This window comes from Aotus nancymaae, unplaced genomic scaffold, assembly GCF_030222135.1.
Source record: "Aotus nancymaae isolate 86718 unplaced genomic scaffold, 86718_ANA_hifiasm-v0.15.2.pri h1tg000041l, whole genome shotgun sequence".
NCBI classification, from domain to species: Eukaryota; Metazoa; Chordata; class Mammalia; order Primates; family Aotidae; genus Aotus; species Aotus nancymaae.
Window position 1 is genome coordinate 17,233,756 of NW_026988455.1, and position 288,358 is coordinate 17,522,113.

Below are 288,358 nucleotides of genomic sequence, written 5' to 3' on the forward strand. Positions count from 1 at the left end.
AGGGGGTGATTTGGACCCATGGTATAAGTGAATCATGGAACTGGATTTTAGAAGGCTTGAAAGTACATTGTGTACTTACTATACCTTAATTTTCGTTCTTTGGTTGTAAAATGGCTTAGTGATGATTAATGACTTAGGGTTTTTGGACAAAAACTACAGATTCTGCAGTGTCTGACAGAGGGAAGAACTTCAGCACCAGAGTCCCGGGCTGGGGTAGGTGGTCCTGGGCTGGAAAGAGAGGAAGAAAAAGATGAGGAGAGAAGCACGGGAAACTCTGTTTCTCTTCTTCCTTGGAAAGCAAAACAATTGTGGATTCCTTATTGAATGAGAACATTCCTCACATTTGCTGTCACTGTGCAGGTCCTCTAGCGCAGCCGCCGTGCTCTGGGCAGTGTAGGGCCAGGCTCGGTTTTGACTTTCCTGCATTTCAGGTGGATTCACTTTGCCAGGCTCACCAAGGTCCCATCTTCTCCAGCTTCCTTGTCAAGGCCCTGTTCGTAACCTCTCCACTTTAACAGAAAACTTGGCTTCTTCCCATTCCCTGGACTAACTCCCATTTCTGTCCCAGCACCTCGTCCTACCATTAGACACTGGACAGGACAGGGTGAAAGACGAACCACAAAACCCTGCCAACCACAACTGCCCAGCAAGAGGCTCCTCAGGAGCATCTTAGCATTTCCCGTCAGCTCCCTCAGACGCCCCCCTGACCGTGGGAGGGCCACAGTGTCCCACATCCGGAAGTGCAGGGAGCACCTGAAAGCCCGCTGGAGTGGAGGTCCTGGGGTGGCCGCAGCACTGCTCGCCTTGGCGGCATCACTCATGTCTCCCAGAGGGGCCTGTGGGGCTGGAGGGGGAGGGGACAGCAGCCTGTGAACCAATGGAGCAAGAGTGGGTGGGCTATGCTTGTGGGACAAGGCCTTCCAGCTTCAGGAATCAGGGGAGAAGGGACAGAATAATTCAAGCAAGGCTCATGGTCAAGCCTGGCTTAGAGAAAAAACAGATATTAAATGCATGTAACCTGGTTTTAGCAGGCCCTGCTGGATGCCTTTACCCTAGTCCTCCCCTTCTTCCTTGGTGACAGGACCCTTAGTTTTTAGGTATTTGATATCAAGGTTCCGAAGCCCAGAGGCTAAGCCATCTTGGTCTTTTCCAGAGCACATCTAGGTTTTGTGAGACCCGAAGCTTCCACTATTTGGGGGCATTGGGAGAGCTTTTTCCCCAGAGACATATTATTTAACGGATACATTAGGTGCAAATTGAATTTTTATTTAGAATGAAAAAATAACAAATTACAGATTTTAAAGAGCTAAAAGATTCCACAGACGACCCGGAGTCCAAGTGAATAACAGCCTGGTTGGAGGGGCACTCTCTGCCTCTTCTGTATTTTTGGCTCTCTGATCACCCCTTCTGAGGGTAGTGATTTTACCCACATGCTTTATCAAAAACTATCAGGGAGAGTCTAGAAAAACTCCCCCGCGCTTCACAGACTGCTAGGGTAAGGTCAGATTCCGGCCCTGTGGCATCTCTGAAGACCTCAGTCCAGTTCATTCCAGGGAGGCTCCAGGCCTTGGCATCCCAGTCTCCCCATGGCTCCCCCTGCGCCCAGTCCCCGCCAGCGCTGTCAGAGCCCTCTGGGCCACGCTGCGCCATGACACCGCACCTGCCTGGCTCTCCCTGGCTAATGGGTTGCTGCACCCAGGCTCGTCCCCAGCGTCACTGCAACATGTAGCATCCCCACATGGCTGCCCCGCTCCCTGGGAAGAAGCCCATTCAGCATGGAGAACCCCGGGCCTGAGCCTTGCAGGATACTGCGCCCCTCAGGCAGGAGTGCCGGTGGGCGTTGTGGGGAAGACCTAGGGTGGCGCTTCTTGGTGGCCCCAACAGAAAACCCAGGGGAGGCTGCCCGCTGAGGGCTCCGGGATCCCAGCTGCCCAAGACCACAGCTCCCAGTCAGAGCCATGCTGTGGGGAGGCCCCGGGAGAGAGGACTGAGGACCCCTGTGGGGCTGGGAGGTCCATCTCAACTGCACAGGGGAGTCCCCAGCCAAGGCAGGGTGCATGGCTTCAGGCCCAGCATGGCCCAGGGCCCATTTCCTCTGGGGCCTGCTTCCCTGAACTTCTTTCAGAAAGCTCAGAGCCCCCTTCTCAGACTGAAGGCAATAGGAGGAGGAGGTGGGCTTAGGAGCATAGCCTCGACTGCCATCTGTCCTGGATGTGGAGGGAACAGCAGAGGGTGGCTCCCCTGGCTCTCTACCTTTAAGTATCTCTCAGGCCAGGGAAAGGCAAAGGGTCACATGAAGCCAGCAGGCACTTCAATGCCACGTCCCCTGAGGGACAGTCCTCCCACTCAGGAGCCCCTGGTTGCCCGGAAAGCACCACTGGCAAGACTGCCTCCACTGTCTACAAGAGGGCTTGGCAGCTGTGAAGGAACTGGGAGATTCTACAGACAGGACAATGTCAGGGCTTCCAGACTAGGAAGAAGTCTTCCAGATGCCTACCTTCACTGGTGCCAGTTGGAGAAGACAGAAGAGGCATGGGTAGAGGCCTGGCAGGAGGAGGAGGGAGAGGCCAACCCTCTACACAGGACCACAGGACAGGGTGGAGGACTGTGCCAGGCATCCTCTCCACACCAGGAGGCCTGGTCCCAGTGGCCCCTCTCTCTAGGGGTTCCTAGCTACACCATGTCCACAGAGAAGTCACAGCTTCCATGGCCCAGTCACAAGTTCTGGCTCAAAGTCAGAACAGGAGAGAGGTCCTCAACTCCAGCGAAGCATGCAGCTCCTTTTTCAACCCCCACACCTCTGACAAAGCGTGTTATACGAAGGCAATGATCATGATGGCAACTGCCACCAGAATATTTCACCAGCACACCCTTCTGACCGCAGCATTTCTCAGAAGAAAGGCTCAGGTCAAAAGTTCCTGGAATTTTCCAGATCTTCAGGTGGATCTATTAGCATTGCCACATACCGAAAAAAGAAATTTCCCTAAAGGTTAACCTCTAATCCAGCGAAACTTTGCTCATACCTCAAAATGGAGCCAATACTCAGAGACTACTAATACACATAAATCAAAATGGACAAAAGGAAGTCTTAACTCACTTGACAAGCAGAATAGACACAAAAGAATGTACAATCAATACAATTCCAGAATGACTCTGAAAGGAAAAAGCATCGTCTACTGACATGAAATAAATATTAACCTTGAGATTAGACTTACCAATGCCTTTTTTCTTTTTAAAGACAGGGTCTTGTTCTGCTGCCTAGGCTGGGATGCAGTGGCAAGCCCTCAGCTCACAACTCCCGCCTCCTGGGTTCAAGCAGTCCTCACGTCTCAACCTCCCAAGTAGCTGGAGTTTCAGGTGCGTGCCACTGCACCCTGCTCATTTTTGTATTTTTAGTAGAGATAGGGTTTCACCACGTTGGCCAGGCTAGTCTGGAACTCCTCGGCTCAAGCAATCTACCTGCCTTGGCCTCCCAGAGTGCTGGGATCACAGGTGTGAGCCCTGGCACCAGCCAGGCCCACTCTTTATCAGGAATTTCCAATTCCCATTTCAGTTTAACAAGAGAACTAACTGCTACTAATCCTGTCTTCTAATGTTTCTGGAACACATCTTCTAACCTTCGCCTGCCGGCTCCTCTGATGTCCCAGCAACTCTTTGGTAGCAGTCAGCGTGTAGCAAATACAAAGTGGAAAGAGTGTGCAGAAGGCCCTGGCTTGAGTGTGCTGTCTGCTCCCATGGCCTGTCAGGCAGGTCCAGGGAGATACAAGGGAAGCCTGAGGGACTCTGACTCCCCTTGGATGATGAATTTCTCCATACAGCAAGACTTTATATGTGGCTTTATATCAGATCCCTGATTCCTAAAAAATGATGCATGGAAACAGTTAAGTTCTCTCTAAATTCTTTAAGGGTTCATGACCAAATTCTTGGTTCTAAGACTTTGAATCTTTAAATAATAGATGTGCATCTTGACTTGGGTAAAAATTAGAAACCTGTTCTCCCACCCAAGCCTTTGCTCCAGTAATTCTCCAGCTGATGGTCTGGCCAGGCAGGCACTAGGAGAGCTGAAGGCTCATTCAAGTCATTGGTGAATATGTCTGACTGAGTTTGGGCTGAGGGACCTGGCTTTGCATTTTGTAAAACAGATACTAGCAGATCTTCCCAAGATAGGTATGGCTCATTCTCACAGCCCACAGAGAAGACTTACTCCACAAATGCATGGCCATGGGGTCATCACCTGTCCTGTGGCCTTGGTGAGCCTGATCCCTCACGCCGGGCACCCACACGGCCTGCGTGCCTTGCTAGACTTGAGTTCTTAGCTCTTTAAGGAGCTCTCGGGCCAGTTTTCCTGATCCAGGGCTTTCAATACCAAGACGATCCCATCTGTACAAGGTCTGGTCAAGAAAGCCAATGATCTCGTGAGTTATCTCAGCAGTGTGAGCCATCTGCAATGAGGACAGAAGAAAAGGCAAATTAAAACACTTTTCAGACAGATTTGTCCCTTTGTCCAGAGACGGAGCATAACCACCTCGTCCCTGAAAGGCGTCCTAGTTAGCATTTCCATCAGTTCCAAAGTAAAGCACTGAGGGCTCTGGGTTTCAAGGTGATTAGCACAGCAAGTTTGTCTCCAAGGCTGGCTACACAGTGAGCGGTGCCATTTCCTAATAAGCCTCCTCACATGGAGCTCAGCTGCCAACAGCCTTAGACTCACAAAGGCCACAGACAAGCGCTGCTTGCAATCAGAACTGTTTCTCGGAATGCCAGTCACAAGTTGTGGGATGATCGGCTATGGGGAACAAAGGCAAATGAGCATGCTGTGACTTGACTTTCTGCAAAAGGCTCACACAAATATGAGAATTGGAAAATGCCACCTGCTTTCACACCAACAGCCCAGGAATCTGGCATTCCTGGGCAAGCAACCGGACCTACTTGCTTTTTAATAGGCCTTTAAGGTTTTAACACTTGATTCTCACAGGAGAGCAGGAGACGCAACCTCAAGGCATTCATACTTGTTGGTGCCTGTAAGTATTTTCCTAAAAACTTAGTTGAGAAAAAAGGGAAGGGTAAGAATCTGAGTGGGGAATTTCTGGTTTAAGCAGAGGCAGTATTAAGAAGCCTTAAGTTTTTGAAAGAGTAATTGACATATTCATTTAGTGTGTGTCAGTTCATACAGAACCCTCAAATGTTTAATTAGCCAGAGCAGCCCAAGGTCAACTTCCTCTGGAAGGGCTCTGCGCTTGGCCATTCTGGGAGGGTGAACTCCCAGACTATTGGGACTATTCTAGTTTTACTGCCTCACCCTTCAGAACTGGGCCTTCCACCTGGTGACCATCAGTAAAGGGAGCCTCTTGTGGCATGTGCACTGTGTGAGCAGAGGCATGGGGACGCAGGGCTAAGAGTAAATGACGTGGGACAGACCGTGACGTTTGCTTCCCCCCACACACCGCTGGCAGCAAACAGGACCTGCAGCCAGCCCACCGGGTCAGTGCAGCCAGCATGGGGGCTCAGGCTGTAGCCCTGGTGTGTGCCAGTGTGTCCCTGGGTGTGTATTACTATCACTTGGTTTTCACTCAGAAATGACAGGCACATAATGCTGATGGCCTTCAGCAGATGCAGCCTGTCCTTCAGCAAGGAAACAATGTGAGCTGGCTGTGGACCCCTTTCAGAGTTAATTTACCACCCAGACCCTGAGCGGGAGGACTGTCCCCTGCTGGCCATACCTATGGTGACAGGCTCAGCCATGCCCATGGTGACAGGCTCAGCCATGTCTGAAGCAAGGCCAAGTTGTCATTAGAAATGCAACCTTGCATCTTCCTTACACAACACCAACACTCCTGGGTGGGCCCCATCCCAGGTCTCTAGTAACATGCAAAAATCCACAGCCCTGCAGCTGCCTGGAAAACCTGCCTCCCTGCTGACCTTGGCTGGTGCACCAAGAGTGGATTCAATTCATTTTGAGTTCAACGACTAAAGAATGGAACTGTGCATCTCAGAATCTTGATAACTGCTGCTGTTGTTGCTGTGACCCAGCAACAGGAGGCAGGAGAGGGAGAAGTGTGAATCCAGGTGAGGACAGAAGGTGGAGCCCTGGGGCTGGACTCCACACTGTCCTCTGCTTTGTGCTGGCCTCCTGCAGGTGCAGGCAAGGGAGCGAGTGGATGGCCGGGGCAAGCCAGAGTGCCTGTTGAAAGGCCAAGAGCCAGAGAGGCAGGAGAACTGCAGGGACATCGGGCAGGGCCTCGTGGATGGAGTTCTGGGGAAAATCAGAGGGCCAAGTTCAGAGAAGCGGATTGTAGAACCGCCAGGGAGTGGACCTTCAGACCCCTGGAGAAAAGGCGCGCAGTGCTCATGGCAAAGGCCACACAGGAAGCAGGCTATGGGCAGATGGGGCTGTAGGACCAGTGCGTCCTTTAGGTCAGATGAAGCCACTTGCTCAGGCCATCTCCAAGAGGGTGCAAGGGCTCTTCAGACAGCGGCTTCTGCTTTGAGCCACCTCGTCCTGCCTTGAGCTGGCACTGCTCTCCAAATCTGGATGCCAGGACGGAGGGCAGAGCCTGGGACCAGCTGGGAGGTGGCTGTACTTGGGCTGGGTTCTGAGGGTGGAGAGGCCCAAGCTGCAGGAGGGAAAGGCCGTCTCACCAAAGCCACCATCTGGCTACCACCCGCTCGTGAGCCAAGCAGACCCGGTCCTTTCCAGAGTGCTGTCAGCAGAGAAACTGACAAAGGCCAGGAGAGGCAGGGGCGGTGGGGGGGATCCTTCCCCAGAGGCCCTCCCTGCCACGTGGCCACGGCAGCAAAAGCCTTCTCATTAGGAAAACTGATGTGTTAATAAAGATGGCTTCAAAACATCCAAAAGGACAGCACCCAGGAGGCACTTTCACCACGATGGGTGCCCAGATGGCCAGCACCTACCTCTGACAGAGCCAGTGCATGAGTGCCACGCTGGTGTCTGCTCTGGGAATGAGCTGCTGTGTGTCTTCTCTGCAGTGGAACTGACTTGGGGGATGTGATGACAAAGCACTGGGGCCCTCCAGACTCTTGCAGGTTCCTATTTGCATCAACAGCGGGGGCTGAACCATGTGTTAGGATGGGCTGCCCGGCATAGGACTCAGGCTGAGCCTGGCAGCATCATTCTTACTCCCAGCAGCGTCTCTGTGGGCCAGTTTTGAAGGCAATCCACTTAGAACGTGAACTGAAAGTTTCCTCCAAGTAGTTGGAAATGTGGTGAGAATAACTGAAGCAGAGACCTGGGTGTCCCTGGGGCGCTTCCTCTGGGTGACGTTCTCTCACACCCTGTTAGCAGGGCTGGGGCCACCAAACTCCCATGCTGACCGCCACTGCTGAGCAAGGCAAGCCCAGGCCATGGGCAGCTCCTCCACTCACAGGCACCAGAGGGTTGGGGAGGAAGTGCCTGAGCTAGAACTGTCCTTGTCACAGGGCAGGGCTATCGCCCCACTGCTCCTCCCTCAGTCCCCCATGAGCACCTTTCCAGTGTTTCTATGAGTTCGACTTTTTGGATCCCACTCATAGGTGAGAGCACGCATTTGTCCTTGGGTCTGGCTTACTTGGCTCAGCATAAAGCCCTCTAGGCTGGTCCGCATTGTTGTGGTGTGCATTTTATGGGTACACAATAGATTCTTGAAAGCATTCTGTGCTGGGGCCGGGCCGAAGAAGTGGCACCAGGCATGTGGCAGTGGGTCGTCTTCTGCCCTGGGCTGCCCTCAGGCTCTTGGATCCAACTCAGCTGAGATGCCAGCACGTGGGAGGCACAGCCCGGGCCCACTCCACAGGACTGTCCCACCAGGATGGAGACATCCTCGTGGCCCCGGCTGTCAAGTGTGTCATTTGTTACGGGGACTTTCTGCACATGGACACACATTCCAGCCAGGTCTGGCCTGGACAGGAGCAGGAGGGAATACTCCTCTCTTGAGTTGATTGCTGGCTGCACAGGTGTTGTTGGTTTGTGAAATTCATTAAGCTGGATATTTTCTGTATGTATATTATATGTCAAGAAAAAGTACCAATAAAACAAAAAATATGACAAAACTCCCAGAGCCAGCATGCTGGTGCTCACTTGTTCTGAGTATTTTTTAAAACTGTGGTGAAATACACATAAAATGTGCTGTTGTAACCATTTTTGTGATTCAGTGGCATGCAGTATATTACAGTATTGCACAACCATCGGCACCGTGCATCTCCTGCCCCTTTCCATCATCCCAACACTGACTCCCCAACCCCTGCCTCTGGGAAACTGTTTTACTTCCTTTCCCTGGACTTGTATTCCAGGTGCCTCATCTAAGTGGACTCATACAATGTCCTAGTGTCTGGCTTATTTCATGAAGCACAGTGTCTTCAAGGGTCATCCCATTATAGCACTGTCCGGACTTCCTTCCATCTTCAGGCTGGACAACACTCTATCATGGGCACAGATCATACTGTGCACTGCTCATTCCTCTACAGGCATTTGGGCCGTCTCTGCCTGCCGGCTGCTGTGAATAGTGCTGCCCTGAGCACAGGGCCAGATGGCTGTCCAGCCCCTGCTTTTGGCTCTCTTGGGTACAGACCTAGGCACCGCCGGCCACGCAGTAATTCTGGGTTCGGCTGTTTGAGGAATCACGCCACTCTTCTCCATAGTAGCAGCGTGATGTTAGCGTCCCCACTCAGTTCCTGCGTGTCTTCACGGGCGTTTCTTTCCTCTCCTGCTGAGAGCTGTCCTGATGGCTGTGTGGTGCACATTGCTGTGCTTTGCCTTTCCCTGGCCTCTCATGTCCTTTCTGTGAGCATTTTCCGTGTGTCTATTGGCCATTTGTACATCTTCTTTGGAGAAACATCTATTCATTTTTGAAATGGGTTATCTTTTTGTTGTTGAATTAAAAGAATTATGTATTCTGAATACTAAACTCTAACCACATACATTATTTCTAAATATATTCTCCCATTCTGTGAATTGTTTTCACTTTCTTGATGGTATCCTTTGATGCACAAAAACTTTTAATTTTCATAAAGTCCAATTTAACTATTCTTTTCTTTCATTGCTGTGTCTTTGGTATCATATCCAATAAATCATTGCCAAACCTAATGTCACGAAGAGTGCTCACTTTTGACCTGGACCATTCTTTATCCCTCAAGTCAAGTGGGCTTCAGGAAGGATTTCTTTGTAATAAACCAATTTTTAAAAAATTAACGAAATTCTTTGCACTGTTGCAGTGAGTAGCATTGTAGATGCTTTGCAAGCGCTTTCTCATTGTGGCCTTATTTCTTTTTGTGAGGAGGAAGAGAGCAGCACACTGCAATGGAAAGAAATGGACGTAGGGGGACAGGAGACCTAGCTTCTACTGCGGGCTCTGGCAGCAAGCCATGGGCCCAGGAGATGGCATCTCCTTTCTCTGAGCCTCTGTTTTTTCCTCTGTGACATAAAGGTGCTGCAGGGGGCAGACTCTGGGGTCTGTCCCAGCTGTCAACCTCCCTGACCATTTATCTGTGCTGGGTAGCATCCTGGTACACACACTCTGCAGAGGCCAGACCCTCAGGTAGGTAACCCACCTCTCACCTGAAGCAGAAATAAGAACTAGGACGCTGGACCAACAGGGAGACTTACCAGGGTGATGGCATCCCGGGCAATCACGTGGCCTCCAGGAGCCCAGAGCAGGAAATTGAGGAGAAGGTGCCTGATCAGCTGTTGTGCAGGAGCTCTGGGGTCTGTGTCTGTGCCCTGTCCCGCTGCTGTCTGGAGGTCCTGAGCAGACAGGGTGGTGCTTCTGGACAACGCCAGGAGATGGCCCAGCACAGCCTTTACCTGGACCTAGGCAATAGCATTTGACAGGGGAGAGCTTACAAAGAGGCAGGACAGACATGATTCTAGGATTTATTTATTTGCTTTGAAGCAATCCCCCAAAAAGAGTGAGGACCCGCCCTGAGAGAGGGAGCTAGTCAGCGGCAGAGTGTACACTCTACACCACACAAACCCACATGGGCGGAATGGAAACTGCTTGACTTTCTTTCGTCTTGCTCACCAAGCAGCCAGGGCACCATGCCAGGAATTGACCTCTTTTTTGTATAAAAGGAAAAACAGAAAAGTCCTCAACAGAATGTAGTCAGATTTTTACACTGTGGGGAAAAAGAACAAAAGGCTCCTTGCAGACTCGCCTCACTATCACAGCCACAAATCAATTAAAGCCCCACACAGCTGGACCTCCGCCGAGCCAATGTTCCCATATGAATGTGGGTTTGCCTTTGCTTCCTGCTGTATTTGGGGTAGGGGTGGGGGGATGGGGGGAACACACATAAACGAGCACGCACGTACACACATGCATGGTCATACACACATACATGCACACACAAGAACAACACATTTGTTTTAGATGTTGGAATAATCTGTTCATACATGTTTAATGCTCAAGCACAGGTCATAAGTCTGTGGAATCCACATAATAATGGTAATTGTGAGTCTGCGGGTTTTTACATAAAAAATATTTATTCCATGCTGAGATGTTTCTGCTTGCTACAAGAATGGTACACCCAGTCATGACTTGGAAAACAAAGCAAAAACTGAAAGCCCATAGATTCAAATGCCACATGGAACTCATGAACAGCTATGTTCCATCATTTCTGAAAGAATACTTAGGCCTATTCTGAGAATTCCCATGACTGATTTTATGGATTTTGTGTGAGGCATTTTTTCCCCTGGAATTCAAGGCCTCATTCAATGAAGTCTGTCATAAACTCCAGTACACTGGGCGTGTTGTATGAGCTCCTCTGACCACAATACGAGACCGTGAGAAACTGCACCATCGGGCTCTTCCACGGGGAGTGACAGTGTTCCGGCAGGCCAGGCTGTGCTCTCCCCACCTCACCCCTCAGCCGGGCCCAGGCTGCCGTGGTCTGATGGTGTCTACAGGAGCCCAAGGCCATTCCGCCATCTAAACAGGTCTGCAAAAATGTCGGAGTTTAGGAGGCTATGCCTTTATATCCATTTTTTCTCTTGATCCACAATTGCCTTTCTGCCCTTGTTCAATAATCCCTAAGACAGGGTCTTCTTCCTTTCTGTTTGTCCCAGACTGTCTTTCCCTTCAGATGCTGTCTGTGCCCATAGGCTTCCACTTGAACACCAGTAACTTTAAACGCTTCCTAAGTTTTTCAGGAGAAAGATATAAGCTTTTTTTTCTTTTTAAAGTATTTTTTATCCTGCATCATAAAAACTTATATATGTTTACTATGGAAAAGTTGAAAAGAGAAAACAAAAAACCATTAAAATGATCTATAACTCTACCATCCAAAAAGATGCACTGTTAATAATTCGGTTTATATACTACTTGTGTTTTTTCTATGCATTGAGACCATACCACTCCCTACACATAATGCTTTGTATCTTTCATTTTTCTCTCCATAATGTACTATAACCAGTTCATTATCTATAAAACATGTTCTTCAAAAACATGATTTTTTTTTTTTTTTTTTTTTGGAGAGAGTCTTGCCATGTCACACAGGCTGGAGTGCAGTGGTGCAATCTCTGCTCACTGCAACCTGCCTCCTGGGCTCAAGAGATCCCTCCACCTCAGCCTCCTGAGTAGCTGGGATTATAGGCACCCATTACCACACCTGGCTAATTTCTTTATTTTTTTTTGTAGAGACAGGGATCCACGTTGCCCAGGCTGGTCTCAAACTAATGGATTCAAGTGATCCAGCCGCCTTGGCCTCTCAAAGTGCTGGGATTACAGGCATGAACCACTGCACCTGGCCAAGAGCATGATTCTTCATGGTGTATAATAGAATACTATTCCTTGGTTAGTATTTATATACCACCATTTATTTGGCCAGTAGCCTTACTGTTGAAAGTTTAGGCCATTTCCCATTGTTGTATTTATGAACAATGCTGTGCTGAATATTCTTGTACATATGCCTTTGCATGGATCAAATAGAGAATTACCCTAGGGTAATTCCTAGAAATGGAACGACAGGGTTAAAGGTATGAACCCTTCTCTGATTCTTTTTTTATTTTTTCCTTGTTTTCTCTAGTCATCATTGTACCTTGCCGGATTCTTAAGGGTATCTAAACAGACTTATTTGTTTGTTTATTTTGTTGTGATCCAATTCAGTTGGCAAAAGGAGATGAACTCTGGCTGGTAGAGAACATGGCTTGCCCTGAGTGGGAAAGGCCTTCTCATGGGCAGGACACAACCCAGGCGAGGACAGGTTTGCTGTCTGCACCCATGCTCTTCACCTCAAAGACAGCCACAGAGGCAGCAACACCAGCCCCAACACATGATGCGGGGATACGCAACCAACTGATTTAGTTGTGCCTTTTTAAGTAAGGCAAATGCACAGATCCTGCTAATTTCAATCCAATCTCATCAAAATCATGCTTCACAGTTTGTCCCTCAAGCCCCCCAACAGACAACCAAGGGATTAAAGCTCACAAAACCCAGGGAAACAAGAGGTATGTATCATTCATTCAACTAAAACCCCCTTCCCAGGACGCCACATACACCAATGCCTCAGGCAGGCACCAGCGAGGAAGGGGCTCTGGAGTCACCAAAAGGAGGACTGGACTGAACCGCCAGGCAGATGGGCACCTGTGACAGAAAGGCAGGGAGGGAAACGGACACCTGCCACCGTCCCACTCGCAGTGAGCCAATCCATTCTCATCCAAAATCCTAGGTATCTCCTGAGGGAGAACTACGCAAAGGTTTTGTTATTTTTTCTTCAAAAAAGGACTAAGTTAGCTAGTAGAAGATGTGCCAATGTAGAACTTTCTGGAAATTAAGTGTTATTGGATAATTTCCTTTTTTTTCTGAGATAGAGTCTCGCTCTGTCGCCCAGGCTGGAGTGCAGTGGCGCAATCTCAGCTTACTTCAACCTCTGCCTCCCGGGTTCAAGCGATTCTCCTGCCTGAGCCTCCTGAGTAACTGGGACTACAGGTGCACACCACCACATCTGCCTAATTTTTCGTATTTTTAGTAGAGACTGGGTTTCACGGTGTTAGGATGGTCTCGATCTTTTGACCTCATGATCCGCCCACCTCAGCCTCCCAAAGTGCTGGGATTACAGGCGTGAGCCACTGCTCCAGGCCTATTCCTTTATATTTCAAAAGTGACTCTCTGTCAGTACCCATTACAGTGACAGAATTGAGCACATATCTACCAACTTAGCTTATACAGAATCAAATAAGACAGAATATAAAAGGGTTTTTGAAACCATGAGTACTCCATACATCTTACTACTATTAAAAACATCAACCAGGATTTTCCTTAATTAGTTTAATGTGATCTTTTAAAGGGGAAGAAATAAAAAGCTTTCTTTTTAATCAGACAGCAATACTCAAATACATAAGTGAGTTTGATAATTTCTTCACAAAACTTTATTTCTCAACTAAAATAAATTATTAACAAATTTCAATATTTAAAATCTAAAAATATTTTTCTTTCCTATGCCATGCAAGCCTTTAAACAAATAAAATGCAGCCGGGTGTGGTGGCTCATGACTGTAATGCCAGCACTTTGGGAGGCCGAGGCGGGCGGATCATGAAGTCAGGAGATCAAGACTATCTGGGCCAACACGGTGAAACTCTGTCTCTACTAAAAATACAAAACAATTAACTGGGCGTGGCAGGGAACCCCTGTAGTCCCAGCTACTTGAGAGGCTGAGGCAGGAGAATTGCTTGAACCCAGGAGGCTCTGCACTATAGCCTGGGCAACAGTGCGAGACTCCATCTCCAAAAACAAAACAAAACAAAACAAATAAAATACGCAGACATCTTTACTAGTCCCTGTGTTTTCAAACAACAGAAAATACAAAGCCAAGAAGAGCAGTGCTGCATACAAAATGAGCATTGTCCTCTTTAACTACTAAAATCAGCAGAGAGCACCAGCAGTTGAAGTTTCAAGAGCCTAGCAAATAAATGCTTGCAAGGAAGGTGCCAATGCCTTTAATCAAAGCACTGCTTCCTGTAATTATTATATTCCACATAAAATAACAACTGTTTTTGCCACAGACAGTTATCCAGTCCCATACTTAGCTGCTCTGTTATTTAGGAAATGACCAAGTCCTTTTTCAGAAGCAAAGTGGTTAATATCATGTGATTACTTTAGGAAGAGATGTAAACAAAGCCAGTAATGTAAGGATCTGTTGACTGATCCAAGAAAGCAGACAGTCAAGATGGAAGCAGCCCCAGCCAGCCTGCTGGGGAGTGAGACAGGGCACTGGCTGTGGCCAGGCTCTGCTGTGGGCACACCCCTCAGAACAGCCCCCTCTGCATGGCACGCCCTGGAGGACGAGACCCCAGGGCAGATGTGGCAGCTAAGCAACAACAGATCAAATGACCTCGAGGAAGAAAGGGTGTTTTCCAGGAGAATGGGCTGGCAGTCTCTCGTCTCTGGCCACGGGGGGCAGGGAAAAGGGGGAAGGAGAGCGTCTCTGACCATAAGGCTGGAGGTCATCACGCCTGCAGGTTGCCACAACATGTGCCATCTGTGGGCAGAGCTCAGGTGTCGTGAAAGCCAAGCCCACAACAGAGCCACTCTCTGCAGGTTCCCCTCAGCCCCCAGAGCCCACCCCAAACACACGTAGTGGGGCTTGCTACCCACCATGGTCTGTGTTCTCTGCTGCCTCCCATCACAAGGGCTGTAGTAGAAGGCCAAGAGCCACAGCAGGGCCATGGGGGGTTCAGCTGCCGACATCAGTAACTGCTCGGCCGCCATCTCAGCCCATCCTCCAAAGTGAATGAACAGGAACCAGCTCTCAAAGGGACCTCTGCAGGACCTGGAACAGAGCCAGAACACATGGCAGTCAGCAACGTGAATTCTTCTTCCTTTGGGTTTTTAAAGCAACTTTAATGTTTGCCAACGGTTGGCTTAAATTGTACTTATCCACTGAAGTGCAACCTGCAAGGAATACAAGTTAGACTCAGAAAACTGGTCTGAACGTCACTCTGCACCATCACAGAGCATCGAAAGAGTGCCTCTCAGGACACCCGTGAGGCCTGGGGCCTTCAGACATCAGTCTTTAATCCAGGTACCTTCAGTGAGGACAGGCATTGAGGAAGCAAGATTGTGGCCATGACTAGCAGGAATGTCGCAGGATGTGGCGGCACATCTCCCTGCCTTCTGAGATGCAGAGAAAGAGGTGGAAGGTGGGACGCAGGCAGAAACATGGGCTGCTTCCTTCAAGACACAAGGTTCGGGTGGATGTTTCAGCAACTATGAATTTTTTTTTTTTGGGAGGGGGACAGAGTCTTACTCTGTCGCCCAGGCTGGAGTGCAGTGACACTGTCACGGCTCACTGCAACTTCCTCCTCCCAGGTGCAAGTGATTCTTCTGCCTCAGCCTCCTGAGTAACTGAGAATACAGGGTGCACCACCATACCCGGCTAATTTTTGTATTTTTAGTAGAGCCAGGGTTTCGCCATATTGGCCAGGCTGGTCTCGAACTTCTGATCTCGTGATCCACCTGCCTCGGCCTCCAAAGTGCAGGGATTACAGACATGAGTCCAGCTGAAACTATGAATTTTTAGCAAGCTGCTGTCATCACGTGTGCATCAATGCCAGAAAGTTAAAGCGTTTGCGAAGCTATCCCCTGGCCACACTGGCAAATGGGAGTTGCAATACTTGTTTAAGGGCAAATTTGCTCGAGATGAGGATCCACTAATTGTGCACAGTGCCAGTTTCAACAGGTTAACATGTCCCTTGGAGAGAATGGAACAGACCAGCTGAGATCACGTTAGATGCAAACTTTACTTCTGGTCTGGGGCAGCAGGTGGAACAGGAGTGTTCCTGGCCCCTCTGCAGTGCCTTTGTTGGATCCAGCTCCATGTTCCTCCGCCTGGCCCATGGAATTCCCACGCTCTAAGCACTGTCCTCGCCTCCCTGGTCACTGCTGTCCTCCTGCTCCAGTCCTCCCTGAGAACAAGTGGTTAAATGTCTACAATTGAGCAACAGAGAGGAAAAGACAGGAGGGTGAAGTACTGGTCTTACTCCCTCTTCCCCAGGAAGAGCTCATGCTCCGGCGGCCACATTGGCAGTAGGCTGGGTTAGGCTGTATCAGAGTGAGGAGGGGACTCCGCCATGTCTCCTCCCTGCAGGCACCATGTCGGGGTACAGAGACGCAGAGAGCAGTGGGGCCCCCTCATGTTCCCTGCTCTTCAGATTGGCAGTATGCTCAGATCAGGATCAGAGACCAGCCTGGTCCTTCCCTCTCTTCCACCAGTAGCTGAAGGCACAAGGCAGTCCCACATGGCCACCTGAAAGGTGACTCCTGACTCCAAGGTCTGAGTTGAGGTGAGAGCCCCACGAGGCCTAAGTCCTGCTCCACAGTGCCACATGCATCCTTTCTGGTTGCTGTTTTATTAGAGTCTCCATGCATTTTGACATTACACATTATGAGTATGGCAGAGAGCGTGGGTAGGTAGAAGAGAAAAACATTCAGGGCACCTGCAGCGCAGCATTTCTCAATCACAGGGTCGGCTGTTTACGCCACCTCCATCTAATTCCATGTCCCTGTGTTAAGACTCTTTGAGGTTCAGCTGTGTAATGCCAGGACAACCAGGGAGACTGCATAGGGGGCTGACCGGCCATTGCAGGCTATTCATGTGGCCAATCCTGGGGCCCCCACTGACTACAGGTTTTTTTTGTCTGCTCTCCATTGGTAAGAATCGTGGTGGGGAAGAAGTGAGCATCCTGCACCCAAGCCATCAATCACGGAGCTGGACATAGGCACGTCACCCATCGTCTGTGTTGGCTCGGTGTGAGATTACAGAGAATGCCAAGAGCGAAAAGTGGCAAAAGGAACAGATAAGATAGTCTTAGTAGGCTAGCGGAGACAATGAATAAAATTCTCTATACTCTAAAAGAAAGGGACTTAAGAGGAAGCCAAAGAATGTTATGATACAAGGAATTTAGCCAAGCCTAAATGTGAATGCTTTCAGGAAAGTCACACACATAAGAGGGTACCTAACAATACTGTTAGAAATTAACAGACTGGCACAGCAGCCACACCTGTAATCCCAGCACAATGGGAGGCCAAGGCAGGGGGATTATTTGAGCCCGAGAGTTTGAGGCAATATAGCGAGACCTCTACAAAAAAATTTAAGCAAAAAAAATTTAACTAGGCGTGGTGGTATACACCTGTAGCCCCAGCTCCTCAGGAGTCTGAGTTGAGGATCACCTAAGCCCAGAAATTTGAGGCTGCAGTGGGATGTGATCATTCCACTGCACTCCAGCTTGGGCGACAGAGCAAGACCTTATCTCTAAAAATTAAAAAAAAAAAAAAAAAAAGAATTTATTTAGAATAGATTTTCTTATTTTTAGAGATATTTATTAGACAGAAGGAAAAATAAGCATTTAACATTCCACCCTACTGTGCAGAAGTTGCAAATTTCCTTCCCTAGAGAGGTAGAGAGAAGACCAAAGGACCCAAACAAGTGCCCTTTTCCTTCTGCACGGCCAGGGGCTTCCAGCAGGTGGGCAATACTTTTTCTAAGGTCTCTTCTTTTTATTGTTATGCCTGTGTATTTCAAACAAAACCAGATATTACATAGAAACGTTTCGATAGAGGTACTGACACACGCATACAGGTGCATGCCTATTCATCCTGACCTGCTCCAAACCATCTGTGCAGCCACGCACTTCTTCACTCCTCACTTTGCCATAGTGCTCACCTGTTTATACCAGACCAGTAATTCCTTCCTCTGTCAGCCCTGTTCAAAAGGCAGATGAGGATCTAGGGAAACCATGTGTGAAGTAGATTTGGGTGTGGTGTTTGCTCACCCATGAGTCTGGTCTTCAACTGCTTTTCTGAACAGTTCAGAAATGTGCTTCAATGTCTGGAGCCACTGTCCCTGAGGGATATCTGCAGGTGGAAAGAGACACATCAGAAGGTAAGTGAGAAAAAGTCAAGCCCATGAGGAACCATCTGAAGCGAAGACCTGAAGAGTCTTTGGGAGATGCCCTTTTCTTCTGGTTCATGGAACCCAACACTGTTCTCATGCTCTTCCCAGCTAGTATCTATCTCTTAAGCCCGGGAAAGTAAGATCTGTCCATGTTACACAGAGCTGAACCTTAAAGAATCTAATCATCTTATTTAGTGGTTTTTTTTTTTTTTGGGGGGGGGGGACATGTTCTTGCTCTGCCAGAGGCTGGAGTGCAGTAGCATGATCCTGGCTCACTGCAGCCCCAACTTCCTGGGCTCAAGCAATCCTTCTACCTTAGCCTCCCCAGTGGCTGGGACTACAGGGGTATGCCATCATGCCTGGCTATTTAATTTTTTGTAGAGATGAGATTTCACTATGTTACTCAGACTTGTCTCAAATTCCTAGGCTCAAGTGATCCTCCCCCTTGGCCTCAAGTACTTTTTGATTCAGGTATATGGAAGTAGCTAGAGTCTACATAAGCAGCCCACCTGAGGCTGAGAAATGCCATGTTGCAGATGTCCCAGGTTTCTTCTTTCCTACCTACCCGCTCCTCCATCACTAATGTGTGATTTCAAAATAGATGGAGACTGTAATAAAGCAGCCAACAAGGAATTAGGAATAGACTGTCTGACTGTTTTTCCTAGGCTACAATGAATTCAGAATATGATTTCAAGTAGTAGGAAAAAAAGGCCAGGAAAAAAAAATAAGTAAGCGTTATTGCAAAGAAATGTCTTTTCTTGTGTGAACTACTCTGGTTTCACAATCATCCTGTGGTTTTAAACACATCTGAGGAGCACACATCTGCAGTTCTACACAGCATCTGTGAAAGTTTTCATGCAGTGATAGATGCTGTAATCGAACACACAAGGAAGATAAGGCCAGTGATGGATGAACCGCCGCTACTCCACAAGGCCAGCCCTCTCTCCTCGGAGCTCCCATAGCCCTTAGAGCATAGCCTTTTAAAGGCATTTTTCATTTCTTCTTTTAACTAGTTATTCAGATATTTATTTTGCTTTTCCTCCACTTGTAGTTCCTAGACGGTTAGTGCTTGTAAGTGAGCATCTTTTATGCCCCCTCCCCTGGCCTTCACAATGGCTAGGAAATAAATTTCTGATAAATAGAAGATTATGCTACTAAAAAACACTTCTTCAATTTGTGACCATAACACTCATTGTTTCCAAAAGTAACATACAGAGAGCTCTTCTAGGAACTAGCACAAAAGGGTCTTGTACTTCCGCTTGAAGCCACCTATTTGTATTTCGCACCACCTCGCTGTTTGCTTACTGTTTCCAAACTGAGACACTAAAAACTCCAGTACATTTTCTGGAGCTCACTCAGTGTCCACTGTGGGCTGACTTTAGGCTTTGCTGATCTGACCTAAGCTGTAAGGTGAACCCTGGGAGAGTGAAATCCTCATTTTTCTGTCTTGTTAATTAAGTTTCCCATTGTGTTCCCAAAGGTTTTCATAAAACTGTCATCCAGAGATCCCACTCCCAGCTCCAGCATCTGAGAGGACAGTGTCAGAGGGTTACCCTAGGTCAGAACTTAATCTTCTAGAGAAAGTAAGAGGAATTTAGGTTTTGTAAAATGCTGTGAAACTTTGAATCATCTGCATTTCTCAAGCAAATCTACTCACTCAAGTCTCAGAAAAAAAGCAGGCCTGGCTGGGCATAGTAGCTCACACTTGTAATCCCAGCACTTTGGAAGACAGAGGCGGGTGGATCACAAGGTCAGGAGTTTGAGACCAGCCTGGTCAAGATGGTGAAACCGTGTCTCTACTAAAAATACAAAAATTTGCCAGGTGCAGTAGCAACTGCCTGTAATCCCAGCTACTCGGGAGGCTAAAGCAGGAGAATTGCTTGAACCCAGGAGGAAGAGGTTGCAGTCAACCAAGATCATGCCACTGCACTCTAGTCTAGGCAACAGAGCAAGACTCCATCTCAAAAACAAAGACAGGGAAATGTGACTGGCTTGTTCCCTTCCCTCTCCTCTCCTCCCATGCACTGATAAGACACCTTTCTCGCTGGCACAGTCTGTGCCCACGTCAGGGCTGCCTTCTGTCAGGTTTCAGGCTTCAGAGAGAAAGGGTGCCCTTATTCTCTATTTCTGAAATGTCTCCTAAGCACCAGCTCACAGCCACATTCCTGGATCAACACCAGTCAAATGAAGGCTGGAACCATCACTTCCCCAACTGGACAGCCTTTGGAAGGCTGGCAAAGGAAATCAGGAAAATCTGTGGGTGAAGCATCTTACTGAACTCTCTCAAAATCCTTCCCTTAGCTTAATTAAGGTAAACTTCCCCTGCATTTCTTCAGCTTCATCCATCATTTTATCTTTTCTTCTGCAACAAGGCTGCACAGAGTAGAAAGAATGAAAAGCAAATGAATGTACTGTTTTATTCTGACTCAGCCAAGTCTTAGCCTGTTCCTGTCATCTGGTGGATGTGGTTAGCACCAGCAGAGCCTGTGTTGTCTGGACACAGACTAGCAAAACCTGCCAGAGTCCACTGTTTGTTTTGTTTTGTTTTGTTTTTTCTTTTTCTTCTTTTGGTAAGTGATCAAAACTGAGAAGCCAAGCAGACTCTCATATCAAAATCCACAGAATGTGGGATCCTGGGGGCTTAAAGGGATCTTAGAAATAACCAATCCTCCCTCATGCTATAGATAAGGGCCTGGTGGGGAGGTCATGATTTGACAGTGCTCTTGCCAGGAAATCATTTTGATGTGGGCAAAGTCAACCCTAACTCACCTTGAGGGTCTTGTAGCAGCACCGTGGCAAGAGATGGAGAAGTGTACGGAAAGTAGGTCTTGAGTGCAAACCGCAGCTGCCACAGGATGGAAAGTCCAAAGAATATGAACATCAGGATTAAAAGAGGGTTAGGAAAATACAAAACTCTGAGTCCCTCTGCCCAAAAAAGACCCACCAGTATTAACACGGTCAGAATATTTCCTTAAACATTTATTTTTTGAAAAATAAGTTCCCAACAACTTCATATTTTCCAGAATAATTAACCTTTTAAAATCGCCTTCTGGGACTTAAGAAAAAATAATTCTTTGAGTTCTACCTCACATGAACCCAATTATACAAATAAATCCTCTATTTTCAGTAAGATTTGCCAAAGCATTTGTGAGATGTCAGGTATTCTTCATTTCGTTTTTGTTGTTTTTATTGAGATGGAGTCTCGTTCTATTGCCCAGGCTGGAGTGCAGTGGCACAATCTCAGCCCACTACATCCTCCATCTCCCGGGTCCAAGAGATTCTCCTGCCTTAGTCTCCCGAGGAGCTGGGATTATAGGCATGTGCCACCATGCCAGCCTAATTTTTAGTTTTAGTAGAGATGGGGTTTCACTATGTTGGCCAGGCTGACCTTGAACTCCTCACCTCAAGTGATCTGCCTGCCTCAGCCTCCCTGAGTGCTGGGATTATAGGCATGAGCCACTGCACCCAGCTCAGCATGGCTTTTAAAATAATAACAAAACAACTGTGCTCACATTTCGAGGGCCAAAGAGCTATAGCTATCTCTGCCCCTGAGAGGCACAGCAGCTTTTTTAAAAACTGAGGTAAAATCTATAAAGTATGGAGTATATGGACTTTAAATATATGAGGTTTGGTAAATGTGCAAATCCATGTGACCACTACCCCAGTGAAGACACAACATTTCTATTACCTCGAAAAGTTCCCTTCCAACACTTAACCATCATTCCCTCCACCCAACCCTGGCAACCAATGTTTTGATTTTGATAAGAGAGATTAGTTTTGCTTATTCTTGAATTTCGTGTAAAGGGAACATAAAGTATGTTTTCTTTTGTGTCTGGCTTCTTGGGCTTAACATGCTTTTTTAAAGATTAAGCCATGTTACTGTGTATGAGTAGTTCATTCTGTTTTTATTGCTCAGAAGTAGTCTGAATTGTATGAATATGCCATAATCTGTTTAGCCATTCTCCTCTTGATGTGCATTTGGGCTGCTTTCAGTTTGGGCTGTCATGAATAAAGCTGCAGCTAACATGCATATATATGTCTTTTTGTGGACACGTGTATCTGTTTCTCCTGGGTGCATACCATTGGAATGGAATTGCTGGGTCACAGAATAGATGCTTGTTTGACATTCTAGGGCCATATGGTTTTCCAGTGTTGTACCATCTCACTCACTCCCTCCAGCAATGTATGTGCATTCCAGTTGCTCCACATGCTACCCAGCATTTGGTGCTGTCAGTCTTACCAATTTCATCCATTCTAGTGGCTGGGGAACATTACCCTATGAATACTTGCTTTCCTGTTTCACTCTACACTTTCCTGATGGCATACGATGCTGAACAATTTCCATGTGCTTACTGCCAACTTATATTTCTTTTTTGAAAGTATATATTCAAGTCTTTTGTCCATTTTAAAAACTGGTTTGTTTCTTAGGGAGTTGTAAGAGATCTTCATATCTTCTGGACACATATCCTCTGTCGTATACATGTATTACAAATATTTTCTTCTAGCTAATGGCTTGCTTTTTCAGTTTCTTAATGATATCAAAGAATAGAAATTTTAAATTCTTTCTTATTTTTTGAGATAGGGTTTCACTGTGTTGCCCAAGCTGGAATGCAGTGGCATGATCACAGCTCACTGCAGCCTTGATCTCCCGGGCTCAAGTGATCCTCCCACCTCAGCCTCCTGAGTAGCTAGGGCAACAGGTGTGTGCCACCACACTCAGTGAAATTTTGTATTTTTTGTAGAAAAGGAGTCTTACTTCGTTGCCCAGGCTGGTCTCCATATCCTGGGCTCAAGAGATCCTGCCTTGGGCTCCCAACGTGCTAAATGTGCCCATTAATGCCCCATGATTAATGCCCATCATGGCTAACAGATTATGGCATGTACAAGTAGTTCATTCTATTTTTAATGCTCAGAAGCAGTCTGAATTGTTTGACTATGCCATAATCTATTTAGCCATGATTATGGCATTAATCATGGGGGCATAGCTTATAAGCAGGCATGAGCTATACCCCCAGCCTCGAAGTTTTAAATGCTGATGAAGTCTAATTTATCCATTTTTCACATATGGTTAGTGCTTCTGAGAAATCTTAGATTACCCCAATGTCAAACAGATATATTCTCCTACACTCTTTCTAGGGGCTTTATTGTTCTAACATTTATGTTGAAGCCCATGATCCTCTCAAATTAATTTTTGTGTGCTTTACAAGGTAACGGTTGAGGTTCATTTTTCTACATATGGACATCCAGTTATTCCAGCATCATTTGTTGAAAACTTTCCTTTCCCCATTAAACTGTCTTGGTGTCTCTGTCAAAAATCAATTGACCACATATGCATGGGTCTATATCTGGATTCAATTCTGATCTATGGCTGTCTTTTTGCCAATACCTTACTGTCTTAATTACAGTAGCTTTTAAAATCTTTTTTTTTTTTTTTAAAGACAGGGTCTCGTCCTGTCACCCAGGCTGGAGTGCAGTGGTGCAATCATGGCTCACTGCAGCCTCTACCTCCTGGGCTCAAGCAAACCTCCCACCTCATCCTCTTGAGTAGCTGGGACTACAGGCATGCATCACCATGCCCAGTTAATTTTTTTTTTTTATCTTTTGTAGAAATGGCCGGGGCGGGGGGGTCTCACTATGTTGCCCAGGCTGGTCTTGAACTCCTGGACTCAACCAATCCTCCCACCTTGGCCTCCCAAAGTGCTGGGATCACAGGCATCAGCTGCTGTGCCCAGCCGAGTCTTCACTTTTTGTACAATCTGACATTTCTGCCTTTTTACTAGAATATTTAGTTAACTTCCATTTAATTGCTGAAATCAGTGTCATTGTTGGTAGTTTTGAGTTTAGGTCTATCTTTTGACATTGGTTTTCTTTTGTCCCCTCAATTTTTCTTATTCCTTTAGCAGCCTACCTTTCCATTTGTTGGCACCTTAAGTCAATCAGATTGTGCCAAGGGGCCCCCCACCCCTTCCCAACCTCACATGAGGGAAGCTGGGGGGAGGCAGGAGGCTTCTCAGTGTGCTGTCCCTTTAAAGGGCTGATGGCCTCTAGTTTCCATCTACTTTTCCCGGTGCTCTGTAGTGTCTTCAAACAGATTTCAAAAAATACTTTGCCTGCAGTTTGTCATTTTTATATGTGGGAGATTTAATCTAGCTCATTACCAGATGCTGTCATGGCTGCAACCAGAACCGGACCTGACTGGCTATACTAAGCCACAGTGCAGGCTTAGCAAAAGTGGCTTGTCACACGCACCTCTATTTCTGCCTACTGTCAAATGGGGCGAATTGATGGAGCTGACTGTGTCCTCCAAACAGAACAGGGGCAAGAGGAAAGGGTAAGAAGAGACAGAAGCACTGATATGAGTGCTTCTGACAATGGGAGAAAATGTAGATTAATGGGATCCCTCATAAACTGTTGCAGGGAATGCAAATGGGCACCAACACTTTTGAAATGAGTCTGGCAGGATCTACAAAAGCTGAACCTTTGCATATCGAATACCCAAACACTTCCACTCCTAACTCTCTAGCCCAGAGTGTCCAGAGCAACATCGTTTGTAATAAAAAAACAAACCCTGGGAACATCCCAAGTGCCTACCAGCAGCAGGATGGCTATACTGTCATAGGTTTTCACAATGGACTATGCATAACAATACTTCCCCACAGCCACGTACGGCAACGTCAAGGAATCTTTGCTGAGTGGAAAAGCAAGTCTCAAAATATTGCACATGGCATACTGCTTTTGTTTGCTTTATAAAGTGCAAAAACAACCAAAACTAAACAAAACATTGTTTAGGCAGTCATATATATGTGATCAAACTATCTTCAGAAAGAGCAAAGGAATAATAAACATAAAATTCAAACCAGAGGTTACCCGGAGGGCTACAGAGGCAGGGAGGAGCACATGGATAGACAGGTTCTTATCACTTGTGGCCCAGGTCTTGTTGGGTTTAGAGATATTCATTTTATTAAGAAGGTATGAATGAATAAAACACAGAAAACACAGAGAGAAAAGAGGGTCATGCATCTACCAAATATGACATGAAGGGTTTTGATTAGCTAAAAACTGACTCTCAAGAAGGCAGAGGGTCAACAGATGCAGATGGCCATCAGTTAAAAAGGCAGGCACTCAGAAACAGCTCTAGGAAAAGAAACAAACTAACAGATGCCTACAAAGGCACTGGCAAGCAGAGACTTTGCTCTCCTTTTCTGAGCTGAAGGTGAGGGCGGTGAATTCCTGTTTGTTTTTGGATCCCTGCGCAGCCTCACACCAGGACCCAGTGTGTGGTCCCACATCCCTAGAGACGTATGCCTGCCCAGGGTACTATTCTCAATTAAAAGCAACTGCAACATCAGTCCAAATCCATAGTGCCCACAGCCAACACAGAGGCTGAGTGTGAAGCTAAGAAGAAAAACAGGCACAAGCTAACCCTCAAGAGCACAACAGCGCTCCTGCGCGGCCTCTGCTTCAAACCAGGTGTGCTCTGGGAGGCCACAGGCAAAGCTCCCTAGAGGCCCATTCCTAATGGGGACTACAAAGAATGCACAAGGGAGAATCAAAGACAATTATAGTTAGGCTCAAAATAACCGTGAGGGCCGGCCATGCCTTCTAGCCAAGCCACCTCCAAATTTCCAAGTGGGCCCATGAATAGTGCAGCCCAGGTAACCTCTCCAAGGAAAGTGAGGGTGGGAAAAAATAAATCACAAATATTTATTGTTGGCCAGGCACAGTGGCTCACACCTGGAATCCAAGCAACTTGGGAGGCCGAGGTGGGAGGATCCCTTGAGCCCAGGTGTTCGAAATCAGCCTGGGTAACATAGGGAGACTGCATCTCTACAAAAAAAATTGAAAATTAGCTGGGAGTGGTGGCTTGCACCTGTGGTCTCAACTACTCGGGAGGCTGAGATGGGAAGATCACTTGAGCCCAGCAGGTCAAAGGCTGCAGTGAGCCATGATCATGCCACTGCACTCCGGCCTAGGTGACAGAGTGAGACCTTGTCTCAAAAATAAAATAAAATAATATATATATATTGTTGCCTTAAAAAGCAGAAACAGGAATCTATCTTGTGAAGCCCACAAGGACCGAACACCCCCACCCTGATTTGGACCTGTGGGTGCTTCCCCACAATCCGCACCAAAGCCCACGTAAGGAACTGAGTCCTTAAAGACTGAAGACAGACTATTCTCTGGAGAAAAATAAAATGGAAATTGTACTTAAAAAAAAAAAATACAAAAAGTAGCCAGGCTTGGTGGCGTGCACCTGAAGTCCTGGCTACTCACAGGGTCTAAGGTGTGAGGATCACCTGAGCTTGGGAGGCTGACACCAGTGAGCTGAGATCACACCACTGTACTCCAGCCTGGGTGACAGAGTGAAACCCTGTCTCCAAAAAAAAAAAAAAAAAAATAGAAACATCAGCTAAAACCTGAGAGATTTATTTGACATTGTGAGGGAGGGGTGTGATCTGATGGAGCCAAGCATCACAGCTCTGCTCTTATAAGTCAAACTGCAGAGAGCTTCACAGGGATGGTGACATACTCTACAGAGGAGATGCATGGTACCAACACCACTCTGGACAGGCAATGTGCCCCATAAACATTAAATCTGTAGCATTAGAAATAAAGGCCAAATAAAATGCCAAAAGGTGAAAGCTCTCTGGTAACAAAAGTTCCTGTTTCACAAGGTCACTATAATTGGTCAGTAACTTGGCAGTTGTTGCCCAGTCTCTGCTGCTGGGGACCTGGAGCACAGTCTTTGCAGGGTTCAGGCCTGGGCTCTGGTTTACTGACTGTGCCTAATACACACCACCTGGTCACTGCACTCGTCCTCTAGTTAGTCAAGTCTTTCCCAGTCACTCTTACCACCTCCTTTCTCTCCTGGAATCCAATTCACATTTGGGTCTCTGATAAGAATGAAGATGCTAATAATTAAGAATGTCCAGGACTGCTTTGTAACAAGTGTCATTTCCTATGCAGCATATGCCATATAGACCCCATGGTGCCTCCTGCTGACCTGGGAGGTTCAGATGCAGCCAGACGGCAGTGTCCTGCTCCACACACAGGGCCAAGAAGAGCCACCCTCCAGGGCCACGCATGCTGATATGACAGAGTTCTTAGATACAACAGTAGACAGATGCTTCTGGGTACCAGGGCACAGGGCAGACAGACCTTGATTTATAATTAAAATGATTTAATCTTTGTTGGGGCACTCATTAGGAACATTTCTTTGTAAGCAGAACAGTCCATCAAAATTACTGAAAATAAAGTGCTCTTGTCCAAAATACTCTCAACAGCCTCTTATTCTTTAGGATGAATGAGTAATATATGCAATATAACAAACCTGCTTGTTTTCTTTCTCCAGCGCTTCTACAAAGCACTGTGTAAACACTTGAATAGTGGCTATGACTTCTGGGGCCCCATCAGTCTCCAGGAGTGCACACCTGAACAATGCAAAGTCAGATCAGAACACGTTCAATGAGTAATCAGCAAACATATAAACCTGCACTACATAAGGGAAGAGTGGAAACACTCTTTTTATGCCATAAGCTTCAGCAGTATCTCAACTCATCAGATTTCAGTCCTTGCGTGAAAGCAGGATAAATCTGTTACTCCCTTTTATAAATATTTTCTTTAAAATTGCAATGTGCAGAGCTCTCTTTCTTGGTTCTTAAATTATTAAGCAATGCAAATCCCTTCCACACGGGCTTGCATATTCTGTACAAATATTTTTGTATTGTATGCCTGGACATGCAACATCAACATTTTGCTTTCATAAGCAGAGATGAAGGTGCTCAAAGGGGTAAAATGGCCTAGTCCATCCACCCAGCAAAGTCAGGAAAGAGTCAGTGTGTACCTTGTTTGGTTTCTGTGCATTTTCACTTAATTTTTCTTTATGTTTGTTTAAGCAAAGCAAAAAAAAAAACCCTCAAACTTTGCTAGCTTTAAGCCCTAAACAGTATTCTGACTTATTTCTACCATTTAGCTTAAAGGTGTTGTGTTTCAAGGCCAAGAAGTGGTGAGTTATTGTTACTGTAAAAATTCCTTTCCCCAAAGTCTGCAGGTCTGCCCTGAAGCCTCTGGGAAGAGGGGGAGAGAGCTGATATGGGCTCCCTGGGGAGAGAGGCTAGGACACTCCCAGGTGACAAGCTCCCCAGTGGGGTCCAGTCTTAGTACTCCATGGTTAAAACTCCCACTGACTGCCAGCCACAGCTCAACTTCATGGTTGTGAGCTCCTGGTTTCTTGTCATCTATAAATCTAATGCATTTCCCAAGAAGCACTTGTATTTTCAAAATAAAAATGTAATGTGTTGTAAGAGAACATGCACGGTGTATTCTGCCTTTCGGAAGAGCTCTGTTAAGAATGACTTTATTTATTTATTTTTCTTGGCTTTCCTTAGCTTTAAAGTCTTTTAAAAAAGATTGGTCAGCCCTCACGTGGTGAAGGCAGTATATTGCTACCCTTTATTCTGAGCTGAGAAAAATCCTACATAATTATTTCAAGATATTAATATCTAACTCAATTCTGCATTTCTATTATTAGAATCTTTAAAGGCTAAAGAAAAGAAAGTTATCTTAATTCTTAGTCACTGGCCTTAAAATTTACACTGATTTTTGAGTTTTTACCTCTAATTACCAAAAACCTCAGAGGAATGAGAGGGAATTAGAAACTCTAATTTCCCCGATGTACAGCCAGAGAATCCCACAACATTTTCTGATTCACGTTTGGAAATGGAACATTTTTTACATCAATTACTAGAAGAAACAGCGTAACATTTACCTGAACATCTCATCAACAACCCGGAATATGGCAGGGTGGCAGGCTGCTTGAGACTGCAAAAGAAGACGACCATGAGAAAGTGAAATATCGCAGAAACTTTCTCAGTAACTTGCTATTACCAGCCAAAGGTGTTATCAGGAACTGCTGATTGCCAGAAAACTGGCATATTACTCTTGGTTAGAAAAAAGAAGCACTGCTATACTGAAATGCCCCACATACAAGTGCAGACGGTAGTTTCCCTGGGCAGAGGTTACGGATGGCTTATTCCTCTGTATACTCCTATATGCTCCACATTTTTCTATAACAAGCTCAGGTGATCCATAATACAGAATCAGTAAGTATTATGGAAACTTTAAAACATCCTTCTGCCTGCATGCTATGGAGCCTGCCTGTGCTGACAATTCCACTGAAGTGTGCCTGTGTGTTTTTTTGTTTTTGTTTTTTTTTTTTTTTTGAGACAGAGTTTCATTTTTGTTGCCCAGGCTGGAGTGCAATGGCACCATCTCAGCTCACTGCAACCTCTGCCTCCTGGGTTCAAGCGATTCTCCTGCCTCAGCCTCCCGAATAGCTGGCATTATAAGCACCTGCCACCATGACTGGCTAATTTTTATATTTTGTATAGAGACAGGGTTTCACCATGTTGGTCAGGCTGGTCTCAAACTCCCGACCTTAGGTGATCTACCCGCCTCGGCCTCCCAAAGTGCTGGGATTACAGGCATAAGCCAACGTGCCTGGCCGGGTCATGTGCCTATGTGTGACCTCCTCAAATAGCTAGATGTGCCTTGAGGTCAGGCCGATGCCTGCAGCTTGTTTATTAGGTAATGAGTACATAACAATTTAGAATTAATGGCAAACCATTGACCACTACCACGCTGGACTAAGTCACATCGCATCTTAGTGCACTATGGATTTAACAGCTTGCGTTACTTCGGATGAAAAGGGGGTTAACGAATTAGAATAAAAGGTATCTAATTTCTCCTTGAATATTCTGGTGATGGGTTCTGATTATCTGAGTCTGCAGAAGCTGGCTTCCAGTAGCCCTGGGAGCTGGGAGGAGCTTCAGTGGCCCAGTCCCAGGTTCCCTATCTTTTTGGCCAGAGTTCAAAGTATGAGATGATGCCAGATGAAAATGCCCATTTGTGTTCTAAAACAGATCCTTTATAGCAGGGTGTGCAACCTTTTTGGCACCAGGGACCAGTTTCGTGGAAGGCAATGTTTCCACAGATGGGGAGGGGGAGATGGTTTTGGGATAAAACTGCTGCCCCTCAGATCATCGGAGGCTATGGGGCGCCAGTTCGGTGGGAAGCGAAGCCTGCTGCTGCTCTCTCAGGGGCGGGTGCAGGCAGGAAGGCTCGGGGCTCCCCTCCACTGTGCGCCCCGAGGGAGCAAACCCCTGCTTCATAGCACCATTCACATGTTAGTGGATCAGACGCTATCGGAAATTCGAGTCATTCCGCATTAGATATGACTAGCTTTGGGACACACTTTTCATAGGCCCCCCACGCAAGGAGAATAAAAGGCACTCTGCAGCATCTGTGGCCTGGACCACACTGAGACAGCACCGCGCCTCCCCGCGGTCTCCCGCGCTCCGCGCGGCACCGATGACATAGAGCCCGCGCCATCTAGCGTCCACTCGCCAGCACTGCCGCTCTGCCACTTGTTCAGGACAGGATAATTGCCTTTTAATTATTTCAAGATTTCTAATTTGCAAGTTAAAATGTCCTACTCTAAATATTATGCTCCCTCATCCTTCACTGTTGCGCATTTTTATCTAAAAGAAACTAACTTGAAATTCTTACAGACAAATTCATTATCTATGCAAGAAAATAATTTGGCAGGACCATGGTTCAAGACAGGAGAGGCAGGTTATTTCGTGGCTTTGAACTTAGACATGTCAGTTAATCTCCTGCTGCCCAGTCTCACTGTAAATAATAACAGTTATTAAGAGGTCACTGGATAAGCACAGAAAATATAAAAGTTTCTATGTATTCATAATGACAAAAATAAAACAAGGGAAAAGCAAACTGTATGTCTTGAAGAAATGTGATTCATCTAAGTTTGCCAGAGCAATTTTCAAAGTTTTGTATGACAACATCCTTGTTGAATAAGAGTGTTTAAGATCAAATAGCACTGTTACGTGCCCACAGGCAGACAGACAAAAAAGAGCATGGAAATGCACTAATAGAAAATAAGATCAATTTGAAAATGGTAAAATTGAATTTCTTTTTTCTAAATGGTAAAACCATCCCAGAGCCATCCTATAGGTTTGATGCTAGTAGAGAATCGTTCAATATTAATTATAGAGATTTCCAAACAGCAAAGAAAACGATGATCAGATGTGTAGAGTAGGGCTACATGAAAACCACTGGGGGAGCAAGGAAGACAACTCTAACTCAGTTTGTCAGAAGAGGGTGAGAGCTTGGAAACACTTTTCTTCTGTGCAGTGTTTTCTAGCAAAATAGCTCAATCCAGTGTTTTAAATGTCTGCTGACTGTGTGGAATCTGCTTGTTCTTCCCCATACAGATGGACTCTCCTCTTAGATTTCTTTCTTTCCAAATATTTCAGACCCTTGGCTACTCTAAGCCTGCTTCCACAACCCATTTTAGCTTTTAAAACAGGTAACAGGCCGGGAGGCAGGGGAACCTGCAGAAACAGCAATGGCAGAGATTTTGATTTGAAAACCAGTCTTCCTTGCCACCCTACAGCTGTGAAAAACTCCTTCTCATCTGCACCCCTCACCAATGGCTTTTAAAATGAGATTCTTTATACTTCCTAAGCACATAATTTCAGGGTCAGTGAGTCCCCTCATGAGGACTGGTGTGTGCACAGGTCAGGTATGTGTCCCAGTGACATCAAATCACAAAAGTAATTTTAAGCTGCTTTTCTTATCAAGAGAATCTTCCAAATAGAATTAAGGTTTTAATACATTCTTCTTTGGAAGCCGTATCTTCCCCCCTAAATCTCTGCAGCATCCTCATGAATGATGAAGCAGACATCTAGCTTCTGTGAATCCTGTCTTATTTGTAAGGTGGGACACTCTGGTAACATACCACAGGTCACTCTGCAACCCAGGGCTCTGGAGCCCCATGACTGGGGCCATTATCTTTTCTATAAAAGTGGGAAAAGAAAATAAACCTTTTTGGGGTTCCATCTGTTTATTTTTCTCCATTCGACCAAAATCTGTTCCTTCTCAAGCTCTCTCTTCTTCATCTGGCCTAATGATTTTCACAGGCAGATCACTTCAACTCGAGGGAGCTACGTCAGCAGGAGGCCTTCAATAACATGTGTCTTGTCCTTCCCTCCAACTCCCCCAGGTTTTTCACTGAATGCCACAGGGGGTGATGATGGAGAGCTCTGGGTTCTGCTTTCCTTCTCATATAGACCAGATTGTTCTGCTGGGTGTACTTCCCCTTGGTTTAATGAGAGCTTTCCCTCTCATCTCCCTGCACGGCTACCCAGAACCACATTGTTTATCTCCCCCTCCACCTAGAAAGACAGTCCATCCTCAGCCCTCAAAACACAAGGGAAGACAGTCAGCAGGGGATCAATACACAATAACCATGGTCTCTGCGCCTGTTTTGGAGGAGAGGCAAGGGAGAGGCCAACTTGTTACTCTGCACCATGAACTGTGCAAATTACACAGGATCTTGCATTCGGCCCTTGATGTTTACATAAGCTGTTATTTTCATACCAACTCACCAATGATTATTACAAACCACTTGCCACTTGAAAGAGGTCTGAGAACACAGAACAGAATTCTCAAGAAGCAGCATTTCTTTTTTTCTGTCATTTGCTTAGTGTGTGTGTGTGTGTGTGTGTGTGTGTGTGTGAGAGAGAGAGAGAGAGAGAGAGAGAGCACGAGCGAGGAAACAAACCAAAAGGGGAAATTAGACTATGATTTAAGGTAATTCACAGACAAAAGCGAATCCCTTTTAGAAAAAATAAAAAGGAAGTGAACGAACAGAAAAAATTATCAGGTAGTACTTTCCATCTATCACCTTTCATAGGTATATTCTCCGTAAAAATGAAGAAGGAAATAGCAGATGAGAAAGAAGCTGAAGTTCATTAAGCCTGGAACAGATTCTTTCCTGGTGTTTTCATGTACTTGCATGTAGTTTAAATATTTACTTAGGAAATGGGTCATTTAAAGAATCAGCTGATGGGCAGCTTCCCCTCCAGGTTACCCAGCCGCCAGACAATCCCGTCCCACCGTGTAGCTGTTTCTGAGCCACTATTCTCTCCACAGTGGGAAGCCCTTGTTGTTAATATGTGCATATTCACCACAAAATAACTTTCTTCTTAAAAAGAAGATTCTCCTAAAAGTCATTTCACCAGTGAACTCCTCTATTGAGTGGAAAAAATGATTTGGCTTAAACAAAACCTATTTATACAAAATCTTCACATCTATCATGTACAATGAGGCACCTTTATAAATATGTATTTTTTATTGTGCCATTTGCTTCTTTTCTACTTTCAAAATACTAAACATAAGACTCTATACCTTTTACATTTTCAGATCTATTTTGTTTTAAAACATTCAGGTTTCTTTTAACAAATTTGAGTTTGGAAAAATTATTCTTACTTTTTAATCTTTACCAGATATTGTTTATACACAAACAATTTTTTCAGTACTCCATAATGCAATTATTGTTTAATTAGTGATAAATCTGTCGTTCCTGGGCTTAAGAACTTAACAAGTACCAAATGTATTTTTGTGTCTTAAATTTACATGTGTTCTCCTCCGTGTTCAGACACAGAAGTGGGAGGTACAGGGGTGCCCAGCACCTGCTTCCCGATTCCCTACCCCCGCCTGAAGTCCTTCTATCCTCACCCAGTGGCCTCTATCCAATTAGCCAGAGGTATCCTAGGCCAGAAAAAAGCTCCTCATTCCCCTGCTGCTTCACAGCTCAGCCTCTGAGTGGCAATGACCCCTAGGTCCACCCCTGCTTTGTTTTTGGGTTCTTCCTTTCTCCCTTCATCTCTGGCCACAAGGTCTGCATCCCTAACTGCAATTCCAACTGCAATTCCATTGCAAGGAAACTTGCAATGTGGGCCTCTCTCCACAGAGCTGATGCTGGAGGATCTGGTGCCCCCCTGAGGCTAATGCTGGAAAGTGCAACTCCAGCCCAAGACGCAGATCCTTAAAGCTTTTAGCCACACACATCAGCCAGCACTACTGGACCACTGCTAAATTATCTACTTCAGCTATTGTTCGGTTACATGCACAACATTAAAGCGCTCAAAAGGAAGTGCTGAAAAGACTGAAAAAGCAGGAAAAGAAAATCCTGGCATGTTAGTGAAAAGCTACTTAAGCACAGAAAATGGATTATCATCATCCTGGATATGGAGTGAATTCTTCAGTACAATATTTTACCAAGGAGGAGTTGTGCATTGGGAGTTTGTGTAAAGGAAGTTTCTTTTTTCTTTCTGAAATGCTACAATTGCTACCTGGAGAATGAGGGGGGAGGGGAAAACATGTCCTATCCCATATCAAAAAGGATACTGAGGTATCTAGATGCTTTTTATTCCTCAGTTCTTATTAGATAAAGAAATCATTTGCATTGAGCTATAAAGATTTTTAGGTAGAAGAGAACACAAAGAATATTCTGATATCAAATCTGAGTGAGACAAAAACGGAAACAACTCTGCCTCCTGGGTGCCTCCTGTGCTCCTTTTCTTTCAGAGACAAGTCTGCCTGGGAAGGTGAGGCTAGCTCCTCTGGACCCAGCTGCAGACGGGCTCTGCTGGCAAAGGAGCAAATGGGAGGGCATGGGAACTGGGTACCTCCCGGCCCTGGCATGCAGCTTGCCAGCCAAGCACAGTACCACCCTGACACCCTGCAGGCACTTTTCATTCCAATGTGGAATCCAAACAATAGCTTTCTGGGCTCCACAAACAGAACTGTAACTGGAAAACATAACATCCTTCTACTTTGGGGCCAGCCTTAGGAAAGTGAACAATGCCAAGAAGGATGCATAATTAACAAATGGCTTTCACTGCTGTCGGTGACATCAGTTTTTAAGGTCAGGTCTGAAGCAATGGATTACGGTCTTCCTGTGCCCGCGCTGTCAAGGGAAACACAAGACCATCTGCTTTTGAAAAGTTTCAGTCTGCAGAGTAAATGACAATCTAGGGTTAATACCTCACTTGAATTGGGAGTCACCAACTGTGGCAGGCAGCCTGAATTGAGTCCAGTTCAGCACAGGGAAGCCAAAGGGGAAGTCTCAAAAGTGAACAGGCTTTGAAAACTTCTCTTTTATTTTAGATGTTAAATACATACGTAGTCATTTGGAACTCTGGTAATAGGAGACTAATCCCTCATTATTCATAGTCTTAATGGACAGTATCAGACCTGTGAGTCTGAGAGGCCAAAGAACATTTGGGAAGATCATTTCACTTAGTACAACCTGTACCACACTTTTATCTTTTGTTTTTGTTACATTTTGGTAACTATAGAATTTCCAGGACTCATTCTGGGCAGTCCCAAGAGAGAGAAATATAATTAACAGTGTTCTATATAAAACACAAGTTATGTAGACCATCACACTTTAATTACTCTCAGAATCCAACTCTAATGTAATAGGCATCATGTTTCTTCTGTAGCAGTCTCGTGCTATCTGAGTCTTAGAGATCTCTCTGATACTTCTGCAGTCCTGTCACTGCACCAAGATACTGCACTGCGATAAATGAATCAGATGATGCAATTAGGAAGCGGGCTCTTCAGGTTACCCCTGCAATCACTTAGCCACGTCACAGGCCTATTCCAGCCTGCCTGGCTTTCTGGCACTGCAGGCCTGGGATGCTGAGAACAGCCCACGCCAATTAGGGGCTTCCAGCTCATCGTCTGTACTGTAATTACCTCCTTGAACCATGAGGCACAGAGAGGTCACATCCTGCCAATGCCACAATAACCAAATAACACCCTTTAGGATCCCCCTTTAACCATAATGGAAGCTCTGAATTTCTGCACACATGATCCCGATAAAAGCTTTTGTAAGTCGACGGACTTCAAAGCAGTATGACTCGGGGGAGATTACTGTAAACTACCAACTGGACACTGAACATTATACAGTGATGTGCAGTGGGACGGCCTGCGTTCTCTGTCTCACATCTACCGTGCTCGCCACAGTGCTGCTTAGGCATGAGGGCCACTGGCAAAAAGGACACAGAGAAGGTTCAGAGAAGAATCCAAGGATTAAGGAAAGGCTGCAGAAAAGGCAACAGGACTAGAATTTTTCAATAGGAAGAAGACTTACAGAAAATGTCATAAGCACCCTGGGAGCAAGCGCATAGCCCAGTTACTATATTTTGCCACTGAAAAGAGACCAGAGAAACTGAAATCCTAGTATGCACATGTAAGTTAGAAATAGATTTACCAGACAATAAAGGTAATTTATGACCCTGACTCACCAGGAATGGGCTGCCAGAGGGCTTCTAAAAGTACTGGTTTATTTTGAATTATACTGCAATCATTTTAAAATAAGGTGCATTCCTATTTCTTGCCTTAATATACAACTCTTTTGGATAGTAAGGCTAGGTAGTAATTATCCTTAAGAAATCTCTTTGAGCTCTCTCAGTCTTAATATACACGTCTTCCTTTCTTTTCTATCATGATAAACGTTCAAGTCAGGTGGGTTCAGTCTGTGCAGCCTGAGGTATCAGTGAGTAGTGTGGCTGTCAGAACCTGCAACCCTATGCACATCACCCTGGGAGGCCCAGGGGAAGGGTGAAAGGGGCCATGAAACAAGGGGAGAAATGGGATCAAGGAGGAAGGCAACTGATTCCATTAGGGTTCCCTTAGACCGTCTCCAACTAGAAAAAGAAAGAAAGAACATAGAAGTTCCAACTGAACCAAACAAGCTGAAGGTATCTGGGAGGCAGGGGTTGTATAAGCTCAGGACAATGGGCATAGCCAACCTCAGGGCCTTCCTCAGTCTTAGCTCAAGGGCGAGGGTGAACACTCCCTCCTTCCCTGTGTCCCAGCCACCAACTCAAGACCAGACTGTTCACTGTGGCTCCCAGAACTACTTTCTCCACCTGCAGGAAGACGCAGAAGACAATCTCTGTGCCACACCCCTGCAGGTTACAAAAGCTAAAGGGAAAACAGGGCAGAGTCCACTGGGGCTCCCGGAGGACAAAGGCTGTGGGATCACAGCACCTGCAGGTTTCTGAATCATTTTCTTCAGGGTGCCTTGGTCTTTATTCCCGTCCTTACAAAATGTGCTCCAATCCCACAGAGCTGCCTCCCACGAAGGAAGGTAACTAGTGAGTCAGTGGTGGCAAGGGCCACTGAGAGCCCAGGGTGCCAGACACTGGGCCAGGAGGTGGAAGTCCACGTGGGCCAGAGTCCCCCCTGCACAGTTCTGAGCACCAAGGGAGCCAGGTGCCACCGTGCAAGGGAGGGTTGAAGGCAGGTGGCCTCACACCAAAGGAAAATGTACAGAAGTCTTAGCTGGTTCTGCCGCTTTAACCATATTTCTGGGGTTTTGTGGCTCTTGAGTATTTCATCTTTCCGCTAGTGAAGAGCTAAAAGTTTATTTTTTGAATGTGTTTAATTGATTCCTCCTCTAACCTGTAAGTTCTTCATATCTAAAAACTTATTTTCCATATTGAAATAAAAAATACTGTTTTAAAAAATCTGTTGTACAAATGTCAATTCTGGTGAACATGTGATACATGGCACATCAATCAAGTAAACCTCAAGTCTCTCCCTGCATGCTCCAAGGATGCAGAAAAGCCCCCTACGTTAGCGATTTTAAAAATAAAATGTAAATACACGATTATTTATAAAGGTTCCAATTGCTCTTTTGTTTACATTTCTCCACTTTCATTCTTTGACTAAAAGAAATGATTCCCAGCATCTCCTTTAAGGATTTTTCTCTTCATCAAAGCCCAGCACGTACCAGCAATGAATCTTTTATAAAGCATTCGATCCTTCTCAGACAATTTCTCTCACTGGAGATTAGCTTTTCAAAAAGATGCAGCATTGTTTTTTCAAGGCTGGGAAGGTGCCGAAGCCAGAGGCAGACTACAGCCGACATGGGGAGAGAAATCTTCTTCCTTTCAGAAAGAAATAAACAAAATTTTAAATAGAAATGGATTACTGAAAAAAGAAGATTAAGAAAGTTCAAAATGCAATCACTAATCCGATTTGTGAGACTTCCTCTCATCATGGTCATAGCAGTGGCTAATAATTTATAGAATCAGTGAATATTTACCAAGTACTCATTTGCAAAATAATGTGAATATGCTTCCACTTCAACTCCTCTTAAGAAATTAGAAATGCTCAGGAAAAAAATTGCTTTCAAAAAGGATAAGCAAATGTCTAGTGATGGAAAAAAAAGGGAGTGATAAAAAACGGGATGGAAAAGGCCTTGTGATGCCCAGTCTCTAACTGAAGAAGTGGGCATGTTCAAACGTAAGTCATCATGCTTTACAATAGGGACTCGGACCTGGGTTTCAGTCCCAACGCTACTGCCTACTAACTGTATGACCTTGGGGAAGTTACTTAACCTCAGTTTATTCATCTGTAAAATGGGCCTATCTCCTTCATAGTGTTCTTGTAATGATCAAATGCAACAACACACGTATAGTGATTAGCACAGTGCTTGGCACATAAATATTCAATAACTGTAATTGTAATCAGTTGCTTGAAAGTTGAAAATATTTTTAACAATTTCAAGGTCAGATGCAGTGACTCATACCTGTAATCCCAACACTTTGAGAGACTGAGGTGGAAGGATCACTTGAGCCCAGGAGTTCAAGACCAGCCTGGTCAAATAGTGAGGCTCCACCTCTACAAAACAAAATGTTTTAAATTAGCCTGGCATGGTGGTAGCACACCTGTAATCCCAGCTACTTGGGAGGCTGAGGCAGGAGGATTGCTAGAGCCTGGGAAACTGAGGCTGTAGTGAGCTGTGTTCACACCACCGCACTCCAACCTGGGCAAAAGAGCAAGACCCTGTCTCAAAAGAAAAAAATCCAATTTCATATATTGTGGTCATGGCCTACTTGATGTCTGGACCTTAAGTATGATGCTGGATAGATCGGCAGGACTGGGAATCAAAGATCTCTTTAAAAAAATATATATGCAGAGTCTTGCTCACTCACCCAGGCTAGAGTGCAGTGGTGTGATCATAGCTCACTGTAACCTCGAACTCCTGGGCTCATGATCCTCCTGCCTCAGTCTCTCTAGTCGCTGTGACTACAGGTGCACACCATCACATCTGGCTAATTTTTTTTTCTTGAAAAGATGGGGTCTTGCTATTTTGCCCAGTTTGGTGTCAAACTCCTGGCCTCAAACAATCTTCCTGCCTCACCCTCCCAAAATGCTGGGATTACAGTCTTGAGCCCCAGTACTCTACAGACACAACCATTTTGTGTATCTACTTTTTTTTTCTATGGGAAAATATAGTGAGGTCCTCTTGTGTCAGTGAACTGGGGCTCCACTTCCCCTCCTGAGAGGGAGCATGAGGGGCACGTGTCTGACTCTGAGCCCCTGCTGCTGGCTCTGGGACACAGTGGAGCTGCCCCCCCAGGGCAGTTTGCCTTTACCTGCACATCCCAGACAGTGGGTGCTTTTCAAACCTGATGTCTTTTTTCATGAATCTCCTGTCTTGCCCCAAGGAAACTAAGCAAATAGAAATGAAGCCAGATGCACACAAATCTTGAGGTGGGGAAAAGAGAGCAGTGTGTGTGTCCCAAGGCCTGGCTCTCCAGCAGAGTCACTGTCACCCCCTCCCACTCTCTGGCTGACATAGAGGCTACTGCTATTAATAAGGAAAACTGAAGTGGGGGCACAGGTTCCCCTGACCCAACAACGCCTGTCCCTTCACCACGACTTATAGGCCACTTCTCTGCAGAGCTGGTGTGAAGCCCAGCACCAGGTCCAGGGACGGGAAGGGACAGAGCAGGGGACATGGGGAGCAGTTCCTAGAGGTTTTGCTTTTTCTGCTTGCTTGCTGTAGCTCCTGCAGACCTTGTCCTGGGTTGACCATGGGGCAAAAGAGGCAGGGAAGACGCTGAAGACCCAGGGGGACTGTGGAGGAGCCTGCAGAAGACAGGGGGAGGGAGGGCACATTCACCTCAGAACCTCCCGATCTCATGCTTGCACCCTGAACTTCAACTTGTCCAGGAGCCACCAGCAGACCCTGTTCCTCATCTCCCCACCTCTCACACCTGGCAAAGCCCTGCCATGGTGCCACACCTCCTGAATGCTGGACATGCCACTTACTCAGATGTAAAGAAGGGAAGCAAAGATTTGTGGAGGATTTAGTAACAGCTCAGTCGAGGTGTGTGGATTTGGAGTGTCTGAGGCACAACTGAGCAGAGATATTAACTAGGTCCTTGAATATCCAAGGTGGAATCTCCAGGAGAAGTATGGGCTGAAGGTACACATTTGGGTGTCAGAACCCCAGGGGAGGAAGCTGAGTGGGTAGCGGAGGCTCGAGCAGCAGGCAAGAGAGGAGAAGCTGCAGATGGCAAGAGGCACAGAAGCAGAGGATGCTGCCGCCAGAGCATGAGACACAGGCTTTGGGCAGGAAGTGTGCCTCTGAGCAGTGCTGCAGAGGGCAAATACACCCTGGGTGTGCTGGGCAGGCCCTGGATGGCAGCATGTGGCAGAGGGAGGAGAGGAGTGGAGGTGGGGCCTTGTGTGCTCCTGAAAGACTGCCAATGGGCAAGGTGCAGAGAAGTGGGAGAGGCTGAACAGCAGTGGATGGAAAGATGATGTTTTGCTTGCACCTGAATCCTCATAACAGTCCTACAAAACAGGTAAAGATTATTCCCTCCTGCACAGACGAGGTAGCCAAGAAAAGAGAGGACCAGGACTCGCAGCTGGTAAGACCTGAAGCCAGGGCTGGAGTGAGTACAGGACCATGCTGGCTCTGAGGAGGGGTGCAGGATGCCAGGCTCAGGGGGACAGCAGGCAGCTTTACTGGGTGAGCCAGATGCCGTGCCTGTGCTTATGCCCCTTGTGAAGGGGAAATGCTTTTCCCGTCCAGGTGGTCAGCCAATTTTAGCCACAACAAAGAAGCCCTGGGGAGGGGTTCCTGTCCAGTAATCAGGGGGAAGCAGAACACCCCTGGGTGCGGAGAGGGTGCCCATAGCTTCCATCATGGAGCCGGGACCACCCCACCACGAGGCAGGAAGCTCTGAAGAGGAGAGCTCACCTCTCAGTGGCTCCTCCCATCTCAAGCAGCAGTGCTGGCTCTGACCAGCTTTCCTCACGCCTTATCTTTCTTCAGAATCCATGTAACATGAATCTGTATGTCATTGGAAAGGTGCTTCACTGCAATGAGAGGTCTTCCACCAGCACCAAGTCCTGGCCAAAAGCCATGGCACAGTACATGTCATTCATCTCACCAGGTGATGGCAGGGAGGCTGCTGCCACATGCAGGCCAGGCTGCCAGGAGCAGCAGCAAATTCACATGAACCAATGCAGAACTGACCCATCCCACTCAGTGGAAGGAATGAACAGACACTGCATAGTCACACAAGCACACAAGCCACGCTCCAGTCAGTAAGAGTGTGATGCTCCCACTGTAGTTTGAAAACTATGTGTGTTAATGGCTTTTTATTAGAGCCTAGATTAGGAGCACACCCTACTAATTGCTGCAAGTGGTTAAGTTTATGGACCCGTGTTTAATATTTGAATAGATTTTGCTCTAAAATCTATGATTTTAAATCATCAGTGATTTAACTCTTTGTAATCATTCCTGGATGAAGGAATCACCGAAGCAGTATGATCTTGATATGCTTGCCTAAGAGGATTTGGCCGAGCCAATACATCTATATTCTACACAGTGCTCTTCATGTGAACCAGGCTGGCTTTAAATAAAAAGGCAAATCACAGAAAAAGAACTGGAAATGGCCTATAAAAATGTGCAGCTTTCCCACCTAATTAACAATAAAGAGTGAAATGCACCGATACAGTCAGTTTCACCCTTGCCGTGCTGGCACTGAGCAGAGTGACAACACCCAGTGCTGGGGCAGGCACAGGGTGCACCTCCTCACAGGCGGGCAGGCAAGTGGCTTCACACGTCCAGTCAGTCATATGGCACCACTGAAGAAAGTTCAAGACACACACACACACACACCTGTCTTAATCATTATACTGCTGTGAATTTGCCTGGCAGAAATAGAAACATCAGTTTGAGGATACTTATTGCAATCTTTAAATATAAGGACAAAACTAGAAACACTGCAACGTGCAACCATGGACTAGAACGCGGGCCGCATGCCATGGAGTATGCCCCTATTTCAAATGAGCTGGACTGATGTCCTGTGAGGGGTATTTAAGACATGTTGGTTAAAAAGCAGGTTCTGGAGTGATGTATCTATGGTGTAATGCTACTTTTGACAATGAGCAGACAATGGCTTTATATGGACTTTACGTCTAACAAGCATAAGGTATGGTTACCAGAATTACTTGAGGATAAAGAGGAGGAGGTAATGAACATTTTCTGTATACACCCTGTGCTGTATGGTTAGACCTGATAAAATGAATATATATTCTGTGGAAAATTTAAAGGGCCAATCAAGTAAAAAAGAAAAACTTGTTTTTAGGAGGACTGAAAAATTTCATTCTGTTGAGTGTGTTAGCAACAGGAGCGCGAAGGTCGTCCTTTCTCTCCTCCATACTGCTTCTACCCATCCTACCTGGACCTGACCAAAATCATGACTTCAAGGAAAACAAACACATAAATTTGCCCCCAAATCCCTACCTAATAATTGAGAGAGTTTTCTGTATTGTAGTTATGTTTTAGGAAATGGGTAGGGCATTTGGAATTTATGTGCAATACGTTACTATTTTCTCCTTTAAAATAAAATGAGCAGTAGGCTTCTAGTCAGGGCTCCACTTAGAAATCTCATTTACAGTGACAGTGTCTGGCACGAGGCAGGGAAGCCTAGACAGGAAGCTCTCCTCTGTCCAACAGACTCTTTGGACAGACACCTCCTTGACATTCAGAAAACTGTATTTTGTTTCTCCCAGATACTCAGTTTAGTAAGGCAGTTATTTTTTCTCATCCTTTCCAAAAAGAGGCAGCAGGTAAAGAAATTGGTCCAACTGCTTATTAAATAATTTTGGCTCCAAATACTTTTATAGCTACAATAAAAAAAAAACAACCCCAGAATGTATAATTAAATTCTTCTCAAGAAAGGCTCCTGATGAGGGAGGCCCATCTGGGAGGTTGTGTTCTAACACTGTCTGAGTAGAGGGGAGGTCAGGGATTCCTTAGGTAAGACAAAGGTGTGCCAGCAACAATCCACCTTTTCAAACCAGAAACAGATCAAGGCTGTTTGGGGTGCCAGAGAAACTCACAAAACTTGGGCTTAACTGTTCTAGAGAACTTCTTAGTTCCAAGGAAGTGAAAAGAACACTGCTCGCATCCTAAAGTTGTATTTAAGTGATAGCCTGATCTAAGCAATCATCACAATTCAGACAATGGTTGCCATCATTATAATCTATATGTGCAGAGCAGCTCACTTCTCAAAGTGCAGCCACCAACAAGCAGAAGAAATGTCCAAATCCAAACACACCAGAATGTCTGGTGATTACATATCAATATCAGATTTTTATTAGAAAAGTAAATTACGACTAAATTTGTAACCATATCTTATTAAGGTTAAAAAAACAGGATGTGGGGCTGGGTATAGTGGCTCATGCCTGTAATCCCAGCACTTTGGGAGGCTGAGGAGGGCGGATCACCTGAGGTCAGGAGTTCAAAACCAGCCTGACCAACATGGTGAAACCCTGTTTCTACTAAAAATACAAAAATTAGCCAGGCATGGTGGTGGTCACCTGTAATCCCAACTACTCAGGAGGCTGAGGCAAGAGAATCACTTGAACCCTGCAAGCAGAGGTTGCAGTGAGTCAAGACTGTGCCACTGCACTCCAGCCTGGGCAACAGAGCAAGACTCTGTCTCTAAATAAATGAATAAATAAATAACAGAATGTGGCTGGGCACAGTGGCTCACGCCTGTAGTCCCAGCACTTTGGGAGGCTGAGGAGGGTGGACTGCTTGAGTTCAAAAGTTTAAGAAGAGCCTGGGCAACATAGCGAAACCCTGTCTCTACCAAAAATACAAAATAATTAGCCAGGCATGGTGGCACATACCTGTAGTCCTAGCCACTCGGGAGGCTGAGGTGAAAGAATCACCTTAGCCTGGGAGGTCGAGGCTGCAGTGAGCCATGATTGTGCCACTGCTCCAGCCTGGGTGACAGAGTAAGACCCTGTCTCAAAAAGAAAAAAAAAGGATGTGAGGCAGTCTCTCAGTTTCAATCATGAATAAGCAATATTAATAGAAATGGAGTTCTGGTTACTGCTAATTCTTTGCCATCTTTCTGTCTTTGGTATTATGCTGATCTTTCTTTTGTTTAAACACTCACCTGTAAGATTTGACAATATTTAAATCCTGATTTTCCTTATCTAAGTTGAAAAAAAACACAAACCCAACAGCTTGATTGTAAGTCAGCCCTTTCTTGTAATTTGTGGTTTCATTTTCAGAGGTCCTATTTTCCTGATTTGTAACATGGCTAGAGCAATACTGAGGGTATTCAAAAGAATCTGTGGCTCCTCAGAGTAATTCTAGTTAGACTCCTGTTTTGGAGAAATTTGATATGCAAGAGCACACCAGATGAGTAAACTACTAATAAATAAATTAGTTAAGAAGCATAAATTAGGTTCTTCTCATAGGATAATGAATTGTTTTCTTATTAAGCATTGTTGGAAGCCGTATTAGCTCTTCCAGCAATGGGAATTAAGCTTACATCTGGTTATAGTTTAGTGATTCTTTTGTTAGGGGCAAAAATATGAGTTTGAAAAACCTAATACTACACATTGTCAAAAATAATAAATCACTAGAGTCAATAATGGTAACAGTAATATGCTAACAGTTATTTTTACTTTTATTTTTGAGAGACAGGGTCCTGCTACATTGCCCAAGCTGGACTTGAACTCCTGGCCTTAAGTACTTCTCCTGCTTCAGCCTCCTGAGTAGCTGGGATTATAGGTATGTGCCAGTGTGCCTGGTTTTCTTCTTTTTCTTTTTCTTTTTTAAAGTCCACAGCACCTGCTACTCCCCAGGCCCAATCCCCCTCAGCTTCCGAGATCAGGCAAGATTGGGCACATTAAGGGTGGTATGGTGTAGATACTAATGGTTACGGAGTATTTACTATGGGTACCAGGCACTGTGCTAAGACTATTACAGGCATTTAACTCATTTAAATCTTAGTGTGAGCATTTGTCCTAGTTTGCAAGTTTACTTCTGTTATCCCACCATACTTATAAAAGAGATCTCCTTTAACTCTCAAAAGTGGCATGGTCTAGATTTTAAATCATACAGCTACTCTATTTAACACTCAGAGCCACTCCTGAGCTGTGAGTGTTAGCGTGGTCAGTCAGTGACTAGAATGTCAGTCATTCCCACTACTAGGAACTGTCTTTACTCACAGAGCACTTCTTATACTCACTGTGAGTCTTGGATTTTCTCCTCCACACCAACCAATACTCCCAACTCTCTACTCTCTACACATTAACTGGGTGTCCAATGATTCAATTCTGACACCACCTGGAGTTAGCATAGACCCCACAGGTTAAGGGCTCAGTCCCACAAAACTACCCCTGCTTCAGATGCCAGTCACAAGTCCAGGCCTCTCATTCTTCTGACCAACTAGCTATAAAATCAGAGGTTCCAATGATCCCCTCCTCAGGTTTGATAATTTGCTAGAATAGCTCACAGAACTCAGGAAGACACTTCACTTGCCATTACCAGTTTATTCTGAAAGATACGACTCAGGAACAGCCACATAGAAGAGATGCATAAGGCCAGGCCTGGGGGAAGGTTCAGAGCTCCCAGGCCCTCTCCAAGCATGCCAACTTCCCAGCACTTGGATGTGACCACAAATCTGGAAGCTGGATGACCCTACAGTTTAGCATTTTTATGTAGGCCTCACAATGTAAGCATGACTGATTAAATCACTGGCCAGTAGTGATCAGGTCGAACTCTGGGGGTCAGGCACGGTACTGAAAGTTCCAGCCTTTTTTCATGTGGTTGGTTCCTCTGGCTACCAGACCCCATCCCGAGGCTATGGTTGGGGGGTGGGGGGCCCACCAGGAGTTACTTCACTAGCCTATATCTACAGTCAGATGTGGTGGAAAGGTACTTATGAATAATAAAAGATGCTTTTCTCACCTCATCACTCAGGAAATTCCAAGGGTTTTAGGAGCCTGGATGGATGCCAAATATAATTTCTTATTGTATCACAAGATCACAGTCATGTCTTCATTCTTTTTTTTTTCATTTGTTCACTGTTTCATTCATTCAAGCATACAGAAAAAATTCTCCATCCAGTCTTCAAGCTTCTCAGTATTTTTGAAGTAGTGGATTCGGATGACCTCAGAGGACATGTCATACTGAATTACTTATACTCTAGACTTACAAAAGGACCTCAGCAGCCCGCCCGGGAAGGTTTTATGCAATCTGTAGCCTGCAGGTGCCTATGACGGCAGCCCCAGACAAGAAAAGTTGACATTTAGGCCAAGAAATTTAAAAGTTCCTCTAGGTTATCTAAACCATAAAGAGGGACAAGCATCTGCTGTTTAAAAAGACAGGCAGCCCATTGCTGAAAATATATGACTGCATTTGGAAGCCAAGGCCAAAAACACCAGCCAATTGTCAAACAGATGAAATTCCACTGGTGTACTGTGGTAAGCAAATAGTTGGAAGGCTAAACACAGGGTAGGGAGCACTGGTCAAAGAAAGCATGTGGTTTCCAAATGACCATGCAGCACATTTGGGGAGGGGGTGCTGGGTGCGGCTGGTAATTTGCACTGATTGATTGGATCAGCCTCGCTGTGTCAACATGTGGCTGGGATGTTCTGTCTACGGGAAAGTGTCCATGGAGAGGCTCCAGCTCTTACGCCACTGCTTGGGGAACTTGCTGAGCTGAAGCCACAGGATTTGGACACACTGAAGACCACCCAGCACTTCTGGACAGTCTGTCCCTTATGGGTTAGCAGACATAGCTTTCCAAACTAAATAAATTTTATGAGTTGTTGAGGGAGAACGTGCTATCACAAGCAAAATTACAAGCAAGGGAGTGCGGGCCTGCTTGGGGAGCCGCTGCCCTTAGTGTCCCTCTGAGTGCTGAGCTGGAGCAGGAGTAACTGTTCTCTGAGCACGTTGCCTGGCCAGTGATTTCTGAAACAGCTTTTGGGGTTTCACAGAGGACCAGAAGTGTTCTCCTCCAGATTCCCTTTAATTCAGCTCTTGCTGAAAGAGTAAGACTGGACATGGGGGTAGCTGAAACCATAATCTCCTGTGAAATATATTCCTAGATGAATCGAGAAGAAAGCTGTCATAGTGAAAGGCAAGAGAATTCCAGTTAAATATTCTTTGCAAATATTTTGAAAAATCACTGTAGAGAGTGAAAATGCCAGCCGGTGTGGTCAGCGGTGGGGCCGTGACGCGTGTGCTCCGTTGCGGGTGTTGGGGCACTGTGAGGGAAGAATCCCAGCACTGTGCCGCACGTTCACGGCACCCTTTATTCAATATCAACCAAAGATAATGCTCAGGCTCCTCAGGAAGCTCACTCCATTTATTGGGTGAATTCTGAGAGAATGTTAGAGAAAGCAGAAAAAAGGACATTTTGTTTTTTTAACCATTTTTTGAAACATCAAGTGATTTAATCTTCTATTTCTCTTTTTAAATCTCACTTTCACAAAGTCTTGGATTACAACCTTTCATACAAACTGAAATTAAAATATGTATCTTAATTTTTAAGAGTTATAGATAAAAAAATGGAAATACACTGAAATGTAATTACATCAGTGGTTTTGAGCTTGTTCATTTTCCAAAGGCAACAAAATAATGAAAATCTATTTGAAGATGGAGAAGATCCATTTATGACAGTAAAAACATTCAAAATACAAATACAACAAAACATTAGGAATAACAAATGTTTAAGTCCAATGTGTGAAAAATATATACAACACTCCCTTCAGATCACAAAAGCTGAACAAATGGAAAAACATATGTGTTCTGAACAGGTTGACAGAAAGCCTTAACATCATGAAAACGCCAGCTCTCTCATTAATCTACACACTTATAAGAGTCTTCCCCTCAAACAACACTGGGTGTATCTCCTGCAACTAGAAAAATTGGTTTTAAAAGTTACGTGGAATATAAGACAAGTTATGATAGCAAAACAAACTAAAAACAACCCTGGTAAAGAGAAATTAAAGGGAAGGAGCCTTATTTTGTATTGAACACAGTTGATGCCACCACTAAAGCAGTGATACTGCCATACACACATGCAAGAGACCAGAGAACCAGAACAGAAGGTAACAAAACAGGCCTGACTGCATGAGAACTGAGAATGTGACCAAAGGAGCCACCTCAGCCCACAGGACTGCGCTCCTGAGGCGCACACCCTTTATCACACTCAAGAGGGCGGACATGCTCTACCACCTGAGAGTGGGGAAAGCAACTGTACCATTTCAACAAATAATTTCAAAACAAAAACCAAAGAGGGATCGAAAGAGAATTAAAAGAACCTATAAACCAAAGGCAATGTATAGATTTGAACTCTGATTCTAACAAACTGACTGGAAGAAAAATTGTAAGACAATCAGGATAATTTAATTCCTGACTAGATAGGTGATGATAAGGAACTAATGTCAATTTTAACATGCAATAAAGGTATTTAACATGCAGTTTTGTTTTTTAAAATGCACTGTATAGCAAGGAGGGGTCTATATATGTAACAATTCTCCTAAAAGTATTTAAATGAAGAATTGGGTGGCCGGTCACAGCAGCTCACACCTATAATCCCAACATTTTAGGAAGCCAAGGTAGGCAGACTGCTTGAGCCCAGGAGTTTAAGACCAGCCTAGGCAACATGGTGAAACTCCATCTCTACCAAAAATATGAAAAACTAACCAGGTGTGATGGCCTGCACCTGTGGTCCGAGCTACTCAGGAGGCTGAGGTGGGAGGATCCCCTGTGCCTGGGAGGTTGAGATTGCAGGGAGCCATAATTTTAGCTTTTAAGCAGAAATTAGAATCCTTATGACTACTAATTTTCAAAGTGGGGTCCAAAGAACCCTTTCCAAGCAGGAAGGGAAGAACTGAGATGTGTTAAAAGAAAAATTTATTTTTAAAATTATCATAGTTTCTCTTGGGGCTACACGGAAACATAAGAAGAAATAAGTATACTTTGTTGGGTTTTGCAGTAATATATATTTCTTAATTTTGAAAACTTTTCTAATTTTTAAATTTCATCTAAGTTATTTTAAATAATTTTATTAGACATATATTTTATGTATATATAGTGTATATTTTACTTATATATCTAATATATATTTTAGATTATTATTTTGGAATTTTACAATATTTTATTTGGAAAGTAACATTTATTTATAATATATTTTCTTGTATTTAACAATGGATCATTGGCTTTAAAAATGAGGATTGAAAGATTCAATTTTTCATCCTACCGATGTTTCATCAAGAAAAGATGAAACTGACAAATCAGAGAATTCTCTGACTCACAAGATGGAGACATCTGCTCCAGAGAAAGTGGGCTAAACTGTAAATAAAGACAAAAAATATGAGAAAAGTTATTTTTTTCCCTTGCCTTTACAGATGTTAATAATTTATTTAATTGTGTCTTATGTGACAATATTTTAAATACTATTATGGTGCAAATTAATTGCCACATCAGTTTGAGATTAATCATTCAGAGTCTAAAAATAATAATAAACAATTTAAATGCAAATGTGATAAACTAGTATGTCACCAACAGAACTGTACTTCTGCCTTACAATAGAATCTCTGAGCTTACTGTATTGCTTGTAGTTGTCTGCTATTAGCTCCAACTAAGCACAGAAGATCTTTTATATGAAAGTTGGCCACACACACAAGTGGTAGGGAAGCACCATTTTGAATCTCCTGGTTCTTCCTGGAACAACCAGGCCGACGTTTGCGCTGATAGTGCAAAAGCAACAGTGGGTAACACAGCTGCATCTCAGCAGGAATCAGAGCAGAGACAGTCCTCATGCTACTCTTCACCACCACACACACACAGTTGAAACACCACGTTTTCACATACGAATGCTTGATGAAGCAGTATAACATACTGATTTTATTAAACTGTTGCCCTCAAGGATACTTTTAGAAAAGAATTCTATATGGTGAAAAGGAAAGTTTGCATAAAGCACTTCTGCTTCATAACAAAAAACGATGGTTGTCTGGAGAAAAGCACCCCACCTGTACACCTGCACAACTCTTTCAGCTGGGGCTCACCTGACCACTTTTTGTCAGGAAAATTGACTTGAAAGAATGACTAGCAGATAAGCAGTGGTTAGTCACACTTTGGGATTAGGCACATACTTTCTCAATAATTAGCAAAGTGACTCAGTCCCCTAAGGAAAATGACAGTATTTGTAGCCCATGATAAATTTTAGCTTTTAAGCAGAAATTAGAATCCTGGAAAATCTATGTCCACCAACATAAGCTTCACAGCTTCCCAATACTTAAAGTCATTTCTGATGAGATCCGTGGTGACAGTAATGACTGTAGGTTTTGATACTGCATAATATGTCAATGTTTGGAAGATACGCATAATGTATACATAATATACAATGAACTAAGATTTTCCACATGAACCATGCGTAATGCTACAAAATTATACACAGGCAAAAAAGATCCATTGCAAGTGCAAGACAGACCAATGGATTTTAACGTAATAAAGTATAGAAAGTTAACTGACATAATTTCAGATTCCACACTGCAACTAACCTTTAAAAATTGACCATTTTCAAATTTTGGTGAGCTATCAAAGCAGAATTATCCACAGTGATCCGTGATGGCTATTAGAATACTCCTGCCTTTCCCAACTACTATCTATGTGGGGCTGGATTTTCTTCATACACTTCAGCCGAAACAACACATCCCACCAGAAGCAGATATGAGAATCCATCAGTCTTAGGGCAGAAAATGAGACTTGCAAAAATGTAAAACCAATGCTGCCCTTGTCACACTGGTTTTTTTTTTGCTTTGAAAAGAGCATTTTTTTCATAAAAATACACTGTTAACATGTAATCAAATTATTTTTATTTTTTAAATGAAGAAATATATTTTTAAAAATTTGTTTTAGTTTCAAAAATGGCAAATATTAATAGGTGTTTAACAGATTTAAAAAAAACTCTTGGGAATGTATGAACACAAAGAAGGAAACAATAGATGCTGGGTCTACCTGAGAAGGGGTAGGAGGAGGGAGAGGAGCAAAAAAGGTAACTATTGGGAACTAGGCTTAATACCTGGGTGATGAAATAATATGTACAATGAATCTCCATGACATGTGTTTACTATGTAACAAATCTTCACATGTATCCCCAACCCTAAAATAAAAGTTAAAAATAAAAAAATAAAACCCTTTGGGATCTCCAGTAATTTTTAAGAGTTATATGGGGTACTGAGACAAAAATGTTTGGAAATTGCTATCACATAGTCTTTCCAACACACCACAGCCTTCTAAGTAAAGGAAAAACGACACAGGATGATAGGAGACATGAATACCACTTACAGCAAAATGGCCTCATTTACAGCCTCAAAGAACTCTTGCTGGAGGATTTCCTGAGGTTCATGTCCATGACAGATGAGCAAAGCCTCCACCAGGGGGTTGACATCTGGCAGGGTAATAAGTGGGACACAAACTCGTGACAGGGATGCCACTCGTTCGGGAGCCATTCTAAGGAAGAAATAAGAAATAATCAACCAAATCTAAGAACCACACATAATTGAGGACATATAAAACCTTCATGCTAAAAAGGTCAACAACACATCACCTGTTTTGCCTCTAAACAAAGAGAATGACTCTAACACCATCAATGAACACTTCTCTTTTATCCAGTTCTTTAGGAAGAAATCCTTTAGCTGCCATTGCTGTTTTGTTGTCACTCATGGCCAGGACTTTGTTCTTTATATCCACAGGCACTTAATATGTCCAAAGCACAACTCCTGAATTCTCCTCCCAGTGTTCCCTTTCCCCAGTGCTGTCTTGTTTGCTCAGGCCCAAATTCTGATTCCTCCCTTTCTCTCAGGTCTCTCATCTGATCTATCAGTGAATACTAGCAACACATCTGACCTCTTCGGAACACCTCCATCACTGCCCTCCTAAGTGTGGAGAGCAATCCACCACTACCTCCAGCCTTGGTGATGGAGTAGCCTCTGGACTTCTTGCCTCTGCACTCACTCCTATGGTTTATCATCCGAACAGTTCTAGCACCCCTTTAAAAATTCAGATCACAACACCTGTCTGCTCAAAGCTTTGCAATGGCTTCCTGCCTCATGTAGAGAATAAGCAATGTCTTTCACTAGCCAGTAAGGCCTTCCATAGTGGGTCCCCATCTATTTCACTAGCTTCATCTCCTTCCACTCTTAACCTTGTCTTTTTTGCCTCTGACTGCCCCAAATAAGGTCCTGCTGTTCACTCTGCCTGAAATATATGACTAGCTTCCTGGCTGCAGCTCGAATGTCCCTTTGTTAAGTGAAGTCTTCTCTGATCATCCCATGTCATTATATTGTCTACCACGTGCAGCAATTTAAATGTAAATGAATTAAAATGAAATAAAATTAAAAATCCAGCTCCTCAGCTGCACTAGTCACATTTCAAGTACTCAACAACTATAGGTGGCTGGCGGCTACAGTACTGGACAGTGCACATTTACAGGATGTGCAGAAATCGCCACTGGACACTGGAGCTTCAAGTGCCCTCCTACCCATGCTTTACTTCTCTTCCTGGTACCTTTCACCACCTGACCTATATAGTATTCCCTTGTAGCACTCATGGTTCGCTTCCTGCTATGAGGGCAGAAGCTCTATGATGGCAGGCAGCTTCTCCTACTTTACCTAACACTCGATTCCTAGCATTTGGATAACTCTTCTCACACAGCACATGCTCAACAAATCCATGTCCAGTGAATGATAAATAAAATGAAAGTTCTGCGTGGAGGCTATTCAACTTTTTTCTAGGTATTTTCATATGTAATTATAAATACAGAAATTTAGTCTTGTGTTTTGTGAAAAACAAATGCCATCACAATATAGAGCATATTAGCTGTCCCTCATTCTTAAAAACCTGCTGCCTAGTATTAAAACATACATGTATTCTGTAATTTAACAATGCCACTATCTGTAGGCACTGAGGCTGCTTCTGATTTTTCACTATTGCAACAGGGCTGCAGCAGTACCCTTGCACATGCCTGTCTGTGTCCATGTGTGAGTACTTGCATATTAAATTGCCTTCCAAGGTTGGGGGTGGTGGCTCACTCGTGAAGTACCAGCACTTTGGGAGGCTGAGGCAGGCAGATCACTTGAGCCCAGAAGTTCAAGACCAGCCTTGGCAACATGGAGAAACCCCATCTCTACAAAAAATACAAAAATTAGCCGGGTGTGGTGGCTCCCACCTGCAGTTGCAGCTACTCGGGGGACTGAGGTGGGAGCCCCAAGGGAACCCCTTGCTTGAGCCCAAGAGGTCGAGGCTGCAGTGAGCCGTGTTCACACCACTGCACTCCAGCCTGGGAGACAGAGCAAGACCGTCTCAAAAACAAACAAACAAACAAACACACATACAAAAACAACTGCCTTGCAAAAGAGCATACCAATTTACTTTTCTACCCTTTCCAATAATATCATTATTTGTTTTTATTTCTTGCAAATTTGATGAAAAAAATACTATTTCATTGCCTTAATTTGCATTTCCCTGATAACTTGTGAGACAATAATTGTTACCCACTTGTATTTCCTCTTCAGAGAATGTGTTTATGTATTTGTGTATCTTTGTCCTATTAGTTCATTTAATATGTATTTATTGATCCCCTACTGTATGTAGTCAAGGCTCTTTTTGAGGTATACATGATACAGATGCAAAGATGACAAGTTCTCGTCAGAGAGAGAAACAATACAATGCCAAGTGATATTAAGCGTTATGCTGAAAAGTAAAGAATACTGATAGGTGATAGAAATTCACCAAGAAGGTGACATTTGAGCAGAGCTCTGAAGGAAGTACATAAACAACCCACGTATATAACTGAGACAAAAACGTTGCAGAGAGATGAAAAGCAAATGCAAAGGCCCTCAGCTTCTGAAAATAGAAAGGGGACTAATGTGGCCACACCCAGTGAACCAGGGAGGATGGTGGAAAGGCTTCTGTAGATAACTGTAGGGGGCTTGCATATTCTTTAAAACTTCATTTTCATTTTCATGAAGTTAATAAATGCATTTTATTTTTAGCTTTGAATATTTACTTTAAAATTTTTATTTCAATAGCTTGTGGGTAAAAGTAGTTTTTTGTTTCATGGATGAATTGTATACTGGTGAATTCTGAGATCCTAAGGTACCCATCACCTGAGTAGACTGCACCTAATGTGTAGTGTTTTGTCCCTACCTTCCCTATCCATCCTACACTTCCCTTTCTGAGTCTCTGAAGTCTATTATGTTACTCTGTATGCCATGGATGTCCAATATTTTTGGCTTCATTGGGCCACATTGGAAGAAGCATTGTCTTGGGTTAATACAAAATACACTAACACCAATGATAGTTGATGAGCTTAAAAAAAAATCGCAAAAAAATCTCCATGTTTTAAGAAAGTTTACAAATTTGTGTTGGGTGGCATTCAAAGCTGTGCTGGGCTGCATGCAGCCCACAAACCATGGGTTCAACAAGCTTGTTGTATGTCTTTGTGTACTCATAGCTTAGCTCTCACTAATAAGTGAAGACATAACAGTTTTTTATTTTCCATTCCTGTGTTACTTCACTTAGAATAACGGCCTCCAGCTCCATCCAAGTTGCTGCAAATGACATTATTTTGTTCCTTTTAATGGCTGAGTAGTATCCCATGGTGTATAGGTACCCCATTTTCTTTATCCACTCTGGTGGATGGGCACTTACATTGGTTCCACATCTTTGCAATTGTGAACTGTGCTGCTATAAACATACATATGCAAGTGTTTGGGTTTTTTTTTTTTTTTTTTTTATAAAGATATCTTTTCCTTTGGGTAGACATCCAGTAGTATAATTGCTGGATGAAATAGGAGATCTACTTTTAGCTTTTTAAGGGCTCTCCATACAGGTTGCACTAATTTATATTCCCATCAGCAGGTGTAAGTGTTTCCTTTTCCCCACATCCATGCCAACATCTATTGTTTTTTGACTTTTTAATAATGGCCATTCTTGCAGGAGTGAGGTGCTATTTCATTGTGGTTTTAATTTACATTTCCCTGATGATTCATGATGTTGAACATTTTCTCATATGCTTGGCCATTTGTACATCTTCTTTTGAGAAACGTCTGTCATGTCCTTTGCCCACTGTTTGATGGGATTGTTTCTTTCTTGCTGATTTGAGTTCCTTCTAGATTCTCAATACTAGTCCTTTGTTAGATGTATAGTTTGCAAATATTTTCTCCGATTCTATTGGTTGTCTGTTTACTCTGCTTATTATTTCTTTGACGTAAATACTTTAAATGGTCATAGTTATTCAAAGCGAATGAAAACAGTAACTTTCGAAAGGGCATTCCTATCCCCATTTTCTGATATCCAGAAATAACTACTTTCAATCCTAATTAATTCTTTAGTAGTTCAATGTGTTGTTTGTTGTTCAATACAAACTATAACATCAAATTTGTAGTGGGAGGCCCAGGCAAGGTGGCTCAGTGATCCCAGCACTTTGGGAAGCCGAGGAGGGCAGATCACCTGAGGTTAGGAGTTCGAGACCAGCCTGACCAATATGGTGAAACCTCATCTCTACTAAAAATAAAGAAAATGAGCCAACATGGTGGTGGGCACCTGCAGTCTCAGCTACTTCGGAAGCTGAGAGAGGAAAACTGATTGAATTCATGAGGCAGAGGTTGCCGTGGGCCGAGATCACATCACTGCACTCCAGCCTGGGTGACATTGCAAGACTCCATCTCAAAGAAAAAAAGGGGGGACACAGAGTTTTTCCATGTTGTAAGTTTTATAATTAAACTTTAAAAAAAAACTAAAATACAATGTTAACTAGTAAAACACTGAAAATGAAAATATTAATTGTTAGTGGCAGTGGCTCATGTCTGCAATCTCAGAACTTTGGGAAATTAAAAAAAATTTTTTTTGTAGTAGGAGATCTTTCAGATTATGGAGAAAAGAGAACTCTAGGATGTTTCTGACGGCAACATAAATAAGCACAAACGCTTTGGAGAACAACTGGCAGCAATGTGCTACCATTTCTTCTTACAGGTTAGGGAGACAAACAGAACTGTTTGTAAAAGGTAGATTCAATCTTGCTGTAAATTTGTACAGAAATGAATAAATGGTAATTTATTTACAGAGTGGAATGCTATACAGCAGTTTAAATGAATAAACTAGACCTACATTATCTGAACATATAAATCTCAAAAATAGAATAAACAAAGCAAGTTGCAAAAACATACTCACAATATGCCGTCTTTATGTAAAGTTTTAAAACACTCACAGCAAAATGTGAAGTAAAAGTGTTGAAACATGACAGGAAGAATCTACACCAACTTCTTGGGTATGCTTGCTTCAGGGGAGAGAAAAAATAAATGGAATAGAAGGATGCTTCAACTGTAATTGAAACATTTTCTTAAAAAGATCAACTACAAATATTAGTAGTACTGTAAAATCTGGGCAATGGGCACAGTTTTTCCATGTCATAAGTGTTTTAGAATTAAATTTTAAAAAAAATAAAATACAATGTTAACTAGTAAAAACTGAAAATTAAAATATTCATGGCTACAGGCAGTGTCTCACAACTGCAATCTCAGAACTTTGGGAAGTTAAGGTGGGTGGATTGCTTGAGCCCAGGAGTTTGAGATCAGCCTGGGCAACATGGTGAAACCCTGCATCTACAAACAAAAAAAAAAAAATACAAAAATTAGCTGGATGTGGTGGCACACGCCTGCAGTCCCAGCCACTTGGGAGTCTGAGGTGGGAGGATGGCTTGAGTACAGGAGACAGAGGTTGTGGTGAGCTGAGATCATGCCACTGAACTCCGGCCTGGGCAACAGAGTGAGACCCTGCAAAAAAGGAAAGGAAAGGAAAGGAGAGGAAAAGAGAGGAAAAGGGAGGGGAGGGGAGGGGATGGGAGGGGAGGAGAGGGGAGGGGAGGGGAAAGGAAGGGAGTGGGAGGGGAGATACTCATAGATATTCATAATAAAGAGTTACTTCCTGCCGCAGGTTCTTATTTCCAAATAGCAAAAGTAGCTCATTAAAAAAATCATCTTTCCCAGCACTTTGGGAGGCTGAGGCAGGTGGATCACGAGGTGAGGAGGAAGATCAACCTGGCTAAGAAGGTGAAACCCCATCTCTACTAAAAATACAAAAATTAGGAGGGGAGGAAGGAAGGAGAAATATTCGTAATAAAGGAGTTACTTCCTGCCTCAGGTTCTTATTTCCAAAATAGCAACAGTAGCTCTTTAAAATATAATCATCTTTTCCAGCACTTTGGGAGGTGGAGGCAGGTGGATCACAAGGTGAGGAGTTCAAGACCAGCCTGGCCAAGATGGTGAAACCCCGTCTCTACTAAAATACAAAAATTAGCTGGGCGTAGTGGTGGGCGCTTGTAGTCCCAGCTACTCAGGAGGGTGAGGCAGAGAATCGCTTGAACCCGGGAGGCGGAGGTTGCAGTGAGCCGAGACCGCACCACTGCACTCCAGCCTGGGAAACAAAGCAAGACTCTGTCTCAAAAAAAGAAAAAAAAATCTTTAATCAGCTTTAGATTGCTTAGTATTTACTTCCCTCTGGAATATTTTTTCCCCATTATTTACATCTTTTTGCACTCTTCCCATTATTTGATTGTACTGGTCTCTTTTCAGGCTATTTCTGTAGAATTATTTGTGCTTTTCATTTTCTTACCCTTGGACAGAAGACAAGCTGTTCAGAATGGTTTCTAAAGTCTCCTGGACCACAAGTAAAAGACTCTGCTGGAAGGTACCAGCTAAAACAATCTTTTTTTTCCCTTTCGTTCTTTAGGGTCTTGTTCTGTCACCTAAGCTAGAGTGCAGTGGCATGACCTTGGCTTACTGCAACCTCAGCCTCCCCAGGCTCAAGCAATCTTCCCACCTCAGCCTCCCTAGTAGCCGAGATCACAGGTGCTTGCCACCACACCTGGCTAATTTTTGAGGTTCTTTTTTTTTTGGTAGAGATGGGGTTTCTCCATGTTGCCCAGGCTGGTCTCAAACTCCTGGTTCAAGCAATCCTCCCACCCTGGCCTCCCAACTGTTGGGATTACAGTGGTAAGCCACTGCACCTGGGCTGAGACAATGTTTATAGATTAAAAACTTGCCTTTGTGCCAGATTGTGCCACTTTGGAAGAGGTGTATTCCCCAGTTCATAATTTTGTTGTTGTTGTTGTTAAGAATACTTGTTTTTCAAAAGTAGTATGAACAAATTCCCTGGCATAGAGTGAAGTCCACTGAAGGATGCCCATGTTGGCATCCCAGCTGGCAGGAATAGCAAGGATAAAATGGGAATTTAGTTAGCAGTTCAGGATATTCCCAGTCAAAGCAAACCTATGATACAATCAGTAAAATTCTTAACTGAATTTACTAAGAATATGAGATGCCTATGCTAGTAGAGTGTTCCCTGTAAACCAACATATCTGATACATTCCTAATTTGCTCTACTGAATGATGTTTCGAATATTTTCTTTAAAGAATTTTAGAATTCAACAAGATAAATTTTTTCCAGGTACTTTTCTGAATGTGTTGAGCCCTTATACACAGTTTTTAAGGTAATTCAATCTCTTAGACTGAGTTCATTTATACATATCAGAAGATTGAATTTAAAAAGCAATTTAATGCCTACCATTGCTTCTTGAGTCTTTTTAGGAGCTTTTCTGTTCACCATCCATAAAATAACTTGGATTCCTAAAAGCTAGTGTGAGAACCAAAACTTTTAAGTCTGCAGTTGTCCAGGGAATTATAAATTCTGCCAAGTGTGTTCCTATCTCAAGTAGAAGCTGGTTTAATGAAATCAGGTAACAGAATGGCACCGTGAAAACATTTTCAAGACAGCTGCCAACCACGCTGGAGCCATTACAATTTTTGCTGTCATTAGTCATAATAATAACAATAATTAAAATAGGTATCACAATTCTACATAACTCTCTCCTACATATCTGAAGTTCTCTGTGCATTTTTAAGATTTATAAATCAAAACAATTAAATAGCATAATGGGCAAACTATTTTCCAGTATATGCTTAAATTCAGGAGAGTCACATCCACTTATGAATCTGAGTTTTAACATTCCTTTCCTTTCACAAGTATGACTTCAAATGTCCAAGCAGTCAAGAGCTCCCAAACTTAAGCACCATATAAACAATGCTATGCTGTTTTTCTGTGTTTTTTTCCTTCTAGAAGGCATTTATTTTTTCTGATTTTTTAGCACTTGAGGGTTTAAAGTTCATTTCCAAAGATTCAAAAAGTCTCACAGAAAATACAGAAATTGATCTCATAACTTCAGACCACGGATCTCCAGAGGAACAAAATAAGTGGGAAAATTCACTTATTTTCTTTTTGCATTATTTTTAGAGGCCTGATAAATGGTGTTGTCATAGGATTTTAAATAGAGTTTCACTTGCCACCAAGTAAAGTCAACAATTCAGTGACATAATGTTTAAATTCTATCCTGTTCTTTGCTACAAACCATCTAGAAGGAACAATACTCTGAGCATTGTCAGCTTGTCCCGTAGCCCTGTGGTTTGAGGCAGATGGTTTGGAAACTACAATACAGCCACACAGGAAGGATGCTCCCAGCAGTATATGGTTACTGTCTAGCCTTCTGCAGCTGAATTCCTGTGCAGAAATTATTTGGAAGTGCTGCTCTGGCAATCAGTCAAGACCTAATGCTTAGTGTAATTCAATCTGGAAAGTGTTGCGTAACTCCCCACTTGAACTTGGATCTCCACACTCTGACAAACTTCAGACAAAAAGAGAAGCCATGAAGACTGTGTGCACCTTGAAGTTCTTTGGAAGACTATCAGTTGGCCTGCCCGAATTTTGGTACACCCAAGAACTACCTGTCTTTATGAGATTTTTAAATTTTTCAGGAAAATTATCTTGGATCATTTCCAGCCTAATTAGAAGATACAATCTACAGCCATACAGCCATGAGCTGCATTACTTGATTAATGTCTTCAGCACCACAGTCTTTCCACCTAGTAATAATCTCTGACTTGTTTCATTTCCTCTTTTCAGATAATGAGAGAAAAGCTGTACTTAGAGATCTTTTGGGGAGGAGGTCTGATGAGTCAGGCTGGAGGCCTGCCTGCTTATTTCAGACGCTACATGAGTGATACACACATGCAACTCTCAGGCCTACCTTTCCATTGTACAAACATCCAGCCAGTCCTAATTCTATGCAATATATTCTGCTAGGCTATGTGCAAAGTATACACCTTCACACACACATCTCCCTCTACCACCCCACACGCTAAGCTTATATATCCCAAAAATGTAAGATATTTACAGCTCAACCTAAATGTGTCTTTTCTGTTAACAACTTAGATGATGGACTCAAAAACACATTAATGAATTTTAGATCTAAAATCATGGTGGTAAGAGAAAGATGATAAAGCACTGTGGAAGGTAAATGTTGAAAGGATATCTGCCACTTGGGAAAGTGGTAAAGAACAGGAAGTACAATTTAGAAAAGGTGAATATTTGAGAAGAAAAGACAAACTGTTCACACATAATAGATCACTATGGGTAGTTTGACAAAAAATTATCTTCATGAGAATTTACTATTATCAAGAAAATAATACAGCTAAACTATTAAGGAATTCATTATCAAAAATAAAAACCATAAATATAATTCTATCATGTCACCATACAGTATTCAGATTGTTATGCAGTTATGGGAACTGCTTCTAAAGAAGTAGTATAGAGCAGCATTTCTCAAACTTCCCAAGTAGGTATGGAAAGATGTTTTAAAAAACTCCTATTTCTTGGCCTCTCCCCCAGGGATGTTGATGCTGCTGATTTGTAGGGCCACACTTTGAGCAGCTCTGTTATAGAACTGCTACACATCCTGGGGACTGAACAGCAAGACCTATGAAGAATAGTGACTCTCATAATCTAGTCAAGAGAAAATAAGATGGAAATGTAACCTAAGAGACTGAATGAAGTGACGAACTAAGGACATGAATGTCCTAGCATTCATGCTATACTCCCAACTCCTAGAAATGATGAAAGAATTTTTACAATTAAATATATAATACTGTAAAATGGGGGTTTCTTGATAATCCACAAATTCTGAGAAAAGCTTGACATGGTAGGTAGCTGGGATCTTTTTGAAGGAAAATACCACAGCCCTAAGAGCTTGCAAAAGAGGACTACTATAAAAGGTAAGAGTTAATTTGGGGGTGAATTCAAGGAGCAGGGGGCAACCTGATAGCAAGCTGCCTTATATACTCTTTCTTCTTATCCACTGTCCTTACGCAAGAGCTAATAGAAATGTCCTGACTCCCAACAGGAAAGAGGAAGGAGGCCTGTGAAGGAGAAGCCAGTCCCAAATGGCTATCAACCTCCAGAAAATATGGGAGTACTCTAATGCCCAGAATACAATTTATTGGCAACCTCAACCAACACCACCTCTTGGTCCTCCCACAATTACTGGAGGCTACAGTAACCAAAGCACTCATGGAGAGACTGATGAGGAATCCCAAATTCTAAGACCAAATTGTTCTGCAAAGTGGCTGTGCCTATTTATGTTCCCATCAGAACATAAACGTTCCCTCCTGAAGCTCAACATAATCCAATGGATGTGTCTAACTGATGTTGTAGTTTACATTTTCCTGAAAATGCACAGAAGAGCTCGCAGACCAGTTTTAAATTGTGATGAAAAGCACATTAACATAAAATTTACCATTTTAACCATTTTTAAGTGTACAGTACAGTAGTGTTCACTGTATGTCCTTATGGGCAACAAATCTCTAAAACTTTCATATCTTGCAAAACTAAAACTCTATACTCATTGAACAACAACTCCCATTTCCCCCTTCCTCCCATCCCAAGGTAACCACTATTCTACATTCTGTTTCTACAAGTTTGAGTACTTTAGATATAACACATAAGTGTAATCATGCAGTATTTGCCTTTTGTCACTAGTTTATTTCACTTTGCATAATGTCCTTAAGTTTCATCCACATCATAGCACATGACAGGACTTCTTTTCTAAGGTGGAATAATCTTCCATTGTGTAGAGATACCATATTCTCGTTATTCATTTGCTGATGGGCATTATATAGGTTGCTTCCACCTCTTGGCTCTTGTAAATAATACTCAATGAATATGGGTGTGCAAATATTTCTTAGAGATCTTGTTCCTATTTAGAAATATACACAAATATGGGATTGCTTTATTACACTGCTTTATTACATTGAGGTCATCTCCTTCTATTCCTAATTTGTTTAATATTTTACCATAAGTGAGTGTTCAGTTTTGTCTGCATTAATTAAGATGATCAGGTGGGTTTTGTTCATCATTCTATCGATGTGGCGTATTATAGTGATTTTTGTATATTAAGCCATCCTTGTATTCAAGGAATAATTTTCATTCAGTCATGGTATATAATCCTCTTAACGTATTGTTGAATTCACTTTAAGCTGAGAATCTTTGCATCATGATTCATGAAGGATATCAGTCTGTTTTCTTGTAGTTTCATTGCCTGATTTTGGTGTCATGGTAATGCTTGCTCACAAAATGAGTTTGGAAATGTTCTCTCTTCTTCAATTTTTGGAAGAGTTTAAGGAGGATTGGTGCTACTTCTTCTTTAAATGTCTGATAGAATTCTCCAGTGAAGCCATCTGGTCCTGGTTTTTTTCTTTGTTGAAAGGTTCTGAATAACCAATTCAATCTCTTTATTAGCTACAGATCTGTTCAGATGTTTTTATTTCTTCATAATTCAGTCATGAAGGTTGTATATTTTAAGAAATTTATTTCTTCTAGGTTATTCAATCTGTTGGCATATAATCATTCATAGTAGTCTTATAATCTTTTTAATTTTTGTGGTATCAGTTTTAATTTCTATTTTTTCATTCCTGATTTTTGTTATTAAGTCTTCTCTTTTTTTCCTTACTTAGTCTAAGGAATTGTCAATTTTGCTGATCTTTACAAAAACCCAACTCTTAACTTTATTGATTTTTTTTCTATACTCTATTTTATTTACTTCTGCTCTAATCTTTATCAGTCTCTCCCTTCTAATTTTAGGTTTAGTTTGTTCTTCTTTTCCTAGGTGCTGAGGTGTAAAGTTAGGTTTCTGATTTGAGATCCTTCTTTTCTTGTTTTTCTTCCTTCAAAAGCAAGTACACCTTCTTCTTTTTTAATGTAGGCCTTTACCACTATAAACTTCCTGCTTAGAACTGCTTTTGCTGCATCCCATAGGTTGTGATATGTTGTGTTTTCTTTTTTTTTTTTTTGAGACAGGGTTTTGCTCTTGTTACCCAGGCTGGAGTGCAATGGCGCGATCTCGGCTCACCGCAACCTCCGCCTCCTGGCTTCAGGCAATTCTCCTGCCTTAGCCTCCTGAGTAGCTGGGATTACAGGCACGCGCCACCATGCCCAGCTAATTTTTTTTTGTTTTAGTAGAGACGGGGTTTCACTGTGTTGACCAGGATGGTCTTGATCTTTTGACCTCGTGATCCACCCGCCTCGGCCTCCCAAAGTGCTGGGATTACAGGCTTGAGCCACTGTGCCCGGCCCTGTTGTGTTTTCATTTTCATTTGTTTCAAGTTATTTTCTATGTTTCTTGTAATTTGTTCTTTGACCCATTGATTGTTTGAGTGTGTTAATTTCCACATTATTTGTGAATTTTCCAGTTTTCCTTTTGTTATTGATTTCCATTCCCTTGTGGTCAGAAAAAATAGTACTATGATTTCAGTCTTCTTAAATTTGTTAAGACTTGTTCTGTGGCCTATCATGTCATCTTTCCTAGAGAATGCTCTATATGTGCTTGAGAAGAGTGTATATTCTACTGTTACTGGATAGAATGTTCTATATATGTCAATTAGGTCCAGTTGGTCTATAGCATTACTCAAGTTCTATTTTCTTATTGATCTTCAATCTGGTTAATCAATCTGTTATTGAAAGTGGGGTGGTGAAATCTCCCATTATTGTGTTACTGTCTATTTTTCTCTTTAATTCTATTGGTGTTTGCTTCATATATTTGGATGCTCTGTTGTTAAGTGTATGTATTTTTGTAATTGTTGTATCTCCCCGGTGAATTGACTCTTTGACTATTATATAATCTTTTTCTTTGTCTCTTTAATAGTTTTCTGATATGAGTATGGCTATGCCTGCTCCATTTTGGTTACCATTTACATGTTATATATTTTTCCATCTTTTCATTTTCAGTCTATGTATATCCTTGTATCTCAAGTAACAGAATATAGCCAGAATATAGCTGGATCTTGTTTTCTGATCTAGTTTGCTACTTCACATCATTTGAATGGGGTGTTTAATTCATATTCACCTAATTACTGATAAAGAAGGACTTACTATTGGCATTTTGTTGTTTTCTATATACCTTGTAGTCATTCAGTTCATGATTTTCTCTCTTATTTCCTTCGTGTTTCATTGATCTTTTTCATAGTGACATGCTTTGATTTCCTTCTCATTTTCTGTTGTGCATCTCCTACAGGTATTTTCTTTGTTATTACCATGGGGATTACATTAAACATCTTAGAGTTATAACAACCTAACAAGGTAACTTCAATCACATACTGAAACTCTACTCATTTACATCTCCCTCCCCAGTTTATGTTATCAATGTCACAAATTATATCCTTTTCTATTTTGTATCTATCAACATAGTTTAATAGTTATTTATGCTTTTATCTTTTAAGCTCTATACCAGAATTAAAAATGATTCATGTACAGTCAGCCCTCTATATCTACGTCTTCTGTATCCATGGGTTCAACTAATCATGGATCAAAAATATAGTATTTGCAGGATGTAGAACCCAAAGATTGACCGTTTGTTTCTGTAAGTTCCATACAGTTTGCTGTGGAACTGGAGCATCTGTAGATTTTGGTTTGTGTGGGGAGTCCCAGAACCAATCCTCTGTGGATACCGAGGTACAACTGTACTATATGACACAGTATTATAAGATTTTAAATTTGTCTGTATATTTACATTTACCAGAAGCCTTTATATTTTTGTATGCTTTCATGTTGCTGTCTAATATCCTTTCATTTCAACTTGAAGGATTCCCTTTAGCAATTCTTGTAAGGCAGGTCTAGAGGTGATGAACTTCTTCAGCTTTTGTTTATCTGGGAGTATCTTTACTTCTTCATTTTTGAAGAATGCTTTAGCCCAGATGAAGTATTCTTAGTTGGAAGGGGTTGTTGTTTTGTTTTGTTTCCTCCCTGGCTCTTTGAATGTAACATCCCACTCCCTTCTGGCCTGTAATTATGCTGAGAAATCCACTGACAATCTTCTGGAACCTTCCATCTACATGACAAGTCACTTTTTTCTTGCTGCTTTCAAGATTCTGTCTTTAAATTCTGACAATTTGAATTTTTGTTTATGTTGGTGTGGGCCTCTTTGGGTTCATTCTTTGGAGTCCTTTGAGCTTCTTAAATTAGGATATCTAATTCCTTCCTAATATTTGGGAAGTTTTTACCATTATTTCTTCAAATAAGTTCTTTGTCCCTTTCTCTCTTATTCTAGGACTCCCATAATGTATATATTGTTCCACATGATGTTTTTCCACAAGTGTCTTAGGCTTTCTTTACTTTCCTTTATTTTTTTTTCTGACTTAATAATTTCAAATGATTTGTGTTTAAGTTTTCTAACTCTTTCTTCTGTTTGATCAACACTACTGCTGAACCCCTTGAGTAAGTTTTTCATTTCAGTTATTGTGGTTTTTTAGCTCCAGAATATCTGTTTGGTTCTCATTTATTCTATATCTTTGTTGATATTCTCATTTTGTTCATGTATTGTTTTCCTGATTTCATTTAATTATTTTTCTGTGTTCTCTTGCAGTGCCTTGAGATCCCTTAAGACAATTATTTCAAATTCTTTGTCAGATAATGCGTACATTTCTGTTTCTTTAGGGTCTGCTTCTGTAGATTTATTCTGATCCTTTGATTATGCCATGTTTCCCTGGTTTACTTTGTATCTTCTTGTTTTTTGTTGTATTTTGTACATTTAAAGACGCATCCACTTATCTCAGTCTTTATGGACAGACATGGTACAGGGAAGACTTTCACAAATGGACTCTCAACTAGAGATTCTGGAGGTCCCTCGAACCTTTTCCAGGGATATGTCTTCTCTGAGCTTATGCATGTGATTTCCAAATTAGAGGGCTTGTGATTTCCAAATTAGAGGGCTTTATGGGTTTCTTTCTCAAGAGCTCCTAATCTCTTCCTCCCTCTAGTGTCTGTCTGTGGTATTACAGATTCTCCAGTGCTGCAACAAGCTGCTGAGCTATCTTCTTCCAAAGTATGATGCCATTTCTGTCAGTGCTGTGGGTCAGGCAAGACCGATACCAGTTCCTCTGGTAGGCCCCTGAAAAGCCAGAATACTGGATATATATTCCATTCTTCTCTTTCCCTCCCAAAGAACAAGTCATGAGCTAGGCACTTTCTCCCAATTATGTTGAGCTACGCCAGCCTCCATCTGCAGCACTGTCAATTCTCTGGTGCTACCACAAACCACTAAGCTTTCTTTTGTTCTCCATGGCCCCAAGGCATCAAAAGTAGTCTTCTTTTATCCACAGTTATACTTTTTGTAGTTTGAGCTAGCCATGGTCACCCGTGGTCCAAAAATATCAAATGAAAAAACTCCAGAAATAATTATTTCAAATTGTGCGCTTTTTTTGTTTGTTTTGAGATAACACCTTGCCCTTGTTGCCCAGGCTATAGTGCAGTGGTGCAATCTCAGCTCACTGCAACCTCCAACTCCTAGGTTCATGTGATTCTCCTGCCTTAGCCTCCTGAGTAGCTGAGACTACAGACATGAGCCACCACGCCCAGTTAATTTGCATTTTTAGTAGAGACGGGGTTTTGTCATGTTGGCCAGGTTGGTCTTGAATTCCTGAAATCAGGTGATCCACCTGCTTCAGCCTCCCAAAATGCTGGGATTAAAGGCATGCGCCACCATACCTGACCTAAATTGTGCACTGTTCTGAGTAGCATGATGAAATCTCATGCTGTCCCACTATGTCCCACCTGGAACATGAATCATCCCTTTGCTCAGGGTATCCATGATATACACTACCTGCTTAGTAGCCATATTGGTTGTCAGATCAACTGTCACAGTATTACTGTGCTTATGTTCAAGTAACCCTTATTTTATTAATGCTTAATAATGACCTCAAAGTCCAAAAGCACTGGAGCTGGCAATTTGGATATGTAATAGAGAAATTGTAAAGTGCTTTCTTTAAGTGAAGAGGTGAAAGTTCTCAACTTAATAAGGAAAGAAAAAAATCACATGCTGAGGTTGCTGAGATCTATAGTAAAAACAAATCGTCTATCTGTGAAATTGTAAAGAAGGAAAAAAATGTTAGTTTTATCATTGCATCTCACATGGCAAAAATTACAGCCATCATGCATGATAAGTGCTTAGTTAGGATAGAAAAGACATTAAATTTGTGAGTGGAATACAGAAATATGTTATGATTGATGGCAATCAGGTTTGGTATTATCCATAGCTTCAGATATCCACTGGGTGTCTTGAAACATATCCCCTGCAGATAAAGAGGGATTACTGTATGCCATTTCCTCATCAGTGCTTTCAGTCAGTAGAGAAGTAAGTTCCTCATCTGCTCCCTAAAAAGTGAAAATGTTGGATGCACATTCCACTCTTCTTTTTCCCTCCCAAGGGTGAGAAGCTACAGAGTTTTTCCTACCAATCTCACCAAGCTGTGTCAGCCTTGGAAAAGGGCTATCACAGTTGACACAAAATAGACATTTTAACCAATTTCAATGTGGCTATTCTAGACTTTGAGCTTGCCTGCAGTATTTTGACTTCTTAATTGGTTCTGTAGTTCTCATTAAACTTTTGGGGGATGTATGTTGTAGTTAAGTCAATGTCTCTATTGGGAAATAAGGTCTAGGACTTCCTATTCTGCCATCTTGCTGATGTCACTCACTCCTGAAGAACTCCTTTAATATTATTATTAATTCGGTTTTCATCTTTTGGTAACGACCTGCTTATATTCCTTGCTGTTTTCCATACTGGAGTATTTGCCTCTTTATGACTGATTTTTGCAAGTCATTTCTATATTTTGCATTCTGATCCTTTGTTTCTGTTTATTAATAAACTTTAAAAATTATTTTATTGTCAGCTGCTTATTAAAAAATCATCAACTGTGATGTACATTTTGGGATTTTGGTGTAGGGAGTATACACACATTGCACTGACTGATTTTTAAAGTCCTTTTAAATAAATTTATAATTACATGAATCTAAAGAGCCATCAGTCAACATTCACCTCACAACTAAAGCCAAGTCTTTACCTGACATGTAAATAAATAAATCTAAACACTTTCCATGTCTCCTATATATTCTTCTTCTTATATTGCCAATCCAACATAATAAAGATTTCTCCAATGTTTTCCTCTAATAATTACATAGTTGAAGGGTTAGGAGCAAAGGATTTCTCAAGGTTGAGGACAAAGATAATTTCTGATAGAGCCGGAATTAGCAACAGCTTTACAAAAAAAAAAAAAAAAAATCACCAATCCCTCAGTCTCAGATTCTCTTGGTTAATGACATGTCAAAAATGAAATGCTCACCAACGAAAACTGATTTCTTTCACAGAGCGAAGAAACATTTGTAATGTAATTAATTGCCTTTTAATTTGTCTGAATCTCTTTGTTTAGTCTAGATTTTGGAATATGATGTTTCTTAAAATAGGGGATATGTTCACATAAAATGTTGCCTTGTAAATATCCTGACTGTGTGTGTGTGTGTGTGTGTGTGTATGTGTGTCTGTGTGTCTGTGTGTGTGTGTGTGTGTGTGTGTGTCTGTGTGTCTGTGTGCTGGGAGCAGGAGGAGGTAGAGCCACAGCAGGCTAGTACGAGAGCACATGCTTGCATCTGTGTACATTCCCCTCCTGCAGAGTGAGCAACTCCAGGATAAAACTAAGTGCTGCTCTTTCTTTTGTGCTCCCTACTGTATATATAGGGCTTTTTACTTAATGGGCCCACAAAAGACATTACATGATTTACTTACTGCTCTGTGAGAGTCGAGAAAATATTGATTTAAAAAAGAGTTTGAAAAAAACTTACCAATTTGCTATGTATTCCACTAAAATAATCTTTCTACATAGAATACAACCATAACTGAACATGCATTTCCTATGAATTGTAAAATTTTCCTCTCATAACCAAATTGATACATTTTGAAACTTAAGAAGAAGGATGTTTAGTTTAACACCTACCGCCTTTGAGTGTTAAATCCATTAAGATGATTCTCTCTGAGTTCAGATGCTAATGATAAAACCATCTGTAAAACAAAATCAGTTGCAGGTTAACTCATGCTGCAAACAGGATTACCTCAGTTCTATTTTTCTTGGTGTGAGTGATATTTCCGTTGAGATTCCCCCAACCCCCATCTTCTCCTCATGTTTTACTTTGTCAGAGTGAAAACGAAGCAGTGCCATGTCACATTTACTAATAACCGGGATTTTATGTTTAATGTCTATAATTCTGCATTCCTATTTGGGCAACGAACAATAGACTGATCATTCATTTCCTAAGAATTAAAATCAAATCCATTTAAATAAAATGTTAGTTTATTTCTTCATTCAAAATCTAGTTGATTTTTTTAAAAAATGCTTCTCTTGTATAAAGCTTCCCAAACACCAGAACAGTTAACAAACATTAAAAATCTCCTAATATTTTTTACAAGAGTTACATCAAGATTGTAAGTTAAAATTTCTTACATCAAGATTGTAAGTTAAAATTGGCTACAATTTAGGCCAGAAGAAAACAAAGCTTTAATACTAAGAGGTAAATATGTAATACTATGTATTGAATTTTCTGCTTTGCTTTAACAGAAAATTCCAATCAGGTTATTTTAAATATAAGATTTGTCTAACGGTACAAGACTATGTTTATAATAGCTAAGAAAAGCTCTTCTCCCAAACATCAGAGTGAATAAGTGAGATGTGTTACTAGAAAGAGAGGTTGATTGGTTTGTTTAGTAAAACCCTTCCTGGTTTCCTTCTTTCTCATAACTTCCCATCTCACATTTCTTCCTTACATGGCCATAAGTCTGCCCAAGGTAAAAAGAGATAAACAAAGAAAAGTTAAACATCTCTTCTGGAGGACCAAAATATTTCCATTTACTCTTTTCGCTGATGATACATTCAACATTGAACATTTCAAAAGTGATAAATTTTAAATACTCACATTTTTAAGCAAACCAGGATAGTAATCTATAGGTGCATATCCAAGACCTTGAGTGAAAAGAGCAACTTCTTTATCAAATCTGAGTGCTGAAAGTATATGAGATAATAAACCCTAAAAAACATAAAAAGAAAAAGTTAACTTCTTTAAAAGTGAATACAAGCACCTTTTATGTACAATGCCTATGATTTATTTGTAAATGGGGTGGTCTCTATGAAACAAAACAACCTGTTTGTTGAAGTACCCAATTTACTTGATTTAAAGTGTAGAAGAGAAATGTTAACATTAAAGTTAATACATTAAAAAGAAGTCAATTTAGGCCGGGCGCGGTGGCTCAAGCCTGTAATCCCAGCACTTTGGGAGGCCGAGGCGGGTGGATCACGAGGTCAAGAGATCGAGACCATCCTGGTCAACATTGTGAAACCCCGTCTCTACTAATACAAAAAAATTAGCTGGGCATGGTGGCGCGTGCCTGTAATCCCAGCTACTCAGGAAGCTGAGGCAGGAGAATTGCCTGAACCCAGGAGGCGGAGGTTGCGGTGAGCCGAGATCGCGCCATTGCACTCCAGCCTGGGTAACAAGAGCGAAACTCCGTCTCAAAAAAAAAAAAAAAAAAAAAAAAAAAAGAAGTCAATTTAAACAAACAAACACTGAAACAAAAATACATATAATGAATAAGCAGTGCTTTACCTATATTAAGAATGAAATTTTATTGTTTTAAACTCAGTAAAATATGTTTAACAGAGATTATAATTTTTTTTAAAGGTCAAATGGTTAAAGTGCCGATGTCATACAAGGTTCAAGGGTGGCGCATCTCACACACGTATGTGAAACACCCAATCATCATGCTCATGAACTAAAAAAGGATCAAGATATGAGAATTTAATATAAGATAGAGAACACGTCACAAATCAGTAGAGAAAGGACATATTATGCAATAAATGGTGCCTCAAAAACTATTCGTACAAAAAGAAAAAAAAGATTCTCACCGGGCATTTTTTATCTAAATATAATCCAGTTTAATGTAAATTAAAGAAATAAATTTAAAAATGAAATAATACACAAGAAGAAAACATGAACATTTTTCAAGTGTCTGAATGAGAAAGAACTCTGAGAACTGAACATCCTGGGAGCAAATTATCAGGGAAGAGGTTTGGCTGTGCTCAATAAAAATAAAACCTTGTGTTTACCAGAAAAACAATATGATCACAAACTAGAAAGAATGTTAACAACAAATAGTACAGATTCTATGTTATCAAGTTAATGGACAAAATATATGACAAACACTGAGAGCATAACCATAAATATGAATAGATAATTCGTAAGAGAAAATACAAACGACTAAGAAACACAAAAATGAATGTTTGTCCTTCATAATCAAAAAGGGTAAGATAAAACACCTATATGCCACTTTCACTTAATGAATTTAAGTTGTTACAGACACGAATAGCTAATGCTGTATGGGGTTCTATGAAAGAGGTACTCTATGTGCGCTCCTGGAGGAACAGAAATAGGGTTTTCCGGCTGGGCGTGGTAGCTCACACCTGTAATCCCAACACTTGGGGAGGCCAAGGTGGGTAGATCATGAGCTCAGGAGCTCAAGACCAGCCTGGCCAATATGGTGAAATCCTGTCCCTACTAAAAATACAAAAAATTAGCCAGGCGTGGTGGCGTGAACCTGTTGTCCAGCTACTTGGGAGGCTGAAGCAGAATTGCTTGAACCCAGAAGGTGAAGGTTGCCGTGCACTCCAGCCTGGGTGACAGATTGGGACTCCGTCTCAAGAAAAAAAAAAAAAAAGAAAGAAAAAGGATCTTCCATACAGAGTGCAGTTGTGAATGGCACCAACGTGTCCATGCAGTGTGAGCAGATGTAACACAGCCTGGAACTCATCGTGAAGCTTAGACTTCCAGGGGTGTGTCTGCCTAGAGGTTTGTTACCTGAACACACACAGATTACGGACTAACAAAGGCCCTGCCTTATAGAAAGTAACTTGAAAAAAAAATGTATTAAATGTCTTCAAAATATTCAGAACCCTTCATATAGCTGGCATACATTTAAGGAAACAAATGCAAATATGATGACAGAAACTATGCTCAAAGATGCAGTTGTTCTTTCTCATATAGTGAAAATTGTCTAATAGCAGGGAATGATTAATTTATAATATTCTTATATAGTGGCTCACTGTAAACTCTTAAAATGTTTATAAAGGGGCCATGCATGGTGGCTCACACCTGTAATCGCAGCACTCTGGAAGGCTGAGTTGGGCAGATCACTTTAGCCCAGGAGTTCAAGACCAGCCTGGGCAACATGGAGAAACCCCACCTGGGACGACAGTTTTGTATTCTGTATTGTATCCATGTTTTGTGTTTTTGTACAAAAAACACAAAAAATTAGCTGGGCATAGTGGTGCACAGCTGATATCCCAGCTACTCAGGAGGCTGAGGCAGGAGGATCGCCTGAGCCCTGGAAATTGAGGCTGCAGTGAACCATGATCACGCCACTGCACTCCAGCCTGGCAGTTGGAGTGAGACCCTATATTCAAGGAAAAAAAAAAGTTTATGAATAATCTTAATAGTATTTTAAATGGTTATCGTATACTATTAAATGAAGAAAGATGTAAAATGTTATATTCAGAATGATCTCATCAATATAAAAATAATCCATACATGGGAATGGAAAAACAATGGAAGAAAATATCACTGTCTTAGTCCATTTGTGCTATTATAGCAAAATACCTCAGACTGGGTTATTTATAAAGAGCAGAACTTTATGTCTCAGTTCTGGAGGCTAGGAAGTCCATGACCAAGGAGCTGGCAGATTCAGTGTTTGGTGAAGGCTTCCAAGGTGATGCCCTGTGGCTGTGCCCTCTAAAAGGGATGGGCACTATGAATGCTGTGTCTTTACATGGTAAAAGGAACAGAGGGGCAAAAAGGGCCCAGGACACTCTTTTTCACGTCTTATAAAATCACCAATCCCATTCATGAGAGCTCTACCCTCATGACTTAATCACCTCCCAAAGCCCCTCTTAATACTACCACATTGGTGATTAAGTTTCAACACATGAATTTTGGGGGATAGATCACAGCTATCACCAAATGTCAGCAGTCTCTAGGGTGGTGCTAGAGACCCATAATAGTGCCACCCTAGAGACTGCTAACATTTATATTAACATTATATATATATATTTTTTCCCCTTCTTCTTCTTTCTACTTTAGTATGTTTCCTAACCTCCCATAAATGTATGTACTTCTTTTAATACCAGGAAAAAAATAATTTTTGAAAAAGTTTTATTTGGAAATATTTGATTTTTTAAAAAGTTCCATAGAGCATTTTGTGATAACACATTATGAGATAAAATGAATTTGCATCTGTGCATATAAATATCCGTATATAACTTCATACACAAATACTTGGAGATGACAGTCTAATCTGGGGTAGAGGCTAAGGATGCCTCAGTGATGGGCAGGTAGGCTCCACATACCCGGGACAAGCATGTGGCACACATATCAGTGACATGCTGGGTGGTTATCACTATCACGGTGCTCACTTCAATTTCATCATAAAGTATCTGACACATCCAAAAAGATACAAGATATTATGTCAAATTTCACAAACCTTCAAACTTAATCAGTAAAACATTAGAAATACAGAAGAAGCCTTGTATGCCCTCTGCCCTTCCCCACCACGATTCAACAGCAGTCCCTACCCCTGGGGGAAGCTCTACTCTGAATGTCAGAGGCATCCTTTTGTGCGGATCATGTACTTTCGCCCTGTGAGCTCACACCCCTCTCCGTATCCTTAAAGGAGAATCTAGGCAACACTCCTAAGTCATGTAGGTGGAAACCTGCCATTTGTACATGACATCCTATCTAGTGTTTTCAAATTAGAATTGTAAGTTAACAAAGTAGCTTTAAAACATCACTACTCAGTAGAAGACATTCATGATTAGTAAAAACAACAACAACAAAAAAAATCAGCAATATGTACTACATGATTTACAGAAAAATGAATCCACTGGAAAGGGGGAAAAACAGGAGCTTTACAGAGTTAGAGTGAACCCTGCCTAAAATAGAGAGAAGGATGGGGCCTCTTGCTTACTATTGCTTTTTCCCTCTTTCAGTTCAAATCTGCCCCAAATACAGACAGGACACAGGAGGTGATCATAGCCCCAAATGAGTTCATCTCCATGTTGGTGGTGTTCTTTTCCAACACTAAGTGCAATCTCGAAGAGAGAGGGAGCAGCCGTGGCTGGGTAGGCAGAGTCAGGGAGCTTAGGTACAAGCCAGGGTGCCATCTGTGGAGGGGCAATGGCACTTACCGCTGGGCTCCACTGAACTTTTGAAGGAAGACAGTGGGGCCTGCACAGCAAGGAGAACACTTGGTGCTCTTAGCAAGCCAGGATGAGGCCTGAACTCCCAGTGGGGTGCAGGGCAGGTGTTCTGGGAAAAGGGAAAGCCCAGCCAGATCTGGCCAGCCATATGTCAAATCCACGTGGAGGTGTACAAGTCAGACCCAGGCAGAGGAAGGAGGAGTTGGTTTAGAAACTAGGTGGGATCCAAGTTGGCAGCAGTCTGGGTTTCATGGAGCAGGTCAGTCTGATGCTAAGTAGGGGGAAGGGTAGTGTCAGAATAATGCAACCTACTGCTCAGAAACCAGACTTTTGCATTCTATTTAAGAAACACTTAAAGCACTTACTACATACCAGGCGCTGTTCTAAACTGATTACAAATAACAACTCATTTAATACTCATAGCCTATGGGTAGGTACTATTACTGAATTTGGGTTAAAGAGGAAGAAATCAAGACAGTTTAAGCAGCCTGCCCAAGGCTAGTTACTTACTCCATGGCCAAACCTTATAATAAATCTTCCTGTATCCACTGTCCATGAGACATCTGGGATAGTTTTTAACAATGCAAATCTGATTGCTCTGTATGAGACCCTTATGGCTTCCAGTTACTCTCATCGTGAAGCCCAAACTTCTCAAAGTGAAGCAGCCTGGCTCACCAGTGCACCCCACACCCAGCACCAGACTTGACTTCTCCTTACTAGCCTGTTTGGGACCCTGGAGGACCACAGACTTTTTGGTCCATCAGGACTTTAGTATGTCTGATCCCCTATGCCCCTCACTTGTGAGAAGTCACTTCTTGAAGAAATTCTAACGATTATCACAACTAAAATTTACCAAGCGCTTATAATGTGTAAGGCACTACATTCTCTAAGTATGGTATCTCACTGAAAACCCCAGGTTCAGTTTTTAATCAAATTCAATTCAGCAAAGTTTCAATTAAGCCACCCATAAACAGGTGGCTACTGTTACTATATATCGCAATCCAACCTTAAAAAGTTAAAGTGCAAGCGCTACAGACTCAGTTGGGATGGAAAGTAATGTAGTATGCAACAAAGGAAAATCAGTTTTGAGGCAGTAATAGCTAAGGGTCAGTCAAGATTGTAGATCTTAAACAAAACCATGCCTAGGCTTTCCCCTAACCCACAGCCTCCCAGAAGCACTCACACCCCAGACCTGGGACCAGCTCATGGAGGTTGACTTCCCAATATGCATGAGCTCCTCTTGACATCTGCTAGATTAACAGGGTGAGATGAGAGATTATAAATAATTCCTAAATAATGTTTAAAATAGCCACAAATAGTTCCCTAGGTACTACAGTCATGCATCACTTAACAACTGGGATACATTCTGAGAAATGCTTTGTTAGGCAATTTCTCTCCGTCCAAACATTACAGAGTGTACTTACATGAACCCAATTGGGTTCAGCCTGCTGCACACCTAGGCTACATGGGAGAGCCTATTGCTCCTAGGCTACAAACCTGTGCAGGATGGGACTGTATAGAGTACTGTTAACACAATAGTATTTGTGATCTAAATCTATCTAAACACGGAAAAGGTACAGTAAAACTACTGTACCTTTTCTATGTTTAGGACACTTACCATGACAGGAGCTTGCAGGACTGGAAGTTGCTCTGGGTGAGTCAGTGAGTGGGGAGTACAAGTGAAGGCTGAGGACATGACTGTGCACCACTGTAGACTTTATGGACACCGTATACTTACACTACACTAAATTCATAAAAACATATATTTCTTTCTTCAGCAATAAACTATTCTTAGCTTACCACAACTTTCAAACTTGATAAACCTATTTTTGTTGAACTTTTGGACCCCTGTAATAACAGCCTAAAACAAACACATTGTATAGCTGTACAAAAATATTTTCTTTCTTCATATCCTTACACCATAAGGTTTTCTATTTTTAAATTTTTTATTTTTTTACTTTTTAAACTTTTTGTTAAAAACTGAGGCACACTGCCACCAAGACACTTGTCCTGGTCACTTCAAGCCCTGGCTCACGGTTGTGCTGGTGTGAATGCAAACCCCGCTCTCTGGCTGCCAAGCATATACGTGGCCAGGACAGCAAATCAAACATTCAAGCTCCAGGCAAGAGGTCTTCTCATGTTCCCAAACAGACTTTCCAGAATCTTCCCAAGATACTGAGACTCAGCCCCTTCCAGGCCTCGCCACCAAAGAGAATCAGAGAGGGGATCGGGGAGCCGTTCAGACTCTCCAGCCCAAGCTTGTCAGCACACAGCCCAACACAAATTTGTAAACTTTCTTAATACATTATGAGAATTTTGTGTGTGTGTGTGTGTGTGTTTTTTTTTTTTAGCTCATCAACTATCATTAGTGTTAGTGTATTTTATGTGTGGCCCAAGACAATTCTTCCAAGGTAGCCCAGGGAAGCCAAAACACTGGACACCCCTGCTATAGCCTCTTCTGTAGTGAAAATGGATTTTTACCCAAAGCAGCAACTCACTGTTCACAAGGACACCATCCCAGATGCTGAGCATCGACCTCTTGCCTCCCTGGGACAGACCTTATCTGAGTCTCAGCAAAACCCACATTGTCCTCCAGTCTCTACCATCCAGACATGTTCCAGAAGAGCCCCTCAGAACTGTCTTGATGAGATGGGACAAGGGGTGGTGGAGCTCCAGGTTCAGAATGGCTGCCTTATCCCTCTCTTCTGAGAGGTCTGTACCTGCTGGTTGGAGCCCTCACCCTTAGGAGACTTAGCCCATGTCCCAGGAAGTGCCCCCTAAGAGGAAGTTTTGGTCTCTTCCTCCTCTGAGGAGAGTGTGCAGGAATGAGACCTCTGTGCTAGGGAACACAACCGCCATTCGCACAACCAGGCTGACTGGCACCTGTGCATCTGTGTTTCTTCAGCTGTGGTGCCTGTGCAAACAGTGGAACCCCAAAGCACACTGGGTGGTCAACATACAGACATGGCACCTAATACAATTATGTAAGCTTAAGTTGAATATAAATGGGACTTATAATGTCATATAAAAATGTTTTACTTTTTATAAGAAAATTGAGTTAAATTTTGTAAAGGCATTAAAATGTAATTTTAATAGGAAGCTATGATAATTATCTACATTTGGTGTATAAATGACTGAATTTTGGGTAACTCTGTAAAAGCCACTTATGGGTGTGAAAAGGAGTCTGCCACTTTATAAGACATCAACTTCCAAATCTCTGCTGTTTTTAACCAGCCCTCTGGTGATACTACATTTCTTAGCCTGAAGGGGCATTTCCATGGAAACCATAATAGAGATTTCGCTAATTTTGGATTAAAATCATTATAAAATTGTTTGTTTGGTTTATGCTGTTTTTAACCAAGCAGTCCTACAGAGAGCATATTTTATTCATCAAATTTTATTTACTTTAGATAAAAGAGACCTTGTCATTACCATGTGCTCTATGAATTTGCACTTTGTTAGAAATACAAACTCTCAGACAAAATCCAGACCTATTTTATCAAAATCTGGATTTTAAATAATATTTCCAGGTGATTCACATGCACATTAATAATTGTTAATTCTATTCTTGTTTTTTTTTTTTGGTTTTTTTTTGAGACAGAGTCTAGCTCTGTTACCCAGGCTGGAGTGCAGTGGCACAACCTTGGCTCACTGCAACCTCTGCCTCCCAGGTTCAAATGATTCTCCTGCCTCATCCTCCAGAATACCTGGGATTACAGGCATGTGCCACCACACCCGGTTAATTTTTGTATAATAGTAGAGATGGGGTTTCACCATGCTGGCCAGGCTGGTCTCGAACTCTTGGCCTCAAGTGATATGCCCACCTTGGCCTCCCAAAGTGCTAGGATTACAGGTGTGAGCTACCGTGCCCAGCTGGTATTCTATTCTTAAAAGAAGAAAAAGTTATACGGGTGTACTGATTTGTCAAAAAGATACAGTTTAGACTGTATATTTCAATGCACATACATCTTATAAAAATAACTAAAAATAATAATAAAGGGGTGGAATGGGCTGAAGTACAGATGAAGTGGAAATAGCACATGATAAGTAGTTGTTGAGGCTGAGTGTCAGGTCTAGTGTACATTTTGTTTATTTTGTTTATGTTTAAAATGTTCTGTAATAAAACACTTGTATAAAAAGACAAAGTTTATCTATAACATTAGCTCTTACGATTTTGGCTACCTCTGGGGAGGAAGAAGGAAGAAAGTGGATGTTGGAAGCATGAATAAGGCTGGTTCTGTTTTGTGGTTACAAAAATCTGTTTGCTTTGCAATAATTCACTGAGCTTTATCTTAATGCTTTGAGCATGTACTTCTGTATGCATATTATGTATCAATAAAAATTTATTAAAGAGAAAAACTGAAGCATACACACACTAGCCGAGGCCTACACAGGGTCAGGTAATCAATATCACTGTCTTCTACCTCCACATCTTGTCCCACTGGAAAGTCTTCAGGGGCAGTAACAATAACACATGCGGAGCTGTCATCTCCTGTGGTAACAATGTTTTCTTCTAGAATGAATACCTCCTGAAGGACTGGCCTAAAGCTGTCTTACTGTTAGCTTTTTTTTTTTTTTTTTTTGAGAAAGGGTGTTGCTCTGTCACCCAGTCTGGCAATCATAGTTCACTGCAGCTTAGAACTCCCGGGCTCAAGCAATCTTTCCGACTCAGCCTCTTGAGTAGCTGAGATTACAGGCGTGTGCCACCATGCCTGGCTAATTTTTTGATTTTATTTTTTGTAGAGGCAGGGTCTCAGTATGTCACTCAGGCTGGTCTCAAACTCCTGGCCTAAAGTGATCCTCCTGCCTTGGTCACCCAAAGCACTGGGACTACAGGCATGAGCCACCACATCTAGCCAACTTTTTTTTTTTTTTTGCTTTTTTTTCTTCATCACTCAATTTGAAGTTTTTTTTAAAAAAATTAGTACACTCTAAAATAACAATAAAAATATAGTATGATAAATATATAAACCAGTAACATAGTCATTTATTGTTATCAAGTAATTGTATACTATATATAATTGTATGTGCTATACTTTTATATGACTACCAGCACAATATGTTTTTTTACCTAGAATCACCACAAACACATTGTTTCTGTGTGTGTACATATAAAACAAAATTTTAACTGATGTCTTTTTTCCATAATTCACTAATATAAGTGGCTATGGAGTGCCACAAGTTTTTTTTTTTCCCTGAATAAAATAAGTGTTAAGTCCTAGAAACAACACGCAGAGGCCAGTATATGGTTACACAGTTTCAAAACAGATACTTCAAACTCTGGTCCCCTAAATTTTTATTTTAAAGTAAACTTACATATTGATGAGCATTTCTCATTGCTAAGAATAATTTTTTTTTTTTTACTGCCACCTAGTGGCAAATAGTCTAAACACAAAACCACTAAAGATTAGGCATTGGCTCTTGGACAAGAATAAATTCCTACAGTCATATAATAACAGTTTCTTCTTCAAATGCTGGCAGAGCGATCTTGGAGATCCTTTACTCTAACTCCCTCATTTTACTAATGAAGCACTGGGTTTCTAAATACACAAATCAATAATTAAGGAAAGGATGTGGATGTAAATGAAAAGGTTCAGACATAAAGATGTACAGATATTATCACCTTGAACTTTGATATAAAATCTTTCATGGGTAGAAAGTGTGGGAACTAACACAGCTGTTCCTCAAATGATTTTAAGCCCAATTTTGATTCATGTAAAAGAATGAAAAAACTCTGCTAATGCGTGAAAAGCCGCTGAAAATGCTTAGATCATGTTGGGTGAACTCAAGAAGAGAAGTTTTAAATAAAGCAGAGGGAAATCCACTGCCCTTGCTTTTGGGTGTCATTAGTTGTCCTTACCTCACTGTACCTGCTCCCTCATGTAACAGGCAACACATTCACAGGCAGGTTAGGAAAGCTGGAGCAATGGGCTGTGGTCTGGCACGTGGTCTGGGTGTGGAAGAAGGGCTGAGTTTTGCTCAGGCAAAGACTAGGAGAGCCAAACTGTGGTCAATATTCTCAAACTGAGACAGAGCACATATACTGTGCTTCTCTAAACAATTTCTTCATCTGACCATTAAAGTCTTTTAGAATTTCCACCACTTTGCTCTCCATGACATGTCTCTTTATACAAAATACACCCCCAAAAAAGTTTATAAACAGGGATCCCTTATTTATTCATTCAACAAACATAGGTTGAGGATGATCTGCATTCAAGCCACTCTCCTGGACCACTGGGATGAGAAGCCCTGCAGCCTGGTAAACGGTGCTGCAGGTGGGAGCCATCACATAGGCAGCATGCTAAGTGCTGAATGACTCTTGGTGAGGCAGTCGCTGTGGGAACAGAGCAAGGAGATATCAGTTCCACCTGCTGGGTTTTGGGGTGCTCTTAAAGACAATGACATCTGAGCTGATTCTGAGGGCTGGGAAAGAAGAAAAAGGGGAGGAGGCAGAGGCGAGAAGAAGAAAGAGTGCATGTGTGATGTGGCTGGGACAGACAGAGGAAGATGACTGAGGAGGGAGTAGAGAAAAAAGATGGGAAAAACTCCATCACCCGCTAAGGCTCCTGGCCCCCACTCCAGTCTGCCCCTACATGGCTTCAGCCCACCTGGGCAAACTCACTCCCCTGCCTTTCTCTTTCATCCCTATGACTTGGCGACATCAGACTCCTGGCTGGTCACCAAATTCACCCAGCCCCTTCCCATCTCCAGACCATTTCCTTCTTCTGAGAAACCCAACAACCTCCCCACCCCCATCTCTAGCTGCCAAAATCACACCTGTCTTTCAAAATCCATCTTTCTCCAGGATTCCTGTTCTAGTTCTTGACTGGGTAAGACGTTGTTTCGAAGTCTCTGTGGTTCCTCCCTTGTGTTTCTCTCCCTGCACCTTCCAAGGTCACCTTGCAGTGTAACTGTGAGCCTGCTCTCCTCTGTCCACCATTAGCATTCAGGCTCTCCACGGCAGGTACTGCCTCACTAGCCTTCACATTCCTAGCACAGCTGTGAGCCACAGAACAGTCGTTCAATAAAGACAAGCCAAGTGAAAACTAAGAGCACAGATTGCTCTCTTACAGCTACTGAACAACATAATGGCTACAGGATTCCCTTGTGACTTCGTTATAGGAGAGCACAACAAGTTTTCTTTTTCACAATTTGCTTTCCTTAGTTGCAGGTCATAAAACACCCACAGAATACTGGGAAAACATGACATCGCTATGTGCTTTTCCTTCAAATCCATTTACTCATGTTGGGAATACTGAACAGAACCTGCACACTGATAAGGATGTACCTTCATTGGCTAAGGTGTTGCTTTGGTGCCATTCAGCTTGCAGTAACCTTCAGGCACTGCAGTATTAGTACATCCAGGAAGGACTGGAGAAGCAGCAGCAAAGAACCATCTTTACTGAAAAGGGTCCTGAGAAATTCAGCCTCAGCTATATTTAAATACAAGTTATAATGCATATCTACACCTTTAAAAACATTTTTTCTCCTGCAAACCTGGTTAGTAAAACAAAGCTTTTGTTAGTTCCATCAGATTTACTCAATTATTTTTGGCCCCTAAAAATGTATTTCCCAGGTATAACTCGCTGTGTTTAACCTTGTCTTTCCTCCAAGCAGTCTATTCAGTCCTAGGCCTGTGGCCATGCTGCTGTGTCAAATACTTGGAGGGGTCTGTGACCATATAAAATACCTGTGCCCAAATGCTGAATTAGTTGCCTCCCTCTGCCCTTTTTATTAATGTTCCCATGGCATTTTATGTAAACATCTAGTAAAGCATTTATGTTATTATACTGGAATTGTTTGTTTACTGAATATTAAAATGCCCAAACTGAATAAATTATCTGCAATGATTTATACTATTCTAAATTAGACACCATGGTGAAAATTGGCCAATTTTCTTATAACACAATTTTAAATTATCACTTCCCCCTGCAACAAAGACAAACTAGAAATGAGAACAACTCATAAGCACCACCTAAATTTACTTCACTAAAAAAGGAAAGAAATGTTGTCCTCTATACAGTCAAATGGACCATCATTGCCCTGCATAGTATTACATGACAAGACAGCAAAGATTTGTGTTACAAACCATTAAAAATACATGTGAAAGTTCTACATAAAGGAAGACCTTATGATCTTAGCAAGAAAAATTCAATGTCACAAAGATGTCAGTACTCTGGCATACAAACTCAATGCAATCCCAAACAGAGTTTTTGGTGGGACTTCAGAAACTTTCCTAAAATTGAACTGGAGAAGCAAGGGGACAAGAAAAGAACATGCTAAGAAAAAAATTATGGAAATAAACAGGCAGCATGATTCCGTTTATATAAAGTTCAAAAGCAGGCACTACTGTAATCCCAGCACTTTGGGAGGCCAAGGTGGGCGGATCACGAGGTCAAGAGATCGAGACCATTCTGGCCAACATGGTGAAACCCCGTCTCTACTAAAAATACAAAAAATAGCCGGGCATAGTGGCACGTGCCTGTGGTCCCAGCTACTTGGGAGGCTGAGGAGGAAGAATTGCTTGAACCCAGGAGGCGGAGGTTGCAGTGAGCCGAGATTGCACCACTGCACTCCAGCCTGGCAACAGAGCAAGAATCCGTCTTAAAAAAAAAAGGCAGGCACTAAAGGAGATGTGGTTCACAGATACACACACGACTGGTAGAAGTGCAAATCCCTCCAATCTCCTCTGGATGAATGTCCTAAAGGTACCAAGTAGAGTAAAGCGAATCAGATACTTCACACTATCATATTCTCCGCCTGTTAGTCTGAAGCCACCTATGATACTGAGATGTCTCAGGAAGGAAATATTCTTGTAACATAGTTTCACTGATAACTCTTTTAAAATCTGAAATCCTTAATATCTGAAATGACAAAGAATTTCTTTCCATATTATGAAATACAGTGCATATCCATTGGCTGGTGATAAAACTATTACAGAAATAAGATACAAATTGCCTGAAAAAGGATTTGGAATTTTTTATGTTAAAAAGTATTTCAATCTTTTATTTCTTTGTTACTTATGAATTAAGAATTAAAAGATAGTCCTACATGCAAATAGCACACTTCATATAAGAATAATCTACAATCCAAACAGAGAAGAAGTCAGTCCTAAATTAAAGGAATAGTTTTGCTTTTAATACTTTCTTTCTGAAAATCAGACATGTTTAAGGTAATTTAAAATTATTTTGAGAAAAAAGGAGTCATTATCCTCATTGCAAATATTCATGATAATGTATCCTTCAGCAAAGTAATAATGAATGGTTGGACTTCTTTATGCATAAAGACAGTCTAAGCTTAGGGCCTAGATCTTATTTCTTTCAAACACAAAAATGGCAGTCTGAGTAGATTAACCTAAGCAATGACACAGAAAACAAATAATGACCAATTCCCAACCTTGAACCCAACAACTTGCTTCCAACAGTTAATGGTCTTTCTCATTACTCTTATTAGGACACAACAGATTCCATCTAATAGATCTGCAATTACCATAGTTCCTTTTCTTTTAATCTAAGTGTTTAAACTGTTCAATGATTTCCAATTTTACAGAATCCATATCTATGTAAGCCTAAGTGGACAAAGTATAGTTCAGTGAACAATTCCCCACTGCAGGAAAACTAACCATATAAATAATGTATTTAGAAACACTTTTCACCACTACATGGTTAGGAAGCAAAATTCAACAATTAGTCATTTACAATTTTGTCTCTTTCATAAACCTTACTTTGAAATGTATAAAAGTATTGCTAATTTCAAATCAGAGAAGAAGCCAAGTCTAATTAAATATTTCTTCAGAAAATTTGAAATCCTACCATATGTTTAAAATAGACTTATTATTCAGCACTCTTTTTGTTTGTTTTTGTTTTTTAGGAGATGGGGTCTCATTATGTTTCCCAGGCTGCTCTGGAGCTCCTGAGCTGAAGCGCAATATTTACACCTCTGCCTCCCAAGTATCCACTTTGGGGGTGTGGCCCTACAATCTACTTCTCCCACAGGACCACCACCTTCCCCACTGCACCAAAGATTGGTGTTGATAAACTACATATCGATCAAACCCCTTAACAGGGCTGCTGAAACACCATTAAGGTAAGTAGGTTTAAACCAATCAGGTTTTCTCAATGCCGCCACCATTGACATTTTGGGCCTGACAATTCCTTGCTGCAGGGGCCTGACCTGTGTATTCCTGCCTTGTACCCCCTAGATGCCAGCAGCACCACTCACAAGTTGTGGCAACCACACATGTCCCCAGACATTGCCCAGGTCCCCTCGGGAGCAAAACTGCATTAGCTGAGCAGCTCTTGCTTAAACATACACCCATTTTTAGAACTGAGTTTGGATTACAGTTTTTGAACATCCATCTTGTCTCTGGGATAAAGATGGATATTGGCAATATAAAGGAGACTTGTGTGGCCGATACAGAAACACTCTAGGAGTTACGATCACGTGAAGAGAGCAAGTCACATAATATAGCCAGCATAATTCCACTTATGTGAAAACAAACAAAAATCAAAGTTATTTGCATGCATAAAAGCAAAGAAGACTATAAGGATCTGCACAGCCCACTGATATCAGGCTATTTCTGAAGAGGATTTTGAGGTTGTGGGGAGACTGCTGCGCTTGAATTGTTGTTTGTTTGTTTTTGTTTCTTTGTTTGTTTTGAGAAGGAGTCTCACTCTGTCGCCCAGGCTGGAGTGGAGTGGTGTGATCTCAGCTCACTGCAACCTCCGCCAACCGGATTCAAGCAATTCTCCTGCCTCAGCCTCCCAAGTAGCGGAGATTACAAGTGCACATCACCACACCTGGCTGATTTTTTTGTACTTTTATTAGAGATGGGGTTTCTCCCATGTTTACCAAGCTAGTCTTGAATTCCAAAACTCAGGTGATCTGTCCGCCTGAGCCTCCCAAAGTGCTGAGATTACAAGTGTGTGCCAGAGTACCTGGCTTAATTTTTTTTCTTTTTTTTTAGAAACCATATTGATGTATTAATTGTATAATTAAAATAATAAAGGAAAGAAAGGTAGGTCATGGAGCTTTAAAGTTAAAAAGACTCTGAGTCCTAACTAGTGATTGCATGGTAATTATTACTTATTTTTACTTTTTTTTCCCCCCCAGACAGAGTCTGACTCTGTCAACCCAGACTGGAGTGCAGTGGCAAGATCTTGGCTCATGGAAACCTCTGCCTGCTGGGTTCAAGTGATTCTCCTGCTTCAGCCTCCCAAGTAGCTGGGATTACAGGTATGCGCCAACACGCCTGGCTAATTTTTGTATTTCAGTAGAGACAGGGTTTCACCATATTGACCAGGCTGGTCTCGACCTTAAGTGATGCACCCACCTCAGCCTCCCAAAGTTCTGGGATTATAGGTGTGAGCCACCGTGCCCGGCCCTAGGGTAATTTTTAAAAACAATGTTAGGCCCCCTCAGTTTCCACTTCCGTAAAATGTAGACAATAAAACAGACTTTGTGGAACTGTCACAAAAGTGAGTGAGGCACATGCCTCATGGGAAGGAGCGAGCATCACGCGCTCACGGCACATCTCCCATCTGATGCTGCTGTATCTGCAGTCCCAGTTCGGGCGAGCATGGAGTATATAATCTGATAGCTGCACAACCCCAGTTCCTGAGCTCTGGATACCTCTCACCTTCTCCCTCTTCACGGTCATGGCCAAGGTTCACCTCCTGCCCTCTGGCCCATCTCTAATGCCTGCTCCTGCATACACTCACCTGAAGATATCATCTCTAGGTCTGCCACAAATGTATGCAGAGGCCCAGGAGGAGGCAAGGGTGAAAACTGGAGTGCCTAAGTCAGTGGTTCTCAGGATGTGATGTGCAGAGACCTCAATCTGAACTATCCTGCAGACCACCTTGGTCCCACCCAGCCCACTGAGTCCAAACCTCTGGGGGTGGGGCCCTAAAATCTGCTTCTTCAACAGAACCACCACCCCCTCCCCACTGCACTGTAAAGTCTGGGGCTCACCGGTCACATACCTGACTATAGCTCCAATGCCACCTGACTTTATCTCCTGTGCACTAGGGAAAGAACCAGGAGAGGACAGCACACAGGGAAGCCCAGGTCATCCTGTGACCGCCCCGCCTTTGCCACCCCTTCCTCTGGTTCAAAATCTACTACGACAGGGTGCAGACCAGCCCTCGACCACCGTGTGTGCTGAGATTCCTTGAGGATCTGAGGTCGAACTCCTTCAGAATGGAAATGCCCCTAGACTTGGAGTCAAACACATTGAGGCTCAGTCAGTAGTTCCGCCACTCAGTGAAGAAAATCATTTACTGTCACTATGCATCAGTGTCTTCATGTGAAATGAAGAAAATGATACCTCTCAAGGTGAGGAGGACTGAGAGAAACCATGTGTGTAAATCACCCGGCTGAAGATCTGGCTCACAGTAGGTGCAAAATAAATGTCAGTTTCCATGGTTCAGCGCCAGGGGCTGTTTCTCTGACACAGGCCAAATGCCTAGAACCTCCCCTCATTGCGGGAGAAAGAGGTCTTGAATGCCTTCTGTTTCATCTTTCTGTTTGCCTACACATCACTCATTTATCACTGCCTAGACTGAACTGCACGCTTTTCCATCTCCCACATGAGAGATGCCATCTCCACTGTCTCTCCCTGGGGTTCTTCTTCCCTGGCTCCTGGGAAAGCAGGTGTCACACCACTGCCGCCACAGCTTCGGGAGGCACAGGGCGCATGCGTTAATGCAGCCCGCTCTGTGAAAAGCTCCCGCTGGCTTTCGCCACTGCCTCCCAGCATGACTTCATATTGAAAACACCACACCCCAGCACCGGCATTGCTCCTGGGGAGAAGACACAAGAAATCAGAAGGAAACACAAGCCCAGAACTCTCACTGCTAGGTCCCATAAAGAAGGTCAGGAGTTCCTAGAAGGCAGAAATTTCCGTCCAGTGAAAATTGTTTTTTCTTTGCTTTCCTTTGTATGTATTACTCCTGTCTAAAACTTCAAATCTTCCTACTCAGTAAACATCATCCTTCAGTGGTGGTCACGTGGCAGTCTGAAACAAGTCAGTGTTTGTGTCTGTTTTCTCAGTAGCTTCTCTTTTTGTTCCTCACTAACTTTTACTTCCTGCAGTTTCTCGTTCTCTTGTATTTTTATGTCCACTCCCCATATACCCTGCCATTTATAATCCCTCCCTGGACTGACTCTCAGGCCTTTACCTCCTGTCCTAAAGTCTAATCTGCCCGAATCCTTTTCTCATTTCACTCTGCATACTCAAACTTACAGTATCATGTGTCTTATAATTTTTTTTCCTTTTGAGACAGAGTCTCACACTGTCCCCCAGGTTATAGTGCAGTGGCATGATCTCAGCTCACTGCAAGCTCTGCCTCCTGGGTTCAAGCAATTCTCCTGCCTCAGCCTCCCGAGTAACTGGGACTACAGGTGTGCACCACCATGCCCAGCTAATTTTTTTGTATTTTTAATAGAGACAGGGTTTCACCATTTGGCCAGGATGGTCTCAATTTCCTGACCTCGTGATCTGCCCACCTCAGCCTCCCAAAATGCTGGGATTACAGGCGTGAGCCACCATGCCCAGATGTGTCTTATAATTTTTAAAAAAATAAAATTACTAATAAGTTACAAATGACATTTTAATCAAGTTCAAAAAAAGAATTTCCTTTCATTTAAATCTTGATATATGTAACTTTCTCATGATCATGTATTATTTGTGCATTCTGCTATGCCATTTAAATACTGTAAATATCAGTTAAATATGCCAATTGCTCTAACTTTAAAAAAAAGGTAACAAATTTATTCCTATCCTTTTTGCAGTTTTACATCCACAGCCAAAACAAATTACTGCAGACAGGTTTCTATAGCTTTTGCTTCAAAATCCTGCCTTCGATGTTGTTTTTTTTTTTCCCTTTTTAAAATTTATATGTCCCATTGCAGTTTAAGTGAAATGATCTACAATAAAAATCTAACTGCCCTGGTATTTTTAGAGCCCTTTTTACTATGAAATAAACATTCAGAAATCTGTAGAATTGCAGTGGTTAAGTCTGTGAGTGGGAAGGAAGGCTGCTCATTCACAGACCCTCCCAGCACCCCTTGTTTACATAGCCTATTCCGCGAGCAGGATGCTGACAGAACACAATTCACAGAATTTCCACACACAGTTCCAACCATAACAAAGTCTGCAGCTTTTACTTTTGCTTACAGAACCTCTTGCTTGCTCACTCATTAGTTCCAGGGGGGGAAATAGAGTAGGCTTCCCAAAAACCAAAACCGAAAGGCTTTAGAAAGTAAACCTGAATGAAACCATGGCATTAAACCGTATTTATAAGAACGTATATAGAAATACGTAGATATATAGACCTGGAAATGTGTGCTTTACTAAATACATTTACTAGGAGCAGGTCATGCATTTGATAAATATTTTGCCAGGCTTAAATAATCATTCCTTTGAAAACACCCTTATCTCCCTGGCTTGCCCCCTTTGCTAAAGCCCAGTGGTACTTGCTGCATAAAACCCTGGCTCCTGTGAATCCATGCTACAGCTTCTTTTCCCTGTGCCCACACAGCTGAACACTGCTGGAAAATATCAAGACAACTGAGTTGACTGCGTTGGCTTGGATTTCTGACCATAATCCTTGAAGGGGCTCAGCAGTGCCTTACAACCTTCTTATGCATCCTTGGTCATTTTGCTTGGCCACTTCCTGAGTAATTATTTCTTCTTTCCTCTCTCATTACACCACCGCCCCTTCCCCAAAAGTCCTGGTGGGGATCTCATCTCATATATATAGTTGAGAAAATAGCAATTAGCAAGAAACTCACTCATCCCACCACCAACCGATTTACAAGCTCACCTGCAACATGTCCACCCCCATGTCCTGTCTTCCGATGGAAGGAGCGTCTCTGCTCCCATAAAGTGCAGCTGTCCACTTGGGCCCTGATTGCCTCCACTCACCTTGCAAAGACCCTCCGCAGCAGTGACCCGCATCATTGCTGGATTTCTCATGTCAATTACAAACATGCTGGAAGAGCTACCTAGATTAAAAAGAAAAAAGTTCTCCTTGATCCTGCCTCTCCCTCCTTCTAATTGCTGCTCATCTCTGTGCTCTGCATTAGCAAAATTTCCTGAGAAAGCTGTCTAAACTTGCCTTCTCTGCTTCCCCAACTCACATTCATTCTTCAGGCTTCTCCAATCTGGCTTTTATCCCTACCAGTTCACCGGTCAGAACTCCATGCTGCAAACTGTGCGATCCACCCCTGTACCATGTTGCTTGCCCACACAGTGGTGCCTTGGGCTGCCTCTTCCCCAGGGCTATACCTGTATATCTCCAGGATACACATGCAATGCCCACCCTGGCGCTGTGTGGGCGAGACCAGAGCAGGTCAGTAGGGTGGCCCTGGCTTCTGCTGCTGAAACGCCACATGCTGCACATTTTTCTTTTCATCTAGTCTAACTTAGCTGGTACTTTCTCTTCAACCCCATTTTTAGACACTGGAGACCTGGGAGCTCAAGTGATGCCCAGGAGATTTTGTACAGTCCCATGATATTGGATCCCATTTCTGTCCTGGGGTCTTCTGTCACAAAGAGTTGGACCCCAGGGGATTTTGTGCAGTCCCGTGATTTTAGATGCTGTTTCTATGCTGGGGTCTTCTGTCATAAAGGACTGAACCCCAGGAGATTTTGTATAGTCCTGTGGTTTTCAATGCTGTTTCTATGCTGGAGTCTTCTGTCATGAAGGACTGGACTCCAGTCTTGAGGTGTCAGTACAGAGGCTTTCAAGTCCATGGCTCCCCTTCCCCTTCAGTCTTGCATCTAGGCCGGTCAACAGAAGCAGAAGACTAAGAAAGCCTGAGTGCTCCCTCCTGTGGCCCGGGATGGGGTTCAAACCCCACAAGGCCCAGCCCATCCCCAGTCAGCTTCCTAATTCCTTTTTTTTTAAGAGACAGGGTCTCACTCTGTTTCCCAGAATGGAGTACAGTGGTGTGATCTTGGTTCACTGCAGCCAAGAATTCCTCTGCTCAAGCAATCCTCCTGCCTCCCAAAGTGCTGGGATTACAGGCATAAGCCACTGTGCCTGACCACCATTCTACTTCCATAGGGTGACCACACCTTCCAAAATTCTAGTTCCAGCCCTGCCCGCTCTCCTATGCTCCAGATCATACATGCAACTAGCTTACCTGACATCTGCAACTGTGCAATCAGTATCTCAAATTTAACACATCTAAGACTCTTATTGCAGACATTCTCAAGCCCCTTTTTCATCTTGGCCACCCAAGAACATGATTCTACCAACCACATGGTTGCTTTGGTCAACATTTTAGATGTTACCTTCAACTCATCCTTCAAATCCTCCCCCTCATCCTCCATATCCAGTCCATCCTCAAGTCCTGTCAATTACATCTCAACTACACTCTGGATGGGTCTGCTTCTCTCTAGGACAGTGCTTTCACCCCGATCCCATCCACCATAATCTCTCATCTGGATGCTGTCACAGCCTCCAGTCTGGTTTCTCTCATTTTATTCTTGCTTCCTCCCTTGAGGTTGTCCATTTTCCGTAAGGCAGCAAGAGGAGGGAATGTTAGGACATCGCTCTCTTAAGGCCAACACAATTTTTACAAGTAAAAAATGTGAGTTGTTTCGAACAATCACTTTTGATGAGACTGATTTCCTATTTAAGAATGAAGATGCAGGGAACAATGGGAGGAACACCTCAGATGTGAAATCTAAAGTCAGTTCCCATGGTGCTTCAGCCACACCAAGCTGGACAACTGTATCTGCTGGGACCAATGACAGGAGGAGAAGGAACGATGACGAAGGATATGACCAGGTAGACATCATGTTGCTTTGTGAAGGTGACCTGGTGGCAGACACCTTCACTTTTCCCAGATTTCAGAGACAAGCAATCTGTTACATCTCCAGCTCCTGCCACAGATACTTTCAGTTGAAACTTGATGCCCCAGTAGTGACACAGAAACTGGATTGTACAGTCAACGACCTCAGTCCCAATTTCCCAACTTAACTAGCTTTTCAAATGTTTCTTAACATTTAGGGCCTCACTTTTATCATTTTCAAAATGAGGATATAACATTTTTCACAGGAGTTATTCAACACAATTATGAATAACGAACTATAGAACACCATTCAAATATGTTATCAAATATAACCTCTCTAGAAATGCCCCTTTAAAAAAAGTACCTGTAATTTGACTATTGAATTTTTTAAATTACTATTATGGAAGCAACAGAAAAAGATTTTAGGAATTTCAGAGACATAAAGGTATAGTCAAGGTAGAGATTCCTGGATCTTGCAGAAATGACAGAATTCTATTTCCAGCTTGTTTGTCCAACCCAGACATCAGTCTTTTCCTATACGGTTTCATTTCCCAACACATTCCCTTGCCTTCATACATCCAAAGGTAACATGTAAGAATTAGAAATGGATAGGATTCACTTTAGATAAGTAAGGGAGGGCTATTTCAAAGACTAAGCATGGGATCAAGACCTAAAAGGTAAGAAAAGAGCATACAAACAGCTTGTGAAGTAATCAGCAAGTACAACCCAAAGGCAAGGAAAAACCCCAAGAAGGCCGTCTAACTGGGCCATGGCGAGCAGAAGGAAGAGTGCTATGAGATAAGGGTGGAGACCAAACAGGCCTCCAATCATGTCGCATCTTGTATGCTGTGGTCGTAGGAGCTGTGGGTGTGATTTCAAGAGCAATGTGATGAAATCAAAAGGTATTCAATAGGAAAACAACTTGATTTTATTTTCAAAAGTATGAAATTTGAGGTTATTTTATGAACAGTGGGGAGGAGAACATTAAAAATATCTCTAAATAGGGCAGTAGCATGAGTTATGCTTTACAAAGATTGGGTTAGTAAGACTGTGCAAGACAGACTGGAAGGGAAAGATGACGCTGGAAGCTGAGATACTATAGGTTGTTACAAAAGTAACTGCAGTTTTTTGCCACTGACCAGCTACTGCAGTCAAAATATAAAAGGTGCCCAAATTGCAAGGGTGGCAATGGCAATGAAGAGAAAGGGATAAAAGTGTGAGATACCTACACAGGCATGATGGACGGGATTTGGTTCTGACAGGAGCAAAAGAGGGAGAAGCCAGAGCTGTGGAGGGTCATTTCAGCCTAGCCGGAATGAATGCTGCCACAGGAAGACATATCAGGCATAAAAGGTGAGGCACAGGAACCGGGAGGACACTGTATTTCATTTAAGCCATGACAGCACTTTCTTCTCTCCTTCTGAGTCCACCCTGTTACTTCCAAGGCTGCATACTAGCACCATTAGTGACCCTGAGTCATACACCCACCAAACCAACTGAAAAAGGATGTAGAGGATTTTTTTTTTTATTCCATTGGTAATTCTTGATGTGCATTTAGGGCCAAAACTCACTGGGCCAGGGACAGCATGGAAACTAGATTAATTAGATTTCTTATATTTTTTGGAGATGGAGGATTGCTTCGGTAATTTTCCTTCTGCTTGAAGAACAACCTTGGTACTCCCTTTGTGGGGATTTCTGGTGACAAATTCTCCTACTTTTTGTTTACCTAAAATGTCTCATTTTTAGTGGATCCGCCACCCCCCATGAATTTGAAGATATCATTACATTGTCTCCTGGCTTCCATCACTTCTGTGAGACGTCAACAAGCAGCCTGTCAAGGCTGGCCCTAGGATGATGCGGGAGAGCACTTGTCTTGGGTACGAAACTATCCACAGCCATGTTTCTGCCAAAAATGCATGAGTAACGCAGCTCCTCCACATCTTCACCAGCATTTTATGTTCTCGCTGGCTTTTATTTTAGCCATTTGATAGGTGTGCAGTGATAGCCCACTGTGACTTTATCTTTTTACTTCCCCAATGGCTAATAATGTGAAATATCTAGTCATGTGTTTATTTGCCTTTTTTTGCTCATGAACTTATTTCACCTTTTTGGTGAAATAGTGTTTGCCTATTTTCTAACTGGGTTGTTTTTTTACCATTGAGTTTTGAGATTTCTTGTTATCTAGATACTAGTCTTTTGTTATTTGTGGTTTGCAAATATCTCTCCCAGTCTGCCATTGTCCTTCACATGGGCTTTCACAGAACATAAGGTTTTAGTTTTGATGAGATCCTAACACAGTTTATTTTTCCTTTTACATATTATGCTTGGGGTATTAAGTCTAGAAACTATGCTAGTTTTAGAGCCTAAAGACTTTCTATGTTTTTTTCCCAAAAGTTTTACAGTTTTACATTTTACATTTAAGTCTCTGATCCATTTTAATTTTTTTTATAAGTTGTGAGGTTTAGCTTGATGTCCAATTGCAAAAGCACCATTTGTTGAAATTTCTCCATTGAATTGCTTCCATACCTTTGTGAAAAAACAGTTGAACATATTTGTGTGGGTCTATTTCCGGGTTCTCTGTTCTGTTCCATTTATCTATGTGTCCAGTCTGCTGCCAATATCACAGCATGTAATTATTGCAGCTATTATAGTAAAGACTTAATACTAAATAGAGCTATTCCTCTCACTTTTTCTTGTCAAAATTGTTACAGCTATTCTAGGGCTTGTGCCTTTCCCTATAAATTTTAGAGTAAGTCTGTCTATGAATGTAAAAAATCTTGCTAGAATTTTGATAGGAAATGCTTTGAAGTTACAGATCAATTTGAGAAGAACTGACATCTTTACTAGGTTGAGACTTTCTATGCATCATCACTATATGTCTCTCCATTTACTTCTATCTTTAAGCATTTATTTCATCAGCACTTTGTAACTTTCGTTATACAGATCCCATTTTGTTATGCATATACCTAAGTATTTTATTTTCTTTGGAGTGACTCTAAAAGATAATTGTGTTTTTAATTTTGGTTTTCAAATGTTCATTGATAGTATATGGAGATACAGTTGACGGTTTTGTGTTATTTTGTATCCTGCAGCTCTGTTGACCTCATTTATCAATTCTAAGAGTTGATTTATTTTGGTTTTTGGTAGATTCTTTAAGATATGCTATGTAAACAACATCATTTGCAAATACCAATGATTTTTCATCCTTTCTAATATGCAGGCCTTTTATTTCTTTTTCTTGACGGTAACAGTGTCTTGAACTTCCAGTGTTATAAGAAGAACAAATCTCCTCGCCTTGTTTCTGGTCTTAGAGAGGAGGTATTCAGTCTTTCACTATTAAGTATGATGTTCACTCTAGGTGTTTGGTAGAAGCCCTTTATCAAGTTGAGGTAATTCTCCACTATTCTTAATTTGTTGGGAGTTAAATGCATTTTTTTTCTGCATCAATTGATACAATCACATGATTTTTCTTCTTTAATATGGTGGATTACACTTACTGATTTAGAATAACTATTTTAAAGTTTGAGTCTTAATGCTAATATCTGGAGCCCCTATGTGTCTGTTTTATTGCCTGCTATTTCTACTGATTCAATTTTGTTATGCTGGCTCTTTGTGTACTTAGTTATTTTATCTGTACCAGACATGACACTATACTTGCAAAACTGCTGGCAGAAATAATTTGAGACACCAAGATAATAAATACTGTCTTCCTCCCAAGAGGCTTCTGACAGATCTGAAGCACCAGCAATCCAGGATTACCTTAATGCAGTGTCAGAGACTGAGATGATCTGAGGCTCAACGGCACATTCTCTGAGGGCCTGTCTGCTTCAGCTCACGCTTACTCTTTAGGTGCTTCCCTTCAAGATCTCAACCTTGATAAAAGGTTCACCAGTGTGTGCTCGGTTGGCAGACCACAAACTCTAATTTCTGCCCTCCTAGTCCTGTAATGCTCTCAAAAGCACCTTGCTGCTTAATCATCTCCTTTGGAACTAGCAGACACCCCAGTCCTAAACCATAGGCTCACCTCCTGAGGCCTCTAACCTTCCCTGAAACCTGATCAATAATATATTTTACTATACCACGAGCTTTTTCAAGCTTTAAAGCATATTTTTCATATTTAGTCTGAGTTTTCTCATCCTCAGGAGGAGGTGTCACTTGATCTCTGAGTTTGCAATTGCTAAAAACATAAGTCCCTCATGACCTATCCTGAGTATCTGATGAAAGTTGTGAACCCTCTTCCAGGAAAACTATGTATGTCGACAATATTTCCACACAATTTCATGGAGTTTTCTGACCCTTTGAAGCCCATCCATGAACACCAGGGCCCAAGGTCCTCAAGTTAAAAAACTAAAATATAGCCAGGTGCAGTGGCTCACACCTATAATCCCAGAACTTTGGGAGGCCGAGGCAGGAGGACTGTTTGAGGCCAGGAGTTACAGACCAGCCTGGGTAACATAGGGAGATCCTGTTTTTACAAAAAAAAATTTTTAATTAGCCAGGTATGGTGGCACACACCTGCAGTCTCGGCTACTTGAGAAGCCGAGGTGGGAGGATTGCTTGGGTCTAGGAGGTCAAGGCTGTAATGAGCTGTGATTCTGCCATTACATTCCAGCCTGGGCAAAAAAATCAGACCTTGTCACAAACAAACCAACCAACCCCAATATAACAAAGGGCCGGTATGACAGTTATAGTTCACATGTACTGAAAGCTTTCTCTGCCAGGTACCATGCATCCAGCCCTGTAATCATGCTTATCTTGCACATGGTCCTCACAGTCTACAGGAATTGTGGCTTGTCATTTAAAGTACAGGGCTGACTCCTGAGGAAGGCCAGTGGTGCTGGGGCCAAGAGGACTTTCTACTGCTGCTGCAGCTAAGATGCCAAGCCCTGAGTCAATGTAAAGGTGTTACTAGGCAGAAGGCCAAGAAACAGTCTCAAGCCTGAGCATGTTCTGAACTGATGAAGCCATCCAAAGAGCCCTTCTGAGTGGGTGGAACGACACAGCAGAGGTCCCCACAGGACCCAAAAATAGCAGTCAAGCAGGCATCAGTGGTCAAATTCAGGAGTCCCTAGAGGAAGGGCTGATCTCACCAGGGGAGAAGGTCTACAATCAAGAATATAATCACAGGTTGAGACTCAGACTCCTAGGACAGGCACAGGGCTTTATGCCAGAGTCCTGGCTCAGAGATGTTAAAGGCCCTTGAGCCAAGCACGCATAGCAGTGAGACACACATCATGACCCAGCAGCTAGTGGAGATGAAATTTCTGAAATGCTACCACAATTCACTGTCTTTAGCTTGGGGTTTAGGTGGGAAAGGGCTATAGAACACAACAGTGGCTCCTGATGGGGCCAATTCAAAATCCACTAATCCACTATTAAAACATTTTTGTGGCTTTACTGGTTTTTAGTGGTTAAGGAAAACTAGAAATACACCATATAATGGCAAACTGTCACACATAATTTTCAGATGTTCCACTGTACTATCATGTATGTAGAACCTTCTTTTAGAGCCTAAAGCTCTTTTACATAAAAATATAAAATATGTTTTGCATGTTCTGGCATCTTCTGACTTCTCCAAAAATGTAACTAACCTGTTGATCAGGGAGATCAGATGGCAATTTCATCAGAGTTTTATCAAAAGTTGTCCATCATTTCGGAAAATCACCTCCTGGAAGGCAAGGCCACATAAGGCCCTCCTCTATCAGCCTGAATTTGCAGTGGTCACATTCTCAGAAAAGCCATATGTAGATGCATGCATCTGTTCATGATGTCTCCCAGCCCGGTAAGACCCAAGTACTAACATTGGAAATGTATATTATCTTATTAACATTGTTTTTCTTTTTTTAAAGACAAAGTCTTACTAGAGACAGGTCCAGCCTGGAGTGTAGTGGCCCCGTCACAGCTTACTGCAGCTTCTACCTTCTTGGCTCAGGTGATCCTCCCACCTCAGCCTCCCAAATAGCTGGAACCACAGGTGTGCGCCAGCATGCCTGGCTAACTTTCAAACGTTTTTGTAGAGCCAGGGTGTTGCTATGTTGCCCAGGCTGGTCAGGAACTTTTGGGCTGAAGTGAACCTCTTGCAGTACTGAGATTACAGGTAAGAGCTTCTGCACCTGGCATATTTTTTCTTTATATTGTAGTAAAAGCAATATACGGATTTTTTTTTTTTTTTTGGAAAGAGTATTTTCAATTTCATTTCAGGATCTCCAAGCAGGTGTTATAAACATCTATTCTTAAAAACTGGTGTTGGATCTGAATGTGTGTAGACATTCCCAGGTATCATGTCTTTAAAACAATCTATTCTGTAGACTACACTGTGGCCAGTTTTCAAAGCCCCCCACCTCACCCCTAGTACTTAAAATCCTTTCCTCCTGCTGCTGCTCAGATATAGAGAAGCCTCCCCAGGATTGGCTCTGCCACCCACACTGCACCCACGGCTCTCACTGCCTCCTTGGGCCCCTCCAACTTGCCATGCCTCCTCCCACTGCATTCTGCTCACCTCCCACATCCCCTTCCCTCTCCTCATCACCTACTAAAACCCTAATTCCTCTTCTGATGTCAGCTTCAGCTGGGACCACCTGGTGTCCTTTTGCCATGACCTTACCAGCCACCCTTTTCCCAGGGCATGGTCTCTCAGTCTGATGGCTGTTTGCCTCCTGGACCATCTGAGCACCACTGTGCGCCCAGCACAACACAGGCAGTGCCCGGTGCACACAGGCATTTCATTTGTTGAACAGAGGGGTGGAGAAACAGAGAAAAAAACACCACCAGAGGCCCCTGGTTTCCATTCCAAGGATGAGTGTTTACAGTAACGACTTCCAGAGTTTTGAAAGGTACACATCTGCCTTAGTATAATGGTTCTGCTGCTTAGGTGAAACCTTCCATATCATTTCCCCACAAAAGTCTTACATTTTAAGAACCCTCTTTACAACAGAGAGGACATTTATTAGACACAAAAATTTCCCCAGCTTATATGAACCCTCTTTGTTTCTTAATAAACATTTATCTTATTTTTAGGATGATTTATACAAGTTAGTATCTATCTGCTCCATGTAGTATACGTACTGATAATATTATGTATTTTATATTTAAAATTTTTTTCTTTTGGTGTAAATTTAGAGAATAAACCTCTCATTTCTAAGTTTTCATGGTCAAATCTTCAAGATTACAGATGAATGCAAACTGCTGCTATTACAAATACCAGTGAATGCTTGGCATTTGAAAATCTGGCACATGAACCACTATTGGGAGCTCATGCATGGTAGCAGTCAGGGACCCTGGATCTCAGAGCAAAGCTGCTGGGGTTCACATACCCACTTACTGGCTACAATGCCCTAGGAAACTCAACTCACCTATCTAATGAACCTGAGTTTCCTCATCTACAAAATAGGGATATAATAATAGTTCCAAACTCAGAGTTGGTGAGGGAATTGAGATAAGCCTATCTCAAAATGTATGAAACTTTGTAAGCAGTCAATAAATGTTTGTTATAAACAATATTATGGCAGTTGTCCATCCACAAGCCATTGTGTAAACTATCAAGGAGGTCTAAGTGGCTGTTTACAGGAGAGCAGTAAGATGAACAGTAGAGTCAGGGATGTGAGGACCTGACTCAGCTCCTTCATTTACCAAACAGGAGATTTCAGGCAAATGCCTTACATTTCTCATCTCATCTATAACATGGAGATAATTATATCTGCCCTGGGGTATCATGAGGTTGTTGTGAGAATTAAATGAGATAACATATGAATTTGCTTTAAAATTTACAAAACAGCATTAAAATCTAAAGTATTAGTGTAATTGTTATTTACATTAGAAATTCACTATTCTTTGAGTAACTTATGCATATAACAAGCAGATGACATATAAATAACAAATCATGTTTTCTTAAAAAATATACCCACCTAAGGAATAAAAGGTACATATTTTAACTTCAAGATACTTATTTGAACAAGGAATAAAACTGTCTCAATCATGAACAGTCAAGTGTTCTTTCAAATTCAGAGAGGTAAAATGCACTCTCCAGAACACGTCAGCTAAGATTATGCTGAGTTGTAAACTGTAGTACATTTCCCAACAAGAAAGCAATTCTGCACAATGAACTGCGTTTTATAAATGTGGGCTGGTACTATGCGATATAAAAATACAATTAACAAAAGAGAACATTTTTGAAAATTTTCAACAATGGAGTATAAAGCATTTTAGGATAATTCGACTTGCTTTCTTTTTAAGCAACAGTCAAAGTACACCTTAATGCCAATAAAAAAATTTTTTTTGCACAAATCAAGAGGGAACAAGCATACACATAGCACACACCTACCCCCTTGCACTGCTAGTCTCTCATCACTTCCAGCTCAGTTAACCTCTGTGAAACTAGTACAGGAAAAATAAACCATGATGCTACTGTGGCGAAGACCACACAACTTATTAATGGAACTGTTCCAAGGCTTGAAGTTCCATTTGAAAGTCACTAACAAAACCTTTGGAAATGTTAAGAAAAAAAGCAAGCCAAAGAATTGAAGGCCTGGAAACTCTTGAAGCCCATACTTATCCACGCTCATGAAAAGTAATCACAAGTCAAATCTGGTTCTCTCTTTCCCTCTACATTTTCTTCAAAGCAAAACGCTAACAAAATTGTGATTTCCTTTTTCAGTGAAAAAAGAAAAGGATAAAGGAAAAAAGGCAGTCTGCATAAACAAAATATTGGGGGGAAACATTTGTGCCACCACACAAGAACTACAATTATTTCTTAACCAACCCACACTGAAATCTGTTGGTTTAGTACCTAGTGATTTAAATTTGTTCCTTTATGTGTAAAAAACAAACACCACTCTCTAAAACTAGCCAAGACACAGAAGGCCACCTACTTAGATAGCTGCAGATCCATTTTTAAGTCACAGGTTTAAAGGTTTCCAAGCTTAAAAAGATTTCCAGAAACCAAGTTCCTTAATATACTCCAAACCTCAGACTGGTGATACTGCATTACTTTCTATAATATACGCACCCATACTTTGCTTACTTAAAGAAGCATTTGCAGCTTTAACTCATTTAATGTAATATATAAGGCAGATGGCTCTTGACAACTATAATCTTGGAAGAAAACTAAAAAAATCAATTAGGCATTTGGCAGAACTCAAAAAACAGCCTAATAAGCTCATTGTCCTGAAAATCACCTACATATCAAATATTTAAAACTGCTGTATTAAGCTCAGAGGAGGAGGAAAACTTCCTCTTCATCCATATGACCGAAGACTAAAAGGAAGATTCCGGGGTGCTGCTGGCTGGGAAGGGAACTGGAGAAACTGCCCCAGTAGAGATGGCGATGTCAGAGCAGAGAGAACTGGGCCTAACAGGGGCAGGGCTGCCTCTAGAAAGAGCTAGCTCTTCTAGCCCAGGTCGGGAGTGAGGCAGCTTCCCAACAATCAGTGAGTCAACTTTACCATAAGTTGCCAACAAATATGCTCAGCGCAAAGGAACCAGATCAGATCTTATGGGACTCTTTTTCTAATTACAGAAGTTTGTTCTGTGGGGCAGTTAGCCCCTTCCAAATAAGAAGTAATTACATTCTAAAGGATCAGTTACAAAGCAAGATAAACTAAAAATAGAAAGTGTAAGATAAGAATAAAGGCAAAAAATATAGCTATTTTGCCAGTTACATTCTTTTTCTTCTTCACCTCCAAACTAGAAATCAATTGAGAAATAAAAAATATTAGGTAACTGAGGCAAATGTGGTTAAAAACATCCCAAGTATACACAAGAATGATAGGCTCTATCCTTAATGAAACTGCCATAGATTCCATGAACAGCAAAAAATCACATATGAAAGATGGCAATCTACAATGTTTGTTAAAAGCCACATATTACAATTCAGATGGGTCCAGATTACTCCAAATTATAAAGACATATCAGTTAAATAAGTAAAAGGGACCATAATTCTAAAACCTACGATACCTTATTAAATTTACAAGCGGACAGAGGCAGCTTTGCTTGATACTTTATTTATAAAAAGATATATGAGGCTGGGCACAGTGGCTCACGCCTATAATCCCAGAACTTTGGGAGGCTAAAGTGGGCAGATCACTCGAGCTCAGGAGTTTAAGACCAGTCTGGGCAACATAGCAAGACCCATATCTATAAAGAATACAAAAAAACAGCTGGGCGTGGTGGCACATGCCTGTGGTCCCAGCTACTTGGGAGGCTGAGGTGAAAGGATCACTTGAGCCCAGGGTTGGAGGGCATTCCAGTCTCCTGACTGGATGACAGAATGAGACCCTGTCTCAAAAAAAAAAAACAAACCTGAAAATGTGAAGGAAACAGTTCATTAAAACCTCATAACTGTAGGCTAAATTCACTCTACATTTTATATGCTCACTTGGATAAAACTCTCAGAGAAGCCATCCCAATATATGCACATTAGCAGTTAAGTTTTCTGGTCTCAGGATCCCAAAGCACTTTTTATTCTGGTTTTACCTATCACTCTTTACTGTACTGGAATTTAAACCTCAGAAAAATTTAAAATATTCATCTATTAATTCATATGAGATAATAACCCTTTACATTAACAAAAAGATTTATGAAAAAATTGTTTTCCAAAACAGAACAAAAAATTTTGAGTAGCGTGGCACTGTTTTATATTTTTTTGCAAATCTCTTTAATGTCTGTCTTAACAGAAGACAGCTGTGTTCTCATATCTGTTGCAGCATTCAATTTGTTGTGATATGTTGCTTTAGTTCAATTTATAAAGAAAATTCAGCATAATAAAGTTACAAAGCTGGACCACATAGCCCTCCTGAAATAGTCTTGAATACTCCACAGTCCATCAAGACCATGTTTTCAGAGCTTCTAATCTAGAACACAAAACACAACAATGTGTATTTATGCTTAGGATGGAGTGGAGGGTATATAGAACTGTAAATATCACCAGGAGCACAGAAACACCATGTTTAATTAAGACACGGTTAGTATATGCTAATGGGTTCTTTATAGACAAAAGGCCAGGAAAGTAAAATAATTTCAAGAATAATAGTTTAAACTCATGTAAAATATTGATGCCTTAATTTCACTGAAGCAACCGCAAAGAGTAATATGCAGAATATTTAGTCTTATAGTCGTCTATTACGTCTCTTATATGACTACATATCTGTTTTATGAATGGCGTTCAAGAAGCTTCATCTATATAGACCTATGGATCTCCATCATGAGGACATTCATTAGACAGCTTAATTAGACACTGGAAACTGGGGAGATGTTCTGAGAGCATGTCTGTGAACAGAAATCTGCTGAACTGGGTCTCAGGCAGCCCACTCAGTGGGAACCACAACATGAGTCTGAAATGAGAGATTAAGGACTTCCAAAACAAATTTTTCTGTGAAGGAGGGTTGGTTGGCCTTGGTGTCTTAATGCAAATCTGACACCCATCAGGAAGCTCAGGAAAGGGGAGACTAAAAACTTAGTCATAAGTATATGTTAGCCAGTAATATGAAAATTAAATCTGTAAAAATCCTTGCTTTTGATATGGTTACCAAACTCCAAATGGTGACTTCAAAATTCAAACCCAACCTGCCTTACCCCTACTCCACTTAAAATTAAATGTAATCATTCAATTTATATAGAAGAAAAACAAATCGAAAAGCAAGTTAAATTCAGCATCCTTAACTTGTCCCAGTTGCACCCAGACTCTGGAGTTCCAATCCCCTCTGCCAGAAGAGAGGGTCCCACATCAAACACCCGATGGCTCGCCATAAACGGAATGGAAAGTACCATAGAACAAAGGGTGCCCAAAATAGCTTCAAAATACCAAAGGGGATTAGCCAGCAATTTTTGTCTTAAATTAAGTTGTTATGATCTAAAGCTTGGCAAGAAGCATCAGAATAGAGAATTAGATTAGCTTTATCATAAATGAAAATGACTAAAGCATTTTTTAAATGCTTTCATGAACAAAACTCCAAAAATTATGTATAGCACTGCATTCCATACAGGTATGATTGTAAAAGGAAGTTATTCCTTCTAAAATGTATAATCATACCACATTCCCTTTAAGCTGGTTTTGACAATGTCATTATAAATTATAATTGCTGGCAATTCATTTTTAATCAGCTTTCGTAAAAAAAAGGTACAGTATACTATGACTTTATTAAGGATTATATCTTATATATACATTTCAAACTATTTTTTACATAGTTCCTTTATATTACACAATTATGTTCCTTATACAAAATAGCAGCTAAGATGTCATATTTTGTATTCAAAAACTTGACAACTGTCTTTAATTTTATAAAGACTAGGAACAGTCTGTCTATAATTTAAAACAGTAAGACAGCACCTCCTAAGGAAATCCCTAGGGAAGGAAAGAAGAGAAAGGTGCACATCTGTAATATTAACTGTTCTTTATTAAAATACCTGTGTTTTGCTAAGTCTTTCTTTAAAAAAAAAACACTCAGAGAAAATGTTAACACTTCGGAATGATACATTACCATTTGTATACATTTATTACTTAAAATAACTCCTCCCCAGAGAAACTGACCAAGAGCTTTAATAAACTCTGTAAGTCTCATGAATGAACAAAAACTAGTGACTTGCTTCTTTTACCAATATTCATTAACATTAAAGATTAGGATCATAAAAGCTTCAAAAAAAGGGAAAGTTGAAGAACAAAACAAGCTAGCAAAAACAAAATTTTTGAATGAGGAAGAAAAAACTTTGCAAATGACTCAAATTTTCATTTAATCAGACAAACATCAAAGAAAACAAGGGATAAAAGTTAAATTTTAAAAAAAGAATAGGGAAATAAATTAAGTTCAATTTATCAGGACTTACAAGGAAAAGTTGCTAACTTCTCCAAAGAGCAAAATATTCTACTGGTCATTTTCAGCTTTTGTGCTGAAACAGACTTCAAGAGTATTGAAAAATAAAATTTTATTTTGTTGCCCCAAATAAAAGCTGGACAAAGAAAGCAAAAGCATAAGCAAAAACGTTCTCCCTGAAAAAGCAAACATTCTAAACAACAAAAATTTAGAGGAGGAGGCAGGAGAAGGAGGAGAAAAAGGGAAAGCAACCTAAAAGAAATGCTACACTTTTTCAAAATAAAAATCCTGAAAAGCCTGTGGAATGCTGTTTACTTGTGCTCTTGCAATGGGACCAGCCTGCCTGAAATGTCTGCGGACCGTGACCACCCACACTATGGGAAGCATGATGATGAAAGAGTGTGCTGGATCCCAGTATCTGCCAGCGTGGTCTGCACCATGTTGTAATTATGAAATCTGCAGTCTTTTTATAATCTGTTGCATGTGTTGTGGCAAGTCCCCTACATCGTCTAACAAGGAAACCACTTGAACATGAAGAGCAAGTTATTTTTAATGTGCACAAATGGCTAGAAAACTGGATACTTTTAACATTACACTTTCAACTTTCACAAAAATGGTTTAACTTACCATACATCTAATGCTGCAATGAAAGTAGATATGCCACTCTAAATTCCCTTTCAATCTCTTAAAGAAGATATACAGCCCAAGTTAAACCCCTTAATAAATAGGTAAGATGCAGGTTAAACATGTACCAAGGGAACAATAAAATTCACCCTTACATCTGCCCAGTGATTAAACACACAGGAGAATACCAAGGAACACAGCAGTTGTAAAATTCTGCAGGTCTATTTACCCCCAAACTTAGTTTTATAACAAAAATTTGCTTTCCATTCTGTCTAATTTTGTTCACAACAGCAGTAATGGGGCTGTAAAGACATGCTTTACCAGGAGCATTACCCCAGGTACGGTGTACGAGAGTCAGTCAGGACACCCAGGACACCCAGGACAGGCACTCAGAAAGAGAGGTGAACTAATGAATGAGAGTACAACAAAACCCCGCTCCACCCCCAGCCCCCAGCCCCCAGCCCCGCAACTGCATGTCTTCTCTGTAGGAACCAAGATAATATCAAGTTTGTTTTTTTTTAAATGGCAAATCAGCTCACTCAGAAACGGCAGGCAGACCTGGCTCAAAGATGGGCAAGGAAGACCCCAAACCTCCACCTAAACTGGTCTATATCAGGGTGCCTGCCTTGGGAGGGGCAAGTGAGTGAACTCACATGAAAAGCTGGCCATGGCTTCTATCACTAAAAAGGAAAGAAATAAAGAAGAAAAGAAAACAAAAGAGCTATAAGAATTTTTTAAAAGATCCTTTCTAGAAGCATAAAGTCAAAATAAACAAAAAATCACAACTTCCATCTCTGTAGTGCTCCTGCCAAGAAGAACCTTTCATCTGGAAGACAGATGGCAGTCTCCTATTCCTCTTCTCAGTGATCAAAGTCCTTGAAGATTATTTGCATAGGTTAAGCAAGGAATGAAGACCCTTCCTTCCCAAACACATCCCCCAAAAGCCATAAAATCCTAAAACCACAAGACCAAGACTCAGAAAACCAACTTTGAACTATGCTGGCCTCCAGAAGATAAAATATTGCCCATCTCTCTCCTAGACTTGTGCTCCCTGGATCTCTGGATCCACTACTCTGACTCTGGAGTAGAGTGTTCCACTACTCTGACTGGGCGGGGCAGGCGGACAAATCCCAGGTGCTTTCTCATTGACAGTGTTACAACCTCTCCACCAGCCACCCCCATCTATTTCATTATATACTGTACCTGTGGCAAAATGTTACAAAGATAAGAAATAACACAAAGCTGTTGGAGCCATAAAGCAGTTTGTTTAGCAGCTTAATGTAACTTAACAAATTTTACTTCATCCCAAGAAAGGGGAATGAACAGTGAGTATGTGTGTGTGTCTCTGTCTTTTCGGTGTGTATTTTTAAATTTTAATAACAGATTAGACTACATTTATGAATGTGATGCAAATGGCTCTGACTGTAATATTTCAGCCTCGATGTTAAAATCCATCTTCTAATAAACTTTTCAGGGAAGAGGTAAGGGACAGGAAAGTATTAAACTCTGTAAAAGCCTTGTGCTAATCCATAAGCCTTTTTTTTTTTTCTGAGATGGAGTTTTGCTCTTGTTGCCCAGGCTGGAATGCAATGGTGCAATCTTGGCTCACCACAACCTCCACCTCCTGGGTTCAAGCGATTCTCCTGCCTCAGCCTCTCAAGTAGCTGGGATTACAGGCAAGCGCCACCACACCTGGCTAATTTTGCATTTTTAGTAGAGATGGAGTTTCTCCATGTTGGTCAGGTTGGTCTTGAATTCTCAACCTCAGGTGATCTGCCCGCCTCGGCCTCCCAAAGTGTTGGGATTACAGGTGTGATCCATTGCGCCTGGCCTCCATAAGCCTGGCCAACATGGCAAAACCCCGTCTCTACTAAAAGTACAAAACTAGCCAGGCATGGTGGCGCATGCCTGTAATCCCAGCTACTCAGGAAGCTGAGGTAGAAGAATTGCTTGAACCCGGGAGGCAGAGGATGTGATGAGCTGAGATCATGCCATTGTACTCCAACCTGAGCAACAAGAGTGAAACTCCATCTCAAAAAAAAAAAAAAAAAAAAAAAAGGCCAAAATCCAGAACCCTGCCAGCACCAAATGCTGACAAGGACGTAAACAACAGGAACTCTCATCCACTGCTGGTGATGATGCACAATGATGCAGCCACTTTGGAAGACATTTTGGCAGTTTCTTATAAAACTAAGCATACCCTTACCATATTCTCCAGCTATCATACTCCTTGATATTTACCCCAAAGAGTTGAAAACTTACATCCACACAAATACCTGTGCACAAATGTTTTTAGCATCTGTGTTTTAGTAAACACAGATATTTTACTCATAATTCCAAAACATGAAAGCAACCAAAATGACCTTTGGTAGGTAAAGAGGTAAGCTGTAATATATCCAGACAATGGAATGTTATTTGGCACTTAAAAAATGAGCTACTAAATGATATTACTAAATGAAAGAAGCCAAATTGAAAAGGCTAGATAATCTATGATTCCAACTACAGGACATTCTGGGAAAAGAAAAAATGTGGAGACAGTAAAAAGATGAGTGGCCGCTAGGGATTAAGGAGAAGAGGGGAATGAACAGGGAGAGCACGAATAATTTCTAGGGCAGTAAAACTATGCTGTATGATACTATAATGGAGATATGTGCCATTGCACATTTGTCTAAACCCAAAGAATGTATACCATACCCAGAGTGAGCCCTAGCGTCAACCACAGACTCTGGGTGATAACGATGGGGCAGGTTCATCAGTTGTGACAAATGCATCCCTCTGGAGAGGAACGCTGATAACAGGGGAGGCTGTGCATGTGTAGGAATGGGGAGATAGGAGAAATATCTATACCTTCCACTCAATTTTGCTGTAAACCTAAAACTACTTTAAAAAATAAAGTTTAAGCCGGGTATGGTGGCTCACGTCTATAATCCCAGCACTTTGGGAGGCCAAGGCAGACAAATCACCTGAGGTCAGGAGTTCAAGACCAGACTGACCAACATAGAGAAACCCTATCTCTACCAAAAATACAAAATTAGCCAGGCATGGTGGCACACGCCTGTAATCCCAGCTACTCGGGAGGCTGGGGCACGAGATTCGCTTGAACTCAGGAGTCAGAGGTTGCAGTTAGCCAAGATTGTGCTATTGCACTCCAGCCTGGGCAAACAAGAGTGACACTCCATCTCAAAATAAATAAATAAATAATAACTTTCATTCTTTTTAAAAGCCCATGTATTAATTAAAACAAAATAAAATATGTCTGTTGGGGAGCAGTTCTCATTTCAGTAAATGGCATCTTGATTTAAAATCCTGGGAATCTCCTTGATGTTCTTCCTCATCTGGCCCTCCTTTATAAAATACACCATCAATACCTATTGATCATATTTCCAGACAAAATCTCCAATTCACCTGCTTCCCTCCATCCCATGGTAATCACTCTGGTTCAAGCCATAATAACCCTTGCCTGGCCTCCTGTAATAACCTCCTTCCACTCTGGCCTGCTCCAGAGAGCAGCCTGCTAAAGATATTCAGAGCTCTACTCTTTGTAATAGCAAAACCTGGAAATAAACATACTCTACTGTGGTACAAATGAATGCACACGACTACATGTACTAACATGAACAAATCTCAAAAAAAAAAATACCACCAAGTAAACAAGCAGGTGGTAGAAAAATACATGTCACTACATCTACATAAAATTTTAGAGAGGAAAAATTAGTACATATTGTTTATGATTCAATCAATACATAGTAGAACTACTTTTAGGAAAGCAAGGCAACAATAAATAGAAAATTCAAAATAGGATGAGAGAATAGAACATGTGAGTAGGAACAGTTATGTGGATGATACTGAATATATCAGTAACATTCTATTCCTAACACTGGATGGTAGATATGTGTTACTTATTACTTATTAAATTATAAAATGATACACTTGGTTAAGAAAGCAAGGGAAGTTTTAATTAAAATGGTAAAAAAAAAAAATTTCAGGCTTAAAAAACTTTAGCTTAATCAGAAACTCAGTTCCCTAACAATGACAATTACAACAATGACGATAATTAACATTTATTGAGGACATAACATCAGGCGTTGTCTAAAAACTTTACACACACACACAGACACACACACACACACATAAAATCATTTAATCCTCCCAACACTTCTATGAGGTGGTAAAGTTATTTTGTCATTACAGATGGAAAACTAATTCTGAAAAGTTATATGACTTGCCCAAGATAGTAAGCTAACAAATGACAGACCAGGATTTGAACCCAGGCAATTAGTTGTGTTGCAAAGTACTTGGCATAGCCATTCCAAAATTCAGTCTCAATTTGGTATAACTCCTTTTAAATCTGATATAGATGCCCAACAATTTTTTTTTCAATGTAACAATCTTAATAAATGGCAAATATTACAGAATGGAGACTCTGAAAACATTTCATATATATATACCATAAGCTCTATATACTAACAGGACAGGTTACAATAGATCTTTGTAACCTAAAAAATGTTAATTTTATCAAGGTCAAGTGGCATATTAATATATATACTAACGTCTAAAACTACTTGAAAATTTCTTGAAGCCTTACTAATTTGTTCAAGGGATTTTAAAGCATGCTGGTTGTCTTCAGGACCTCTAATTCTAGTAAGCTATTATTACATGTATCCTCCTGCTACAGAAAACTAGAAAACTGAACAAAATATTTTCAGACACTTGACAATGGGCAGCACCGGACTGTGATCCTGAAAGCAGAAAAACCAATGAGGGAAGCCCTATGATTGGCCTGGCTTTCCGCCTGGGTGCACTTTCTGAACCAGGGCTGGAGAGCCATCATGAGCAGAGCACAGAAGTTTCACTGAGTTAAGGAGACTGACATTGGAGTTTGATAAGGCAAAGGCAGCTACAATTTGAGAGCCAAGAAGGAAACTAGACAAAGCCTCCAGATCAACATGGGGGCTCTGAGTTTGTGGCTGAATAATAATCTGTGCATATGTAGGGTGAAACTCCACAAGGGCAGATAAAATTAGGCCTGGAGAAAGGCTACTATAGACCTGCCCCAACGACATTTACAAACAAGCCAGTAGAGGACAGACCTAATCTACAAAATGTAAATGGCTGCCGAGATAAAACAGCACTCTCTCTGAGAGAAGACAACATAATCAAAACATTCATCACTGTAATGCTCATAATACCTGGCATAATAAAAAGTTATTAGGTATGCTTAGAAACAATAAAATATGACCCATAACCAAAAAGAAAAGCAGCTTAAGGAAGCAGGTTGGAAATGGCAGAGATGATGAAAGTAGCAAAGACCTTAACCAATTACGTGTATTATAGGTATTTAAAGAAAAGCATAACTATAATCAGGAGAGAAATGAATGGGAAAAAAAAAACCAAACCAGAACCAGTCACAATTTCTGCAAATACAGAATACAATACATGAAACAAAAAATACACAAAGCAAAATTAAGCAGATTAAATATTTCAGAAGAAAGACTTAAAGATTTAAAATCATTCTTTAAATCTTTTTTTAAAAGAAAGATCTTTAGTAACTTAAAGACACAACAATAAAACTATCCAAAAGGAAGCAGAGAGAGAAAAAAGATGGAGAAAATTATGACAAGAACCTCAATGATCTTTGGGAAAATCTCAAGTAGGTTAACACCAATATAATTCAAGTCCTAGGAAAGGAGTGTACAGGACAGAATAAGTATTTAAAGGAATGATAACTAACTTTTTTCCAAATTTGATGAAAATTATAAATGCACAAACACAGGAATCTTGAAAGACTCCAACTAGGAAGAACACAAACAAAGCCACACCATGACACATCATAACCAATCTTCTGAAAATCTATGATAAAGAAAAAATTCTTAAAAGCAGCCTGAGTAGAAAAAGCCACAGATGAACAAAGATAAGAATGACGACAGCCTTCTGGGAAACTATGCAAGACAGAGGTAAATGTAATTACCTCTTTAAAGTACCAAAAAGCAAAGAAAAAAACCTGTCAAATTAGAAATCTAGCATGCAAAAATGAAGGTGAAATGAGGCCTCTTTCAGGCAAACCAAAGCTGAGAAAATCTGTCAGTAGCAGACATGCTCTACAAGCAATGGTAAGGGAAGCTCAAGAGGAGGGAAAGTGACAGACATGGAAGTGTGTATCTGTAGGAAGAAAGGGAGAGTACTGAAAGGGGAGAATCTGTCTTCCTTGCTTGTCAATTTTGTTAAAACAGTAATTTTGTTTAAAACTAAATTAATAATATATTGTGGGTTTATAAAATGTTTACAAGTAAATGTACCACCACGATAAACAGAAAGAGGAGATGTGGATGTAGACTGTGATGAGGTTCTAATAGCATACACATATGTTATATACTCTATTTTCAAGTAATATTTGCAGTCATGTATTGTGCAAAATATGAATAGTATAAATCCTAGAGCTCTGCTTCCCAACATAGTAGCCATTGACCACATCAGCAAATGAAAACTTGAAATGTGGTTTGTCTGAGCTGAGGTATGCTACAAGTTACACACTGAATTTCAAAGATTTAGTATGAGAAGAACAACAAAGTATCTCATTCTGTTTATTTTGACTACATGTTTCAATGATATTTTCATTATACTGGGTTAAATATTTTTATAGTAAGTTTCATCTCTTTCTTTTTAGTTCTTTAATGTTGCTATAATTGGAAATATGGGGCTCACAATTGTGGCTCACATTATATTTCTATAGGACACTGCTGCCCTACAGCAGCCAGTAAGAGATAAAAATACATTACTAATAAGCAAAAAGTAGAGATGAGAGGAAAGAGAAAAAACCATCAATCAAAAGAGTTAGAATAGCCCAAACAATCCCTAAGAAAAACTAAGCTAGAAGGCTCACACTTCCTGATTGCAGAACTTACTAAAAAGCTACAGTAATCAAAAACAGTGTGGTCTCGGCATAAAGACAGACATACAGATCAGTAGAAGAGAATACAGAGTCCAATAATAAACTCTTGCCTATCTGGTCAAATGCTTTTCAACAAGGGTGCCAAGATCATTCAACGGGGAAAAGAGACAGCCTTTTCAACAAATGTTGGTGGGAAATTCTGAATATCCATATGCAAAGGAATGTACCCTTACCTAGCCCCATATACAAATATTAACTCAAAATGCACCCATGGCTTACATTTAAGACCTAAAACTATAAAACTCTTAGAAGAAAACAGGGGAAAAATTTTATGACATTAGATTTGGCAATGATAGCTTGGATATGACACCAAAGTCATGGACAACAGAAGAAAAAAATAGGCAAATCAAACAGTCAAACATTAAAACTTTCAAAAGACACTACAGATACAGTAAATAGGCAACCCACAGAATGGGAGAAAATATTTGTAAATCATATACCTGGATAAGGGATTAATACCCAGAATGTATAAAGAACTAAAACTCAACAACGACAAAAAAACACAATTGAAAAATAGATGGAGGACTGAATAGACATTTCTCCAAAGATGACATATAAACAGCTAACAAGCACATGAAAAGATGTTCAACACTATTAATCATTAGAAAAATGCAACTCAAAACTATCACAATGTGATACTACTTTACATTCATTACGATAGCTACAATGAAAAAAACAGAAAATGGGCCAGGTGCGGTGGCTCACACCCGTAACCCTAGCAATGTGGGAGACTGAGGCAGGAGAACTGCTTAAAGCCAGGAGTTGAGAATAGCCTGGGAACAAAGCAAGACTCTGTTTCTATTAAAAATTTTTAGAAACTTAGCTGAGCATGGTGGTGTGTGCCTATAGTCCCAGCTACTCAAGAGGTGGGGGTGGGAAGATCAGTTGAGCCCAGGAGTTTGAGGCTACAGTGAGCCATGATCACACTACTGCACTCCAGCCTGGGCAGCACAGTAAGACCTTGTCTCTAAAAATAATAACTAAAAAATTAAAAATAGAATTACCAGATGATCCAGCAATTCCACTCCTGGGTTCATACTCAAAAGAACTGAAAGCAGGATCTTGAAGAGATATTTGTACACCCATGTTCCCAGCAGCATTATCTACAAACAGCTAAACTGTGGAAACAACCCAAGTGTCCACTGACAGAAAAATGGATAAGCAAAATGTGGTCTATTCATTCAATGGAATTTTAATGTCTTAAAAAGGGAGGAAATTCTGACTTATGCTAGAACATGGATGAACCTTGATGGCATTACGCTTAGTAAAGTCAGACACAGAAAGACAAATGCTGTATGACTCCACTTATATGAGGTACTTGCAGTAGTCAAAAATCACAGAGAAAGAATGTAGAATGGTGGTGCCTGTCAGGGCAGGTGAAAATGGAGAATTACTGTTTAATGGGTACTGTTTCACAATATGAAAAGAGTTCTGAAGATGGATGGTGGTTAACTGTTGCACAACAATATAAATGTACTTAATATCACTGAACTATATGCTTAAAAATTAAGAGAATAAATTTTATTTTGCATTTTACCACAAAAAATATATACAATAAAAAGAGTTTAGAATAAACATTTAAAATAGGTCAAATTGAAATAACAAGTTTAGTTATAAAAAAGTTCCAAACTAGCAATAATTTTGAAAAATTAAATGGTGTAAACTTACCAGTTCAGAGACAAAGATATCTCTTACAGTTCGGATACAGATCACTGCTTCTGCAGTAATAACTAGACAAAATGGGTAAACCACTTTGCATCTGAGGTTGCAAAGAAATGCAAAGGAATTAAATTCCCTAAAAACAAGAGCCTCTCTTAGGGGAGCAGAGAGCGGTGTATATAGTCTCTGATGAGGTAAGGAGAAACAAGAAAGTGAGGGAAGGAGGGGATGGAAGAGGAGGAGACAGGGAGAAAGAGAATGGGAAGGATGGGAGAGAGGAGGAAAAAACAAAGAACAGATGACAAAAATAGGAAACAAATAGCAAGGTGCTACATGTGGCAGTTTTTAAGTCTGGTGTTAAAGATCTTTGATACTCCTCCCCCTGAGAGGTGGGGCTTCTTCAGTTCCCTTCCCCTAATATGGGTGGGGTGGTTATGACTGCTCCTGCTAAGAGAGTGTAGTAACTATGATTTCTCAGTGTAGGTTACAAAAGGCTATGTAGTTTCTGCCTGGTTCTCTTGGGGACACTCTCTTGAAACCCAGCCACTATGCTGTGAGGAAGCCAAGAAGCCTCACGTAGAGGCCGTGGATTCCAGGTGACAGCCTCATTTGAGGAACCAGCTGACAGTATCAACTAACATCAGGAAAATGAGGGAGTAAGCACTCAGATGACTCCAGCCCCAGCTGCTGAATCCTGCCAGCAGAGGCCTATTACATTGTTTAGTGGAGTTCCTGACCCAGAATCCAAAAAGGCATTTAAATGATTATTATTTTATATTACTAATTTTGGAATGGTTGTTAGTTAACAATATCAACTAGTATTAAAGATTTAAACCAGTCATATCAATAATTACATTAAATAGAAATGTTTTAAATACTAGATGAAAAGGCAGCAGTTGTCACATTAGATAAAATCAAAAACCATGTGCTACCTATGAGAAATCCACATTAAATATAAAGACACAATAGGTTAAAAGTAAAAGGATGTACTATGCAAACAGTAACCTAAAGAAAACTGTTATTGTTGTTACTGTTGTTTTAATGTCAGACAAAGCAGACTTGTGAACAAAACGTATTACCAGGAATAAAGAGAGATTTCACAATGATAAAAGGGTCAATTCATCAAGAAGATGTAACATTTCTAAATACATTTATATGCAGTAACAGAGCTTAGAAATAAATGAAACAAAAAATGACAGCATTGAAAACAGCAATGAATAACTCACAATTATAATTGGAGACTTCAACATCATCTCTTAGGAGACTGATAAAAAAAAAGACAGAAAACCAGAAGACTATAGGAGACCTGAGCAACACTATTATTGGGAGAGAATTCTCCATGGGTTTGCTGCATTTCTGCTTTCGCTCCAGACTGTCTTTTCAATAATATTTGTACAGCCAACCCCTTTGGAAAAGAGACAGTGTCTCATTCAGAAGAAACGGACAGGTTTAACTACCCAATAATAAAAATAATGTCTTCCTCCAGGTAAAGGGAAGTTTGTTTGCAGCCTATTATAAAAGATTTGAGCAACACAAGCTGAAGTTTCCTCAGCTGTGTTGCAAACCCATGTGTGCACAGTATTTACCTAGGACTCTCTGCATCCCTCCCATAGATCTTCCAGGAGCAGATACAAACACCAAGCTCTTGGTGCTTGCTGTGCTGTGATTATAAAATCCTTTGTCTCTGACCCAGAAGTCCTACGTCTTCGGCCAGCATGCAAGAAACAGTGGCAGTCTAACTTGTTACCTTCCAAAGAGGAAGGAAAAAAATCTCAGACTCTCCACAGTCTTCAGTAATTATCAACTACCTTAACCTAACTGACATTTAGAAAATATACCACCCAACATTATTTTGAAGTTTACATGGAACAATTACTGAAATAGACCAAATTCAGAACCATAAAACAATTCTCAGTGAATTTGAGAAGACTGAAATAATACAAATATATAATCAGACACAACAAAATTAAATGTATATATATATATACACACACACACACACACACACACACACACACATATATATAAAGATGTCTGGAAAAACCTCAAATATTTGTTAATTTAAAAACACATATCTAAATAATCAATGGTCAAAAAAGAGATCACAAGGAAAATTAGTAAATATTTTTTACTAAACAAAACAAATATAAACAATATCAAAATTCAAGGGATGCACATAAAGCAGCAATTGAGGGAAATTTATAGCTTTAAGTCTCATATTATAAATGAAGAGAGGTCTCCAAGCAATTATCTATATGGCCAGCTTAAGAGCTGGGTGGGAGAAAGATCAAATTAAATACAAAGTAAGAAGAAGAAAAAAAATCATAAAGAACAAAAGTCAAAGAAATCACAAACAATACATAAAATCAATAAACCCAAACCTGGCTATTTTTTTTTTAATTTAATAAATTTGTTAAACTGTTGCTCAGTTCATGGGGGAGAAAAAAGGGAGAAGACATAAATTCCAATGTCAGAAATAAAACAGAAGACATCATTACATATCCTACAGATATTAAAAGCCTTATTTAAGGATGTTATACCAATAAACTTGACAACCAAGATGGAACAGATAATTCTTTAAATGACAAAAATTATTAAACCTGACTCAAGAAGAAACAGACAACCTGAACAGAAACTTCCTATTTAAAAAAATAAACCTACAATTTAAAAACTTCCCCTAAAGAAAATCTGAGGACCAGAAAGTCTCACTAGTGATTTCAATTAAGGAAGAAAAATAAGGGCAAGCTGAGTGTGGTGGCCCATGCCTGTAACCCTAGCACTTTGGGAGGCCAAGGTAGAAGATAGCTTGAGACTAGGAGTTCAAGACCAGAATGGGCAACACAGGAAGACCTCATTACCACAAAAAATTTCAAAATTAGCCAGGTCCAGTGGTACACACCTATAGCCCTAGCTACTCAGGAGGCTGAGGTGGGAGGACTGTTTGAGCCCAGGAGGTCACGGCTGCAGTGAGCTATGACTGACCATTGCACTCCAGCTTGGGCAACAGAGGGAGACCCTGTCTCAAAAAATAATACTAAGTGAATTAACCTGATGTCAAAACAAAGACATTGTAAGAAAACAACAGATCAATATTCTTTATGAACATAAACATAAAAATCTTTAACACTTTAGCATATAGCAGCAATATATTAAAAAGATAACACTACATGACTAAATGGGGATCATCCCAGTAAAGAAAGGTACGTTTAACACTAAAAAATCAATTACTGCATTTGCATTACTAAAATAGTATAAAAAAGAAAAACTGTATGATCATCTCAATAGATGCAGAAAAAGCATTTAAAAATATTCAGCATTTGATAGGGTGATGTCAGCCAGATGGCAGACTACGATGGCCTCTCTGTTCATCCATGGAAACATCAAGTAAACAACTATAAAATTATTAAAATGGCTTCATGGAAGCTTTGGAAACCAGTCAAGGATGCAACCAAGCAAATACCCAATCAAGAAAAAGCCACACTGAAAACGATAGGAAATGTCATGCTGCGCTTGCTTGCACTTGCCCTAGCCTTTCCCTGGCACAGCATGGGAGAGACACAGTGACCCAATTCCTGGTTTTCTCCCGCATTACGGAGGGAAAAGTATGTCTGCAGGCTGCCCAAGGGACTGGTTCTTCACTGCCTGACTCAGAGCTAAATGGGAATGACGGCACACTTTGGATCTCAGGTTGAAAGTTGCAGAAGGTAGCGACAAGTGCTGTAGTGCGTGGAAACTACAGAAAACTGCAGACGCCTGTGGGCAAGAGATTATGGGCAGAGGAAAACAGTAGAACAGCTAAGTCTCTGTGAAGAAGCAGGAGCAAGGCTCTTAGACAAATTAATACATGTAAAAGCAGCCATGTATATGGGAGAATTGGAAAAAAATAAAAAGCCAGACAGACAAATCCAAGGAAGATGTATACTCCCCAAAAGCCTAAAACCTAAGCCTTCACACTGGGCTAACTACTGAAGGTCTTCCCTCACATGGAGCCAGTCTGCAAAGATTGAGAAAAGGGGCATTTTTAAAAAAATGACCAGTTGTCAACAAAATATCACAAGGCACACAAAGACACAGGGAAACGTGGACCCTTCAACGGAACAATATAAATTTCTAGAAACAACCCTAAAGAAATACAGTTTTGGACTTACTAGACAAAGACTTTTTAAAAACTGTCTGAAATATGTTCAAAGAGCTAAACAAGAAAACAGAGAACACATGGAAATCTATAACCTCTACCCCCACCTCATAACCATCTAGAAAAGTTAACTCAAAATAGATCATATATATATAAATGTAAAAAGTAAGACTTAAAACTTTTGGAAGAAAACACAGGACAAAATCTTCATAAACTTGACATAGGCAAACAATTTTTAGGATACAAAAAGCATGAATTGTAACAAGAAAATGACAAGGATTTTGTCAAAATTTAAAACATATGTAGTTTTGAGTACATATGTATTAAGAAAACGAAAAGGCAAGCCACAAACTGAGCATATATGTTCTCTGAATACACATCTTTGACAAAGGAACAGTATCTGGAATATAAAGGGCAGTGTAATACATCTTAATAAGAAGAAAAAAAATTTTAGTGGGCAAAATATTTTCACAGAAACTTCACAAAAGAAGATAGAATCACATGAAAATATGCTCAATGTCAAATCGTCAGGGAAATTCATACTAAAACCACTGTGAGAGCTATATACCCATGAAAATAACTAAGATAAAAACAGACTGATAATGTGAGGTGTTGGTGAACATGTGGAGCTACCGGAACTCTCATAAGTTGCTGGTGAAAATGTAAACCATTTGACAGTTTCTTACATTAAACACATACTATCACATAATCCAGCAATTCCAATCCTAGGCATTTATCCAAGAGAAATAAAAATGTATGACTATATAAAACTTTTACAAAAAATGTTCAAACTGGGCCTGGGAGCACATGCCTGTATTCCCAGATACTTGGGAGGCAGAGGTGAGAGGATCACTTGAGCCCAGATAAGTCCAGCCTGAGCAGCAGAGCAAGACCCCATTCAAAAAAAAAAAAAAAAAAAAAATTCAAAGCAACTTGTTAATAGTCAAAAGTTAGAAACAATTCAAATTGCTATCAATGATTCTGGGAAGCCTGAGCCTTCCCCAAAGCAATGTGAGTCCCAGAGCCCACTTTGTTCTTCCCCACGATTCCATTACTAAGAAACACATTAAATAAACTGAATTTTCACCCCCCTAAAAAAAAAAAAAAAACAAATTGCTATCAACAAGTGAACTGATAAACAAAATGGTATAGATACAATATACCAATGGAACACTCCTGAACAATATAAAGGAATCAGCTACATATAAGTTAGAACATGGATAAATCTCAGAAACATTATGCTGAATGCAGGATGCCAGACACAAGAGTATATACTATACTATTATGTTTGTATGATATTATAGAAAAGATAAAGTTCATCTACGGTGATGGAAAGCAGATCAGTAGGTTAACTCAGTCCAGAGCTGGGAGAAGGACTGACTATAAAAGGGCTAGAGAGAACTTTCTCGGTGATGAACATGTTTTATTTCTTGATTGTGGTGGTGGTTATAAGGAGGTATACATGTGTCAAAACTATCCAATTATACACTTTAAGAGTGCATTTGATTGCATGTAAAATTTTCCTCAATAAAGTTGATTTTTTAAAAATAATATAACTATAATACATTGCCACAATTCTATGTAATAAAAGCAACAAATTAAAAGAAACATTAAAAGAAAAAAACCCAATTATGATTCCATAATCCTAACAAAGCTTTTTTATTTTCTGTGTTTCCTTCTCATTTCAGTCTGATGCATATATATTTCACACAGCTGTTATCATTTTGTACAAAAAAATTTTCATCCAGCTTATTTGTGTTATATATATTTTTCATATACAGGCTATACAAAATGACAACATAATATTTCATCAAGTAGTTATACTATAATTTGTTATAACTATTTATTCACAAATGCCTAGATATTTGGATTGTTTCCCATTTTTTCTGATTATAAAAAATATTACAATGAACATCTTCACATATAAGGATCATTTCTTAATTTCACCACTGCTCTGGATAAACTATCAGTAACCGTGGTTAACTTTTCTTTTCGTATGTAAAAAATCTTATTTTAGAAATTCTATTAGTTTGCTAGAGCTTCTGTGACAAAGTACCACAAGCTTCAACCACAGAAATTCATCTCCAGTCCTGATGCTAGAATTCTAACAGCAAGGTGTCCTAAGGGCTGATACCTTGTCAGGGCTGTGAGGAAATGCCTCTCCCCACACTTCTGGGGCTTCCTGGAAGTCTATGGTATTCCTGGGTTTGCAGAAGCATCAGCTGAGCTCTGTCTTCATCTCCACATAGCGTTCTCCCTATGTGCATGTCTCTACGTCCAAATTTCCCTTCTTTACAAAGACAATAGTCATGTTGATTAGGGTCCACCTTAATTCAATATGACTTCATTTTAACTAATTGCTTCTGCAATTACTCTATTTCCAAGTAAGTCCACCTTCTGAGGAACTGGGGATTAGTACTTCAATCTATGAATTTGGGGGCACAAATTCAACTTATAATAAGTACAAATTCAAAAAATGGAAAAATATAATGAATAGGTAAGGTTCTTCTCAGTCTTTACCAAGCCATTCCACAGAAGTTATTACTATTGGCCGGGCATAGTGGCTAATGCCTGTAATCCCAGCACTTTGGGCAGTCAAGGCGGGCAGATCACCTGAGGTCAGGAGTTCAAGACCAGCCTGACCAACATGGAGAAACCCCATAATTAGCCAGACGTGGTGGCACATGCCTGTAATCCCAGCTAATCAGGAGGCTGAGGCACAAGAATTGCTTGAACCCAGGAGATGGAGGTTGTAGTGGGTCGAGATCATGTCATTGCACTCCAGCCTAGGCAACAAGAGTGAAACTCAGTCTTTAAAAAAAAAAAAAAAGAAGTAATTACTATTAACACCTTAATTTTTCTCACATTTGAGTAACATCTCAATCTCCCACAAACCAGCATTTGGTGCTGCTGACGTGCCACAGATTAAATACAGTATGGCAATTTTTCTTCACTAAAAATAGTAGAGAAGTGGTCTCTGAACACATAAACACTTAAACTTTGTTCCTACTTGATGGGTCTTTGCAAGGTCTCTGGCATGTCTCAGAATCATAGAATCACAGATTCCAGAGCTAAAAAGCCTCAGAGTGAGCCTGCCTTTAAGTGAACTGGTGATAATACATTTTTTAAGTGGCTTTAGGGTCACATCTAGGTCCAACATGGTCTGCCACTTACTAACTAGTAAACTACATTTAAGTTCTCTCACCTATAAACAGGATGACAATATCTACCTTCATGGAGTTGCAAGCAGTTAATAAGATAATGCATGTATGGCACATACCAAGCATTCAGTTAACAGTAATACTATCCTTTTGAACATTTAAAAAAACTGGTTAAAAAAAACAGAAAATTTACCATCTTAATCATTCACATCGTTGTGCAACAGATCTCCTGAAATTTTTCATCTTGCAGAACCTAGACTCTACATCCTTTAAACAACTCCCCTATGACACCACCCCCCGCCCCCGGCTTGTTCTACTTTCTGTTTCTATAAACTTGACTACTTTAAGTACCTTATTTAAGTGGAATCAAACAGTATTTGTTATTTTTTTAATATATAAAAATGAGGGTATATAATTCGTAAAAGATCTCACTAGCAGAACTAGGACAAATCTGGAAGGTCTGATTCCCAAAGGAGTGACTCATCTGAGGTTATTTTGTAGTTTCAGCTGAACTACGAAAGCCTCCTGATAGCCAGAATTTTTATAAGCACTCTTTATGTCTACCATAGAGTAAAGTACTATTCAAACCACAAAGCTTTTAAAAGACCTGGAAATCATGACTTATGAGTTTAAATATGCTTGGTTCCTCTGCCATGCTGCTGATTTATAGAAATTCCAGTGTTGTCAGATCTGATAGGAACAATAGTCAAACAAAGACAAAGTATAATAATCTCTAGGTCAAAAGAGTAAGCCAGTTACAGTTACCAGCTCACAATGACTGGATCCTGGGAGGGATGTCAGCCTCCTAAAGAAATGCACATGTAGTCTGGGAAATCACTGAACTTCAAAACAGATGTAGTGATCAGGCAGCCACGTGTAGTGCAGACATCCACATATCCTCAGTAGTGGCTATTCATTAGGAAATATCTCCCACTATAGACATCACTGTTTAAATTTACTTTTCACAGGGATTTATCCCGAAACGTTCCAAGGAGCACTATTCAGGCAATTTAGGTTGAAATACAGTGAGCTTATGTCTTGGAAATAACAGATTACGTAAAAAACACACAGACCTAAAAATTCACTTCACTTCAGACTGAGGCTGGGGACAATAGGGGAAGAGGCATCAGGAGGGGGCTGGAGGATAGAGAAGGGGAGCTGGTCAATGTTTTACTAACTAAGCCAACTCAGTTAGAGTTATAGTTTAATGGAAAAGTCAACATGATCATAAAACAAAAACAAAACAAACTGAAAACGTAAAACAGGTCATCCGGACAACATCACTAAACATCTCAAACATCCTGTTCCTAATTGACAATAGATATCTTGATCTGGCCTATCAGAGCCGTGGCAAATCACTCAGAAACAATCTGATACAATTAGTGTTATAATGAACAGAACTCTATGTAAATGAAATGAAAAAACAAAATAAAACAAAACTCCCAAACAAAATAAAAACCTAGCTAGGAACACAACTGGTATCTCATTTTACCCCTTTCGGGGAAGCAAATTTTCATAACGGGAAGTTTAAGAAGAAGTTCAGTGAATTCACATTAATGACTCAGGAGACAACACTCCCCCAAAACATGCACATATAAAGACATTTTAAAAATTCACAATTAGACTTCATGTGTGGAATGAAGTACTGATCACACCAAATGGACGTGAAATACTGAAAATGGGAATAGCAATAATTTCCACATTTCCTAGAGCCCTGTAAAATGATGCTAGATGCCCTATTTACACTGCAAAACTATGAAATGCTGAGAACATTTTTCAGACTAAATAAAATCATGATATTTAAGAAAGCAATGGCATTTTGTGGATTTACTAAATGTGCTTGCTGAATTTAGAACCTACCACCAATTCTACTACCCTAATAAAGTATGACAGAAAGCATTTGTGGTTTCTAAAGCTCCAGGGAAAATACACTTAGAAAATTACAAAGAAAATTTTCAACAATTCCTCTTTCTCAGATATCTGTTCCCACCCACTTGTATTCAGTAATAGACGGGGTGAAAAGGAAAAGGACTGAACTTTATTGTAGACCCCGATCTATGCTCTAGGGATGGAAAAGGACACCAAAATGCAGTGAGGGCAGCTCCTGCGATGTGCTGTCTCCTGCTCCTCCCTCTTGCACGTTCTAGTGGCTTCTGTTATGGATCCCGCCACCTCTTTCCCTTACACTTCTCAGGGAAAGGTCTATCTTCAACCACGAAACCTCAGCATTCCTTCTTAGAGGAGACAAACTGCTTGGTTTCCCAGAGAATACAGAATGTCCATGCACTCCCCAGGAGAGCAAAGCAGAGGAGGAACAAATGTAATATCTGTGAAGGATGTTGTGATGTGACAACCATACCATAATCAGCTGTCTCCACCTTGCCCAAGGTCACACCCCCACCCCATAGTGGCCACATCCCAATGACTGATGGATATAGAACTACAAAGATCCAGCCCTCTCATCTCAGCACAAGAAAGCTATGAAGGGTCTCCCGCTTCTACCCCCACAGGCACAGCTGAGGGTTCTGTGGAGACGGTACTGTAGCTAAACTTTTTCCTTTGCACAGTCCTGTCTCCTTCCTTTCTGCCTCACAGCTGTCCTTCCCCAAAGCACTCCCTGAACGCTCATCTCCATCTCAGAGTTCCTGAGAGACCAACTTATGACATCATCTCTCAACCCACTCTCTCCTCTCTAGGAGAACTGATCTAGTTGGTCAATTTGGGAGAGAAAATTTAAAATATCCAGCTCCCCATACACCCCTCTTCCTTTGTCTTTCCAACTTGCCTTGCCTGCAGAAAGGATGCATCCTGGCCTACTGCTGCACCAAGCTGGGCCAGGCAGGCTCAGCTCACCAGTGCCTGGTGGATATATCTACCAAATTCAGAGGAGCCAACTGAACCACAGACACAAGCTACATTCTTGAACCTGTTTTAGGTGTAAAGGAACTGTCCAATCGCCTGCCTCGGCATCTTATTCTCAACTAGTTTCTAAGACGGGAGACAACTGATAGGTGCTATGAGTCTCCTCAGTGCTGTCCTCCACTGCTCCACTTACACTTCTCTAACATCTAAACCTGCCAATTCCCTCCCTCCTCCACCATGTTCAATGTATTTTCAATCTTATTTATATTTACATACGTGTCCCCCAACCCCTCATTTAAACCCTTTCAATTAAAAGTCTTGCCTTCCAAGGTAAGTAAATTCTTTACTATAAGCCAAGTGGCGCACTGCAATCGGGCCCTATCTAAACCTTCTTGAGTACCTAACATCTGATCAATGAGATGGTCATTCTTCTTCTTCATATCATTAGCAAGAAGAACGTTTCTAACTATCTCTGCCTACACCACAAATCACTTTCAGGTCTCCTAGTACCATACAGGCCCTAAGCCTCTGCTCACTTGGGGCCTTGTTCTTCATGTTGCAAACTCAGCTGTCCCTTCTGGAAGCCTCTTAACCACCCCTGCAACCTCTCTGCACTGCTACAACAAAGTGTCTCTCCCTTCCCTCTGGCTAACACAGTGCCTTTTGCATGCTGTTCTACCCCTTCACTTGGTAAAATGCAATAAAATCACCAGAACCTCGAAGACATGACCTTTCCATCCCCAACACCTACTTGTACACTACAGGCACTCAGGATACAACTGTGGAATAAATGAGGGATGGAGGATGAAGAAAACACTGGAGGGGAGCCAGTGAGGGAGCAGGGGCATGTGGAGCGTGACAGGTGCCACAGTACCACACTCTCACAGCACCTTTGCCTCGTACCGCTAATCTATAAACAAACTCACAAGCTTACATTCACAGTCCTCTAAAATGTGTCCCAAACTATATTTCTTTTTTTTTTTTTTCCAATTTGTGGATATAGCCTAAGGCTGCAATAATAGCTCATTGATCTGTTTACAGTCTCCCATTATTATTGCGTGGGAGTCTAAGTCTCTTTATAAGTCATTAAGAACTTGTCTTATCTATCTGGGTGCTCCTGTATTGCGTGCGTATATATTTAGGATCATTAGCTCTTCTTGTTGCATTGATCCTTTTACCATTATGTAATGTCCTTCTTTGCCTCTTTTGATCTTTGTTGCTTTAAAGTCTATTTTATCAGAGGCGAGAATTGCAACTCCTGCTTTTTTATTTATTTATTTATTTTTGCTCTTCGTTTGGCTGGTAAATCTTCCTCCATCCCTTTGTTTTGAGTCTTTGTGTACCGTTGCATGTGAGATGGGTCTGTTTGGCTTTTGGTCCAGTTTGAATAATAATATATATGAGTTTAATACTGCCATTTGATGCTAGTTGGCTGTTTTGCCCATTAGTTGATGTAAATTCTTCATTATGTTGATGCTCTTTACTTTTTGATATATTTTTGGAAAGGCTGATATTCGTTGTTCCTTTATATGTGTAGTGCTTCTTTTAGAAGCTCTTGTAAAGCAGGCCTGGTGGTGGTGAAATCTCTTAAGTACTTGCTTGTTCGCAAAAGATTTTATTTTTCCTTCACTTGTAAAGCTTAGTTTGGCTGGATATGAAATTCTGGGTTGAAAGTTCTTTTCTTTAAGGATGTTGAATATTGGCCCCCACTCTTTTCTGGCTTGTAGGATTTCTGCTGAGAGATCTGCTGTAAGTCTGATAGGCTTCCCTTTGTGGGTAACCTGACCTTTCTCTCTGGCTGCCCTTAGTATTTTCTCCTTCATTTCAACCCTAATGAATCTGATGACTTTTCTAACCTTAATTTCAACTTCCCCCTCTAGGTGCCTCATTCTCCAGCCTAACTGGAGTAATCACTATTTCCTGGCCATGGCCAATTTTGTCCACTCTCTTCTTTTCATGTGGAAGGCCCTCTCCTCATCCCACCACATTTTGCCACAAAAATTCCTATTCATTTCTTTACTGCTTCAGCAAATAATCACTGAACACTTATTGTGTGCCAGGCACTATCCTAGTCTGTAGATCAAGGTCTCTGCACTCATGGAACATGTAACTAGTTGGGAGGTTATGGGGAGACAAAAAAACCCCAGCATGTCAGGAGCTGACCAGCACTAAGAAGACTGCATGCAAGCGACGAGAGTGAGGGTCTACCACAGGACGATGAGGCAGGCCTCTGCAAGGAGGTGATATCTGGAAGCAACCCAAGCAGTACCCAGAGGAGCCATGTTGTTCTCGAGGAGGAGCAGTGAAGGTAGATGCTTAAACCCCAGGAGGGAGTTGCTGGGCACACGTGGGGAACAGTGAGGAGGCAGCTGTGGCTGAGAGAAATGAGACTATGAGAGAGATCAGTAACACCCCACAGCCAGGTCACAGAGGGCCTCATGAGCCACGCATGCATGGACTTTGCATTTCACTTTGAATAAGATAGGAACCTACCCAAGAGTTTTGAACAGAGACACTTAAAAAGATCCTTCTGGGCAGGGTGCAATGGTTCACGCCTATAATGCCAGCACTTTGGGAGGCAGAGGCAGGTGGCTCACCTGAGGAGCCTGGAGATGGAAACCAGCCTGGCCAACATGGCAAAACCCCATCTCTACTAAAAATGCAAAACTTAGCAAGGTGTGGTGGCAGATGCCTGTAATCCCAGCTACTTGGGAGGCTGAGGCAGGAGGATCGCTTGAACCTGGAAGGTGGAGGTTGCAGTGAGCCGAGATTGTGCACTGCACTTCAGCTTGGGCAACAGAGTGAGACTCCATCTCAAAAAAAAAAAAGAGCCCTCTGGCTTAGACTCTAGGAGAGTTCACATAAAGCTACTGCAACATTCCTGGAGAGGTTGTCAATGGCGTGGATGGGGGTGGAAGCAGTGAGGTTGGTAGGAAGTGGTCAGATTCTGGACACGTGTCACAGATAAAATCAACAGACTGGATGGATTGGCAGACTGGAGGTGAGATGAGAGAGTGAGAGTAGCCAAGGATGATGCCAGGGCTTTTGACCTGAGGAAACAGAAGAATAAGGCTGCTTTTTAACTGAGTTAAGAAAGCCTGGAGGGGGAATACAGTTTTGGGGAAAAGATCAGGAATTAAGCTGGAACATGTTTAGTTTAAGATACTCATAGTCACCCAAGTGGAGATGTCAGAGAGGCAGTCAGGAGTGTGGGGCTCAGGGGAAAGGTTCAACCCGGAGATGTAGGCTTAGGACCTGTCAGTGCATGTGTGCACACATGTACGTATACACACGTGCGCGCGCGCACACACACACACACACACAAACACTTTATAATTCTTTCATGGCTCTTTCCAGTGATCTTGTAAGAGATCATTTCAAAATAAAACAAAACTCTGGGTAGTTTTACCTTTTAGAAAGAGAAAAGGAAAACAATTCTGAATTATTAAAATTTAAATAATTTCATCTATTCACTAGTTTTACATTTTGTGCCTGCTATAAGTTATAAATACAAAACAAAAAGAAAGAACATGAACAAAAAGACATGGCCCAATTATGTGGAATATAATTTCTGGAAAGCTGACAAATACTATTTAAATGGTTGCTTCCTTAATCATTTCAGTAAAAAAATTTTTTAAGTTTGCCATTCAGAAATCAACGCGGGTATTTCTTTAGACTCAGCCCTGTTCTATCCCCAGCACGTTGAGCCCAGTGAAAGAGATCTGTCTGAGGAGCCAGGGTTCTGCTGTGGTGTGGTGCGGTTGCAGTGCAATCACACCCACCACAATTAGATCGGAGTGCAATCTAATTGTTCTTCATACCAGTGAGTGGCTTCCCAAACTCAAGGCTGGTTTCAGGGGTGAGAAATCTTTGGAAGCACATACCTTGCTTTCTATGTTGCATCTGGACTATGGATGAATAAAGAACCACTGTTTCCAGTGCAAAATTATTTAACCTTATCAGTAGATTTCTTTTTGTAACTTCATTCCATTTTACCAGTCTGACCTTGCATTAGATTCAGTTTTAGGTATGAACCTTGAATTCCACTGTCACCAAATACTATTTTAGACCGCAAGTTTATCCTTGCGTTTGATTTTTCTGAGATTGTCTATATGCAATATTTGCAGAAAGTAAAAACCAAGTCCATAAAATATCCAAACTATGTTACTTTTTCAATGGTGGCTGCAAACACATTTCCTAAAAATAAGGATACATCAAGGTCATATTGAGTCAGCCAGGTGGGAGGGTTCCCTGGACAAACTCCAACCAGCCTGCCCACTAACTGAGGTGGAGCCTAGGGAAGTTGCATCAGGGAGGCACCTGGCCTCTCCTCTTCCTGTGAAACTGGGATTCAAATGGCAGGCAGGAAGCTCTCTGGCAGGGACTCTGCAGAGTCCCTGTTTCTCCCTCTTCTTCCTTTTCACCCAATAAAACCCTGTCTCACTCATCATTCAAATTGTCTGTGAGCCTGAATTTTCGTGGCCATGGGACAAAGAACCCCATCTTTAGCTGACCTAAGGAAAAGTCCCACAACAATCCTATATTTGAAAGTTCCAAGTGTGGAGAATAGAGTTCGTGATTAACCTAAAAAGGAATTCTTACGAGGGCACAAATCAAAGAGAGGGATACTTTATTTTATTTTATTTTTTTATTGCATTTTAGGTTTTGGGGTACATGTGAAAAACATGCAAGGTTGTTGCATAGGTGCATAAGTGGCAGTGTGATTTGCTGCCTTCCTCCCCTTCACCTATATCTGGCATTTCTCCCCATGCTATCCCTCCCCAACTCCCCAACCCCCCGGCAATCCCCCCACAACAGACCCCAGTGTATAGTGCTCCCCTCCCTGTGTCCATGTGTTCTCATTGTTCAACACCCTCCTATGAGTGAGAACATGTGGTGTTTGATTTTGTGTTCTTGTGTCAGTTTGCTGAGAATGATGGTTTCCAGGTTCATCCATGTCCCTACAAAGGACGCAAACTCATCATTTTTGATGGCTGCATAATATTCCATGGTGTATATGTGCCACATTTTTCCTGTCCAGTCTATCATCGATGGGCATTTGGGTTGGTTCCAGGTCTTTGCTATTCTAAACTGTGCTGCAATGAACATTCGTGTGCATGTGTCCTTATAGTAAAACGATTTATAATCCTTTGGATATATGCCCAGTAATGGGATTGCTGGGTCAAATGGAATTTCTATTTCTAGGTCCTTGAGGAATCGCCACACTGTCTTCCACAATGGTTGAACTAGCTTACACTCCCACCAACAGTGTAAAAGTGTTCCTATTTCTCCACATCCTCTCCAGCATCTGTTGTCTCCAGATTTTTTAATGATCGCCATTCTAACTGGCGTGAGATGGTATCTCAATGTAGTTTTGATTTGCATTTCTCTAATGACCAGTGATGATGAGCATTTTTTCATATGCTTGTTAGCCTCATGTATGTCTTCTTTTGTAAAGTATCTGTTCATATCCTTCGCCCATTTTTGAATGGGCTTGTTTTTTTCTTGTAAATCTGTTTTAGCTCGTTGTAAATTCTGGATATCAGCCCTTTGTCAGACGGGTAGGCTGCAAAAATTTTTTCCCATTCTGTTGGTTGCCGATTCACTCTATTGACTGTTTCTTTTGCCGTGCAGAAGCTGTGGAGTTTGATTAGGTCCCATTTGTCTATTTTGGCTTTTGTTGCCAATGCTTTTGGTGTTTTGGTCATAAAGTCCTTGCCTACGCCTATGTCCTGAATGGTTTTCCCTAGGTTTCCTTCTAGTGTTTTTATGGTGTTAGGTCTTATGTTTAAGTCTTTAATCCATCTGGAGTCAATTTTAGTGTAAGGTGTCAGGAAGGGGTCAAGTTTCTGCTTTCTGCATATGGCTAGCCAGTTTTCCCAATACCACTTATTGAACAGGGAATCCTTTCCCCATTGCTTGTTTTTTTCAGGTTTGTCAAAGATCGGGTGGTTGTAGATATGTTGTGTCGCCTCCGACGCCTCTGTTCTGTTCCACTGGTCTATATCTCTGTTTTGGTACCAGTACCATGCTGTTTTGATTACTGTAGCCTTGTAGTAGAGTTTGATGTCCGGTAGTGTGATGCCTCCCGCTTTGTTCTTTTTGCTTAGAATTGACTTGGCTATGCGGGCTCTGTTTTGGTTCCATATGAAGTTTAAGGTGGTTTTTTCCAGTTCTGTGAAGAAGGTCATTGGTAGCTTGATGGGGATAGCGTTGAATCTGTAAATTACTTTGGGCAGTATGGCCATTTTCATGATATTGATTCTTCCTAACCATGAACATGGAATGTTTCTCCATCTGTTTGTGTCCTCTCTTATTTTGTTGAGCAGTAGTTTGTAGTTCTCCTTGAAGAGGTCCTTTATGTTCCTTGTTAGTTGTATTCCTAGGTATTTTATTCTCTTTGTAGCAATTGTGAATGGCAGTTCGTTCTTAATTTGGTTCTGTTTAAGTCTGTTATTGGTGTATAGGAATGCTTGTGATTTTTGCACATTGATTTTGTATCCTGAGATTTTGCTGAAGTTGCTTATCAGTTTCAGGAGATTTTGGGCTGCGATGATGTGGTCTTCTAGATATACAATCATGTCCTCTGCAAATACAGACAATTTGACTTCCTCCTTTCCTAATTGAATACCCTTTATTTCTTTTTCTTGCCTGATTGCTCTGGCTAGAACTTCCAATACTATATTGAATAGGAGTGGTGAGAGAGGGCATCCTTGTCTAGTGCCTGATTTCAAAGGGAATGCTTCCAGTTTTTGCCCATTCAGTATGATATTGGCTGTTGATCTGTCATAAATAGCTTTTATTATTTTGAGATACGTCCCGTCTATACCTAGTTTATTGAGAGTTTTTAGCATAAAGGGCTGCTGAATTTTGTCGAAGGCCTTCTCTGCATCAATTGAGATAATCATGTGGTTTTTGTCTTTGGTTCTGTTTATGTGGTGAATTACATTTATAGACTTGCGTATATTGAACTAGCCTTGCATCCCCGGGATGAATCCTACTTGATCATGGTGGATAAGCTTTTTGATGTGCTGTTGCAATCGGCCTGCCAGTATTTTATTGAAGATTTTTGCATCTATGTTCATCATGGATATTGGCCTGTAGTTTTCTTTTCTTATTGAGTCTCTGCCGGGTTTTGGTATTAGGATGATGTTGGTCTCATAAAATGATCTGGGTAGGAGTCCCTCTTTTTGGATTATTTGGAATAGTTTCAGTAGGAATGGTACCAGTTCCTCTTTGTATGTCTGGTAGAATTCGGCTGTGAACCCATCTGGACCTGGGCTTTTTTTGGGTGGTAGGCTCTTAATTGCTGCCTCGACTTCAGACCTTGTTATTGGTCTATTCAGGGTTTCAACTTCTTCCTGGTTTAGGCTTGGGAGGAGGCAACTGTCCAGGAATTTATCCATTTCTTTCAGGTTTTCTAGTTTATGTGCATAGAGTTGTTTGTAATAATCTCTGATGATGATTTGAATTTCTGTGGAATCTGTGGTGATATCCCCTTTATCATTTTTTATTGCAACTATTTGGTTATTCTCTCTTTTCTTTTTTATTAGTCTGGCTAGTGGTCTGTCTATTTTGTTGATCTTTTCAAAAAACCAGCTCCTGGATTTATTGATTTTTTGAAGGGTTTTTCGTGTCTCTATCTCCTTCAATTCTGCTTTGATCTTAGTTATTTCTTGTCTTCTGCTAGGTTTTGAGTTTTTTTGATCTTGCTCCTCTAGCTCTTTCAATTTTGACGATAGGGTGTCAATTTTAGATCTCCCCTTTCTTCTCATGTGGGCACTTATTGCTATATATTTTCCTCTAGAGACTGCTTTAAATGTGTCCCAGAGATTCTGGTATGTGGTGCCTTCGTTCTCGTTGGTTTCGAAGAACATCTTTATTTCTGCCTTCATTTCATTGTTTATCCAGTCAACATTCAGGAGAAAGTTGTTCATTTTCCATGAGGCTGTGCGGTTCTGGGTTGGCTTCTGAATTCTGAGTTCTAACTTGATTGCACTGTGGTCTGAGAGACTGTTTGTTATGGTTTCCGTTCTTTTGCATTTGCTGAGGAGTGATTTACTTCCAATTATGTGGTCAATTTTAGAGTAGGTGTGATGTGGTGCTGAGAAGAATGTATATTCTCTGGATTTGGGCTGGAGAGTTCTGTATATGTCTATTAGGCTTGCTTGTTCCAGGTCTGAGTTCAAGTTCTGGATATCCTTGTTAATTTTCTGTCTCATTGATCTGTCTAATATTGACAATGGTGTGTTGAAGTCTCCCACTATTATTGTGTGGGAGTCTAGGTCTCTTTGTAAGTCTTTAAGAACTTGCCTTATGTATCTGGGTGCTCCTGTATTAGGTGCATATATATATTTAGGATCGTTAGCTCTTCTTGTTGCATTGATCCTTTTACCATTATGTAATGTCCTTCTTTGTCTCTTTTGATCTTTGTTGCTTTAAAGTCTATTTTATCAGAGATGAGAATTGCAACTCCTGCTTTTTTTTGCTCTCCATTTGCTTGGTAAATCTTCCTCCATCCCTTTATTTTGAGCCTTTGTGTATCCTTGCATGTGAGGTGGGTTTCCTGGATACAGCACACTGATGGGTTTTGGCTTTTTATCCAATTTGCCAGTCTGTGTCTTTTGATTGGGGCTTTTAGTCCGTTTACATTTAGGGTTAATATTGTTAAGTGTGAATTCGATCCTGTCATTTTGATGCTAGCTGGCTGTTTTTCCCATTGGTTGCTGCAGATTCTTCATTGTGTTGATGCTCTTTACCATTTCGTGTGTTTTTGGAGTGGCTGGTACTGGTTGTTCTTTTCTATGTGTAGTGCCTCCTTCAGGAGCTCTTATAAAGCTGGTCTGGTGGTGATGAAATCTCTGAGTACTTGCTTGTTCTCAAAGGATTTTATTTTTCCTTCACTTATGAAGCTTAGTTTGGCTGGATATGAAATTCTGGGTTGAAAGTTCTTTTCTTTAAGGATGTTGAATATCGGCCCCCACTCTCTTCTGGCCTGTAGGGTTTCTGCTGAGAGATCTGCTGTGAGTCTGATGGGCTTCCCTTTATGGGTAACCCGACCTTTCTCTCTGGCTGCCCTTAGTATTTTCTCCTTCATTTCGACCCTGGTGAATCTGATGATTATGTGCCTTGGGGTTGCTCTTCTAGAGGAATATCTTTGTGGTGTTCTCTGTATTTCCTGGACTTGAATATTGGTCTGCCTTGCTAGGTTGGGGAGGTTTTCCTGGATAATATCCTGAAGAGTATTTTCCAGCTTGGATGCATTCTCTTCGTCACATTCAGGCACACCTATCACACGTAGATTAGGTCTTTTCACATAGTCCCATAATTCTTCTTGACTTTGTTCATTCCTTTTTACCCTGTTTTCTCTAATCTTGCCTTCTCGTTTTATTTCATTGAGTTGATCTTCGACCTCTGATATCCTTTCTTCTGCTTGGTCAATTCGGCTGTTGAAGCTTGTGCATGCTTCGTGAAGTTCTCGTGTTGTGTTTTTCAGCTCCATCAATTCACTCATATTCCTCTCTAAGTTGTCCATTCTCGTTAACATTTCGTCAGGTCTTTTTTCAAGGTTCTTAGTTTCTTTGCATTGGGTTAGAACATGTTCTTTTAGCTCATGGAAGTTTCTTATTATCCATTTTCTGAAAGCTGATTCTGTCATTTCATCACACTCATTCTCCATCCAGTCTTGTTCCCTTGCTGGTGAGGAGTTGCGCTCCCTTGTAGAAGGAGAGGTGTTCTGGTTTTGGGTGTTTTCATCCTTTTTGCGCTGGTTTCTTCCCATCTTTGTGGATTTATCCACCTATCGACTTTGTAGTTGCTGTCTTTCTGGTTTTGGTAATTTTAAGTCTGCAGCAGCTGAACTCATAAACCCCCTTTTCTTCTCCCGAGGTGTTCTGTCCCAGGGAGTTAGGGCTTTATGATTTCCCGCTGTCTTGCTATCATTTTCCCTGCCCACAAGGTGGCAGCCTAGTCACACCCAGCCTCCAGAGGCTTCGCTGAGCTGCTGTGGGCTCCGCCCAGCTTCCGTGTGAACTTCCCTGCAGTCCTGTTTATATGGGTGTAGTTAGAACTGCTTCCGCTATGTTGGCCTGCCCCTGTAGTGACGGAGTCTCTGTAGTGGCGGGTTACCTTGGTTACGGCAAATTGCCCTGGGAACTGCAGGGTGTTTCCCAGTGGGGGACGCCCCTCCCCCACTGAGCTGGACCGTCCCGGTTTCAGCCGTGCTTCCCGTGGCGCCCTCTTTGCCCGGGAATCTCTTGGCTTGACTCCCTGCCTCAGCTCCCCTTGCTAGCCCAGAGGGGACCCAGTCTTGTTCACTCTGCACAAGGAGCCGCTGTCCCCTGCCCCAGGTGCTGGCCGAGCGGCCGCTCCGTTCCAACCAGCGGCGCTGGCAACCCGTTGAGCTCCTCCGTCTGTGAATCTCCTGGTCTGTGGGCAGTAAAAATCTGCTGCCCTGTGAACCACTGCGTCAGTCGAAGCAGCGGCTCTAAGATTCGTGGTGCGCCCTTGCCCAGGAATCTCTTGGCTTGACTTCCTGCTTCAGCTCCCCTTGCTGGCTCAGAGGGGACTCAGTCTTTCTCACTCTGCTCAACAAGCCGCTGCCCCCCGCCCCAGGGCGTAGGCCGAGCGGCCACGCCGGTCAGACCAGCAGCGCTGGTGACCCGTGGGGCTCCTCCTCCTGTGAATCTCCTGATCTGTGGGCAGCAAAAATACGTCTGGTAATGCGGCATCCACTCACCCTCTGCGCCTTCTCTCGGAGCTGCAATCCCAACTTCCTCCTAATCGGCCATCTTGCATGCACTCTTCGAGAGGGATATTTTAAAAAGAAACTTATATGCTAGACCTTTATTATTTGGTAAAACATGTCATAGAGGTGTTACTTGAAGGCCACTCTCTCTTTTGGCAAGATCTTATTGACATTCAATTATTGGGTTTATGCCATTTCAGCCACCATGGAAATCAGTGTGAACTGACTGTATTAGTCCATTCTCACACTGCTATAAAGAAATACCTGAGAATGAGTCATGGAGGTGGTAAGTAATTATAAAGAAAAGAGCTTTGTCTGGCTCATGGTTCTGTGGGCTATACAGGAAGTACAGCAGCATCTGCTTGGCTTCTGGGGAGGCCCCAGGAAACATAATCATGGTGGAAGGTGACGGGGGAGTAGGCACATCACATAGCCAGAGCAGGAGCAAGAGAAACAAGGGAGGTGCCACACACTTTTAAACAACTAGACTTTGCAAGAACTATCATGAAGACAATACCAAGGGGACGGTGCTAAACATTCATGAGAAACCACCCTCATGATACAGTCACTTTCCAACAAGCCCCACTCACCCTCAACATTGGAGATTATAATTCAACACGAGTTTTGGATGGGGACACAGATCCAAACCACATCAGTGACAAACATACTATGAACCCACTTGAGGATTGTGCAAAGGAGTAAAACTGACTGAAGCTGGGAAGAATGCCTTCTTGAATGCATGTATCTTCTACAATGAATGGCAGTGAGAAAACCAATATAAATTAAAGCAATTTTTAAGAAACTGAAAGTACTTTGTTAAATTCAGTATTTATTCATAATATTCTTGAATAAATAGATTTTTTTCTTGCAATTGTGTCCATGTGTCCCTGAGTTTCAAAAACCTTCAAAAAAAAATGGTATTTTATGCCCCAAACAATGTTATTTTAAAGTGCTCTTGGCTTTTATAACAAAATCCTGAACCAAACAGCTCAAATAGAAAAGGAAAGAAATTGGAGCATCTATGCCTAGGAAAGGCTTGATCCAGGGTCCACACAATGTGAATATGACCTGCTTTCGCTTTCTCTTTTTCTCAGATATGTTTTGTCAGGACTAACTCCATTTCCAGAGAGGCTCTGATCTCACGGTTCCACAGTGACCAAAAGCAACTTCAGGGATTATGTGTTACTTAATTCATGTTCATCAGGAAAGATGCAATCCACTTCCCAATCCTGCAAACAAATGTTACAGCCCTGAATCTCATCAGGCTTGATGGGGTTCATCTTGACCAACCACTGTGGCCGGGGAACAGAGAAGCTGTGTTGGTTAAGCCAGGTAGGACCCACTCCAGGAGCTACATAAAGATACCTCTTACCCAGAATGAATCATGTACAGCTGGGAAATTCAGGGTACTATTAAGAAGGTGGGAAAGGAGAGAAAATGGATACTGGAAGAGCAATGAATAAATATCCCCTATACAGGCAAATAAAAAAATTCAATTATCAATTAATCTTTTTAAAAAAAAACAAAAACAAAAAACCCTGACGCTGTAGAAAGTCAAGGAAATAGAACACAGGTAGGAAAAAATATCAGTAACAACAATACACATTACTGATACTGAAAAAAAAAAAGTAATGTGTTTGTTATTTAAAGGTAATAAAAACAGTAGATGGAGCTGTGGAAGAGCTCTAACATCCCTGGCCTTGTCCCTGAACTGTCCCTGAATTTCACCTTGCCTCTGCTATTTTTCCACTAACTACCTTATTTTCCCTTTTAAATTGCCATTCAAACTTGAACAATAATTATTTCCCTAGGTTTCCATATCTCAGCCAGGCCAGGCTAGTAAGGGTAGAAAACTATTCCAAGGAAAGGAAAGAAAATTTCTGCCAAGTAAAAATCTATGCATAGGTTTGGCACGTCTGGAGCTGGTGTAGCAAGATCCTAGGATGTGGGAAGATCAGGAAGTGGCCTTCATAATATGTGGGTACAAAAATGGAAAATGGAAAGATATTAGGGTTGAGAAAAGATTAAGAGAAGCTGCATATACCAAGATAGCATGTGGATTTTATCACAATTTTTTAACATAAAGTTGGGATGTATACTCCAAGTAGTGCACAAGAGAGTCCACTGAGATATAAAAACATTAGAATGTTTATATGTAAGAAGAAATTAAGCTTTAGTAATATTTCACAAATGTACTGGCACTACGACCTTAGCCAGTCTAGATGTTAGATGCTCATGTGTCACAAGTAGTCCAAGTGGGACCCTGAGGGAAGAATGGGGATTCCACCTCACAAAGGGCTGGTAGGAGCCCCTCCAGTTCCCACTTCCTCTCAGGATATGCATGATGGTTTCCATGTGACCAGCAAGGAAGGTCTGCTGGTTATACTATGTAACTAAAGGAACCATCAGATGGACACCTGGCTTCAAAGGATTCCTGCAAAGAAGTCAGAGATTAAAAATATTACTATGAATGCAACCTAAGAGAACCCAAAAATGGTAGCATGGACACTTCTCCTGCAGGCTAGTCATCAGCCTCATTAAAAGTTATGCTAATTAAAAGTTGGCAAACATGTTTCAAAGTTGTCAGGAGGACTGTTTGAAATAATAAATTTGTACATCTTGTCATTCACTTATTCGTATCATATATTCATTAATTCATTCAAAAATTTATACTGTGTCAGGTACTGTTCAATTTGCTAATAGTAAACAAAGCTGAGAAAAATCAATTTTGCCTTAGAGGATAATGGCCATTGAAATTCTCACCAAATTGACTGATTACAATGCCAATCAAAATGCCAACAAGTTATTTTGTGTTTTGGTGAAACCTGACAAACATATTCTAAAATTTAGGTAACAGTTAATGCAAAGTTCCAGTATTAGCCAAGGCTGTCTTGATGAAAAACAAGATGGAAGAACTTCCTCCTAGATTGCAAGATACTTAGAAGGCCACATTAATGATGACAATGTGGCACTGGAATAAAGATAGTATATTTGTCAGAGTTCTCCAGAAAAACAGAACCAATGAGATAGACACACACAGGGATTTATTATAAGGAACCAGCTAACACCATTACAGTAGCCAGCAAGTCAGAGACCCAAAAGAGCCAATGCTCAGATAACCAGGAGAGTCACTGGTATAGTTTCAGTCAGAAGGCCAGCAGGCTTTAGACGCATGAAGAGGTGATGTTTCAGTCCAAGTGTGAAAGCAGGAAAACGGACAATGTCTCCGTTGAAAAGCTTTCAGGCAGGAGGACTTCTCTTTTACTCAGGGGAGGGTCAGCCTTCTTGTTCTGTTCAGGCCTCTCATAAAGATATTATATTTGTCAGAGTTCTCCAGAGAAAGAGAACCAATGAGATAGACACACACAGGGATTTATTATAAGGAATCAGCTAACACCATTACAGTAGCCAGCAAGTCAGAGACCCAAGAGATAGGGCCCACCCATATTAGCAAGGGCAATCTGCTTTACTCAGTCAACCAATTTAAATGTTAATCTCACCCCGACACCCTCATAGAAACACCCAGAATAATGTTATCAGGACCTTGTGTCCAGTCAAGTTGATACATAAGATTAATATCACAGATAAACAACAAGACCAATGGAGAGATTCAGGATCACACCTGTGCACCCAAAGGCACTTGATTCACGACGAAGGTAGCACCACAGATCAGTGAGAAACGATTTTCAGTAACAGTGTCAGGCAATGGGATATCAATGTGGAACAAGACGAAAATGGACTACTTACTACCTCAGACCATACCAAAAAAGTTACAGGTAGATCACAGACCTACATGGGAAAAGCAAACCAACACGCTTTTAGATCACATGGAAGATCTTTATGATCTTGGAGTGTGGAAAAATTTTTTAAATAAGGTACAAGTAATTAACCACAAAGGAAAAGTCTAATAAATCTGACTACAATAAAATGTAAAGCATTTCTTCTTTGAAAGATAATATGGAATGTAAACACAAACCATGATTGGAAAAAAAAATAGCTGAAATACACATAATTTCTACAAAAGGGCCCATATCAGCATGAATAAAAAAATTTCTACAAATCAGTAAGAAAGATACAGAGTAGACAAATAATTAAGCAATTTGAACAGGAATTTCACAAAATAAATGCTCAATTTCAGGGAAATATAAATTAAAACCATAACAGATACTATCACACACATTCATCAGAATACCTAGCACTTGAAACACTGTCAACATCGAGTGACACAGACGCTGTGGAACTCACACACAATGACCAGGGAAATTTAAATTGGAATCACCACCATGGAAAGCAATTTTGTACGAGCTAATAAAATTAAAGACATGTATATCCTGGAACATGCAACATTACTTCCTTTTAAATACATGCTTTGGACTCTGGATATATGTGAGAATTTTCACATCAACATTGTTCCTACTTACCCCAAAATGGAAACAAATTTCTATCCAAGGTAGAATCAATAAATTGTGGTATGTTCATGAAATTGAATATTATACAGCAATGAAAATGAACAAACCACACCCAATATCATGACTGAATCTTAAAAAAATAACGGTGAACAAAAATAAACACAAAAGAATACATAGTGTATTATTCCATTTCTATCAAGCTAAAAAATAGGGCAAATGGCATAATTAAGTGGTAAAACCATTAGGAAATATAAATAAAAGCCAGGCTAGTGGTAACTGCTGGAGGAGGCCAGAGGAATAAAAGCAACAAGGGGCACATGGGGGGCAGGGACATCTAGGAGCAGCCAATGTTCCGTTCTATTTCCTTGTGTGGTGGTTACAAGGATCTTTCACAATTTGTTAAGCTTGGCATTTATATTTTGTGTTAAGTTTGTTAGATTTTTTTTTTTTCAATTTAAAAGTTTTGTTTAAAATAAAAGAAGAAAGTAGAGGACAGAAGCTATCTGGATATTGCTTAGTACTGCATTTCGAAAGGGAATACAGATAGAACACAACACTTTTGATCTCTGTTCCTGGTACCCTGCTATTTTTTTTTCCATCAGAATAAAAAAATAATAGTGGTATGGTTTTGCCAGAGAAGACAGGTGTCCCCCGACATTTGGCAAGCCCTGGAAACCTTCCCCTTCTATTGCAGCATCTGAGAACAGACTGTCTTTCTAGATCCAGTGCTATATCCTCAGCCTCTGTAGTAGTACCTGGCAAACAGTAGGAGCTCAAAAAGTATCTGTTCAGTGGATTCACCAGTAAAACTATGTTTTTCAAGACCACATATTCCCAAAATATGTGAGAGTCCTGGAACTTTGTCTCTGAACTGTAAGAACAGCCGTTGAGGTGGTGCTCTATGACAGCACATTCAAGGTTGTTAGTAAAGCTCCCAAACATTTCATTAATGTGTTTCCAATATAACATATGCTAACATGTCAAGTGTCAAACAATTATTTCTTCTCTGTGCTAAAAATACAACTCAGTTTACCATTTTCAAATTTATTAATTAATTTGAATGTTTACTGAATTTTGTAATTTACTGTAGAAATTCTTGGTTTTTGATTCAGGATATTTCAATCATATTTGTAATGCTCCACTAACACAGAATGACCCAAGATTTTATCACCACAATTAGAATATCCTAGCACATGGTAGGCCCTAATAAATGCTTGCTGAATGAATTAGCAAACATTTTAAAATATGGCTGTTTTATAATTTTCACAAGGATACTGAATGACAAGGTACACATCTTTAACATGTACTATGTCGCTCTAAAACCTCCATGAGGAAAATATCTCCTCTAAGATAAAATAAAGTATACCCGAGATGTAAACTGATTTATAAACCAATGACTACCTTCTGTCTTGGTGCATTTATGGTCAACATGAGATTATGTACTGATTGGTGATGGGCACATGTAATTAGCTTTAGAGTTGTTAAGAGTTAGATAATTAATATGTTAATTGTTAAGAGTTAAATAACATGTTCTAGTCATCCTTTTATCAGTTCATGTTATTTAGTTCAGGCTTGCTTGGTAAATGAGGAGGGAAACTGTTTTCCCAACCTCCCATGTCCTACCCTGCTCCCTACCTGCACATTCTTCCCAGAGTAAAGCACGTTCAGGACTTGATCAATTCAGCCAACCCCACCCTAGTCTGGCTATCACCTCCTTCATCGCCAAAGTCCTCCCTCCTTTACTGTCAAGTTTCTTGAAAGAGTAAAGTTTATCAACTCTGCCTCCTCACCTCCCCATCATTTCTCAATCTCAAGTAATCTGGCTATTTCCCTCCAACTCTCACTAAACCTGTCCTCACCGAGTCTTTGCTCACAGTGGCTAAATCCAAAGAGTACTTCTCGATCCTTCTGCCTTATGCTCCACAGCTGCCCTCTCCAACACGGAGGCCACCTGCCACATGTGGCTGCAGAGCAGTAAGCACCAGAAAATAACTGAATTTTTTATTTTAATTTTAATTTAAACACCAATACTTGATTCAACAATAAGATTCTTAGGAACAACTTGGGTATGTGAATCTACTTTATCAACCCTATATTTTATGAAATCTAAATGCAGATCAAGAATTTCCAAGAAAATTTAGCGTCCGAATTAAGATATAACATGTAGATATGTGTTAGTGTAACATACACACTGAATTTCAAAGATGCGGCATGAAAAAGATTATGAATAATCTCATTAGTAATTTGCATATTGATTACATGTTGAAATGATGGTATTTGGGATATATTGAACTAAGTAAAGTATCTTCTTAAAATTTTAAATATTTCTTTTTACGTTTCTTAAAGCAGCACCCAGAAAGTTTGCCATTATCTACGCAGCATGTATTTTATTCCTATTGGACAGCGCTACATTAGATATGAATGGCATTAGACATGAATGAGCACTCATTCTCCATTGCTTCCCTCCTTCTACTTTTTGGACCCCTCTTTGCATTCTGAGGCATCAATCATTCTTCACTTCCCCTTAAGGTCAGTGTCTCCCAAGGCCCTCTCTAGTTCCCCTGTGCCCCTGTCCCAGCATTCTCTGGGGACAGACCTCACCTCACCAAAGGCTTCCACTATTCCCACAGGCGGCTTTCAACCCCCTGCCAGCAAATCAGCTTGCTCTCCTGAGAATGGGATATTCACCTTCTCGCTATACATTTCCAGCTATGCCTAAGTGTATCGACATTTAATATGCCATTACACCTTCTGGGTATTTACCTTATTAATATCTTATAAATCAGGGCCCCTTCTCCATTTTTTTGAGGCCATCACAATTTCTCACCTTATCACTACAATACCTTCCAATGTCTATCCTTGCCCTCTTCTCAACCAACTTCCTTTTGTTGTTAAGTCTCTAAAACTCGCACACTGGCCACATAATTTCTCTTTTTATTTTTTGAGATAGAATCTCACTCTCCTGCCCAGGCTGGAGTGCAGTGTCACAATCTCAGCTCACTGCAACCTCGCCTCCCAGGTTCAAGTGATTCTCTTGCCTCAGCCTCCCAAGTAGCTGGGACTACAGGTGCGTGCAATCACGTCTGGCTAATTTTTTGTATTTTTAGTAGAGACAGTTTCACCATGTTAGCCAGGATGGTCTCTATCTCCTGATCTTGTGATCTACCTGCCTTGGTCTCCTAAAGTGCTGAGATTACAGGCATGAGCCACCGCACCCAACCATGATTTCTCTGTTTAAATACTCTAGTGGCTGCCCCACTGCCATCAAGATAAAAACCTTCTTTAGTCATATGCAAGGTCTGTGTTTGCTGGTGTCTCTGGCTTCATGCTTCATCACCAATCCCACAAAACCCTAAGTTCCAGGTACACCTAAGCATCTGCACCTCCCTGAATACAACATTTGCTTTCTCACCACCATATTTTGCATAGTCTGTTTCTGCTAACAGGAATATTCTCCCTAACTCTATCCTTGCTCTCCTAGCTGTCCTTCAGAATTCAATTAACACGTCACCTGCCCCAGAAAATGTCTCCAAATGCCCACATCTGAGCAAGTTTCCCCTCTATGTCACTGTCACACCTATACATAGCTCTAGCAATAACCCAACTATGCTGCCCTGGAGTGACCTGGTTACCAGTCTGGGAATTCCCTGAAGGCACAGATTAAGTGTTGTAACTTTACCTCCATGAACTATACTTAAAAAGTACCTACTAATAAGTAGATACAGTATTAAACAAACAAAAAAAGAATAAAATGCGAGACCAGAAATTTTAAAATAGGCTAATAAAGTCATGAGTTAATGAAGAAAGTTAACCTAATCACCCTAAAAACACTTTATTAGATGGCCTACTTCAGGACTCAATGAGCTATCTAATATAAAATTATATGCTAAATATTCATTAAAATATCAAATAACAAAAGCAACACTTAAAAAATTAAGGACTAAATATGTTATTTTGTTTCTACTGCCTTGTTTGTTACACATTCATTCTTCCCTAATTCTACTTATCCACTCCTTTTTTCAGTTCCTTACATTAATTTTCCTTCCAATTAAAGTGTGTATTGTTTCCTTCCATTGTCCAATTCCTCTCACTCCCTTCTATTCTTTCAGTCTAACGGAAAACATAAATACCATCTTTATCTCTATTAGGAATTTTGTCTAAAACAAAGAAATCGTAAAAAGCAGTGAATATAATGATATCACCAGTCAGACTGATAGACAAAACCATAAGCACTAATCTGGTTGGATGATTTCATAATACTAAGCATAATACAAAGCATAATACTAATCTGAACCACATGCATACTAAGTGGAGTTTGGCACGCATCAGCAAGTCCTGGGGTTGGTGCAGCAAGGCAGTGAGGGGAAACAGAAAAGAACAGCCAATGTGCCACTAGTGAGGGCAGCTGCAGCCCAGCCTCACCGCATCTCCACCTTACGCCTGCCCTTCAGGAGTAAGCAGAAGCAGAAGCAGAAGCAGAAGCAGACAGGGAAATCTAGGAAGCTGTCAGCTACCTGGACTAGCATGGTAGGTAACCAACTGGGAAGTGTCAGTAGCAGAGGCCACGCAGTACTAAGTTCCGGTCTGTGCGTATGCTGGCCCAGGCATGAACTTTGGGACACAAAATAGAGTGCTGCTCCCACCACACTGCTGAATTTTCATTTTACTACAAAATAGATTTTGAGAGAGGCAGGGAAGCATGTGAAAAGGAATTACTTAAGTATTTAAACCAGGTTGGGAGAGAAAAACAATTTTCTGAAGGATAGCAATTGCTAGAGTGAAATAGAATACATTATTTTAATCACCTGAAAGAAGCTTTTCAAAATCACTCAACATTAGGTCTTCACCCTAAGGACTGATTATCTTTTGGAATTCACAGTCAAGCAAAATTGAAATCTCTTGAAAAACTTTATACCCAGCAAGATAATGTAACAGTGAAGGGTATGTTTGAAAAAGTTTCTCAAACATCATAGACCTGGACCCCCCTAAAAAATTGTTTAAGCAGCACTTTTAAATGATTGATTTAAGTCAAAGTGCAGAGCAAGATTTACTCTCTTACCTGTATCCAGTAGTTAAGTTTTGATTGTCCAGAATTCTGTGGTTCTTTGTTAATCAGACAACATAAGCACCATATTAGAATTTTCTGGCTTTCATCTACAAAAAAGGAAAACTTAGTAAGTTTTATCAAACAGAAAAAATAACCAATATAAAAACATTTTAAACATTATATTTAGGAAAATCTCAAACTACTAAGTTCACAGAACCAGTATCCCTGAATACAACATTTGCTTTCTCACCACCCTACTTGGCACGTTCTCTTCCTGCTAACAGGAATATTCTCTTTCACTCTATGCTTGCTCTCCTAGCTGTCCTTCAGAATTCCCTAAACTTAACTTTGTGGGTTTTTTCCCTTCTTGTGGCCTCGAGATCACTTAACACTTGTGTGGTCAATTCCCTGTCTTTAACAGTAGCCATTTTTAAAGCCAAACGAGAAGGATGGAAAGCACTTAGAGAACTGGGTTTTTCTCATGATTAGTTTTTTATTTAACATTTGAAACCATTAGTAATTTCAACCTTTCTAAGGCAACTTAATGGTTATAGGCAGTCAGTAGCCAATATTTCTGATTTAATCTTTTAATTTTCTAATTTGTCAAAATATTTTCACTTGTTAAAAAGAAATTTAATAAAAAGGATTGTTTTAAAATATATTTTTAGTATCAAGTGCTTTGGATAAAACAGAAGCCTCTTACGTGCTCCTTTACTCTAAAATGTAAATTCTTTACTCTAAAATATAAAACTTTACGAAACATGCAATGAAAATCTAAACTTTGAAATCTTACATTTTGCAAGAACATCTACTTGATGAGCCACTTTCCTTTTCCCCTTGTGGTGACTGAGTCTATTCCAGTTGGAGAATTTATAACACCATTAAGAAACAAAATTGCGGCCTAGAAACTGAAGATGTCAGTAACTGAGCTAGGGCAAAGCAAATTCAGACTTTATTAACAAGGCCATGGAGGTGAGTAAGACACCCAGTACCTGGAATCAGTCCTCTCTACTGCCTCATTTTCTGCAATCTAATAAACCCAATCTTTCTTTCTTTCTTTTTTTTTTTTTTTTTTTTTTGAGGTAGGGTCTCACTGTCACCCAGGCTGGAATGCTGGAGTGCTGGAGTGCAGTGGCACGATCTCAGATCAATGCAACATCCACCTCCCGGGCTCACTCGAGTCTCCCACCTCAGCCTCTTGAGTAGCTGGGACCACAGGTGTGTGCCACCACATCCAGCTAATTTTTAGGTTTTTTGTAGAGATGGGATCTCACCATGTTGCCCAGGCTGGTCTCCAACTCCTGAGCTCAAGGATCCTCCTGCCATGGCCTCCCAAAGTGCTGGGATTACATGCATGAGCTACTATGCCTGGCCAAAACGCAGCATTTCTAAGGGCTTCATTAACAAAGAAATAAAAACATACCAACTCTAGTAAACTACTTCTGTATTTTTATCCACAAACTAAAAAATGCTAGAAGTAATTTTTAAACCCATTTTTTCCCTGTGAACATCCATAAGCTTATGCTTTTCCAGTAACTTAACAGCTCTGAAAAAAACTTTATCAGGGGTTATTCTGAGGCCATTCATTTTTTTCCCCCTAGCTTTTATGAGCTCAAATAAAGTATTATAAGGCACTGGCTTGTCTGGGATCTGTTCATTTCAAGAGTTGTATAATTTAACCACTAAAGATCCTAGGGTTCGTCAGGTTTAACCAATGCCACTAATTAAAACTGTGACTGTTATGCTTCCCACAGTTTAAATATTAGGAGAAATTCTATCTAGCTTCATGCAGCAAGTGTGACAGATGCACCCAATGACATCCTTACACGTGCAGCAGGTTGTTAAAAAGAACGTGATCTGATGGGGAGCATTTCCAAAAACCAGACACTTACCACCAAAAAAAAAAAAAAGGAAATGTCAGTTTATAAAACTTAAATCTAAAAGAATCCCAAAATCTGGGAGTTTCCCCAGGTGTTGAGTGATTATGCAAACTTAGTTGAAAAATTATTATTTTTTTTTTATTTTTCTCCCAAAAAATAAAAAAAAGAGAAGCCAGAGAAACTTCCACCCAACCTTTAGGAGCTGACTTTTCTTGCCCAGAGTCAATGCACTGAAATGCACTGCTAATGAGCAAAAGCTTGCTTTGCTTAGGCAATTTACAAACATGAGCCACGCTTGTTATTCATGAGTGGCACTAGCACTCACTCCAGAGGCTAGCATCTCAGGCTTCTCCCTGGAGGCCCTGAGCTTGGGCTGGAACATCCCACAGGGCATGTTAAGGGAGATGGGAAACTGCCTGGGATTCACTGCAGGGACAGTGGCTGACAGCCCATCTTAGTGTAAATTTGGATTCTAAAAATGAGTGGAAGGGAAAGGACGTTAACATACACTTGCCACCTTATATTTTATTTTTATATCTGGAATTGAAATTCCATATAAAAGCTGAACTAATTGTTTAATCTTTAATTCTATACTCTGAAAGTATGAAGGCAGCACATTTTTAAGACAATAAATATTCACTGTTTTAAGCTGCTAAGTTTGGCAGAAATTTGTTATACAGAATAGAGTGAATAGTGAAGAAGAGAGGTAACAGCTGTTACGCTTCATCATGAGGGCAGAGTTAGAAGCAATGGACCAGAATTTCAGAAGGTGAAGGCAGTGTTTTTATGCTGAGGACATTGCCGAATAAAAAGGTGTTCTCTTGCTTTCCATTATTATCGATTTTGTCTCTTCTCTTTTCGGTATCTTTTTATTTCCAAATCAACCCTATTTCCTTATTACCCTTTTCTGATCCTATTCTCCATGAACACTACATATGGCTTACTTTTTTCCATGACGAAAATTGTTTGCTTTTACTGTAATTAAAAAGCAATTTTGATATTATAAAACCATAAGAAAAGATCCCTTCCAGGAATAAAGTGCACAACTTGTGAAACAACAGGGGCAACACAGGCAACATTTGACTGCTCATGGAGTTTCATGTCGTTCAGCCACCTCTGTGAGCTCATAGCCAGTGCATACCTCAACAGGAAACTGAAATTTATGGGCAGTTCAAAAGGTAACACAAGCGTTGAGACAGAAAGGGATGGAGAATTTGTTTCTGGTTGTTAGAGGGGGCCAAGGCCAATGCTGATAAGGTACTAAGGAAAGATCACAGACAGATATGAGTTCAAGGACACCAAAACAAATCAATCTGACCTCCTACTTTTACAAAAAAAAGGAATATGAGACCCCACGGGTTCAGGTGCCCTGTCTTAGAGAATCACATCTTCAAGTCAGTCCCAGTAGGGGCTCTACTGAGAAACCCTCGTTCCTCTCAGCAACTGCTACTCCCATTCAGAAAACAATCACATTGAGTGAGGCTGACCTGCTTAGGTATCTCTTTTCCCTGACTGGAAGGTCACAATGGGCAAAGACGGTGAGCCACGTTTTCCTAAGGGCTGGCACACACACACAAAAAAACACTTGGTAGGCCGGGTGCAGTGGCTCACACCTATAATCCCAGCACTTTGGGAGGCCAAGGCGGGCAGATCACAAAGTCAGGCGATAGAGACCATTCTGGCTAACACAGTGAAACCCCACCTCTACTAAAAATACAAAAAACTAGCTGGGTGTGGTGGCAAGTAATCCCAGCTACTCAGGAGTGAGAGGCAGGAGAATTGCTTGAACCCAGGAGGTGGAGGTCGTAATGAGCCAAGATCACGCCACTGCACTCCAGCCTGGGTGAAAGAACAAGATTCTGTCTCAAAATAAATAAATAAATAAAACCATTTGGTAAATACCTGCTGAATGACTATGTATACGCAAGTGAAACTGGCTAGTGGGAATGCCAGTACTGGAACACTACGATCACAGGATGTGATCCAATGGAGTCAGAACACTACAACAAGGTGGACTTTAAAGTCACATGAGAAGTGAGGTTCTGGCTCTTATTAGTGTTGTATTCTAGGGAAAGCGACTTACTGACTCTAATCCATAATTTTCTACCCCACAACACTATCATCAAGAATTCAATTAGGTCCATTATGTAGTCCACAGAGAACAGTGCCCAGCACAAAGTGAGCAATGCCTCTCACACTACATCATAAACCTCCCCATGTTTATGTTAACAATATTGTTATAGTTGATTTATTGCATTGTTGTCATTGTTAATCCCTTAAACCAGGCAAGGTGGCTCACACCGGTAATCCCAGCACGTTGCGGGGCCAAGGTGGGCGAATCACCTGAGGTCAGGAGTTCAAGACCAACATGGCCAATATGGTGAAACCCCGTCTCAATTAAAAATCCAAAAATTAGCTGGGTGTGGTGGAGGCACCTGTAATCCCAGCTACTTGGGAGGCTGAGGCAGGAGAATTGCTTGACCCTGGGAGGTGGAGGTTGCAGTGGGCCCAGACTACGTTATTGCACTCCAGCCTAGGCAACAAATGCAAAACTGTCCCCCTCCCAAAAAAAAAAAAAAAAAAGAGAGAAAAGAAAAGAAAAGGAAAAGTTATATAAATGTGATCTCTCTCAAAAAATCTTATTGTACTATACTGTGGGTAACAGAAACTGCAAAAAGTCAAAGAGGGGGGCTATTGTATGCATTCTTTCATCAGATGTGTTTTATTGTGTGTGTGTGTGCACACATCCATGTGCATACACATATACACACATACACACGTACATAATGTATTTCTGGTCAAAGATGTTTGAGAAACACTGACCTAACTGCAACAGATAAACCTAGGACAGGTAAGCGTAGCCTTAGTGGGTAAACACACTGCTGACTCACTAGTTTTGCCATTTTGAATCAAGAATTTGAACAAGTTTAGGGGTTGGGGGAAGAGGTGTAAGTGGGAAGAAGGAGGGACAGATGAGGGTGGGGTGGAGTGAGCGAGGCTGAGTGTGTGGGTGTCCATGCACGCATGTTCACAGGGCTAAACACACATGTTGTCCCTTTCCTGCCTAGTTCATGTCTCTTCCAATAATTACTATGACAGCCTAGAAATGGGAAACTATGATTCTTTAAAACATCAAAGGGGAATATTCATTTTATTTTGGGTTCTAATGTCATTATATTATGCAATTAGCCTTTGACTTTAAAAAATCTGAAAAGTAAATATTACATTAGCTAATAATAAAGTCCATCCGAGGCAAACCTCAGCCCTGTTCCTTGGGAGGCCCTAGGATGACAAAGAGAACTAAAACCACAGTTCCTGTTCTCGAGAGGCATGCTGTCTTCCAGGGCATCAGACAGTGAAGTAAGTGTATTAAAGGAAGATGCTGGAGGTCATGGAGATACTCTCAGCAGTTCGTAACTCAGCCCAGTAAGGCTACTGCAAAGGAGAATGAGTGTAAAAGAAATCCTGATGCAAAGCACCTTCAAGCACTGTTAGTAATAGGACCCAGCTACTACCATGAGGTATAGCTGTAGAAGATGAAACAGGAAATGAGACTGGACAGCAAGCAGGAGCTCAATGAAGGATACCTCCCCCCAAAAGTGCCCCCAAATTCCTCTCAACCTTAAATAAAACCAAAATGGCACTCTTAAATAAAGTCAAAGCAGCCAAAGGCAAAGGCAAAGTCACGGCAGGATTCAGACTCTGAAGTATGACTTTACAACATGGGAAACAGTGTGAGTTGTTATAAAACTGTGAAACAAAAGTAACTCGGTATCATCAGTATAGCCATTTTATGCTGAATTTAAAATGAAGTTATGAAGGTGATTACAGGCAAAAATAGACACCTAAATCATCTAGGAATTTCTGTCCTCTAATACAAAGAGCTCTATTTTCCTAAAGATCTGCACTGGGTGCTCTTTCCTAAAGATCTGCACTGGAAAATAGAGCTCTTTGTATTGTGTGTGCGTGTGCGTGTGCGTGTCTATACAAACCTACACACACAGACATGAACAACAGTATAGGAAGCCATCTTTGTAATGGAACAATGAATACATTTGATAAGCTGTTTCAGAAAAAGAAATAATAAAAGAAAGGTTCATAATCTAAGCCTCTGTGAAACAATGCGAAGATTAAAATAGCCATTTTGAGAGGACTCGTTTTGGATTCTTACCATATGCTAAAATAAAAGGATTCCAACAAGCTTTTGCCAACAGTTGACCAATTGTGGGGAATCTTTCAATAACTGTATTAGAATCCTGTGAAAGAAAATTAAATTTTGGTCAGTAAAGGCATGATGCAACTCAAAAAGACTGAACTGATATAGGTTGAGGGAGCCTGAATGCTTCTTGTTTAGTATACCATTTTTAAAAGGTGACAAAAAAAGGATTAGAGAAGATCTTTAGCTAAGTAATTCAAATAAAGCTTAAAAAGCAACCAACCACCTTACTTCATCCTTAGTCACCAAACTAAGATGTATGACATAGTTAGGTAAAATCAGTTGTGTTGCAAAATTAATTCTACTCAGGAACGGCTACTTTATTTAAAAATAACAAAGATTGCTCGAGAGTTGAAAACACATTACTGGGCTGAACACAGTGGCTCACACCGGTAATTCCAGCACTTTGGGAGGCCAAGGCAGGTGGATCACCTGAGGTCAGGAGTTCGCAGCCAGCCTGACCAATATGGTGAAACCCTATCTCTACTAAAAATACAAAAATTAGCCAAGCGTGCTGGCATGTGCCTATAGTCCCAGCTACTTGGGAGGCTGAGGCTGGAGAATTGCTTGAACCTGGGAGGAGGAGGTTGCAGTGAGTCGAGATCTCGCCATTGCACTCCAGCCTGGGTGACAGAGTGACATTCCATCTCAAAAAAAAAAAAGGGAAAACACAATATTGGTGATCAATAACCACATAATCCTGTATCTTCATCCTGGTTTTTTATTCTAACATAAGAGAGGTTACTAACTCAGCTCTACTAAGGCTATTTCAAAGAAGGTTTAAAAGAACAAGAACTCTGGAACTTGAATAAAGAAATAAAAACAGCCAAAGCATAAATGTATATATCTCTGTTTATTACTATTTTGATTACTGTATAGTAAATGACATCATATTTAGTCTGTAACAATCTAAACCCTGACAAAAAAAGGATCAACCAAATAGAAAACAAGTTAAGATTTAAAAACACACAAGCTATTGTACAACTGGACCTTTTTCTACTTCTTACCTTTCATAAAAGTTAAAAAATAAAAGCAAACTAATGTGCAGGTAGGCTGAAATGATGGGCACTTCCTGCTGCAGCAGCAAAACATCTCTCACATGTGTCCCAGCATCAAGGCTGGTCCTCGACTTTCTGGGACCACATAAAAGTCAAGTTACATATGTCTCATTAAAAAAAAATTTTTTTAATTAGCATTGGTTTTTCACACAGACTGTATCTTCCTTCTAGTTTCTAAGGACATATGAACACATACTATCAATACAAATTATTCTTCAAATTTCGTATTTGCTCTTTGATTAAGGGAAGAAAAGCTTAACACAAGGACACTTTGCTAAGTGACAATTTTGCTTTTCATTTTGAAATTAAATGCAAAATACTAGCTCATAATATATAAACAAGTGCCAAGTCATAAAAATATAATGAAAGAAACATGACACCCATAAAAAGATATTAAATTTTGAAAATAATAAATTATATAACAGTAAAGATAGTCAAAATCTTAATGTTTATAAAAAGTATTATATTTATTAAAAAATCTTAATATTTATCATCTCTTAGGACAGCCAACTTGAGAACAGGGTGGAGGAAAGGCTTAGCAGGTAGCAAATTCTCCAAGATTCAAGGGACACAAAGGCCTTTAAAAGAATCCCATTTAATACTTGACAACAAGCATGAAATGTTGATTATTTAAAAACAACTTGCTTGGTCAGGAAGTCTCATGTGACAATACAGCTACTCAAGAAGAAATTATAGTAATATAATAAATCAGATACTAGGAAACCAGCTCTTGGGTAATTTGTCTTCCTAATCCATCGGCACTTTAGTCAATACCACAAGTCCCAACTCTGGATGGCATTCTGTATTGGTGAAATCTGGTAGAGACCCTGAAGTCAGAAAATCACTTCATTATTTTGGTCTACTACTTACCATCTCTTTCAAGGCTTCATACATCTTCCTCAGGAACTCCTGGAACTGAGCCAGGTGAAGACAGGTGTCTTGCTGAGTTTCCAAAGTGGAAGCCTGATCCCATACAGAAAGCTTCTGCATCCAGAACTGATAATCACAAGAAAGATCTACTGAATCTTGAGCCATCTTGGAAAAAGGGAAAAGGTGACGTCCCCTTCACAGAAGCCTGTCCAGCACTGAAGGAAATAGTGGGTATACATTAAATCTGTAAGAAAGGGAACAAATAGAAGCATTTCTAAAAGGCTCTTTTATCAGTGCCTACATGACCCATTGATGGGTAAAGAGGGGATTACAAGGAACTAAAATAGCATGGCTTCTATGCTGGAGTCATCTTTGAATTGTTATAAAATGTGTCATCCAGCTGGAGCTCCAATTTTTACCATCTGAATTTTTTATCATGATACTATCATTAGGCTAGAAGTCATTATATCTCCACAGGAACATGCTAATTATGCACAAAAAACACAGCTGATAATACTTTATATCCTCTTTTTAAGATTGAGCTATTTTTAAATGTTCTGAATATGAAGTTGATTTGAGTATTTTAATGTAATAGGAAATCAAAAACATCCACGAATGTTTAATAATAGTCTGTGCCTAAGAAATGTTTTTGAAGTTCTTATGTTTTATACGAATTTCTGGCTTCTCATTTAGATGTAAAAAAATCTCTATGCATTACAGTCTAATGAATTTTTTCCCAGTTTCTCATTTCTTAGAAAAAAGTAGGGAGGCTGAGGCGGGTGGATCATGAGGTCAAGAGATCGAGACCATCCTGGTCAACATGGTGAAACCCCGTCTCTACTAAAAATACAAAAAATTAGCTGGGCGTGGTGGCGCGTGCCTGTAATCCCAGCTACTCAGGAGGCTGAGGCAGGAGAATTGCCTGAAGCCAGGAGGCGGAGGTTGCGGTGAGCTGAGATCGCGCCATTGCACTCCAGCCTGGGTAACAAGAGCGAAACTCCGTCTCAAAAAAAAAAGAAAAAAGAAAAAAGTAAAGTAATTCATTCCACATTAATCAATTTAAGCAATCTTTTAATGAAAGATTGCTTTATATGCTTGATCTCACTTCATTCACAAGAAGCCCTATTTTAGTAAAATAATAATAAATTCCAATTTCTGAGGAGGAATACTGGTTCTAAGTGACAGTAGATAAAATCTTATAAGCCTGACTTCCTACCCCTGAAGGCCATGCTAAAAAGAACAATGGAGTTACAGAGATGGAGCTGGTTCAGTGGCTCCAGTGCCCCCTCCCATCCCACACCCCTCCCCTCCATTGCCAGTGGAAGCTGGAAGCAGGAATCACAGAGGAGGAAAGGCTGCCTCTCAACAGGTGCAGGCCTTCACTGGCTCTGACACTCCCTGGTACAGGGAGGATATTCAGCAATCTAATTTCAAAAGACTGGTAGTAAATAAAGTAAGTTTAAATCCTCAACAGCCATAATTAACAGGTGAAATGCTCCCAATTAAATATCCAACATATCAACCTCAAAGGAGGTTCCCATTACCAAACAAGAAAACAAGAAGAAATTTAAGACAACTGTACAATTTGGCTGCAATGCAAAAAAATCTAGATTGGAAAAATTAAAGTTTTAAAATACCTAAAAATGTGCAGTTTTTATGTTCACTTGGGCAGCACACATACTAGAACATTTACAGTTTAGCCAAGTGTAGGGTCCAGCCAGCCCTACAGGGTTCTGTGAGCCCCTCCTGGCTGGTGCAGAGATGAGAAATTGTAGAAATAAAAGACACAAGACACCAAGATCGAGAAAAGAGAGTTTGGGCCCAGGGGTCCACTGCTACCCAAATTGCGGAGAACAGCAGTAGCCCCAAATGCCTGGATGCTCTCAATTTAATTGGGTTGCAAATCTGGGGGCAAGGTACATATGGCGTGGTCTTGGTGGTCGGAGACTGGGGACAGGGTAGATAGAGCATGGCAGTGATAGGGTCAAGTACATCACATGTCATTCAGGTAGGGGCTAGGAATTTCTGGCACCCGAAGTGAATAAGGAGCATAATGCATCAGCACTTTTTCCATACTTATCAAGAAAGAACAAAAACATTAAGATTTATATTACTATTACTGATTATCTTTTCTAAGAAAAGAGAAACCAAGTGCAGAAGCATAACATGAGAGTAGACATGGAACCTGACCACTGAAGCACAGCATCACATAGAGACAATTAAGCCCCCAGATGTCTGCAGGCCTACCTGACAGCCATCAGGCCTTACCACAAGAGCTTGGAGAAGTGGAGTTTCTTCCTAACTCCTCGGGGGAAGGAGACGTCTCAGCTATTTTGGATGTCTCCTTCCCTAGCTGGCTAAACAGCGGGCACTTTCCCAGCGCTGGCAATGCCGCACAGCCAAGGCGCCGCCGCACAGCCAAGGTGCCCTCCAGCAGCCCTTATGCGGGCATGACAGAGGGCTTAAAGCATCTTGCCTTAGTGTCATTTTTTTCACAATGTCACCCCAGGTTCACACTTCCAATCTGAGAGGCATTAGTAAAAGAATTAAGATCACCTATAATTAACTAAGACTACAACTATATTTCTAGTTACTCTCTTCTCCATTATTTATATGGAAATAGGCTGAGGCTTTTGGCTCCTGCCTCAGCACTTATGGGGTCTTTTCCCTAGAGGGAAGGATCATAACAAAATGAAAAAAAAAGTTTAATAATAGAGGGAATATAATGCAATACTGTCAAAATGGCACTTAGCCAAAAATCTAGGTAATGTCCCTGCCTCCTCATTGTCTTCCTCATCCAAGCCATCATCGCCACCTGTCAAGTCTACCGCCAAAATAAATGTGTGTGATCTGACTTGACTGCATGCACTTCCTTCCACCTCACTGCCCCCCCGCCACTCAGCCTAGCCCTGGAGTGTTGCACTTGTCTGCTGCCAGGCTGGACTTGCCCCTCCCCAATTCATTCTCTATGCAGTAGACAGAAACAACTTTACCAAATGTAAATGTGCTGGGAGACCAGCACACTCCCCTGGGTAAAACCCTCTTCACAGCTTCCTTGAAAAGAAATTCAAACTCCCTGTATATTCCCAGCGCCTTGCTGGACTTTTGAAGACCCTGCAGAACATGGCTCCAGCAGCCTCTCCGACAGCTCTTGTTTCCTCTCTCCACAGCTCACCACAGTCCAGCCCAGGCCTCTCATCTGCTTCATGCCCACAACAAATCCTCCCAGGCCTTTCTGCTGATTCCTTCACAGCTCTTACCACATCGATAATTATCCTGGGCTTTATCTGTTCACTTAGTTACCACTTCCTTTACTAGTGTGTAAATTCCCTGTCTTCCTAGAATATAGCATATGCCTGGCAAGCACTCAAAAAATACTGAATTAACGAATGCATAATTCACTGGTATTCCTCACAGTACAGTTCTAAGCTAAATGCCACAGCAGAATGCTTCTCCAGATGAAGTCGTTTAATTTTAATTTTAATGTTATTTATTTATTTTTAGACAGAGTCTCACTCTTATCGCCCAGGCTGGAGTACAGGGGAGTAATCTAGGCTCACTGCAACCTCCACCTCCTGGGTTCAAGCAATTCTCCTGCCTCAGCCACCCAAGTAGCTGGGATTACATGCACATGCTACCACGTCCGGCTAATTTCTGTATTTTTAGTAGAGACACAGGGTTTCACCATGTTGGCCAGGCTGGTCTCAACCTCCTGACCTCAAGTGATCTGCCTGCCTCAGCCTCCCAAAATGCTGGGATTATAGGCATGAGCCACCATGCCTGGCCAGTAATTTAATTTTTAAGAGGTAACTCCCAACCAAAAAAATTTTTATGTATTTTTATGTTGCCTGTGTGAAATTTAATTAGTAATATCTCATTTTATAAATGTAATAGCTTATACTTGCATACATTTAACTAATGCTCTTGGCAGTATATTAAATGCTTTATTCATACTAATTTAATCATCATAGCAACGCTATGAAATGGGTACTATTACCATCTCCATTTTACAGAGGCACCGAGAGATTACATAATTGCCCAAAGTAAGATTATGTAAAAACTGAAAGGAAGTAACTGCTAGTAAACAGCAGAGCTATGATTGTGGAATTTGAATCCAGGGTCTGGCTCTGAAGTCTGTATCCTTAAAGAAATAAACTGAAGAGGCAGGGCATGGTGGCTCACGCCCGTAATCCCTGCACTTTGGGAGGCCGAGGAGGATTACCCGAGGTCAGGAGTTTGAGACCAGCCTAGCCAACATGGTGAAACCCCATCTCTACTGAAAATAACAAAAATTAGCTGGGTGTGGTAGCAGGAGCCTGTAATCCCAGCTACTGAGGAGGTTTAGGTAGGAGAATCCCTTGAACCCAGGAGGTGGAGGCTGCAGTGAGCCAAGATTGCATCATTGCACTCCAGCCTGGAAGACAGAGCAAGACCATGTTTCAAAAAAAAAAAAAGAAGAAGAAATAAACGGAAGAAACAAACTGATAAATTTCTTATATATTTCATATGGCACTATATGCAGATCAGTTTAGATATTTGGGAACAGTAAAATGAAGAACTTTCTGATAAAAGTAAGAGACAAACGTTTTACTCAAATAAAACTGCAGGCCTAGAACAGTGGATGCCTATAATCCCAGCACTTTGGCAGGTGGAGGCAGGAGCATCACTTGAAGCCAGGAGTTTGAGACCAACCAGCCTGGGCAACATACCAAGACCTCATCTCTACAAAATAATTTAAAACTTAGCCATGCATGATGGCAGGTACCTATAGTACTAGATACTCTAGCGGCTGAAGCAGGAGGATGGCTTGCGCCTAGGAGTTCGAGGCTTCTGTGAGCTATGATAACACCACTACACTCCACACTCCAGCCTGGGTGAAAGAGCCAGATTGTCTCAAAGAAAAAACAAAAACAAAAAGAAAAAAGAAAAAAAAGAATGGCAGATCTTTTGCTCAGCAACAGAAATATATCTGATTGTTTTAAATGGAAACAGCTTTAGGAATCATGCAGTACAGTGATCCTTAATATGCTGCTCCACAGCCTCTAGGGCTGGAGTAGGGCTAGAAACATGGTGCTGTGGTAGTGATGACCGGCGGTGGTGGGGGTGGGGGGTGGCAGCTGCTGCCAGCATTTGGTTAATCAAAGTGCCTTGTGCCATCAGCCACATGTGGGATGATCACGCTTGTTAAGCAAATCCGACCCTGCTGGGAATCTGAGTCTTGAGTTAGACTGACAGGTGGAACTCAGTCATTCAAAGGCTCTCTTAGTCTAGATCCCTAGAGCTATCTGAGTTCATGTTCTTAATAAGGTAAGGTGTTTCTCTCAACACTTTAAATAAATATTTTAAAATATTTCACTCCACTCTCTTCTTGCTTGCATGGTTTCTGAGGAGAAGTTGAATGTACTGCTCCTCTACAGGTAAGGTGCATTTTTCTTCTGGCTTCTTTCAAAATAAGAAAGCTTCCTGTATTTGTGGTATAGTGTCTGACATTAATTTGTAAAATTATCAGTAATTACTGTTTCAGATATTTCTTTTTAAAAAAAAATGGCTGATTCCCATAGATTTTGGGGGAACAGGTGGTATTTGGTTATATGGTAAGTACTTTAGTGGTGACTTTCAAAATTCTGGTGCACCCATCTCCCAAGCTGTATACACTGAACCCAGTTTGTAGCCTTTTATCCCTCATCTCTCTCCCACCCTTTCCCTGTGCCCCGAGTCCCCAAAGCCCACTGTATCATTCTTATGCCTTTGCAACCTCATAGCTTAGCTCCCACTTGTGAGTGAGAACACATGACATTTGGTTTTCCATTCTTGAGTTACTTCACTTAGAATGATAGTCTCCAGTCCCATCCAGGTTGCTGTGAATGCCATTAATTCATTCCTCTTTAAGGCTGAGTAGTATTCCATCATATATGTATATATATACACCATAGTTTATCTACTCGTTGACTGATGGGCATTTGGACTTTCCACATGTTTGCAATTGAGAATTGTGCTGCTATAAACATGTGTGTGCATGTATCTTTTTCATGTAAGAACTTAATTTCCCCTAGGTAGATACCTAGTAGTGGAACTGCTGGATCAAAGGGTAGATCTACTTTTAGTTATTTAAGGAATCTCCACAATATTTTCTATAGTGGCTGTACCACTTCACATTCCCACTGGTAATGTAGGAGTGTTCCATTTTCACCGTATCAATGCCAACATCTATTTTTATTTTTTTATCTTTTGATTATGGCCATTCTTGTGAGAGTAAGGTAGCATCGCACTGTGGTTTTGATTTGTGTTTCCCTGATCATTAGTGATGTTGAGCAGTTTTTCATATGTTTGTTGGCCATTTGTATATCTTCTTTTAAAAATTGTCTATTCATGTCCTTAGCCCACTTCTTAACAGGACTCTTCAGTTTTTTTCTTGCTAATTTGTTTGAGTTCCTTATAGATTCTAGGTATTAGTCCTTTGCCGTTTGTGTAGATCATGAAAATTTTCTCCCACTATGTGGGTTGTCTCTTTACTCTGCTGACTGGTCCTTTTGCCATGCAAAAGCTCCTTAGCTTAAGTAAGTTCCACCTATTTATCTTTGTTTTAGTTGCATTCGCTTTTGGGTTCTTGCTCATGAAATCTTTGTGTAAGCCGATGTCTAGAAGGGTTTTTCTGATGTTATCTTCTATAATTTTTATAGTTTCAGGTCTTAGATTTAAGTCTTAATCCATCTTGAGTTGGTTTTTGTACAAGGTGAGAGATGAGGATCCAGTTTAATTCTCCTACATGTGGCTAGCCAATTATCCCAGCACCATTTGTTGAACAGGGTGTCCTTTCTCCACTTTGTTTTTCTTTGCTTTGTCAAAGATCAGTTGGCTGTAAGTATTTGTGTTTATTTTTGGGTTCTCTATTCTCTTCCACTGGTCTATGTGCCTATTTTTATACAAGTACCAAGTTGTTTTAGTGCCTATGGCCTCATAGTAGAGTTTGAAATCAGGTAATGTGATGCCTCCAGATTTCTTCTTTTTGTATAGTCTCGCTTTGGTTATGTGGGCTCTTTTCTGGTTCCATATGAGTTTTAGGATTATTTTTTCTAGTTCTGTGAAGAATGATGGTAATGATGGTGGTATTTTGATGGGAACTGCATTGAATTTGTAGACTGCTTTTGGCAGTATGGTCATTTTCACAATACTGATTCTACATATCCATAAGCATGGGACGTGACATGTTCCCATTTGTGTCATCTATGATTTCTTTCAGCAGTGTTTTGTAGTTTTCCTTGTGGAGGTCTTTCACTTCCTTGATTATATTCTTAAGCATTTTATATATATTTTTGCAGCTATCGTCAAAGGGATTGAGTTCTTGATTCACTTTTCAGCTTGGTCATTGTTGGTATATAGCCGAGCTACTGATTTGTGTATATTAATTTTGTATCCTGAAATTTTGCTGAATTCATTTACCAGTTCAAGGAGCTTTTTGGCTGAGTCTTTATGGTTTTCTGGGTATATGATCTTGTCATCAGCAAAGAGTGACAGTTTGACTTCCTCTTTACCTATTTGGATGCCCTTTATTTCTTTCTCTTTTCCGATTGCTCTATAGAACTTCCAGTACTATGTTGAATAGAAGTGGTGAAAATGGGCATTCTTTTCTCCTTCTCATTCTCAGAGGGAATGCTTTCAACTTTTCCCCATTCAGTATTACATTGGCTGTGCGTTTGTTATAGACGGCTTTTATTACATTGAGGATATGTCCCTTGTATGCCAATTTTGCTGAGGGTTTTAATCCTAAAGGGATGCTGGATTTTGTCAAATGTTTTTTCTGCATCTATTGAGATCATCATGAGATTGAGATCATTATGAGATTGTTCTTAATTCTGTTTATATGGTGTAGCACATCTATTACTTGCATATATTAAACCATCCCTGCATCCCTGTTATGAAATCCACTTGATCATGATGGATTATCTTTTTGATATGCCTGGATTTGGTTAGCTAGTATTTTGTTAAGGATTTTTGCATCTATGTTCATCAGGGATATTGGTCTGTAGTTTTCTTTTTTGATTATGTCCTTTCCTGGTCTTGGTTATTAGGGTGATACTGGCTTCAGAGAATGATTTAGAGAGGATTCTCTCTTTCTCTATCTTGTGAAATAGTGTCAATAGGATTGGTACTAATTCATCTTTGAATGTCTGATAGAATTCAGCTGTGAATCCGTCTGGTTCTGGACTTTTGTTGGTGGTGGTGGTAATTTTTTTAATTACCATTTTTATCTCGCTGCTTGTTATTTGTCTATTCAGAGTTTCTATTTCTTCTTCATTTAATCTAGGAGGGTTGAATATTCCCAGGAATTTATCCATCTCCTCTAGGTTTTCTAGTCTATGCGCATAAAGGTGTTCATAGTAGCCTAGAACGGTCTTTTGTATTTTTGTGGTATTGATTGTAATATCTCCCATTTCGTTTCTAATTCAGCTTATTTGGATCTTCTCTCTTCTTTTCTTCGTTAATCTTGCTAAAGGTCTACCAATTTATCTTTTCAAAAAACCAGCTTTTTGTTTCATGTATCTTTTTTATTTTTTGTTTGCTTCAATTTCCTTTAGTTCTTCTCTCATCTTGGTTATTTCTTTTATTCTCCTAGGTTTGGGTTTGGTTTGTTCTTGTTTCTCCAGCTTCTTCAGGTGTGACCTCAGATTGTCTATTTGTGCTCTTTCAGACTTTTTGATGTAGGCATTTAAGGCTATGACCTTTCCTTGTAGCACCACCTTCGCTGTATCCCAGAGGTGTTAATAGGTTGTGTTGCTATTACTGTTTAGTTCAAAGAATTTTTAAATTTTCATCTTGATTTCATTGTTGACCCAATGATCATTGAGGAGCAGGTTACTTAATTTCCACGTATTTGCACGGTTTTGAGGGTTCCTTTTGGAGTTGATGTCCAATTTTATTCCTCTGTGGTCTGAGAGAGTGATATAATTTCGATTTTCTTAAATTTATTGAGACTTATTTTGTGGCCTATCATATGGTCTATCTTGGAGAATGTTTCATGGGCCAATGAATAGAATGTATATTCTGTAGTTGTTGGGTAGAATGTTCTGTAAAATATTTGTTAAGTCCATTTGTTCTAGGGTATAGTTTAAATCTATTCTTTCTTTGCTCACTTTCTGTCTTGACTTGTCCAGTGCTGTCCATGGAATACTGAAGTCCCTCACTATTGTTGTGTTGCTGTCTACCTCATTTCTTAAGTCTAGTAGTAACTGTTGTATAAATTTGGGAGGTCCAGTGTTAGGTGCATATATATTTAGGATTGTGATAGTTTCCTGTTGGACAAGGCCTTTTATCATTATGAAATATACCTCTTTGTCTTTTTTTAATGCTGCTGCTTTAAAATTTATTTTGTCTGATAGAAGACTAGCTACTCTTGCTCACTTTTGGTGTCTACTTGCATGAAATGTCTTTTTCCACCTCTTTACCTTTAGTTTATGTGAGTCCTTACGTGTTAGGTGCATCTCTTCAAAGCAGCAGATACTTGGTTGGTGAATTCTTATTCATTCTGCCATTCTGTATCTTTTAAATGGAGTGTTTAGGTCACTTACATTCATCATTAGGATTGAGATGTGAGGTACTATTCCATTCATCATACTATTTGTTGCCTGTACAGCTTGGTTTTTTATTATCTCTGTTTTATAATTTATGCTTTAAAGAGGTTCCATTTTGATGTGTTTCCAGGATTTGTTTCAAGACTTAGAGCTCCTTTTAGCAATTCTTGTAGTGCTGGCTTGGTAGTGGTGAATTCTCTCAGCATTTGTGTCTTTCAAAAAGACTATCTTTCCTTCATTTATGACGCTTAATTTTGCTGGATATAAAATGCTTGGCTGATAATTGTTTTGTTTAAGGAGGCTAAAGATACAGCCCTAATCCCTTTTAGTTTGTAGGGTTTCTGCTGAGAAATCTGCTGTTAATCTGATAGGTTTTCCTTTATAGGTTACCTGATTCTTTTGCCTTACAGCTCTTAAAATTCTTTCCTTTGTCTTGACTTTAGATAATCTGATGACTGTGTGCCTAGGTGATGATCTTTTGGTGACAAATTTCTCAGGTGTTCTTTGAGCTTCTTGTCTTGGTCTCTAGCAAGGCTAGGGAAATTTTCCTCAATCAGTACCCCCAATATGTTTTCCAAACTTTTAGATTTCTCTTCTTCCTCAGGAACACCAATTATTCTTAGGTTTGGTCGTTTCACGGAATTCCAAACTTGCTGAAGGCTTTGTTCACTTTTTTAAATTCTTTTTTGTCTTTGTTGAATTGGGTTAATTCAAAAACCTTGTCTTCAAGCTCTGAAGTTCTCTCTTCTGCTTGTTCAATTCTATGCTGAGACTTTCCAGTACATTTTGCATTTCTCTAAGTATGTCCTTTGTTTCCTGAAGTTGTGATTATTTTTATTCATGCTATTTCAAAATTGGACTTTGCCTTTCTCTGGTGCTTCCTTGATTAGCTTAATAACTGATCTTCTGAATTCCGTTTTTTTTTTTTTTTTGAGACGAAGTTTCGCTCTTGTTACCCAGGCTGGGGTGCAATGGCACGATCTAGGCTCACCGCAACCTCCGCCTCCTGGGTTCAGGCAATTCTCCTGCCTCAGCCTCCTGAGTAGCTGGGATTACAGGCACGCGCCACCATGCCCAGCTAATTTTTTGTATTTTTAGTAGAGACGGGGTTTCACCATGTTGACCAGGATGGTCTCGATCCCTTGACCTCATGATCCACCCGCCTCGGCCTCCCGAAGTGCTGGGATTACAGGTGTGAGCCACAGCGCCCGGCCTCTCTGAATTCTTTTTCAGGTAAATCAGGGATTTCTTCTTGGTTTGGATCCATTGCTAATGAGCTAGTGTGATTTTTGGGGGATGTTATGTCATATTGCCAGAATTGTTTTTCTGGTTCCTTCTCATTTGAATAGACTATGTCAGAGGGAGGATCTGGAGCTCAAGCCTGCCATTCAGATTCTTTTGTCCAACAGGGTGTTCCTTTGATGTAGTACTCTTCTTTTCCTAGGGATGTGGCTTTCTGAGAGCTGAACTCTAAGTGATTGTTATTTATCTTCTGGATCTAGCCACTCAGCAGGGCTACCAGGCTCCAGGTTGGTACTGGGGGTTGTCTGAACAGTCCCGTGATATGAACCACCTTCAGGTCTCTCAGTCATAGATACCAGCACAGTATTTGGGCTGTTTCCTGAGTCCTGCAGTAGCAATCTGCTTTCTTCAGAGGGTCTGTGTATTCTCTTGGCATTCCTGGTATATTCCTGCAGCAGTTCTGGAGCAAAAGTTCATGATGCAAGTCTGTACATGCTCTGTCCATCCAAACAGGAGACACCTGTTTTTTTTTTGTTGTTGTTGTTGTTTTTGGAACGAAGTCTCACTCATTCTGTTGCCCAGGCTATTGGAGTACAGTCTGTTTCTAATATTTCTTAACTTTCCTTCTCTCTTCTTCAGCATACCTTCTGCTTCTGGTATTCCCATTTCACGTATGTTACACCTTTAGTATTTGTCCCAATGGTCTTGAATATTCTGAGTTTTTCCTTATTTGTTCTCTTTGCTTTTCAGTTTTGGAGGTTTCTATTAACATATCCCAAAGCTCAGAGATTCTTTCCTCAGCTATGTCCTGTCTAGCAGTAAGGGCATCCAAGGCAATCTTCATCTATTACAGTGTTTTGTTTTTTATCTCTCACATTTCTTTTTGGTTCCTTAAGATTTCCATCTCTCTGCTTACACTGACCAACCATTCTTGCATGCTGTCCACTTTATCCATTGGAGCCATTAGCATTTTAATCGTAGTTCTTTTAAAACCCTTTCACATGCCTGATTCTGATGCTTGCTCTGTATCTCCAAACTGTGTTTTTGTTTTTGCCTTGTAGTATGCCTTGTCATTTTTTCTCAAGAGCTAAAAATGATACACTGTGTCAAAGGAACTGCTATGAACAGGCCTTTTGTCATGTGATGGTAAGGTATAGTCAGGAGGGAGAGTGTTACAAAGGCCTATGATTAGGTCTCAGTCTTTCATGAGGCTATGCCTCTGGGCTGTGAAATCCACAAGTGTTTCTCAGGTTTTTTTCTCCCCCTCCTACTCCACCTGTTAGGTGGGACAGGATGGCAAGAGTGAGGTAGATCTGTGTATTTCCCTTCTCCAATATGGAAGGCTAAAACTGGCTGGAGTTTGGTATTACTCTCCTTCCAGGCCAGCTGGGCTCTCATTAACTAGTTTCTCCTTGTTAAGAACAGAGTGCTCTGGCATATTTCAAAATGGTTCTTTTCCCCCTCACTCTCCCAGAACCACAAGGGGATTTTTCTTCAACATTTACTGTGAGAACCTAGTTGAGTTCCTGGAGGTCAAACTCACAAAAGTGTGGGGTATTCCCTATGACTAGGTCCCCCTGGAGTTTTTAACTGATCCTCCAATTTTGGGGGCAACAGTTTGTACTGTGCCTTCACTTTTTTTAAAGATCTAAGAAGAGTTGTTGGTTTTTCAAAATTTGTTCAGCTTTTTACTTACTGTTAGGATAGAGTGTCCTAATTTCCAACTTCCTTACATGTGGAACTGGAAACTGGGTGTTCTTCTAAAGTATGGTTTTACAGCTGTATCCAATTCTGTCAGCTACTGATAGGGTTTAGATGTTCTGTCCCCTCCAAATCTCATGCTGCATTGTGACCTCCAATGCTGAAAGTAGGCCTAGTGAGAAATGTTTGGATCATGAGGGTGGATCCCTCATGAAGGTCTTTGTGCTGTCCTTGAGGTAATGAGTTCTCACTCCATAATTCATGGAAGATCTGGTTGTTTAAAAGACTATGGGCACCCCTTCTCTCACTCTCTTTTGCTCCCTCTCACCATGTGATGTGCCAACTTCCTCTTCTCCATCTGTCATGATTGTAAGCTCCCCAAGGCTTCACTAGAAGCAAAGCAGATGCTGGTCCCATGCTTGTACAGCCTACAGAACTATGAGCCTAAAATAAACCTCCTTTCTTTATAAACTATCCAGTCTTAGGTTTTCTTTTACAGCAATGCAAATGGACAAACACAGCTACCTTGGAAACTTCCCATAATTTTTTTTTTTTAAAGTCCCTTAAATTAACCACTGTTGGTTTCTGTGGTTTTCCATCAAAGAATACAAACTGAGAGAGTCACAGGTACTAGATAATGGATCATAGGCAACAGACCTTTTGAGAAAACAGGAGAATTTATAACTGGTTATTAAGTCAACACAGGGAAAATGGCAGTAAAACTTTTGTTCATTTTAGGAATTTGGAAATCAGAAGTCCATGGAAGAAGAGGGTAATACAGATCAATGAGGTATCTCCAGCAATCAAGGCCCCTGACTCATGCCTGTCTAGTAAAATAGCCAAGTAAAAGTCACTGGAATCTACCCGTCGCCCCACCCCACAAAATAAGCTAAATTTTTTTTTAAACCCAATCCCTCACATCTGGTGATGTGCAGAGACTCCTACCTGCCCTACTGAGACGTCAAAGCATCAAAGACACTACTCTACCAAAAGCATGATCAAATGATAATTCCAACTCAAGCTGCATTTTCAGAAAGTGAGTCTTCACTGGAGGAAATTAATATGACCTTTGACACCTAGAATGCAGTTATGAAGCTGGTGAATGCATTTCTCTGTTGGGATAAACTGAGGACATGAGAAAGCAGTTCACTTTCACCTGCCTCAGAGATCTCAACTCAAGACATGCAGATTTCACTGGACACATCATATCTACACTGGTCTACTGAAGATTACCATGCTCATAGAACCTGGAGAGTAGAAAGATATATGTGTCTTGCATATATTCCAGCTAGTAGAATGTAAAAGCCAGGAACATACAGGGCCTACCACTTCAGGAAGTTTCTTCTGATCCCATGGTCTGTACCAAGTCAGAATAATGCCCTTTAAAATGAGGATACACAAGCAACTAGTATTAGTAGTTGCCTCCAGTGAAGAGATCTATGTGGCTGATTTTCCCTGTACACCTTTTTGTATCTTTTCAATTTAATGCCATATAGACTAGTTACTTACTCAAAATTAATAACAGAAATTAAAGTGAATGATAACTGCTGTACTTCGAACCTGCTAAGAAGCAAATACTTGGTTGATCTCTCTAAGACTGTGAAGGTAGCATGTACTGCATGGGTTTTAGACCATTTATCTGCTTCTACTCATCAGCCTGGCAATAAAAACGGGCTAGGGCTGAGAGCAAGTGTCACAGCACAGCTGGTCCTGCTGCAGCACTCTGCCACTCAATTATATGACCCAATGCTGTCTAAAGCATGAGTGGAAGATATGATTTCCGGAAAGAGCCTATGACTGCGCTGATCTTCCAAGTCACAAAGCTGGGTGTGCCTAGCAGCACTCTATCATCATGGGCACATTATGCCCACTTGGAAAAGATGCAAAAGTGAGGTTTTTAGGTGTTATCTGCATTTCCTTACTATGTCATACAATTTTTTTAAATTCCTTCTCTTTCATTTTTCTCACTCCTCCTACTGCATATATAGAGTATACGACTAGTGAACACATTTTCTATTTTGTATATAATTCACAGGACATAACAGAGCTGGGAAGAGGAACTGACATCATCCGGAACTCCTGGGCTTGAACTGGGTATTACTTTGGATTATCTATCTTTTTAAAGGAAGAGAGAGCTAAATTATGTCAGTTGGAAGTATTTTTAAAAATTAGTGTGTGGAAATCAGTAAGTTTGAATGTCCTGAGAAGCCAGTAAGTGAAAGGTAGCGGATGTCTGTGGGTTCTGCCTACCTAGCACTCTTTCCTGTTCTTTTCATATATATACTGCCCACTACTGCTCTAAAGAAATGCCTTTCTTTCTTATAGTATGGTCTTGTTGAGACAACGGATCAAGGTATGCATCCCTAGAAAGTGGTGAGTTATAGACGGCTAGCAGATAAAACTAATAAGAAATATGCTATACAGATAAAATAAAGTGTATGCCTTTTTGTCTCACACCACTCAAAAACAGCTGACTTTCACCAAATAGGGAGGGTAGGCTATGTAGTACAAGTGAAGTTTTGTTGATGATTTCTTTTTTGGTAACTATTTAATATTTAAAAACATACAACAAAGTACATAGAACAGCCAAAGTAAGCCCTTTGTACTTATAACCAGTTCACACAATTATCCATTTTTCCCATTTTAAAGCATATCATGTTATCCTTCAGAAGACTTTGACTTGTATCTCTTTTCTATAAGACCTTTAAAAAAGAAGAGACAACAATATCTCTTTCACACAGAATAAAACAATGTCAACTAGTAGCCCAACTATGTTCAAATTTCTTTAAAATTTCCCTTTCTATTTGTTCATATCATTTGTTTTTCACATTAAGAGCCACAAACTACATATGGTCAATATTAATATTTCTTCCTTAAATCTGTACTGATTATCCTTCTTTTATATATTTTAAACTTTTTCATATCATTTATCCCCTGGAGAAACCAAGGCATTTGGCCTATTGTTTCTAAGAGTTAAGAGTCTAAGACTCTCTCATACTTCTGCATTTGACTGATTGTATCCCCATGGCAGTGTTTTACATGTTTGGCTATCCCCTGTATTTCTTGCAAACTGATAGATCTAGAGGCTTGATCCTGGTTCAATTCCTTCACAAGAATACTTCATTTGTGGTGGTGTTTGTGTACTTTTAATCAAATCAGAAGGCATGTAATGTTTGGTTCTCTCACATTTCACAATGTTGAAACTGATAATGAATTCAGGCACTGTCAACATAATCCATCCATTATAAAGTTTACCATCAACCTCTTCTCTAATGGTTTTAGGATCCATTGACGATCATTTTAAAACCATTAAGGTTGAAAAATAGTGATTTTCTAATTTATGGTGCTTCTTGATGCCCAAAAGTTTACATTTTTAAGTAGCCAGGTCAACAACCTTTTCCTTCGGAAGTCCAACGTATGTCTCTCCAATCTTGTGAAATTGACAAAAGTTCTGCTAGCCTTTCTCATTTTTAGTAGGACAGGCCCTCTCTTCCAGATTCTTGGTCACGAAATAATAATAACAATAATATGTGATTTTTAAATTGACATATCTGTAATCCCAGCATTTTGGGAGGCTGAGGCGGGCGGATTATGAGGTCAAGAGATCAAGACCATCTTGGCCAACATGGTGAAACTCCGTCTCTCCTAAAAATACAAAAATTATCTGGGCGTGGTGGCGCATGCCTGTAATCCTAGCTACTTGAGAGGCTGAGGTGGGAGAATCGCTTGAACCTGGGAGGCAGAGGTTGTGAGCTGAGATCGCACCACTGCACTCCAGTCCGGTGACAAAAAATAAAAATAAAAAATAAGTAAAAAACAAAACTATATGCTGCTATAAAACACACATCTAAAACATAAAGGTTAAAAGAAGAATATTTTAAAAGACCACTCAAACCAAATCAAAGGAACCAAATAAACAGTATCAAATAGACTCTGGAGCAAAAAATATTATTAGAGGTAAAGAGAATCACTTCATAAAAGCTATGATTTTTTGAAACATGACCTGATTTGGCATGCTTAGTTATTTAATAATGATGGTGTAATAATTAATTCATACCTCCTTGTATATGATATTTGCACATGTACCACAGGTATAGGATGATCTCTTTCCAGCAGTTCTATATATACTCAGAATGAAATTTTTCCTGGTTTTCTTGGCTTTTTTGAAAGCAGAATGGTGATGCTATTTTGATAAAGAGTACTTGTTTATCTTTAAATATTTTCTGCCCTCTAAATTTTCATAGAATCCTTTGTAAAAGTTAATTTCATTAGTATATAGTTAATATTAACAGTGCCACAGTGCCACCAGTAGCAAACTAGATAGACCATTATTTGTTTTGCAACAACATGCCAAGCATGGGCAGAGTTTGAAGGTGGGCTTCATCTTAAGGAGCAAGGGAGGTAACTTCAAGATTGCCAATGGTAGATCCAGCTACATTAGGCTAAGTTCTCTAGAGCTAATGATTGTGTCTTTCTTATTTCTATGGCCCCAGCACCTAGAACAGCGTCACACAACACTCATTAAATGTTTGTTGAATAAAAGAATTGACAAACATAATTCAAAGCTATTTTTTCTTCTTATATTAATATGAAGACTATAATTCTCTAGAAAATGTATGAATCCAAACTTTATTGACTTGAAAAAAATTCTTTTTTACAGAGATTTAAACTTAATGATAGCCTTTTAAAATATATAAATTTTTTGTATTTGTTTTAAAGAAAGGTCTTACTTTAGAAAATGACTCTCTAAGAAGAATGCATATTTTTCTCTATTTATTTCCATGGTTACTGCGTTCACAGTTAATATTTGTTGTATTTGATATTTGTAATATGTTTGACTGCTCTCTTTAAAGTGCCTTATCAAATTTATGGCTCTATGCTATTACTTTTTGAGCTCTGTAAATTGTTTACATAATAATTCTAAAGAAGGAGGACAGATAGATGAGCAAATAATTGTTTAGCATATTAGCTCATAGTTCCTCATTAGTTTATTAAAGATCACACATGGAGTATAATTTCTATACCAAAGATATTCTTATTTCAGTATCAGAGAAATAGTTTTCTAATATGTCCTGAAAATAGCAATTTTTAAAATGTGTAAAAATTTTAAAAAATAAACCTCAAAATGTAACAAAAATTGACACAACTATAACAGAAGTAATCAATTCCAATCATAGTGAGAAATTGTAACACACTTCTCCCAGTAAATTAAATTTAAAAATCCACAAGATACAAACTTTCCCTTAAAGAAAACTCCAAGATTATGAAGTGTTTACATATACTAGCAGAATGTTCATAGCAGCATTATTCATAATAGACACAAATTTTAAACAATCCACATGCCAACCAAGACCAGAATGAATAAAATGTGGTATACTTCAACAATGGAATACCATGCAGCAATGAAAATGTAGGAACTACCACTACAGGCACAGAGATGAACTGGCAATCACAATGTTGAAGGAAAAAAAAAACCATAAAAATACATAAGATATTATTTACTGACATAAAGTTCAAAAACATGTAAAATTAAATTCTAGTAATTACCATAAAAAGTCAGGAAACTTACCTTTAGAACTGTGGTCCTCAAACTTTTTGGCACCCAGGACAGGTTTTGTGAAAGACAACTTTTTCATGGACCCGGGTAGGGGGCCAGGGAGAGGAAGGATGTGGTTTTTTGATGAGAAACTGTTCCACCTCAGATCATCAGGCGTTAGTCAGATTCTCATAAGGAGCGAGCAACCTAGATCCCCTGTATGTGGCAGTTCACAAGAGGGTTCATGCCCTTATGAGAATCTAATGCTGCTGCTGATCTGACAGGGAGCGAAGCTCAGACAGTAATGCTTACTGGCCTATTACTCACCTCCTGCTGTGCAGCCTGGTTCCTAACAGGCCATGGACTGGTACCAGTCTGTGGCCCAGGGCTTAGGGACCCCTGCTTTAGAGGAAGGGAAGATGTGCTATTGGGAAGGTGTGAATAATTGGCACCAAGATGCTGGCAATATTCTATTTCCTGACCTGCATGGCAATGACTATGTATTCACATTTTAATAATTCACCAAAGTAGAAATCATGTTTATATGCTTTTCTTTTCTTTTTTTTTTTTCTTTAGAGATAGGGTTTCACCATGCTGGCCAGGTTGGTCTTGAACTGCTGACCTCAGGTGATCTGCCCTCCTTGGCCTCCCAAAGTGCTGGGATTATAAGCATGAGCCACAGCACCTGGCCTATATGCTTTTCAATATGTTACTTTCCACAATTAAAAAATATTTTTTAAAACTTCCGTGAGCTAGCAAGATGGCCAAATAGGAACAGCTCCAGTCTGCAGCTCCCAGTGAGATCAACACAGAAGGCAGGTGATTTCAGCATTTCCAACTGAGGTACCTGGCTCATCTCATTGGGACTGGTTAGACAGTGGGTGCAGCCCACGGAGGGTGAGCAGAACCAGGGTAGGGCATCACCTCACCCAGGAAGTGCAAGGGGTCAAGGAACTCTCTCCCCTAGCCAAAGGAAGCCGTGAGGTACCATGCTGTGAGAAACAGTGCGCTCTAGTCCAGATACTATGCTTTTCCCACAGTCTTCGCAACCCGCAGACCAGGAGATTCCCTTGGATGCCTACACTACCAAGGCCCTGGGTTTCAAGCACAAAATTGGGCGGCCATTAGGGCAGACACCAAGCTAGCCGCAGGAGTGTTTTTTTCATAACCCAGTGGCGCCTGAAACACCAGCAAGACAGAACCATTCACTCCCCTGGAAAGGAGGCTAAAGCCAGGGAGCCAAATGGTCTAGCTCAGCGGATCGCACCCCCATGGAGTCCCCCAAGCTAAGATCCACTGGCTTGAAATTCTCACTGTCAGCACAGCAGTCTGAAGTTGACCTGGGATGCTCAAGCTTGGTGGAGGAAGGGGCGTCCTCCTATACTGAGGCTTGAGTAGGTGGTTTTTCTTGAGTAGGTGGTTTATTTCCCCTCACAGTGTAAATAAAGTCACCAGAAAGTTCAAACTAGGCAGAGCCCACCGCAGCTCAGCAAAGCTGCTATAGCCAGACTGTCTCTCTAGATTCCTCCTCACTGGGCAGGGCATCTCTGAAAGAAAGGTGGCAGCCCCAGTCAGGGGCTTATAAATAAAACTCCCATCTCCTTGGGACAGAGCACTTGGGGGAAGGAAGGGGTGGCTGTGGGTGCAGCTTCAACAGACTTAAACGTTCCTGCCTGCATGCTCTGAAGAGAGCAGTGGATCTCTCAGTACAGCACTCAAGCTCTGCTAAGGGACAGACTGTCTCCTCAACTGGGTCCCTGACCACTATGCCTCCTGACTGGGAAACACCTCCCAGCAGGGGTCGACAGACACCTCATACAGGAGAGTTCCAGCTGGCCTCTGGCAGATGCCCCTCTGGGATGAGGCTTCTAGAGGAAGGAACAGGCAGCAATCTTTGCTGTTCTGAAGCCTCCGCTGGTGATACCCAGGCAAACAGGGTCTGCAGTTGACCTCCAGCAAACTTCAGCAGACCTGCAGCAGAGAGGCCTGACTGTTAGAAGGAAAACTAACAAACAGAAAGGAATAGCATCAGCATCAACATCAACAAAAAGGATGTCCACACAAAAACCCCATCCAAAGGTCACCAGCATCAAGGACCAAAGGTAGATAAATCCACAAAGATGAGGAAAAGGTAGCATAAAAAGGCTGAAAATTGCAAAAACCAGAACACCTCTTTTCCTCCAAAGGATCACAACTCCTCACCAGCAAGGGAACAAAACTGGACAGAGAATGAGTTTGACAAATTGACAGAAGTAGGTTTCAGAAGATGGGTAATAACAAACTCCTCCAAGCTAAAGGAGCATGTTCTAACCCAATGCAAGGAAGCTAAGAACCTGGATAAAAGGTTAGAGGAATTGCTAACTAGAATAACCAGTTTAGAGAAGAATATAAATGACCTGATGGAGCTGACAAACACAGAACAAGAACTTCATGAAGCATACAGAAGTATCAATAGCCAAACTGATCAAGTGGAAGAAAGGATATCAGAGATTGAAGATCAACTTAATGAAATAAAGTGTGAAGAAAAGATTAGAGAAAACAGAATGAAAAGGAGCAAACAAAGCTTCCAAGAAATATGGAACAATGTGAAAAGACCAAACCTAACCTATGTTTGATTGGTGTACCTGAAAGTGAAGAGGAGAATGGAACCAAGTTGGAAAACACTCTTCAGGATATTATCCAGGAGAACTTCCCCCAACCTAGCAATACAAGCCAACATTCAAATTCAGGAAATACAGAGAACTCCATGAAGACACTCCTTGAGAAGAGCAACCCCAAGACACATAATCATCAGATTCAAGAAAGTTGAAATGAAGGAAAAAATGTTAAGGGTAGCCAGAGAGAAAGGCCAGGTTACCCACAAAGGGAAGCCCATCAGACTAACAGCAGATCTCTCTGCAGAAACCCTACAAGCCAGAAGAGAGTGGGGGCCAATATTCAACATTCTTAAAGCAAAGAATTTTTTTTTTTTTTTTTTTTGAGATGGAGTTTTGCTCTTGTTACCCAGGCTGGAATGCAATGGTGTGATCTCGGCTCACTGCAACCTCCGCCTCCTGGGTTCAGGCTATTCTCCTGCCTCAGCCTCCTGAGTAGCTGGGATTACAGGCATGCGCCACCATGCCCAGCTAATTTTTTGTATTTTTAGTAGAGACGGGGTTTCACCATGTTGACCAGGATGGTCTCGATCTCTTGACCTCGTGATCCACTCGCCTCGGCCTCCCAAAGTGCTGGGATTACAGGCATGAGCCACCACGCCCGGCAAAGCAAAGAATTTTTGACCCAGAATTTCATATCCAGCCAAATTAAGGTTCATAAGCAAAGGAAAAATAAAATCCTTTACAGACAAGTAAATGCTAAGAAATTCTGTCACCACCAGGCCTGCCTCACAAGACCTCCTGAAGGAAGCACTAAATATGGAAAGGAAAAACAGGAACCAGCCACCACAAAAACATACCAAATTGTAAAGACCATTGACACTATGAAGAAACTGCATCACCTAACAGGCAAAATAACTAGCTAGCATCATAATGACAGGATTAAATTCACATGTAACAATATTAACCTTAAATGTAAATGGGCTAAATACCCCAATTAAAAGACACAGACTGGCAAACTGGATAAAGGGTCAAGACCCATCAGTGTGCTGTATTCAGGAGACCCACGTCATGTGCAAAGACACATATAGGCTCAAAACAAAGGGATGGAGGAAGATTTACCAAGCAAATGGAAAGAGAAAAAAAGCAGGGGTTGGAATCCCAGTCTCTGATAAAACAGACTTTAAACGAACAAAGATCAAAAAAGACAAAGAAGGGCATTACATAATTGTAATGGGACCAATGCAACAAGGAGAGCAAATTATCCTAAATATATATGCACCCAATACAGGGGCATCCAGATTGATAAAACAGTTCTTAGAGACCTATAAAGAGACTTAGACTCCCACACAGTAATAGTGGGAGACTTTTAACACCCCACTGTCAGTATCAGACAGATCAATGAGACAGAAAATTAACAAGAATATTCAGGACTTGAACTCGGCTCTGGACCAAGCAGACCTAAGAGATATCTACAGAACTTTCCACTTCAAATCAACAGAATATACATTCTTCTCAGCACCACACTGTACTTACTCTAAAATTGACCAAATAATTGGAAGCAAAACACTCCTCAGCAAATGCAAAAGAATGGAAATCATAACCAACAGTCTCTCAGACCACAGTGCAATCAAATTAGAACTCAGGAATAAGAAACTCACTCAAAACTGAACAACTACATGGAAACTGAACCACCTGTTCCTGAATGACTTCTGGATAAATAACAAAATTAAGACAGAAATAAGTAAGTTCTTTGAAACCAATGAGAACAAAGAGACAACGTACCAGACTCTCTGGGACACAGCTAAAGCAGTGTTTACAGGGAAATTTATAGCACCAAATGCCCACAGGAGAAAGAGGGAAAGATCTAAAATCAATACCTTAATATCACAATTTAAAGAACTAGAGAACTAAGAGCAAACAAATTCAAAAGCTAGCGGAAGACAAGAAATAACTAAGATCAGAGCAGAGCAGACGTGAAAGAGATAGAGACATGAGAAGCCCATCAAAAAAAAAAAAAAAATTAATGAATCTAGGAGCTGGTTTTTTGAAAAGATTAACAAAATAGATAGACCACCAGCCAGACTAATAAAGAAGAAAGGAATCAAATAGACACAATAAAACATGATAAAGGGGACATCACCACTGATCCCACAGAAATACAAACTACAATCAGAGAATACTATAAACGCCTCTATGCAAATAAACTAGAAAATCTAGAAGAAGTGGGTACATTCCTGGACACATATCCCCTCCCAAGACTAAATCAGCAAGTCATCGAATCCCTGAATAGACCAATAACAAGTTTTGAAACAAGGCAGTAATTAATAGCCTACCAAGCAAAAAAGCCCAAGACCAGATGGATTCACAGCTGAATTCTACCAGAGGTACAAAGAAGAGCTGGTACCATTCCTTCTGAAACTATTCCAAACAACAGAAAAAGAGGGACTCCTCCCTAACTCACTTTATGAGCCCAGCATCATCCTAATACCAAAACCTGGCAAAGACACACAAAAAAAGAAAATTTCAGGCCAATGTCCATGATGAACATCAATGCAAAAATCCTCATTAAATACTGGCAAACCAAATCCAGCAGTACATCAAAAAGCTTATCTACACGATCAAGTCAGCTTCATCCCTGAGATGCAAGGCTAGTTCAACATACGTGAATCAATAAATGTAATCCATCACATAAACAGAACCACATGATCTCAATAGATGCAGAAAAGGCCTCTCATAAAATTCAACACCCCTTCATGCTAAAAACTCTCAATAAACTAGGTATTGATGGAATGTATCTCAAAATAATAAGAGCTATTTATGACAAACCTACAGCCAATATCATACTGAATCAAAAGTTGGAAGCATTCCCTTTTAAAACTGGCACAAGACAAGGATGCCCTCTCTTACCACTCCTATTTAACACAGTATTGGAAGTTCTGGCCAGGGCAATCAGGCAAGAGAAAGAAATAAAGGTTATTCAAATAGGAAGACAGGAAGTCAAATGTCTCTGTTTGCAGGTGACATGATTGTATATTTAGAAAACCGCATTGTCTCAGCCCAAAATCTCCTTAAGCTGAAAAGCAACTTCAGTGAAGTCTTGGGATACAAAATCAATGTGCAAACATCACAAGCATTTCTATACACCAATAATAGACAGAGAGCCAATTCATGAGTGAACTCCCATTCACAACTGCTACAATGAGAATAAAATACCTAGGAATACAACTAATAAAAGATGTAAAGGATCTCCTCAAGAGGAACTACAAACCACTGCTCAAGGAAGTAAGAGAAGACACAAACAAATGGAAAAACATTCCATGCTCATGGAAAGGAAGAATCAATATTGTGAAAATGGCCATACCACCCAAAGTAATTTATAGATTCAGTGCTATCCCCATCAAGCTACCATTGTGTTTCTTCACAGAATTAGAAAAAACTACTTTAAATTTCATATGGAACCAAAAAAGAGACCATACAGCCAAGACAATCCTAAGCAAAAAGAACAAAGCTAGAGGCATCGCACTACCTGACTTCAAACTATACTACAAGGCCACAGTAACCAAAACAGCATGGTACTGGTACGAAAACAGAGATATAGACCAATGGAACAGAACAGAGGCCTCAGAAATAATGCCACACATCTACAACCATCTGATCTTTGACAACTCTGACAAAAACAAGCAATGGGGAAAGGATTCCCTATTTAATAAATGGTATTGGGAAAACTGGCCAGTCATATGCAGAAAACTGAAACTGGACCCCTTCCTTACACCTTATACAAAAATTAACTCAAGATGGACTAAAGACTTAAACATAAGACCTAAAACCATAAAAACCCTAGAAGAAAACCTAGGCAATATCATTCACAATGTAGGCATGGGCAAAGACTTTATGACTAAAACACCAAAAGCAATGGCAAGGAAAGCCAAAGTTGACAAATGGGATCTAATTAAATTAAAGAGCTTCTGCACAGCAAAACAAAAACAAAAACAAAAAAAACTATCATCAGAGTAAACAGGCAACTTACAGAATAGGAGAACATTTTTGCAATCTATCCATCTGACAAAAGGCTAATATCCAGAATCTACAAGGAACTTAAACAAATTTACAAGAAAAAAACAAATAACCTCATCAAAAAGTGGGCAAAGGATATGAACAGACACTTCTCAAAAGAAGACATTTATGCAGCCAACACACATGTGAAAAAAAGCTCATCATCACTGGTCATCAGAGAAATGCAAATCAAAACCACAATGAGATATCATTTTACACCAGTTAGAATAGTAATCATTAAACAGTCAGGAAACAACAGATGCTAGAGAGGATGTGGAGAAATAGGAACACTTTTACGCTGCTGGTGGGAGTATAAATTAGTTCAACCATTGTGGAAGACAGTGTGGCGATTCCTCAAGGATCTAGAATCAGAAATACCATTTGACCCAGCAATCCCGTTACTGGGTATATACTCAGAGGATTATAAATCATTCAACTATGAAGACACATGTATGTTTATTACAGCACTATTCAAAATAGCAAGGACTTGGAACCAACCCAAATGCCCATCAATGATAGACTGGAGAAAGAAAATGCAGCACATACACATCATGTAATACTATGCAACCATAAAAAAGGATGAGTTCATGTCCTTTACAGGGACATGGATGAAGCTGGAAACCATCACTCTCAGCAAACTAACACAGGAACGGAAAACCAAACACCACATGTCCTCGCTCATAAGTGGGAACTGAACAATGAGAACACATGGACACAGGGAGGGGAACATCACACACTGGGGCCTGTTGTAGGGTAGAGGGATAGGGGAGGGATACCATTAGGCGAAATACCTAATATAGATGATGGGTTGATGGGTGCAGCAAACCACCATGGCACTTGTATACTTATGTAATAAACCTGCACGTTCTGTACATGTATGCCAGAACTTAAAGTATAACAATAATAATAAACTCCCAGATTCACATTTACCATAAAGAATCACCCCACAGGCAAGGAAAAAAAGAAAAAGTATTATAGTTTATAAATGTGATGGACAGTACTTGATGAATACAATAAAAATTTTCAAATTGTTGAAACAGTATGTATTTTCTGTTTTTTTCCTGAGTTCTCTGTCTGAAAATATTAAAATCATCCACCAGGATGGGCAGAGATACAGTCCTAGCACTTCCTCCCTTCTTTTCCTTCCTGTCCTCAAATAATGACTCCATTAGATAAGGCGCAGTGGCTCACGCCTATAATCCCAGGACTTTGGGAGGTTGAGGCGGGTGGCTCATGAGGTCAAGAGATCAAGACCATCCTGGTCAACATGGTGAAACCCTGTCTCTACTAAAAATACAAAAATTAGCTGGGCATGGTGGTGCATGCCTGTAGTCCCAGCTAATCGGGAGGCTGAGACAGGAGAATTGCTCGAACCCAGGAGGCGGAGGTTGCAGTGAGCCGAGATTGCGCCATTGCACTTCAGCCTGGGTAACGAGTGAAACTCCGTCTCAAAAAAATAATAATAATAATGACTCCATTTTGCCAGTCCTGGCTTTAAGAAGGGGAAAATCCAAAACCTGCTTCCTGGGCCCCTTATCTTAGCTGTACAGCTTCTGCTTTGTCCTACAGGGCTTTGTCACAAAGAGGGAGAGACATTCAATTCACTACTCAGGCAGGAATAAGACAGTGTTACACTAAAGCAGACACACAAGGTGGCTTCCATGGAGTTCAAAAAAATGCATGCCTTGAAAAATGGGGCTGATTCTTCAGATTTATGGTAATTTCAACTTTTTTCACAAATGTACTAATTCTTCATCCCAGGTAATCTAAAAACCTATTAGACATGGACAGCTGACTATACATTTTTTGCTCACTACCAAAATCCTTTACCTTGCTCCATACGTAAATCCTTAACTTTCTTATGATTCTGCCTAGTGTCTGTTCCTAAATTCATTTCATTACCAGCTGTTAGAGAAAAAACATTTAGCATCTTTTAAGAAATAAAAAAGGCTGATGCTTTATAACATATTTCTTGAAAACTCAGGATTTTAACAAGTATTTTGCACACACATGCACAGCATATACTAATGTAGCAAAAGCAAATGACATGAAAAATTAGAAGGAAATACACATTTTCCACTTCTTGAGTAATGTATCTTTTGGTGCATTTACCCAGTCCCTTAGGAATCAAAACAAACCATGATTTCACCTTCTGCACATATGCAGACTAAAAACAACAGAAGTTGTTAGATCCCTCAGTAAGTATTTCCAGGAGAAAATAAAGTGACCTTCAGAAATTCCTGCGCAGAGGGGACTAAAGCAAAGTCCTATGAGCAAAGAGAGCAGACGCTGGAACAGAAGGCAGTGTCCAGTGAAGGATCCGCACATGCTTGCAACCTACCTCTGTTTCCTGCTAGGTGGGAACAGATCCTTCAGAAGCAGGAAGAGGTGAAGGGGTGGATAAAGTTCCAAGGGAAACCAGCCATGGGGCTGTGTAAACATACGAGATTCTGAAAAGGGACCAGTTCACAATGACATCAGCTTAGGACCACTGCTATTGCCCTTCTTCTCACACATATAAATTGCTCAAGAGTTTGGTTGCTTGCTAAGTACTATTTTATGAACTCAAATCGTCATGGTACAAAGATACACCTCTGTCCACAGGGGCTCATAGTCTGAGTCACTGAGATAACATGGCTCAGACTCAAAGTAGAGCAGGCAACAAAGAGTTTTACCTCAGGGCTAAATGTTCTTCATTTTGGTGAATTCTGTCCTTTAAGAGAAAGATATATTCAAAAACTTCATGGAAAATGTACCTCACAAGAATACAGAGCTCACCAAGCACAATTCATGAGAGTAGAAGAAGGAAGTAAAAGCATCAAAACACTTTAGCAGTGTCTGAAGAAAGAAAACAAAGAGGGAGGAGACATTGGGTGACAGGCTGGGACAATGCATCCTAATTCATTAAAAACAAACAGAAACCCATCTCTTTTCACTTAGAATGGCTACTATCAAGGAAACAACAACAAGCGTTGATGAGGACACTGAGAAACCAGAACTCTTGTGCACTGCTGCTGGAAATGTAAAATGGTACAGCTGCTATGGAAAACAGTATGGTAGTTCCAAAAAAAAAAAACTAAACATAGAATTACCATTGATCCAGCAATCCCACTTCTAGGTATACATTTGTACACCCACATTCACAGCAGCACAAAGTAAGAACTAAATAGCCAAAAGTAAGAACTCAAATATCCATCAGTGGAGAAAAGGATATACAAATACACAAAGTGTGGTACATGCACACACTGCAATATCATTCTGATACACACAGGAATAAATGTTGAAAACACTATGCTTAGTTAAATCAGACAGACACGAAAGGACAGATATTCTGTGATCCCAGATAGATGAGGTACCTAGAATAGTCAAATTGACAGAGTTAAATTAATTCATGAGGGAAGACAGTAACAGAGTGTTACTGCTTATTGGGTACAGTTTCTGTAACAGGAAAGTTCTGCAGGTGGATGGCGGCAATGGTTAAACAATGTTAATGTAATCAATACCACTGAATTACACGTAAAAGTGGTTAAGATGGTTACAATCTTACTGATATACACCACAATTAAAAAACCAATACAGAAACGACAAACCTGGAGTAGCTCCAGTCATGGCTGGCCCAGCAGAGGTGGAGCCTGGAAAACATCCTGCATCCCCACCCTGCCCTCCCCTCCATAACCACTCAGAACAGTGCTGCACACACTGCTAGTTGCCCAGACAGCAGCCCTAAGCCCTCCATTTCCTCTTTGTTAAGAGTTTTGTCCAGGAATCACAGGGCCACATGTCTTAGGGAGACTGGGATATCCCCCAGTGCCAGGGTGAATCTTGATTCACACAGACCAGGTAATTTCAAATGTTTGGTTCTCAGGACCCCTTTATACCTTTCAACATTACCGAGGACCCCAAAGAGTTTTTGTTTATGTGAGTTATATATGTTAATGTTTACCACCAGGAATTAAAACTGAGAAAAATTAAAGACAAAATATACAAGCACACATTCCATCAACTGTCAGAACAATGGCATCATCATCTATCATGTAACCTCTTGACAACGCCACTGCACATTAGTGAGAACATGTGAGTGGAAAGGCAAATAGCAGCTTAGCATTATTATAAAAATACTTTTACCACTGTGAACCTCCTGAAAGGGTCTCAGGGACCCTGGGCCCTCAGCCACGTTTTGGGAATGGCTAGTACAGACCAGTCAAGGTATTTACTTTTGCTCTCATATCAAACTGTAGTAATGTGCATGTTATCAAACTCTAGGGCCTGAGAACTAAACTTTAACTGAAAGGTTTCTCAGTTTTAAATGAGTTCACTTTTTTCCATATCCAACACAATAGTCTTTCCGTGACACTCAGAATGGCAAAAGTCACCTTGAGACCCAGGGATAAGGAAGCCTGAGAGGACTGGCCAACGTACTGCAAACAGCACAGAAGAATCACAGCCCTGTGTCCTCACAGCATAGTTGAGGCAATGACGGAGCCGACTGTGGAACTGCTCTTTTTGCTTAATCTACCATTCTTTGGCTTTCCTGTTACCTGCACTCAAACACATCCTAGCTGACACATCTCAGAACATAGTTTGCTGAGCATATTTTGAAACCCACGAACTCATACAGTACCTGGCACATTGGAGGAGTGTGATAAATATGTACTGAACAAATATATGGAAAATAAATACATAAACAAACCAACCCACTAAGGCTATTGTAGAGGAAAAATAAAATAGATAAAATTCATACTGATTTTATACTGATAGAAACCCTTGTAGCTCCAAGATTGTCAACATTTAAAACAAAGCTCATTTTAAACCACACGAAAATGGCTATATATGGTACCTCTTGGAAGGACAAGAAAGTCTGAAAATGCTTTCCTTTGATCTAAAACATCTCTAAGCCCAGAGAGTAAGTCTACTCATGCCAGATATGGACCACATAACCTTCTCAAAGTGGACGCACCTTGAATAAAGAGCACTTTTTTCCCATTTCCCCTCAGTATGAAGTCCTTTCTCTCATGAAATTAGCACCAAACAGGAGAGAATGCTATAAAACACACTATTTATGGAAAAAGAAAATGAGACAAATCACATACCTAGCTTCCAATCAATGTCATCAACTAGGGGCACCATCACCTTGTCAGAAAGTATTTAAAGCCCCTAAAATATAATCAAATACAAAATTAACAAATTTATGTTCAATTCCCCTTAAGTTGACAAGATTCTTCCTCCTCTTTGATGAAAGCCTGATAACTATTTTTAATTTGCTGAAATGTAATGATTCTTTGCTTCACTTCACAGGGTAAGATTGGTCAATTTACCAACTTTCTTTTTTGAAAATCACAATAAAATATTCTTGTTCCCATGAAGTGCTTATGAAAGAAACAAATGGTATTTTTCCCCCTAAAACCAATAAGGTTTTAAGAAAAGTTCCACTAGGAGGAGCTGGCTATTTCTCTGTTGACTCAGCGGTGTTCTACCTCTGAGATAGTCTAATCAGAACAGAAGACGTGAAATTCACAGATACTTTCAAACAAACCTCAATTGTAAACAAAATCTGGGTCTAAGGAATCGGAGGAGGCAACTTCAATCCAGGTGCAGAGTATGTATACATACTCTTCAGATGACTCTGTAAAGAATTAAGCAAATTGAATCTAGCAGATAACTCTGGGGATTTACTAAGCTCAATTCTCCCACCTATGTCCCCAGAGGTGGTGGGAGAAGAGCTCTTCTCTGGACTTGGCTTCAGAGTAAAAGCATCCCTTCACCATAGTGCTCGCCTTTGAGGCTGCCAAGACAGAAACCCTGATCTTGTTCTCTATCAGAGCACCGAAGAGCCATCATTCGGACTCGAAAAATATCAGCCTGCCCTCATCTGTTCTGTTACAATGATTACTTCTTTTCCTTGCATTCTTGTCCTCAACTTCACTTACCTGACAGTAAGACTGTTGGGTTTTGGTTAGACCAGTTAGAAAGTGACCTGAGGAGCACATTAGTTGTCAAAATATTAGGAAGCTTCTTCTTGCCTTTGTGACTGGTGACTTGGCTCCAAGTTATTTCTGCCTCTTTCTCCTCTTGGTTCCACAGGTAATTTATTGCTACCTAAACAAAAACAAGGAAACCCATACATTTATTAGGAGCCTATTTTATGACAAGAACCCTGAAAATCATTGCAAACAGAAAGATGACAGTATTCCCTGCTCTCAAGTAACTTATGGCTAATGAAGAAATTGGGACCCATAACAGATAACACTTAATAGGGAAGGGCTGGGAGAGAAGGAAACACAGGGGGCTGCAGGGAGCATGAGGAAGGGACACCAGCCAGGCAAGGAAGTGTCAAAGGCCCCAGACAGCAATGACCCTGAGCTAAGCAGGCAGGAAGCATGAGCAGGAGCGAGCTAAAGACATCAAAATCAAATGCAAGGTGCTTGCTGCAATGCACAGCAAGAGTTAAGTTACCATTTGACCCATGGTTCTCAAACTTAAAAACTATTGAGAGCTCCCAGTATTATCTAAAGTCATTTTTCTTGTAGTTAAATATTAACAAACATAAAGCAGAAAAACCTTATGCTTATAACCCTTATACAACTGTAAAACAAAAAATGTACAAATTAAATACCAACAAATATACAAAATGAGTAAAATTTAAACTGACAAAATTAATTCAGCATGATCAATGATGCAGTCATTGAAACTCACTAACCATGTGAGCTTGGTACTGACAGGCAGGTTCTGTTGACTGGCCAGTACTGACATATGCTGGGAGACAGCTTAATTCACCCATCACTTTTCTCTTCAGAACCACTGTGCAACGGCAGTCTCTTAGCTCAAACACATTATTTACATTTTCACCTTTGTTCTTTTGTAATATCTCCCTGTATTTAAAGCAGTGCTCCTTGGCACCAATACAAACACAACTGCAGGTACTGAAATCTTAAGACATTACTTGGTTAGAATTGTAGACATTTAGGTGTGTAGAAACATGAATTTTTTTTTAAATTACCATCAAAATGAAAAATAGAAGGTGAAACCTTCAGCATAGAGGACCATAGCATCCTAATAAATCCCACCTGCCTAATCCCACTCATCTTTTAGAGCCTGCAAGCCTCAGGCGGAGTTTAAATAAATGTATACTATGGGTCACTGAGCTCTCATAATAAGCATTCTTGTGGTTAGTTTTTAGTACTATGTAAACCAAATATCTGACTTTCTTTCCTTAAAACTCTCTGCTCACATGACTTCCAGTTAAGATGGCACAGTGAATTCGCTCTTTGATGGATTCTCTCTACTCCAAACATACAGCAAAGAGAGGAAAAACATAAAAAAGGAAAAGGATGCAGGCAAGCACACACAAAAAATTAACAAACATTTCTATGAAACAGATATGGGACAGAAACACAAAGAGGCAAGGCCCTGAGGACAAAACCTTGGGCAGCCAGCCCCTCCTACGCTAGAATCCAAACGGGCAATGAAACTGTAGGTTTAGGTCTTAGAAAGGTTGAGGGCTAAACAGAGGCACAAAGGACAGAGAAAGAAACTAGCACCCCTGTTGGAAGTTGGAATGGAAGGTGCTGACTGGAGCCCTACCACTCCATGCCTGAAGGAGGGCTGGCAGCTTCCTTGCTGCCTATGGAGTGGTGGTCTAGGGAGGATGGAGGACACCCGCCAGCCAGGACCAGGCACTCCATGAAGTAGCCTGTGACTGCCCGGGAGCCCCCACTGTGAAAGCTGGTTCTGCACCCAAGCTCCACAGAAGCCAGACAGAGACAAGCGAAATGGGACTACACAGGGGAGAATGTGCAGAGAGGGAGAAAGAAATACGAAAAACGACTGAATGAGTGAAAAAAGTTACTTAAAACCTCATTCAAAACATGTCATTTAACCAAAGCTCTAAAGAAATAAATGCAACAAAATCAGACATTAGATAATAAATTCACTTTAGATGAAGTTAATCAGTCCAACAAAGGGTATATTTAGATGCTAAAATATCCCAACAAAGTATACTTAAGATACTAAAGTAATCCCGACAAAATATATTTAAGGTGATTAAAAACACCAACAAAAACAAGTATATTTAGGGTGCTTTTTAAAAAGCTAATTAAAAAAGAATAAGAAAGTATAAATCAAAAAGGCAGAATTAAAAAACGGCTCAAAAACAATCAACTAAAAAGTATGTAAATCAGAACTACAGTCATTAAAACTGAAAAACTCAGTGCACAAGATACTGGACAGTAGACTGGAGAGGAAGTGCTCTGTCTTGCCAAAACACACGGCACATCACTGAATCTGCAGCCACACAGCTCAGGAGCTCAGCTGCCAGCCCCACAGCCCGGCCTCACTCGGACCTGGCCAGTAGCCTTTCCACACCACAGGTGACTGAATGACTCAGATCAGCACATCCAGGCTGTGAGTCCCACTAGCATTCTGCCTCTCTCCTACCCAGTTGGTGGATATAGGTGAAGCAACTTTCGCTTTATATAACCCCTACAGAAACTTGCTGAAAAAGCAGACCCCAAAATGCCTCTGGTAACTTCTGGCAACAGATTTGCCCTCCTCGCAATAGAAAACTCATTCTGGATTTAAATTTATCTTCCTCGCCCACCACACTTCTCCAACACTACCAAATGTGGACTTGACTGGATTCCTTATTCACCATGATGGTATCACAACCAAGTTTGGACCAAGGAACTCATTATACAGCAAAAGGAGTAAAGCAATGTGCTCCTGCCAATCGTCAGCTAAGTTACTACTAGCTGCTGCATGAACTTGATGGCTTTCACCTGTATTCCTTCATCACTTCCAAATTTCTCTACTACATATTTCATTCTACTGCATCTTCTCTGAAACTAAAACAGAAAACGAACATTAACATAAAGGAAAACATAAGAATGATAGCCTGAGTTATGTGGAAAGGAACTTTGATTTAAGGAATCACGGAAGAATAACAATAAAAAAATCTTGGAAAACTGGTAACAAAACACATTACAATTGTTTGGATAAAGAGTAGAGTCACAATTTTTTTTCCTTAAAAGGTCAGTAAGCTTCTCACTTAGGTTCCCCTGGAAGGCAGAGCTCAGACAGGTTAGAGAAGGTAAAGACCCTAATTCACCCCCTCATTTCCAAAGACAGAAAGCAGCTCACCAAACCAGCCATGTGATGCCCTCCAGGTGGTGTGCCTGGCAGTTACACAAGGGGACCGACAGGATACAGGCCCTGGAACCAGCCACTGTGCTCTCAGAACCTCTCCAAAGCCGATGCTATGCTATGGCACAAGAGCACCACCTACTGAGTTCCAAAGGACAATTTAGTCCATTTATTGAAAAATGGCTCAGTAAAATATGACTGTGGAGGGATGAACTCTACATCATTTCAACCTAATTGGCTATGTCTCTTTCTCTTTTAAAACTAGAACATTTGCCAAGACTCCTGAAAAAGAAGCAGCATGCCTTCTTACTTTTCCATTCTCACTTTACCACAGTAAAATGAATCTCTTTTCCTTCTATCCATTTTTGGCTATCATAACGAATACTGCTATTTCTAGATATCTTTTCCCTTACCTGTTTTCCAAAAGGCAGAGAAAACCTCTAGGGGAGAAGCAGTAGTAGTCCTAAAGGGTCTGGGAAGGATGTATGTAAAGTCAAGTCATTTGGTCAAAATTTTAAGCCCTATGAGGCACAGTGCTGAAATGGGGGAATTGCTTTCACAAACTCATTGAAAGATGAAATATATAATAGTCCCTTCCTTCTTGAGGAGCTTAAGATGAACAGAGGTTCTAGACCAGCAAAGCTGGAGATGAGATGATCTCTTAATAAAATCGAATAAAGAAGAAAATACGTAGACGTAAGGAAAGAATTTATGGGATAGGTAACATCAAGGAGAGCTGATTGCTTCTGCTGTGCTGTATATTAAACATACAGAATACAACTGATAGCAAAGAGCGAGTTCTTTCTGGAGCCCTTCATGCTTTACATGAAGTCTTTAGGTATTGCCAAGTACAGAAACCCTGAGACAGACTCACCTGAACAATTTACATACATTTCAGCCTGCTTATCATGTAGCTTTGCTATGTTTTATTGGTCTCATAGGGGCACTCTGGGAACCATTATATGTACAACCTCTCCCATGCCTTAGTCATGATGAAAACACCACAACTTTTTTGTGAACCTCAACAGAATGTTAGGTGTAGTAGAGAGGAGCAGTCACTTCTCCAGCATCCATTCTCCACGTTCCCCCTTCTTAACAAGACTGGAAATTTCCCAGCCAGCATATTTGAATGGGATAAGAATGGGCTCTGATTAAGTTAAAGCAGTGGTCATCAACCAGGGACAGTCTTGTCCTAGAGGGGGACCCTTGACAATGTTTGAAGATATTTTTGGTTGTCACAGCTGGGAGGAGGATGTCACTGGCATCCAGTGGGCAGAGGCCAGGAACACTGCTGAAACACCTACCATGCACAGGACAGTCTTCCACAACAAAGAATTAGCAGCCCAAATGTCGTCACCTCATTCCCACGCTAGCACATGGGACCTGTGAATATTACTTTATATGGCAAAGGAATGAGTATTACCTTGTACAACAACAACTACAAAGTGGTAACGTTCAGGATCCTGAGAGAAGGAGCTTGTCCTGGAATATCAGGATGGGCCACTTGCATCCTTATGAGAGAGGCAGAGGGAGTTGGAGACAGACACAGATGAGACAGTGATGTGAAGACAGAAGCAGAGATTGCAGGGATGCAGCCACAAGCCCAGGAATGCCATGCTGGCTGCCAGAAGCGGGAGAAAGCAAGAGTCCCCAGAGGGAATGTGGCCCTGTCAGGTTTCACACTTCTAGCCTCCAGAACTGTGACAAGACATGATTCTGTTCTCTTCATCCATCAAGTTTGTAGTAATTTGCTATGGCAGCTTCTGGAAACTAATATAACATCCTGCAAGGAGGTGTATGAATTGCAAATTACAAAAAGGGAAGCAAACTTACATTTTGCTTTTTTTTTTTTTTTTTTGACCACAAGATCCCATTCTACTGATATATCAAAGGTTTCCACATCAGTCAAAATCCACAGAGAAAAAAATATTATTAAGCACTTCTGCTGCTGAATGCACACCTTAAAAGTCCATCACCTGACTCACCAACCTCCTTCTAAAGAATGACTCCTTCCTCCTTATCAATCCCAGCAAGCCTCCTCTTTTTTATCAAAGCGGCAAAGCATCATTTTAACACATTTTATGTACAAACTACATTTATTCAATTTTGAATCATTTACTAATAAAAAGTTTTCATTGTCAATGATATATTTTTCTATTTGTAGAAAATATTTGGAAATCTTAAGTTGGGATGGAACACATCATAACTTTTACCACTAAAATCAACAGTAGTTAGCCGGCTGCAATGGCTCACACCTATAATCCCAGCACTTTGGGAGGCCCAGTGGGTGGATCACTTGAGGCCAAGAATTCAAGACCAGCCTGGCTACCATGGTGAAACCCTGTCACTACTAAAAATAGAAAAAATTAGTTGGGCATGGTGTCATATGTCTGTAATCCCGCTACTCGGGAGGCTGAGGCAAGAATTGCTTGAACCTGGGAGGTAGAGGTTGCAGTGAGCCAAGGTCATGCCACCGCACTCCAGTCTGAGCAACAGTTCAAGACTGTCTCAAAAAAAGAATGTTTCTCAGGCCAGGAGTGGTGGCTCATGCCTGTAATCCCAGCACTTTGGAAGGTCGAGGCGGGTGGATCATGAGGTCAAGAGATCAAGACCATCCTGGCCAACATGGTGAAACCCCGTCTCTACTAAAAAAATATAAAAATTAGTTGGGCATGGTGGCGTGCGCCTGTAGTCCCAGCTACTTGGGAGGCTCAGGCAGGAGAATTGCTTGAACCTGGGAGGTGGAGGCTGCAGTGAGCCAAGATCATGCCACTGCACTCCAGCCTGATGCCTGGTGACAAAGCAAGACTCTGTCTCAAAAAAAATAAAAAAAAAACCCGATAAAAACAATCTCATCAAAAGACAAATATTGTCAGACTTTAAGAAAACATGATCTAACTATATGCTGTCTGTAGAGGACACACCTTAGAGTAAAAAATACAAACAAATTGGAAGTAAAAGGATGGAAAAGATATGTCATGCAAACATGCAAAAACAAGAAACTTAGTGTGGCTATACTGATATCAGAAAAAATAAATTTTAAAACAAAAAGTTAGTAGAGATGGAGGGGACATTTTGTTAATGATAAAATGGTCAATCCAGTAGGAAGATATAACCATTATAAACAGACACAACTAAGGACCAAAATTCATGAAGCAAAAATTGACAGAAAGGGAGAAACAGATAATTTAATATTAATAGCTAGAGACTTCAATCTGTCATTTTCAGCGATAGATAAAACAAATAGAAAGAAAATCAACAAGAAAACAGAACACTTGAATAACACTATAAACCAACTAGATCTAACAGACATCTACAGAACTCTCCACCCAATAGAATACACATTTTTCTCAAGGTAACAGGGAATATTCTCCTCAACAGATCGTATGCCAGGCCATAAAATAAGTCTTAATATATTTAAAAGAGCATTAGTAATATAACACATGTGCTCTGATCACAAAGAAAGAAATTAAAAATAAATGCAGGAAGTTTCAAAGGAAATTCACAAATACAGAAACTGAAAAATGCATTACGAAATAATCAGTGGGTCAAAGGAGGAAAAACATGCTTTGGGATAAGGTAAGTTGCCAGTAACTGATCCTAAAAAGAGGATTATAGAAAAGCCGCCTGACAGAAATTCAAAATACCTGTTTTAAGGAACTTTGGCTAACTTCAATAAAGTAGAGAGAAACAATTCACAAATTCATCAGAGAAATTTAACAGAGAGATTGAAATAATTTTTAAAAATCAAACAAATTCTAGAGTTAAGAACTACAATGAACAAAATAAAAAATCCAATAGAAGGCATCAATAGCAGAATTGTTCAATTAGAGGAATATCAGTGAACTCAAAGACAGGTTAATTGAAAATACATAATTAAAGGTGAAAAAGGAAAAAGGAATGAAGTTACAGGATTTGTGGGGTAATGTCTAAAGAGCAAATATGTGGGTCACTGGTGTTCAAGGGGGAAATCTTGAAAAAGAGAAAGTAGCAGAAAGCTTATTAAAGAAATAATAACAGAAAGTGTTTCAAACCTGGAGAAAGCTATAGCTATCCAGGTACAGGAAGATCAAAAGTATCCAATCAGATTTAATCCAAATAACACTACCCACAACGTATTATAATCAAAATGTCAAAGATCAAACACAAAGAGAGGATCCTGAAAGCAGCAAGAGAAAAGCAGCAAATAATGTATAAGGGAGTACTAATATGCCTAACAGGAGACTTCTAAGCAGAAACACTGTAGGCTAGGAGATAGTTGGATAATATATTCAAAGTTCTAAAGAAAAAAAAATTAAAACTATCAACCAGGAATACTATACCAAAGCTATACTTCAGAAATGAAGAAAAGAATAAAGACTTCTGGACAAACAAAAGCTGATAGAATTCATCAGCACCAGACCTGTCTTACAAGAAATGCTAAAGAGAGTTCTTCAAGATTAAAGAAGAGGATAGTAATGAATAAGACAAAACCATTTGAAAGTATGTAACTCACTGGTAAAAGCAAGTACACAAATTCTGAATACTCTAATAATGTAATGGTGGTATGTACATCACATATTTTTTTATGAAGTTAAGACAATACAATTAAAAATAATAGCTACAATAATTTGTTAAGGGACATGCAATATAAAAAGATATAAATTGTGACATCAAAAACTCAAAATGGGGAAGTGGAGTTAAACAGTATTTTCTTTTCAATCAAAGTTAAGTTGCTATCAGTATAAAATAACCTTTTATAATTATAAGGCATACTTTTATAAGCCCCATGGTAACCACAAAGCCAAAACCTATAATAGATACACTAAAAATAAAAAGCAAGGAATCAAAATATACTACTAGACAAAATCTCTTAACCTCAAACAAAGACAAAAAGAAACAAAAAAAGATTTTGCAAAACTAGAAAACAATTAACAAAATGACAGTAGTAAATCCTTACCTATCAGTAATTACTTTGAATGTCAATGGATTAAATTCTCCAATTAAAAGACACAAAGTAGCTAAATGGATTAAAACACAAAAGAAAACAAAACCCAACTATATGCTGCCTACAAAAGACTTGCCTCACCTATAAGAATACAAATAGATTGAAAGTGAATAAATGGAAAAAGATATTTCATGCAAATGGAAACCAAAACAGAACAAGAGTAACTATACCTTTATCAGATAAAATAGACTTTAAGTCAAAAACTGTAAAAGGAGACAAAGAAGGTCATTATATTAATATATGATAATGGGGCTGGTCAATTCAGCAAAAGTGTATGTCATATATTTAGGTGCTCTGATGATGAGTAAACGTATATGCACTCAATGTCTGACCACCTAAATATATAAAGCCAATAATAACAGATCTCAAGAAACAGATAAGATTGTAACATAATGCTAATAGAGGAGTTTAACACACCACTTTCAACAATGGAAAGATCATCCAAACAAAAAATCAACAAAGAAACATCAGATATGAACCATACCCCAGACCAAATGGACCTAACAAACATTTACAGAACATTCCATCCAACAGGTACAGAATACACATTCTTCTCAACTGGACATCAATCACTTTCCAGGATAAATCATGTTAGGCCACAAAACAAGTCTTTACAAATTTAAGAATATCAAAATCATGGCCAGGGGCAGTGGCTTGCGCCTGTAATCCCAGCACTTTGGGAGACCAAGATGGGCAGATCACAAGGTCAGGAGATTGAGACCATCCTGACCAACATGGTGAAACCCCATCTCTACTAAAAGTACAAAAAAAAAAAATTAGCTGGGAGTGGTGGCACATGCCTATAAGCCCAGCTACTTGGGAGGCTGAGGCAGGAGAACTGCTTGAACCAGGGAGTCAGAGGTTGCAGTGAGCTGAGGTTACACCACTGCACTCCAGTCTGGTGACAAGAGTGAGACTCTGTCTCAAAAAAAAAAAAGGCCGGGCGCAGTGGCTCAAGCCTATAATCCCAGCACTTTCAGAGGCCGAGGCGGGTGGATCACGAGGTCAAGAGATCAAGACCATCCTGGTCAACATGGTGAAACCCCATCTCTACTAAAAATACAAAAAATTATCTGGGCATGGTGGCATGCGCCTGTAGTCCCAGCTACTCGGGAGGCTGAGGCAGGAGAATTGCTTGAACCCAGGAGGCGGAGGTTGCGGTGAGCCGAGATCGCGCCATTGCACTCCAGCCTGGGTAACAAGAGCAAAACTCCGTCTCAAAAAAAAAAAAAAAAAATCAAGTATCTTTTCTGACCACAATGGTATAAAACTAGAAATCAATAAAAGGGGAGGAAACCTTAAAAACTTTACAAATACATAGAAATTAAACACGTTGCTAAACAACCGATGAGTAGATAAATAAATTTAAAGAGATATTAAAAAATTTCTTGAGATAAATGAAAATGTAAACATAACACACCAAATCTTATGGACAGAACAAAAGCAATTCTAACAGGTAAGTTTACAGCAATAGATGTCAACTCTCAAAAATAACCCCAAAGCACAAACTTTGAGAATGATTTATTAAATGCAAATACCCTGAAAAAGAATATCCCTTTTATTAAACACGAATATTAATATTTTAAGAGAAACTTGTTTTGTTGTTGTTTTGTTTTAAACAGATGGCTCTTGCTCTGTTGCCCAGACTGGCATGCAGTGGCACAGTCATAGGCTCAAGGGATCCTCCTACCGCAGCCTACCCAGTGGCTGGGACTACAGATGCAAGCTACCACACCCAGCTGGACTTGACAGTGAGTAAAGGTTGTTAAGCACCATGCCATATCTGGCAATGACAAAAGGTAAATGAGACAGGTGCCAGTGACAGGCAAAATGAGAAGATGCCAAACACAAATTCTGCCTAGAGTCAGCTTGGGTTACTCCAAAACATTTAGCCTGCCATTTCTGCAACATTCAGTTTTTAAAGATGGTGCACAGGACCAATAAGGCACAGTCTCTGCTATTTACTACAGAGCACTGACCAAATTACTTATCATTCTATAGCTGTTATCTTGATTCTGAATCCACTCTTCAAAGTTTTGTTTCAAACACTTTCTTTCTCAAAGACCACTTTCTTTACTGAAAATATAGGCATACCCTAAATTTGTACAAACATAAGAGTATACTTTACTCACTATGTTCCAATTATAATATTAGATGCAAGCAAATAACTCACTTAACAAAAAATAAAAATTTAATGAATGGCACCAGCTTAATTATTTCAAGCTGCCAGTAGGCACAAAGTCAAATGTTTTCCAAAATCACGAACAGCCACTTATGACTCACCTGTGCCTCTTTCTTTTTATCTAATAAATGTCAGTATAACAGAGTGATTAAGAAGGCTGACTTGGAGGCAGACTGCCGAAGTTTGAATCCCTACAAGGTAGGGATTCCAGGTAGCTATCTGACCTTGGAAAGTTATTTTGCCAGTCTACGCTTCCATTTCTGTATCTGTAAAATAGGAAAAACCTAGTAGGGTTGCTGTGAATAATAAAATATATTAATTACACATAAAGCATTTAAATTTTGCCTGGCACATTAAAAGCACCCATTCATTATCAGCTATTATCATTAGTTATCATATTTCTAAGTAGAAACCAATGGCTTTCTCCAAGAGTCCTCTACTAGGTAGAAATAATCTCTCTTGGCAAGCCTAAACACCTATCAGCAAAACTGTCCACAAAAGCAAGGGAGTCAACAGTGAGCATAAGCATTAATGTCCTGGATAGGTTGTGCATCACACAAACCTGAAAGCCCCAAAGTTGTTTACTTTAGTATCCCACAAATATTAGAGGTTTCAAGATTTTGCTAAGCCAATTCCTGCTACATTCACAATATGAGATGGATAAGACAGTTTGTTCGGCTGTCAAGTCATGAGTTGTATAAACACTAGTATATAACAAAAATGACTATAAAAGTTGTGTGGTTCCTATTGGTTATATTAAATTATACTTGAAGACTTTTGCTTTTCTAGCTGCAAATAATTGGGAAAAGAGTGTACTTGAGAGCAAGATTCAAATTTAAATAAACTGTAAATTTCTCAACATCTTGGAAATTTCATTTCAGCCTCTTTTTATGTGCAAGACCAAACCCAGTACAGTTTATAATTTGAAATCCAAACATATCACTAGCAAACTAGGTTCTAATCTCAGCTCTGATACACACAGCACTATTAGCAGTACAGTCCAAAATATTTCATTTCTCTCTAAATGAAAAGCACAATGATATGTACCAGTCTTAAATGACAAAAGAAGATTAAATGAGATAAATATTAACAATAAACAGCAGTTGCAGCTGTTAATAAATAGCACAGGAAAGTATTGTTTACTTGAGCTGAGACTCCTCTCTCTCTCTTTCTCTCTCTCACTCTCTCTCACTCTCTCACATGCGCATGCACACGCGCGCACGCGCGCGCACACACACACACACACACAGAAAAAAATAAATCTGAGCCAAGGAATAAGGGAAAAAGCATAAAAAGAAAATAATTTAACGTTTCTTCTAAATAGAGAAAAATAGATTTTGATATCTGGAAGAATATGAACATAAATAAAATGGTATGTTCCCAAGAAAAGGATTGTGAGAAAAATCATAAACATGTAATAAATAATATAAAGGAATCAAGAAAGAAATAATTTATTTCTCAGTCAGAACCAAAAACGAAGTCTCTATGTAATTAGGAGCTCCAGGAAGAATGTAACTATGATGGAATCAATCTCAGACTAGGCTCTGAGATAATTTATAAATTACTGTAATACCATAAACTAAACAAGCTAATATCTAGAATAACAAACTGAAAATAGAATGTCATAAATTATACAGAGTTTTACACTTAATACTAGTACATCTTACGTACTTTTTGTAGATCACTATAAAAAAGCAAAAATCATGTCAATAATAGATGTGAATGAACAATATACACATCAAGAAACACGGATTTCTTCTTTCATTCAACAAATATCCACTAAATGCTGACTAAATGAAAAATAACGCTATGAGTCAAAAAAGCAGAGTGAAACCATCTTTGCCTATAAAATTAGTCACGAAAACATAATTCACAGATTGCTTGAGCGCAGGGAGTTGAGTCCGCAGTGAGCTGTGATCTGCACTCCAGCCTGGTCAACAGGGCAAGATCCTGTCTCAAAAAAAAGAAAAAGAAAAAAATTCCCAACACTGGCAAGAATAGAGTTAAATAGCCACTTGTGCAGGTTTCTGGAAATGTAATTGGTCCAAGTTTCCTGAAGGATAATCAGAGAAGTATATCAAAAAACTTTGAATGTGTTTGTACCCTTTCACTCATTAATCCACTTCTAGAAATTTAGTGTAAGGAAATAACCAGAGTTGTACATGACTAATATAAAAGGATGTTCACGGCATATTTATAATAGTAAAAAATAACCGCTAACAATCTAAACAATCCAACAATAAGCAATTAAATAATTTGTAATACAGCCATGTGAAAGAATTTAAGCCATTAGTCTCATTTCAGAAGAATATGATTTAATGGTATGGAAAACTGCTTATGTTAGACTATTAAGTTTAAGACTATAAAACACTATATACAACATGATTGCAATTTTCTTCTATACACACAAACATATATATATATACAACCAAAAACTAGAAAGCAAACAGCACAATGTTAACTACAGTTTTCTTTGTGTAATGCTAGATTATTTTGTTGTACTTTTCATTAAGTCATAAATTTCTTATAATAATCATGTATTATTTTTGTAACCAGTGCAGTGATCTTTGTGGTTAAACACAAAATACCTTTTCCACCTAAGCCAACTAGGGAAATTCTGTTCTCTTGTCACTGACTGTATACTGGGGGGCCAATACAAGATGTCTGGTGTAGGGGTTTCCAGGAAAGATTTCCTTGCTCCTTACAGGGAAAACAAGAGAAGCACTGTTTTCTTTTGAATACCATCACATCCAGTATGATTTATTTATCATTCAGTCATTTACCTAAACACACCTACTATGTAGCAGGCACTGTGGCTAATGAAAAGACGTAATTTTTCACCTTCAAAAAATTTTATAGTTGTGTGGAAAACACACAACTGAGTGGGATAGCAGATATGCAAATAAAAATTCCAAAAATAATGTGAAATTGATCTAATGGCAGCACACACATAGCATGGGGGCACAAAGAAAGATTTCACAAACCAGAAGAGTCTTGAGGGCTGATTACTGTGCAAGCAAAGAAAAGGGGAGCATCATCAGACCCAGTGTCCATGCCACAGCACATTACCTGGCACATACAAAGGCTCAGAGTTTAGCCAGACATGGTGGCAGGCACCTGCAGTATTTTTCACAATTTAATTTTTAAAAGGTAATATGAACATATCTTTATAAATTATCTTAAACACTAAATAATTTGCTCCTGAATTCTGTATCTTATTTCTATAAAAATAAATCAACAATATTAAGGTTATTAGAGGAAGAAAACAGCTTCCTCCTTAAGGGAATTTCTCAATCTACCAAAATAATAATTATTATTATTTTATAGCAGCTATCACTTACATGGTGCTTATTCTATGCCAAGGACAATTATAAGCACTGTAAACATATCTTAATCCCCACAATCCCATTATAAGAATGTGGAAACTAAGGAAAAGAGAGGTGAATATCTTGTCCAAAGTCACATATTACGTACGAGATGGAGGCACTCACTGAGAAACTTATCACATGCTCATCCACATCACAAATCACTGATGACATGTCACAAAAAGAAATGAAGTATGAATATGAAAAGTAAGTTTTTGTTGTTTTTATCAATATCAGGAACAAAATCTTTCAGCAACCTCAACCTAAAATCCTTCGGCTTCTTAAGGAGGAACTATCACTTTTTCTGAGCATGTGCAGTCATCATTTATGTTCACATTGGTTAATTCCTCCCTCAAGTCTCTCTAAACAGCCCTATCCAACATCATCCATATCAGCACCCTCCTAAGATTCTCAGTGGATCCTTCCAGCTGTCAGAGGCAATGTCCCCGTCTGCTGTTTCTATTTACATATCCAAAATTTACTCTCTCAAACTTCTGTGGGGAAACCACAGACAATGCCTCTGCCAAAGGATAAAGGGAGAAAAATGCTTTCCACAGAGTTAAAAGAATTCCATTTGTCAAATCAATCTGATGATGCTGGATGAACTGAACATTTCCATCTGCCTACCTACCACCCGCTATTTAATATGAAATTACATAATTTCCCAAGTGGAAGCCATTCAAATTGTTCTTCAAGGAATTAAACTACAAAATTCTCTTTTTTGTCTACAACAAAAAGGCAGGCATATTCTAGACAACAGCTGCACAGAATAGTATTTCTGCAATTTTTTTTCCTGAATAAAAATATATTTCTGTTATGTCACATAAAATATCAAGATACATATCCAAGATAAAGAATTTGGTATGGACCTTTTTACCACTGCCATATGGCAGTAAAATCAGTTTTTCCAGCTGATAAGGCACCCCATTCTCCCAAACTGAATTCATAATTTATCTTAAGAATTCTGAAACTTTATCAGCAACACAGATTCATGTTCCCAGTTCTTAATAATCTCTGTACAGAACAGGTATTTCTGACATAAAAATAAAATGTTACAATTTAATATTAATAAATGGAATACGTATTTCTTTTATCTAAAAATATTATTGCTTTCTCTAAACCACAGGCTGTTTCAGTAATAATAATTTGTAACGCCTGTAGTCCCAGCTACTCAGGAGGCTGAGGCAGGAGAATTGCTTGAACCCAGGAGACGGAGGTTGTGGTGAGCCCAGATCGCACCATTGCACTCCAGCCTGGGTAACAAGAGCGAAACTCCATCTCAAAAAAAAAAAAAAAAAAAAAAAAAATTTGTAAAGCCGGATTTTATTTACAGTTTCATTATCCAAGTTGATCATGTCTGTTTTATATAACATGATGCCTTTACCAAGATCATATATAGGAGGAAAATTAAAGCTGGTATGGCTAGTATAATAACTGTTTGTTACAGCGGATCTTAAGAGTTATAGATGTCAATGTATTTTCTTTATCTGCCGACCTACTTAAAAACCACTAGGCTAGTCCTTGAATAGGCTTTGACTGTGACTTAAACTTAGCATGCACTGATGCAAATTCTATTGACAAGCTATACGTTAATACAAGTGTCCATGGTTTTGTGTTTTACATGGATTTACACGATTTCTTCTTATTTGTTCTTATAGGTCAACTGAGTCCCAGCACTTGGCTCATGCATTCAACATGTTTCACTCTGGCCCCTGATATCTTGGTTACCAAGCTCCTGCCAGGGCACAACATAGGAAATTTCCTATGCTTTTCCATCTTGATTAGTTTGTTGATACCTGAATCCAGTGCTTCTATTTGATAAGACATAGAGCTTTTCACTTCATTTTTTTTTTTTTTTTTAAATTTCCAATGACTCTTCTTTTTGTTCACTGTTTTCTGTTCCCCTTAAGATTCTCATTACAGGCCAGGCTTGATGTTGCAAGCGTGTAACCCCAGCACTTAGGGAGGCTGAGGTGGGAGGATCACCTGAGCCCAGGAATTCTGAGACCAGCCCAGGCAACACAGTGAGACCCCATCTTCACAAAAAAAAAAAAACAAAAAACAAAAATTAGCCAGGTGTTGCTTGAGTCCACAAGTGTGAGGCTGCAGTGAGCTATGTATCATGCCACTGCACTCTAGCCTAGACAAAAGAGCAAGACCCTGTCTCTAGAAATAATGATAATAAGAAGAGTATCATTTCAATCTATAGTTTCTGCTTTTATACTTCATTACTGTTTTTTACAGTTTTTCAGAATTACTACATAAGGATCAGACTTAAAAATTTTTTTCTGAACCTTTAAAATATCTGGTTAGGAAATAATGCTCAGAAGCACATATAATCCTAATAAACAGCACTCTCTGTCTCCTGCCAGTGGCAGTATATATAAACTAACAGGTATGGTTTTTACACAATCACTGAGTATTTACATATCTAGTGGTTGAAGCAACAGCTGAAAAACCACACAACTGAACCTTGAAGAAATGCACATGAGTATAATATTTAAAAATTATACCACAAAAAGATAGTCATCTTTCACACTTATGGCTAACAATATTGTATTGTATAGTAAAAATGCGCTAAAAGAGTAGAGCTTATATTAAGTGTTCTTACCACACACAGAAAATAATAACAAAGGAGGCAGGGGGAGCTTTGGGAGGTGATAGCTATGTTTACAGCCTTGATGGTGGTGATAACTTCATGAGCATATACTTACCCCTAAACTCATTAAGTATTTTCAAACTCATTGAGTTGTATACATTAAATAGGTATAATTTTTTATATATCAATCATATCTCAATAAAGTGACTTTAAAAATCAAAACAAACTACTGTTAAATTTGAAAATATCAAGGATCTACTGCACAATATATTAAAACCCTCTATCACACTCCAACTTAAAATGACTAAGGATCATGACCTAGACACACTAATTCAATGTAACAAGAGGCTTTATTGCCTGGAAAATAGTAAAGCAGTAAAGAGACAGATCCTCAAATGTCATGTCTTTGGATGCCAAAGAAGACTTTGAAGAAGTAGCTGGAAAAACTCAACAGATTTAAAAATAAATATGTTGTTTTTAAAAATAAATATGTGAGTTTTATTTCAAAAGTTTTTTAATTGATAAGTTCCCATGCCAAATCCACAAAGCTTTGTTAGGCGCTTTTTTTTTTAACCTAAGGGTAATTAATTTGAATTTTCCAACAGGGTTTCAGTATCTAGTGGATTAGAATATTTCAAGTGTAGGAATTTGGATGTAAAGACAGAAAATGGAGAAAAAACAGGTAGGGTGTATTCAGTTAGCCAAACAAACACAGGTCATGTGTTGGGACAAGATTGGGCTGGCTTTACACCAGGAGTATACACCAAAATAAAGAACATCAAACATGAACGCTGACATTCACACTCAAGATAGTCACAACTGGATTGAGGAAGGCTAGCTCACATCCACAGAATATCTTTGATACGTCTAAAAATTTTCAAAATTGTAATGAAGTTTAAAGGCAACTCATGGCTTTCATATATTCAAGAATGGAGAAATGTCTCAGGACTCTAGTCAATGCTCTTGAAGAAACTCTTAAAATCTCTTTTATTTCAAACAATAACATTAGTCATAGTCACTGGACTTAAAATACAAACTAACACTGCAGAGTGAGAAGTGTTACATGGTACAGGAGACTAAGTGGAGCCCTTAACCCAGACTTGGGGTGTTGAGGAAGGTTTCCAGAAAGAGACCTGACAGACCTGAACCATATATGGGGGCTCACCAGGGGAACAGTAGGCTGAGGCAAAACGGACTTTCAGCAAAGTGTAAACTAATAATACAAAAAGCAATTGTTTAGAATCCTGCCCAGATCAGGGATGCCTCCTTTCTTTAGGCACCTACATTGACTACTTCTTTAATAATGGAGATAAACATTTTAGGGTATCTAGACATAGAGGTCAGCCAAAGGATTACTCTACTGGTGCTTTCATATTTTGATCTCACCATTTTTTATCCCTCTGCTGGTGACTGGCCCACCTGCCTACTCTCTTTCCTTCTTCTCTCCCTCCCTGTCTTCCTTCCTTTCCAAAGACTTTCAGGAAACCCACTTTCTTAGAAGGAGACACAGATACCCACAACTCCTGTTGGCATGTTTGGGCAACTGCTTCCAAGTGAGCAGATGTTGACTCTTACTACCTCTTTTGGAGAGAAAAGAAAGGCTGTAGTGATATCTAATCACCTCCATTACTTTATGTGCGTAAGATTCATCAGATGGGCTCTCTCTACTTTGTAATAAAAACATTAAAACAACACCAATCATAACTTCTACAAAAGGATTTCCCAAAAGAACCTGACAACTATTACAGGTTTTCTCCCTTTGTAGAAATATGTATAATGTATTTTTTGGAAAATAGACACACAGGTCTGAGTGTGGTTTACTAATAATGGGCAACATGTCAAAATAAAATTTCTTGCTTCTGACAAGAAAAGAAAGCATCATGATAAGTGTGAGGGGGACTTCTGGCTATAAAAGTAAATTTTACCAAGACTGTCACCCTGCTCAAGCAAGTAATAGGTAGATTTAAAAGGACTTTACAAAACAGGTTAAGGGCTCTGGACTTTATCCTAAGAGCAATGGGAAGTCACTGGAGGATTTTTAGCATGAAAGTAATATAATCAGATTTGTTTTTCAGAAAGATCACACAACCAATATAGAAAATAGACCACCAGGGTAGACTGAGGCCTAGTCCAGTGGCATGAAGAAATAGAGAAAAGCACCCAGATAAGAGATGCTTATCAGGGAGAACACACGGTACCCAGTGTTTAGACTGAACACAGTAAAAAAGGAATAGAGAGGAGGTAAGGACGTCGCTCAAGTTTCTGATTAGAAAACTAGGTGTGTTATACTACCATACACTGAAAGGGGGAACAAAGGAGTAGGAACATACTTGGATAAAAAGATAGGCTCAGCTTAGGGCACAGTGAGTATGAGAGACCTGGGGCACCTAAATGAAGAGGTCCCAAAAAGCAGTGGGTATGTGAAGATGAGATTAGAAAACAGACCTGAGCTGAAAACACAGATGTAGAAACATCAACAGAGAGACAGTAACTAAAGCCATGGAAATGGATGAGATAACCCAGGGAGGATGAGAAAAGGACTGGGCCAAAGACAAGAGGGATACAGGAGTGATGGATGTCTCAAGTGGCCTGTGGAGATTCAATTGAAGAAAAATCTTGTACTGAGGGAGAACTGGCAAAAATTCTGCTGAGGTAAATCGACAGACCTGTAGCCCACCCATCCTGTTCTTGGCTGTCATTTCCAAGTTTAGTCTGCCATCTTCACAAAGACTATAGCCATCCAAAATAAATAAAAATCAGTCAAAACAAACTGGTAAAATCATTGTTCTAGTTTTACTCAGTAGATTTGAAGCGGATACCATCTGTGCAGCCAAGCAACATACAAATACAAGAAATCATTTTTGTACCACAAACACAATCCAAAAGCGTATCAGGACAGCACAGACATAGAGTAACATCAGACATAATTTCAAAGTGCTATAAAACACGATGATTCTATTTTTTGGTTCCAGGCTTTAAAAATACTATGGTATATGTGGTTTTAAGATTCTAAATTGCAGTCATGTTCTTAAGCTAGTTTGTTGTTCTATTTAAGTGCTGACAGACAAAAAATACAGTTTTAGTCTGACACACCATTTATCCTACTTTTAACTTTATTTGAGCCTTAAGGGTACTCTTGCAAAGCAACAAAACTGTGCAGAACTGAGGTCAATTAATAACTAGTTTCCAAAATCTACTGAACTTTCAACTACACAATATCAAAATCCCTGTAATTTGTAATGAGCAACAATAAAACTTGGAATTTTTCCAGTTGCATCTAGGATTTCGCCAAAAATGAAGAATGCGTTATTTTAAGAAATTGTATGTGGTTCATCTGTATGTCACAGACATATATATTTCTTCACTAATAGTGACTCTATTGCAGATACCCACATGTAAACTACATTTTAGCAAAAAGGAACCCAATTCAGTACTGAAACTGTTATCTACATCTAATTGCCTTTTGGGAACAAAATCTTGTTTTCTGAGACCCAGAATAGGTTTTATCCCCTAGTCAATACTTAACCCTCTGTCAAATAAAAGTTACTAACAGTATCACAAATATACTGTATCTCTGTGGCCCTACAGTGGCTCACACCTGTAATCCGAGCACTTTGGGAGGCTGAGGAAGGAAGATCACTTGAGTCCAGGAGTTAGAGACCAGCCTGGGCAATATAGTGAGACCTCAGCTCTACAAAACATCAAAAACTTAGCCAGACATGGTGGCACGTGCCTGTGGTTCTAGCTACATGGGAGGCTGAGGTGGGAGAACTGGTTGAGCCTGGAAGGTCAAGGCCACAGTGAGCCATGTTCACGTCACTACACTCCAGCCAGGGAGACAGAGCGAGACCCTGTTTCAAATACACACACACACACACACACACACACACGCACACAATGTATCTCTGTATACTCAAAACTCATCTCCTCAAAGTCTGTCCATTTTTATCCATCATTTGCTGACAATGTCTGTGTCATGGAAGTCACACTTTTTTACTATCAGCTTATTTACCTTTGCAGGTATATTTTTCTGACACTGTCTACATGGGCTGGTCTTTTCTCCCACTAAGCATCATGAACTCCTAGAAGCAGGGACTTTATCAGTCATTTCTTTGTACGGGTCTGCACACAAAAGCCCCTTGATATTAGTAGTCAGCCAATTCTATGGTCTCCCAAATACACGGAATCAAAAAGGAAATACGTCCCTTAATATCTTGTTTTATATTTAAAAATCAGCAAGTAGCAAATATACTCACAGCTTCCTCACCTCGGCCTTCTATCCCCATCCACTGAAAAACTGTATCATGAAATTTAAGGAGGAAATCTGGTAAGGATAAGGTTAATTAAGAAAAGGGAAGAAGTCTGAGGAATTCTAAACGAGGAGGAGGAAAATAAGAAAGAATGATCAAAGTAAAAGACTAAAAGGAAGATTCAAGCCAAAAATAATAAAAAGGAATAAAATACATTACAAAATACCTGATAAGGAAATGTCAGATGATAACCAAAAAAAAGAAGTCGGTAAGAATTCAATCTCTCGCTCAAGTTGATCTCTAAACCACAAATGACAGGACAGCTGACAATTTTAAAATCCCAGTCCAGGGATATGTGGTTATCCCACCCTGGTACTTGTTATACCAAATATTACTGCTGACTTGGGGTGCTCCCACGTCAGGATGAGAGGACCACCATCATTTACACTCGCTGCCAAGAGACACATCAGTGACTGGGGGCTGGAAAGAGAGCCAGTGGCAAAGATAGCTCCGCAGCAGGCCAAGGACTGCACAAAACAAGTCTGGTATTGAGGTTAAAGTTAAATGAAATGAAAGAGAAATAAGACAGGAGGAGAAGAACAAATACAGCATCAGAGTGGGCTTTTTCTATGTAGAGGGAAGGCAAACATCTGGAATTATTTGGTGGTGAGTGCCACCAAATTTAAGACTTTGTTCCTCACTTGCAATTATTTCTTGGTTAAGACCACACAAAGAAAAAATAGACCTAAAGGCTAAAATGATGAAAAGTGGCTAAAGGCAGTATAACAATAACTATCAAAACACCCATACACATTTTTAAAGTAACAGAGGAGTTAGCAGTGCACAAAGAATATTCCTGACTGACTCAAAACGATATTCATCATAAATTCTTAAGTCAAATAAGGAAGCTGCAGAAAAATACTTATAATATCATAAAATTTTTGTACAAAATATTTCTGTATGTAAGTACAGGAAGTCTTCAAAATAAGTGCTAGTGCTATGAGGGATTTGTTGGGGTTTTTTAGTTTTTTTAGTTCTGTTTTTTTTTTTGTTTTTTTTAGACAAGGTCTTGTTTTATCACCCAGGCTGGAGTGCAGTGGCATGAATGGTCTCGACTCACTGCAGCCTCGACCTTCTGGGCCCAAGTGATCCTCCCACCTCAGACTCCCCAGTAGCTGGGACCACAGGCATACACCACCATGCCCAGCTAATTCTTTAAATTTCTGTAGAGCTGAGGTGGTACCATGTTGACCAGGCTGGTCTCAAACTTCTGGACTCAAGCGATTCAAAGTGCTGGGATTACAGGCGTGAGCAGCCATGCCCTGCCTGGGATTTGTTGTTGTTGTTGTATTTTTCTTTCTATGTTTTTCAATTAAATTGAAATAAAAATAACAGTCCTTTAAAATAAAATGAAAAAGATCGTCCACATCATTCAGTTTTTACCCCGAATTAAACGTGTTTAATTTAATGAATATGCAAAACAATCCCTTTAATCCAGAGCCCAGCCTTAGGAGAGGTGATCCCATGTGACGGAGAGAAGGGGCCACTGGCCAAGCCTAGTTGCATTCTGGTAGAAAAAACACAAGTTTTAAAGAAAAGCAGAAAAGTCTGAACCTAGCATCACTATTCACTAGTTCGTTCAGTGAGCCAGGGCAAATGATGTGAAATTTTGAGTGCCAACTTCACTTCTCTTCAGGAGTGAAACAGTACCTACCTCAAAGGACTGTTTTGAGGATTCTTGAGAACAGCTCTTACTTAGACACAGCCTAGTGGAGTAGGTTCCAGGGAGATCAGTGACCCTTCTGACCAAAATTGTACTTTTTGTCATCTCAGGAAACAATCTGTTCCAAGCAATTCCAGAACATAGGCCGCTTTCACTGACCCGCCCTCAGCCTGTGAATCCTCAGACTCAGCAGCGCTCAGTAGAGCAGTGGGGTTCTGATAGTTCCTTCTAAAGCACCTGTCCACCTCTTCTAGGAGACAGCAGCACAGCAACATTCAGCACAGCAACCAGAGCAGCAGGGCTCAGACATGAAGGCTTGCTTCCTGCAATTCTCTGTCCTACAAACACATCAGAAAGTCCAGTAGGGGTAGAAAACAGCTCTTCTAAGGGCCATACTGCAGAAGCATGGCCAAATGAATAGCATGATCGCTGTAGACGCTGTGATAGACACAGTATGCATATGACACTTTGGCAGAGTTTGCACTATAATGGTTGTTCACTTCTTAATGTTGTTTTAAAACCTTGAACATGTCCACTACAAATTCTTATATTCATAAGTATGGCTTGAACCTAAAAAAGTTCACACCAGCCGGGCGCGATGACTCACGCCTGTAATCCCAGCACTTTGGGAGGCTGAGGTGGGTGGATCAGGGTCAGGGGTTTGAGATCAGCCTGACCAACATGGTGAAACCTGGTCTCTACTCAAAAATACAAAAATCAGCCCGGCATGGTGGTGCACACCTGTAATCCCAGCTACTTGGGAGGCTGAGGCAGGAGAATTGCTTGAACCTGGGAGGCAGAGATTGCAGCCATTGCACTCCAGCCTGGGCGACAGAGCGAGAATTGATCGCACACACACACAAAAAAAGTTCACACCCACTGGACAAAAAAAAGGGGGAAGGGAGAGGTGTAAGGCAAGTATCTAGAACAGAGTTGTACAGTCAGACTTTCTGCAAGAATGGAAAGGTTCTAGCTCTATCTGTCCATCCAATCTGTCCATCCAATACTGCAGGCACCAGCCACATGTGGCTTCTGAACACATGCAATGTGGCTACTGCATCTGAGGAAGTGAATTTTGAATTTTATTTAATTTTAATTAATATAAATTTAAATAGTCAAATATACTTATTGACTATGTCACTGGTCAGCACAGATCTAGAACCTTGGGTTAATGACTTGTGCTAACTCACAAAGGGTGGTATGCAGATGAGTGAGCCAAGTTTAAAAAGAAAACAGTCAAAAAGGAAAACACACACACGCGCACCAGCACCATGTTCATATTCTCTTGCAACACATGCAGTTCACTTTGATAAAGCTGAGGTCCTAGACTGACCTCAACCTGTCTTAGTCAGTTTAGGCTGCCATAACAAAATATCACATATGAGGTGGCTTAAATAACAGAAATTTATTTTCTCACAATTCTGGAGGCTGAAACGTCCACAATCAAGGTCCTGGCCTATCAGGTTCCTGGTGAGGACCCTCTTCGTGGTTTGTATATAGGCAGCTACCTATGTCCACACATGACCTCTTCTTTGTGCTCATGTGGGGAGAGATCTCCTTCTACCTCTTCTTGTAAGTCCATCAGTCCTATCAGACCCCACCCTTATGACTTTGTTCAACCTTAATACCTCCCTAAAGGCCCTATCTCCAAATACAGTCCCATTGGGGGTTACAGCTTCAGCTTCAACATATGAATGGGAGAGGGGTGGACACAATTCAGTCCATAACATAACCCTCTACTCTTTCTTAACTAGCTTTCCTGTAATGAGTTCCAATATGAAAGGGAAGATATAATCAACAAAAATTTTCTTAGAACTAAAAGATGGGAGTTTCCAGATTGAAAGGGCTGACCAAGTGCCCAAGAAAATGAACGAGAAGAGATCCACAGGAGGTACATCATCATGAAATTGTAAAAACACAGGAAGGTAGAAGGAAATGAAATAATGCCTCACAATTCTAAAGGAAAATTATTTCCAATCTGGAATTCTATATCCAAACTATCAATCAAATGTGACTAGAAGGATGACACATTCTATACGCAGTGACTAGAAATAATTCACCGTCCACACATTCTGCTTTAGGAAGATACCAGAGCATCTGCTCCACACCAAGAGGAAGGAGAAAACCAAGAAAGAAAATATAGTAAACAGAAGACCCAATATCAAGAAAGGATAAAAGGATGAATCACAGTGTCAGAAAATTCCAGGGCAACTGCAAAAAAGTTTTTAAACAGGTTAAAACTTTGGATTGCCCAGGTTTTCTTCTCAAAATACAAAAATTTTTAAAACACCAAAAGAATTCAAAGAAACCTCCACAACCTCTTTAATTTTTTTTTAAGAGGCCAGGAGTGGTGGCTCACACCTGTAATCCCAGTACTTGGGGAGGCCGAAGTGGGAGATCACTTGAGTCCAGGAGTTCAAGACCGGCCTGGGCAACATGGGGAAACCCTGTCTCTACTAAAAAGAAAAAGAAAAATAGGCAGGCTGTGCGCCTATAATCCCAGCTACTTGGAAGGCTGAGGCACAAGAATCGTTTGAACCCAAGAGGCAGGGGCTACAATGAGCCAAGATTGTGCCCCTGTACTCCAGCCTGGGCAACACAGCAAGACTCCATCTCAAAAAGGAAAACAGAAGAAATAAAGCAGAGATGAAGGCAAACAGATGCAGTCTGTTGTGTCCTTTACATTGATGAAAATAGCCAAAGTTCCTCTGAAAAAGATATTACCATATCAACTATGTGCTTCCACAGTTACCAACTTTAGGTTACAACATGGTACTTGACAATGGTTGGCTTCAATTTTCATCAGAAAATTAACAGAATTTCAGAATTTCAAAAGCAAGTTTAAACAAAATAAATTCAACTGTCTTCTTTTGATAAATGCTGCCTCTCTTTAATAGAGCATTGAGGATAGCTTACAAACAGTCATTTAATTGCTCTATTATCCAATTTAGAGGTTTTCCCAAAAGTCCAACAAAAAAAAAAATTCAGTAAAGGCAAATGGAATTTTTTAATTCAGTTACCAATAAACAAGCAAACAAAACAAAAGAACGCCACACATATGGCCATGCACAAGAATTAGGCCAAAGCCCAGTTATTCAGAGCTTCCAGTGGACCCTTACATACTCTTAAATTTGACAAATATCACATAAGACTTAATTGGAAATCAAAGCACAGAAAGTAGCTTTAGAAATGACTATATGGCCAAAATGATATCTTACCAGATGTCCCACTAAGTGGAAACTAAGAAGAAAAAAAAATCAATTAAGACTGGCACAGGTTTTGAATGCTTGTCCTACCTTGTCTTGATGAAAGACAAGACCACAAAAAATGTGCTTCAAATCACTTAGAATAAAATTCTTTCCTTAAATACAGCATTCTAAAATGTCACACTAATACAATCCTTAAAACAGCAACTATTTTTAGCATCTTATTTTTTAATTGAACAATGCAATTGCATTCCCTTAATAGTTAATTTTTGCCAACTTTAATTCTAACAAACTCATTTAAGTTATATGACCATAAAGAATAAAAGACTTACACTGTATTTTTGCATCCTACAATTCAAAAGCAACAGGATCAAATGTTTTCGGGCTGTGAGAAGACACACCATACTTCAGGCTAAAAGTATATTTTATTCCAAAATTAGGAGTGAAAATAAAGCTTGAAAAGAAATGACTTCTCAGCCTTGAATTCAGAGGCATTAATATTAATGACAATCCCACTCATTTCAAAGGCATGTCCTAGAGTGTTTATGTTATGAAAACTGGGCCTGGAATGTCATCTTCAGTAAATTTGAAATTGTTTAACCTGAGGTTTTGCTAGATTTGTAACAGCTGCACTGGTGTTTACAACTGTAATAAGGTCTTTATAGCATGGCACTCCTTTACACATTTTTTAGATCTGGTTGGTACAAACATGTTGTACCGATCAACAAAAATGAGTTTGGTATCTCTCTATAGCTACATGTTTAGTTAGAATAAAGTTTTGTTTTGGATTAACATTGTACAATAAATGCATCAAGGACCTTCAGAAGTTTTATGGTGTTAGTTACAGAAGAACAGGACAAAAACTTCCATTCATATACAAACATTTGGGAAATGACTCAGTTTGTGTTTGTGAAATTTGAATTTTGTTTGGGGAAAAGATATGCATGTCAAATACACTGTGGATCTAATTTGTTTGCTGGCATTTGTTGAGGGGCTCAGGGCACGTTACCAAGCAGAAACCGGTTGAGCAGTACTCAAAGATTACATTTCTCCTAATGCCCCTATTTACACAGTAGAAAGATGCAACAGAAAGCCTGAGAAAGACTTGCTTAAGAATGCTTCAATAGGAAGCTTCAGCCACCCTTGGACATGGAATTATTGGTGCAACAAAAAGAACACCAGATAGGAGTTAGTTTCCCTGGGTAACAGTCAACGGCTTTGCCATTAAACTCAGTTTCCTTCTCTGTAAACATTTCAAACAGAAGTTATTATCAAAGGTGAATGTTTGCTGCTAAAATCAGTTGGGTCTGGGTAACCAGACATACCCAGCTCTTTCGATTATTGAAAAGGTTATCTCATCATAGTAATTAAGACACATTAAAAAGTTGTACACATACAATTAACCCAAGAAGTCTGTCAGTAACTACCCTCTCTTGGGCAATCTCTCGGGGAATTCCCTAATTACGAGCCAAAGTAATTATTTTGAAAAGGCCCCATTCTATTTTTATTTTCTAATTTTTTAAATTTATTTTTTAGACACAGGGTTTTGCTCTGTCACCCAAGCTGGAGTGTAGTGGTATGATCACAGGTCACTGTAGCCTCAAGCTCCCAGGCTCAAATGATCTTCCCACTTTATCCCCCCAAGGAGCTGGGTCAACAGCTGCACATCAGGAGGTATGGCTCATTTTTGTATTTTTTGTAGAGATGAGGTTTCGCCACGTTGCCTAGGCTTGCCTTGAACTTGTGGGCTCAAGTGATTCGCCTACCTCTGCCTCCCAAAATGCTGGGACTACAGGTGCTCAGCCCTATTTTTCCTTTTTTTTTAAATGCCTATCTTACGTTAGCACATATGGTTATTGTGAGAATCCCATATAATCTATATGAAAATAATTTGGAAAGTACAAAGCACTTTTAATAGGGCTACTGCCCAAAGTAATGTTAAAAATAAACTAAGAAACCAAAAGAACTAGTTAAAAAAAAAAAAAAAAAAAAAAAAAAAAAGGCCGGGCGCGGTGGCTCACGCCTGTAATCCCAAAACTTTAGGAAGCTAAGGCGGGCAGATCACGAGGTCAAGAGATGGAGACAGTCCTGGCCAACACGGTGAAATCCCATCTCTACTAAAAATACAAAAAATTAGCCGGGCGTGGTGGTGCGTGCTTGTAGTCCCAGCTACTCGGCAGGCTGAGGCTAGAGAATTGCTTGAAACCGGAAAACGGAAGTTGCAGTGAACCAGGATCGCCCCACTGCACCACTTTAACCTGGCGATAAAGTGAGACTCTGTCTCAAAAAAAAAAAAAAAAAAAAAAAAAACCATGCTGATAAAACCAATGTGTTTTTATAAAATCAATAGGAAAAAAAACTCTCATTTATAAAGTATATAGCATCTTACTGCTCAAGAGTAGTAATAATAATCTTTTCTACAGATGTGAAACGTAGAAGTCACCAGAGAGCCCTGATTATTGCAGTAATTTCCTCAATAAGTATGACAAATTTGATCTGATATGTCCATTTTTTTCTAAGTGTTAATTTAACAACTGAATACATTTCAAAATTATTCAAAACTTAGTAAATTACTTTAGACAAAGGTCATAAATTCAAATGTCCACAACAGATAAGTTAAATGAGTATAGCAATCAGACGGGCTTGTAGCAACTCCCAAACAGCACTGTCCAAAGAAGACAGCCAGGGGGGTATGGTTCAGTGGTAGACCATTTAACTGCAAAGAAGACAGCCAGGATTTCACTCCTGCCAGCTGCTGCTGAAAGGCAATTCAGACTTACTCTTGCTCAACTGCCTTAGTCTGGTTTGTTCTGCTATAACAGAATACCTGAAACTTGGTAATTTATAAATAACAGAAATTTATCAGCTCTCATTTCAAAAGGCTGGGAAGTCTAAGATCGAGGGGTCATATCTCAATAGAAAGCATCACACAGTGACAGACCAGGAGAGGACCAAACTCGCTTTTATAACAAACCACTCCCATGATAATACTAATCCATTAATGTACATCAATAATATCTCAGTAACAATGTTTTTTAAAATAACTTACATGTAGTCATTTAGTCATAGCCACTTTAGCCACAAAACAATGTAACCAAAGATGGTTCTTATCAAGTACGAGAATATTTTCAAATACTTGTCCTATTTTCATCATTTTGTCTCAAAAACAGATACCTTTTTAAACCTCAAATTATTTTTAAATTAAACAACTTAGGCTTATTTTTTTTTTTTTTTTTAGTGCAATGGCGCAATCTCAGCTCACTACAACCTCCACCTCCCAGTTCAAGCAATTCTCATACCTCAGCCTCCCAAGTAGCCAGGATTATAGGCACCCGCCACCATACTCGGCTAATTTTTTTTATATCTTTAGTAGAAACAGGTTTCACCATGTTGGCCAGGCTGGTCTCAAACTCCCGACCTCAAGTTATCCACCCGCCTTAGCTTCACAAAGTGCTAGGATTACAGGCAGGAGCCAACACACCCAGCCGACCTGCATCCTTGACCTCCTGGACTCAAGTGATCCATTCCCCTCAGCTTCCCAAAGTGCTGGAATTATAGGCATGAGCCACCACACACAGCCTAGACTTAAATTATTTTAAAACCAAAAGGACTTAGTACAATTTTAGGCAAACAATAGATGAGCACAGCACACACTTGTAGAACTAAATGAAGATACCAGAAACTTTGATATAATGAAACAAATTTCTAGCTTGTAATACTTTCAAAGGAATGTCACTACCAAAATTCGAGATATTTTTTAATGGCAGGCACAGTGCCTCATGCCTGTAGCCCCAGCTACTCAGGAGGCTCAGGTGGGAGGGTCACTTGAGCCCAGGAGGTTGAGACTGCAACAAGTTATGATTGAATGACTGCACTCCAGCATGGGGACAGAGTGAGACGCATCTCTAAAAAAGAAAAAGATATTTGTATGGCACTTTTCTTCCTTACAACTACTCAATTTTAAGATAAAATCAATCATATCATTTCATATAAAAATATTTCTATATGTTACTCCTAAAACTGGCTGCATAGTTTCAAAAAATCACCACTTATCAAAAAACTTATCATCAAGCAAAAGTTCCACTAGCTTTGACAACTTTTTTAGCATAATGACTAAAAATTCTAATGATATTAATCAGAATCAGAAACACAGGATATTCTTCCTGGTGTGAAATACTGCAGAAAATACTACTTCATAAATAAGATGCATGCTGTTATACCACTAATACAGGATTACTCACTCTTAAGGCCTATAATTAGAAATTCATAGCTAACAGCTTCAAGCAAAAGCAGAAATTACATATCATTTGTACAAATCTATATTTTATACAGTTTTATTATAACCTTTGATATGTAGGGGTAGGTAGGCTAAGGAATTTGGTGTACCTAAATTCAGAAAGCTAGGGCTAAATATAACTGATTCCTTCAGATAAGTGTCTTACCAATCGATTAAAATGTATAATCGGCATACATTGTAAATCACCATATACACACTAAGAATTACAAGATTATACTATATCATGTAGGATGCCTTTGGTTTCTAGTAATTGAAAACCCAACTCTATTCATCAAGATAGGCTAAGTTATGATGTAGTAACTTTTTCTCATACTATATGTCCAACGTGTATGTGGGACATCCATGTTTGTGGCGTGAGGGCAGCATTCTGCTCCACAGTCACTCATGGATCCAACATGACACGTGCTCAAACATCTCAACACCTAGCCTCCATAATCACCACTGCAAAAAGGAGAGTCAGCGAGCTCATGAATCTGCTACTAAATCCTTCTACCTGGAAGTAACCTGCTTAAAACCTACTGGCTAGAATGATCACAATGTCCTACCTAGTTGCAAGTGAACTGAGAAATGTGAGTAAAGATATAAATATTTAGTAAGCATTAAATGAACCTGCTGCACCAAGCAAAACCAGCTAAAACAATAAAGACAGGCCAGGCATGGTGGCTCACACCTCTCATCCCAGCACTTTGGGAGACCCAGGCAGGAGAATAGCCTGAGGCCAGGATTTCAAGACCAGCCTAGGCAACACAGCAAGACCCTGTCTCTACAATAATAATAATAATAATAATTAATTAGCTAGACATTGTGGTGCACACCTGTAGTCCTAGTTACTAAGGTGGCTGAGGTGGGATGATTGCTGAAACCCAGGTGTTTGAAGTTGCAGTGAGCTATGATCGTGCAACTGCACTCCAGCCTGATTGACAGGGAAAAACCCTGTCTCAAAATAAAAATAAAAATAAAGGGAATTTGTTGGTTCAAGAAACTGGCAAGTCTAGAAACAGGGCAGACTTCACAGTTGATCTATCTCTCCATCCTGCTTCCCTCATAACAAAATAGCTTTAGCCATTGTAAAAGTCACATTACATCCGTACCACCCAAAAAGAGAGTACATACTTCTGTTCCAGCATTCCAAGTAAGAGACAGACCTCAGATGTATTCAGACTGGATTTGCTTGAGCTTATGCCCATTCCTAACCAATGACTGTGACCAATCAATAAAACAGATTCCTTAAACCAATCAAAGTCAGGAGCTAGAGGTAAGGATTAGTGTTCCCCAGAGTCCATACCATAGTGACTACTGAAAGAAAATCTAGGGTCTGTCAGAACAAAGAAGGGAGGAAAGGATGCTGGCACTCAACAAACTTCAATGCAGCTGTGTAATTAAAAAAAAAAAACATATCCTGAAGAAGTTAGCTAAGAGTTGTGGAAACAGGCATATATACATAAGGCAATAATATGAACTACAGTGCATAAGGACAGAGAAAAAGTCATTCATAACCACAAATGGTCATCAAAAAAATCAGGAATTAATAAGAAAATCTACTGAGCACAGCACTTGAACATACAAGCATAATTAGAAAAATAGGATTAAGGCTAAGTATGAGGCCTTATAATGTGATTGTTTTAAATAAACAATAACAACCAACAAAAACAAAATGACAACAACAAAAAGGAACCAGCCATAGAAGGGTTTTAGAAGTCACTAAGGTAAACAGCACCTCCAAAATCTTATAAAAGAAACCAAAGTGGCTGGCAATTCCACACCTTTGAACCGAACCAGATAAAGAAGGAATCACAGACATAAAATCATAGCCCTTTTTTATTTTTTTTTGGAGAAAGGGTCTCATAATTTTTCCCAGGATAGACTTGAACTCACAATATTCCAGCCTCAGCCTCCCAAATAGTTGAGAGTACAGGTGCACAGCACTGCACACAACCAAATTCATATTGTTTAAATAAAATCTCCTCTGAATCTGTATGCGTGTGTGTGTGTGTGTGTGTGTGTGAAAAACCACAGCCTCAAACTGTCTTATGGGTAGTCACCAGAGTAACAGATCTCAGATTCCACTAAAATAGCTAAATGTACATAAAATGTTTATATCACACGTTTCTGAATTACAAAAGTGTCATTAGGGCTCTAGAGGAAAATGAAAACACAAGTTCCAGAAATCCGAAAAATGAAAAGCATGGGTGAAAGATAATGAGAAGTATAGTCAGATCTAAAGTCAAATCATCTGGGAATCCGGCCCACTGGATGCCATAAGGCCAACCACAGTTCTAATCCTGTCCTCTTACCCTCCCCTCGTACTCCCTAACCTCATTTTCCATGACAATCTATACTGTTTCTAATTTGCAAAGGCCTGGAAAGACACAATTTCATCACTTTATAAAAGCCTGACATATTCTCACCCAAATGTGCCTTTTGTCATGTGGAAATGGGAATAACCTTAGGATTAACTTTCACAATGCAAGAAAATAAACAGGCTAAATACTCTTACCACTTATGATTTCTTGAGGAAGTTCAGAGCAAAGGTGATGAATCAGTCTGCGTCCAGTCAGTATAAGGAAACCACATAATAATTTGAATAAGGAAAGTCAAATATAAAGAATTATTATTGTTGTTGTCTTTTTTTTTTTGAGACAGAGTCTCACTCTGTTGCCCAGGCTGGAATGCAATGGTGTAATCATGACTAGCAGCAGCCTCAACCCCCTTGGCTCAACGATCCTCCCACACTGGCCTCCTTATTAGGTGGGACTACAGGCAAGCATACACTACCACTGTCAGATAATTTTGTATTTTTTGTAGAACAGGGGTTTTGCTATGTTGCCCAGGCTTGTCTCAAACTCCTAGCCTCAAGTAATCCTCCGGAATCCAACGGCCTCCCACAGTGCTGGGATTTCAGGCATAAGCCACCATGCTCCGTCAAGAACTATTCACTGTAACAGGCTGGAGTAACAAGGGGTGGCTAGCCAGAAGTAAAGAGAATTCTACAGAACATAGGAATCGCAGATATAAAGAGAAGCCACTGCCCTTAGGGCTGAGGTGGGTCCCCTAAGGAAAAATACCCACTTCTCAGGAATGAGATCAAGAACTTTTTGGAGGGGGCACAGCCATGGCTCACTGAATAGGAAAGATGTCTCTGTGGGTGCTGCACCAGTACAACTTGCTGGAAAACCACCTTTGGTAACTTATCAGAAACCCATCCTCTAGGGCACCAGTTAAAGGTGTTCACTGGGAGGTGTCCCACCAGAGGTTCAGTTACAAAATCGCCTGAGGGAGATGCTGAGGTACACTGTTGACTACCGGGTACGGCTGATCACAACGAACTACAAGAGCCTGCACTGGGGAAGATGCACACCACAGAATCCGGCGCTGCAGAAGCACATACGCCAAGGACCCGGCTCTAGAGAAGCGCACACGCCTGGGAACAGGTGGTGGGTGGGGCGGCGCCCAAACCCGGGAGCCAGCGCTGGGGAAGTGGCAAACCCCAGGGAGCCGGCGCTGGCAAAGCACACCCACTGGGAGTGGGCACTAGAAAAGCCGCATACACCATGGGAGCTCCGCACTGGAGAAGCGTCACGTGCGTGCATGGCAACCAGTGCCGAAGAAAGTGTGCGTGGGAACTGGCGATGGAGAGGGCGCGCGCACATGTGCACAAGCTCGCTCTGGAAGAGTCACGGGCACGTGCGTGCATGACAACCTGCACCGAAGAAGTCACACGCATGCGCACACTGGAGAAACTGAATTTGTAATTTTAAATTTCCCTATAAAGAAAAACCAGAACTGATGACTTTCTGAGTGAATTCTATCAAATGTTTAAAGAAAAATAAACCAATCCTTCACAAACTCTGAAAAAATACGAGGGAACACTTCCCACCTGATTCTAGGATGCCAGTATGACAATACCAAAGGCAAAGACATCATGGGACTAAATATTACTAATATAACTCATGAACATAGTACAAAAATCCTAAACAAAATATTACTAAGCCAAATCCAGAAATATGTAAAAAGGATTATATAACATGACCAAATGGAATTTAGAATGCAATGTTAGGATAAATACACAAATCAGTTAATCAATCATATCGATAAAATAAAGGAACAAAAAACACAGTCATCTCAATAGATGCAGAAAAGCAACATTTCTAACATTTGTTTATAAGAATTCTCAACAATCTAGTAACAGAAGGAAAATATCTCAACCTGATAAAGTACATTTATGAAAAACTTACAGCTAACGTCATATCTAATGGTAAAATATTAAATGTTTTTCCCCTAAGATGAGAACTAAGTCAATAATGTATTCTCCATGTCTATTCAGCAAAGTGCTGGAGGTTCGAACAAGGCAAAAAAGAAAATCAGGCAAAAAAGAAATTAAAGGCATCCACATGGAAAGGAAGAACTAAAACTATCTTTATTGGCATGATGCCGTATGTAGAAAATCCTGTGTAATTCACCAAAAAACGAAGTAATCATCAAGTTCAACAAGGAAGGTTTCAAGATAACGTGTATGTTTATATACTGACAACAATCCATAATGAAATATTAAAAATAATTCAGCTGCTCTGCCTATGGAGTAGCCATTCTTTATTCCTTTGCTTTCTTTCTTTCTTTCTTTCTTTCTTTTTTTTTTTTGAGACGGAGTTTCGCTCTTCTTACCCAGGCTGGAGTGCAATGGTGCGATCTCGGCTCACCACAACCCCCGCTTCCTGGGTTCAGGCAATTCTCCTGCCTCAGCCTCCTGAGTAGCTGGGATTACAGGCACGCGCCACCATGCCCAGCTAATTTTTTGTATTTTTAGTAGAGACGGGGTTTCACCATGTTGACCAGGATGGTCTCGATCTCTTGACCTCGTGATCCACCCGCCTCGGCCTCCCAAAGTGCTGGGATTACAGGCGTGAGCCACCGCGCCCGGCCCAGTTTTTTAAATTTTTGTAAAGACAGGGGACTCTCTGTTGCCCAAGCTGAACTCAAACTCCTGGGATCAGGTCATCCTTCTACCTCAGCCTCCCAAAGTGCTGGGATTACAGGCACGAGCCACCATGCTCTGCCTGTTATCTGAATTGTCTTTCCGTCTCCCCTTCCGCATTTTTATTAAAACACTGCAAAAATTCAATGTACTTCTCCTGTCTGTATTCTTTCACATTGAGTCAGTCACTCAAGATCCATAAACAAGACAGAGAATACACATCTCCCAGCCTAAAACAAAACTTCTAAAAATCATTTGGTGCTCATTTCCAGCCTGATTTGAGGCCCTACCACTACCAACTTGGAACTACCACTTATGTGAGTTTCCTCTGGCTCTCTAGATGGCCCAGATAATCAATTCAACTTTCTACTGGCCAGCCTGGCCTCTCTGTAGCTGGTTTTCATAAACACGAAATTTGTATAATTGTTTTTGGAACTACTTGCTGAAATATGGAACTGGTTAAAAGTACCATTTATTTTAAAATGTACATGCACAGTTTCAGATACATTCGGCAACACATCTTCGACATCCACCCAATCAATCACGTTAATGCTTATTAGCGGACAGAACAAAAAATACCAGTATAGAGCCTGCTTTTTTTCCCTGAGGCCTTGATAAATGTTTTTCAAGAAATCAAGAGAAATATGACCGAATAAAGCAAAAATAAATTCGAATGTATAATATACGAAGTATAATTAGTCCAATTCTCAAGAAGCATATTTTACCAGGGGTAGTGGGGAGGTGAAAAAGACCTCTAATATATCTAGGAAAACAAATTCTTTTTTGATGCCACCTTTCTTGTATATGAATAATGTATATGAATGCTTATTTCCATCTGACTCTGGTACAGCACATTACACTGAAACATCAATTTAAGTTTAATGTATAAAGTCGCAATGAACATGTTTTCTATCTAAGCTTATGTAATGAATGATCTCAACACATGGTATGAATTCTATCGTTTGTAACAACCCTGGAGGGGAGTAAGGAGAAAACGATCTGTCTGAGGGCATATCTCTGACAGTGAGTGACAGCCACAAAGAGCTTAAGTTGGGTGGCCCAAAAGTGCTCTGCTCATTTGATAAATGCTAAGTCAAATCACATCACAGTTGAGATGGATTAAATGGGGCACAGGTTAGAATAAAACCAGGTGCCCGGGGTTTTTCAAGTTTCAGATTGGAACAAAAGCCCAGGAACATACAGGTCTTTGCTAGAAAACTCCTTGGCCTCTTTCCTGAAGATTCTGGTACCCAATTTCCCATGTTATAAAACTCCAAATATTTTCCCCCATTCGGTGCGCTGGACACCTAAGATCACAGAGGGTTCACAGTTGTAAACGCACACACCTAAAAAATTAAAACAGGTAAACAAATAGCACCCGAAAAACTTCTCTCACGGGCTTTGAAGGAGCTGTGGCCTGGCGTCCACATAAAGAGTAGAGGGGAGACACTGGCTCCTGCGAACCCGCTTCCCGCCAGGGATGAAGGGCGGAGGGCGGAAGGGGTAACAGCCGCGCCCCGGGCTCCTCTAATTGGGCCTCGCCCTTCCCCGTGCCCTGGCGGCTCGGGCTTGGAGGCAGGAGTGCGACGGGCGAGGAGGATGAGGCCGGTGGTAGAGGGCTACAGGCTCAAAGGGCCGAGCTTTTCACGGCTCCCACGAGTCCGAGGCAGAGAAAGTCACCTTTGCTCCTCTCCTTTGAAAAACACATAGCTGCCTGCGCTCAATGAACAAAAAGAACCAAAACGCCAACTCCCTGCTGCCGCCGCTACGAGGGATCCCTTCCGCGCGACCCCGGCGCCAGCTCCCGCCCCAGCTCGCCTCGCTCCGCCCCGCCCGGCCCCGCCCCGCGGGCAAGCACCGCCTGCTGCCTGCCACCTCCCACCTCCCCACCTCGCGCCTCCCGCTTCCCGCCTCCCGCCTCAGCCTTAGCCTCAGCCCAGGGCCAGCAGGAACCCAGCTCGCCCACCGCGAGGCGCGCCGCGCCCACCCGCTCTCGCGAGCCTTCCCTCTGTCCACTCGCCTCCTCCTCCCGCTCCCGCTCCCGCCGCTGACGTATCGGCCAGACCCCCGAGAGAAGCCGCCGCCCTCGCTGCGTTCTGCGGCCTGCAGCTTACCGGGTGGTCCTCGCCGGAGCTGCTTCAGCAGTTTGGGCAGTGGCGGAAAGGAAGCCACCGCCCGGGATCTGTGGCTTGAAAATTTGGCTTTGCCTCGTATTGGCTTTTTGTTTGTGGAGTTTTTTGGAATTTTCCCGCGGTCGCTGGGCGGTGGAGCCGCGCGCGCGCACGCGCCACGTGCCCGCGGTGCATTCTGGGGTTCAGCGAGCGGCCCTGCGCGCTCCCGCGGCGTCGCGGGAAAATTCCGACGAATCTCCGGTCCGTGGGGGCGGGGCGGGTGCGGCCCGGGCTCCGGCGGAAGTGGGCCCGGCTAGGGCGGTCTATAGGCCCGCGGAGTCCGTCCTGCTGGAGGATTCCCGGTCTCGCGCGAAAGCCCCAGCTGGAGCAGGTTCCCTGCAGTGCCCGCGGAGAAGCGGCGCTGGCTTCTTCCATTCCCTTGTTGCCTATTTGTTTTAAGATTCTGTTCAAAATGTAGAGGCGGTAAAATGGAAATTAGTTCTTTTAAAGAAATGTTAAGGCTTTGTCAATGGAGTAAAACCTCTAAAATAAGATTTTCTAGCCGGCGTTGTGGCTCACACCTGTAATCCAGGCACTTTGGAGGCCAAGACGGGCGGATCACTTGAGGTCGGGAGTTCAAGACCAGCCTGACCAACATGCTGAAACCTCGTCTTAATAAACAAAAAAAGATTAAAAAAAAAAAGAGAGACGTTTTCTAGCTGCGTTGTCAACAATAACAGCAAAAAGCGCATCTTGGTTAATTCTCCCGGCCGCAAATCAGTTCCATAAAGCGTTTGGTCGGGGTTCAAATGAGTTCAACCCTGTACTTAAACCACCCAAATTTTAATAGAATTTCCTCCAAACTCCTATTCATGACAATGGCATTAGCTTGTCTTTGTGAAATTTTGTTTTCTTCTAGAATCTGACGAATTGAACTTGAAAATGTCTTAAATCAATGACTCATAACCATAAATCATAATCATAAAACCACAACTTTGGGCGCGGTGGCTGACGCCTGTAATCCCAGCATTTTGGGAGGCTGAGGCGGGCAGATCACGAGGTCAAAAGATCAAGACCATCCTAGCCAACATGGTGAAACCCCGTTTCTACTAAAAATACAAAAAATTAGTTGAGCCTGGTGGCCCGGGCCTGTAATCCAAGCTACTCAGAAAGTGAGGCAGGAGAATCATATGAACCGGGGAGTCGGAGGTTGCAGTGAGCCGAGATTGCACCATTGTACTCCATCCTGACGACAGACAGCGAGACTCTTCTTTTTTTTTTTTCAGAGTCTGTGGGGATGCAACAGAAAGAGACTGTCTCAAAACACACACACACACACACACACACACACACACGACTTACGCATTCAAAAACACACTACAGACCTGGCAAAGTGACTCACACCTCTAATCCCAGCACTTTGGAGTCCGAGAGAGGTGGATCTGCTGAGGTCAGGAGTTCGAGACCAGCCTGGCCAAGATAGCAAAACCCCGTCTCTACTAAAAATACAAAAATTAGTGTGTAATCCCAGTTAACTTCGGAGGCTGAGGCAGGAGACTCACTTAAACCCAGGAGGCAGAGATTGCAGTGAGCCAAGATCGCACCACTGCACTACAGCCTGAGCAACAGAGCATGACTCTCAAAAAACAAACAAAAAAACACCACAAACCTGTGTGTGCTTGTAATAAAAATAGCTCTCAATTATCTAAACACTTCCAACTATTCCTATTGTGAAGAAATACCCATTTTACCAATTAATACTTTCTTTCTTTTTTTTTTTTTGAGACAGAGTTTCGCTCTTGTTACCCAGGCTGGAGTGCAATGGCGTGATCTCGGCTCACCGCAGCCTCCGCCTCCTGGGTTCAGGCAATTCTCCTGCCTCAGCCTCCTGAGTAGCTGGGATTACAGGCACGCGCCACCATGCCCAGCTAATTTTTTGTATTTTTAGTAGAGACAGGGTTTCACCATGTTGACCAGGATGGTCTCGATCTCTTGACCTCATGATCCACCCGCCTCGGCCTCCCAAAGTGCTGGGATTACAGGCGTGAGCCACCGCGCCTGGCCCACCAATTAATACTTTCAATTCAAAGACTAATTTCCAGAGGTTATACATTTATAAGTGATGCAATAAGTAGGTAGCATAGCGGTAGCGGTAGTTTGAAAAAGGAACCGATCCAGAGTTGAGGCAAAACTGGCAGAATCTGCAACTACATTAAGGAATCCGATGTTTAAATCCATTCTTGAAACTATTCCCTGCCAGTTAAGGAAGTCGGTGCTCTTTGATTGTTTTTAAATTTTAGATTCAGGGGGTACATGTACTTGTTTGTTACATAGGTATATTGTGTGATGGTGGGGGTTGGGCTTCTAGTGTATCCATCACCCAAATATTGAACATTGTATGCAATAGATAATTTTTCGGGCCTCACCCCCCTCCCACCCTCTCCCCTTTTGGAGTCCACAGTGCCTGTTATTCCCATTCTTATGTGCATGTATACCTATTATTTAGCTCCCACTTATAAGTGAGAATGTGTAATATTTTATTTTCTGTTTCTGAGTTTGCACACTTAGAATAATGGCCTCCAGCTCCATCCATGTTGCTGCAAAGGACATGATTTCATTCTTTTTTACAGCAGAGAGGTTGATGCATTTTTGACGTGTGTATAGTATGATGTGGATGGATCAAAAGCAAGTCCTAGGTAGGGAGATACATGCTTGAGGAGCACTCATCGTGACACCATGACCATGAGAAAGTCACCTCTGTAGTAACAAATCAGGAATGAGTTTAAGTTCTGCATTTACCAGCAAAGAAAGTACATTACATTACATATTTGCTGAAAAATCATTTTTAGTGTTTGTTAATGATGGACATCTTGCCATATCCCAGTTTTCTGTCTTTTTTCAAAGTTCAGTGGCTAATAAAGAATTGCTCGGCTCAGGCCAGGCATGGTGGCTCACGCTTGTAATCCCAGCACTTTGGGAGGCTGAGGCAGGCGGATCACGAGGTCAGGATTTCAAGACCAGCCTGGCCAACACAGTGAAACCCCGTCTCTACTAAAAATACAAAAATTAGCCAGGTGTGGCGGTGCATGCCTGTAAACCCAGCTACTCAGAAGGCTGAGGCAAGAGAATTGCTTAAACCCATGAGGTGGAGGTTGCAGTGAGCCAAGATCACACCAGTGCACTCCAGCCTTGGCGACAGAGCTAGACTCCATCTAAAAAAAAAAAAAAAAGGATTGCTAGGCTCATCTAACTTTGCAGTATATGAAATGACACCATGTTTAGGCCTGATTTAGACGTAGGTGGGAAGCATACATAGCATAAAGATACAAACTTAAATTTATAAGGATTCATTTTGCCTGGCATTCATATGCATGGAACTATCTTATTAATATTTTAAGCAATAATGAGATGTTCACTTTGTAAAATGTCAAAAAAGTTTCCAGAGTTTTCTCTGGAGTATGTAGAAGAAAAAAAAAGTTTCCAGAGAAACAGATATTTCAATACAAACCCTATTTTTAATTAAATCATAAAATTGATTGTGGGTGATCTGATTTTTGTTTGTATGTGTGTGGTTTTGATTTGTTTGTTTGTTTTGAGACTGGGTCTCACTCTCACCAAGGTTGAAGTGCAGTGGGGCAAACACAGCTCACTGCAGCCTTGACCTTCTGGACTCAAGCAATCCAATCGCCTCAGTGGCACCAAAGACCTGGAATTACAGGTGTGGGCCACTGGGCCCAGCTATGTGTTACTCTAGAGGAACACAGTTTTGGTTGTAGTATAGAACCCAATCACACTTAAATAATGTGGCAAAAATTAAAAATGGCATACTTAGGTGAAAATTATTACATTGTTTACATTAAATCTTTACATTCTAGAGGAAAACAGCACAATTGGCTGAGTGCTGCAAAGTTCCTGACATTATCAAACCTTCCTTCAAAGTTCAATGAACAAATAGCATCAACTATCTTAGAATCTACGTTGTGGGAACCATTGTACCAAGACTCCTACTTTCAGAATTAGTTCAGACACCACCCACCTGGTTTCCAGCCCTTATTTGGCACCCAAACATTTAACAATATCTTTTTTTTTTTTTTTTTTGCGACAGTCTTGCTTTGTTGTCCAGGCTGGAGTACGGTAGCACAATCTCAGCTTAGCTAACTGCAACCTCGCCTCCCCAACTCAAGCAAGTTTCATGCTTCAGTCTCCCAAGTAGCTGGGATTACAGGCACATTCCATCATGCCCTTAACACTCTCTTGTCTACGGCTTTGATATTTGCCTCTTGTACCTCAGTTGTAAATAATGTGTGTTGAAGTTCCAGGCACTCGGCTAACTCCTTGGCCTGGGTTATTTCCTTTGATTCTCACAGTGATCTTATGTAAATCCACCATGGTAATAGTCCACTTTCATAAATACGGAAACTCATGAACAGAGCCATCTCTTCTAGTAAAGGGTAGAACCTGGCTTCACCTCCATTTACAGTGGCTTCTTATTTACAGTGTTCTTGCTCCTGTCCCAGGCTCGTGACGTGAAAATAGGGGACAGGATGAAGTATCCCAGAGGCTTCTGCACTCTGATCACCATATTACTTTCCCATTAAAACATCCCAGCCTTGGAAATGTAAGTTGAATTAGAGAAGAGAACAATAACAAAAATAATTTTTGTGCCACCAACACTTCAAGAAATGGAGCAAATAATAGTGAAGGTCCTTGATCTGCCACCTTGAGGAAGAAAAGCACCTGAAGCCAAGGACAGCTGCAGGAGATGGAAATTCATGGAAAAAGGGAAATGTATTATAAATGCTGCATGGAATCTGTCCCTTCTACCCCACCCCCCACATGCTCACTCCATAGGCTCTGCTGAAAGAATGCACCCAGGAGGACATGTTTGTACTATAGCCTCCATTAGTTGCCACAGCTAATTGAACCAGGGATGGTAGCCTGATCCTAGCTGAACCAATCAAACTATTGCTGGGGAATTTGGAATTGCAACACTGAGAGACTGTAACTCCTCTATACAACAGGAGCTAAAGCCCCCATGCCAGTCAGAGTTACTGAGGGAAGAAAAAAATATAAGTAGCAAAGAAAGTTGGTTGGCAGAGAAAAGCAAAATGAAGTTGAAAGGCTATTATTTATTTTTTTGAGGGGGGGGAGTTTCCATTCCTTATTATTAAGCCCAATTTCAAGGTAAACTGACTGTATCTTTTTTTCTGTTCTTAGTTGTCCATGAGATTTCCCCATATCCTTGCCACAATCATCCGTTTACCTATGCTGACTTCAGTGAGTTTCTCTCCTTCATTGCAAAGCAAGCCCTGACTAACAACCTGGAGGTGGCAGCTCTTCATTGTGTCACTGGGCATTAGCACTTTGGCTAGGCCTACTTGATAAATTAATCAATAGATACCTAATGAGAGATTACTATAGGGAAGGAAAAGTAGCTTTTCCGAACCCATCCTAGGTTCATGGCTGAGGCCTCCATAACAAAAGACTGATTAACCAGAGAAAAGCATACACATTGCATGTAAATATCCCATGCCATGGGAGCCTTCCTAAGGAAAGGAAGATCCAGAGCAGCTGTTAAACTTGGGTGTTTCTATGCCAGGTTTCATGAAGAGTGGACAGTTGTGGGGAGATATAGTTGAACAAAGATGAGGATAAACTGGGGGGAGTTTAGCAAGGCTTATTTGTTCAGATTCTACTCTGTGACCCTTCGGTCTTCAGAGATAAGAATGTACCTTTCCTGTGGATATAGGGCAGCACTTCTTACGTGAAGGTCTTAGAACCTGCTTCAGGGGAAGTTCAGAAAATCATTCCAAGGTTTTATGACCTGTTTCAGGAGAAAGGAGATGAGGGAAGGTGAGAGTGACCTTCCAGCTTCTGCCATTTTTTCAAAAGTCCATGCTGTATTTAGGAGTAGCAGGTTCTGAACCCAATCACTACCACGTAAAAAGCATGAAGCCTATAGGCTGAGTGGAAGACACAGATCTAAGTATTTTAGAGTTGAAAGCAAGCAGGAGTTCTCTTGATTTTGGATTTGGGGGGCCAGTAAAATGTCAATAATATTAGAGGATTAACAGAGTCAACAAGTTTTCATTTGGTGAAGTAAAGAGTTTAGGAGAAAAAAGTCTGCCATAATTATAATTTCATTTTTTTTTTTTTCACAAGTGGTCCAGACAGATGTGAGGGTGGAGAGTTGAACTTCACTCTTTTTTTTGAAAGAAAGAAGGAAAGAAAGAAAAAGAATAAAGAAGAGGAGGAAAAAGGAAGAGAAAGAGAGAGAGAGAGAATGGGAGTATTGCTTTCTTGCCCAGGCTAGAACGCAGTTTAGTAATGGGTATTGAAAACCTCTTTTATACCAATAATTATACTTGATGTAAACAGGAAGGAATAAGGGAAGAAAATAACAAACGAGCAGCCAACCAATATTTCATTTAAACCTATGAAATGCTATGTGATTACTGAGGAGTGATTTACTTCCAATTATGTAGTCACTTTTGGAATAGGTGTGAGGTGGTAATGTGTGTTTTGTGTATTTGAAGTGGAGAGTTCTATAAATGTTTATTAAGTTTACTTGTTCCAGGTCTGAGTTCAAGTCCTAAATGTCCTTGTTAATTTTCTGTCCCGTTGATCTATAAAATCATTAGCTCTTCTTGTTACATTGATCCTTTTGCCATTATATAATGTCCTTCTTTGCCTCTTTTGCTCTTTGTTGCTTTAAAGTCTACTTTATCAGAGGCGAGAATTGCATCTCCTGCTTTTTGTTTATTTGTTTATTTTTACTCTCTGATTGGTTGATAAATCTTCCTCCTTCTCTTGTTTTGAGTCTTTGTGTATCGTTGCATGTGAGATGGGTCTGGATGCAGCATACCAATGGGTTTTGGCTTTTTATCCGATTAGAATATATATAACTTTAATACTGGCATTTGATGCTAGCTGGCTGTTTTGCCCATTAGTTAGTGTAAATTTTTCGTTGTGTTGATGTTCTTTTCTTTTTGATATATTTTTGGAAAGGCTGATATTGGTTGTTCCTTTATATGTATAGTGCTTCTTTCAGAAGCTCTTGTAAAGCAGGCCTGGTGGTGGTGAACTCTCTAAGTACTTGTTTGTTCGCAAAGGATTTAATTTTTCCTTCGATTATAAAGCTTAGTTTGGCTGGATAGGAAATTCTGGGTTGAAAGTTCTTTTCTTTAAGGATGTTAAATATTGGTCCCCACTCTTTTCTGGCTTGTAGCGTTTCTGCTGAGAGATCTGCTGTAAGTCTGATAGGTTTCCCTTTATGGGTAACCTGACCTTTCTCTCTGGCTGCCCTTAGTATTTTCTCCTTCATTTCAACCCTAATAAATCTGGCAATTATGTGCCTTGGGGTTGGTCTTCTTGAAGAATATCTTTGTGGTGTTCTCTGTATTACCTGGAGTTGAATATTACCCTGCCTTGCCAGGTTGGGAAAGTTTTCCTGAATGATATCCTGAAGAGTATTTTCCAACTTGGATTCATTCTCTTCATCACATTCAGGTACACCTATCAAACGTAAATTAGGTCTTTTCACATAGTCCCATATTTCCTGGAGACTTTGCTCATTCCTTTTCATCCTTTTTTCTCCAATCTTGTCTTCTCATTTCATTTCACTGAGCTGGTTCTCAACTTCTGATATCCTTTCTTCTACTTGATCAATTCGACTGTTTAAACTTGTGCATGGTTCGCGAAGTTCTCGTGTTGTGTTTTTCAGCTCCATCAATTCACTTATATTCCTCTCTAAATTGTCCATTCTCGTTAACATTTCGTCAAACCTTTTCTCAAGGTTCTTAGTTTCTTTGCATTGGGTTAGAACAAGTTCTTTTAATTCACAGAAGTTTCTTATCACCCACGTTTTGAAACCTACTTCTGTTATTGGAACACACTCGTAATCTATTAAGCCTTGTTCTGTTACTGATGAGGAATTGCAATCCCCTGTAGAGGGAGAGGCATTCTGATTTTGAGTATTCTCTGCCTTTTTACGCTGATTTCTTCCCTTCATTATATATTTATCCGTCTGTTGTCTTTGTAATTACCGACTTTCTAACTAGGTTTCTGAGCAGACGTCAAACTTGTTGATTCCCAGATCCGAAATCTGAGCAATCCACTGTGCCAGCCAAAACAGCGGTGTTAAGATGGATTGTGCTTTTCTGCCCGGGAATCTCCGGACTCTCCACCAAAAACTGGCGTGCTAAGGCACCAGCAAAACCGCTGCGCCGGCCACAAGAGTCGCCCTGGTGACACGTGGGGCTCCTCTGCTGGGAATCTCCTGGTCTGTGAGCAACAAATATTCGTCTGAAAGTGTGGCGTCCTCTCGTTCTCTGTGCTTTCACTGAGAACTACTAGCCCGAGCTGCTAGTGATCAGCCATCTTAGATCTCGGTCTCAATTTCATTTTTTAAGAAATGTATTTTTGGCCGGGCGAAGCGGCTCACACCTGTAATCACAGCACTTTGAGAGGCTGAGGCGGGCAAATCATGAGGTCAGGAGTTTGAGACCATCCTGACCCACATGATGTAACCCCGTGTCTACTAAAAATACAAAAATTAGCCGGGTGTGGTGGTGTGCACCTCTAATACCAGCTACACAGGAGGCTGAGGCAGGAGAATCCCTTGAACCTGGGAGGCAGAGGTTGCAGTGAGCCGAGATCGTACCATTGCACTCCAGCCTGGGTGACAGACTGAGACTCTGTCTCAAAAAAAAAAAAAATATATATATATATATTTTTTTTTTTTTAACTTCAAGACAAGATGAAGGGAAAAAGTCTCAAAGAACAGTCTTATAAATTGAATGTTTTATTTCATGAAGAACTCATTATATTGTTTTTATGCATCTTATTTTACTGCTTCCTCCCCTTATTAGTATCAGACCACTGCTTTTACTTAGCATGGCAATGTGCCCAATAAAAAGGACCACCTTCCCCAGACTCCATTCTGACTAGGGGTGGCCAGCAACTGAGCTGTAGCCAGTGAGAGAGAAAGGTGGAAAGACAAGAGGCCGGGAGATATTTAGCACTCTTCCCCCTCTTCTGCTTCCTTCTTAGTATAAGGACAGAAAGGCTTAAGTTCTAGTCATCTTGGACTCTAAAGAACCCTCAAGGATGACAGTCATGGAATGAGCATGGCAGAGCAAAAAAAAAAAAGGAGAAGAAGGATGCTGGGTCCCAGTAATCATGGGAGTTACCTGGCTTGTCTAACTCTAGACTTTATATATGCAAACCACAAATATCTGAGACAGGTCTCAGTTAATTTAGAAAGTTTATTTTGCCAAGGTTGAGGACATGCACCCATGACACAGCCTCAGGAGGTCCTGACGACATTAGCCCAAGGTGGTCAGAGCACAGTTTCATTTTATACATTTTAGGGAGACATGAGACATCAATCAATATATGTAAGATGAATATTGGTTTGGTCTGGAAAAGGCAGGACAACTAGTAGGGAGGGGGCTTCCAGGTTACAGGAAGATAAGAGACACATAGGTGCATTCTTTTGAGTTTCTGATTACTCTCTCCAAAGGAGGCAATCAGATATCTATTCATCTCAGTGAGCAGAGGTGTGACTTTGAATAGAATGGGAGGCAGGTTTGCCCTAAGCAGTTCCCAGCTTGACTTTTCCCCTTAACTTAGTGATTTTGGGGCCCCCGGATTTATTTTCCTTTCATATTTCCCCCCTTTAAAACAAAATTTTTTGGAGAAAGAATTTTAGAAGAACATGAGTCTCTGGTCTCAGGTTTTTTCTGATCTCTCATGGCTAGGATAGATTATTCCTAGATGAGTAGGTCCCGAGTTGTTAGGAAAGTTCATTTTTAGCAGGTTGTGAAGTCTTATGTTTTATGAAGAGAAAATAGGGGGAGGAAGGGAGAGAAACAACAAACAAAATAATAATCTTGGAAAATCGATATAGGCCATATTACTCTGAAGTTCATACATCAGTAGGTAGGTATAAAAGTGGCTTATGTATGTAAATAGGTTGCTGTTACTTTCTTCTGGAGTTTGGGTTGTCTAGCTTCAGTTTGCAGGACTTTAAAAAAGTACAGCTTAATTTTCAGTTACTCCAAATTTGGCAAAAATCGGGGGTGCTGGGTGCAGTGGCTCACACCTCTAATCCAGCACTTTGGGAGGCCAAGGTAGGTGGATCACCTGGGGTCAGGAGTTCGAGACTAGCCTGATCAACATAGTGAAATCCTATCTCTATAAAAATGCAAAAAATTAGCCAGGCGTAGTGGTGGGCGCCTGTAATCCCAGCTACTTGGGAGGCTGAGGCAGGAGAATCACTTGAACCCGGGAGGTGGAGGTTGTGGTGAGCCAAGATCGTGCCATTGCACTCCAGCCTGGGCAACAAGAGCTAGACTCCATCTCAAAAAAAAATGGGGAGATGAAGGAAAAAAATTGAAAACATTGTTTTGAAGATTTACAGCCAAGAAAAGTTAGAATTCAGCCCAAACTGTAGAAGCTGAACTCCAGCCTGGCAACAGAGCTAGACTCCATCTCAAAAGAAAAAAAAGGCCACTGGGCACGGTGGCCAGATCACAAGGTCAGGAGATCGAGACTATCCTGGCCAACATGGTGAAACCCTGTCTCTTCTTAAAAAAAAAAAACAAAAAACCTGTTTTCACTACCCTTGCCAGTTGTCAGCTAAATAGCCTTACATTTGCATACTAAAGGAAACAACTCGGGTGAAAAGAAAATAGCAAAATTTACATCATATGGTACAAGGAGAAAAAGTCTGCTGTGCTAGAGAGAAATTAAAATGGATTTAATTGCCAACTAAACAGAAAATTATAGAAATTATAAAGATGTTTTAAACACACACACAGACACACACACACACACACACAAACACCCTATAGCTTTTACTTCAGAATTTTTAGCCATGAGACAAATACAAATTCACTGGCTTGCAAACAAAAAACCTGTTGAATTCAAAGAGGGGTTTTTATCTTAATAGAAAAATAACAGCTGATTTAAAGCAACCAGAAAATAAAATAGAGAGAAAAAGAACTTACGAACTCTATAGTTTGCAGGTCGACTTCAGGGCTCTTTTTCCTTAATGTAAATCTGCACAAAGACCATATTCGTTCCATTTTGTATAAACTGTGGCAAGTAGATGTGCCATAAAATCTACAAAGTGCTCGAAAGGGAGTCATTCTCCTTGTTTTCTCCTCGTTCTTAGATTATTGTTTCCCACTTTTTTTTTTTTTTTTTTTTTTTGAGACGGAGTTTCGCTCGTTACCCAGGCTGGAGTGCAATGGCGCGATCTCGGCTCACCGCAACCTCCGCCCCCTGGGTTCAAGCAATTCTCCTGCCTCAGCCTCCTGAGTAGCTGGGATTACAGGCGCCCACCACTACGCCTGGCTAATTTTTTTGTATTTTTAGTAGAGACGGGGTTTCACCATGTTGACCAGGATGGTCTCGATCTCTTTTTTTTTTTTTTTTTTTTGAGACGGAGTCTCGCTCTTGTTGCCCAGGCTGGAGTGCAATGGCGCGATCTCGGCTCACCGCAACCTCCGCCTCCTGGGTTCAGGCAATTCTCCTGCCTCAGCCTCCTGAGTAGCTGGGATTACAGGCACGCGCCACCGTGCCCAGCTAATTTTTTTGTATTAGTAGAGACGGGGTTTCACAATGTTGACCAGGATGGTCTCGATCTCTCGACCTCGTGATCCACCCGCCTCGGCCTCCCAAAGTGCTGGGATTACAGGCTTGAGCCACCGCGCCCGGCCGTCTCGATCTCTTGACCTCTTGATCCACCCGCCTCGGCCTCCCAAAGTGCTGGGATTACAGGCGTGGCCACCGCGCCTGGCCCCTGTTTCCCACTTTTTTTCTCAAAAGGAGGAACTGAGCTGTGAGCTGTGAGCTGTGAGCTGTGGCCTAGGTTTGTGTGTGGTGGATGGATACGTGCTGCTTACGGCAGGACTCCATCACCAACGAATTGTTTCTACCCTTTCACGTGTCTCAGTTCTCTCTCTCCAGACGTCCGTGACCTCTGAGAGGGCTCAAAATGCTGGGTGATCAGCCCTTATATGTGTTTCCTGGATAAGCTTTTTTTAAAAAATTAATTTTTGTTGGGGATTTCCCTGATGAGCCACTGCACATCACAGGGGGTCAACCCCCCAGACACTCCCACAAGGCACCCCCTCCATCACCTAGGGGCACCTTTCAGTTGGGAGGAGCAAATGCCCTTTCTCTTTGGAGTTGAGAAAACTCAATCTCTCATTTCCCTATGAAAACAACAGTTCAATTCCTCATGAAAATGCGTGCAGACACAAGCTGACTCGAGATTAATTTTGGGAGAAAAATCAATAGAGAAGACCCTTTAGAATGCATCTTTGAACTAGAATTAGGATCATTAAATAACTTTCTAGGAGAGAAATAAAAACAACAGCTAAGACCACTTCCTGTAAACTGTGATCAGTCATCCCCACTTTGTGGCTCTCACCTGCCGTCACACACACCATGGTCAAATCCTCCTCGCAGTACGAGGTCATCTTTGGTACCCGCAAAGTGAAACAGGCCAGGCTATGCAATAGAGGAAAACAGCGCTCTAGACCTAAGAAGAATCTGCCCATGACTCTTAAACTCCACAAAGAAAATAGAACAGTCCAAAAGGGCTGAGTGACACCTTTGTTCTGAATTCCTTAAAGCGGTTCAAGACATTAGAAGCCTTCTCTAGATTATTTTGGTGTCACAGATGGCAAAGGGGCCAGGAAGTATAGGTTGGAAGAAAAGTAAACAAAAGAAATCTGTTTTTGTATTTAAGACAGGAAGCAAACACAAGCATAGATTTTTGCTTTCTTTTTTCCCCCTCTTTTGCAGCTGCAAGGAATTTTAGCCAAATTAGAGAAGGTTTGTTACCCATAATTTGGAATTCTCACTCAGATTTGACCAGTCAGGTAGAGTCGGTCAAAAACTGGAACAAACGACAGCCACAAAAAAAAAAAAAAACCAACAATCTGATCACTGAGCACTCTAATGGTAAGGAGACACTAAGGCCAGCTGGTTGTTGAACTTTAGCCAAGACAAAACCCCAATTGAGCTGCTTACCTAGGGATAGGTCTCAGGCTGAAGACTCTTCTCTACCATCCTAGAAGGTGGGGTTGGAGGGGACCCGAATTCATCTTCCCTGCTGAGAGTGAGTTCAAACTTCATAAAGGAGTCACCTGCCCTTTCATCATCATGGAAGCAGGAAATCTTGCCTTCCTTGTTGGAAGCAAGTAAAACTCAAAAAAAAAAAAAAAAAGAGAGAGAGAGACAGAGAGAGAGAGTTGTATAGCAAAATAAAAATAAACTTTAGATCGCGACCAAATTTTGGGATACCAGGGATTCCCCTGGAGGAGTTGCTTCCAGACTTCACAAAGTTGTCCTATTGGTTTGAGCCATAAAATTGGCTTATGCTGGTACCAAGCACCGATAGGAGATTTGTCAAAGGTCAGGGGCATCTCCACTCAGAATCCTTCTGTGGTTACCAAAATGTGAACCCTGACTATCTGAGACAGGTCTCGGTTAATTTAGAAAGTTTATTTTGCCAAGATGGAGGACGCACCTGTGACACAGTCTCAGGAGGTCCTGACAACGTGCGCCCAAGGTGGTCAGAGCACAGTATGGTTTCATACATTTTAGGGAGACCTGAGACATCAATTAACATATGTAAGATGAATATTGGTTTGGTCCGGAAAAGGTGAGACAACTCAAAGTAGGGAGGGGGCTTCCAGGTCATAGGTAGATAAAAGACAAATGGGTCCTTTATTTATTTTTTATGATATGGAGTCTCACTCTGTCGCCCAGGCTGGAGTGCAGTGGCACAATCTTGGCTCACTGCAGCCTCCGCCCCCCGGGTTCAAGTGACTCCTGCCTCAGCTTCCGAAGTAGCTGGGATTTCAGGTGCCCACACCCATGCCCAGCTAATTTTTGTGTTTTTAGTGGAGGCAGGGCTTCATCACATTGGACAGGCTGGTCTTGAACTCCCTACCCCGGCGCCCTCGCCGGGGCCTCCCAAAGTGCTGAGATTACCAGTGTGAGCCCACCGTGCCAGATGCATTCTTTTGAGTTTCTCATTACCCTCTCCAAAAGAGGCAATCAGATATGCATTTATCTCAGTGAGCAGAGGGGCAACTTTGAATAGAATGGGAGTCAAGTTTGTCCTAAGCAGTTCCCAGCTTGACTTTTTCCTTTAGCTTAGTGATTTTGGGGCCCCAAGATTTCTCCTTCACATAATAAAGAAAAATAAATTTATATTTTGTTTAAATTCGTGTTATTTTACATCTCTGTGGCTGGCAACTGAACTCAGCCAAAGCACTATAGTAGTGTCTGGGGTTAACGGGATGAAAAAAAAAAGGGAAAAAAAGAAAAGAAAAACATGTTCTAGTCCCTTGCAAAGCTTAGTGGAGTGAAGGGAAGGGAATCTTCCTTTAATTTATTGAAGTCTGCTCTTCCTGCAGCATAAATCAATAGATACATACTTGTCAAAATGAGATAAGCTCAAGAAAGTAGCAAATTTCATTCAAAAAAAGAGACCATGGGAGGACCTAAACCAGACCAGGAGGCAAGAAGAGAGAATTATCTTATCTACTTGCTAAAATTCCGTGTATGTTGTGGGATGGAGACAAAACTCTATCCTTGTGCAATCTGACAGAATTCCCAGAAAAGAAAAATCCGTTCTTTTTCCATTGAGCAGTGATACACCATTCCAAAAGAACCTTAAGCCAGTTTCAGTCCAATTTTCTTTAGTTTAGCAAAAAATAAAAATAAAAAATAAATTTAAAAAATGTATTCTTATTTAGCGCATGCATCCCACCAATTATGGCATGTTGTAACTAACACATTTTTATTGCCTGCAGAAAGTAATACTGTTACATTTTTAAATGAACACGTCTTAAAAATAGTTTCTCTCATAAGTATTTCATAATGATTCATTTAGCATGAAATTGATATTAAAGGACTGCTAACAATAAGCACTTAAAAATTCAAATTGAAAAGGAAATTATGCACATTTGTGATTTCATTAATTCTGGCAACTGTTAAGTCAAAAATACGTAAATTTCATTCCATTCTTGCGTCTGTTTCAGATTGGCTCTTTTTAATTGCCTAATGTTTTCCAAGCCTAGTTTCATTATTTTATGTACAATATTAATGTGCTAAATTAAGGTTTTAGTACACCCAAGTCATACAATAAAGTAAGTGTTTCACGATAAAGGAACAAACTTCAAACATAACATCAACATGCATATATATTTACTTGCATACCTTAAAATCCTTGATTTATAAGGACAAGTAGAAGAAACTAACATTTATTAAGCACCTACTATGTGTCAGGCATTGTGTCAGGCACTTTATGTTTATTATCTCATTTGATTTTGTTTCTCTGACATAATTTCATCACGTGTAAATGTAATAAAAGTGTCACTGTCATTTTGCACATGTCAATAATGACAATGTCTTATAAGAAATCTGTATATTAAAAATTTCAAGACAGAAAGTGACAGAATAGCTTTAAAAGAAAATGACTTACTTGGGCCGGGCGTGGTGGCTCATACCTGTAATCTCAGCACTTTGTGAGGCCGAGGCAGGCAGATCACGAGGTCAGGAGTTCGAAATCAGCCTGGCCAACATGGTGAAACCCCGTCTCTACTAAAAATACAAAAATTAGCTGGGCGTGTTGGTGCATGCCTGTAATCCTAGCTACTCAGGAGGCTGAGGCAGGAGAATTGCTTGAAACGGGAGGGCAGAGATTGCAGTGAGCCAAGATCGCGCCACTGCACTCCAGCCTGGGCAACGAGTGAGACTCCATCTCAAAAAAACAAAAAACAAAACCAACTTCCTTTTGCTTATATTGGAAACTCTCAAAACCTTAGAACTGTTTTCATGGTTCCTGCCATCTGTATTAGTTTCCTGTTGCTACTGTAACAAATCACCCATCTCATTATGGGGTTGGTTACCAACTCCATCATGTTGTAATTTAGTCTTTAAAACAACATAAATTTATTATTTTATACTTCTGGAGGGTAGAAGTCTCAGGTCAGTCTCAGTGGACTGAAATCATGGTGTCAGCGGGGGTTTGTTCTTCCTGGATATCCTAGGCAAGAATCTGTTTCTTCGCCTTTCCTAGTTCTGGCGGCTGCCTGCATTCCTTGGCCCTGGCCATCTGACCATCCTCCAACTGCTCCCTCTCTGACCACACTGCTTCCCCTTTATGAATGTATTGAGCCCACCCAGAAATTCCGGGATAGTGTCTCCATCTCAAGATCCTTAACTCCATCACATGTACAACGTCTCTTTTATCCTGTAAGGTAACAAGTTCACAAACTCTGGGGATTATGACATGGATAACTTTGGGGGACTATTATTCAGCTTAGCACATCCCACTTATTTCTTTAAAAACATTTTCATGACTGCATTTGCAGATTGCTCTATACAGAGCAATATGCATCGCTATCTGAAATATACAGAGCAATATGCAGTTTCTATAGTATTGAAGGTAATTTATTTCATGTAACTTTGAGAAAATCTACTTTCTGTCTTCAAAGACTCTCTGATTCTTATAATGTTTAATGACAGATTCCACTAATATTTGCAGATGAATTTATTTTTATTCTTTTTTTTTTGAGACGGCATCTCGCTGTGTCCTCAGGCTGGAATGCAGTGGCGCGATCTCCACTCACTGCAACCTCCGCCTCCCAGGTTTAAGTGATTCTCCTGCTTCAGCCTCCTGTGTAGCTGAGACTACAAGTGCACACCACCACGCCCAGTTAGAATTTATTTCTTTGAATAGATTTGCATCGGATAACTATTACCTGCTTCACTATCAAAGTTGGTACTGAGCAGAAACAACTACACTGTTTATCAGCACTAATTAACCCACTAAGATGAAGTAAACAGGATATTTCCCACACATAGGGCACTTCTACAAATCACAAGATTCAGCTATGGGATAGCATCTGAAGTCATTATGGCTTCACTTCACAGCTCCTTTAGATGGCCTGGATTTCTTTTTTCTCACTTACAGACACATGCCTTTGAATTGCTCCTTGGCTATTTCATATCCAAATATCATATCTCCTAACAAAGCTATGCCTATCTCAAGAGCTGAACCTACATCTTGTTCTTCTATATCTATCAAGGGCCTTGCAAAATATTGAACCAGAGAGAGTAAGCCAACACCCTGCAGTTTGCATCTGGCCAACAGACTTGTTTTAACTTGAAGAGTGTTTGAGAAAAAAATTAATTGAAAACATTTAGAAATCAGAGAATTTCACATAAAATCCTTTGATTTCACTTCTCTTAAAAAACTGGATAATATGGGCACCCCGTGCCAGCATTTCTGCCTGGCAACCATGAGCTAGAGTTCTGTGGCAGTGCCCCCTGCAGGCAGGCAGAGGCTCTCCAGCTTCGTGGTCTTCACCCAGCCCTAGGCTGACCCCTGTAAGTATTTGAGTTTGAGACTCCTATGCTAGACACCCTATAGAAATTCTCCTTAACTGGCTGGGCGTGGTGGCTCATGCCTATAATCCCACCACTTTGGGAGGCCGAGTCGGGCAGATCCCACCTGAGGTTGGGAGTTCGAGACCAGTCTGACCGACATGAAGAAACCCTGTCTCTAATAAAAATACAAAATTAGCTAGGTGTGGTGGCACATACCTGTAATCCCAGCTACTTGGGAGGCTGAGGCAGGGGGATTGCTTGAACCCAGAGGCAGAGGTTGCGATGAGCCGAGATCATGCCATTGCACTTCAACCTGGACAACAAGAGTAAAACTCTGTCTCAAAAAAAGAAATTATCCTTAGCCATATCTTAACATTATCACCTCATATTTTCAAGTGTGGAAACTGCTTGCTAAACCCAAATTTGGCCCAGGAACTGTTTGAGGCTATTTTTACAACATATTTTTCATTTGTAAATTGTCCTCCAAAACCATGTAAATCTAAGTATAGTCGACAGACCAACAGCTTTGGCATTAACTGAGAGTTTATTAAAAGCTCTACTGAGCCAGAATCTGCATTTTAGCAAAATCCTCAAGTGATTTGGATATACCATTAACATTTGAGAAGTACTGCTATAGATGAAGCTCACGGCTAACCACCTCCCACCTGCACCCCCACATACCACTAAGACCAAGCCTACTTCACTTATGTTGATGACAGTGGAGGGCCATCTGGATCCACCACTGCCATCATGCTGGCTGGAGCAGGGAGGTACGACTGGGGCTGCATGCTCCGTGAAGCTGGTGTGAGCCAGGGACAAGCAGGAGCCCCACCCTTCTGAGTTGGGGCAGGAGATCCCCAGGTGCCACTGCAGCCACCCAGGCCCTGGCAGCAGACCCATGAATTCCTGTGCTCTCAGGGACTGGAGCAGGCAGGAGCTCTGCCCTCCTGGGCACAGCTGCAGCCACCCAAACCCCAGCTGCAGACCTGACCTTCCACCCCAGGGAGCAGGCAGAAACCTCCCCTGCCACCATGGGGCTGCTGCAAGGAATCAGGCATCTTGAGGGGCCAGGAAAGCCTCATTCTTGCAGGCTTGGAAGTGCCTGCTCCCACTGCCTGACTTCTCCCTGCTGTCGATGGCTGCTCCAATCTGGAGCAGTGTCAAGGCCAAGCCCAGGTGCTGTTGCAACCCAGCCAGGTGTGCACACGCTTGGGACAATGCTGACATGCCAGCCCCCTGCCACCTCAGCCCCCTCCAGACTTTGAGTGTCAAGGAGCATAGGAGGGAAGTTGAGGTAGGGCTGAGGGCAGCCTGGTGCTCACTTGCAGCCTAGACACCATGAAAAACAGCAGGAAGCAAATAGGCTCCTGGGCAGAAAGGGGCAGGTCCCTGATGAGGCCCCACCTTCAGGCCAGAGAGGGCCTCAAGGCAGGGGGCCGGGCTGCCAGTCTTATGGACCAGAGTGGGAACTTGCGGTGCCTTTTATGGGCCACCCATGGCTGCCCATGGACCAATTAGGGGGTACTTCCTCCCCTCTGAGGCCCATAAAAGCCCCAGGCTCAGCCAGAGCTGTGCAGATGTTGGGACAACCAGCTGCAGAGGAGATATCCACTCCAGGGCCTGCTCTCTGCTGAGAGCAGCAGACATTGGGACAACCAGCTGCAAAGAGGAGCCACGCACTCTAGGGCTTCATCTCTGCTGAGAGCCACATAGACAACAGGATGACCAGCCGCAGAGAGGAGCTACCCTCTCTGCTGATAACCGAACACTTGTTAGGATGACTTGCCTAGCAGAAAGGAGCTATTTTCTCTGCTAGGAGTTGAACACTTACTGGGACACCTTGGCCGTGGAAAGGAGCTGCTCCCTACAGGTTTCCTCTGAGCTATTCTATCACTCAATAAAGCTCCTCTTTGTCTTGCTCACCCTCCACTTGTCTGTCTACTTCATGCACCTGGTCACAGGACAAGAACTTGGGACCCACCAAATAGTGAGGCTAAATGAGCTATAACACAAACAGGGCTGAGACATGCCCCTTGCTCACCATATTGTGGGGGAAGAGAAGGAACGAAGGGCTGCTGTGGCCCTTCTGGGAGCCCAGACCTAGGAGCTCCCCAAGCCAAGGCTGTGACTCCCTCTTTGGGGCCCTGTGGTCCCTGGTGTCTCCAAGCTTCCAGGCACCACCACCGTGTTCCCCAGTACCAATCTGGCTGCAGCTGTGTAGAGCGCCAGCACCCATGCTGGCACCTGGAGCTGCCCACCCTGCTGTAGCAGCTGGCATGTTTCTGTGCAGTGGCAGACCCCACACTCACTTACACACCCCTTGACATTCAATGTCTGACTTGCCCTTGGCAGGCATGAGATCCAGGCCAGTAGTGTGAGCTGAGCACAGCCTGCCAGGCCAAGAGGGCAAAATGAGCCCAGTGGGTCCAAGCAAAACTCAGGCAAAGGCACCATCGGCCACAGAGGTTTCCAGCTACAAAAATGACACCCCAAAGAGCCCACAACAATTTCACATATCATGTAAATAACATTCTGAAAATTATTAGCGTGCCTTTCTCTTTTGCCATTCTGAATGTACAAGGCATTCTTTAAAATGAATGCAGAGAGATTTAGAATACAAAAGAATACCCAGTGAAAAAAATGATGTAACTACTCTAGGTTCAGGACAGGAAAACCCAGCTGTATTTATATATCACCTTCTTTTTTTGGTGGGGGACGGGTAGTCATAAACAACAGAAATCTATTTCTCACAGTTCTGTATGCTAGGAAGTCCAAGACCAAGGTGACGGCAAGTTCATTGCATCTATCAAGGGCCCTGTGTTGTCACAGATGATTGTCTTACTCTAACCTCACGTGGTGGAGGGGACAAGGGCTCTGTCTTAGGCCTGTTTTATAAGGGCACTGATCCCATTCATGACAGCTCTGCTCATGTTTTCAAGATTTCAACACATGAAGTTTGTGGGGACTTAAATATTCAGACCACAGCAACTCATGGGTTGCAAAACCAGATCTTAAACCATCTTGTGACTCTAAGGCTACTGGTTGTTTCAGTGCTCCAAACCATGGGAAACAATTAAATTTAGTGTTTTTTTTAACTTTTTTTTTTGAGACAGAGACTCGCCCTTTTGCCAGGTGCCAGGCTGGAGTGCAGTGGTGCCATCTCTGCTCACTGCAACCTCAGCCTCCCAGGTTCAAGCAATTCTTCTGCCTCAGTCTCCCGAGCAGCTGGGACTACAGGTGTGCACCACCACACCCAACTAATTTTTGTATTTTAGTAGAGATGGGGTTTCGCTATGTTGGCTAGGATGGTCTCGATCTCTTGACCTCATGATCTGCCTGCCTCAGCCTCCCAAAGTGCTGGGATTACAGGTGTGAGCCACTGCACCTGGCCTTCTTAAATTTTTTTTTTTTTTGAGACGGAGTTTCGCTCGTTACCCAGGCTGGAGTGCAACGGTGCGATCTCGGCTCACCGCAACCTCCGCCTCCTGGGTTCAGGCAATTCTCCTGCCTCAGCCTCCCGAGTAGCTGGGATTACAGGCACACGCCACCACGCCCAGCTAATTTTTTGTATTTTTAGTAGAGACAGGGTTTCACCATGTTGACCAGGATGGTCTCGATCTATTGACCTCTTGATCCACCCGCCTCGGCCTCCCAAAGTGCTGGGATTACAGGCTTGAGCCACGGCGCCCGGCCTCTTAAATTTTTTTTAAGAGACAAGGTCTCACTCTGGTTGTCCAGGTTGGAGTGCAGTGGTGAAATCATAGCTCACTGCAGCCTCGACCTCCTGGGCTCAAGCAATCCTCCCACTTTGGCCTCCCAAAGTGTGTGAATTACAGGTGTGAGGCACTGCACCCAGCCTCTTTTTAAAAATTTTTAAATGTGTTTTTTAATTGATAAATAGAAATTGTGCATATTTACAATTTACAATATATTGCTTTGAAATATGTATACATGTAGAATGGCTAAATCAAGCTAATTAACATGCATTACCTCACATAGATATCATTTATGGTGAGAACACTTAAAATCTACTTTTTGCAATTTTCAAAAATATAATATATTGTTATTAACTATAGGGAGATATTGTTCAAAGGATACAAAATTTCAGTTAGGAGGAATGATTTTTGTGTGTGGGTTTTTTTTTTTTTTTTTGAGTTGGAGTCTCGCTCTTTCTCCCAGGCTGGAGTGCAGTGGAGCAATCTCGGCTCACTGCAACCTCTGCCTCCTGGGTTCAGGCAATTCTTCTGCTTCAGCCTCCCAGGTAGCTGTGACTGCAGTCATGTGCCACCATGCCTGGCTAATTTTTTATATTTATATATATTTTTTTATTTTTTGTATTTTTAGTGGAGATGGGGTTTCACTATATTGGCCAGGCTGGTCTCAAACTACTGACCTCATGATCCACCCACCTTGGCCTCCCAAAGTGCTGGGATTACAGGCATGAGCCACCGTGCCAAGCCAGAAGGAATAATTTTAAGATCTGTATTGTACAATATGATGACTACGTAATAACTATAGTTACCTATCATTCCTTATGGTAGAGGGAGGATATATTATAGGAAAAGTAAAAGAAAAGGACCACTTTTTTTTTAAGGGAATAATATAGAAGCATCAGAGAGTAAGCCCAGGAGATTAATATGGCCCCTTCTACCCTTCTCCAGAAAGCAGTACAGAATCAGTAAAGCTGACACTTCAAGCACAAGGGTCTCCTATCTTCACACCCTTCTTAAAAATCTGTCTCTGACAAAAATGAACTCAATTTTAAAATGCGCAAAGAGCATAAACAGACATTTCTCCAAAGATACAAATATGGACAATGAGCACATGAAGACTTTCTTAATATCACTAATCGTTATGGAAATGCATACCAAAACTACAATGAGGTGGCTCACATCTAACAGCCAGTACTTGGGGAGGCCGAAGTGGGAGGATTGCTGGAGCCCAGGAGATCGAGGCTGCAGTGAGCTGTATTTATTTTCACCACTACATTCCAGCCTGGGTGGCAGAGCGAGACCCTGTCTCCAAAAATAAATAAATAAATAAATAAAGCAGAAGAAAAGAAAGAGTAAGATACCACTTTACACCTATTAGAATGGCTATAACCAAAACAACAGAAAATAACAATATTGGTTAAAATGTGGAGAAATCAGAACCAGAACCTCATATGTTGCTGTTAGGAATATAAAATTGTTCAGATGTAGTGAAAAACAGTCTGGCAATTCCTCTAAAAACAAAACACAGAATTATCATATGACCTAGCAGTTGCACTCCTAGGGATATACCCAAAATAATTAAACACAGGGACTCAAACATTAAGGTTTATTGCATCATTATTCACATTAGCCAAAAGGCGGCAACAACCTGTGTGGCTGCTCACAGTTGAATAGATGAATGAAATATGATATATACATACAATGGACTACAATTCAACCATATGTAAATGAAAAATAGAATCCTAAGCTCCTTTTATATGAAACTTCTTGAATAGGCAAGCTTGTAGAGACAGAAAGTAGATTAGCGGTGACTGGGAGCTCGGGGAAAAGGAGATAACTGGGGGAATTTCTGTTTGGGGAGATGAAAAAGTTTTAGAAATGAGTAGTGGTGACGGTTGTGCAACACTATGAATCCAATAATGCTACCAAATTGCACACTTAAAAATGGTTAAAATGTCTAATTTTATGTTAGAGATATTTTGCTACAATCTGGGGTTCCCCACAGCAGACTGGTGAATGGAGAGTTGATGGTCAGAGTGAGTGGAGAGAAAACGGACCTGTGACTGCTGGGCGGGAAGATGGATGGGACGCGTAGAACGGACCCTGTGTCTACAGCCAGTGGAGGCTGAGGTGATGACAAGTCAGAGAAGGTGACCCCAGGATGGGACCAAACTGACAGAGAGACCAAGCACAGGTGGGTGACATCCAGGCAGCCTGCAAACAGGCAGGGCAGGGCCCCTCCCCAGAGGCCTCCGTGGAGACCCGGCCCTTCTGCGGCACCACAGGAGCTGTGTCAGGCACACTTTACTGCCCTTCTCTTGGACAGAGAGCGAGCGGGACAAAGGATCACTGAGAAAGGGAATATTCGTAACTATGAGAAGACTGAGCAATAACTAAAGACATCGATGAGATTGAGGGAACGCACTGAAATCTTTAAACCAGATAAAACTAATAGATAATTTTTTAACTCCCTTTCCACCCCTGCTCCATTAAACCAATGGGTGGAGGTTCATAACGAGGATCAGATTAAACTGAGTCAAAATAAAGAAAATGCATTAATATGGTGGTGAGTCCCAAGTCCTGTTAAATATTTTACATGAATTGTGTCAGATGGCTCCTTTCATTTGGCATCATGTTTTTAAAATCTATCCACGTTTCTAAACGATATGCTACATAGTACTCCGGGGTATGTATATTCACCATATTTTTTCTATCTTCTCTGCCACTAGGGACACCCATATTGCTTCTAACTTCCTGCTATCACAAACAAATGTTGTAAGAAACATCACAGGGTCTTTGACCTTTCTCCAATACACACTTTTAGACAAGGTAGATGATTCTCTTGGGGAAAATGAGGGCACAGGCCAAAGTGACTGGACAGGGAAGCACACAACCACATTATGAAAGCCAATGGATTAGTTTCCTGTGGCTCCTTAATAAGTTACCACAAATTTGGCGGTCTAAAACAGTATAAATTTATTCTTTCATAGTTCTGGAGGTCAGAAATCCAAATTCAGTATCACTAGGCTGAAATCAAAATATTTTCAGGGCCACACTCCCTCCAGAGATTCTAGGAGAGAATCTGTTCCTTGTCTCTTTCAGGCTGCTGACATTCCTTCGCTTGTGGCCACATCACTCCAATCTGCAAGGCCGGCTTCTTCAAATCTCTTTTTGTTTCATCTTCATGTCACCTTCTAATGTGTGTGCATATGTGTGTGAAATAATCACTCTGCCTCTCTCAAATTGGGACACTGTAATGCCATTTAGGACCTTCCTGAAGAATCCAGGACAATCTCCTCATTTAAGATCATCCATTTAATCACATCTGCAAAGACTATATTTCCAACTAAGATAATGTTCACAGATCTCAGGAATTAGGATCTAATATTTTTGGAGACCAATTTTTCAGTCTACTATAGCAACAATCTAAAACTTTGTCTGAAACTGAATTATTGGGGCACAGGGACCAAGGGTTTAAAATAAGCATAATAAATTTATTTAATAGATATTAGAATTTCTTAGAAATGTGAAGCAAGAGCAAGAAAGCATAAAAAAAAAACCAAAGAGAAATATTGGATAGAAAGTACAATAGTTGGAAAAAGAATACAACATAGGGAGTAAATTACAGAATGGATGCAGCTGAAGAAAGATTGAGGAACTGTTTTAGAAGACAGCAGAAAAGACAAAGATTAGCCCTGGTGTGATGGTGCACGCCTGTACTCACAGCTATTTGGGAGGCTGAGGTGGGAGGATCACTTGAGCCTGAGAAGTGGATGTTCCAGTGAGCCCTGATTGTACCACTGCACTCCAGCCTGGGCAACAGTGAGACCTTGTTCCAAAAACACAAAACAAAAAGAGAAAAAAAGAAAGATGAAGAGAAAATATAACGGAAAAGCTTATGGATATGAAAGAAAATGTAAGTGCCAGCGTCTGAGTGACATAAAAGAGGAATTATTGAAAGAAATAGTGAAGATAAATTTCCCAGATCGAAAGGCTCTTTTGATGCTGAGGTGGAAAGAGAAAGAATTAATATTAGAATAGGGTTTCAAAACATTAAAACAAACAAACAAACAAACAAAAAACACTAGGCTCATGTCTGTAATCCCAGAACTTTGAGAGGCAGAGGCAGGCAGATTACTTGAGCCCAGGAGTTCTGTAGAAGCCTGGGCAACATGGAGATATCCTATCTCCAGTAAAAATACAAACAAAAATTAGCCGGGCATCCTGGGTGCTACTAGTCTGTAGTCCCAACTACTCGGGAGGCTGAAGTGGGAGGATTTCTTGAGCCCAGGAGGCAGAGGTTGCAGTGAGCTGAGATCACTGAGACTGTGCCACTGCACTGCAGCCTGGGTAATGGAACAAGACCCTGTCTTAAGGAAAAACAAAACAACAAAGAAACAAATAAGGAAACAAAAGGAAAACTCTAAAAGTATCTGGGAATAATATCTTTTAGAGATAACCTTCAAAAGAACAATAATCAAAAAAGGAGGCTGGGCATGGTGGCTCATGCCTGTAATTTCAGCACTTTGGGAGGCCGAGGCAGGTGGATCACCTGAGGTCAAGAGTTTGAGACCAGCCTGGCCAACATGGTGAAACCCCATCTCTACTAAAAATACAAAAAACTAGCTGGGCATGGTCGCAGATGCCTGTAATCTCAGCTACTTGGGAGGCTGAAGCAGGAGAATCGCTTGAACCCGGGAAGCGGAGGTTGCAGTGAGATTGTGCCATTGTACTCTAGCCTGGGCGACAAGAGTGAAATTCCGTTTCAAAAAAAAAGCAATACAGGATGCAAGAAGTTAATAGATTTATATTTTTAAGTATTAAAGGAAATAAGCTTTGAACCTAACATTTTATACCACCTAAACTCTCAAAACTCGAGGGTGTGAAAGGTTTACAGAGCCACAGAAGATTTTTCACACAAAGACTAATACTGAAAGCTCCCTTCAAAAGGAGGTGAGGGGAGCCGGAGACAAGACCAGAGGCCGAACTCGGGTTCTGACAAGACGGCCGGGCTGCCCCACAGGATCATCAGGGAAACTCAGCATTTGCTGGCAGAACCAGTTCCTGGCATCAAAGCAGAACCAGATGAGAGCAACGCCCGTTATTTTCATGTGGTCGTTGCTGGCCCTCAGGATTCCCACTTTGAGGGAGGGACTTTTAAACTTGAACTATTCCTTCCAGAAGAAGACCCAATGGCAGCCCCTAAAGTACGTTTCATGATCAAAATTTATCATCCTAATGTAGACAAGTTGGGAAGAATATGTTCAGATATTTTGAAAGATAAGTGGTCTCCAGCACTGTAGATCCGCACAGTTCTGCTATCGATCCAGGCCTTGTTAAGTGCTCCTAATCCAGATGATCCATTAGCAAATGATGTAGTGGAGCTGTGGAAGACCAGGAAAGCCCAAGCCACAGAAACAGCTGGAGCATGGACTAGGCTATATGCCATGAATAATATTTAAATTGATCTGATCATCAAATGTGTATCACTTCTGTTCTGCCAAGACTTCTTCCTTTTTTTTTTTTTTTGAGAAGGAGATTCGCTCTTGTTACCCAGGCTGGAGTGCAATGGCGCGATCTCGGCTCACCGCAACCTCCACCTCCTGGGTTCAGGCAATTATCCTGCCTCAGCCTCCCGAGTAGCTGGGATTACAGGCACGCGCCACCATGCCCAGCTAATTTTTTGTATTTTTAGTAGAGACGGGGTTTCACCATGTTGACCAGGATGGTCTCGATCTCTTGACCTCGTGATCCACCTACCTCGGCCTCCCAAAGTGCTGGGATTACAGGCGTGAGCCACCGCGCCCGGCCAACTTCTTCATTTTTATTTGCATTTAATGGACACAGTCTTAGAAACATTAGAGAATAAAAAAAAGCCCAGACATCGTCAGTCCTTTGGTGATTAAATGTCTTGTCCTGATTCACTGTCGTAAAGCATGAGCTGAGGCTAGAAGTATCATATGGATTGTTGTGAAACGTTTAAAAGCAGCAGCCCCTCCCTGCTCTTTCTTATTTCCCCCATCCTGGTTTAAGCATAAAGCACTGTGAATGAAGGTTTCAGGTTAGCTGCAGAGGTGTGGGTGTTTTTCTTTATTTTATTTTGAGGGGGGAGGTAGTTTTATTTTAATTTTATGAGCTCCTTTCCCCTCTTTTATGGTGATCTAACTGCATTGGTTAAAAGCAGCTAACCGGAGAGAGAGATCCAAGATGGCTGATCACTAGCAGCTCGGGCTCGTAGTTCCCAGTGAAAGGGCAGAGAACGAGAGGACGCCACACTTTCAGACGAATTTTTGTTGCTCATGGACCAAGAGATTCCCAGCGGAGGAGCCCCATGGGTCGCCAGGGCGACTCTTGTGGCCGGCGCGGCGGTTTTGCTGGCGCCTCAGCGCGGCAGTTCTTGGTGCAGAGTCCGGAGATTCCCGGGCAGAAAAGCACCATCAATCTTAACACCGCTGTTTTGGCTGGCACAGTGGATTGCTCAGATTTCGGCTCTGGGAATCAACAAGTTGGACGTCTGCTCAGAAACCTAGTTAGAAAGTCGGTAATTACAAAGATGACAGAGGGATAAATATATAATGAAAGGAAGAAACCAGCCTAAAAAGGCAGAGAATACTCAAAATCAGAATGCCTCTCCCTCTACAGGGGATCGCAGTTCCTCATCAGCAATGGAGCAAGGCTTAATGGAGAATGAGTGTGTTCCATTATCAAAAGCAGGTTTCAAAAGGTGGGTGATAAGAAACTTCTGTGAATTAAAAGAACTTGTTCTAACCCAATGCAAAGAAACTAAGAACCTTGAAAAAAGGTTTGGCGAAATGCTAATGAGAACGGACAATTTAGAGAGGAATATAAGTGAATTGATGGAGCTGAAAAACACAACACGAGAACTTCGTGAAGTATGCACAAGTTTAAACAGTCTAATTGATCAAGCAGAAGAAAGGATATCAGAAGTCGAGGACCAGCTCAGTGAAATGAAACGAGAAGACAAGATTGGAGAAAAAAGGATAAAAAGGAATGAGCAAAGTCTCCAGGAAATATGGGACTATGTGAAAAGACCTAATTTACGTTTGATAGGTGTACCTGAATGTGACGAAGAGAATGAATCCAAGTTGGAAAATACTCTTCAGGATATCATTCAGGAAAACTTTTCCAACCTAGCAAAGCAGGGTAATATTCAACTCCAGGTAATACAGAGAACATCACAAAGATATTCCTCAAGAAGACCAACCCCAAGGCACATAATCACCAGATTTATTAGGGTTGAAATGAAGGAGAAAATACTAAGGGCAGCTGGAGAGAAAGGTCAGGTTACCTACAAAGGGAAACCTATCAGACTTACAGCAGACCTCTCAGTAGAAACCCTACAAGCCAGAAAAGAGTGGGGGCCAATATTCAACATCCTTAAAGAAAAGAACTTTCAACCCAGAATTTCATATCCAGCCAAACTAAGCTTTACAAGCAAAGGAAATATTAAATTTTTTGCAAACAAGCAAGTACTTAAGAGATTTCACCACCACCAGGCCTGCTTTACAAGAGCTTCTGAAAGAACCACTATACATATAAAGGAACAACCAATATCAGCCTTTCCAAAAATATATCAAAAAGCAAAGAGCATCGACACAATGAAGAATTTACACCAACTAATGGGCAAAACAGCCAGCTAGCATCAAATGGCAGTATTAAACTCATATATATTCAAATTGGACAAAAAGCCAAAACCCATCGGTATGCTGCATCCAGACCCATCTCATATGCAACGATATACAAAGACTCAAAACAAAGAGAAGGAGGAAGATTTACCAACCAAACAGAGAGTAAAAATAAACAAATAAATAAAAAGCAGGAGATGCAATTCTCGCCTCTGATAAAGTAGACTTTAAAGCATCAAAGATCAAAAGAGGCAAAGAAGGACATTACATAATGGCAAAAGGATCAATGTAACAAGAAGAGCTAACGATTCTATAGATCAACGAGATAGAAAATTAACAAGGACATCCAGGACTTGAACACAGACCCAGAACAAGTAAATTTAATAAACATTTGTAGAACTCTCCACTTTAAATACACAAAACACACATTACCACCTCACACCTATTCTAAAAGTGACTACATAATTGGAAGTAAATCACTCCTCAGTAATTGCATAGCATTTCATAGGTTTAACTGAAATATTGGTTGGCTGCTTGTTTGTTATTTTCTTCCCTTATTCCTTCCTGTCTACATCATTAAGTATAATTATTGGTATAAAAGAGGTTTTCAATACCCATTTCTAAACTGCATTCTAGCCTGGGCAAGAAAGCAATACTCCCATTCTCTCTCTCTCTTTCTCTTCCTTTTTCTTCCTCTTCTTCATTCTTTTTCTTTTTCTTTCATTCTTTCTTCCAAAAAAAAAAAAAAAAAGAAATAGGGTTGAGTATATTCTGATTAGTTTATTTACCAAACATATGGGAATGTATTGAAGTGGGATAAGGATAAAATAAAAAAAAACAAATAAAAAAAAAAAACTTACCGTGTGCCAGGCGCAGTGGCTCATGCCTGTCATCCCAGGACTTTGGGAGACCCAGGCTGGTGGATCACCTGAGGTCAGGAGTTCAAGACCAGCCTGGCCAACATGTGAAACCCTGTCTCTACTAAAAATACAAAAATTAGTCAGGTGTGGTGGCATGCGTCTGTAATCCCAGCTACTCCGGAGGCAGAGGCAGGAGAAGCACTTGAACCTGGGAGATAGCACCACTGTGCTCTAGCCTGGGCAACAGAGTGAGACCCTGTCTAAAAATAAAAAATAAAAATTAAAAAATTAAAAAAAAAACGCAGCTAACCAGTTCTTTAGAATATGCCCTCTAGCAAAGTCTCGCTCTATTTAGATGCTGTAGATGGACAAGCTTGATTGTTTGAGCCAAAATGGGAACATTAAACAAACATCACAGTCTCATTAATAACATTTGTGACTTTGCTGTCAAGTGTAGATTGCCCCCTTCAAAAAAAGTTTGTGACCATTTTGTATGGCTTGTCTGGAAACTTCTGTAAATCGTATGTTTTAGTACAATATTTTTTGTTGTTCTACTTTGTCTTTGTGCAGTTTATTTTACTGTGTTTATTTCATTTTCCCAACGTGACAATTGTATTTTAAAATTAAAACTGATGGAACATTCTGTCCTGGTCTTCACCACCTGACAAATTGAATGGCAAGAGGTGGATTTTGCCAGTTTCTTTTCACTGATGCAGATTTGTGTTAAGATAGTATTCAACGGAGTATTTATAAACTGGCCCTGAGCATGCATAAAGCATCAGTAGCCAACCTTTTTTAACCTCTAGGGAATTTGAAATAAATGTGTTTGTGTTGTCTGATTAGGCGATCATTGGTGTCTTGCCACAGTGTTTAAATATCACTGTACAGGAAAGTCACAGCAAAGAAAGTGGTTGTAACCGACATGTAGGACTCTCACAGTTGTGCCACATTTTTGCCTAAAATTTGGGTTATGATCTTTTTCTTGGTTCTTGTCTGAAAATTTGATCTGTAACCTTTGGTGTGTTATTAAGAAACTCTGATCTGATAATGATTTGGGACTTGCTGAGGCATTTGTGAGTCTTCCTTATAAACCTACAGATCTCAACATCCAGCTTGTGTGTCATCAGAAAGGTTTATGCCTTTGAGAGCATCAAATCCTCAATGATTCTTGCTTTCATTCCTCTAGTATTTGCTACGGGAGCTCCTTTTACTCTTTAATTTGAAATTCAGTAATTTTTCTTCTTCAGTGACAGAGTTCCTCCCCTCACAAAACTGTTCTTTAAGTCGTAAATGTAGCCAGTCATAAATGCATAAATGTTAACCTTCGGGTTGGAACCTTGTCTCTTGCAGTTTAAGGTAATGGATACTGTAGCCCATCTGAATTTTCTTCACTCCCATTGTTGTAATTCTGGAGTTTCTTCAGATTGTGGTGTATTTTACTGTGCTCCTATGTAAGATGAAGAATTAACTATTAAAATTACATTTTCAACATAAAAAAATTACTTAATTTGTACTCACACAATACAGGAGCACCCAGATACATAAGGCAAGTTCTTAATGATTTACAAAAAGACTTAGACTCCCACACAATATTAGTGGGAGACTTTAACACCCCATTGTCAATATTAGACAGATCAACGAGACAGAAAATTAACAAGGATATCCAGGACTTGAACTCAGACCTGGACCAAGCAAACCTAATAGACATTTACAGAACTCTCCACCCCAAATCCACAGAATATACATTCTTCTCAGCACCACCTCACACCTACTCTAAAATTGACCACGTAATTGGAAGTAAATCACTCCTCAGCAAATGCAAAAGAACGGATATCATAACAGTCTCTCAGACCACAGTGCAATCAAGTTAGAACTCAGAATTCAGAAACTAACTCAGAACCGCACACATTCATGGAAACTGAACAACTTGCTCTTGAATGCTGACTGGATAAACAATGAAATGAAGGCAGAAATAAAGATGTTCTTCGAAACCAATGAGAACGAAGACACAATGTACCAGAATCTCTGGGACACATTTAAAGCAGTCTCTAGAGGAAAATATATAGCAATAAGTGCCCACATGAGAAGCAAGGAGAGATCTAAAATTGACACCCTATCGTCAAAATTCAAAGAGCTAGAGGAGCAAGATCAAAAAAATTCAAAAGCTAGCAGAAGACAAGAAAAAACTAAGATCAGAGCAGAACTGAAGGAGATAGAGACACAAAAAAACCCTTCCAAAAATCAATAAATTCAGGAGCTGGTTTTTCAAAAAGATCAACAAAATAGACAGACCACTAGCCAGATTAATAAAAAAGAAAAGAGAGAATAACCAAATAGTTGCAATAAAAAATGATAAAGGGGATATCACCACAGATTCCACAGAAATTCAAACCATCATCAGAGATAAACAACTCTATGCACATAAACTAGAAACTGGAAGAAACGGATAAATTCCTGGACACTTGCCTCCTCCCAAGCCTAAACCAGGAAGAAGTCGAAACCCTGAATAGACCAATAACAAGGTCTGAAGTCGAGGCAGCAATTAAGAGCCTACCACCCAAAAAAAAGCCCAGGTCCAGATGGGTTCACAGCCGAATTCTACCAGACATAGAAAGAGGAGCTGGTACCATTCCTTCTGAAACTATTCCAAACAATCCAAAAAGAGGGAATCCTTCCTAAATCATTTTATGAGACCAACATCATCCTGATACCAAAACCCAGCAGAGACTCAGCAAGAAAAGAAAACTTCAGGCCAATATCCACGATGAACACAGATGCAAAAATCTTCAATAAAATACTGGCAAGCCAATTGCAACAGCACATCAAAAAGCTTATCCACCATGATCAAGTAGGATTCATCCCGGAGATGCAAGGCTGGTTCAACATACGCAAGTCTATAAATGTAATTCAGCACATAAACAGAACCAAAGACAAAAACTACATGATTATCTCAATAGATGCAGAGAAAGCCTTTGACAAAATTCAACAGGACTTTATGCTAAAAACCCTATAAACTACGTATTGACGGAACGTATCTCCAAATAATAAAAGCTATTTCTGGCAAACCAACAGCCAATATCATACTGAATGGGCAAAAACTGGAAGCATTTCCTTTGAAATCTGGCATGAGACAAGGATGCCCTCTCTCACCACTCCTATTCAATATAGTACTGGAAGTTCTAGCCAGAGCAATCAGGCAAGAAAAAGAAATAAAGGGTATCCAAATAGGAAAGGAGGAAGTCAAATTGTCTCTATTTGCAGACAACATGATTGTATATTTAGAAGACCCCATCATCTCAGCCCAAAATCTCCTGAAACTAATAAGCAACTTTAGCAAAGTCTCAGGATACAAAATCAATGTGCAAAAATCACAAGCATTCCTATACACCAATAACAGACTTAAAGAGAGCCAAATCAAGAAAGAACTGCCATTCACAATTGCTACAAAGAGAATAAAATACCTAGGAATACAACTAGCAAGGAACATAAAGGACCTCTTCAAGGAGAACTACAAGCCACTGCTCAACGAAATAAGAGAGGACACAAACAGATGGAGAAACATTCCACGTTCATGGTTAGGAAGAATCAATATCGTGAAAATGGCCATACTGCCCAAAGTAATTTATAGATTCAATGCTATCCCCATGAAGCTACCAATGACCTTCTTCACAGAACTGGAAAAAACCACCTTAAACTTCATATGGAACCAAAGGAGAGCCCACATAGCCAAGTCAATTCTAAGCAAAAAGAACAAAGTAGGAGGCATCACACAACCGGACTTCAAATTATACTACACAAGTAGTATACTATACCATACAAGGCTACAGTAATCAAAACAGTACGGTACTGGTACCAAAACAGAGATATAGACCAATGGAGCAGAACAGAGGCCTCGGAGGCAACACAACATATCTACAACCATCTGATCTTTGACAAACCTGACAAAAACAAGCAATGGGGAAAGGATTCCCTGTTTAATAAATGGTGTTGGGAAAACTGGCTAGCCATGTGCAGAAAGCAGAAACTGGACCCCTTCCTGACACCTTACACTAAAATTAACTCCAGATGGATTAAAGACTTAAACATAAGACCTAACACCATAAAAACCCTAGAAGAAAATCTAGGCAAAACCATTCAGGACATAGGCGTAGGCAAGGACTTCATGAGCAAAAACCAAAAGCATTGGCAACAAAAGCCAAAATAGACAAATGGGACCTAATCAAACTCCACAGCTTCTGCACGGCAAAAGAAACAGTCATTAGAGTGAATCAGCAACCAACAGAATGGGAAAAAATTTTTGCAGTCTACCCATCTGACAAAGGGCTGATACCCAGAATTTACAAAGAACTAAAACAGATTTACAAGAAAAAAACAAGCCCATTCAAAAGTGTGCAAAAGATATGAACAGACACTTTACGAAAGAAGACATACATGAGGCCAACAAACATATGAAAAAATGCTCATCATCACTGGTCATTAGAGAAATGCAAATCAAAACTACATTGAGATACCATCTCACTCCAGTTAGAATGACGATCATTAAAAAATCTGGAGACAACAGATGCTGGAGAGGATGTGGAGAAATAGGAACACTTTTACACTGTTGGTGGGAGTATAAGCTAGTTCAACCATTGTGGAAGACAGTATGGCGATTCCTCAAGGACCTAGAAATAGAAATTCCATTTGACCCAGCAATCCCATTACTGGGTATATGCCCAAAGGATTATAAATCGTTCTACTAGAAAAAAAAATTACTTAATTTTCCAAAAATATTTTTACATCAATATAGATAATTTGCAAAAAGCTACAAAAATCATATTTACCAGGACACATGTGTTAAAGCATTGTTTCCTGTTGATGTGCCTATCTACATGTAGGGCTATGTACAAGGGCCTGTTTCCTCTCCCTGGGGTCGCAGCCGGCACACGCACGAAGGCCGGGTCGCGCGTTCACACCCCAAAGGCTCAGCCCTGCACCAAGAGCTGCCGTGCGGTCCCCACGGAGGTGGTGCCCAAGGCACGGCGCCTCTGCCCTCTGTGTCCCGATGCTGGTCGTCGCTATTGAAACCCTCCATCGATGGCTCAGGTTTAAAAGGCTTTTCCTCTGAGCCTGAGTTCCTCCAGCCTTCCCGCTGGGCCAGGGCCCCGCGTCCTTCCTCGCCGGCGAGCGTGGGCCTCCCTGGAGACGGAAGGTGGCCCTGCAGAGGCAGCTCCAGGTGCGGACTGGAGAGGCCGGCTGCGCGGGAGACACTCTTTGCGAAGTGGAAGCGCTGCGTGGGCAGCAGCCGGGGCCGGGCCCAAGGACCCTTTTCCTCAGTCGTTCCCGAGACCCCCGCCCCGCGCCGCGTCCTCCGAGCTCAGCGCCCTCGGGCTCCGCAGCCGGCTCCGCTGGGCGCAGTGGCTACCGGGTAGGGCCCCGTCGGCTTGGGCGCCAGAGTTCCCCTAAGCTCCAGGGTTGGGGCTGGGAAGCGCCGGCTCCCACAGGCCCTGGGAAAGCTCCCCCGCGCCCGCCGCCTCAGTGCGCGCTGTGGACAGCCGGACCGCTGGCCAGAAGCACTTTTGGCGGCCGGCTGGGCTCCTCGCGGGCTCTGGCGGAGACGCTGCCGCCGGCGCTCCCCGGCTGCGCTCGCGCTCCCACTCGGTCCGCGCCCGGATCCCGGGCTCCGCGCGCACATCACTCCTTGGCCTTTTCTGCCAAAACTAATCTCCAGTTCGATGCTGTCGTCGTGGTCCTGTTTTCAGACGGGAGCTGGGGCTGGGAGCTGGGCGCGTTGCTCACGGGGACTGACCGCCTTGAGAGGCGGAGGCGGTTTCCTGACGCTTAAGGCAGGGCCGCTTCCCCGCTCTCAGCGCCCTATTTTTGGAAAATCCGATTTTGTAGGGTGTTCCTAACTGCAGTCTTCTGCGTTCTGCATACAAGTCTTAGATCAGCAAACATTTGGTTCTTATCATCACAGCCAGGTTCAAAGAGACTCTGAGAGGATGTTCTTGGTTGACTGCTGGTGAAGAAGTCAGGTTGTGGCCGGAGGACAGAAGGCCGCAGCTGCCCGCTCCGCCGATGCTCAGATGCCCGAAGGTGTCGGTCGGGAAGCTCCCGGGACAGCGTTTTCTATACAAAGGGACCCTCCCCACTACCCTGCTCCTTGGAGGCCAGAGCACATCATGTGAAAACTGCAGCCACAGGCTTCTGTTGGAAAAACATTTGGAATCACAAAGGCCAGCGAGCACTCTGACCACTCCCTGTTGCAGGCGAGATCAGCGGATGTTTGCAGCTGAGCCCCGGGCCCAGGTGGGTTCATGTCCAATCTTGTTCAGTCACTAGATGACTCTGACATCTAAATAAACTTCTTTTTTTTTTTTTGAGACGGAGTCTCGCTTGTTGCCCAGCCTGGAGTGCAGTGGCGCAATCTTCCGCCTCCCAGGTCCAAGCAATTTTCCCGCCCTCAACCTCCCGAGTAGCTGGGAGTACAGGCGCCCGCCACCACGCCCAGCTAATTTTTGTATTTTTGTAGAGAAGGGGTTTCTCCATGTTGGCCAGGCTGGTCCTGAACTCCTGATCTACCCACCTCGGGTTCCCAAATTGCTGGGATTACAGGCGTGAGCCACCCCATGCGGCAGTACACTTCTTTTTATATGGAGTTACTGCTCTTTTAAAATCATGTTTCTTTTTTTTTCTGTCTTGATCGAGTTACATAGGTTCTAAAGGATAGTACAACGTGTGCATTTTAAATTTCCCTTTCTTAATCCACACACACCAATGAGCGCTGCTTAGAGCTTTGGTCCCCAAACACCTTGGGCACAGATGATGTGCAAAGGCCGGTACTGGGAACAAGCCTTCCCCATACCTGCCTTCCAGAAACTGGGGCCCAGTCAGAGGTGTGCGGGAACAAGACCAGCCCTTTGGACGGTTTCTGCTGATCTTGAACTCCTGACCTCGTGATTCACTTGCTTGGGGCTCCTAAAGTGCTGGGATTACAGGCATGAGCCATCGTGCCTAGTCCTTTCTTAATTTTTTTTTTGAGACAGTTACTGCTCTGTCTTCCAGACTGGAGTGCAGTGGTGTGATCACAGCTCACTGCAGCCTTGACTTCCCAGGCTCGGGTGATCCTCCCACCTCCGCCTCCCAAGTAGCTGGGACTAGAGGTGCGTGCCAACATGACTGCGTATTTTTGTAGAGACAAAGTCTCCCCATGTTGCCCAGCCTGGTCTGGAACTCCTGGGCTCAAGCAATCTGCCCACCTTGGCCTCCTAAAGTGCTGGGATTATAGATGTGAGCTACCATGCCTGTCCAATATATTTTTATTTCTTAAAATTAGATATACAGATAAATAGCAGGAATATGAAAAAATGCTCCATATCACTAATCATCAGAAGAGGCAAATCAAAATCACAATGAGATCTCATGTTACCCCAGTTAAAATGGCTTTTATCAAAAAGCCTGGGCGGCATGGAGAAACCCTGTCTCTACACAAAATTAAAAAATTCGCCAGGCCTGGTGATGTGTGCTTGTGGTCCCAGCTACTTGGGAGGCTGAGGCAGGAAGACCACTTGAGCCTGGGAGTTCAAGTGAACCGTGATCTTGTCAATGCACTCCAGGCAACAGAGCAAGACCTTGTCTCAAAAACAAAAGAAAACAAAACAAAACAGAAAGATAGATAGAAAATGGAAAAAACAAAAAACCGCAAAACCTCTCAGCACTCCCAAATCCCCTTTCCCTGCTTTTTTTTCTTTTTGAACAAAGCACTATCTCTTAACATATTATGTAATTTACTTGTTTATTATGTTTATTGCTTGCTTTCTGACTTCTGTAGTTAATACATAAAGTCCTCGAGGGCAGGGATCTTCTGTTGGTTTGCTCACTCATATATTGTGAATAATATCTAGCACATAGTAGGCATTCAATGAATGAATGAAGGAAGGAAGGAAGCTCTACTTTTCTTATAAGTTATCATCCAATTTTCTGCCTCATTGACATTTTCCTTTTAATTATTGAGATATTTCATCATCTTTATTTTCTGAACTTTGCGTTGAATTTTGTTTGTTTGATTCAGACAAGGACTCACTCTTGCTGAGGCTGGAGTGGAGTTGGTGGTTACCGCTTACTGAAGCCTCATCTTCCCAGGCTCAAACAATCCTCCCACCTCAGCCTCCCAAGTAGCTGGGACTACAGACATGCAGCACCATGCCTGGCTAAATTTTTTTTTTTTTTTGAGACCGAGTTTTGCTCTTGTTACCCAGGCTGGAGTGCAATGGCGCGATCTCAGCTCACTGCAACCTCCGTCTCTTGGGTTCAAGCAATTCTCCTGCCTCAGCCTCTCGAGTAACTGGGACTACAGGCATGCGCCACCATGCCCAGCTAATTTTTGTATTTTTAGTAGAGACGGGGTTTCACCATGTTGACCAGGATGGTCTCGATCTCTTGACCTCATGATCCACCCATCTTGGCCTCCCAAAGTGCTGGGATTATAGGCGTGAGCCACCGCGCCCGGCCCTGGCTAAATTTTAAAAAAATATTTTTTGCAGAGACAGGGTCACATTATGTTGCCCAGGCTGGTCTCAGACTTCTGGGCTCAATCCTCCCACCTTGGCCTCCCAAAGTGCTGGGATTATAGCCATGAGCCACCTTGCTTGGCCCTTGTGTTCGATTTTTAATTTCTGCAATCATATTTTATTTCTAAAAGCTCTTTTTTTTGCTTTCTAAATGTTCATGTTTATAATCTGGTTTTTCTTCACGGATATGATATCTTAATTTTGAAGTTTTCTTCTTCCTTGAATTATCTGTTTCCTCTGAGTTTCTTTTAGCTGTTTCCCTTTTTGTTTTCCATGCTAAAAAGCTTTCCTCAAATTTCTGATGATTTTGTCTATTTATATTTAAGATCCAAGCACTGAAAGCTCATTGGAAATTGTGTCTACCTGGGTGGAACCTGTCAATGAGTAGGTCTCACTGGGTGGTGAGATGTCCCTGGCCTTTCTGTAGGAAAACTCCAAATATCAGTATCTACAGAATTGGAAGGACGGGGCTGGCTACTTTGCCAGTAAAAATGAATTGTCTTAGCTTTTGCCTGGGAGTATATGCTTGGCTGCCAGTGTAATGGGATCTGAGCAGATATAGGGCGTTGTGAGAGTGGGATAGAGTTTCAGCTGGAAATCTCAAGTTCAGGCCAGGCGTGGTGGCTCAAGCCTGTATTCCCAGCACTTTGGGAGGCCGAGGCGAGTGGATCACGAGGTCAAGAGATCGAGACCATCCTGGCCAACATGGTGAAACCCCGTCTCTATTAAAAAATACAACAAAAATTAGCTGGGCGTGGTGGCTCGCGCGTGCCTACAGTCTCAGCTACCCGGAGGCTGAGGCAGGGGAATTGCTTGAACCTGGGAGGTGGAGGTTGCAGTTAGCCGAGATCGTGCCACTATACTCCAGCCTGGCTCCTGGCGACAGAGCAAGACTCTGTCTCAAAAAAAAAAAAAAAAAAAAAAGAAAGAAATCTCAAGTTCAGTGCGCAGGTTTCCATTTGAGTTTTTAGTAGAATGTTATCTTGCCCTAAATCAGACCAAGTATTCCAAAGATCAGAGTCCGTATTAGTTCGACCCTTCCTGGCTTCTGCTGGTGGAGGGGCAGGGCAATTCCTGGTTGTGGCGCGGGGGGGGGGGGGTTCCAGGGGAGGAGTGCAACGTAGTGGTTTAACTGTTCTTACAAGCACCATCAACTTCCTCTTGCTTTTACTTCTACTCTGCACCTATGCTTCTGAAGTGCTTACCAAGTACCTCCCATTTCTGAGCTGTCCTAGAGTTTAATAGTTTAAATCTGCTCCTTTCTTCTGATCTTCCCAGCAGGGTAAGGTTTTGGTTTCTGGCCAACCACTGATTTGCCTGTCGATTTCCAAAGTTTGTTGAGATCTCCCCTCTGCTGTTGCTTTTTCTGCTTTCTTTTTTCTTCTGGGTTTATGCATGTTTAATTTATTTTACTCGGGTTTCAGGAAAGAAGCAAAATTAAAATATGTTAATCATATTTAATTGGAAGTGATTTGTGTCCTGTCTCATATAATTATTTGCATAAAAATAAAGTATTTTTACTTCATGTTTCTTTTGAGGGTCATTTCTTGGGTTTTTTCCATACTCTTAAAACAAATGAAAATTTAGAGCTTGAGCTACTTCTAGAAAATAGATACAGAGTTAGAAACTTTGGACAAATATAAATAATCATGATTTTGATCCATGTGAATTTCAGTTTGGTGAAAGCAAAAATCATTCCTAGAACAAAGTTAAGGTGGAGCAGTTATAGTAATTATTTTTTAAAAACTCCTTGTTATGCGACGTTGAGTCACTTATTTAATTAAGATTAATACATGTATTTAAAGTATTATGCAATTTTTAGTGTATAGTTACATATAATGACCCAGGGATTATGGAATTGAGTTTATATGAGGACACTGATTATCAAATGAAACCAAGTTTTACTCCATATATACTTATTTGTGCAATGCTATCTAAAACTATCTACTCTTTAAAAACATTTAAACATTTTTAAATGGTGGGGAGGAGCATTGAGATTTGACTGTCTGTACTGTTAATCATCTAATCCACTGTTACACTGTTTCTCAGTATTTTTAAACTCATGTCTCTTGTGGACAAATAGAAAACTCACCACTTTCCTCAAAGCTTGCCATTTTTTATTTTATTTATTATATTTTTTTAGACAGAGTCTTGCTCTGTTGCCCAGGCTGGAGTGCAGTGGTGCGATCTTGGCTCACTGCAATCTCCGCCTCCTGGGTTCAAGCAATTCTCCTGCCTCAGCCTCGAGTAGCTGGAATTATGGGTGCACCCCACTATGCCCAGCTAATTTTTGTATTTTTAGTACAAACTGGGTTTCACCATGTTGGCCAGGCTGGCCTCGAACTTCTGACCTCAAGTGATCCTCCCACCTCCACCTCCCAAAGTCTTGGGATTACAGGCGTGAGCCACTGAACCCAGCCTTAATATATATATTTTTTTTTTGCATTTTTAGTAGAGACAGGGTTTTACCTTGTTGGCCAGGCTGGTCTCAAACTCCTGACCTCAGGTGGTCTGCCCACCTCTGCCTCTCAGAGTTCTGGGATTACAGGTGTGAGTCACCGTGCGTGGCCCAACCCTTGACATTTCTAATAAATTTTTCTTAAGAGCCTAAAAGACATTTATCAAACTTTACTGTATATATTTGAGGTTTTGTTTTGTTTTTTAGAGATAAAATCTCACTCTGTCTCTCAGACTAGAGTGCAGTTGAACAATCATAGCTCACTGCAGCCTTCAACTCCTGGACTCAAGTGATCCTCCTGCCTCAGCTTCCCAAGTAGCTAGAACTACAGGTGCATGCCACGTGCCAGGCTAATTATTTTACTTTTTGCAGAGACAGGGTCTTGCTATGTTGAAAGTGGGCTTCAAATTCCTAGCCTCCCACCTTGGCCTCCCAAAGTGCTGGGACCTACAGGTGTGAGCCATCACACCCAACCCTTGTTTTTGTTTTCAAATAGATAGCGCTGAATTTTTTTCCCCCAAGTTACATGTTCTCACTTCTCCAGATTCTAATTAATCTCCTCTCCTGGGGGCTGGAGGAAAGGCAGGGGACCTTACCAGATTGTTAAGACTACGTTGAGGATGATTTTAGAAGCAACTTTTTTTCCTTACTCATGAGCATAACTGTATTTGTAAAATTTGAGGCAAGGGAATTTTCTTTTTCTTTCTTTCTTTTTTGTTTTTGAGACAGAGTTTCTCTCTTGTTGCCCAGGCTGGAGTGCAATCAATGGCATTATCTCAGCTCACCACAACCTCTGCCTCTTGGGTTCAAGTGACTCTCCTCCTGAGTAGCTGGGATTACAGGTGTGTGCCACCACACCCAGCTACTTTTGGTATTTTTAGTAGACACCAGGTTTCTCCATATTGGTCAGGCTGATCTCAAACTCCTGACCTCAGGTGACCTGCCCGCCTTGGCCTCCCAAAGTGCTGGGATTATAGACTTGAGCCACCACACCAGGCCTGGGAATTTTCAAATGATGTATTTTACTATACACAGTGATTTTCAGGGGAGTTCCGTTCCCTTCCAAACTTGACTACATTATTGTGATAGTTGAATTGATGGCATAATGTGGATTTAAAAATTATCACAGATTGGTTACACACCTTTACCATGGGAGGCAGTCCCAATTTACCTTAATAAAATTAAATGTACTGCATTTTAACATCTCCACAACCACAACACAAGGGTTATTTCATAGTTGTAGTAACATATATTTAACTACACTAAATTCATAGATGAAAAAGTTACTTAAAAATCTAATTACAGAAATATAAATTAAAGCTCAAACGAAGAATAAAAAATTAGATAAATTTCACTACATCAAAATGAAAAAAACTTTTATACTTCAAAGACACCATTAAGAAAGTAAAAGGACAGCCTATAGAATGGGAGAAAATATTTGCAAATCATATATCTGATAAAGGGCTTGGAATCAGAATAGATAAGTTATATATATGTATATATATTATTTTATTTTATTTCTGAGACAGAGTCTTTGTCATCTAGGTTGGAGTGCAGTGACATAATCTAAGGTCACTACAAACTCTGCCTCCCATGTTCAAGTGATTCTTACGCCTCTGCTTCCCAAATAGCTGAGATTACAGGCGCGGGCCAGCATCTCTGGCTGATTTTTGTGTTTTTAGTAAAGACAGGGTTTCACCATGTTGGCAAGGCTGGTCTCGAACTCCTGACCTCAAGTGATCCACCTGCTTTGGCATCCCAAAATGCTGGAATTAAGGCATGAGCCACTGTACCTGGCCTGTAATAGATAAATAATTCTTTTAATTCAATAATAAGAAAACAACCCAATATAAAAAGCAAATTATTTGAATAAACATTTCTCTAAAGAAGACAGACGAATGGCCAATAAGCACATGAAAAGATTCTCAACATTATTAATCATTAGATAAATGCACATAAAAACCACAATGAGATACCACTTCATACTCACTACACTGGCTGTAATAAAGAAAGGCATAATATAAAATGTTGATGAGTATGTGGAGAAAGGAACCTTCACACATTACTGGTGGGAATGCAGAATACATAGCCACTTCGGAAAAACAGCTTCACAGTTCCTCAAAATGTTAAACGTAGCATTATGATATGACCCAGCAATTCCACTCTTAGGCACACTACGGCTAACTGAAAACATACGTCCACACAAAAACTTGTAGGTAAATTTTCATTGCAGCATTATTCCTAATAGTCAAAAAGTAGAAACAACTGAAATGTCCATCACTTATGAATGGGTAAACAAGTGTGGTCTCGCCACACAAATGCTGCACTATCCTGCTGTGGAAAGGAATGAAGTACTGATACATGCTACGACATGGATGAACCTTGCAAGTATTAAACAACATGAAAGAGGTCACTCAGAAAAGGCCACAGATTGCATGATGTCACTTCTATGAAATGCCCAGAAGAGGCAAATCCATAGAGAGAAAAGATGAATGCTTACTAGGGGCTGGAGTGAGGGATGTGGCAGTAGCTGTTAATGTCAATGGGGTGTCTTTTTGGGATGATAAAAATGCCCTGGAATTAAATAGAGGTGAATGGTGCCCAACATTGTGAAAACAATGAGTTTTATGGCCTGTGAGTTGTATCTCAATAAAACTATTATTACAAAAGAATTTCCCTGATTATCTCAAAAAATGTTTCTTTTACCAGATAGATTTTGTTGAAATCAAAATCTAACAAAACCAGGCTGGGCACAGTGGCTCACTCCTGTAATCTCAGCACTTTGGGAGGCAGAGGCGGGTGGATCATTTGAGGTCAGGACTTCAAGACTAGCCTGGCCAACTTGGTGAAACCCCATTTCTATTGAAAATAAAAAAATTAGCTGGGTGTGGTGGCGCATGCCTGTAATCCCAGCTACTTGGGAGGCTGAGGCAGGAGAATCGCTTGAATCTGGAAGGTGGAGGTTGCAGTGAGCCAAGAGTGTACCACTGCACTCCAGCCTGGGTAACAGAGAAAGACTCTGTCTCAAAAAAAAAAAAAAAAAAAAAAAAAAAATCTAACAAAGCCCACACAATGTATTTAGTTAAGTCTCTAAAGGCTTTTTGAAAATCCATCCCAGGTTCCCCTTCTTTTCCTCCTGCCACTTATTTGTTGAAGAAACCCCTTAATTACCATAGCAGGTTATTTTTTACTTGTGTTGGAGTGGTCAGAGGCATAACAGTGAATTTCTTTTATTTTACACGTTCTTAGCCCCTTTAACATTCCACCTTCAGCCTGGAAGAAATGCGCCTGGACCCCTGTTAAGGGAAACTCCCAGCTTTCAAAGACTTAGATTCTCATTAGCCGTCTTCTCTCAGCATCCCCCCTAGTCATTCCCTCGACCTCCCTCGTCGCTGACCTCTGCCTGTTCTCCATTACCCTTCGGCCCAGCCTGGGCTCCCCAGGGTGGCACATGGAATTGCAACTCCAGATGTGGCCTGGCCAGGGAAATGTCTATGGGGATGATGATTTCTGTTGATCTGGATGTCATCCTTCTGTTAATACAAACTAAGATCTCATTAGCTAGTTCATTCTTTGGCTCACACTCTCCTGACTCATTCTCCCCTTGAAATCAACTAAAGTACCTAAGGTGTGTTTGTACGTGTGTGTGTGTGTCTTCTCATATGAACTTCTGATGCCAGATTGTGTACTTTACAGTGGACTTTTTGAATTTAAATGCAAGTTTCTATTTTTATTTGTTTTCATTAAATTTCATTTTGTTGATTTCCATTCATCTCTATGGTCCTTAGAGATTTTTAAAAATTTTTTTCTGGAGATGGGGGTCTTGTATTATTGTCCAGACTGGTCTCAAACTCCTGATGTCAAGAAATCCTCTTACCTCCGCCTCCCAAAGTGCTGAGATAACAGGAATGAACCACCTCACCCAGCCTAGAGATCTTTTTGAATACTGAGTTCTATATACCTTACAAATCTGAGAAGCACGTTTCTCTGTTGCGAAGTTACAAAGAACGCCCTAGAGCTCTCCTGGACATGTAACATTGATGTATTGCCTCTGTGACCTCTTGGTTTAATCAACTATAAATCCACAGAACTGTATGATTAGCCAGACCTCATTTTTCCATAAGCTCAACAAGAATATCACAAGAGACTGAAAAAAGCACCTATCTGAAACCAAGAAACTGTTCATTTATTTCCAGACCCATTTCATTTTTCCTTACCATTTCTTGCATGCAGTTCACTAAATGATGTGATGTCCTTGACCACAAGAATGAGACACAGCCCCCAAATTCCAAAACGAAATTGTTTTGCTGAAAAATTTGATAACTGTATTACTCTGCTCACAAATACATCATTTCTAATCTTTGAAATGTAGTTTTTCTTTGAAGTCTCCTAAGTTTTGTTATAACACACTTTCTTTTTTTTATTGGTATTTCCTTTCCTTCACCTTGTGTATCTTTCAATTTTGTCTTATCCATTTGGCATTTTGAACAAAATATTCATTGACTTTGATATGTTTCTCTTCAGGAAAATATTTTGTAGTATTTTAAAATGCCTTAAGAGTATCTATATATAGAGAGAGATATATATATATTTTTGAGATGGAGTCTCACTCTGTTGCCCAGGCTGGAATGCAGTGGTGCAATCTCGGCTCACTGCAACCTCTGCCTCCCCAGTTCAAGTGATTCTTCTGCCTTAGCCTCCTGAGTAGCTGAGACTACCAGCATGCACCACCACACCCAGCTAATTTTTGTATTTTTAGTAGAGACAGGGTTTCACCATGTTTGCCAGGATGGTCTTGATCTCTTGACCTTGTGATCTGCCCACTTCAGCCTCCCAAAGTACTGGGATTACAGGCATGAGCCACCATGCCCGGCTAAGAATAACTTTATATTTATCTAGGTTCTCTTAAATGAGTCTAATGATAAACACCATATGTATGTAATATATGTTGTAACTGTTTATTCATTTTTGCATCCTCTAAAGGAAATGGCTTCCTTACGTCTATATACTATTCTATAGAAGGATAAAATGCAAACAGTAACTGCCAAATCGAGCCATGAATTCAATAAATTCAACTCCAAGGTAAGCTGAGAGACTTAGACACTTCTTTTTGTAATGTTCTGAAAGAAAAGCCCACACTCCCTAAATCTAGAAAATGATATGCCTTTCTGAGCAATCCGAACACCGTGTGAACGTGCCAGAGCACCTTTCTGTGGTGTGTGCTCTTGCAGAACCACAGTGGATTCTACTGGTAAGTTTGTTCGTCAATGTGGACATGGCCAGGTGAACTTGACACTGTGTCATTTTCACTGTCACTCACTCAAGGAACATTTGTGTTCATGGCAGGTGTTCGGGAAGTACTGGCTGGTTTAGGATTGCAAGGAACTTGCAGCGCTCCCTCTGTTTGCGGGGGTGATCACACTAGGAAGAGTTCACATTCTTTTTCAACTGGGGCTGGCCCTGCATTCCAAATGGAACACAGCCAAGCTCTGGATAACAGCAGATGGCTCCGTCTCTGCAAGATGCAAACTTGATCCTGCTCGGAGAATTTATCTTCTACTAAAATAGTACCCCAAGCAGTAAATAAAGCAAATATACTGTAGAATTCCTATGTGGGGGGTGCAGGGAAAACTTCTCTGTCGAAGATGACATTTCTAAAACATATCTGGACTGGATAAGACACATGGCTTTTGGGTTATTTAGCCCCAGTAATGGATATACTGTGCTTCAGGGAGACATTCGAAATGTAACCAAATTAATGGAGCTCATAACTTTACTAGTAGATTAATGAGGATCTGAAAGATAGGGTAAGTCTGATCTGTTACTGGATAATATGGTGATTAATGCTTGTGATGTAATAAGGAAGCCCTAATTAGAAAACTACAGGGGGAAAACCCCAACAGGCTTTTTCATTTAACCAAAGCTTCCACCATCGAAAGAAATTTTGAAGTGTCATTTAATAAGCTTTATGGACTCAGGATGTAAAATCAGAGTAAAGCCTATTAAATGTTGAATAGAGTCAGTAACATTACGATCCACTGAGACTACATATATTTCCTTATGGAAATTCTTAAATCAGAACAACTTACTGTGAAAGTATGATTTGTAGTTATAATAATAAATGGGGCTGTGTTTGTGTTGTCTCAATGATATTTTACTTTTTGTTCTTTTAAGAGTATGAGAAACATATGCCACCATTTTCAAGAGGACACAAACCTATGATCCAATTTTTTACTCTCCTTAAAACTTTCAATAAATTCATTCAAAGCGTTAATAGGAAAAAACAAAGATTCCCGTTTTTTTAAGTGAATTTTATGTCCCCTTTTCTTTGAAAAACATTTTGGAATGCCTGATCTTTGTAATAGTTTTCCTTCCCTATATACATAGAATATTTACCTCAAATTACTATTTTGTACTGGAAGAAAATTCTGGAAATAAAAACGTGAAAAAACCTTTAAACTACCTTTCACATACATGTTCATTGTAAGAGAGAGATTTTTCTAAATTAAAATGTATGTATGAAATATGATACAGCCTTTTAAGTAATATTGGTAAAATGCTTTTCTTGCATCCTATTTAGCAGTTTCTAGAGGTTAATGACATGCTGAGGGGATCAGTGACTAAGGCTTTGTCAGCACAGTTAACTTCAACCCATCACTAATTGCTAGAAATGTCTTGGGTCTAGGAGGTTAACTCTTGTACAAGATTAAGGAGAAGGAAACATAAACTCTTACTACTATCTTTATGGGCTGTGTCCTTTAATTTGGAATGTACAGGGCAATTATCATTTTGGCCAATAATTAGCCCATCTGCAGACTGGCCATTCATATGGCTTAAGCCTTCATTCAGCTCTTTGCCCAACAGTTCTACAATTAAATATCTTATATTTAAAAAGGAAATAAAGTCTATTAATTTCTATCTACTTTAGTTACTTATGATTTTTATATCCCTTCCCAGAGATGATTTTATATTTTTTCCTAGAATCTTTATGTGGGGGCTTTTATCTCTTAGAAAAGTCTATTCATTTGTCTATAAGACCACTGGGGTACTCAAAGTGATCGAGGAAAAAACAAGAAGTCCTCCTAAAGTGGAGCAATTTAAGCAAACAGCCTCATTTCTCAGGTGCCAGAAAATGCCCTCTGGATCCTCCAATTTCACACTTGTCACTAAGGGCTTTGTATTAGGCAGGGAAAACATCTTAGGTATCTCTGTGGTGTCCATTTTTGTTTTAGCACATAGTAGGCCTTGAAAGTGCATATATCAATTTACTGCGTAAATGTGAACCAAGTGTCCTTATGGGTATCTTTAAACACAGAAACACGTCTTATTTTCAAATAATCATGCTTTATCGACACAGCTGTTCACAACAGTAAGGCTCATAACATATTAATAAGTGAAACAAGAAAGTATGTAAGTTATGATCCATGTTTTGAAAAAAGAAAATGTTCTTAAATTATTTGAATTATTAAATAAAGACACACAACTACAAAGTTGACTTAGGCAAGTAGGTGTCTCTCTTTCTGAAAAACAAAAAAACAAAAAAAACCCTCCAGGTTCCTGAAAGAGCAGATGAGTTGGGAAGCTTTAGGAAACAAAGCAAAAATCCTCAAAGCAGTCTACTTAGTCTTGCCTTACATCAATCACCCTTTCTTATTAACCTTTCACCCTTAAACGGTGCTGCAGTGAGGTGGGGGCAAGTGTGTGGTGGGCTCAGGGGTGAGGGCAGAGTTATAAAATGTAAATTGTATAGAAGAGGGCTGCAGATTTAACAAGTGTTTATGTTTATTCAGAGCCTTCCTCTGAGATGCTCAAAGTGTTTTATAAACGTTATCTCCTTAATCTTCTGGAGTGAGTAGGTGGCAACTCTGGCACTTTACTTGACAAATATTTTATCTATGATTGGAAAAATTAAATGCCTGGATCTTAACAGAAAGCAATTAGATGATGACGAAGATTAATTTTAATGCATGCCCTCAAGAACAATTCAGAGCCATCTACACTTCACTCTTGTTTTTCAGCCACATGTTTTAGCATCTTCCAACATGCAGCATGCTCACGTGGTAGGATTCTCAAGAAACCTGCAACAGAGGTTGCTTTGAGAGAGGGAAATTTGGCAGCTGGAGGGAGGGACTGAAGGAAAGGGAGACTTTTCACTGTCTGTATATGCTTATGTACCTTTTTGATGTAACTATTTACAAAATAAATTAAATTTAAAAACCCTCCCAGAACAGTCTTCAAGAGGGCAAAGTCAACTGGAAGGTCTACTCACTCCCCTGACGTTCCCTCCAGTCCCCAGGAAACCGTAGCTGGGTTTTAACCCTCTGTCTTTCTTTGTAATATTCTGAGTAGAAATCACTGAAAAAAATGAGTACACAATTTTCAGTACCTATTAAATGTATAACTTGAGAGATTTAATGGAAATGAGAAATGCAGTGTGTTGAAAGGCTCTCTGGATCTTTCTTCCTCTCTATGGTTTTATGTATTTACAGACGTTTCTTAACTTAGATGGGGTTAAAGTCATAAAGCCAAAAAATTTTAAAGTCAAAAAAATCCCAAGTCGAACCATTGTAAGTCAGGGGTGTTATATACTGCACTTCCTTCATCTGGGTGGCTGATGGCATCAAATAAATTTCAGGTCTATTTACAAACCACCAAAGTTTTTAAAAGTTTTAAAAACTTTTTAAAAAGTAGGTAATTTTCCTCTTTTACCTGATTTCACCCAGTCTTCAACTTCTTACCAATTTTGGTCTTGATTGAATGAAATAGATGTGGGAGTCCTAGGCTGACTAACCATGAAATATACAACTTCAGGGAGAAAAGAAAAGATCTAAATCAGGGTAATTTGTGGTGGAGGGCAGGGTGAGATGCAGACTTGATGACTGTATACACAATTTTGCACTCACCTCCCACTGTTTGAGATTTGTTTCAGTAAATTCCAAGGATACTATTGTTGCTAGACAGGCCATGTCTTCCAGCACAGGATGGAGGAATCCAGGGCACGTTCCTTCTCAGCTTCTGTGAGCTTCAGAGCTGGAGCAACTCTGAACGGCGGCATACAGGGCACTTCACTGTGGATCTTGTTAAAATGCAGATTCTGGTTCAGCTGGTCTGTGGGGGGCCCAGGATTCTGCATTTCCAACACATTCCCAGGTACTGTCCCTGCTGCTTCCCCAGGAGGATGCTTTAAGTATCGAGGAGTTAGACAGAACTTGCATCTGTTAGGACTGGGTCCAGCTGCATGTAACTGACTACTGTGGCCCCAACAATTAAAAATTCCTCCCATGCTGGGCGCAGTGGCATAATGCCAGTCCTTTGGGAAGCCAAGGCAGGAGTATTACATGAAGTCAAGAGTTTGAGACCATCTTGACCAACATGACAAAACCCTGTCTCTACAAAAATACAAAAATTAGCCAGTTGTGGTGAAACGCACCTGTAATTCCAGCACTTTGGGAGGCAGAGGCGAGTGGATCACTGAAGGTCAGGCGTTCAAGACCAGCCTGGCCAATATGTTGAAACCCTGTCTCTACTGAAAATACAAAAATTAGCCAGGTGTGGTGGTGTGCACCTGTAGTCCCAGCTACTCAGGAGGCTGAGCCAGGAGAATTGCTTGGATCCGGGAGGCAGAGGTTGCAGTAAGCTGAGATCATGCCATTGCACTCCAGCCCGGGTAACAGAGCTAGACTCAGTATTAAATAAATAAAGTTCCTCCCTTTTCATGAATCTAGAAATCTGGAGCTTGGCAGACAGGGGCAAAGGAGTCATTCCCACACTGCCTCAGGGATTGTGGATTTCTCTACTTTTCTTTGCAGATTCGTCCTCTTTTCTTTGCTTCACCATCTTTTTTGAGGGATTTTCATTGTCAAGGTCACAATATAGTGGCTGCCCTTCTAGGTATCATGTTCATTTTCCATGACGATGAAGAGGCTATGAGAGAGGACAAAAGGTATATGCCAAGCCAGTCTGCATCTTTGTTTTTTTTTTTTGAGACGGAGTTTCGCTCTCGTTACCCAGGCTGGAGCACAATGGAGCGATCTCAGCTCACCGCAACCTCCGCCTCCTGGGTTCAGGCAATTCTCCTGCCTCAGCCTCCTGAGTTGCTAGGATTACAGGCACGCACCACCGTGCCCAGCTATTTTTTTTGTATTTTTAGTAGAGATGGGGTTTCACCATGTTGACCAGGATGGTCTCGATCTCTTGACCTCGTGATCCACCCGCCTCGGCCTCCCAAAGTGCTGGGATTACAGGCGTGAGCCACCGTGCCTGGCCTGCGAGTCTGCATCTTTTAACTGGGAAAACAACAGCTTTCCTGGAAGCCAGACTCCTACTTCTCATTGGCCAGTAGATATCTACTAACATCTCATCAGCCACATGACTGCAGGAAGCTTCAAGGTAGCTTTGTAAATACAAATTCTGTAGCCAAGCATATTGTCACCCTGAACAAAATAATGGCTCTGTTAGAAGTAAGAGGAGAATAGACGTTAGGTAGTTGTCAGAGGTGGAATAATGGCTCCCCAACGATGTCCATGACTGAATCATTGGAACCTGAGATTATGTTACCTTCCACGGCAAAGGCGACTCTGCAGACCAGAGGATTCTCCTGGGTTCTCTGGAGGGCCCATTGCAATCACAACGCCCTTCATTAGAGAGAGGCGCACGGGTGCGCGTCTGAGGGGACATGCGCTGATGGAAGCAGAAGGCAGAGTGGGGTGGGGCCGCGAGCCCGGGAGAGCAGGCGGCATCTAGAGGACGGAGAGGACAGGGACGCTTCTCCAGAGCCTCCAGAGGGGACACAGCTTCCGGACACTTTTTATTTTAGGCCCACGAGATTTTCTTTGGAATTCTGACTTTCAGAGCTTTAAAGTAAGTTTGTGTTGACTTAAGCCCCTGTGTGGTAATTTGCTGTAAGAGACTCCTGCAGCGCCGCCTGGCGTTGTGTGTCCCGGAGCCCGAGTTGTGAGGAGAAGGGAGAAGCACCAGGACACAAGCCCCGGGCAGGGCCCAGCGCAGACGCACCTGCAGGCGGGCCGCCTCCCAGAGGGGGTGGTGGACGGCGGGAGAGGGGCACACAGCCCAGAGCGGCAGCTGTCTCAACTGTGAACATAACGCTAATTGGGCTGATGGTTTCATTTCGTACTGGGAAAAGGCTCTTTCTTAGATGGGCTCACGGACTGCGAGGGAGACTCAGTGATCACTCAGGCTAGATGGCTCCTCAGATTCATTCCCCTGGAGGGACTGGAGGCCTAAATCTGGAGTTTCCCCGGGCGGGTAAGCGGGACCTCCGGGAGCTGTTTCAGTGCTTCCCACCACGGACGGCTGCTTCCTTGCTCCCGTGTTCTAGGTCGGATTGCCAGGCAAAATACAGAATGCTCCAAGTAAATGTGATTTTGCAGATAAGCAACAAGTTTTTTTATTTTTTTTTTAAATTTTAGCGACGGACTGCCACTCTGTCACCAGGCTGGAGTGCAATGGCAAGATCTCGTCTCACTGTAACCTCCGCCTCCCGGGTTCAAGCGATTCTCCTGCCTCAGCCTCCTGAGTAGCTGGGACTACAGGTGCACACCACCACGCCCGGCTAATTTTTACATTTTTAGTAGAGACGGGATTTCACCATGTTGGCCAGGCTGGTCTCGAACTCCTGAACTCATGATCCGCCCACCTCGGCCTCACAAAGTGCTGGGATTACAGGCATGAGCCACCGTGCGGGGCCAACAAATAATTTTTTTAAGTATAAGCATTATCTGAGATTTTATTAAGTCCATAACAAATTACAGTGGGGTAAAGCAACACAAATTAATCAAACAGTGCTGCAGCTAGCTAGCCCCGGGAGACCCCGGGGCTCAAATCAGTGTCTGGTCAGGCCCTGCTCCTTCCGAAGACTCCAAGGAGAGTCCGTTTCCTTGCCTAGTCCCACTTCTAGAAGCTGACTGCATCCTTCAGCGGGTTGGTCCTTCCTCCACCTTCAATTTCTAACTCTGGCTCTCCCGCTTCCCTCCTCTAAGGCTGCGGTGGTTACATTTGGACCTCCCAGATCACCCGGGATGACCTGCCCTCTGAAAACCCTTAACTTAATCACATCTGCAAAATGGTTTCTGCCACGTAAGGGAATATGTTCCAAGTATGAGGAATATTTGTCCCCGGACAGCTTTGTTGGCCCCTTTTCTACCTGCCACAAGTATGTCCCAAATATTGCATGGGACGCACTTATACAAAAAAATTATTCATTGTTTTTCTGACATTCACATTTAACTGGGCGTACCATATTTTTATTTGCTAAATGTAATAATCCTCATTTCTGGAAGTGTAGATAGGGTCTATTCTCTTCTGCTGTGGCAATTATTACACCAACTTTAGCAGTAAAGAAAAAAATTAAATTTGGACTGATGAGCGCCTATTGAAATAAAGGCCTTCCTTTTTAGAAAACTTGATATTAATTAGCCTTTTAGTATTTTGAAGTATATTTTTAGTGAGCAATTTCTATTTAATTAATCTTTAACAAGGAACCCACAGAGTAACTGAAAACATCGCAGCCGTCAGAGAGAAAGGATGCCAAGTAATTTATTTTAAACATTTTAGATTTCTCCACATACCACATGGTTCAATTCTCTCAACCAGCCCATTAATAAATCTGTTATACAAAAATGTGGCTCTAAACGTGGTTTAGTGTGGTTGTATTTGAATTCTGAGTGTCTAGAATGTCTTTCTCTCTTAACCAAAACACTTCAGGGGCAAAAGAGATGCCAAGGAGTGGGGCTCCCACAGCCGGGGCTGGGTTCAGAGCTGATGGCTCCCTGGCTAACGGCTTTCTGAATAATGCCCTGGAGATGCCTCTGTGGCGCTGGGGCCTTCTCTTGCTGGGCTCTTCTCTCATCTGGCAGTAGGTGACCCTCCCTCTAGTGGAGGGCTGCTCCCTTAAGCTACCCCCAACCCCAGGAATCAGGCAAGATGCCTGTTATTAAAACTGACTACAATTGGCGGTATTCACTAATGTGAAAGTACTATCATGCCTATGTCCACTTTAAAAAACAAAACTCTCTTAGATTGCTCTGGTGTTAGGAAAAATTATCTAAAACTTAGAAAAAAAGCCAAGAGAATTATTGTCTTTTTCTTTTTTTTGAGACAAAGTCTCACTCTGTCACCAGGCTGGAATGCAATGGCGCCATCTCGGCTCACTGCAACCTCTGCCTCCTGGGTTCAAGCGATTGTCCTGCCTCAGTTTCCTGAGTAGCTGGGATTACAGGTACGCACCACCACGCCCAGCTAATTTTCGTATTTTCAGTAGAGACGGGGTTTTACTACGTCAGCCAGGATGATCTCGATCTCCTGACCTTGTGATCCGCCTGCCTCAGCCTCCCAAAGTGCTAGGATTACAAGCGTGAGCCACCACGCCCGGCCGAATGATTGTTTTTTTAAGGCCATACTAAAGCATTGTCTAACAGGCCTATCTAAAGATTATTTCATTCTCCAGGGATAGAAGGTTGTACTATTATTTTACTTTGCTTCGTAATATTAATTAAATACTCAGACTCCATGTAGGTAAGTATTAACTTGTAGATTTGTGTCCAGTGGGAATACAAATTGTTTATCTCAGGTAGAAAACCCTGAAAATTAGGCTTCCATCTCTTTTTGAAACACAGCTAGCTACTTGTATGTCTGATCAAGTAATGTTATTCTGAATAATTTTTTAAAGAAGTTTTCTTCTTTTCTTTCTCTCTTTCTTCTTTTTCTTTCTTTCTTTTTTCTTTCTCTCTCTCTCTCTCTCTCTCTTTCTTTATCTCTTTCTTTTTGACAAGGCCTCACTGTCACCCAGGCTGGAATGCAGTGGTATGATCATAGCTCACTGCAGCCTCAGAAATCAAGCCTCCTAGCCTCAAGTAATCCTCCTATTCAGCCTCCCAAAGTGTTGGGATTACAGGCATGAGCACCCATGCCCAGCCTTCTTGTTTTTTTTTTTTTTTTTTTTTTTGAGATAGGGTCTCACTCTGTCACCTAGGCTGGAGTCCAGTGGCACAATCTCAGCTCATTGCAACCTCCGCCTCCCAGGCTCAAATGATCCTCCCACCTCAGCCTCCCAAGTAGCTGGAACTACAGGTGCCCGCCACCATACCTGGCTAATTTTTGTATTTTTTAGTAGGGACAAGATCTTGCCATGTTGTCTAGGTTGGTCTCGAATTCCTGGGATCCTCAGATGTTTTCAAAACCAGTTTTAAACTCTTACTGGCTGCCTCATTAATTAGTTGAATAAAATCTAGTATGTACTTGTCTTATAGCTGTAAGAGAGTCATGCTATAACTTGTTAAAAATGATGCTTTCTTGGTAGCGTAAGTCAGCCCATCTGGTTTATGCTATGGATTTGCTTTAACAACTTATTATTTATTTATTTATTCAGATGGAGTCTTGCTCTGTCACCCAGGCTGGAGTGCAGTGGTGTGATCTGCAACCTCTGCCTCATGTTTCAAGCGATTCTCCTGCCTCTGCCTCCCGAGCACCTGGGGCTATAGGCACACACCACCACGCCCAGCTAAGTTTTTGTATTTTTAGTAAAGATAGGGTTTCACTGTGTTAGCCAGGATGGTCTTGAACTCCTGACCTCGTGATCCACTCACCTTGGCCTCCCAAAGTGGTGGGATTACAGGCGTGAGCCACATTGCGCCTGGCCACTTATTTCTTTTTAGATGAGGTAAAGGTTCAAGTTTCTTAGCATGGCATTGCAGGTTCTTCACATTCTGATCTCAGCTGACATCTCCTATGTTTTGTTGTTTGTTTTTTTGAGACAGAGTCTCTCTCTGTCCCCGAGGCTGGAGTACAGTGGTGCGATCTTGGCTCACTGCAACCTCTGCCTCCTAGGTAGGAATTCTCCTGCCTCAGCCTCCTGAGTAGCTGGTATTACAGGTGTGCACCTTCACAGCCTGGCTAATTTTTGTATTTTGATTTTTAGTAGAGATGCGGTTTTACCATATTGGTCAGACTGGTCTCAAGTTCCCAACTACAAGTGATCTGTCTGCCTCCCAAAGTGCTGGGATTACAGGTGTGAGCTACCACGCCTAGCCTGACATCTCTTCTGTGAAGTCTTCCCCAAACTCTTCTTTCCTAGTCTACACCACCCGCTCCTCGGGCAGAGTCAGATATCTCCGCATCCTCTGCACCCAGCATCCCAAACATATGTTTGTTGATAACGTATGTTTCCTGTTCTTCTGGATGGCATATAACCTGGAGGTTAATTCAAATAATACATTCCATGTCCTGGTCACAGTGATTGCTTCCTGGGGGGTCCTATGAGCCACGCTGGTTCTGTCAGTTCTCTTCTCAGGACATTTATTGCAATGGTGGGACAGAAGTACTCTTTCTTTCCTACCGATGTGGACAAAGCCTGTCACCTGGAATCTTTGGCTGCTGAGAGGAGCCACCCTCAGGATGGAGCCAGCACTGGGAAAGCAGCTCTGAGAACTAGGGAGAAATTCTGGCCTTGGTCATGTGGCTGTGTTTCTGGAGCGGACCTTAAGACACTCTTGCTTCTAGACTTTTCAAGTCTGGGAGCCAGTAGATCCCTTTGATCATGTAAGCCTGTTTGAATTAGATTTTCTGTTATTTTTGGCCAGAAGCGTCCTTGCTGATACAGATACCTTGTTACTCATTGGTGTCTCCATCAATGCTTCTGGAGGAATTTTGTGTCTGCCTAACTTCTGCCCGTAGGGAAACATCTTTGTGATCCCACAGCCTTGCTGGGTTTCTAGCTCAGTTGGAAATCAATAAATGTTGCCTGAGTTTGTTTTAGGAAAACACTTTTTTGCACTATACTCTTGTTATTTTTACAAGTAATGAAATGAAAATCTACTTTCCTCACATTCTGCAGATCCCAGTGTCTCCCAAATTCCAAGGCTTTGTGGGAAGTGGAAAAGTTACTTTTTAAAGTTTCCTCTCTTGTTAAAGACTAAGTGTACTAATAACTTTGTTGAGCCCTATCCTATGTAGCTGTTAAACATGCCATGCTTACAGGCATGTGGCACATTCTATGTCCTTGTACTTTAACCAAGATATCTGTGCTGGATGTGCTCACAGGAATGTCCCAGCTCTCCATTGCTTTTACTTGTTTAGAAAAGTTTTAAGTTATGCCGGTCACAGTGGCTCACACCTGTAATCCTAGCACTTTGGGAGGCCGAGGAGGGTGGATCACGAGGTCAAGAGATCGAGACCATCCTGGTCAACATGGTGAAACCCCGTCTCTACTAAAAATACAAAAAATTAGCTGGGCATGGTGGCGCGTGCCTGTAATCCCAGCTACTCAGGAGGCTGAGGCAGGAGAATTGCCTGAACCCAGGAGGCAGAGGCTGTGGTGAGCCGAGATCACGCCATTGCACTCCAGCCTGGGTAACAAGAGCGAAACTCTGTCTCAAAAAAAAAAAAAAAGAAAGAAAAGTTTTAAGTTATTAGTTAATCAGGTTTTAGTTTAGAGTGTGAGGTCTGGCTCCAGCCAATTGAGATCAGACACAGCAGTAAGGACGACCCCAAATGCGTAAGAAACAAATTTGTGTGTTTTCCTTTGTTGTTTGTACTCTTGTGGCAAGATAGCTAGTGAGAGTACCCTTCCTGCAGTCCAGGAAATAAAAATTGTGTTGCTGAAAGATCCTTTGTCTCAGTACTAATTTTTCTTTGCAGCACCAAGCATCTATTTCCAACAGCTTGATTACCTTTTGTGACATCTGTGTCATCTTACCTGGAGCCACATGAGTCTCTCAATATCCCTACCCTACTGCTTCAGCCCCTGCCTACTTCCTATGGAAGTTTTCCAGGAGCCTATGCCTGGGCAGTTAGCCAGGCTGGCAAGTGGTGGGTTTAACAGAGCACTGCATAAACACACCCACATTCTACGTAAACAAGATGCACTTAGTCGCTCGCAACTTTGGATTTTAAGAATGATTGCAGAAACACAGCTGTAAACGTGGAGATCTTTTCTGAAGTGTATGGACCTCATTCAGAGCCAACTCACCTCTGGACCAAGCTGGGAAATCACGTAGGAAAGAGATTGTCCTGGCAGATTCAGAGGGCCTGAGAATGAATCCCTTCTCAGCAACCAAATGCAGGTGTTAGGAAGCACTTTGGAGTCGTCTCTTTCAACTGACATTCACAACATCTCCATCTGGGAAAAGCACCTGTCCTGCCCTTTTGACAATCATGCCAATTTCATCACACTCCCTGTATGTCTCTTGTGCAAAGAATGAGAACTCAAAACATCTGTGGGAAGAAGGCATCAGAACGCTTTTGTGCTTGATATATTTGCATACATTGGCAATAGAAAGAAGAAAAGGCCCTATTTTGAACTGATTCAAGTAGATAGGACCAAGATAGATTTTAATAGCTAACATGGAATTCAGGGAGTTCTTAGACCCCAAAGAAGGAAATGTGTCTGCTTCAGTTGCAAAATAAAACTGGTATGGATTCTAAAAACAATGAAAGGCATCAAAGTGGGCCATGCCAGTCTCATATTTCAGATGTGATTTACTGTTGTGTATTTTTCCAGAGCCCACCTCATTTGGGACAAACTGTTGCTAATAATTTATGTATGATTTATCACCACCCACCCCATGTTAAAAGAGTGAACTAGCCAGTATCAACCTGGTTTTTACACGAGAGACCAGAAACCTCTTTCCTTCCCATTGCCTTGGGTAACTTAGGGGCATGGCGTTACCATTTGAACATGAAACACTCTCAATCCCTGTTATTTCTTTCTCTTCCTCTTGATTCATGAAACACCCAGAGGTAAAAATAGCAAGTAGGTGTGGGAGGCAGACACCCACATAAAGAAGCAGAATTTATGTTGTGTCTTACAGATTTGTTAACAGGTTTGCTAACACTTCTTTCTTTCATTGAGTTGGTGCTTGAAACTCTCATAAGTGTGTAATTTTCAACTCACAGTGTTCCCAGGTGAGGCATGGTTGTGGGGATACAGCAGATGGCCACGTACAAGTTATTTTTCACAATAATGACCTGCTTCAGGGGTCATTGTGGACTTTAATTTTGAAGAGTGAGCTTGAAATATTCCACATTTCAATGAATTTTTTTTAATTTTTTTTTTTTTGAGAAAGACTCTCATTCTGTCACTCAGGCTGAAGTGCAGTGGTGCAATCTCAGCTCACTGCAACCTCCACCTCCTGGGTTCAAGTGATTCTCCTGGCTTAGCCTCCTGAGTAGCTGGGACTACAGGTGTGCACCATGAGGCCCAGCTAATTCAATGAATGTTTTCTGTCTCAAATTGGAAATGTTTAAAAGATTCATACTTTTGTATAACAGAAGGGCAGCTGTTATCTCCACATTGCCTAAGACGTTATGATTTTAATTTCTGCAATGTAATGATCGAATCCTTAAAAAAAAGGTCAGTAATCACATTGGACTATCTCAGTGTGGGTCACAGAACACAAGTTTGTAATGCATGATGACATCTGTGGAAACTGCTCAGTGGAAATGGAATTTCTGAGATGAGAAGCCCACGTGTCTGTTCATCTACATGAATGTATTAATCAGTTAAGTCTAAGGTAACAATTTAAAAAAATAAATTGTGCTTTTTTTATTCTAAAAAAGCTTTGACTAACTCAAACTTTCAAAGATTTTCTTCTATGTATTCTCCTAGAAGATTTATGGTTTTAGGATTTATATTTATGGCTATGATCTATTTTGAGTTAATATTTATATATTGTGTGAGCTATTGATTAAATTTTTTTACATATGCATATCCAGTTGTTCTAGCACCATTTGTTGAAAAGGCAATCTTTGCTTATGGAATCACTTTTGCTCTTTTGTTGAAAGCCCACTGACCATATATATCTGGGTTTGCTTCTGCTTTCTGTTTTCTCTCATTAATCTATTTATCTGTCTTTATGCTAGTAAGACACTGTCTTCATTACTATAGTTTTATGAAGTTAAGTAATTTGAGTTCTTTACTTCGTCCTAATTTTTCAATGATGTTTTGGCTATTCTAGGTATTTTTGATTTTCATAGGAATTCTATAATCCCTATATCAATTTGGACAAAAAAAATCTAGTATTCTGGGATTCGATTTGGATTGCATGGAATTTATAAATCAATTTGGGGATAATTAACATCTTAACACTATTCTGTTTTCCAATCTATAAACATAGGATATCTCTGTATTTATTTAGGTTTATTTAATTTTCTTTTTATTTTATTAGAGACAAAGTCTTGCTCTGTTTCCCAGACTGGACTGCCGTGGTACAATTTAACCTCAAACTCCTGGGCTCAAGTGATCTTCCCACCTCAGCCTCCCAAGTAGCTAGGGCTAAAGGCATGTACCACCATACCAGCTAATTTTTTCTTTTTTGTAGAGAAGAGATTTTGCTATTTTGCTCAGGCTGGTCTGGAACTCCTGGGGTCAAGTGATCGTCCCACCTTGGTTTCCCAAAGTGCTTGGATTACAGGTGTGAGCCACCACGCTTGGCCTATTTTTACTTTTTTAGAGATGAAGTCTCTTTCTATTCCCCAGGCTTGAGTACAATGGCATAATCATAGCTTGCTGTGATAATGAACTCCAAGGCTCAAGTGATCTTCCCACCTTTATTGTCACCATGTCCAGTTAATTTATTTATTTCCGTTTTTTTTTTTTTTTTCACTGTTCAAGGTTTATTGGGGGTTTTAGTTGGTCTAATACTTGGATAGTTGGTTGCATTGTTTATATGTAGATCTTTTTACATTGTATGGTAATGTACACTACTGATATATATAGTTCACAAAATAAGATCCTTTGGAACAAGACATATGATATTGGATCTATACACTGAATGCCAGGATGTGACTGACTGGGAAAAAATGTTGGACTAGGTATGTTCAGTGAAGGAGCCAGGAAGTTATATAACAAATGAACATCTCTCTGGCTGAATCCAGATTGCAACCACTTCCAATAACACGGTTTTTGGGAAAGCCACTTATCTTCCAAGCCACATAGGACAAGATATCCACTGGATTTGAAACAATAAGCAACTTGCAGTTTGGGCTGTATTTTACAACATTAGGAATGATGAATTTAAAGATGTTCACGTTACGCTGGACCAAATTAAGACGGCTTTCTCCCTCTTGCTGACGTGCCCCAGCCGTAATAATGACCAGCTTGGAGTTTGCAGTTACATTATAGTCTTTGCCAGAGACAATCTTTGGTGTTCTAAGGAAAAGGCTGCCATGTTGGAGATCCATCATCTCTCCTTTCAATTTGTCTTCAATGACATCAACAAGAGCAAGTTCGTCTGCCAAATCCTTCGTTAAGATACTGATGGCACAGGCCATGCCAACAGCACCAACCCCAACAACTGTAATCTTATTCTGGGGGGTCTGTTCTTCCTTTAGAAGATTATGAATCAACTGATCCTTGAGAGTTGCCATTTTGGACTTGGAACCAAAAGGAACCAGGAATGCACATTGGGCGTGCGTCGGGGGTGCACAGCAGTGGGATCCGGACTTGGCGGCAGCTGCTCCAGCACCTATTTCCGTTTTTTAGAGCTAGGGTCTTGCTACATTGGGTAGACTGGTCTTGAACTCTTGATGTCAAGCAATCCTCTTGCCTCAGCTTCTGAGAAACTGGGATTATAGGTGTGAACCATTATTCTTGTGGCTTCTCTCTCTCTCTTTTATTGAGATAGGGTCTTACCTTGTCACCTAGGCTGGAGTGCAGTGGCACAATCTCAGCTTGCTGCAACCTCAGCTTCTTGGGTTCAAGCAATTCTCATGCCTCAGCCTCCCAAGTAACTGGCATTACAGGCACACACCACCACGCCTGGCTGATTTTTGTATTTTCAGTAGAGACGGGGTTTCACCATGTAGATCAGACTGGTCTTGGACTCCTGACCTCAAGTGATCTGCCCACCTCGGCTTCCCAAAGTGCTGGGATTACAGGCGTGAGCCATGGCGCCCGGCCCTGTGGCTTTTCTTAACAATGTTTCGTACTTCTCAGCCTCCAGGTCTTAGAAATCTTTGGTCTAGTGGTATATCTATATTTGCAGTATATTCAGATAATAACAAAATGTTGATTGAAAAAAGGCAAATAGATACAGGATGTGATGTTATGCCAGCTAAGAAAAAGCTTAGATATGGGCAGAGTGGGCAGTTTTTTCCACTGGGGCAGTAGAGGGCACTTGCCACCTTTCCTCTCATTTGCTCTGCGTCTTCTTTTTGGAGGAATAAGGTCAGTACTGGAACCAGTCACAGTGAATTGCCTCTGAGTCACTGCCAGCTGATCCCTCACACATCGTCTATACACTTCAGATGGAGTGAACCCACCCTGTCACAATAAATGCGTCCGAGCCTGTTTACCAGACCCAAGCCAGGACAGTGAGCCTCATTTCTGTGAGCCTGTCTGGAATGGTGAGGATGCAGTGTTTTCTTTTTGAAAGGATTAGCCATTATGGGGAGGATATCAGAAGCTCAGAGATGTGGAAGGCTAATTTTGTCATTTTTATTGAACCTGCCTGTGAAATATAGAGAACTCCATCAGATTAGGTAATTATGGAATGCCGTTTGTAGTAACCAGCCTCCAGCATCATCTTGGAGTTGTCTCTGGGATAGTGCCTCAAGATAATTGGTTACTCCCAGTGATTTTTGCCACCTGCTAGTCAACTTTGTGGAACCCCCTTTGTGGTTTTATCTTTGTTTGTTTGTTTGTTTTGAGACAGAGTCTCGCTCTGTTGCCAGGGGCCAATCTGGAGTACAGTGGCGGGATCTCAGATCACTGCAGCCTCTGCCTCCTGGGTTCCAGCAATTCTCCTGCCTCAGCCTCCCAAGTAGCTGGGAGTACAGGCATGCACCACCATGCCTGGCTAATTTTTGTATTTTTTAGTAGAGATGGGATTTCACCATGTTGGCCAGGATGGTCTCAATCTCTTGACCTCGTGATCTGCCTGCCTTGGCCTCCCAAAGTGCTGGGATTACAGGTGTGAGACACCTTGCCCAGTCCTTTTTTTTTTTTTTGCTTTGTCTCCCTGACTGGAGTGCAATAGCACAATCAGCTCACTGCAACCTCTGCAATATCTACCTCCCAGGTTCAAGTGATTCTCATGTCTCATCCTCCCAACTGGCTGGGACTAAAGGTGTGCATCACCACACCTGGCTGCTTTTTGTAATTTTAGTAGAGATGGGTTTTACCACGTTGGCCAGGCTGGTCTTGAACTCCTGACCTCAGGTGATCCACCCTCCTTGGCCTCCCAAAGCATGGTGTGAGCCACCGCGTCCAGCCCCACTTCCCACTTTGAATAGGACTGATGCATGTAGGCAATGGGATAGTGCAGAAATGATGGCATTCGATTCCCAAAGCTAGGTCATGAAAGATATTGCAGCTTCTACTTTGCCCTCTCTTGGAACACACGCTCTAGGGGAAGTCAGCTGCACATCACAAGGACACCAACGCACTTTATGTGAGTTCCTCCCTGTGTGAGTGGAGCTGGGGTGCCAATCAACATGTGTTTGAGCTGCTCTCTAGCCCGGGTCAAGCCTTTCGATGGCTGCCTCTCAGCCAACGTTTTTCTTGCAACCTCAGGAGAGAACTCAGCACCAAGCTCCTCTGCTCCCGATTTCCTGACTCTCAGAAACTGTTTGAGGTAATAAAGGTTGATTGTTGCTTAAAGCCACAAAGTTTTGAGGTGACTTGTTTCATGCAATAGATAACGAATACGTGGTCTATTATAGCTCAACTTTGATTTGCCCCAGCTTAAGACAATCCATTTTTTCTTAAATGTCCTTGTTTTTATTTTCCCGATGAGTCAGCTCCTTCTGGGCCAGAGTCCTTTGAGAGATTGTCTGTCCTCAGTGATCAACTACACTCTTCCTTGGCAAAGGTTCCTGCTGCCAGAAATCCCCTTTAGCCCCAGTAATATTAAGACACGATCCTTAGTTTTCCTGCTCATAGGCACCACCCCGATTCTGCAGTCCTTGGCTTATTTCTGTGCTCTCATTTGAGCCTTCTCCTCTCTGCACGGTTCCTCTTTCCCCAAGCAGCTCCACTCCTTGCATTGCATTTCTCTTGCATTTTCCATTCTTTTTTCTCTACCTACCTCTCTCACTCTCTCCTTTTCTCTTATAATTATAGAATTTTCCGAATATGTCATTCCCGAAATGTAAGGTTTGTTCTTGGGTTCTTGCCAAGTTTAAAAAGAAGAAACTAAGGCCAACACAAGAAGATCCAATGTGAAGGGTTTAATTCAGCCTCCCGGGCAAGGTTTTGCGGTCCGACAGGAGGGGATGGAGAAGTCGCATGGACTCCTCTCAGACATGGGTTTTTATAGGGAGTGAAGGAGCTCGATTGGTTGTGGGAGAGCAGGACTACTATTGGGTAAGGTTACAAGCCTTTGTTTGCATACAGGACTTGGCTGCTATTGGTTAGAATTACTCGGCTGCTATTGGCTAGAAAGACTCGGCTGCTATTGGCTAGAAAGACTTGGCTGCTATTGGCTAGAATCTCAAGACCCCAGTTGCATACTGAGTTCTTTAAGGAAAGGCCAGGCTGTGCGAGAAGGGGAGAAGGGGACATGCCCTAGCCTGTCCGAGCTTCCGGAAAAAAGGAGGGGGGGTGTGTGTCCGAGCTCCTGGAGAGGCAACCGGCCTTACACTAAATGTATCTCCTTTTTCACAATACTGGTGACTTTGTGTATGCTCTGCGTTACACCCATTGGTCCATTCATTCATTTAACAAGTATTTCCTATGTGTCCGCCATGTGCTAGGCGCTAGGCTAGGTGCTGGAGTACTTCTGCCTGGAGCACCCTCGCCTCCAAATACCCTCTTGATCCACCGGAGCTTCCACCCAAGTGAATTCATCTGACTTTTATTATGGGCTCATTCAAGGTCAGATACTGTGCTAGACATTATTGGCACTCTCATAATGTTTTGTTCATTTGTTTATTCATTCATTATTTCATGGGCGTTTCTGAGAGCCTGCTATATGCCTGACACCATGTTAGGAGCAGGGAAAGCATGGTGTGAGGTAAGTACCAACACACATTTGTACCTAATGCAATGGAAACTCCAAGGTGGAGAAACTAATGGCATGTTGTAATTATTTCCCTTGGTCTCCCTGTTCTTCACAGACCTTGAGCTACCTGAAAGCATGGATTACCTCTTCCGGTTACTCCCAGTACCTAGTGCAGCCTCTGCACATGGAATGTGCTTAATAAAGATTTGTTGTGTGTTTGAAGCTCACTACCTGCTATTGACAAATCGGGAGCCAACCTGTGTCAGATCATCAAATAGCCACAGAAACGTAATTATCTCCCTGGGCCTTCACGTTTGGTTTTGTCTTTTCTCCAAGCTGATTTAAAACAAAAGCTTATCGACAACTTAATTACATTTCAGCCCCTCTGGGCTCGTCAGGTTGGCGACATGGAGTCATGGGAGCTGGTGGATCGGTGGGAAGGGGTGGCTCAGGAATATTGGGTGCTTAGAGAGAAGTAAAGGAGGAAAATAAACAGCTGAAAGATGAGTTTGAGGTCAAATGCAAGGAGGGCCTCCTTCACAGTTTTTTTTCCCCCTGGGATGAAGTCTTGCTCTGTTGCCCAGGCTGGAGTGCAGTGTCATGGTCTTGGCTCACTGCAGCCTCCACCTCCTGGGTTCAAGCCATTCTTCTACCTCAGCCTCCTGAGTAACTAGGACTACAGGCATGCACCACCACACCCAGTTAATTTTTGTAGTTTTAGTAAAGACAGGGTTTCACCATGTTGGTCAGGCTGCTCTCAGACTCCTGACCTCGTGATCCACCCAGCTCAGCCTCCCAAAGTGCTAGGATTATAGGCATGAACAACCACATCCAGCGAACAGTATTCTAAGTTTCTTTAGGGCCAGCATCCCTGATAAAAGTTCAACAGATTAGTTTTAGCCTGTGGTCTGAAAGTAAACAAAGGATCTTAGATGAGCTAAAGGCTAAAACCAAAAAATACCTGAATAACGTTGACAACTCCACTCATCCCTGTTTACCAGCTGCTGGCCTGCTGTTTGCATCCTTGCCAGTTGCAGATTTGCGTGGCTGAGAAATCAGTCAAAGTTGGTGAAACGACTTGCAGATTTTACACCCAACAATGAAAAAATTCCTTTCATTTACAGAAAATAGGATCTGCTGAGGAGAGTCTCATGAATTAGTTTCAAGGTAGCTCGTGGTTTCTCCACAGGTTACCAGTTACCCTGATGGCTCAGTGAGGCTTTTTTTGTAGGCAGAATAATTCATTCCAAAAAACGAGATGATGAGATAAGAGTATGCGCTGAAATGTTTCACAGTTTGGAAGACTTGCATTCCAATGTGGATATTAAGCTAATTTGCTTATCTTAATCCCATTTTTGGATTGACTAGCATTTCGAAATGATAATGTGTTCTGGAATCTCAGACCTCCCTGTGGAAGTGTTCAGGCAAAGCAGCTTGGTTAGATTCCTTTAATGTCACTGCCACTTTGCTAAAAGCCAATAAAATCCTGCTATAATCAATACAATATTATAGAAATCTCCAGGTCACAGTAGTCTCACATGAGAGCACTCACTCATTTATTTTTCCTAATTATATTTGAGAGAAAAAATTGTTTCATCAACAGCATAATGACATAGATTGTAATTCAGAAGTTACTTCCAGATTTCCTAATTTGGTATCGGCAAGTTTATTTAACTGAAATGGTTTGCAATAGACATGGTTTCATTTAAGCTAAGTTGACTTTCTGATTACTCGTATTCTTGGATGATTCCTCTGGGGGACTGAGGTGCCTCTGGAAATGCCAGTGAAGAAGACAGCACATCCTGAACTTTTTTCCCCTGTCCTGGCCACTTCTAATTGCTGAACTGAGTCCTCTCGACCAATCTGTGAAGCCAGGTGTCCTGGATGCCTGTGAGTTTTAGCCTCTTTTCTACATTTGGGAGATGCCCTGCCTGAGCCAGGCTCTCATCCTGGAGGCTGACGCCTTCATATCTTTGCCTCCCTGGCCTTGCTTGACACCAGGCAAAGGCTTGGCTCACCAGGTTCTGCCTAGGAGTGACAGCAGGGAACCTTCAGTGGCAGGGAACTCAAGGGGCAGTGTGGGGTGGTATCTGACATCCTGTGTGAAAGGTGGGCACGGGGCAAGAAAGGCAATCTGTGTACAGCACCCACAACTCCTGGGTCCTCCTGGAGCAGCTCCGAGGGGCAATCTCAACTGCAATCCTGCCCATATGGGTGCCCTGCAGGGCTCTCTATCCCCCATGAGCCACCCTCTAGCTTGTTGATGAATTCTTTCCTTGCTTAAAGCAGCAGGAGTAAGTTTCAGTTGCTGATAGTAAGAGCCCCCGCTGATTCCTTTATTTTATGTTCTAGGCTTCTCTTTTATCTCCAGTCCTTTTCTTGACGTCACCATTCTGTGCCCCCCTCCACCAGAACAAAACATTCAACTTCCACTCCAGTCTTTGTCCATTGGTGCTGCTGTAACAAAATGCCACAGACTGAGCCATTTATAAAGAACAGAAATTTATATTCTCTCAGGTCTGGAGGCTGGGAAGTCCAAGATCAAGGCACTCACAGGTCCAGTGTCTGTGAGGGCTGCGCTCTGCTCCCAAGATGGTGCCTTGAGTGCTGTGTCCTCACGTGGCAGAAAGTGGACGGGCAAAAAAGGGGCATATGCTGCGTGATGTTTCTTCTATAAAAGCCTTCACCCTATCCACTAGAGCTCTGCCTTCATGACTGAGTCCCCTCCGAAGAGCCCTTTCTTTTAATACTATCACAGTGGTGATTAAGTTTCAACATGTAAGTTTGGGGGGGTACATAAACCCACAAACCATAGTCACTCCCAGTACCCAGGCAAACGCTAAGTCATATCACATTCACTTGTTCAGCTAACAGCTATTTATGAAGCACACCCTCTGTACCAAGCAGTGTGCTAACGCCAGGGAATTAACAGTGAGTTCTGGGGGTCCTAGACCCCGAGATATCATAGTCCAGTGTCCATGTATCAGGTACTAAAACGCACTCGGTATCCTACATCACGGGAGAGTCATTCACTTACCCCGTCCTCTTGTTCTCATTCTTGTTACTGAGAGACTTGCAAAGGCCTCCTGCCTTAGCATTCCTCAGAGTGGACAAGACCAGCCCCAGCAGCAGCAGCACTTGGGAGTTTGCCAGAAAAACACGTTTTCAGAACCCAGCCCACACCCTCTGGGGCAGGAGCCGGGAATCTGGTGAAGAAGCTCTCTAGGGCATTCTCACCCACCCTACAGTTGAGAAGCACTACTGTAACAGGCCTTCCAAACTCCAGTTTTCTTCTTTTTTAAGCCGTAATTTCCCTAATACATGGTTCTGATAATGCCACTGCATTGAGAAGAAGCCACCAATATGCCAGTGTACACTGAGTAACTTCCTTCCTTTCTTTGCTTCTTTCTTGTTGTGAGGAACAGAGACCCACTCATTGTTGACACACGGGAGTTTGCTGTAGGTGCCACTAAAGCACCTGCTCCTGACCACCCAGTCAAGGTGTCCTGACATGCCTGTTTAGCCCCAGTGTATGTCTAGCTTTCCCCATGGGCTTATATGTTTCCAGGAGAGTTACTGGAGAGGCATTTTCAGTACCAGGAAAACATGGACAGTTGGGGAAAGTAACAAAGCTTCACCGACTAGGTCCCATGGACACCACGAGGAACCAGAGGTTCAGGCACTGATGAGATCTTCCTGCCGCCTCTTCATCAGTAGGCAGCTCTATGCTCTACTTTCCTGCTCTGCCTCTAAAAATAAAAAAAGATCATCTGTTTTATTTTGCATCAAAGGCAATTTTCCAGGCAGTTGTGGGTTTTAGAGAGCATTGGGGGTTGCATCTATTATTCATACCTTTTAAACATTTCTCCCCAGATTTATAAGATTTGCACTTGTGATATTTTTCAGAGCAGTTCTTTATTTCAGAAGAATTGGGCAGATAGAGTTCCCAGCCCAGCCCCACCATCCGGCTCCTCCGTTATAAACACCTTACATTCCACGGTATATTCGTTGTAATTAATAAGCCAACATTGATGTATTATCGGTAACCAAAGTTAATAGTTTATAGCGATTTCCTTAGTTTTTGTAAACCTAGCATCTTTTTTCTGTTCCAGGACCCCATCCAGAATACCACAGTACATTTAGTAGTTCTGTCTCCTTGGGTTCCTATTGGTTGTGATGGACCAAGCTTGTCCAATCCTCTGGCCACAGGCTACGCGTGGCCCAAGGCAGCTTGAATGTGGCCCAACACAAATTTGTAAACTCTCTTAAAACATTATGAGATTGATGCATGGACCTTTTTAATTTTTTAATTTAATTTATTTATTTAGGAACAGAGTCTTGCTCTGTAGCCCAGGCTGGAGTGCAGTGGCATGATCTCGGCTCACTGCAACCTCCGCCTCCCAGGTCCCAGTTCAAGCAATTCTCCTGCCTCGGCCTCCCGAGTAGCTGGGATTACAGGCATGCACCACCATGCCCAGCTAATTTTTGTATTTTTAGTAGCAAAGTGCTGGGATTACAGGCGTGAGCCACTGCACCTGGCCACCTTTTTTATTTTTTAGCTCACGAGTTATCCTGAGTGTTAGTGTATTTTATGTGTGGCCCA

The 288,358-nt window shown here is 41.2% G+C and overlaps 1 protein-coding gene and 1 non-coding gene across 9 annotated transcripts; both read right to left on the minus strand.

The window, feature by feature from the left end:
* Positions 1 to 1,245: 1,245 nt before the first annotated feature.
* Positions 1,246 to 219,285, minus strand: FANCC (FA complementation group C). Of its 8 annotated transcripts, none has more exons than XM_064361529.1 (18): positions 219,155 to 219,285; positions 182,342 to 182,417; positions 181,412 to 181,475; positions 151,624 to 151,867; positions 149,651 to 149,735; positions 143,612 to 143,706; positions 70,070 to 70,180; positions 69,097 to 69,161; positions 56,160 to 56,228; positions 51,236 to 51,400; positions 37,550 to 37,706; positions 28,646 to 28,698; positions 27,209 to 27,308; positions 20,647 to 20,722; positions 17,756 to 17,837; positions 14,580 to 14,754; positions 9,596 to 9,799; positions 1,246 to 4,442 (listed from the first exon to the last, which is right to left on the minus strand). In XM_064361529.1, the coding sequence occupies exons 4-18, from the start codon at positions 151,786 to 151,788 to the stop codon at positions 4,299 to 4,301; spliced, it is 1,746 nt and encodes a 581-aa protein (XP_064217599.1). In that variant the 5' UTR covers positions 151,789 to 151,867; positions 181,412 to 181,475; positions 182,342 to 182,417; positions 219,155 to 219,285; the 3' UTR covers positions 1,246 to 4,298. The 8 variants fall into 8 exon arrangements, with proteins under 8 accessions (XP_064217599.1, XP_012317366.2, XP_012317369.2 ...); XM_012461943.3 differs by having other exon boundaries at positions 182,249 to 182,417; XM_012461946.3 differs by lacking the exon at positions 219,155 to 219,285 and adding an exon at positions 218,721 to 218,795 and having other exon boundaries at positions 182,249 to 182,417.
* LOC135268724 (small nucleolar RNA U13) lies at positions 70,831 to 70,934 on the minus strand. The gene has a single exon (XR_010337086.1). It is a non-coding gene; the product is annotated as a small nucleolar RNA U13 (small nucleolar RNA).
* Positions 219,286 to 288,358: the final 69,073 nt, after the last annotated feature.

Bases quoted from the DNA above. Each gene is read 5' to 3' on its own strand.
- FANCC (XM_012461949.3), bottom strand. From the start codon at position 151,788: ATGGCTCAAGATTCAGTAGATCTTTCTTGTGATTATCAGTTCTGGATG. The intron at 56,229-69,096 runs GTAGGTGTTAAA...TCTCCCCTGAAG, and splicing joins GGATTTAACACTCAAAGGCG to CAAGCATACCCAAGAAGTTG. The intron at 27,309-28,645 runs GTAAATGTTACG...TGCATTGTTCAG, and splicing joins GTTGTTGATGAGATGTTCAG to GTGTGCACTCCTGGAGACTG.